Here is a 288,358-nt window from a genome sequence, read left to right on the forward strand (position 1 = left end):
CTGCTACTTTGCAAACACCCAGAAGGATATAGATAGCTATTCTGAGAAATAAAATGAGGGACTATGACGATGTTTTTATGCTTTTATAATTTATGGTTTAAATTGTTATGGATTCATCTAAAGTGGTCCCATTAAAATAAAATAAAATCATTTGGGCTGCTTTCAGGAAATAATTTTAAGACGCTAAAAGTGACCCTCAGGCAGATGTGATTTCTGAGGTGGTCAAAAAAGTCAAGATGGATGTTGCAACATGACTGAAATCTTCCTTTTTTTAAAATGCATTGCTTGTAAAAATGAAGCCCATTGAAAACGGCGTGGCACGACAAAACCGTGCTACGCAAAACAGCGGTGATTAAACCACATCGCTAAAGCCGCGACGTCATCACCGTGCATCATCACTGCCGCGACAACAGCGCGGTGACAGAAGGGCTTCGTTCTTTGCCTCCAAAGGTAGCCCTCCTCCTCCAGCTGACAGTGGCAGCAGGCACGGGGCAAAGTGGGCTGCCCAGCAGCAGCAGCCCGCGGGAAGGGTCCAGCTCAGCCGTGGGGGCAGCAGGAAGCCCGCGGGGGCCCGTGCGGCCGCCGACACCAGCGGTGGACACGGCAGTGGCGGCGGCTGAGGCTCTCCCGGGGCCAGCGAAGCAGGCTTGCCTGGCGGAGGCAGGCCGCCCTCTTCTTCCTCAGCAACATCTCCTTGTGGGTGGCCGCTGCCGCCGGGCAAGCCCGCTTCGCCGGCCCCGGGAGCCTCAGCCGCCGCCGTGCTGCGTCCTCCGGCGCCACCGGCGCCACCGTTGGTGGCGTTGAGGAAGAAGAGGGCGGCCTGCCTCCGCCGGGCAAGCCCGCTTCGCCGGCCCCAGGAGAGCCTCAGCCGCTGCCGCGTCCTCCTCCGCCTCCGGCGTCCCCGCTCGGGCCCCCGCGGGCTTCCTGCTGCCCCCCGCAGCTGAGCTGGACCCTTCCCGCGGGCTGCTGCTGGGCAGCCCGCTTTACCCTGTGCCCGCTGCCGCTGTCAGCTGGAGGAGGAGGGCTACCTTTGGAGGCAAAGAACGAAGCATGTAGAATGCCCTTCTGCCGCCGCGCTGTTGTTGCGGCGGTAGGGTCGTGTTTTTCTTAGCACTTCGGACGCTGCGGATTTGCCTCCGCACTTATGTCGGCGCGGATAAGGGCATCGCGGTTTTGTGGTGGAACCTGAAAACGGATGGGATTTTGATTGGTTTCAACCATTATTTTGTCTATTTTCTCTCCCTCCCCCCCTTACACACACATGCACGCGCGCGTGCACACACACACACACAGACAAAAGAGTATCCACAGAGTAAGCTTACTTGAGCCTGGTCATTGGTTACTTGTTCAATGATCCATTTGTTCAGTTTCTTGGCTGACTGTAATATATATTTAATTATAATATTTTCTAGAGTCAAATACCAAAATTCAGAAGTGTCAATACTCTTTATATCCAGGTATTCTGAAGTCCAAGAACTGGTTTCCATAGATTGTCACTGGGGAAACCAAGTGTGCATTTATACTTGTTTAAACATGTATGTACCTGTATGTCTTTTATTTTTGCATTTTGTGATTCCTCCCAGCCCCCTTCCATTCAATCATGTCTGATCTTGGAGACTAAGTGCCTGCAATTTTCTTGGTGAGGTTTTCAGAATGGTTTTCCACTGTCTCCTTCCTAAGGCTACGAGAAAGTACCTTGCTGGCTTGGTGCCTCATCTGGGACTAGAATTCATATCTCCTGGTTTCTAGCCTGATGCATTAATCATTACCCCATTGGTTCTATAGTGAATAATTACAACCTGTAAATATTGCCAAAGTTTCCTAGCTGTTGGGTGGGTGAAATTAAGCTCTATGAATGTTGTGTTCCTGGAAACAAACAGATGGTCTATTCCATGGGTGTCAAACTCAATCGCGTCACAGGACATATTGTGACATTTTTTTTTCTTTTGCGGAGCCAGGGTGAGCATGGTCTGCAAGACCATCCAAGCCACGGACCATCAGTTTGACAGGCCTGGTCTGATCTTTTCATTAAAACAATAATGGAATTTTTAAGACCTGATGCTGGTAATTAAGTGCCATGTGTTCAATTTGTTTTTCAGTAGAGTAGTCCCAAAATTTCAAGAGGCAACTGGACTTTCTGGTTTTTCTTGAAGACATTTTGCTTCTCATCCAAGAAGCTTCTTCAGCTCTGTGCATAGCTAAATGTCTATGGAGATTGTTAGTCATCCAGGTCATGGATGCCCCAAACCATGGGACAACCATGACTGGCGACTGAGAATCTCCACAGACTTTCAGTAAAGTAATTTCTCTGACATGCTCAATCCTCCATTACTCAATCCTCTGACAAACTCTGCAGAGCTTATGCATGAAATTCTAGCATTTACATGAATAATGGTTTACATTTTCCTGCTGTTTACATTACATCAACCCTTAGAGTTGTTAACCTCCCTACTGATAATTCTTTGGAAATACTTACAACAACTTACATGTCCTGCATTTGCACTCTTACATCATGCTAAGATGTACTGTATACTAGTTTGTTTGGTAAGGTATAGCGTATTGTATGAATCCAAACTTTGTGAATTATAAACCATAGTTTATGGCTTAGTATGTTAACGCAGATAATTGTGGTCTGTTCAATAAACAACAGCTCAACTATGGCTTAGACCTGTGAAGGTCTGATGTGTGTGGCCATTCTTGTCTTCCTAATATTGGAAATGAATACAGGTAGTCCTTAACTTATAACAATTCATTTAGTGACTGTTCAAAGTTACAACGGCACTGAAATGAATGACGTATCAGCATTTTTCACTCTTATGACTATTGTGAAATTCCTATGGTCATGTGATCAAAACTACGGAAGTTACAAACATACCCAATTCATAAATCTCTAAGTCAGTTTGATTAACCATGATTTGAGGAATAAACCAGAATCGACTAGGTTCACATTCCACATCAAACCATTGTGTGTATATTTAACAATAGTTTTACACTCAAAAGAAAGGACAGCGCTGCAGACATTCAAATTAGATTCCACAAAGGGCTGACATGGATATAAATTGTGTTTAGAATTGTTCAATAAACTATGTAGTATATCATAATGATCCAGCTGTTTCTTGGAATTGTAACCATCCTTAAACTTTACAAAACCAAAGTCCACTTTAGCTGAATATGCACATCTCATTAAAGAGATGTCCAACTCCAACAACTCTCTAGGTATGTTGATTTTCCATTCCTGGCTGAAGAGGGACCAAGCTGTGGAAAAGTACAATAAACCGTAATGTGATTTCTTATTGTGTTTTGTGGTTATTAAAAACAAATCCACCATTTAAGGAAACCACAACTTTCTACAATGTGTGGCCTAGCTGTTATTTTAAAAATGCATCTCTCCTTATTATTATTATTCCAGATTGGGGGATGATGAGTAAGAAAACATGGTTTATTCAAAATCATGTTCCCAATCCAGATCAGGCTTCTATTGCCTGAAATTTTTATTTGCTTTTGCTGTTTTTATTTGCTTTCCACTGTTTTTCCCCAAGAGTTCATTCTGGGGCATTAATGTCCTCTAGGCTGGTGTCCTGAGTGCCCCAACAGAATGCAGTTACTGCCCGTCGTGTAGCCTGTGTTTATTGGTTCCTTCTACAAAGTTTCACTTCTTGGTGGGAAATCAAAAGGTTAACTTACAAAAACAGAGTCTTTAATCCTTATACTGATATACAGCTAGGAATTTCCCTGCCATGATTCTCCAAAATCCCCAGAAGAGACTGAGATTAAACATCTGACGAATTCCAGAAATCACTCAATGAGAATAAGAAAATAGAGAGCTGACTTGGGTTGGGTATATCCATGTCGCAAAAGTGTTCTGCATTCAAATGATCAGTTTTAGATTCATAGAGTGAAATAACTTCCCAATTAAATTAATTATACTTTAGCCTGATGTATCAACCCAACCTATGAGAGGCCTGAACGCCAAAGTGGCTTGCTTTCTCGTGTATCAATTGCTCAGCGCTTCTTTCTGAATTGCATAACACAACATTCCTTAATGCCAATATCTCTTCCCCACCACAGCACTTCTGCCCAGCTTCTATGAATAAGGTTCTTGCAGCTTTTTAAATATAACTCAGGCTGGGGTCACACACTGCATTGCGGTTTTCCCGTTTCTGTTTAAGACTGAATGTACATCCCAGAGAAGGAAGCCTGTCCTGTTATTCCAGATGGGAAAGGAGAAAGCATTGTGCACGTGGTGAAAGTTAAACTCACGTTTAAAAAATGTTCAGGGTATTCACCCAATACACCAAATCATAATATGGTTAGATATTATGGTCAAGATAAATAGAGGTAAGCCCTGACATATGACAATTGAACCCAAAGTTTCCATTGCTAAACAAGCATTCGTGAAGTGAGTTTTGCCCCATGTATTGACCTTTCTTACCACTGTTGTAAAATGAATCAAGTTAGTAACAAGAGGTTTTAAGTGAATCTGGTTTCCCCATTGAATTTGTCTGAAGGATGTAAAAGATTATCACATGACTCTGGGATGCTGTAATTATCATTAATACATGCCAGTTGCAAGCGTCCAAATTTTGATCACATGACCACAGGGTTACTGTAATTGTCGTGTGTGAAAAGCAGTTGTAATCACTTTTTTCAGTGCCGTTGTAATTACAAATAGCTGTAAGATGACGACTACCTGTTACTCATCGCCTCTTTTATTAAGCCTCGAATATACCCAGCTAGGAACTTAAAAGCTTCTTTTGATTTGATCTGCAAAACTTGTATGGCAGAGGCTGAGCGCAGAATACCTTCTCTGGTGTTTTGTTTGTGGTACCTTGCCCTGAGAACAAACTTGAGTGTCAGCCACAGCTACAATTTCATGAGTTCTCGAGGACGAAGTTAGGCCTCAGATCAACCAAGGCAAAGAGTCCCCCCAGCCCACCCCTTAAGTGTTGGGGTAGAAAATCTTCCTCGCTGTGTAGAATGAAGAACCTGGGCAACACTTCTGTTCCTTGCCTCTGAGCACGTACAGAATGACTCTCTTTTCCCGCGACCCATTTTTTCCGCCAGCTCAACTCAGGTGAAAGAGGCTGGATTCCGCGGTCGAAGCGAGGGACTCCATTTGGCTACGCCAACCAATTTGGAAGCCGAGCCAAGCCAGCATTGGAACATTTGCGCGGCGCGGGGCTTACTCGCCCGCCCCCTCCCTCGCTCCACCCTCCCTTCTCCTTCGCAAGCCTCCGCAGGTCCCTCTTAAGAGCGCCTGCGCTGCTGGCCACCCGCCGGCAGGTCGCAGCTGTTGGGGCCGCCCGCCCGTTCGCCAGGGCCATGGCTTCCCCGGCCATCGGGCAGTACCCTTACCCGCTGCTGCTGGATAAGGAACAGCAGCTCTTCCTGCAGAGCCTGAGCGCCAACGAACGGAAGAAGATCCTCAAGCGCTCCGCTTCCAATGACATGAAGCAGCCGCCGCTGCCGCCGCCAAGGCGGAGGCAGCCGCAGGAGCAAGAAGAGCCGCAGCCTCCCGCGCTGCGGGGGCCATGTCCCAGTGGGGCGCGGACGTAGGTAGTGGGCAGGAGAAGGACGGTCTGCTGGCCGCCAAGGCGGGACGCACCGAGGCTCTGCGCCCTACGGAGAGCCGCGGAGCTTTGCCTTTCGCCTCCTGCCGCGGGAGGCCCTTCGGGGGTGCAGTGGAAGCCGAGCGTGAGGCGCCCGTCGGGCAAGCGGCTGAGGACGGAGCTGAGGTTCGCGCGCCACCCATCCCTCCCAGAGAAGAGGCTGCGCTCGGGGCTCACTTAATACCCCGGGAGCTGCCCGCTTCCCCCGGCCCCGCGGCTAAGTCTTTCCGCTCCGGCCAGCAGCACCATCACCACCACCAACGGCTGCGGCTGAGGTCCGGAGCTCCTCGCCTCCTGCCCGACGTGCGCACCATTTTCGAGCAGCCGCGGGACCCCCGAGTGCGAGAGGAGAAGGGAGAAGGGCACCGCTTCGAAGGCTTCACTCTCTGGAGGGGCTGGTGCGACCTATGCGGGGAGGCTGTGCAGCAGCGGGCGCTCCGCTGTGCCAGTAAGTTGCTTTCATCCCACCCCCCCCCACTGTAGGGAGCCGCTTACTGCCTTTTTTTGTCCGAAACGTGGCAGGGGAGACTTAAGTCCCGGGTCTGGTCCTCCTTACCTGGATTTGGCAGGTGACATAAATATTCTTCCTGCCGGCCCTAAGCGATATAACCGTAGAGGACCCGATTCATCCACTCTCCTCTTTGCCCCTTGTTTAGTGCAGCTCCCGGGGTAGGGTTGCTCTTTTTTTTTATAGGGTAGGAGTAAGTGGCTACTAAAGGACGTGGTGGCTCCGTGGCTAAGATGCTAAACTTGTCAATCAGAAAGGTCAGCAGTTCGGTGGTTTAAATCCCTAGCACCGCATAATAGAGTGAGTTCCTGTTATTTGTCCCAGCTTCTGCCAACCTAGCAGTTTGAAAGCATGTAAAAATGCAAGTAGAAAAATAGGGGCCACCTTTGGTGGGAAGGTAACAGTGCTCCATGTACTTTCAGTGTGATGCCACTTTGGACTGCACTGGCTCTTGAAACAGAGATGAGCACCGCCCCCTAGAGTCTGGAACTGCTAGCACATATGTGCGAGGGGAACCTTTACCTTTAAGTGGCTACTACTGAGCGGTGTTGTCTTTCACTCCACAGAAGGACAGCCTTCTCATTCGTCCTACTTCTTTAACATTGTCTTGTTCTTCTCCATCGTCAGCTTCATCTCTAGCCAACTCCAGTTATTGCCTTCAGCACTTTGGGCTGGGAAGGCTCCTTTTGTCCCAGAGTGGTGTGTGGTGTGTGTGTGCATGTGTCTCTTCCATATATAAGTTATTGCCCAGGGCAGGGCCTGTGTAACCTCATTGCATTCAGTCTCCATCCTCATAAAAGCTCTCAAAAAAGCCTGACAGAAACCTCCATCCCTTTGTGGTATTTGAACTGATTTTCTTAAGAGCAGAAAGCGTAAAAACTATGCAAGATACATTGAACTAGCTTTTGACTGTTGACCTGAATCCACATTTGTGTGAACGTCATCCTGTTTTGATCTCTCTTACAATTGGATTTTCTTCCCTTTTGAGGATATCCTTTAAAAATGGCTGCATGGTGGTCAGTTCAATCATTAAAAGCCTGCCATCCTGCTGTTATCAGAATTGTGTTGATCTATGTTCCTTAGTCTGTTCAACTTGATCTCTGTTTACTGTTCTGTCCTATGTTAGCAATATAAGATAAGCCCAACATGTCTGAATGCTTGACAGTCTGTAAGTTTTTAGATACTCTGCTCAGCTTTTAGATAAATGACAGTAGTAATACAATGCAATGTACTTATTTGGATGGATGAATAATTTCTTTGTTGGTTTTCTTTCTGTGTTACTATGGGAAATCTTTTGCCAACCTCTCCAGTGTCGAAACTTGCCATTCCCCCCTCCTCTTGTGATTTGTGTGATTTTAAATTCTGTTCTGTTTCCATTGCTGGTAACTACATACATATGCCTTTATTAGCCTTTAAAAAAAACAGTATGGATAATGGGTACTTGCAATATGTGCATGACTTGATTTAATCAACTTTTTTCCCAAACAAATAAGAGAATATGTAGACAGTAAAATAATGGGGTGTGAGTATATGTATGTATGTGTGTATGTATGTGTGTGTGTGTATGTATGTGTTGTGTATATGTTGTATCTATATTTATATCTGTGTATATATGTATATGTGTATTTGTATGTGTGTGTGTAAGTGTGTTCCTCTGTCTGTCTGTCTGTCTGTCTGTCTGTCTGTCTGTCTGTCTGTCTGTCTGTCTGTCTGTCTATCAATCTATCTATCTATCTATCTATCTATCTATCTATCTATCTATCTATCTATCTCTCATCTATCATTTTCACCACAGATCTTCAAGTGGATTATTGAGGGCTCAGGACCTGTTTAAAAACTAATCTATTGGATTTTCATATAGAAATCAATTATTAGTTGAATCATGTACTGCACTTAATTTTGCATCTTTGAGAACTTGATCTAGGTTTTGCAACAGTCTATTTTTCCCCTGAATTACGCAATAATGAATTCATTTTCTTAACTATGAAGTCCAATTGGTTATCCAAAAGGTCTGCTGGTTCTTGAAACCTAGCAAGGCATCCTACAACAGAGCTATTCAGAGGATGTCTGAATTCAGTAGGAGTTATGCCTAGGCCAGTGGAGATAACCCCACAGTCTAGAAATATTTAATTTGGCCTTACTAATGACAACAAATGCAATTCTCCAACTGCTTTGACTGCATCATGGATTTCTATTTTGGATATTTCATGCTTTTGTTCTATATTCTCTTATAAATGCTGAAGGTTGGTTGACGTTTTAATATTTCGGCGACGAGGTGATTTTATGAGCAGTTTGCCAGAGTAACTGCATAAACTGTTCACTGAAGAAAAATACTCATTTATAAATTGGGAAGTAAGTTGGAGTATGAAAATATGTTTTTTTTAAATCCTAACATTGTTTCAAGCACATCTCTTTAAGTGGTGCTGTAAGGCTTTAATCATTAACTGGGGATAATGAAATGAGTGTAGCTTTTAATGAAGATTAAATTTCACCTTCAGATCTGAATGGTACCATGCCACCTTTTTTTTTTTTGCTAAGAGATTCTATGAAAAGAGTATATATAATATGTATTTCTTTTTACTCCAGCTTTCTTAGCAACAAAGTATTTTGTCCTGCATTAAAACTATTGCAGTTGTCTCTTGGGTAACTAAGGGGTCTGTGTGAAAAGCACAATCAGTTGTATTTAGCATTAACAAGAAAAATAACAAGATAATTTTGAGTCTAGCAAGTTATAGCTTCTTAAAATTATATTTATCTTTGTTAATATAAAAAACCCACTACTGATTTCTGTTCCAGCTACCAAGCAATCTTACCTCATTAAAAATGGAAACAGTGGACTTTAGCAGACTAAATTTTATGCTTTCCTAAGTAAAGAATCAACTATTAGTTGCTTGCATGTTTGCTCATCTAGAGTTTTGTGTGTGTTTGTGTGTGTCTAGGTTATGGATGCAACTGACATATCTTTATATCAGTCAGATTTTCTCTGTTACCTTTTCTCCCTGGGTTGTAAAATGATTTATTGGGTAAATAGGGGTGGGTTTTTTTTGGAAACTAGAGAAGTGGCATTTGTACACTCTTACTTGGCCTAATAATAGTAGAGTTTGAGTTAAACATCTTGAATTTAGTAATCAAGAAAAGATAATCCCTCATTTCAATTGCTCTTGGTAGCACCTCTTGGAAACTAGAATGCATAGCTGGTTTTTTCATTCTTTTGCAGAGGAGTCTTGCCACTTTGGATATTGTACTCTTATGCAGCCCACATTTTTGGCAAGTCATAGAACTGCCATGGATTTTCCTTGATATCTTGACAGTATTCCAACTTGCTTCTCAGTAGCAGAAAGCTTTCTTCTGTTAGATCCAAGATTTCCCTTCCTGGATTCTCTTTTATTCCCTTCATGATTTAATGGTTTTAATGGTAAGTTCATACTTGATTAAAGGCTAGTTTTATGGGTTGTTTTTGGGAGGATTGGTAGCCCTGTATCTGCAGAAGAATGAATCTGTTCTTGTAGAGCTTTTTAAAAGAAAAGAGTACATGAAAAGAGTTCATTGGGTTCTGCAGCCTCATATTAATTTTGTAGAATTGTGCCTAGTCCTTTGATCTGGTTGCAAAGATATGTCAAATTCGGTCTTTTTTCCCCAGCAAATGAAAGTTTGGATCCCTATGGAAGTTCTCTGTATTACTGTTTCCTTAATCCCTCTGTATGTCTCTTTTGCTTATAAAGCTTTATATAACTTGTAATAAAGGTTTATATTGTTTTAGCAACATTAAAATGACTTGACAAATGAATGTTTAAGTTGGAGTCAAGATGACAGTCCTCCCATCTTTTTTTTTTAACTCTGGATAAAGATGCTGACAAACCTTGCTTGGTCTGCATTTTGAAGGAATCAAAACTGATCTAGCCTGTGAATATTATTTTTGAGGAAAATTCATATGTAAATGTTCTGTCACCTCTCTTTTTAAAAAAATATATAGATTTAACTGGAAACGGGATGATAAGCATTCAGAATGAAATGTGCTGATCTGGCAATTCTAAACGGTGGGTAACTTTGAGATGTGTGGACTCAATTCCACTTACATTCCATGCTGACTGGAAAAATCTGGGAATTGAGGACCATACATTTTGAAGATTCCAGGATTGAGAAATATAGGACTAAATTCTCTTACAATACTGTAGCTTTAACCACAGCCTGATTAGGAGGTAACAGATGTAGAAGATCTGAGTTTCATTCTGCCATGAAGTTTATCTCAGTTTGAACATCTTGTTTACATTTGAATCACTGGGAGCCAATTCATATCCAACATATTAACATATCCTACAGCAAGTAGTCTTCAACTTACAATCATTTGTTTAGTAACCATTCCAAGTTACAATGGCACTACAGGAAATGATTTATGACTGGTTCTTGCACTTATGATTGTGCACTCATCATGATCATGTGATCAAAATTTGGGCACTTGGCAACTAGCATGAATTTACAATGGTTGCAGTATCCCGAGGTCATGTGATTGCCATTTGCGACTTTTCCACGGGGTCTCAAACAAACATAGTAAATGAGGGAAGCCCAGATTCACTTAACAATTGCAGATTTTTTTTTTGTAAGATTGGACATGAGTCACTTAATGGACCCATTTCTTAGCATGAAGTTCCTATCTCAATTGTCATAAATTGATGGTTACTGTCCTTTCAGTTTCAGCACTTGTTAAGGTTTAATATTGTTTGTTCTTGATGTATCTGGTCAAATGAACCTACTCAATTTGGTTTGTAAACCATTGGTGATTCTTCCTGTTCATAAGTACTTAGGGATTAATGCTTTAGCATATTTTGTGGATTACTGAACTATGCTTGAATTTATGCACTATATTGATAAACAGTCATGGTTTTAGTGCAATGTGTAAATATTCTTATTATAGTGTAATGAAAGGTAACAGGTTTTTTTACCTCTGACACTGAAATCAAAATCATTTGCTGCATTTCTTAATAAATGCTCTATTTTCATATGAAGAGTTTAGGGCTGATTCCAATTAGCTTTTTATATTTAAGTTGAATATATTTAGGGAGAATTCCTACCCTTTATATGTCAGGAAATAAATTTTGCCTGGTTTCTTTTCAATGGTTCCTTTTTTAATACTAAAATAATTAAGAATGTTGATTGGTAAAATCTAATACAAACTAAACTTAAAGAAAAAAACAGAGACAAAAAAGTGCAAGGTAAAAGAAAAAAGTAAGAACATAATAAAGAGAAAAGAAATATATAAGGTGATTTCAAATCATCATAACAAACATTAAAAAATCAGAAACTCTTCACACATTCTAAAGTTTCAAAAATCTCTTCATCGCATATCCCATCTCTTATCTATAAACAAATTCATAAAACATCTTTTCGGTTGTGATATCAACAGCAAGTCCATAAAGGGTAGCCAGAAGTAGCAATGTATCTTACTTTAATCAAATAAACCAATATTATGTTCCTTCCTTTTGCTTCTAACAGTCTTACTCTTATTCCAGTATTGTCTTAGGATTAGTGTCTCTACATTTCTTCCATGTCACAGAGTTATTCAAGGCATTGATACATCTCTTTTGTAAATCTAGCAGGAAAAAATATCCAAGTCTCTTTCTTAATTTGTCATTTGTATTTTTTTATTTTGAAACCAGGGCCACTTCCTTTGTAGATCCAGTGAAACATCCTTTTATAAATCAGTCTCTTGGTCTATCAATTGTAAATCCATATTCAATATGATCTCTATTTTGTCAGATAAAATTTGTTCTACATCTGACATTTGTTCAATGATATCTTTTGGGCATAGTTTATCTATACAAGCAAGCATAATCACTGACATTATTGATCTCATGGTTACTATTTTCTGATTTAATTTTTCAGAAGTCTCCTCCAGTATTTTTAATTGTCATAACCAACTCTCAGAACTGTATATCTTTCTAGTACCTAAAATCTTTAGTCTTCTCTAGTGTCCAGTTTTTGAAATTATGAAATTATTTATGTTGTGTCTTGTAAACTCAAAACAGCATTTCTTACGAGAAATGGCATTTTACAATTGATTCCAAAATCTTATTGTAAAAGTTTCAATATTCCAACTTTATCTGGACCCTTAGTCCATTTATAACTTTTTAAAATTAAAAACCTATTTAGCTTTTTTGTTTATTTCACTTTTTTACATTCCTAACATTATGATTAAAATGATCTCTTGTTCAGGATTAAAGGCATACTCACCCTGCATTTTCAAACTTTTCATTCCAAAGGTCTCTAATAGCTTAGAAGTAATTAATGAGAAAGTTCCAAAAGTGATTAGAAAGTGAAATTTGTGAATTTAGTGTTAAAATTTCATTCTGCTGTAATTGCAAGCATAATGGCTAATCCTGCTCAAAAAAAAAAAAACCCTGCTGTTCTGTGGTCTTCTTGTGGAGACCATTTATCTAGAGCACATGTGAACAATTTCCCATCCTCCATTGAGGAGTTTTTTCAAACCTCATCTTTTCAAACTCTGAAATATGCTTTTCATTGCATTCCAATACTAAATAGCCAAGCCTTCTTTCAACTGGAAATATTCAGATTTAGTGCACTACAACTCCCATCATCTTTAGCCACCACTGCATTGGTTGGAGATGGAGATTTGTTAAATTAGGTTGGGGAAAAAGTGGATTAGGATTGTCCCTTCAGATTTGAAGGAGTACATTGGGGGACTTGCTTGCTCTGTTCACTCTTCAGCTACTTATTTATTTATATTATTTTTTATTGTTATAAATAATCAAGGCAGAAAACACACCTAATATTCCTTCCTCCTCCTCATTTCCCCAGTATGATAACTCTATGTGGTGGGTAGGGTTGAGACAACGTGATTGGTCCAAAGTCACCCAGCTGGCTTTCATGTCTAAGGTGACAGTAGAACTCACAGGTTCCCAGTTGTCTAGCTTGGTGTCTTATTCAATGGGATTCTATGTTCTCTACTACAAAATAAATGTATATGTCAGGTAAGTGAACAGGCTATGTTGTTCTTCATGTGTAAAATTGACAATAGAAATATCTTATCTTTTAATTTGTTCAGAGAACATTACAGCAGAGATTTTGTATGGACTTTTGATAAATCACAGAAAAGAGAAAAAGCTACATTGCCAATTAGATATTTTTCAAAATGATTTTTTTCTTTATGATGTCATATTTTCCTCATTTTGAGAATTTCTCATCTATCATAAAAAGGCACAAATCAGCAAAGAGTTTAGGATAGGCTTTAAAGTGGACAGCTTTAATGCCACTTCCAAAAGAACATTTTTTGAAATCCAAAAATGAAATGCTGGAAATTATTTCTTGTTGGCCTTCCTTTCAATATTGTGTTGCTTGCCTCCCCAACTCTCCTTTTCTGGCTTATGTGGATGTGAAATTGCTTTCCTTCTCAACAGACCCAGGTGGCTGACCAGCCAAGTGTAACTGGTGCATTTTGAGAGACTGTAAAATGATGATTGCGCTGCTTAAGTGTCAGTGGCATGTTGCTTGCAAATGAATTGCAAAGCAGCTGGGAACACAGGTTGATGTGTCATTGGAATATCTCAGGTCAAGGAGAAAACTGTGTCTTTAAAAAAAAAGCTAAATAGAAGCAATTCCGGATGTCAGTGATAGTCTGGTTAAATATTTCTTAATTTTTAGAAGAAAATCAGATGATTATAGTAAAGGATCATAGAATATGTAGCATCAAAGCCAAGTCAAGGCAGGGACCTTCACTGGAAGCAAGGACAAATTTTAATTGCCTTAATAGAGAGTCAGGCAATTGCCTAACCACAGCAACCAAGAATTGATGCATGAATCTGAGAAAATGGATAAGCAGTGGAGTGACTTGTTCATCTAGCCCAGCCTTTTTGGATTAGTGGGTTCATCTGGTAATTTCTAGTGTTGTGAGGGCTCTTGAAAGAGCAGCATAGTGGTGAAGGTGCTTGTCTCCTATTCAGAACGTTGAGAGTTCAGTTCTAGATACCGACAAACATTCCTCTTCAAGGGTGCAAAGAACAAATATTTGTTGCGAACTCCATGTGGCATTAGGAAGGACATCTGTCCAGTAAATGCTCAGCTCCATCCAGTCATCCCACTCTATCCTGAATTAAGGGATTACAGGGTTGTAAAAAGGAAGTTGTGGGGGGCTTTTTCTCGATGAGACTTGGTTATATACAAAATATCTGCCTTGGAAAAAGAACTATTTACTACAACTCTTCTTCTAGCAGGACATTCCCTCCTAATCTCTGCTTGCTTTTGTCCTTTTTCCAAACAGACATTGGGATGGAATTCCCTTTTAATTTATTTTAACTTTGTTAGGGCCCAGAGGCATTCTCAGAAATAGAAATACACTTTGCTTTGCCTATCAAATATCAGGGACAAAGAAGTTAGCGATTAATTAGTACAATTTGATACCACAATATTATTTTGGGAATCAGATTTCTACGTCACTAACTCTGAACATGTTTGGCCCATGATGGCATGCATGCCAGAGGTGGCATGCAGAGCTCTCTCTGTGGGCACATGCGCCGTCGCCCTAGCTCAGCCAGCTGGTCATTGAGTTTCTAATGCGCACATGCATTCTGGCCAGTTGTCGTCATGTTTCCAGTGCTCTGGTGTGTGCATGCATGCAACACCTTCTGGTTTGGGCACTCTGTGTCTAAAAGGCTCGCCATCACTGTGTTAGGCCCACTGCTGTGAGTTAAATATCACCGATTTTCTGGAATACAGACAAAGAAAAGAAGCAATTCTTCCCAGATTCCTCCACAGGGAGGAGTGTTTTTAGTCTGGCCCAGAGGTGGCATTCAGCCAGTTCTGACAGGTTCTGGAGAACCTGTAGCAGAAATTTTGAGTAGTTTGGAAAACCGGCAAATAAGATTGCCCCGGCCCCGCTTTTTCCCAGCCTCCTAGCTAATCTTCTTTTGTTGCCCTGAACAGGGGAACAGAGCTGAAAAGCAGGTTACTGAGGTGGGGAGGGAATTTACAGTATTCTTCCTTTGCCACACCCACAAAGCCACGCCCAGAGAACCAGTAGTTAATTTTTTTGAATCCCACCACTGGTCTGGCCTAATGTCAAATTTATACTAGGGCCTGGTGAAACGGCTTGCAACCAGGCAGACCTATAGTAGAAACTAAAACTATCTTCAGAATTAGTTTCTTTTTAGATCAGGTTACTAATTTTTGCTTCTATCTTCTCATAATTGTCTCTTCATTACTCTTTAAAGGAAGCACTGTAGTTGCTACATTTCTATATGATTCATAGATGTTTATAACTTTTTAATCACTTTGTTTTTGCAAAGTGTTTAAGGTAACACATTCCTTTAGCAGGTGTGGGCCTTGTTTGGATGGTTCATTGCAGGAAATGATAGGTGTTACAATGAGCAAATACCTTTATAAACCGGAGAGTTTGGAATGACATTCCATCTTTCTGCATTCACTTTATTTATTTATATATCACATTTATTATTTATACCAAAATTCAATGCAGTGCATTCAAAGCCTTCTTCCTCCTCTCTTCTCCACAACAACAACCCCATGAGGTAATTTGGCTTAGAGAGATGACTGGCCTAAAGTCACCCAGTTGGCTTTTATGGCTGAGGCGGCATTTGAACTCACAATCTCTGTGCCTGGAGCCTTGGCCGCTAGACCAAACTGGCTCTCCTGAAATGATAAATACACAAACTTTAGGGCTAGTGCTATGCTGAAGTTTCAATGTCAGAAATAATGGAAGCTGGTCTGAATATGGAAGAGTAGGTTCATACTAGGATCCAGCCAATTCTTGCCGTGGACATCTTGGTTTTAATAAATGCATAGATGTGATTTTGGGAATCCAACGATTGGCTTATCAGCACTTTAAAATTCAATTCAGAAGATATTCCAAAGTAAATTTCTATTTGTGCTTGATTCAGGGAAGTGCTCAAATTCCAAATGTACAGATGGAAGTGGAGTTCTGCACAGCAACCCTTAGGAGTTAGAACCTTGCTCATAGGATTTCAGCTCCTGAAGAAAATCTACACAAGTATTCTTTGCTGAGATCTTTATGCCTGTTCTTTTTGTGCTTGGCCCATCTTCACATTATTAATGCTCACAAGAAGCTACAGTCAATATTTTCCCACAGTGTACCAGGTCTTAGGACTTTGATTGCAGTACGTTATAATATTAAAATTATTTTTAAGAGCAGCTGATAGAATTTTAAATCTTTCTTTTGCTATAGTGTTGATTAATAGCAAAGAGGTCCATGCAGCATGGGTTGTTTGATACCTGCTAGTGAATTAAAAACTCTCTTCTGAGTTTTCTTAGCTCGTGTAATTGGGTTTCTCAAGTATAGTAGTTTCAGTTGCCATTTGAAAGCTATTTTATAGTGTTAAGATACTGAATATAGCTGCATTATTGTCCATGTTTAGTAATTACAGATGTGTGTGTGTATGAGAGGGAGAGAAAGAGAGAGATGAGTATTCAGTAGACATTTTAATCTGGACAAAGAAGCTATAATTTTGCAATTACAATAGTGATGAAAAACAAATGTTGTGACCAATCCTTTCATTTACAACTCCAGGGGAGACCTGAAGTCAGATCATAAGCAAAGTTGCAGTTTCACTTAGCAATGGCTTTATTTGACAACTGAGTTGCCTGTCCCAATTGTGGTTGTTAAACAAAGACTATCTGTGATTGAGTCTTTCTGGCCATCTTCTCTGTAATAAACTGTATTTCTCATAATCCAGCTACATGTCACTACCCCAATCAATGTTCTGTTCATCAGATCACAATTTCTAGTACTTGATTCATTACCTCTAGTTCATAGAGAGATAATTCATGATGAAGCCTGTGGGAATATTGTAAAGTAATTGTGCATGTGTGGAAGAATACAGACCTATTATGAGAAGTTACCAATGGACGTCCATGAACCAGCTTTATTTATGCTGTTAGTTGTGTCCATATTTGATTGTACAAATAATCATCAATATTTTGGAAGTTTTGTTATTTGTACAGAAAATATGTATTTGTACTTTAAAACAAACAAGGCAGGCTCTTTCCAGGCTAGGACTTTATTTTGTCAGTTCAAAGAGAAATTGTGGTTGAAAATATGATGTCAGGAGAGTCTAATTCTATTATTCCTTTAATATCTATTCATAATAAGCATTATAACTCACAGGTCTTGTTTTAATGTCCTTAAAGATGCAGCCTGTTAAGATTTCTGGTTTAATTATAGTCTATGATAATCTTAATTCAAAACTAAAAAAAGATTGCAAAAGTGAAGGATATTTGAAAAAAGCTTTGCTAAAGAAAGAGATGGCTTCTGGCGCTCTCTTGACTGTAGCTTCTTCCGTTATGTTGCTTTATCTTATCAGGCAAAAAGTCCCAGAAATAGAAAGTTTTCCATGCATTACAGAAGCTGCCCTGGAAGTTTGTGGACTGCAGTGTTTGCTTTTAGTTTGAAAGCGGAGAAAGGAGACAAAAAGGCAAGGAAAACTGCAAGCACAGGACTCTGAATTTTGTAACATAAATAAATTGTAGAGATAAAACATTTGCTGCTTTCGGTAACATTCCGCATTCAAGCACTTGCCTGCCTGTCTGCTGTGCCCAAAGAAACTATTGATCTTCTGTTAGAAGAATGACAGAGGGAGAAGGAAAAGCAGGAGCTGCAGCTTGCTTTGGACTAGTAACAAAGAGAATCCGCAAGCTCTTCAGACATTTTCCTAAGTCTAAGTCATGGTCAGAGGGACTTCAACTCCGACTTAAGAAGCCCAGTAGAACGGGCTTATTGGTCAAAGGTAAGTTCTAATAGTTTGAGCAAAAATATGCCCTGGCTAACTGAAAGATATGGGGTGTTAGTGCCTGATGAAGAGGACAGAAGATGTCCAGTGCTACTTTGCACACTGTTTATAAAATGTCTTAATGATTAACTCAGACAACACTTTTTTGGGGGTAAAGTTTTGAGTTTTACTTGGGCAGTAGATTGCATACTCTTATGGGTTGATTAAGCAGTCTAATGATTAAAGAACCTTACCCTATGGAAAACTATTTCAGCAAGCTCACAACTGATAATAGCAATTATAAATTACTGTTTAAATGGTATAGTGTTCTAGCAATGCTTTTGTGAGTTGCAAAAAAAACCCACTCGTATAGATTTGTGTATTTTGTTGGTTTTTGATCATGTGAGTACAAATGTTAAATTTCAAAGTGTAGCACTTAAGAAGCATGTTTTTTTTTTGCTAAAATAGCATGCTTTTTTGAAATAATGAACATAGGGAAAATCATTGGAATTTCAAAACTTGTCTTGCCTTTGTAAAGATTTGATAGAGGCAAAAAGTCATAAGGTTAACAACTGTAAGATTAACATACTTGAGGTGCATGGTGGTATAAATTGTTATTTTATGACTTTAAAATTATTTTTATGGGAAAAAATAGACTTAATAACCAATATGGATTCTGTATTGTTCTAAAGACATTAGAATTACATGTTTTACTTAAGACATACATATAATGTTTTAATTTGAGTTTGGATTAGAAATATCCCAGTAGTATTTCGGCTATACCATTCTTCTTCAAACTATCTCATAGTAGAATCTATACTGAGTTATCCTGATGGTCTGCTGACTTCATGGAATGAGAACTGGCTCACTATTTCAAACAGACCAAACATTTCCCTTATTCTCTTTCCCTTAGTCTTTTGTGAAGATGAGAAAAAAAATAGATTTAATAAAATCAATCAAGCATGGATAACATAACAAGGATCAGCAGGGTAGCTGTAATCCATAGACATCCAGCTGGGGCACTCCATAAGAACTGCCATTTTTTCCCCTGACTGCTATTTTACACATTGACTATAGTAATTATGGGGTATTATTTTTGCCCCTGTGATTTCAGTGTAATAAGTGTAACCCATTGTTAAGTGGATGAGCAGGAGAGCATAGCACCCTTCTAAGATTTTACTGTATTGTGCAATGATAACTACCCTTATATATGATAATTTATTCTTTTATTATGTTCCCATTTACAAGATATGGACAAATATGGCTTAAACAACATATTTTGGTCTAGGAGCTTTATATACTAGTTTTATTTAGCAGTGTTTTGCATTTGTAGCTATTGACGTAAGTTGGCTTTCTCAGTTTTTCTTTTGAATTGTCCATTTAGGTCAGTTGAATTTTAATCTATAAATATATGGAGGTTGAACTCTAAACTACTATTAAGTATTGATTAAGTACAATTTGATGTGATGAAGATTTGGCTATCATGTTTAGTTGTGAACATGGAACATGAACACTGAAAGTTAGTCCCCCTAATTATGAGATTTTCTGATTTAGATGAGAGATTTACTTACTGTGCCTGTATTTATATTACAGTATTAAAGATTTAAATTCTAATTAGTATAATACATTCAAAATAATTGCAAAAATAGCATATTTTATTAAAGTTGTATTGTAAGAAAAGCTCTCATTTTGCTAAATATAAGAATTGGTGATATGTTTCAACTTGAAACCAGTTGTTTTTTCTGAGCTATGTCATATTGTTTCAACCTAAAGCTGGTGTTCAGTTTCTAAAATTAGCTTTCTCATCCAGTCACTGAAGTCATTACATCTATTTGGAAGGTGATAGGGAGTACTGCTTTTAACTATAAGTGAGCCTCTCCACTCCGGCATTCTCCAGACGTCTAAGGACTGCAGGTACTAGATTTTTCAGCTAGCATGAGATAGAATTCTGGAAATAAATCTTGTGACACATATTAATTCCTAATCACTGCAGGCCTGATAATTGAATGTAAGAAAAATGGTGGGACATTATCAGGATTTTGAGATAGGCATACTCATTTTTAGCTAATTCTTAGATGAGGAACCAAAAAGACTGCCAGGATACATGCTGCAAGTTAGTTACTTGAAAGATCTATGTGGAGAGAAACCAAGACAGGACATCGAGAAGGCATCAATCACAGGGAAAAAGTAGGAAGGATTATTTTATTAGGAAAAGTGGAAAACAGGATTTAAACAAAATTCAGACTGTATTCTCTATAAATCTCTTGAATGCAGGAATGTCCAATCCCCCCTCCCTTTTATTATAAGCCGCCCTGAGTCTCTTTTGAGAGTGGGTGGCATATAAAATTTAATAAATAAATAAATAAATTTGGTGGCAAAAGGCCATCCTTCCCCTTTCAAGAGTCTGAGCATTGCATAGGACATGGCAGTTCACCATTGCAGGCAGGATGAGATGGTTTGGGGGAACGTTTAAGGAGTTATTTGTTTAATTGTATAGTGTGTGTGTGTGTGTATGTGTGTGTGTGTTAGGGCTGACATTTCCCATAGCTAATAGACAACACAGTCTTCATCTGTTTGCAATTGAAAATAATGGAGATCTATGCTTTAGCTTCCACTAACTGCAAAAAGAAAAAAGAACATATGACTCAAGGGCCACAAAGTGCCTGACTTTGTTTAATAACTAGTTACACCCTGGTTTCTATACAAGGTTGCAGCTCAGTTCTGAGATAGTCTTCAAGGGCAGCCAAATCACATTGTCTTGAGAGGCAGAAGACTCAGGGACATCTTTACCTGGGTGTTACTGTAGTTAATGATAGTACTTACTGTGTAACATATTACTGAAGTAATTGTTAAAAGATTTTTCACCTGGAGAAAGCAATAATGTTATGGTTCTCCTTCTGTAGAACCTTTTGATGCCTGGTACACAGGATATGTGTTACAATACTCTAACAAATACATTGCTTTAGTTGGATTATTTCTTGCCCAGATAGATGAGATTTAAAAATGCTTTTTGTTATTAGCAAAATTAGGGCCGAGGTATAGTAAGGAAGTAACAAATAATATGCAGTGGTGTGTCAAAATTAATGTGAAGAAGATAAATTGGGGAAGGGAATTTCCTGTGGTTTTAAAATTCGTGATACCTGTTTTAAAAGATATTTGCCTCTGCTATGACAGTGCAAGAAGTGTTTTACAAATGTGCATCTCTTCCTCCTCTTCCTCTCTGTATAAGAAAGAGTCTTACAATTTGAATCAAAGTAGTTCTCTGTAAAGTTTGAACTGGTAAATGGATTTCAGCAATCCACAGAAAGTTCCTGGATGATGATGATGATGAAGAAGAAGAAGAAGAAGAAGAAGAGGAGGAGTAAGAGGAAGAAGAAGAAGAAGAAGAAGAAGAAGAACTAGAAGAAGAAGAAGAAGAAGAAGAAGAAGAGGAGGAGTAAGAGGAAGAAGAGGAAGAGGAAGAAGAAGAAGAACTGGTGTACACCTGCACCAGATGAGTTACATGGCTTCTGGTTAAAGGCACTTACAAGTGTGCACAAAAGATTGCCAGCCCAAATGAACCAGATTTTAAAAACACCTGAACATGATGAATGGATGACAACTGGAAGGACATTTTTGATCCAAAAAGATAAAGGAAAAGGAAAGGATCCTAGAAACTATATGCCAATCACCTGTTCGCCAATAACACTAAGAGCCGAGGTGGCCCAGTGGTTAAATGCAGCACTGCAGGCTACTTCAGCTGACTGCAGTTCTGCAGTTCGGCTGTTCAAATCTCACCGGCTCAGAGTTGACTCAGCCTTCCATCCTTCCGAGGTGGGTGAAATGAGGACCCAGACTGTGGGGGCAATATGCTGACTCTGTAAACCACTTAGAGAGGGCTGAAAGCCCTATGAAGCATATATAAATCTAACTGCTTTGGCTATTGCTATGCTAACATACAAGCTCCTTACTGTATCATTGCAAACCAAATTTATGGATACTTGGAAAGAAAATAACTTGCTTCCTGTAGAAGAGAAAGGATGCTGCAAAATTCAAGCGGAACAAAGGACCAACTGCTGATTGACAAACTAATCCTAAAGAATTCAAAGAAAGACGACCAACCTGTTCATGGCTTGGATAGACTATAAGAAAGCATTTGAATTCAGTTCCCCTTAGCTGGATCAAGAAATGCCTGAAAATCTTTGGCATCAGCAGCAACATACAAAATTCAAGGAAACTTCAATGAACCTCTGGAACACGAAGCTTATAGCTAATGAAGAAGTACTGGGTGAAGTTGAAATTAACAAGGAATTTTCCAGGCGAGTTCCCTTTCACCCCTACTTTTTATACTCCTCAATGCTACCACTGAAAATTATTTTGAAGAAGATGAACTATGGATACAAACTTGCAAAGAAAGGACTGAAAATTTTGCACTTGGTGCACATGGATGATTTGAAGCTATTTGGTAAAAACAAAAGCTGAACTAAATTTATTAATTGAAAGCACAAAAGAATTTAGCAAGACATTGGTATGCAGTTTGGAATTGACAAATGTGCAACAATGGCAATCAAAGCAGGCAAGATTAGGTGCTTGGTTAGGATTCGAGCCTGTTGAGCTACCAACCAGCCCAAAGGCTGTGAATCTCACCAAAGATTAACCACATATAATGATGATGATGATGATGATCATCATCATCATCATCACAAGTTCTCCTAATACAGCAGAGGAAGGGAAGCCCAGAACACTTGTTGGAATTGGTGGTGCAGCAGTGGTGGGTTGCAGACGGTACGCCCCGGTACAGGCATATCGGATCCTGCCCGGCGACGGACCGATACCATTCCAGTACAGTGCTCTGGAGGGCCCACTGGGCTGCCCGAGCTCCTTACCGTCTTTTAAGTCTTCAGTGCTTCCACACACATACACGGCATGTACAGTGCCTGCACAACGCTCCACTGAGCAGCTGGAGCGTTGCGGAGGCTTGCGGAGGTGCTAAGATGCATGCGCGCACTGCGTGGCGTCCATTGTGGACGCCACCAGGCCCGTTCCAACCATATCAGTTGGAACGGGATCCGGAACCCACCACTGGTGTGCAGGTGTCTTTAAATCAGAGTTGTGTTTTAAAATAATTTTCTTCAGCTCATGTTTTTCCATGGAAACTTTAATTTAGTACTTGTAAGCATGTTCAGTGACAGTTAAACACTGCAAATAATAATAAAAAATAGTTCTTTTATATTACAATTTGTGTCTCTGGCTTCATTTTGAGTTGTGCTACACAGTATTCTGGTATATGTCAGTAGTGCTCATTTTATGGAAGTAAAGTAGCCTGGGAATAGTGGAAGGTTTGCAGTCTGGATAAATCTCACACCTAAAGCAGTAATTTAAAAAAAAACATCAACATGCCACTTTAATCAAGAAAAAAGTCCATTCTAAAGAGCCTTGGAAGCACTCTTAATTATTGCATCACGTATACAGTTGAAGATATATTCAAAATTGGCTTGACTTGAAATGGAAAAAAATGTATATTGGTGCCATCCCAACTAACCCCATAGTATAGAAAGTAATGAATCAGCAACTCCTTCTACATAAGAACTTTCCATTGAAATTAATTGATGACTGCCAAACTGACAAAATACTGAATTCAGAATCAGACATTAATGAATTATATTTTTGATATTAATAGAACAAGCTTCAGTTCTTTTAGAAAAGAAAGAACACGAAAGCCTGTGTGTTTTTATGCGTATAAATCCCTGTGTCTGTTAAATGAATAGGAAACTTTAAGATTTGAATTAATAGCTATTTGGAAAATCCTGACCTTGGGAGAACAATGCTTTTGCTTTTATAGAAAAGCATAATAACAGTTGTTTTCATTTGAGATGAATTTTTTTAAAAAAAACCTCTTCTAATATTCATTATTTGATGGAGAAACATATTAGAAGAGTTTTGCCCAACGGGGTTTTGGGAATTAAAAATCTCAGAATTTCTAGCTCTTAAGAGATCCCCAAATTTTAAAAACACTAGATCCTAAAGATAGGATTAAACTATACATGCACCCACACCCTATTATTGACATTAATGTGGCTGAAAGCTGCAGCTTGTTCAGGATGGACCGAAATGGATTTTCTTATGCTTTAACAAAATTGCCCTCACTTTGCAATCACCTAAATAAGGAGGATGGCAGATCAGACTTATTCCAGCATGTTGTTTCCCACAAAGGAGAACTGAGGAGAACTGTCTTTTCTGCTGGTCTTCTATGATGTTATTTTGTAGCACCTGATTTTGACATCTGGCCTTGAAGATGATGTAAACAATCTTTTATTCTTTTATTCCATGAATTGCTGACCATTGCCATTTCCATTATCTCTATGGCACTTTCCTTTGAGATGAATCAAACATGAAATGGTCCTCATGCTTTCTTTTCATTTCCCCCATATAATCTGCCTGTCCTTTTCATTCAAAAAAACAAAACACTGTAGATGAGTGCCAGACAAGAGTAAGGGACTTTGATCTCTTCCAACTAGCAAATTAAATTGAACCACCTTAGTTAGACCTCCTCGGTGTATATAATGATGGAATGAAAGGATTTATGTTCTTAAAAACATGTTTTCAATAATGTAAGAAGAACTCTATGGGCTCAGACCAAAGATCTATGCAATCCAGTGTTCTGTTCTAAAGCTGGTTGAACAGATACCTTTGAAAAACTCAGAATAGGATATGTGGTTGATGAGACCCTGGTTGATGAGACCGATCCCAAGGAGCCTCCATCTGTTATTGAATTTTAAAGAGTTCCCTAGTTTTTTTTTTAAATCCTTTGGAGATACATGTAGTCCTTGACTTACAATTATTCATTTATTGGCCATTCAAAGTTACAGTGGCACTGAAAAAAGAGACTTATGACCATTCTCACAGATATGACCTTGCAGCATCCCCATAGCCATGTGATCAAGTTCAAGTGCTTGGCAACTGCCATGTATTTCTGATGGTTGCAGCATCCTGGGATCCTGGGATTGTCATTTCCAACCTTCCTAGGGAGCTTCTGAGAAGCAAAGTCAATGGGTGGAAGCCAGATTCATTTAACAACTGGTGCTTAAACTGGTAGTTTAAGCAGCAGCACATAATCATAGACTAACTGGATCAGAATACAGAATATAGAATAACAGAGTTGGAAGGGATCTTGGAGGTCCTTCTGGTCTAACCACCTGCTCAAGGAGGAGACCCTGTACCATTTCAGACAAATAGTTGTCCAATTCTTCTTAAAAATCTCTAGTGATGAAGCGCGCACAACTTCTGGAGACAAGCTGTTTCACTGATTATTGTTGTCACTGTTAGGACAGTAACAGAAAATTTCTCCCTTAGTTCTAAGAGCCCTGGTGGCACAGTGATTAGAATGCAGTATTGCAGGCTAACTCTGTCCACAGACTGAAGTTTGATCCTAAATGGTGCTTGAGGTTGCCTCAGACTTCAACCTTCCAAGGTCAGTAAATAAGGAACCATATTGTTAGGGGCAATATGCTGTCATTGTAAACCACTCAGAGAGTTATGTAAAAGCACTATGGAGCGGTATATAAGTCTCAATGCGATTGCTATTGCTAGATTGAACCTCTGTTTGATAAGCTTCCATGCATTACTTCTTGTCCTGCTCTCAACAGCTTTGGAGAATAGGTCCATCTCCTCTTTTCTGTGACAACTCCTCATATATTGAAAGACTTCTATTGTGTCACACTTAATTCTTCCCTTTGTTAGACTTGACATACTCCATTCCACAATCGACTATTGTATGCTTTAGTCCTCTAATTGTCTTTGTTCTATTCTCTGCACTCTTTCTAGAATTTCAACATCTTTTTTATATATGGAGTGGTATATAACCACCACTGCTCCGTGGGGACTAAAACTGGATGCGGTATTCCAAGTGTAATCTTACAGTGCAATATAAAGCTGTACCAGCACTTCACATAATCTTGAAACTATCACTCTATTGATGCAGGCCAGGACTGTGTTAGCTTTTTTGGCAGCACCACAAGTGGTGTCCACTAGGATACCTAGGTCCCTCTTATAGTTATTGCTGTTGAGCCAGGTACCACCTATTCTATATTTGTGCCTTTGGTTTTTCTTGACCTACTTCTCTCACCACTGAATTGCATTTTGTTGGATAGAACCCAGTATTCAACTCTGCCAAAGTCCTTCTGGTTTTTTGAGCCTATCTTCCAGGTGTTGGCTGTTCGTCTCAGCTTGATGTCATCTGCAAATTTGATGAGTTCCCCTTCTTAACCCCTCATTTAAACTGTTTATGAAGATGTTGAAAGAATACTGGACCTAAAACAGTGGCTGGTCAGCTATTCATCAATCTGTCTGTGGGAGATGCTGTATATCCCCACCCCCTATTTCTACCTTACTAAGAAGTAAGCTGTGCTCTACTTTGTCAAATGCCTTAGTAATGTCTATATAGGCTATGTCCACAGTATTTCTGTGATCCATTAATTTAGTCACTTTATCAAAGGATGCAGTAAAGTTAGTCTGGCATGATCTGATTTTGACAAACCCATGCTAGCTACTGGTAAAAGCTTTGCTTGTTTCTAGGTGTTTGCAAACCCGTTGCTTGATTATCTTTTCCAAGATCTTCCCAATATTAATGTCAGGTTGATAATTCTGTGGTTTCCTGGATCAGTTTTCCTCCTTTTGAAGATTGGAACTGCATCAGCTTTTTTTAAGTCCTCTGATAGTTCCCCAGTGCTCCAGGATCTTTGAAAGGTATGTTCAATGGTTCTGAGATCACATCTGCCAGCTCTTTCAGAACCCTGGGCTGTAATCCACTGGTCTCAGTGAATTGAACTCATCCAGAGTGGATAGGTGTTCTATTACTATTTTCGTACCTATTTTTGGTTTGTATTTCTAATCTTTTACAGTATTGCTTTTGACACATTGGACTATTTTTGTCTTTTGTATGAAGATCAAAATGCACCATCTGGGAATATGGAGTCCTTGCCCACCATCTCTTGGATACCTTGCTCCAGAAGAATATTGGCAAAGCTTCATTATACTGTCCCTCTCTCTTTTGATTAGTCACTATAGTTTTGGCTTGGCTGTATAGTATTATCTGTGCAGTATATTCTGTGCTGCAGCCAATTGATGGGGTTTAAATATTCCTATAAAAATGACTGACACTATGGGATTGATTTTCCTTTTGCATAACTGTACTTGTTTTGATCTAAATTTAATCCTTTTAGAGTTAGTTGCCTGAATTAGTTAACAAATATACACTAACTTCTCCATTGAGAATAACAATTCAACTTGTTATAAGAAGACCAACATGAAAAGAAGAGAAATGGCCAAGGTAAATATTGTTTTCAGCTAAATTACGGAATCCATATTACTTCTGTGTTCAAACATGCTTCTTATTTCCATTCTTCAGATAGCTAAATCCCCATAACCTACTATCAGTCTGGAGTAGCCAGGTTATACTATCATGCTAAATTGTAACCTCTATTATTGATATACTCTGTGATATAATCAAAAGGAAGCAGGCCCTGTATTGGAATATATGCTGTTGTTCAATTAGACATTAAGAGAAGTAATACAAATTATGATATAAAAAAGGAAAAAGCAAATATGGAGGAGATGATTCTAATGATTAAATATTCATACTTGCACTTTAACTTTTCTGTCCCATTTGCCCTCAATGAAACTGGTCCTTTCCTTGTCCTGCACTCTGTGTAGGAAGAAAAAGGTTCGAATGAAAATACCATGGCTTAAAAAATGATGTGGGCTGGAAAAGAGCTGAAAAATAAATGTTTGCAACTATTATAAGTTGCTCAACAATATGCAGCAGTAAATCCATCTTTCTTGGCCATTAGTTGATTAAAAATGCATTTGAAAGTGAAATTCTGTCTTTCGCCTGCACATACGCCAACAGAATGAGAAAGGAGGCTCAGAAGCATTAGAACAGATCTATGCAGTGTGTCTCAGTTTTGCTGAGGCACTCTTGATTAATAAGCTTAATTGACTGTTGAAGTACTTGACCAATGTGATGATAGAAGCAATGGATTTCCTGCATTAGTTCTGAAAGCCTCACAAGATAGAAGTATTCAGTTCAGACTGAAACATTATTGTGTAATTGAGGACTGCACTTGTGCATCATTAATAAATCTGTTCCTATTATATTCACCTGAAAAGAGGACTAGTTTTTCCCTAAATAATTAACCTTTAAAATGGAAGGGATGATTTGCTTTAGATTTATAGAGAATACACTAACGAGGGTATTCCCCCTCCCCTTTCTTTTTCTGATGGTATTATTGTGAAGTCAGTGTAATTTTTGGGGGGAATAACAAAAAATATGGGAATAACGTTTTCATTAATTCCAATAAACATGGATATAATTTAGTTATGAATGCTCCAAATATCTTAAAAGATATCACACAGAAGACTGGGACTCATTCTTTAGTGTAACAGGGGACAGGATGCAGTGTAATGATTTTAAATTACTAGGAAATCAGATTCAAAGTTGAATGTAGGAAAACCTTTTAACGCTAAGAGCAGTTAATAGAAATAGTTTCCAAAGAAACTGTTGTGTTCAGGAAGAGGTTGGACTACTACAATCTATAAGGATGATTTCACTCAGGACTTAAATCTTGACCAAGGGATTCAATAGCCTTAATAATGTTTTTCCAACAATATGTTTGTAATTTAGTATTTAAAGAAACATTTTAACACATTATTTATAGAGTACAAGTAGAAAAACTGCTAAAAAGCACTTCACTGCAGTCAGCTACCATTTATATTTTCTAAGAATGCCTATGCAGACTATGTAAGATTACTTTGTATTGTTGTTATTGCTATTATGTCAGCTGGGCTAGAAATGAGAACCATTGGTGACCATGTGAACTCTGATTTAGAAAGTTATCATGGAGATCTTTTCAAGAAGGCATTTGACTGAAGTCTGTGTTCCAACTGTATCAGTGGTGGGATTCAACATTTTTTATTACCAGTTTTGTGGGCTTGGCTTGGTGAGCATGATTTGGTGCGTGTGGCAGGGGAAGGGTACTGTAAAATCTCCCTTCTCTCCCCACTCCAGGGAAAGGTTACTGCAAAATCCCCATTCCCTGCTGATCAGCTGGGTTTCAGGAGGCAGAGAATAGATGGGGAGGGACCAGTCAGAGGTGATATTTACCGGTTCTCCAAACTACTCAAAATTTCCACTACCAGTTCTCCAGAACTGGTCAGAACCTGCTGAATACAATCTCTGACCTGTATATGACATATATATGTTTTTCTATAAGGAGAAAACCCTAATTAATTTCTCCTAAACAAAGATTGTCTTTTGGAACTTGTTTCCTCTTTCATTCCATTGTAACAAATAACTTGTGAATTATGAGAAGATATGAAATATGAGAAGGTACCTCGTTTAGTGTAGTGGCTAAGACACCAGTCTGGAAACCAGGAAGCTATGCGTTCTAGTTCTGCCTTAGCCATGGAAGCTGGCTGGGTGATCTTGGGCCAGTCACACACACTCAGTCCAACTCATCTCGCATTCTCACAGGGTTATTTTATGGGGAAATGAGGAGAAATGAGTATTAGGTACATTCACTGCCTTGACTTATAAAAATAATAAAGGTGAGATATAATTGGTGAGCAACCAAAATTTGGGGCTCAATTGTAGTCATAAGTCAAGGACTATCTCTGCCTTTCTCTGCATGGCAGAGATGTCCTAGTAAACTATTTCTCCTTTCTGGAAATTTTCCTCTCTGTTAGAGGCACCAAAATAATCCATACAATGTAAGGTTTCCTGCTGCAGCAGGGGGTTGGACTAGATGACCTCCTAGTAGCCTTCTAGCCCTAAATTGCTGAGCTGTTTTTCTTTCTTTCTGCTAATAAAGAAATCTGCCTGAGTTTCATTTCACATGCCTGCCAGATAGAGATAATGAGATAATGACCCTAGAGAAAGTTTGGCTTCATTCACAAGCAGGGAATCATCCAAACCCTTTTAGACACACAATGCTCATATTGCACAAACCCCAAAACTTCAAAAACATAAAACCATAACATATAACCATATAACCAATTTGTTCTTTCCTGCACCTTTTCAATTTAAAGTTATTAAGACTTGTGGACTTCAACTCTCAGAATTCCACAGCCAGGCATGCTCAGTTCTGATTTAAAGCGACAGCATTTGTTTTTCTCCTTTGCAAAAGAAGTTTCCTTCTTTCTTTTTCTTCTCCCTTCCACTCCTTCCTCCGTCTCTTCCTCCCCCCCTCTCAAACACACACACACACACACACACACACGTTGGATTGGATTATCTCTCCTACCCCCTTCTCTCTCTCACTCACTCTATCTCAAACACACACACACACAGACAAGTTGGATTGGATATCTTTTCCAATGGCTTGAAAGTAGCTCCTCTGCCATCCCCTCCATTCCCTCGCTGCCTTCCCCAAACACCTCCTCCATTGCAAATGCAGCCTGCTGACTGGGTGGGAAATGCCTGGAATGCAATAAAGCCCACTCACTCATCTCCTGCTGGCAGGCTGGGGTGAGAGGTGAGACTGAGAAGCTGAAGGGGAGCTGATCCAAACCTTCCAAAAGAAAGGGGCTGGGTAAAGTGTGTGCGCTACAGCATGGCTCTTTGCCTGGCTTCCTGCCTCCTCCTATGGTCTCCTCAGTGCTCGCTTGTGCTCTCTCTTCCCAAGTGTAGTTTGATTGCAGGCGGAGCCACAGTGACTTTTCAAACTTGTAATTAGTGAAGCTGGGCTGGATTTTTACATAGCTTTATCCAGCTCTGTGTGTGAGAGAGAGAAATGGATGGGGGCCTTGGGGAGGGAGAGCACGAGCAAGCACTGAGGAGACCACAGGTGGAAGCAGGAAGTGTGTGTAGCAGACACACTTTCCCCTAGCCCCAGAAAGCTCGGATCCGCTATGTAAAAATCCAGCCCAGCTTCACTGATTACAGGTTTGAAAAGACAACATGGCTCCGCCTGCAATCAAACTACACTTGGGGAGGGAGAGCACGAGCGAGCCAGGTCCTTCCCTCCAGCCTTTGCCCAAAGCCCCGCACAGCACCAGGAAGATGAAGTTTGAATTCTTCCCCCTCCCTCTGACCCACGCATACCTTTTCCAACTGTTTCAGAGAGGGCTTCAACGCTGTTCTTGCTTCGGGTCCTCTGAAGAAACCCTGCCCTCACTTCATTCTCTTTGAGAAGTGCCTTGCAAATGGGCTGCAGGGCACAGGAGTGTACCGGTATGGGGGTGTGGCCACGCCTCTGTGGAACTGATATGCAAAAGTATGGCAAATTTCTGGAACAGGTACACCCGAAGAGGTGCGAACCGGCAGGAACCCACCTCTGTGCTGGTGTTAGGAGAACGAGGAAAGGAGGAAGTAATATACAGAATACTTTTGGGAAAGTGAATATAAAGTGATGTATAACAAAAAATAATTGCAATCGTGCAGTAAAAAAGGTTCTTCAAATATACAGCGTTAAAAAAAATCCATTAAAATCCTGCCAGGAACCTTCTACCAGTTAAAATTATTGAAACTTGAGGACCTGTCTAAATAGACTGGCATTCATGGCCAGCCTTCAAAAGTATTATTGATAGCAGGAAATTCAACTTCTCAGTTTATAATAATGTTAATAAAAATTAAGATGATGAAGCAAAATGCTGACTCACTGGGCCATCTTTTACTAATTAGTGATGTATAAAGGAATCTTTTCTGATGTCTTCCCGACAAAGGATAATAATATAAGTTAATAAGGAAACCACGTTAGAAGCCAGGAGATCAATTGCAAGAAGAGTTAAACATACATTGGAGAAAAGTCATAGAAATTTCAAATTGTACAAGGATTTTGAAGAACCAACATTTATGACTATTTAAATTAAACTCAAGCAAGTGATTGAGTTTTTGATGTATTTATAATGCTCCACCTTCTATGTAACTTATTTTAATTTTAATAATTTCACAAAGTCTGATTCTTACTTATTTTCCAAGGTGAGTCCTTAGGCTTTGCTCTGTCAATGCAATTGTGTCTTTGTACTTGGGAACATTCCTTTCTAAGTGCAGTTCTCCTTTCAATTCATATAGACACTTGCCAGTATCTTGCTCAGTTCTCCTTAAATTAGGTAGCATCAGTTCAAAAATATATTTACTGGAATATAGTCATATTCCAGTAAACCACTCAAAGCCCTTTACTTTCCATTTGAAGCAGCAGCATATGATCTTTGCATTCTTTCGGATTTCTCTATACTGGGTTGATTAATGGCAATGGAGCAGAATATTCAGTCAAACTGTGCCGCAAGGTAAGGGAAGCAGGACTTGGGAGAGACCTTCCTTCCCCCTTCAGTGCCTGTCTGGGGAGATAGGAGGCGGCCTGATTTGAACGCGGGTGCATGGCAGTGAAGGAGGCATGCGAGAAAGCCCCTCCCCCCTGCCTGAATGTGTGAAGGAAGGAAGCGGCAGGCTCCTTTGCCTTAGCTACGCGGCCTCCTTTTTTTCCTCCACCTGCCTCCTTCACTCATTCGGGCAGTGGAGAACGAAAGGAGGTCGTGTAGCCAAGGGCAAAGGAGCCTGCTGCTTCCTTCCTTCACACGTTTGGGCAGTGGGGCAGTTCTTTCTTTCTCCGAAGGTGTGCAAGAACTCCCCCCCCCCACTGCCTGAATGTGTCAAGGAAGGAAGCTGCAGACTCCTTTGCCCTTGGCTACGTGACCTCCTTTCGTTCTCTGCTGCCCGAAGGAGTGAAAGAGGCACTCACTGGCCACTAAGCCTCCCATTAGCGATCATTCAAACCAGCCCACTTCCTCTCTCCTGGCATGGGCTTTCTGGAGGGGGAGGGAAGGTCCCTCCCAAAACCTCGCTTGTCCTGGTGGCACCTCGGCAATAGCAGCTGAGCGAGGGAAGGAGGAATTCTGGGAGTTGAAGTCCACAAGTCTTAAAGCTGTCAAGTTTGAACACCCCTGGGGTTTTTTCTAAAGGGTTAGGGGTGCAAGGGTCTTGTAACTTGAAAGTTTTAAGACTTTTGTGCTTCAAATGTCAGAGTTTCTGAGCCAACATTTTGGTTGCTGTTAAGTGAGTTTCACCTCATTTTACAAGTTGGCCATGCCACCAGTCACATGACCGCTAAGCCACTCCCACAAAACAAGCCACACCTATGGAATAGGTTCTAAAATTTTTTGAAACCCATCACTGCACCCTACCCTTTACTTCCCTTTAGAGATTTCCATAATATAGTGCCTTAAATAGGACTAGAGCTAGCATTAGGCATTTTTAAAATTATTCTTCATCTTTGGGAAAAATATTTATCTCTATTGAGTGGTGACAAAGCAGCTGTCATCCAGAACTGGAAAATTCATATCTGAAATGTTTATAAAATGTTCTTCATTTCCCGATAAAGTGCTTTCCGTGTGTTGTCTTGGAATTGAAGAGCATTTCTGCAATTGTGGAGCTAATACTGTATGCATTTATGAAAAGAGTTCAGATAGAATACCTCATAATTGCTCCCCCCACACAAGACTTGCACACTGTTTTTTTCAAGTTATACAGATTTAATGCAGCAAACAGTTCCAAATAGATCACTGTTTGACATTCTGAAAGCTATTCTCATCCTGAGAAGAGCTGCTTTATTCCCTAACCTTCTGACCTTTTTCTTCTTTTTTAATATTTTGGGTTCATAAACTGGAAATTTTGGCTGGCTTGCCTTGCACAATAATAAATTCCTAGGAGTGTTTAGCAATTTAAATTCTCTAATTAGTCAGCTTCACCTCTATAGAAGATGTGGATTGGCAGAATGTTTGAAAATAATGTGGGTATTTTGATCTGCAAGTTTTGTGATAAATGTAACTCTTTGGCCCTGCCTCAGTAATATTAAATGTGATAATAAATGTGTTGGTTCTTAAAATATCACAAATCTTTTTTTTCTTTTTGTTGCAAAAATTAACATGGCTTTCCCCTGGAAACTTTAACATGATGAGCGGGATATATGTGTAGATACCAGTGGGACCACACATGCAGTAAATTGAACCAGAAAGTTGTGTAGCCCCGTAGCCATTGTATATGTGCCACTTCTGTGTTCTTTTCTGATTTATTCTTCTGCTTCTCTGAATTCCATATTCCATATTCCTTTTCAGCTGATGTATAGCTGAGCTATTCAACTTTGCTACATATTTTTTAGCCCTTCTTCCCTCATAATGCAGTGCCATTGTTCTATTTCCTTTTATGGATTGAGAAAGATGCTCTTGTCACATTTCATTAAATGTTTTATTTCTACTTTGGCTTAAAGTAGTATTTGTCTCCCCTGCCTTTTCCCTCTGCCATTATTAATAAATGTAGAATTTGTTTGATTATACCATTACAATTCTTAATATATTTTATTCAACATGGATGAAAAAAATAAAAAGGCAGATCCTGAAACAGCATTATACACAGGTAACAGCCAAAGTCTGGGACTATAAAATAGCTATTGACCATAGTATTGATTAGATGCAATTAAGTGAATTCTCCCTCCAAAGACAAAGGCACTCCAACACCAGTAGTAAAAATGGGAAAATGATAAAAAAGAGAGGCCCACTTACAATCATTCTATGCTGCTTCAACTTATCAGATTTGAAATGGTACATAGCGATAATTTGCATAATAAAATCCAATCACAACATCCATCACAGCAGCCACCCTGAAACAATATACAAGGTAGAGTATCTTATAATCATAAAACTTTAAAGTCTGTTTTGAATGGTCAGGGGCCATGAGAGTAGTGCCCACTTATGTTTCTAGGGGCATTTCCCATAGAGAGAGCCTATTTCTATGCCTCCTTCCTTCAAATAGCTAGAGAACTTTGGTACACACTATTTAAATATACTGGGTAAGAAGATAATTAAGATCCAAACAGACAGGCATCTTGTTCATAACATGCTGGATGTAACAGCTGTTGAAAAGAGGAAAGTCTGGTTCATTGATGTTGGTATACTGCCTGATACTTGGATTGATGAAAAACAATGGGGAAAAAAATATAAATACAGGGTCTTGCAAATAGAAGTTGAATACCCCTGAAAATTAAATCCATTGTTTTACATCAGGATTTGAAACCTCAGAGTAAGACCTAAAGGACCCTCTTGATATCTGGAAATATTTAATTTATTGGAAATGAATACCCTAATCCCCCCGCCCCCAAAAAAACCCCACAACCCCACTCTGCTTGGTACTTCTGATATTCTTAGTGGCTACCATAATAATTCTTATGTTCTTGGTTTGGACTTGAATTATTACGTTTCCATTAAACTTGGGCTATGAGTCTAATCATAAATTACCCACATAACAAAAGCAATAATAAACTTTTTATACTGTTTCTGTTATTTCATAGTTTATTTAATATCTAGGCTATGTGCATGCATTTGTATCTGTGAAATGGAGGGAGGGAGGAATTTTCCAGAACCCAGATGCTACTTAAGAATCATGTAGTGCAAGATCTGTTATGTTTGCCATTTCATCACAAAGCCACAGCATCCCACAATTACAAGAGTAAAAGGAGATGCTTGAAGAACATTATGGTGCTGGTAACCAATAAACTACAACCTTAGGCTTCAATTGATGTTGTAAACATACACCTATTCAAACAATCAATTGCTTTTGTTTTAAAGTGCTTCAGGATGAATTTTAGAGAGTGGTACCAGTTGTCATTTTTTAAGCAGAATTGTTTGATAAACTTCTGTCAGATTATCAGAATCTTCTTGTGGAAGAGGCTGGAGAGGGAGTGGATAAGAGGTGAAAGAGTTCCTTATGGTTTTGGGGGAGGGAACAGAATAACAGAGTTGGAAGGGATCTTGGAGGTCTTCTAATCCAATCCCCTGCTTAGGCAGGAAACCCTACACCACTTCAGATAAATGGTTAATCAATATCTTCTTAAAATTTCCAGTTTTGGAGACTTCTGGAGTCAGGTTGTTCCACTGATTAATAGCTCTAACTGTCAGGAAATTTCTCCTTAGTTCTAGGTTGCTTCTCTCCTTGATTAGTTTCCACCCATTGCTTCTTGTCCTGCCCTCGGTGCTTTGGAGAACAGTTTGACTCCCAATTCTTTGTGGCAACTCCTGAGATATTGGAACACTGCTATCATGTAACCCCTAGTCCTTCTTTTCATTAAACTAGACATACCCAGTTCCTGCAGCCGTTCTTCATATGTTTTAGCCTCCAGTCCCTAAACATCTTTGTTGCTCTTCTCTGCACTCTTTCTAGAGTCTCCACATCTTTTTACATCGTCACAACCAAAACTGGATGCAGTATTCCAAGTGTGGCCTTACCACCGCATTATAAAGTGGTATTAACACTTCATGTGATCTTGATTCTATCCCTCTGTTTATGCAGCCTAGAATTGTGTTGTTTTTGGGCAGCTTCTGTACACTGCTGGCTCATATTTAAATGATTGTCCACGTGGACTCGAAGATCCCTTTCACAGTTACTACTGTTGAGCGAGGTGCCACATATACTGTATCTGTGCATTTTGTTTTTCTTGTGTAAATGTAGAACATTACTTTTTTTCACCATTGAATTTCATTTTGTTAGATAGTGCCCAAAGTTCAAGTCTGTCAAGATCTTTCTGTATCTTAAGCCTATCTTGTGGAGTGTTGGCTATTCCTGCTAGCTTGGTGTCATCTGCAAATTTGATGAATTCCCCATTTATTCCCTCATCCAAATCATTGATGAAGATGTTGAAGAGTACTGGGCCTAAAACAGAGCCTTGAGGTACTCCACTGCATACCTCCCTCCATGTAGATGCAGTTCCATTGAGGACTACACGTTGAGTGTAGTTGGTCAGCCAGTTACGAATCCATCTGGTGGTGATGCTGTCTAACCCACATTCTTCTACTTTATCTAGTAGTAGGTTATGGTCTACCTTATCAAATGCCTTACTGAAGTCCAAGTAAACTATATTGACAGCATTCCTCTGATCCACTAATTTTTACAAGGGTGTATGCATGTATAGAACTAATACCTATTTTGTCATTTAACCCCCAGACAAAGAGGGATCTGGAAGTTACAGAAGGGTTGATGGTGGTTTACATGTGGCCAATAGTTTTGCGCTCCCATTCTAAGATAAGTTCTTTGTGACAAACTATTTGTAGGCAGAAGATTTAAATATAATCAAATAGATTATGAAGTGACTTTCATTTTCAAATATATTACAGTATTTATTCTGCAATAATTTAATAAAATGGAACATGCTTCACTCTTCTTGGAATTGCAGGAAGTCTGAAGTCCACTTAATGAAAAGATTTTACAAACTGAAGAAGTCATTATAGAGATAGAGTTTCTTCTCCAATTCCTTTTTGGAATGTGCTGTTTGTTAAGTGGAAATGGTATTGAGGGGAATAAAATTATGATACAGTGGCTGAATGAACTTAAAATTGGAAAAGATGAAGTATAAATAAAGTATTAGTACTTTAGCTTTCTTCTCTCTAGATGATTCCATAAAACATCATTAGCATCCATATAATCAGAACGAAACAGGAATCTTGTATCTTAAATAAATCATAGCCAAAACAAAGCATGATATGTGCATTTGTTTAATTAATCCAACTGGTGTGGATAGGAATAGGAAGTCAAGACTGACTTGGCTGCTATTTTTTGTAAAAGGCAAATGGTGTTCAAAAGAAGTTACTCCAGGTATCTGAAGACCCTATTGGCTGTTGGTATTCATAGGACAACTTGGCACACTTGAGAGAAAATACTCTTTAAAAAAAAAACCAAAGCTTCCCAACCCTTTTCCTTCATTACCCAAAACCACTTACCAGAAAATCCTTTTTACCCAAACCATAAGTCAATTTAAATGTCCCTATTGTCATTGGTTAATGTGTTGTGTATTGTTCCCCCAAAAACACTTGACTTCTTAATATTCCTAAATAATTCCTACAGTAATGTTTTGTGTAACTCAGTTATGTATGTTTGTGAATGCAGCCCAACTAAATATATGTTTAACTCATTATGAATTAATATTAAAAATTGCCAGTTTTCTTCTTCCCAAAGTATCACCTATGTATGAGAGGAATTGCTATTCCCCTGGAGGCTTGCTTTAATGGCATCCATACACTGTGGCCAGCTGCCTTTTTACATTTTCATTTTTAATTACAATGCTGTGCAGGCTTTTGATTTAATTGATTTCTTTACTCTCCCCCCACCTTAATACTGGATCCCAAGTGCTGTAGTCGACAAGACATTTGGTTCTCTATTAACAGCCTCTTAGTATAATAAGAATAACAATATAATATTAGCAAAGCAGCTGAGACCATTGACGTTATCTCATATTAAAGCAGTATAGCTGTATTATGCCAGGATTTCTGCTGTGGGAAGCATGTTAGGCACAGCTCCTGTCATGGTTTGAAAGAAAGTGTTGGACTGTCTATTAATGATTAATCTGAAGATAACATTTCTATAAACCTTGTGATGAATGGCGCCTTATTTGACTCATGGCCACTTTACCTGAGAGCTTGCTCAAGCCAAACCAATATAAAAAAAGTAGTGTTGGATTGAACTAATGGCTTAGGAGGTCTATCAGATTCCAAAAGTGGTCAGTTAGATGTCAGTGGGACAGCTCTAAGAAAGATATAAAGATAGTATTAAAGTAGAATAAAATATGAATTAAAATAAAAGAATGAAGACATTCTTTTATTTAGACATAAAAGGGACAGTTAGAAACTTGCTTAAAGGAAATGTCATCAGCCTCTAAACACAAGATGTTCTAGCCAAACATCCCTATGTCAAAAGTCCAAACCACAAGGTTCAGATAAAGTTCATTAATGACACGTAGTCCATACCTGTAACAAAAGGAGAAGTAAGACCCTCATCTACTTATAAGGCTTTTTCCTCAAAATAACCAATAAGAAATGAGTTAAGTATTTCCGTGCTGCGCTGTTTTTGAGAATGTATAAGAACGCGTGCTTTGATGATGAAGGTTGTTCAGAATTTGCAATGTTAGCCATTTTGCTAACTTTCTGAACCTGGCTGCCAAATAAACTTTTCTTGTATACTGGGAAGTCTAAAGCCTATCATTTTCTGCAACAGTATCACCTCTGCATTCTTATATCCTGCTATGTGGACAAGAATTGCTTATTAATTGTGAAAGTGCTTTAGCTGCAGTTTGTAAACACACATTAAATCAATTTACTACCATTAGTTAGGCAATCAGATGCTCATCAGATATTTGGGACATAAAATTGCTTCTTAGCATTGCAGTTGGAAAATCCACAAGTTTTAGTCCAAAACATATATAGCACCCTTTGTATGTGTTGCTATCACAACAGCACAAACCACACTAGTTCCTCTTTGAATGGTAAGCCAGACCCATGTGGTTGAGGTACTTAGCATTATGTACAAAATAAAGCTAAGAGGTTTTTCTCCCTATTACAATTAAAACATCGATCTAAGACATAAAGACATTGGCCTTAAGTAGAGTGCTTCCCATGTCCAACAGAGAGTTTTATGGCATAAATATTGATTTTGGCATAAAATGTTTATGGATTTTTCATTTATGAAAATAAGGAGCTCTACTTTATTAAATATTATTTCACCAGGTTCTTTTAGGTGCTGTGACTAAATTGCTCCCCCGCCCCTTGAACATTTTCCTGTTCCACACTGTTTGAACAGAAAGGGTAACAGCATTTTTCTTAGAATTATGATTTTCAGGTTTTATTACAGAGATTTGTGACCTGTTTCTAGCAAATAATAGAAGACATAAAAGTTATTTTCTGGACTGAACCAGTTTAGGCTGCAGATCATCAGGTCTTCATCATTTGACTGTTATACAAAATCTCTACCACATAGTGAGTCTAAACCAGTGATGGCGAACCTATGACACACGTGTCAGTGCTGACACGCATAGCCATTTGGGGTGACACGCACAGGATTTCATGCGATTCATCCTTGGCTCCTGCACGGCCGCCGAGGATGAAAGAATCTGTGCTGGAGGAATGGGGGGGCGGGACGTGTGATCTCCCCCGCCCACACTCACTTACTGTATCGCCGCCGCCCCTTTCTGAGCGCAGGGGCTGCTGGTAATGCGTGCGTGCCGTGCGCACACACGTCATCAGCGCGGCGAGGGAGGACCCGCAGGAGAGGAGCGCGGGAACAGTGCGCTGTTTATTTATGAAAGGCTCTACAAATTTAAACTCTGCAAGTTTGAGCATTGCTCACTCCATAGCTCAGCATGCAAAAGTGCTTAATGAGGGAGAATTTATTAAAGAAACTCTCCTAAGATGTGCGCCAGTTCTATTTCACGATATGCAGAATAAAGATGCAATTATTAAGAGAATATCTGAGTTCTCTTGGGCGGGCTGGAGCGGCATGTTGATGAGGACGTGGAGCTGGAAGCAGCCGACTCTACAGCCCTGGTTCACGGCACCCCAAACAAGTTCAATAATATCAAGGGCAACATACGAAATCGACTGATGAACAAAGAAGTTACTAAGCAGTTATGTTAAATGATTTGTTTTGGTTTATTAAATACAATTATATATTGCAATTATACATTTTTGTAGTTTAAACTATAAATTGCGCAAAATTATGTTTTTGTCGAAGTGACACACAACGCGAGTTATGCTCTATTTTTGCCGATTTTTGACACACCACGCCAAAAAGGTTGCCCATCACTGGTCTAAACTGTAGTCTCAATTGCTATTTTTTTCTTTCTGCAAAAAATATCAGCCATGCCGTTTCCTCACCTTTAGTATGCAATTATACAGTCTAGGCACAGATTTCAGATTTCATCTGATGTTTGTGTGAAATGAACCCTGTGATTATGCAATTGCTTTAGGAAGCTACAACACATTGCTTTGGGGAGCTATTTTCCATTGTTTATATGGATAGGAACCAGGGTGTAATCCAATATATGCAGTAAAAGTATGGATAGCTGTGGCTAGTCAAACCTTGAAGAGGATACTAACTTTTTTCTTTGTAATTATGTCTTAGTGTTGATAGACTTTCATCAATGACATCAGTTTTGTTGTTGCCTTTTCATTTTTGATTTCTGAGATCCTGATTGCTTAACCTGTGGATTTAATCATTTTCCATCTCTCAGACTGGTTTATATCTTTTGCGATGTCTTCAGTGCTGCAAAATGCACACATTGGGAAAAATGGTGTTTAGTATTTATTCCACATCTTAATCACAGTTCATTTCCTTCTTCCTCCCTAGATTGCAAATACACCTGCCATCAGGAATGCAGAAGACTCATCCAACTGGATTGCAGCCAACGGGAAGGAGAAACCCACAACAAGCCTTCACCAGAAAATACCTTAACACAGAACTATTACCAGGTATGACCTGTAGCACCTCCACTAATAAGAACAGAACTGAGTCTTTTCTGGAAGCTAAGACATAATAATGGAATAGTTCATTTGTGTGGGTGAGAGGAGGAATGACATTTTGTCAAGGTAGGTTGTGGTCTACTTTGTTGAATGTCTTGCTGGAGTCTAAGTATACTATGTCCACAGCATTTTGCTGGTCTACTAATTTAGTCAGTTTGTCAAAGAATGCAATAAGATTGGTTTGGCATGATCTGTTTTTAACAAACCTGTGCCAACTTCTAATTATTATTTTATTTATTTCTAAATGTTCTCAGATCTTAGTAATTTTTTCCCATTGTGGACGTATATCTTTTATCAAGATTATGTTTTGTATCTCTGCTCATATATCTGACCATATGAAAATAGTGGCATTTTGTGCTAATGTGTAGCCTACATTTAGTAAATTATTTATTATATATACTGGTGCAGATTAAGGCTGAAATCAGAAAAAGGTATTTTGGCACATGTATTTATAGAAGTGGTAATGTGCCATCTAGTACAGAACTAGCAGATTCATGCTAATAGTACTGATATAAGAGAAGACATCAAAGAAAACATAAGGAAGGAGCCAGGGTTTTGTGACATTGTGAAATACAACAGAAAATAGCTTACATTTTAGTGGCACAAGTTGATCATGCTCGACAGGTAATTATTGAATGATGCCAGATCTTCTATGGTATTCAAATTCATGAGGTTCTACTTTATAATGATCAGGTGGTATTTTCAGGAACTGAGACATCATATCTTGAACAGTGGCTGCTAACCAATAGCAAGAGACAAATCTTTTTGGCCACAAGAACGTATGACACATAGATGTTTGACTTAAGTCAGGAGATAACAATTCGATATGTCATAGATATTTTCTTTGGCACCTGCCGGATTCCTGCCATATTTAACTTCAATCACTTTTAATGGTACGTGTAATGAAAAAAAAAGAGAGAGAAGTTGATGTCCTGCAAAGCAAAACATTTCAACCAGCATTTAATTTACAAGTATGCCTCAAGGCACTCCACATTAGCATCCAAAGGCATTCTTAGAAATAAAAGGAAGATTACTTTTTCCTGGTAATATGCTCCCTGTCCTGTAAAAAAATAGACAAATGGATAGAACATCGCAAGGTACTATAGAGGTGGTAATGTTGCACTAATATAAAAGAAAGAAAGTGGGATTGTTCCCGTGATATTAAAGCATTACTTCTATAGAGAAGTGGAAAGTAAAATCAAGAATCATTTGGTCACCATTGCAACAACGAGGCAAAATTAGCAGGATGTATTTTACAATCCTGCAGTTGGCTATGACCTGAGCATTTCCTCTGAGGAGTAGGTCAGAATTTATTATTGTTCTTAGATTTAGGTATAGCCTGCCTCCAAGTTGATTTCTAGTGGCTTGCAATATCAAACAAAGTGAATTAAATTTAATAGAATATAAATAAAATTAGTAAAATATAAATAAGCAAGAATAATCAAAGGCAGTCTGGATTGCTTGTTGGGCCCAGAAGCCAGGTCAGAAAGAGGGGTATAAAGGAAGAAAGAGCACTAAAAGGATCTGGGAGGCATTGATTGCCAAGAGTTTAATAGGATGGTGTTGGAAGCTGTCTACTCCAGACAATAATTTCAGTCTGCCTTACACCTCCATTTTTGGAATTTTGGTCCATGATTTTTTTTTTTAATATATTCATGACTTTAATCTGACTACAACCATTCTTCTAACCAGATCCCTCTTGGTTCTGGTACAGTATTTCCAGTGGTGGGTTGCTCTTACAATAAAATACAATAGCAGAGTTGGAAGGGACCTTGGAGGTCTTCTAGTCCAACCCCCTGTCTAGTCAGGAAACCCTACACCAATTTCAGACAAATGGCTATCCAATATCTTCTTAAAGACCTCCAGTGTTAGGGCATTCACAACTTCTGGAGGCAAGCTGTTCCACTGATTAATTGTTCTAACTGTCAGGAAATTTCTCCTCGGTTCTAAGTTGTTTCTCTCCTTGATTAGTTTCCACCCATTGCTTCTTGTCCTGCCCTCAGGTGCTTTGGAAAATAGTTTGACTCCCTCTTCTTTGTGGTAACCCCTGAGATATTGGAACACTGCTATCATGTCTCCCCTAGTCCTTCTTTCTAATAAACTAGACATACCCAGTTCCTGCAACCGTTCTTCATATATTTAGTCTTCAGTCCCCTAATCATCTTTATTGCTCTTCTCTTCACTCTTCTAGAGTCTCCACCTCTTTTCTCCATCGTGGTGATCAAAACGGAATGCAGTATTCCAAGTGTGGCCTTACCAAGACATTATAAAGTGGTATTAACACTTCACATGATCTTGATTCTATCCCTCTGTTTATACAGCCTAGAACTGTGTTGGCTTTTTTGGCAGCTGCTGCACACTGCTGGCTCATATTTAAGTGGTTGTCCACTAGGACTCCAAGATCCCTTTCACAATTACTACTTTTGAGCAAGATACCACCTATACCAGTGATGGCAAACCTTTTTTGGCTCGTGTGCCATAAGTAGGGGAGCGCAGGGGGGTTGTGTGTGGACGTGCCACACCCATAATGCAATGCGCAACTCCCCCACTGGACATGCGTGCACTACAGGTGCTCCCCCCATTTTTTGCATGCTTTTTTTTCGCCCTCCCAAGGCTCCAGAGGCTTTATAGGAGCCTGGGGAGGGCGAAAACAGCCTTCCCGCTCCCCCCAGAAGCCCTCTGGAGGCTTCAGGGACCTTCAGGGAACTTCCCTGAAGCCTCCGGAGCAGTCAAAATGACCCACCGAGGGTTTTAAGCACTCCGAAGACTTCAGGGACATTCAGGAAGCTTCCCTGAAGCCTCTGGAGCAGTCAAAACAACCCTCTGAGCAAACCGGAAGTCCGTTCCCGAACTTCCGGTTTGCCCATAGGACCAGTTTTTTGCGCTCCGGAGGCTTCAGGGAAGCTCATGAAGCCTCCGGGGGGGGGGGGGGGCTCTGGGTTGGGAGAGGGAGGCTCTTTTCGCCCTCCCCAGGCTCCTATAAGCCTCTGGAGCCTGGGTATGGTGAAAAATGGTTTTAAAAAAGGCTAAACTCAGCTGGCCAGCATGCCCATGCATGCTGGCCAGCTGACAAGGCAGCGCCTCGCGTGGCCTGGCAAATAGCTCCGCATGCCACCTGTGGCACGCGTGCCATAGCTTCGCCATCCCAGACCTATACTGTACTTGTGCATTTAGTTTTTGTTGCCTAAATGTAGAACCTTACTCTTTTCACCATTGAATTTCATTTTATTAGATAGTGCCCAATGTTCAAGTTTGTCAATATCCTTCTGTATCTTAAGCTATCTTCTGGAGTGTTGGCTATTCCTGCTAGCTTGGTGTCATCTGCAAGTTTGATGAGTCCCCCATTTATTCCCTCATCCAAATCATTGATGAAGATGTTGAAGAATTCTGGGCCCAAAACAGAGCCTTGGGGTACTCCACTGCATACTTCCCTCCATGAAGATGCAGTTCCATGAGACTACACGTTGAGTGTGGTTGGTCAGCCAGTTATGAATCCATCTGGTGTTGCTGTATAACCCACATTCTTCTACTTTATCTAGTAGTAGGTTATGGTCTATCTTATCAAATGCCTTACTGAAGTCCAAGTAAACTATATCAACGGCATTTCCTCTGGTCCACTAATTTTGTCACATTATCAAAGAATGCAATAAGATTAGTCTGGCATGATCTGTTTTTGACAAACCCAGGCTGGCCTTTGGCTATTACTTTGTTTACTTCTGGATGTTCGCTAATTCATTGCTTGATTATCTTTTCTAGAATCTTTCTTGGTATTGAGGTCAGGCTGATAGATCCTGGATCTGTTTTTTTTCCCTTTTTTGAAGATGGGAATCACATCAGCTCTTTTCCAGTTCTCTGGTAGTTTCCTGGTGTTCCAGGATCTCTGAAAGATATAGTTCAGTGGTTCTGAAATCTTGTCCGCCAGTTCATTCAGAACCCTGGGGTGTAATCCATCCGGTCCTGGTGATTTGAACTCGTCTAGGTAGACAGGTGCTCACCATTTTCTTGTGTTCCTAATCTGATTTTTGTGGTGCTGTTTTTGATAGGTTGGACTGTTTTATCCCTTTGTGTAAAGACAGATGCAAAACGTGAGTTAAATAGTTGTCCTTTCTCCCTGTTGCTTGTCATCTTCTTGCACTTTCTCCCAGCAATGGACCAATTGTTTCCTTAATTTTTTTTGTTTTTAACATGTTGAAAGAAAGCTTTTTTGTTATTTTTTTTACTTTTGTGGCAAGCCTTTCTTCATTGTGAGCCTTAGCTTTCCTCACTTCATATTTACATGCTCGGGCTATTTGCTGATATTTTGCCTTAGTTATGTTCCCCCCCCCCCACCTTTCCACTTTTTATACTTATTTTTTCTTTCTTTCAATTTTACTGTGTTACTGTCACTACCGGCACGCTGATCACACGCTCATGTGTTCTGTTTGTTCACATGCCTGATTTGCGCTGTGCATGCATGTGTAATCCACTGCCCCTGCAACAACCAGCTGATTGTTGGGCTCACACAGACATTGTGCGCACATGCGCACTTTGCTGTTTGTCATAAAATCAGCTATAGAGCGTGGGCGAGTAAATGGGCCAAACAAACCACCGTACGTACGGGTACGCTCTCAGTGGTTCCCAGCCATTACCAGTACGTCCGTACCGGGCTGTACCCGCAGCAACCTACTCTGAGTATTTCTTTGACTGCAGTATCTCTGCAAGACAGAATTACTGGCTCTTGATCTTTGGTAAAGGTACTCTTCAACACAACCATTTTTCTGGTGAGCATTTGAAGTTACAACAGCACTGAAGAAAGTGACTTTTGACTGTTTTCATACTTAAGACCATTGCAGCAACTGCACAGTTACATGATCATAATTCGGATGCTTGGTACCTGGCATGTATTTATGACAGTTGCTGTGTCCTGGGGGGTGGTGGTGTCATATGATCACTTTTTGCGAGTTTCTGACAAAGTCAACGGGGAAGGCAGATTCACTTAACAACTGTGTTACTAACTTAACTGCAGTGACAAGAAAGGTCATAAAATGGGGCATTTAACAACTGTCTTCCTTATCAATAGAAATGTCGAGCTCAATTTTGGTTGTAAATCGACGACTACCTGTGTTGGCTTGCAGTCCCTCTCTTGATCCTTACTGCAAAATTTTAAAAGTCAAGTTGTTGCAACCCGATGTTAATGTTAGCAGGAGGCTTCCATAGTAAAAATATGTTTTCTGGGAAAATGTATACATTATTGTATATTTATTTAACACCGTGTCTCACTAATATGCTACTCAAAGTGATCTCCTTCCATAAGAGAAGCTGGATTTTTTAAAAGAGATACAAGGAAAAATAAAGAGTCTTTCCATGGAAGATTCATATGTATTTCATCTGATCATACCAGGAAAATCTCTTTAAAGGGCTACAAGACTCATTCTTGTTTTAATAACAAAAGAAAAATAAATAGGTTTTGAAAAGCCTGCTTCTTCTTTTGATTTTCCAGGGTTGAATAGAGTGCTCTGCTTTTCGTTTTCCATTGAATTGGAGACAATTTAGTAGAGAAATAGATTTTCTCTGTATGTTCAAGATTTATGGTTGTTTTCTATGGTGCCATCTATTCTTTTCAATGGATTTTGTGCAGGAAAATATTGTAACTAGGGGGAAACCACTCCTTCCTTCTATCTTGAAAAAAAAAGCATATAGTAGAAAATCAAAGAAAAATATATGTTTGTTTTTACCTCTGCTTCCCTCTTCAGGTGTTCTTATTACACCAGCAACATCTAAGGAAATGTTTCTCAACCTCAGTAACTTTATGATATGTGACTTCAAGATTTATGGGACTTGAATATCACGTGAAGATGCTGAGGTTGAATACTGCTCTAAGGCAGGGGTCTCCAACCTTGGCATCCTTAAGCCTGGAGGACTTTAACTCCCAGAAGTCCCCAGCCAGCTCTCCTCTCTCCTTCTCTCCCTGCCTCTCTGTTTCTCTGTTTCTCTCCCTCTCGCCCTCCCTCTATCTTTCCGTCCCTCCCTCTCTCTTTCCCTCCCCTCTCTTTCCCTTCCTCTCTTTTCTCGCCCCTCCCTCTCCTCTCTGCCTCTATTTCTCTCTCTTTCCCTTCCTCTCTTTCCCCCTCTCTCTCCCCCCTCTCTTTCTCTCCCTCTCTTTCCTGCCGTTCCCTCTCTCTCACCCCTCTTTCTCTCTCGCTTTCCTCCCTCCCTATCTCTCTCTATCTCTCTTTCCCTCCCTCCCTCTGTCTCTTTCCCTTTCCTCTCTCTCTTCCCACCCGCCCACCCACCCACCCACCTTTCTCTCTTTCCCCTCTCTCTTTTCTCTCACTCCCTCTTTCTGCCTCTCTGTTTCTTCTCTCTTTCTGTCCTCTCTTTTTCTCCTTCTTCCCCCTTGCTTCTGCCCCTCCTCTTTCTCTCTCCCCCCTCCCTATCTCTCTCCTTCATCTCTTTCTCTCTCTCTTTACCCCTCTGTCTCTGTCCCCCTCTCTCTCTGCCTCTGTTTCGTTCTCTCTTGCCCCTCTCCTCTTTCCCACTCTTGCCCTCTCTCTTTCCTTCCCTCCCTATCTCTTTCTTCCCTTCCTCCCTCTTTTTCCTCTCTTATCCCTCCTATATCTCTCTGTCTCTCTCTCTCTCTTTCCCCCCTCTCTCTTTCTCTCCCCCTCTCTTTGCCTCTGTTTTCTCTTCTTTCCCCCTATCTTTCCTCCCCTCTCCCTCCCTCTCTTTCTCTCTCTCCCTCCCTCTCTTTCTTTCTCGTCTGTCTCTCTCAAATGCCAACAAAACCTGTGAACTCTTCTTAGAAGGAGTTACTCAGGCAATTGGAGGACAAACTGAACTTTTGAGAGTGGATTGCAAACTTAGGAGAAAAGAAGCAAGCTGAGTCTCTCTCTCTCATACACACATGCCCACACCCCTCCTACGATGGCTCCATCATCATCATCCCGGCACCAGTGAGCCAAGTCTCCTGATGAGGGAAGGTCTCAGTATCTGTGCAGTTCACACCACCACCCTCCCATCCCCAGGCCAGATCTTTTCTGGACAGCGTTTTCATTGGGAAAACGCTGTCAATGAAAGTAAAAAATGATCAATTTCAAATACATTTATTGTGGGCTTTTTGTAGGGCCTTTCAAAGGCAGTAAGTAATTTTTTTTAAGTTAGAGTAATCCCTATAGGTTTAAATAACATTGATCCAGTGACAGGTAGACTTTTCTTCTTCAGTGTTTTGTGACAATGAACTCGTGATAACAAGGACTGAATCAATTTCTTATGCTGTATCAGTTTATATATCTTATATAATTTATAAGTTATTTAACTTATTTGAAGAGTAAACCATTCAATCTAGAAAGCTACCATTCAGAAAGTTTATTTTTTGTTAAATGTAATGGTGCTGGAATTATCTTGATGGTTTGTTCTTGATAGTCTGCTGGTCTATTTTTGATTAAACTTCTGTTGAAAACAGAAGGAGGCACTTACGTTTAGCAATGTTTTAAGAGTTCTACAATTATAGTGGACTTAGCTTCTGTGCATGAACCCTTCCTTCTTCCCATCCTGACAGTCAGGATACAGATACCTGTATAACTGTTTTACCCATCAACAGCACTTGGGGGAGCTGAAAGGCAAATTAATTTAATTGAGAGCACATGCTCACTAATGATAGTGTTTTTGCCAGAACAAAGATTATTGGACAGTGCTCAAAAAAAGCAGGCAGACAGGTTTTTTCGTACTTGCGAATTGCAGTAAACTTGGAACACCTTTTCTATCACCTGAATTATGAGATGAACAGGACAGCTGCATCTTGTTGGAAAAAAAAAACATACATTTCTTATACGACTCAGTTTAGGTATTGTAAATATGACTGTTGAAATCTGCCACTTAGTTAGAGATAAATTGGTCCAAAGGTGCTGATAACTAGGAAACATGCTGTAATGTTTGATTGCCACTTGGCATAAGTGTGCAAAGGTTGTGTGCTGCATGTTTTATTAGTGCTTTTTAGAGGAATACAATAATGATTCAGACTAACCAGTGAGGCAGTGAGATGATCACCTCTGTCGCACTTTCTTTGAGATTTTTTTAATGTCCATCAAAGTTTTCAAAGATTTAGATTTTATACATAGCCGTGTTCAATGGCAGACATCAAAATACATTAGAAAGTATGGTTCTTATCTCCTATTTATAGTTTTGGGGGATAAGGAATTATTTCTCTGTTTAGGACTCTACATTTTGATAAAGTTACATAAGTTATTATTGTAAATTACCTTAAGCTCATAATGCAAGTTAATTATGATTATGTTTTTTTTGGAAAGCACATAGATGGTGGCAATTTAAGCATAAATGTTTGAGAAATGATCCTGCACATTAAGGCACGCCTAACTACATCATGATTTATAAGTGTATAAAATCATGAAGTGAAGTGATAAAACTCACTAGTATCATGTTTGCTTAGAAGAAGATTGTGGCTTGTTCATCTTTCTGTCCACAAATATAAAGTCTTAATAAAATGTTACTCAGTTAAGAAAGAAACCCTGTTTGAGTCCTATCCTTTTCTTCCATGCTAATTTTTAAAATATTTAGTTGTCTGGCAAGGTAAAAATACAACCTATCCTGCTGTAACCCTAACCCTAACCCTATCCTTATTTTATTGTAGATTATACATCTTCCACTTATGTCCATTTTTTTTGGTTGTTGTTTAGTTTTTAAGTTTTATGTTGTCACTGTCAACTTTCTTTTGGACAGAATAACTGTGGTGTTTATTGGTTCAATATTACCAAAACAAAACCTGTTTTGGCTACAATTCCGGGGATGACTAAATTTGAAAATCTCAAAAGTCATTGCAATTTGGGGTAAGAACTACCAGAGCAAGACTGTAAGTAGTTTTAATGAGCAGAGTTGGCTTTTCTTCAGGTATTTATATTCATTGGCATTTTTTAAAAAATATTATGCCATCAGAATTCTTAACCTATCAAGCTTGCAATGACTTATAAAGAGATGAATTGAGTCTGAAGCTGTGAGTCTTATGAAGCACAGTGATATATTCTTTCCAGGCTCCAGATAGATGGACCCATGGATCCAGTGATTTTGTCAGAATCAACAAAAGTAGCATCATTCCATTGTATGCAGGCTCGATCCATTTCATATAATATCATGATAATGATAGACTTTGCATTTCAATGCTGCTTCTGTCAATCCCTTCTGGCAGTCCCCACCCCACCCCTGCCTTCCTGGGATGCCTTTATATCTAATACTAGCCTGTTGTAAGGAATTCTGGGAGCTCTCATTAATCAGATTTGGAGACCACTGGTTGGGAAGGTCCCCAAGGTCTATGGGGATTCTCGTTTTTCCTAAACAAATTTCAGTTGCCTTTTGAAAAAGTCCCTTGGGATTATTCTTAAGGGTTAGGAGGTAAATAAAAATATTGGAAGTTTTTAAGAAGAGATTGGACAATCATTTGTTTTAAATGGTTAGGGTTTGGTTGAAATGAATAGGGTTTCCTGAGCAGTGGGACAACAGGTTTCCTGAGCAGAGGGTTGAACTAGCTACAACAGGGCTGTCAAATTCCTGGCCCATGGGCTGGATGCGCCATGCACTGGCCATGCCCTCACGCATTTTAACGAAGAGGGGAGAAGTTTGACACCCCTGAGCTAGAATATCTCCAGGGTCTCTTCCAATTCTGTTATTCTGTTCTGGTAATCAAATCAGACTCAAAGATTTGGGAAAATGTAAACCTTGGAGTCTGAGAAAGCGGAATGCTTATCTATTGCTCTAGACAATAATATGAAGAATGTGTTCCCATCAAGGTTATATCACATAGTTCACTTCTTCCCATATTCAGCCTTTTTCAATCAGCAAATGCAGAAATCATCAAATCATTTTTATTGACTTTATTTTCAGCAAATAGTCTATGAAATTTTTTAAAAGAAAGTACTTGTAGTTTTATCCCTGATCAAAAGGTCATTTTTGCCATTTCTGCTAGTTTTGTCATTGTTAGTCCAATGTCCATTGCAGATAGTTCTTTATTTTTCCATCTTTTTCATAAGCCTTGCTGTACTTACCACATATAAAACCAATCTTCATTGTGTCTTTTGACTGACTATCCATAATTAAGGTGACCAGATTTTCAGATTGGTAAAGAGGGACACCTTTGACTGGGGGGGGGGGGGGCTTGATTAAAAATTTTATACGGAGCAACAAAATTTTCATACAACGCAAAAATAGTATTGTAATATTTTTTTTTATTTCAACATAACTACAGTTTACAATATAAATTGTAACTGTTGCCAAACATCAAAATTTTGATCACGTGACCATGAGGATGCTGCAACGGTCGCTAAGTGTGAAAATGGTTGCTAAGTGTGAAAAATGGTCATCAGTCACTTTTTTCAATGCCATTGTAACTTTGGTCACTATACCACCTTTCTTGCCACAGTTCTTAAGTGAATAACTGCAGCTGATAAGTTAGTAACATAAGTGAATCTGGTTTCCCCATTTGACTTTGTCAAGGTGATTATATGATCCCAGAACACTGAAACCATCATAAATACGAATCTGTTGCCAAACATCAAAATTTTGATTGCGTGACCATGAGAATGCTGCAACGGTCGCTAAGTGTGAAAAATGGTCATCAGTCACTTTTTTCAATGCCATTATAACTTTGGTCACTAAGCCCATTATACCACCTTTCTTGCCACAGTTCTTAAATGAATAACTGCAGCTGGTATTTTGTATTTTGGATAGAATCTTTTTTTAAATAGTCTAAGACAATTTAAAAAAAGAATCCACACAGAATAAAACTATTTTAAAAAATCCTATGCACAATAAATAAAATATTATTTTAAAATACATTAAAAAATAAAAGAAAAAACCCAGCTCACTTACCAGGAGCAGGAACTCCAAGTCAATCCAGAATGATGTAGATGTTAATACAAAGAACTGAGCAAATTAAAATGGTGAAATTAGTCAGGGAAATATTTTTCAAATAAACTTTGCCACCATTTTTTCCACACGAGCTGACCTCCAACCTCCGTGCCCCTCCCCTCCGGAAAATCCAGGAAGGAACACTTGCGACTTGTCTAGCCAAGTATTTCCTGGAGCTCTATGGTACTGGGTCATTTTTTCTTATAAAATGAGGTAAAAGGGTGGGAGGGGTTCGTTTTGTTGCTTTAACATACTTCAATGAAAGTACTGAGACAGAGAGAGGGTTTAGACAGAGTGTCTTTTGTCTTGGCCCAGTTAGGATTTCTTAAGCAATCACTGGGCTTTCAACATGAAGCCAGAAAATTGGGACTTTTTAAAAACGCCCGGGACACGGGACAAATTGTTATAAATCGTGACTGTCCCGCCAAAATCGGGACGTCTGGTCACCTTATCCATAATGGATATAATAGATAATGAAATCTGGTTTCATTTGAATGTTAATTTTTTTAAAAGACCCTGTATCAACATACATACTTGTACTGTACCACAAATAAGTTTGTTATCTTAATATATTGCACAAACAATCCAAAGTTGCTAATTTTGCAACTTTAAAACTTTATTATTCTTTGGCAGGAAATACAAATATTATTTTAAAAGCATATATGCCTTAGCTGTAGTTAATTGAGCAAGTTCAGATATGCAAGGCAATATACAGAAAGGAAAGAGGTTGTGAGAATAATATCTATGGAGTTTGAACAGATTTTAAAATGCATTTTTACAAGCAAGGCATTGGACAAGTTGTAGCAAATAAAATTATTTGACGAGCACTTTCTTTCCAAGCATATGTTAGTATTCTTGGAGAAAGATAGTCTGGAACCCAGAAACTAGAAGAAGGGAGCTGAGATCAATATTTCAGCCTTAAATCTAGAGAAATTCAGTTCAGTTCAGTTGAGTTTATTTATAGGCCGCCCTTTTCCCTGAGGGGACTCAGGGCGGCTAACAACTTGTATGGGAGGGGAAGACATACAATAACATAAAAACACATATATAATTAAAACCAAGCAACATTCATACAACATTCGGGTGGGGGCGGACTATGGTCTTTACCCCCAGGCCTGGCGGGATAGCCAGATCTTGAGGGCTGTGCGGAAGGTCTGAAGGGTGGTGAGGGTACGAATCTCCACGGGGAGATCGTTCCAAAGGGTCGGAGCTGCTACTGAAATGAAAGGAAATGTAAAAAAACATTCTGGGTTTTTTGACTAAGATTGAAATTATTATGGCAAAGTGCTTCTAACATAACAGTTTTTTGGTGACAAATAATTAAAAATACCCATGATGCATGATGGTTACTAAGGTTATGATAAAAACGGCCACTTCTTGGAGCAAAGAATGCTGAAAAAAATCTTTCTGACTGATCTAAAATTAGCTCAGAACACAGATGGGCTACTGCATCAAAATGTTGCTAGGGAATCTCTGTTTTCTTCTTTTTACCATATATGTTCATCAGATATATTGCAATAAATGAAGAAAGAAATGTACATAGGTGCTCATCATAACAGGTGTCACAGACCATCTCCAGTAGAGGCCCAACTTTCTAAAATTCCCCGGAAGTCCTTGTAGAATCCCATCAATATTGAAAAGAATATTTTAAGAAACAAAAATTATTATTATCATTATTATTATTATTTAAATAATAATTATAGTCAAATGAAAATGGATATATGATGATGGTGACATGTATGAATATTTGAGGTAAATGCTCGAGTTAACATGAACTATGTTTCTTGACTGTGGAAGAGATGCGCAAAAGTCTATTTGTAACCAACTGATACACTTTCTATAGCATGTAAAGAAGGATGTTGTATTTGTTTTAAATTAAAAATTAAAAAACTTTAATAAAAAATATTCTGAAAAACTCTTTCTCTTTCTTTTCTTTCTTCTTTCTTCTTTCTTTTCTTTTCTTTCTTTCTTTTCTCTCTCTTTTCTTAAATTATGTGCTGAGCAGAGAATGAATAAAGATACTTTTGGAGTGCTTTTAACTACTATCAGAAATGCCTTAAACCTGTCATAGGATGTTTATCTGGGAGCCTATGTCAAGTAATGCATATTTAATCAGCAACTCTCATCTCTGCCCCTCCCTTTGATAAAGGTTTGCTATGGATACTGGAGAGAAAGAAGCAGGCTGTTCCTTTCCCTGTGGGTGTATAACTCTGTTTCTCTCTTTACCAAGTTGTGTCACTCAAAATCAACTGAGATACTGTCAATGCTCTCTGAAGAACTATGTCAGAAATCTTGCAAGAGGAAGTGGTTCAAGAGAAAAAGAAGCAGGAAAGAGTGGGGGTGGGGTGGAGAGGAAGGCGATACTGCTCTCGCAATTAGGTTCAGTTGGGCTTGCAGAGAGACCAATGAAGCCGCACAGATGGTGAGCAAGTTCGTGAGTCAAGAGCAGAAGAAAACTCCCTCAGGTCCTGGCACCCAGTTTGCTTCTGGAAAACAGCCAAACCAGGGAGCCTGGTGGTGGAGGAAAGGAAAGGTTCTCCCGGCAAGATTTTCTGTTTCACTCTTGCTGGCTGGCTTGCTTGCTCTGTTAAAAAGAAAGAAAAAAGCCAACACTATTATTTGATTTGCTGATGAGAACAAACTGTTACAAGGCATGGCAAGTAGGAGCTGGAGGAGGTGAAACTGCTCACTGTTGATTGCACAGGAACTCGATTGAGAAACTGCACTGTTGCTGCAGTGAGCTGAGACTCGGAGGTACCTGGCTGTCTGGCTTCCTGGAGTTGACATGTTCTGAAGATCTTGGAACTCTTCCTCAGATGACTGTCCATAACAGCATGAGTAGTGGCTACTGTAGTTTGGATGAAGACTTGGATGAGTATTTTTTACAGCCAAAACCACCTTGTTTAGGAATCCCCAGAGCAAATTTGCTGCAAAGGTAACAAGATTGCGGTGTTTAAACTTCTGTAGCAAATCTCTATCTTTAGATGTCAGCTTATCCAAATCAGTTGACTGCTTAGCATTCTTTGATTGGGGTTCTTTTGCAATAGATGCTGAAATCAATTATAGTGAGATTCAGACATTAAATCTCATATTTGTCCAATGGTTGATTTTGCTACTAGTATGATATTCTCTGGTTGTCAAAGTTACCTGATTGAGATGCTATGCTTGCTTTTCATATATAATATTTCTGCAGATTTAACTTTACAAAACTTGTCTGTGGTTTGTTGTTAAAGTAATGAAGGATAATTGAAATGTGATCTTGGTATTGAGTCTAATGATGTGTTAAGTGTGTTAAGAATCTCCAAGAGAGTCTTGCTTGGATATTTTCTCCCTCAATGCCATGGATTTAAAATAGAGGCAGTAGACTAATTCATATATTCAGCTGTGATGGTTCTCATAGATGAGGATGATATTTGGTATATAATCTGATATATAGAAAAACCTTATTTGTGCCATCAGTTTTGCAGAGCTTTTACAATCATAGATATAAGATTGGAGCACATAAAGAACTAAACATTTTGCTTTTTATTTGTTGTAATGCACATGATATTTGTTCTCTCTCTCTCTCTTGTTCTCTTTCTCTCATTTTCTCTCTCTCTCTCTTGTTCTCTAGGAAGATGAATGCTTGCAGCAACTTGCAAGCTAATAGAATAGAGGCAATTTTGAGCAATGAACAGATTGACACCTTTTAGGCAATTAAGGGACATCAGGGCAATTTAGGCAATTCAGAAGATCATCAAGGGTCATTAAGAAAGGCCTAGCACATCTTTCCAATCTCACATAGGATTGTGACAAGGCAATGTCCAATTTCCCACTCAGAGTTTGGATCAACCAATGTCTCTTAGCCCAGCCTACCTCATGAGGTTGTTGTGAAAGTAAAAACCCTGTTGTATACCGTAGCCTGAGTTCTCACCAGATGTGTGATTATAAAGATAATGATAAATACAGCCTAGCTAATAAATTCTGTAATAATACATTTGTGACTCATTCTTTGATGCCAATGCACTGTACAACTTGATGGTCTCCTGTTAATTAGGGTTGAGGATTATGAAAGAGATCTGCAAGACACCAAACAGGATAATCTTGTGTTTGTGTTTGTAATACTTGACCTAAAATCAGTTTATTTATACTCCAGTTCCATCTTTAATGTTAAAAAATTGAACTTACTAGCATTGAAGAAAATGTGCTCATTTCTGTTTATTGGACATTTCAACTTAGATGAATAATATAAAATAAAAATTTATTTTTGAACATTTGGATGGTTATTATCAGAAATAACTAATGGATGAAACAAAACAAATAATTTTTAAAATAACACTTGATCTTTATCTGTCGAATGAACGTAAAGGTCAGATATCCCCTGTTTATCCTAAAGAGGTTGGTGTAAACTGTTTTAAGAGTATTTGCAATTATTTATACATGTGTGTGCTGTAAGAGATGTTTAAAACACTTTATGCAATTGTTTCAAGACAATGTTAGTTTTCTTTGAGCAATATATATTTGCTCCTCTGAATGGAAAAGTGAACATAGTCCAATTGTGGGTTGTTTTTTTTAAAGGAAGTGAATAGACAATCTGTGCAGCCATTTTCCTTCTGAAAGAAGATCCTCCTTCATTGATTTGACATGCTAACCAGATATTGTTAGGACTGATACTTCAAATCATGGAAAGAAGAAATCAGTTGAATAGGAAAAAATGTATCTATAGTCTTTGGTTCACCAAACTATTTAGTTTATTAGAATGGAAGGGAAGGGAGATGCATTTAGAGGGAAATCAAGTTCCTTTGCAATGGAAGAAAAATCATAACATCTTTACATAAAATGAACACATTGTTTGCAGAGTGAACTTCCTTCTGCTTTTATTTTTATTTCCATTTGTTTTCTAGCTTATAGTTGAAGAAAAGACAGCAATCTGTTTATTCTGTATTTGGAGAAAATTATTTGGATTCCCATTCCCCCTCCCCCCAATTTCTCTTTAATTATGAAATGGGTAGCTCACATTCATAATTTCTAATGATAATGTAATGCTTAATGTTGCTGGTATCTTTTTTGCCTAGTAATTTGGTGCAATTTCTGGATGCAGGTTACAGCATCCAAGATACCTTTAATTTTCCTACTGTGTGGATTCACTTGTATTCCTGTCTACAGTGCTGTTGTAGTTTAGAATTATAATATAGTTTATCGGTTGCCATTTTAAAAATAAAAGAGTTTTTAGGTCCATAGTTATATATATATATTAATGTCTTAAGTGTTTATGTAACATACAATGTGCATTTCTACTACACTGCATATTTTGTTCTGTTCCTTTTGTGGAGGAACAGAAATATAGAGGTAACTAGACAGGATTTCTGAAATGAACTATCTAGCCAAATATTCTTCTCTATAATGTCTTGCACCAGATGATTCAGAGGAGGTACAAGAACACACAAATTGCTCACCATCAATTATGTGGGAGAATTTGCTTCCATGTAGAAAATTCTGGATATGTTACTGATTTGGATTGAATCCTGAAATAAAGAAAGCTGTTTTTTTTAAAATCATGAATTTTTAAACTCTCAATATTTAAAGGATGTTTGTTCTATATGCATTCATTCATTATTTCTCTCTGAGAGACCTATAGAAAAGCTGAATTCAAATTTGAGAAGATTCAGTTCAATGATACCTGAGCACAATTGTCAGAACAGTTGTTTCTTCTTTAAGAAACAATAGAGTATGGCTCTACAAGTATAGGTAAACTTCCTTTGTTACAATATTAGGTGACCACATAACTGCATGATTTCCAAAGTAAGGAAAGCAAATAAAAATGGCTTAATTCCACATTGTTATGAATAGTTTGCTACATTGGATATGATCCATCTTGTTTCCTTTCTAGATTAAGAATTTTGAAAGAAGAGAATATGGATTTAGAAAATCTGTACAACAATACTGTTTTTTTCATTGCTCCAGCAGTGAACATGAAGAAAAAACAATATAGGTAGTCCTCAATTTACAACAGTTCATTTAGTGAACTGTTACAACACTGAAAAATGTGACTTATGACGTTTTTAATAGTTACTAGAACCTTTGCAGCATCCCCATGATCATGTGGCCAAAATTCAGACGCTTCATAAGTGATTCATATTTATGACCTTTGCTGTATCTCAAGGTCATGCAACCTTCTCTTCTGACAAGCAAAATCAATGGGGGAGCCAGATTCAATTAACAACTGGGGTTACTAACTTATCAACTGCAGTGAATCACTTAACAACTATGGCAAGGAAAGTCATGAAATGGGGCAAACTCACTTAACAAATATCTCAATTAACAACAGAAAATGTGGGTTCAATTATAGTCATAAGTCAAGGACCACCTGTACTAAAAAATGTACTGGCTAAAAGAAGCAACAATATTATCTTCTTCTAACTTTCAATGCAAACAAAATTGTTTCCTATCAGAAAATTAGATTTGCATGTACTGATTAAAACCAAAAGGTAGCATCTAGGAATAAAATATAATGAATGTGATGTTGAATCTTATACCAGGTGACCTAACTACATCTTAGAAAATGAGCTTATACTGTATCGCAGTAGCAGAAGTAATAACTAGGGTTAGATATAATAATTTATCCTTAAGGTAGATGACTGACTGTGTCCTCTTCCAGTAACACTTCTCTTACTAGAAAGTATTTAGGACTGGCAAACTCTGTTTATCTGAATATTTAAAAGCCAGTACACCAATATATGATATCTACCACCATTTCCTATTCTATGCAAAGTCTTTAACAAAAAATGTGACTAGGTTGCTTTCCAACCCCTTCTAGGTTTTTGGTAAATAAAAAAATGTATGACCTCATAAATTATTCTACTAAAATTAAAGTGACATTTACAATTGTTCTGTTTTATTGTTTTGAAGGTTTGATTTAACAGAATGATACACCTGGTATATAACTCAAAGATTTAGGGCAATTAACTTGCCTTCTGAAGTACAAGAAAGAAAAGGGAGACATTCACACAAAATCCAAACAATGGTTAAGTGTGCAAGAACAAAATAAAGACCCAGTGTAGAAGAAGAATAGATGTTTTACAAAGGTTAATATACCTCTGCATTTTATCATTTGGGGAACTTTCTGCTGTTTTGGTCTGGAGGAAAAATACTGGTGAAACCAAATTATAGTTATGGGAGGAGAGAATAATTTGTGTATATTATAACTAATGAGAATCTTTTCCTGGAATTACAATTTTCTAAACAGTATTAATGCAGTGTTTCATGGATATATGCTTTAAATTCAATTTGTTTGTTAAGCATGTTCCACTTAATGTTGATCAAATGCTTTTTCCTGCACCACCAACCACCTTCTGGGATTACTATTAAAACAGGTGTCATACTCAATTTTGCCATCATGTATCTCTTGTGCATACAAGGAAAACATCAGCTTCATCACTATTCTTATGTCAACATAAGGCAGTAGGGTATAGTGCATGATTTCATACAGAGCAGACGTTCTGAAAGGAGGCAAACTTCTTTCACTTTCTATTCTTTCAACTGAACAATGTGGAAGAAATAGCATTGCTTGTTGACCTCCTTCCATCTCTGAATACAGCAATTGGTCTTACAATGAAATTGAATCTTTGCAATGTGATAGCAAGGTCTCATGTTGAGATAGTAATGCATCCTGCTTTCTTATTATAACAAAATGGAGTCTGCAACAGGAACTACAATTCTAAGAAACTGCTTAAACAGTTTCTTCTGAAACAGACAGATGCAGACAGTTATGTGAAGTGTATAAAAAAAAACCCACAGACTTTCTGGTTTTCCTTTTGACTTTTTACCCCAAACTTTTTTTTTTAAGTGTTTAACCTCACTGTATGGAATTCCTGTCTATAGCTACAATTGCATCCAGCAGCTGCTTGTGAATCTTAATTGTGTATTTGACTACCTTAAAGTACAGAAAAGAATTTTTAGACTTGCAGATGGTTTGTTAAACAATTGGTTGATCTTTCTATATGTGAAATGATTTTCAAATATATGTGTTAGCATTGCGCTTTGTGATTTTGTTTTCATCTAACATATATTTGAATTTAAGTTTTTCAGGTTTTAGTTCTGTTGCTCAGATCTATGCTTTATTTCAGAAAAAGTATTCTCTCTTGTTCATTATTTTTTTTAAAAAATATTCCAATCTTGGACTGTTTCTAGTTTTCAAGTGCCCACCAATTTCTAACAATTTCCATCAAGATAAAATAAAACTCTTCCAAAAATGTCCTCCATGATCCAGTAATGTGCTACCTAGAACAAAGCATCCACAATGGGATTAGATATTATTGCATGACAAAATCTCCTAATTTTAGTAGATATGCTAGAGAAGGGAAATGCACATTTTAATGACTTGTAGCACAAAAATAATTTCTACGAGGAACATGACATTTCAACTGACTTTCATAAAACATAGGTGAAGGTAATTTGCACTCACTCTAATATTTAATATTGATATAAAATATATAGTACAAATTATGAAGTCACTGAACCATGAAAAACAATGAAATTTTCTTCAGGTGCTTTTTTGCAGAGTTATAGAGATGATTGAGGATAAGAATATAGATATCAATATAGGTAAACTGACATTTCCTAACCAATACTTTATAGGTAAAGGTAAAGGGTCCACTCACACATATGTGCTAGTCGTTCCCAACTCTAGGGGGTGGTGCTCATCTCTGTTTCAAAGCTGAAGAGCCAGCACTGTCCAAAGACATCTCTGTAGTCATGTGACCAGCATGACTAAACACTGAAGGCACATAGAATGCTGTTACCTTCCCACCAAATGTGATTTCTGTTTTTCTACTTGCATTTTTACATGCTTTCGAACTTCTAGGTTGGTGGAAGCTGGGATAAGTAACAGGAGCTCACTCCATTACGTGGCACTAGGGATTCGAACCACCAAACTGCCAACCTTTCTGATCGACAATCTCGGGGTCTTAGACACTGAGCTACCTGTCAATCCTTTTTATACCCTCTTCCATATTCATAATAAGGGCTTCAGCATGATTCTTAGCTTGACTTGTACAGATCTTTCTCTGCAGTATATGCAAAGGAGAAGAAGGGCCTAGCTCACATTCCAGACTTAAGATTCCTTCTGGAGGACACAAGAACAGCTAGTCTGTCAGACTTCCCACTCTAGTGTGTATTCAAATGTGGAAAAAGAGTACATGTGTGTCCTCTAAAGAATGGATAGTGTTGTCTGAGATGAGTCAATTAGTGTGATGATTGAGTGAGTTATTTCACATCCAAACCTGTCTATACAGGCAGGTAATCAAATTTATGAAGGAAAAGAGAAACTGACGGAAATCCTGATCTGGCAAACCCATATAGGAGGAGAGGATTGAAAGAAAATGTCATTTAAAAAAAAAACACAAAGTGCAAATTTGCCCTTGAAATGAGATGCCTGATGAATAAACAAGGCAGTATCCTTCAACCCAAATATCCTTGTGCTTAAAAACATTGTGATTTGTACTCTGGAATGTTGCTATGGTATTTTGTAATACGTAGCTGAGTGGTTTGCATTGAGATTTATAGCCAATAGCATAAATTGCTTCACTCTTTTTTCTACATCTATTCCTCCCCTCCCCCCCCCCCCCGCATCTACATTTTTGTTCTACATCTGCAGCACAATAGCTGTGTTCATTTTAAAATTGAAGAAGGTTTTAGGCAGGATGAATTTCCATAAGAGGATTTTTTGGAAGACTACATTGATCACAGAGAGGGCAACCTGAAACCCCACATGTGTCCTCTGAATATATGTACCAGTTTGTAGTGCCTGGTCCTTTCTCTAGAAATGGTGGTAAATATTGGCAATGATATGTCAGTTATTTTGAGATGGAAACAAGGAAAAGAGCACTATAAACCCTAAAAAACAGAACAGAATAACAGAGTTGGAAGGGACTTTGGAGATCTTCTAGTCCAACCCTCTGCTCAGGCAGGAAACTCTATACCATTTTAGACAAATGGTTGTCCAATCTCTTCTTAAAAACTTCCAGTGTAGGAACATTTACAACTTCTGGAGGCACATTGTTCCACTGATTAATTGTTCTAACTGTCAGGAAATTTTTCCTTAGTTCTAGGTTGGTTCTCTCCTTGATTAATAGTTTTGAATGTAATTCAGAAACACCAGATCTGTCTGTCCATCCCCAAACCAGAAAAAGAAAACACTGGAAATCCCAGTTCCATACAGAAGTGTGAAAAGGACTGATGCCACGTCTCACATTGCCCCAACAACTCTGGACTTTAGTCTCTTACCCCAGAATGCTAAGGATGCCTCCTTGCCTCTGAACAATACTCTGTCTGAAGAGAAGATCTATATATTGCATTCTTAGCTAAGTTTTTTGTACTATTAATAGATGATTTTCATTTTTGGGGGGAATATATTGATTACTGTATGAAAACTATGATTCTCAGAATCATGTTACATGAATGCTACTGTATCTAGTCCCTTTGTGGAAGAGTCAGATAATGATAGTTTTGGGGAGTGGATTTTTCATTGTTACCAATCCCCTGTATGTTTGGTCAAATATTAAGTTTTGAATTGGATTATGTTACAAAATTACTATAAGCAATTATAAGAAAATTAATTTCCACATTGTGAAGTGAACGTTGATTTAAAATTAGTTTAGGATATTATCATTTTAAATTCAGTTTGCAATGATGACCTTGGCAGCAACTTGCAAGCTAATAGAATTCACTCAAGAAGATAGCTAGCTTTTAATTTACCTTTTTTTTCTAAACAGAAAAAAATTGTGATAATCCCCCTCATTACTAATCTGATATTGAGTGCATTTAATTGACCTTTCTACAATTAGACTATTTATTTCTGTCTTGCTTTGTCTGAATAGTATGGCTCTATTGGGTGCCAAATTCATACAATACAAATATGGAATGTTAGCATACTGGCAATTCTCTGATCCATTGTCTTTCACATATAAGATCCAATATAACATGGTTATACAATATAAAAACTATGTGAACATAATCTTACTCATTAAATTGGCACTCATAATAGATTATTAATAATAGAGGTAGGGTATTACCAGAGTTTAATTCTAGGTAATATTCTATATATTCTAGTCAATCTGACCTGGATTTTCCACCGACAAACAAATGAAAGTTCTTAGAAAAGGTGCCTGTGGGTTGGGAATATACAGTACAAGGGACTGAGTTTATATGAATCTAGAGCAGGGGTAGTCAACATTTATATACCTACCGCCCACTTTTGTATCTCTGTTAGTAGTAAAATTTTCTGACTGCCCATCGGTTCCACAGTAATGGTGATTTATAAAATAGAGAAGTAACTTTACTTTATAAAATTTATAAAGCAGAGTTACAGCAAACCCCTACCGCCCACCATGAAAGCTGGAATGCCCACTAGTGGGCGGTAGGGATCAGGTTAACTACCACTGGTCTAGAAGAATGGCTGCCCTTGTGGGCATGGTAAAATGTATTTACCAAAAAGTGGATTCTTTCAAATATGCTGTCTCCCATTTTAGTAGGATAAGTATGTACTTGCTGCAGCCTGGTGTTTGGCTTTACAGTATGCTACTTCCCTTTTTAATTATCTGATTAGATTTTTGTTCAAAACATAGAGCTTTGTAGGCATAAGGCAAACCTATGGCACACACAGAGGGCCCACACAGAGCCCTCTCTGCTGGCACATGCACTGTTGGACCAGCTCAGTTTTGCCACATATCTGCACACACCTCCCATCGGCCAGCTGATTTTCAGGTCTCTGCTGCGCATGTGCAGGGCACATGCAGGAGACACATGTGCATGCATTGGGGTGGGTCACTTGTGTGTGGGGGTCACATGTGCATGCATGGGTGCATTGCATTATGTGTGTGCGTGCATGCACACACTTTTGGCACTTGGCACCAAAAATGTTAGCCATCACTGGGCCAGTATTACATTGTTGACATGGATGCCACATTGCCCAATCTTGATCTAAAACACAGCATCATTTTTCTCTCACTGAATGTTTTCTTGGCTATCTTGCTCATTCTTGGTTGCAATTGGCAAAGGAGCAAAAGGTGAAAAAACAACCCCTGTAATTGTTTTGTGTGTAACCTTATGTACATATTCCCAAACTTGGGGGGGGGGGGACACACACTGAAAACCATTTCTGCCAGAAATGTGACAATGATCTATGCCTATTTTTTATGAGCATTCTTAATGTAATTAATTGCTTTTTCTCAGTTTGTTTTTCTACTATAATCTTGCAATTTTCTTAGTATTAATTGTGGAATCTCATCCTTAAATCTGATATGTTTCGTAACTTGCAGAGGATTTTTAAGAGCACCTATAACATTGAATGAAGTTTCTACATCCCACTGGAAGATCCATTAGTGAGCAATTTTCTTTATTCTTTCAGTGCTGCTTGAATAAATCTCTGAAGGCATATTGCTGAATTATTTAAATTATTTACAATGCCACGCACCACATTTCTCAGGCTGGAAATTTATTCTGAGTGGCAAGTTACAGTATTTCTTTTTCTTTTTTTCTTTTGTTTCTGGTAAATGGTAGCAGCATCAAACCAACATAGTCTGGGAATACTGGTCTCATCAAGGATGCCTCTGTATAGTTAATTGTACTTCTGTGAGTTTATTTCTAAATTTAATTCTGAAATATATTTTCAAAGTCCAACCGGGAAAGGCAACTAAGGAGTAAGTCAGCGCATAGGATCTTAATTCTCATTACTGTGCAATTGAGTGATATTCAGTAATCCAAAATATTCTAAAAGATCTTCAGGAAGGACCATCTCCAAATAAATAATGCATGAGTGGACTATAGCAACAAGAATATCTGCACTATATCTTCTGGTCTCCATGCTAATTTTCTGCTGTCAGTGACTAACTACATGCATCGAGTAGAAAAATGACTAGAATGTACATGATAAAGCATCACTTTTACTCATTTCATTGCTTTGCTCAATTCCCACCTCCAAATTCACAATGTCTTTATTTTTAATTGAGAAGAAATCAAAATGTGCATTAATGTATCTTTGATCCTTTAAAAAACAAAACGAATCCAAGTTGCTATGATAAAATGTATCCAACATTTACAGGATAAAGTACACTGTGATAGGTCTTTGACATATTTATCTATGTATCATAAGAATTCTAAATAAATTCCATTCATTTCAGTAGTTCAAAAGAAGATGCTGAAATCTAAAATGTAAATGTGAATTTCATAACTATGCAGGTCTATACATATATTCTTTAACTTGTTGGCAATCTTCTTTGAGCAATCTAGACAAAATGCAGGTTACATACATAAAGAATAACAGTGATTCACCCCAATGCCAGTAACTTTGGAGACACACCCTTTATTAAATGCTGCTCCAAGGAATTTATCTGAAATAGAACTTGGCTCTGATTATCCTGACAACACAAGAGAACACTGCCATCATAATCTCCCACTACAAAACAAAACAGAAGAACCAAACAATTTTCGCATAATCAAAAAAATTGCATAAGGCAATTTTTCTCAGGATAGTAAAGTCAGTAAAAGGAATATTTCATTGAAAATGAAATTTAAGTTGAAAGTCTACACTTACTCTGAAAATTAATGATCTAAAATTGTAAACCATGTTTCAGTCAGAATATCAGGAAATGAAGGACATGTTAAGAGGAGATTATTTTGTCTTTCCAAGGGACACCTAGTAATTTAATACAGGATGCCAGTGATATTATGAACATCTGGGAAATTAATAATAGATTAGAGATTGATGCACATAGTCCTACTTATTCTTTCTCAATTTTTTTATTTTAATTCAAGTAAGCAATACCCTCTGGCTTTATTACTGTACAAGTTAAATAGTTGCAAAGATAAAAACATAGGCTTTAAATTCTCTTAAAGATAAAACTTCTGCTCTTGCAAGGTTTCGTTTGATTGGATTAAAATGAATTGATAGGACTGTCTTAATTTCAACAATAATTTGTTTTCCAATCTTCTTGCTATAAAGATAATGATCAGAAAATACATTTCTTTGAAATAAATTGTGTCCACTCACTGCATATACTTGGTGGTGATATTTAGGCAACAGAATGTTGACTTGCAAGGTAGTCTCTGGATTAATGAATCTATCTTGCATAGAACATTATAAGCATGCTTGAACTAAAATTCAGTTTTGATTGCAATTATGGCATATTGGTCAAAATGTGCAAATTGAGATGAGTTTCAGTATTATTAAATCAGTAAATGTTGCATGTTCACAGATACAACCAAGTCTGTTAATGTAGTCTATGTTTCTTCTGTCTTACTAAAAGTGTTGCATGCAAATCTTGCTTGACCAAAATCAGGGCAGGCAGTAAGGCTCAAATTTGTGGTTCCATTTCATGATGTCTCTAGTCTAGATTGTCTCTTCAAATGTAAGAAAAGTAAATAGTAAAGAACATGAATTAACAAAGGAAAGGAAAATAAATAAGTTGCATGTCTGTAAAACTAAAAGGAGAAAGATCTAATATAGGTAGTCATTGACAGTTTATTTAGTGACCATTCAAAGTTACAATGGCACTAAAAAAAATGACATGACTTTTTCACATTTAGAATTGTTGCAGCATCTCCATGATCAAAATTCAGGCACTTAGCAACTGACTCATATTTATGATAGTTGCATTGTCCTGGCATGTCATCACCCTTTGTGACCTTCTGATAAGCAAAGTCAATAGGGGAAGTGAGATTCACTTATCTGCAGTGATTCACTTAATAACTGTGGCAAGAAAGGTTGTAAAATGGAGTAAAACTCACTTAAAAACTGTCTTGCTTAGCAACGGAAATTTGGGGCTCAATTGTCATAAGTCAAGGATTATCTGTAGATGTAAATGCAGGTGGTCAGACATTGCTATACAGATGATTCCATGTGGTTGGCTGATAACCTGAATGAGACATTGTATCCATTGCAGTGATTGCATGGGTTAGAAAATTAAATTATTGACAGGGAAATAAAATATGTACAATTTATACATAAATGATGACAAAGTAAGTATTTTTGAATTGGTCTATGCTAGCAGAATGTTTTTTAAGACAGAAAAATGGAAAAAGAAATTTCAAGATGTGCAAATGCTGATAGAGACGTATGCTAATGTAAGGAATGACTATTTATTGAAAGAAGTGAAAATGGCTATGTGCTTCTGCCTACTTTGTTAAATAGAAATGAGAGTTAGACATGTCAGGAGAAACATAAAGGTAAATTGAATGCAATGGAAATGGGGAATTTAAAAACTGTATGTGTTTGAAAAAGAAGAAATAGGTTCAATAATGTATTGGTGTTAAAAAGCCTGGATTGAATGATTTGTGTAAAAGAAATACCTTGGTATGATATGAAGAGAAAAATGGTCACCAGGACAGAAAGGCTGAAAAAGTTATGACTTGATGATGAGCCTCCCCCTCCAGAAAACGAGAAGTGAGAATTTTAAAAGAAAAAACAGTACATTAAGTGGCATAAAATAATAGCACAAGCAAGGATAATTTGTAAGGTTGAAATTGTATGAATGATGTTGGTGTCATTATTTTAGCTGGGTTTCATTTATTTTTTTTATCTTTTATCTTTAATATTTTAACTCTTTTGTGACATTTCCTGCACTTTGTGTAATTTTGGTTATCCGTCAAGCAACATGTATCCATGTATTTATTAAATCTCTTGAAATCAGTTTTAAAAATTATTTCTCTTTACTATACCTTCATCCTTTTGATTTATGGCAGTTCTCATTTTAGTTGCACGGCATACAAATTACCATAAATGAAATATTTTCAAAGGTAAAATCTACTTAACAATTAAAATAATTAATTTTCAATCATTTTTTGAACCTTTCTCAAGTAGGCCTCCCTTCTTCCACCTCCATTTCTTTAAAGTTGGGTTGCTAGCTTCATCATATTTGGACAATTTCATTTAGATCCAGAAATGTACGCCCTCAAGAAAACAATTTATTTTTTGAATCTCTAATATGTCTAAATTACTATTTTTTAAAAAACTTTCCCACTTATAATTGGAGGAACAGTGATGGGGAAGATGTACATTGAATCTTTTTTATAAATACACTTTGCAGCTGCTATGAGGAAAACTATAACATTTTCCCCATCTTTATTTTCTTAAGTTTTGGGGCTTGATTTTTTCCCTTCAAACTAAGGTTTGTTACATTTGGCTTAATCTCACTATCAACTTTATTTTTATATGAAAGACCAGAGCATTTTCCTATATAACAAAATCGTTTCATCATATGTCCAAATGGGATATATAATACAATACAAATTTGAAAATGTATTGCAGGAAGAAATGTTTCATGGACATATTTGCTACTGTGAAAATGCCAAATTTTTGGCTTCATATAAAATCCCTAGACAGATTACACAAAGAGTAATGGTTGCTTTGTTCTCATAAATTTGCTTTTAAAGCAAAATATTTCCATTTGATAGATTTGCTTTTCCAACTAGCCCCTATGCGTATAAATACTATTTTTTAAAAAATTTCAATGAAAATTCAATTACTTCTTATTCTAAATATCTGATCATCCAGATCCATCAAGAGAAATAAAAATGTATTTTCCCTTAGCAACATCAGTTATTTTGACATCAGATTTTGAGCAGAAAGTTGAGTACACTAAGTATCTAGAATTAGTGACACACAGGGTATCAATGGAGATTCTCAATCATCCAGGTCATGGTGGTTCCTTTTTTTTTCCTCTAAAAGGCAACTGGATGTTCTTGCTTTTTCCTTTGAAAACAAGGTTTTGAAAGTCAGAGTGTAAACCTTTCTGTTTTGTGTAGAATGTCTTTTACCAGTCCTGTTGCCCTGTGCTTGCTCTGGGGTTGCCCAATTCTTGATTTCTTTGGTATATGCGTCTTTGCCAATGACCAATATATTTGGTTACTGATGATTGTCTTCCTTCCTCTGCATGTCCTGTGAACTATTTTTTTTTTTTAGCAATGCTGAGGTTTGAAAGTAAGATGTACAACAATTCATTGCATTTTGTAAGAAAAGTATTAACAAAACAGAGCAGGGTTGCAGAAGGATGTATTACACAGAGAGACAGAGTAGTGCAACAGTGCTTTTTGGCTGTCTTTATTTCACATGCACTGGTAGCTGTACCTTTTTTTTTGTTGTTGTTGCAATGATATACATGTATGCTTTAGCTTTTCTGTATCAAGATTAGATCATGTTTTCACACCTAATTTGTGATCTAACAAACTATTATTCACTTCTACTTAGAAGCATTATTGATTGCTGAAATATTTATATTGCTGTAGTCTTAGTTACGACATACAATATCATGGAATCACATAAAGCTTCCTCATTATTTTGGGGTCTGTATTTTCTTTGTTTTGTATCACTATTTTTTAAAACATTTTTCTTTTTGCATCTGCTTTTGAATATACCTATAAGTTGCACTATTTTGAATATTTCATGCTGTGTTGAAATATAAATACACATACACATATACATATAGTATATATGCATTCACACACATATGCCCCAAATATACATGTGATTTGGGTGAACAAAAAAAAATTACAGTATGACACAATAATAGTAAGACAGTAGTTCTCAAACTTTGTGGTACCATGATCCTTTAAAATTTCAGATGCAATTTACTTTCTTCATTTCACTTTCACAAATTCAGGAATCTTAAGTGCAGCCAATAAACACAAACGTGTCCATTATGATTGTTGTATTAGGCCATATCTTGCTTTCTTCACGAGAGCAGCTTTTGAACAACTGTAAGTAAGTAAGGAAAGTAAGTAAGCAATAGCTCACCTGTCAATCCCCTGCCATTTCCAAAATAGCTTCAGGAAAACCTTGTTTCTTACTATTTTCCCATAAATAGTAATGCTTGGCATGGTAGCAGTAGGTAAACAAGACAAGTTGATAGCAGAGTGAAAATCCAATAATACTTTCTCAGCCAGACTGTGATTTATGTATTGTAGTTATGTAATAATTTGTCAGATAAATAGACTGAAAAGATCATCATAAATTGTCCTTATACTACTCTCTAGATAAATATTCTATGTTTTATCTTGAATGACTGGGAAATTGTCAGCAAGACTGCTTTTTAACCAATGAAGGAAAACAGTCAAATTAATTTCTACCGAGTACTTTACAGAAACAAGACGTAAATATATTCTCTTCTTGATAAATGGGGTGCCAATACACATATGTGTCATTAAGGTGCCATAAGAGATTGCTGAGTTTTGCTAGTGCATGTTAACTCAGCAACTCGTTGGGAAATTTTTCAGTACAACACAATACGCACAATGCATGCATTGCAACATTCTCTCTGGAAATGTTGCAATGGGGGATTCAATTTTCCCAGAATCATGCTGCTATTTCTGAGCAAATAATATACAAATGTCAGGAACACTTCTTTTCAGAGGATTAATACAAATTTCAGTTAGAAAATACAAGAGATCCACATTTAATGTTTCACTGACAACATTATACTCAGATTTTATAATTTCCCCCTTTGTTTTTCATTTCCATTAAAAGCAGTAGAAAAATGAATCAAATAAATGAGAAATGGATTCATTTTCTTTCAGAACTTATTTGTCTAAATTGTTGTTTATCTTCAAAGCTAAAAGGATCCAGTGAATTTGGTTTATTATCTATATTTCCATTCTTAATTTTAAAAATAAATATATCTCTGTACTTCGGCAAGTGCTTTAAAAATTTTATGATGGTTCTGTTCTGGTTTTTAATGTTACTTTGCGTATATTGATATATTATTTCCTAAGTGTTTGTGTTTTATTTCATTTGTTTAATATCTGCTATTGTTTTAACATGGCATATTAAATAAGCCATATTTTGCTAGCTTCATGAAAGATACCAAACAAATTATAATAAAATTACCTTTTGTCTGTCTGTCTGTCTGTCTGTCTGTCTGTCTGTCTGTCTGTCTGTCTGTCTATCTATCTATCTATCTATCTATCTATCTATCTATCTATCTACTATCTATCTATGAACTTTAATAGAATCCACAATAACCTTATAAATAAAGTGCAATAATTCCTGGACCTCCCATATAATTTCCATAAATGAGGTTGGATGACTGAACACCAAAATGTTGCTCTGAAAGCAAACTCTACAGTAATGGCATAGTTGTTTGGTGCACAATAATCATTGGAAAAAAATTGAGAGTAGAATGATAGTGTTTTTTAGAGTAGGGTGATAGTGTTTTTTAAATCATAAAGTTATTAAGCCATTGTAACCCATTGTTGAGTTGGGCAGCCTTAGAAATCAAAGAAATAGAATTTCAGCTGTTTGACACAATCAGTCTACCAAGTTCTGATTATGTATCCAAATAATTTTGTTTTTATTCTGAACCTGAGAGTTTGTTTGCATTAGATTCACAATACAACTTAGCATTTTAAAAAGAGAATAGATTCAGATGGCACAACTTCTTGTTCTAATGGAAAGATGAGGCCTATATGATTCCTTATTCTCACTTTTGTCATTTTTAAAAAAACCAAAAGATCCTAAAACAGTGGTCTCAGGTGGAAATGAATACACATGAATTTTTAATGTGGTATATACATTAAATGTTATATCTATCTGTATATGTATATATTACATCTCAAGATATGCTTGGAAGTGGTATTTATTTTCATCTAATTCCATGCCTCAGGGGATGGTATTGTGCAAATGGCTTTCATGTTAAGAGTTTTAAGAGCAGGTGTCTACGACATCCTGTTTTATCTGTTTGGCAATAAACAGTGAATATACAATAGAAACGTCTGTAGAGTAGAAAAATATGAAGCCTTGTTCACTTAATGTATTTTTGAAAACAAAAATGTCAGTACTGGTTTATATATGTTCAATCAAGCTTAACTTTGAAGTTATAATGGATGCTATTAACTCCCTGGCTGAATCCAAATTTAAGCAAACCTTTTTTGCTCTTGACTAGAAAAAGAAGTTTAAAGCTCTTAGTCTGGATTTTTCAGATGTAATAAATAGAAGGCTGTACAATGGAACTGTTACCTTAATATTATAGGACTCTGATTTTTGCTCTTCACAATTTCCTCCAGATAATGAAGAAGCACGTGATTGTTCATATGCAAGGCAATGCATTTGGTGCTGTACTTATTCCCTTCCACAAAATCTATGCATATTGTGTAAGCAATACAAAAAGGGTTTTATAGTTTTACTCAGCTGGTCACCATTGATGTACTTTAAATATTTGCTGGAAACTATTCTTTGGTTTATTTGTTATCCTTGTGATGTCCTAGTACGCCATAATTCTGATATCATTTTATAAGAAATGAATAATTTGGAAATGTATTTCCAAATACATAACGGAACATATATGGTCTTTTTTTCCATCTTTATTGCATGAATAAAAGATTCAGCAAAGATACAAGGACGGATTCAAATTTGTTTAATTAAGTGGTGATACCATTAATTTAAATGATATCATTAATCTAAATAGACATGACTGTGCCACCAGGCTTTTAATTAATTTTAGAGGTTGGTATAGATAAAGAATAATTAAAGCCCACTGTGAGTCATAGAAATTGTGGTTAAGCAGATAGCAACTTTTAAGAAGTAAGGAGTTCTAGAATTGGAAATACAGTTACAAATTGTGTCCATTCTTTAAAGTTCCAACAAACAATTGGGTCATTGTACCCCACAATAAAGAAAATATGTTTGACAAACATTCGTGGCATAAAACAATTTGTCATAAAGAGATTGCCTTTAAGAAAATAGTACAGCCAATGAATATAACAAATGTAGACAAACCACAATTGTAAAAAAATTTGAATCGCTTTGTTTGGAATTTTGACAAGATGCTATGGGTGCTCTTACAAAATGGCTATCATAGGAGCTTGAGGGTACCAAACACTAATTTCTTAGAGAGAAACTAGTGTGTGTCTCTAGATCAGAGGTGTCAAACTCTATTTCATTGAGGGCTGCATCAGGGTTGTGTTTGACCTTGGGAGCTGGGGTGGGCGTGGCCAGCTTGACATCACTCGTGTCAGGGGCGTCTATGGTGGCCCAAGTGCTCTGCCAGTGAAAACGGGCTCCAGAGCTCCCGCTTTCAGCTGCAATGGCCTCCTGCTGCCCTCTGCCAATGAAAATAGAGCTTTGGGGCTCCCTCCCTGAGCTCCATTTTTGCTGGCAGAGAGCAGCAGGAGGCTGTCTCAGCCAAAAATGGAGCCTGGGAAGGCCGCAAATGGTCCTCCTGAGCTCTTGCTATTTCTAGGGCAGCCCCAAGGGCCAGATCTAAGCATCCTGCAGGCCTGATAAGAACCCCGCCCCAAGGCCTTGAGTTGATACCCATGCTCTAGATCTACTTTAAGATATCCTGTTATCCAGTATGTTCATCTTTTTCCTACTTTCAAATGAATCATTAGATTATGCACCCATTATTTCTCCTAAGAATGCTAAAGAGACTAAGGACTAATAAATACTTTATTAATGAATTAGCAAGTCAGTTTCCTAATTTTATTAAAATTAAAGTTGAATTTTAGCATGCCAAAAAGGTCCTGGGGATGTATTGGCGTTCCCAAACCCAGCCTTAAAGTTTATGAACTTTTCCTCCATCATAAATTGGTTAATTTTTAAATGTCATAAGGTTCTTCGTTAATCTATTTAGCAGTAGAATAGCATGTCTTTTAGAGACTGTTGTAAGTATAAAAGAATCAGGATATTCTCTGATGTTCTCATCATAGTGTGTTCACTCTGTGACCAGACATAAGCCTTCTATTGCACTTTGATTCAACTCAGAGGAAAGCTTGTCACCCTTAAAGATTGCAAGATTTCCTGTTTTCAAAGAGAAATGACAAAAACCTCAATACTTGTTGTCTATGCAATCTCTTTGCTAGTATCTATTTCAAAAATACAAATAGTTTTAGTTGAGATAAGATTCTAAAAGAAAGAAGCTTTAGGATCCTTCACAGTTTTGCAATCTAATTGACCTAAGTCTCTATATAGAAAAGCTAGGGAAATGAATGAAACAAACTCATTTAACATAGCATTATCTTTAGCAGCTGTATTTTCCATTAAGGAGAAACAAAGTATCATATCTTAGTGAATAAAGTCAGTCAATAGATACTTAAAAAATGGAAAATAGAAACATTAAGTGGACTTATTTTACCCTCTTGTAACAGATTACAACACATTCCTAACATAGTAACACATTGCATGTTACTATATTAGGATTTTTCTGCACTTTGGCAAGACTGATGCTGTTTGTGACAAACAATAAGGATTCTGGGAATATCTGAGTTAACCTCTGTATTTTTCTTTATCTTGTGAGTTTTAAAAAATTACTTAGAGCTGTGAACAGAAACAGACGGTATCTTCTCTGAACCTAGGTAGCAGGGTCTAGGTAACTATGGTAGACCTTGGACATTTAGCAAGGTATTTTGTTCTACTCTACTCTACTCCTACTCCTACTCCTACTCCTACTCCTACTCCTACTCCTACTCCTACTCCTACTCTACTCTACTTTACACTTACACTTACTCCTACCCTATTCTGCCTTTGGATGGGGAATTTGACATTATATGTTTCTGTCGTAGTCTATAGTAGTTGGCTGGTGGATCCTGAATAATCTGTGAGTAATAGTTGATGCCTTTGTTGGTTGTTGGCTGAGTTATAAAGCATGTCATTTTTTATTTAATGTTGTTTGCTAACAATGCAACAGTGGAACCATCTGTCAGTAAACACAGAGGTGTAATAAGAATAAATTAATTCCACTCCACATGCAAGTTACCTTGTAAATGACCCCTAGAGAACAATGCCAGAACCACTAAAACTTATATTTATTCAGTTGAAGAATATGATATATTTGGAATCTCAGAGAGAAGAAATTGAAGTGTATATTAACTGCCCATTATTTCCTTGTATTATAAAGCAAAGCAATCTTATGCAGACTTCAACACTCTTCTCATGGTTAAAATTTGCATCAGCTTCTATACTATCTTACCCTCCTTTTTCTGTAGTAAACTGATCTGAGTACCTGAAATTCTAACTAAAGTTTCTTGCTGCATTATGGGTTTTTTAAAAGAACATTTGCTAACATTTCTCAATTTTAGAATACATAGTTGTATTAAGTTAGGTTCAGAGCAGATGCTGCTAAGTCCAGTTTGCCAAAACTGCCTAAACAAATCCCTAAGATTACTTGGTAAGGTTTTTCATAAGTGCCACTGTCTTCTTCCTAGGAGAGAAAGTGAATAAACCCAGGTCACTCAGTTGGCTTTGTGCCTAAGGTGGGACTAGAACTCATGTCTGCCAGTTTCTAGCCTGATGCATGAACCACTATACCAAAGTGACTTTCAATAAAATTCTAGCTACGTGCTTCTAGTGAAAGAAGGAAATGTCAGCATGGTTGATCTCTCCAGCATATTTCTGTTTAGTAAAGTATTGCTCTGCTACTATTGATACATTACTTACTGTTTCAGAGGTCAGTAAAGCTGCTCAGAGTCAACCATGATTGAAAAAGCTCATAAGCCCAGTAGAATAAATAATCAACACTTGGAAAAAACAGATCTAAGTTTTGTTTCTATTCTGTTTTATGATATCACCATGCTACTTTCATTCCTCTTCAGCTTCTACAAGTCCCAGACAGAATCATCAATGTTTATGATGTTAAATTTTAAAACATGTGCATGCCTTCAAGTTGCCAAGCCCTATTTAAATCATATTGCAATGAATAGTACAGCATAATAATACGAATTTCTGCTTCAAAATTGTGCTTTATTTAATAGGGAATGCCTATTCTTAGGGCTTGAATTTAAGAACAGATTCATTACAAGAGAAAGAGGGTGAGAGACAGAAGAGGAGAGAGAAGGGAGAAGGAGAGAGAAAGTGATAGAAGAATGGAAAAGAGGAGAGAGAAGGGAGAAGGAGAGAGAAGGAGAAGGAGAGAGAAAGTGATAGAAGAATGGAAAAGAAGGAGAAGAGAGACAAAGAGAAAGAGGATGAGAGAGACAGAGAGAGAAGAGAGGAAGAGGAAAGAGTAAGAGAGAGCATCTCATTTCAAACCTGAGGTGAAAATATTCTCTTTGATTGGTAATTTTATTTGTCCATTTACTATCCAATATTCTCATTTCTCTTAAGTTCATCAAGAATTCCCTTCTTTTTATTGAATTTATCACAATACCTTGAGAACAACTTTTTCAGCATAGCTTTACAGCTATTTAAAATATATAGTAATTTAGGTCAGGTTTTCAGAACATTAGTCTATTTATGTCACTAAGTGCAAAGTGGCTTCCCTTTTTGTAATTGCTTATTGCCTGCTTAATTTTCTACCTACATTTTTGATAACTGATATTCACTGTTGACCCAAGAAGCCCATCGTAGAAGAAACCCTCCCTATGAACTTTAAGTCACTAATGCAAAGAAACAGAATTCAGAAAGTTGGCTTCCCTTTTTGGTAATTTGCCTATTGCAAATGGCAAATCCAAGCAACCGCTGCTGGAAGCCCTTCCCATTCCTTCTCCCAACCCCCACACACCCCTTCTCTCAGCTACTTTCTGCCTTGTGATTGCTGTCTCCAGGCTGGCTCTCCTCATCTATTATCGTGGAAGGTGTCTCAAAAAAAAACCACTGCGCGGCGCCGCGCACCCACGCAGATTAGAGGGAACATTGATTGGAAGGCACTTGGTTGGAGAGAACTGATTTGAAGTATATGTAGTGATGGATATTGAAGCCATTGTGCATGGTTTTCTTTTCAACTCCTGAATGAGTGAAGATAATATATTGGAAGCAAAAAGAAGATAATTTTTGTTTTACAATTTTATCACTTGTGTTGTCCCATCTAGATAAGAACCTCACAATTTGATTTTAAAAAACAAAGAAAAAATAATCAGCTATATTCAGGATAACGTAATTTGACTGCATCTGAAGGATGAGTGTAATCTTTGGGAATCTTTTGGGTTATAAAAGAGAAGTCCTCAGAAAGGTGAAGGAAAGATTTGACAACTTGTGAGCTTAGGAATAGATAAGATGGAGGATAGTATCTCTCCTATTCTAAAGCTCAGCAATTTGTTACAATTTGTTCTTTAGAAACACAAGGGAATAGTAGTAATGCACCTAACCTTCTCATATCTGATATTGATTTTTAGGTTATAATGATATCATGAAATTAGTCTACTTCCTCTTCCATTTCACTGCACAACATGAACAATACATGTACATTTCTTTTGTGATTATTTGCTACACTAAAATATAAGATGCTAGAAATAAACTTGTTGGTGGAAAGGGAGGTGGAAACTATGCAGGACAGAAAAAGTTAGGAATCTTTTAGGTTAATAAGCAGTACTGGGAATACTTGGCTCAATGTGAACCTGTCCGGGGACATGTGTGGCACATTGTATCAACTATTACATATCAGGTTATGGATATGCTTTTTTACAGGACAGCAGTTATTCTCATCTGGGGAGGACTTCACCATCTGCTGCATGATTGTGACTGACAGTGCAGACAGTCTGAAATAAAGTTTTTGACTGGTCTAGTGTGTAGAATGTTTCATAATGAATCTAGAAGCGCTGAGCAGTGTACATTTTGCAGTAATGTTCTTAGTCATCATGGTTATCAGAAAGTTCTGAAAAATATATGACCAAAGCTAAAAAAACATCCTATACAAAAGGCTTAGGGTAAACAACTGTAAGTTGATTTTGAATTAAGAATCTATTGTTTCCAATTTATCCATTAAATATATCTGCTCAAGTAGGCAATTCTTTGCCATGATTTTAGGAATAGATTCTCAAAGCTACAAGCTGTTGCCCCTTTTAGCTACAGTTAATAGTAGTGTGGGTCTTCTGCACATGCCCTGAGTGCTCTGTCATATAATGTGCCATCTCCTCCAAAATATGGCTTCCCCAACAACTTCAGAAGATTACCCATCAGAGACCTGAGACTTACAGAGGGTATCATATTTGTTTATGAATTGTCTCCAATGCAGAAGTCTTTCTGAATGTTTCCAGAATTTCCTGAAATTTGCATTGTTGAAACTTAAAAACAAACTGGCATTAAATCAAGACGTAGGTCAAAGCTGATTTTGGCAATAAGTGAAACAAGTGAAGCATGCTTATTATAAAAGTCATTACTATCAGCCAGCAAAAAATTTTAATTTACTGTGGCTTTGCAGAATGGCATAATATATCGCTCCTGGCTGTCAAATGGTTGCCACCTTGTTTTAACTAATGTCATCTTACAACTGCAATGGAGTATCCTGCATTATGAAGATCAGATATTAGCTTGGTAGAATGTGTGTTGGTGCTAGGCTTGGTTATCTTTTGTTTGTTATTAAACTTATTATATCATCATCTAGCAAGTTTGCTTGTCTCAGTATTGCTTGTTATCTTTTGTTTTAGAATGTAACAAAGACAGTGGAAGAAGCAAAACCCAAACCACCTACTATCCAAGAGCTGAAAGAGATGATTAGCAATTACAACTCAAAAGTCAACAATTGCTTGCTGATGAAACTGGTTGGTATTGCAATTCTGGATATTTCCTACTTTTGTTGTGGTGGCTCTTAAAACTATTTTCCCTTTCAGCATTTTTGATGGGAAGCTTGCTTAAGTTCTGAAGGGAACCCATCTGTCTACTACTCTAGGATCTACAGAAAAAGGTGGACATCTCCATCTTTAATAATTGAAATAACAACTAAATCATGTCTTCTGTTAATTGGCATTGTCTATAAAAAGAATGGCTATGTTTACTATGCTGTGCAATAATTTGGATTCAAGGTGAAACAAATGAGTGTTCAACATATCTTTTCAATTTCTTCTTCAACCAAATGGCTCTTTTCCTGAGATCACCCTGTAGTGCAGGAGCAGCTGTAGAGTATCATGAAAAAGTGTGGTAGCTTTAAGGAGTGCTGTGTATAACCTTGCACCCTTTGAACCACATTTTGCCTTCAAGTATGAAGTGTTGCACAGTCCTAATGTTTACTTTCTAAGATTTTGATAAGAATGGCCAGAGCAGTTGAACTATCTAAAGTAAAAGTGCTGGTGTTTTATGGATGACTATTAAGTAAATGATTGTCAAAAACAGCTTTTCTCATACCTTTGCTCCCTTCTCCTTTTGGAGCTTTCAGTCACATGATAATGGTTGTTTGCATGTCTTGTATTTGGATTTTCTGTTCTTTCGTGGATCCCTTATATGATGTACAACCCAGATAGGCCTTTGGTTAGGATTCTGCTACTCTGCAACAGAACATAGCAGGAGGCCACCTTATTGAGGAACTCAGACAGGTTTTAAATAAAACAATATTTGTAGTTGTAGTTGTAGTTGAGTTTATTTATAGGCCGCCCTTTTCCCTGAGGGGACTCAGGGCAGCTAACAACTTGTATGGGAGGGGAAACATACAATAACATAAAACACAATGTATAATTAAAATCAAGCAACATTCATTCAACATTCGGGTGGGGGTGGATTATGCTCTTTACCCCCAGGCCTGGCGGGATAGCCAGATCTTGAGGGCTGTGCGGAAGGTCTGAAGGGTGGTGAGGGTACGAATCTCCACGGGGAGATCGTTCCAGAGGGTCGGAGCTGCTACTGAAAAGGCTCTCCTCCGCGTAGTTGCCAGCCGGCACTGGCTGGCAGATGGCACTCGGAGGAGGCCTAATCTGTGAGATCTTATGGGTCGAGAGGAGGTGATTGGCAGGAGGCGGTCTCCCAAGTACGCAGATCCACTACCATGAAGGGCTTTGTAGGTAGTAAGAAGCACCTTGAAGCGCACACGGAGATCAACAGGTAGCCAGTGCAGCTCGTGGAGGATAGGTGTTATGTGGGTGAACCGAGGTGCACCCACAATCACTCGCGCGGCCGCATTCTGGACTAGCTGAAGCCGCCGGATGCTCTTCAAGGGCAGCCCCATGTAGAGCACGTTGCAGTATTCCAGCCTAGAGGTCACGAGGGCGCGAGTGACTGTTTGTGAGAGCCTCCCCGATTCAGGTAGGGTCGCAACTGGCGCACCAGGCGAACCTGGGCAAATGCCCCCCTGGTCACAGCCGACAGGTGGTAATCAAAGGTCAGCTGTGGATCCAGGAGGACTCCCAAGTTGCGAACCCTGTCTGAGGGGTGTAAAATTTGGCCCCCCAGCCTGAGCGATGGAACACTAACCAAATTTTTGGGAGGGAAACACAACAGCCACTCGGTCTTTTCTGGGTTTGAGTACAAGCTTGTTAGCCCTCATCCAGTCCCTGACGGCCTCAAGACCCTGGTTCATCACGTCCACCGCTTCATTGAGTTGGCACGGGGCGGACAGATACAGCTGCGTATCATCCGCATATTGGTGGTATCTTATCCCGTGCCTCCGAATGATCTCGCCCAGCGGTTTCATGTAGATGTTAAATAGTACGGGGGACAGGACTGACCCCTGCGGCACCCCATATGTTAGGGGCCTCATGGTCGATCTCTGTCCCCCGACCAACACCGACTGCGACCTGTCCGAGAGGTAGGAGGAGAACCACTGCAAAACAGTGCCTCCCACCCCCACCTCCCGCAGTCGTCGCAGAAGGATACCATGGTCGATGGTATCGAAAGCCGCCGAGAGGTCAAGGAGAACCAAGATGGAGGTGTGGCCTCCATCCCTGGCTCTCCAGAGATCATCGGTCAATGCGACCAAAGCGGTTTCTGTGCTGTAACTAGGTCTGAAGCCGGACTGGAAGGGGTCCAGGTAATCGGCTTCCTCCAAGGACCGCTGGAGCTGGTAGGCCACCACCTTCTCAACAACCTCCCAATAAAGGGGAGGTTGGAGACTGGACGGTAGTTGTTAAGTACGGCTGGATCCAAAGATGGTTTCTTCAGGAGGGGTCTCACCACCGCCGTTTTAAGTGCGGCGGGGAAGTGCCCCTCCCGAAGCGAGGCGGTAATAACCGCTTGGATCCAGCCCCGTGTCACCTCCCTGCTGTTAGCAACCAGCCAGGAGGGACACGGGTCCAGTACACAGGTGGAGGCACTCACAGCCCTCATGGCCTTGTCCACGTCCCCGGGGGTAACATTTGTTGTTTATATCTGGACCAAATAGTTTTCATCTGGATTAAAAAGCACTAGTTCCATTCCCCAAGGTTAAGCTATCTCACAGGGTTGTGGTATGAGAAAACAGGATGCAAGGAAGATAAATAGGCATGAATTCTTGCTTTAGCAGAGAATTGGCTATAATTCTAACATTGAGTCTATGTTCCCATGGCACTGATGTAACTGAAAATCTGTAAGATTGGTACACAGTTTATTAGCACAAATGGGCAATTTTGGCAGGGATCCACTTTTAAAGATCTGGTTTATTTACTTTTTAAATCATGGTTTGGAGGAATTCTGATTAAAGCATGATTTTTAAGAGATTGATCCCAAGGAAAAACACTATTTGAACTGAGGAGGGTTTAGAGCAGACGTGGGTTCCTACCGGTTCGGACTGGTTCGGCCATGTAGGTAGTAATTTGACCTGCCACGCACTCGAACCTATGGCACCACCATCTTGCTTTTTGCTTCTGCGCACGCACAGCATTTTTTTAGTACTGTGTATGCACGCATAGCATGCATCAAGCACGTGCACGCAGCGCCTCCCTGAGCAAACCGGCAGTAGTAGCAGCCGGAATCCACCCCTGGTTTGGAGGTATCTCTGTATGAGCTGAAGTTTCCTCAACCTGTCATTTAAGTATTTTAAGCCATATAGCAGCTGTGGGGTGACTGAAGCCAATTTAAGTCTTGCAAACATTCTGTAATGTCTGCGCAAATGTTCTCTGAATATTAACTAATGATTTTACCAAAATAGCTATGCCTGTATTATTTTAGATATTTGAATTGAGACAAATCCAACTCCTCACTTTGCAAAGTGGTTCAACATCTGTCTCAGTTGCATTTATGGATGAAGAACATGTTTTCCACCACAGAATAAGTATCAGCCAAAGTGCAGAGAGCTGATAATTTCCCCTTTAGTGTGCATTCTTCAGTATGTATAAGGACCATCATAGACAAATCCATTTGGGGATAACTTTCAAATTAACTGGATAATTTACTTATTTATTTAAATACTTGCATTCTGTCTTTCTAAAGAAAACAACTTGCCACAAAGCATTGCGTGGCTTAAAATACCCCAAAGAATTAGAAGAACACTGCAGCCAAATAGCAGATTTGCAAGTATGAATCATTGACATTGACTCTCCCAGCCACTGGAATTCTGTGGCTTGACCTTGCTGCCTTTCTAAAGTTGCCAGCTCCTAAAACTGAAACTGCAGTGAAGTTAAAGGGCTGCATTCCTTTGCACATCACCTTCCCTCCCCCCCCCCAAAAATCAGCTGTAGAAACAATGCAGTATCAAAAGAACTGGAGCAAGTGAAATAAATGAACCAAGTATTTACATCTTGATTCTAAAAAGAAAATTAAAAATGGTACCTAGAAGAATCAAAACCATGGCTGGACCAGGCTTTAGAATTGCAGTTCATGTATTGAAACCAGAAAATTGCACTGATTTTAGTGGATCTTCAAGTATAATATGAATGAATTCAATCAATGAAAAGTGCTAATTAGGAAAGAAAAGGGTAGTGAAACTGGGTATGTCTTAGTAAAGACTGTAGGCTGAATGAAGTAGTACTAACAAGTCTTCCCATTCATAAAAAGAGATTCAATTCAGCAGAATTTTAATCTGGTTTTCAATGTCCTTGCCAAGGCTGTCCTTCAACCTGATTATAGACTTTCCATTTAAATAAAGAAATAAACAAAGTAATTGCCTATTCCTAGGAAGGGACGTTCTTATCTTCAGAGCAGTAATGCTAAAGACGGGGATGTTATGTATAAATTTTTAAAAAGCTAAAGTGTTGATTAGAATGATTATTTTTATACTTTATTTCTCTCATACATTGAAACTGCTTGGAACAACCAGAGAATATTTGTGAAAATGTTTCAGAAAGTGAATATATGTCATTATATGTGGAGCTTCCAGGATATTACATAGCTGGAGTACATTAGTTTTAGAAGTTGCTTGCAAAAACTTTCAGATTTTCTTTAGAAAAATAATCTGAATTGCTTCTTCCAAGTCATTTAGTAAATAGAGATCACAGAAAAGGTAATCTGCCTTTAACTATTTTTTTTTCATTTTTCCAACCCCCAGAATGATGATGGCACTTATACCGGTTTCATTAAAGTGCACCTAAAACTGAGGCGTCCTGTGACAGTCCCAGCAGGGATTAGGCCACCATCTATTCATGACGCTCTCAAGGAAGTCAACTTAGCTAACATGACAGAGAAAAGAACATCATTCTATCTACCCTTGGATGCCATCAAACAGTTACATATCAGCAGCACAACAACTGTGAGTGAGGTGATACAGGGACTTCTGAAGAAATTTATGGTGGTGGACAACCCACAGAAATTTGCACTTTTCAAGCAGATGCAGAAAGATGGTCAAGGTGAGAAAGATACAGAATAACTATTGCAAAGAGCTTTCAGTTAAAATTATATCAAAATTATAAATGGAGATGTTTTAGACAAGGGGTCAAGCATTGCTGGGTTAGATGATCAATAACTGCATCCATTAAAAATACAGAATTTTGATTTAGAATCATAGAACTGGCGTGGGCTATTTAAACTGAACCTATAAATTGAATCTAGCCCTTCGGAACTAAAATTAAAGCGTGCCAAAAGGGAATGAATTACAACTTCACATCAATGGCTTCAGTGCCAAACCACTCGTTATACTTCTTTATTTTTACTAATATTCAATAGGAATCTCTTTCCTGAAGCTTGAATATTGAGAATCTCTCTCAGCCTTCTTTTCTAAAGGCAAAGTATTTCCAATTGCTTCAATTTCACTTCATAAACAATGGTAATTTTCATTGTTCTTCTCTGATTCAGGTCTATTTTGTCTGAGTCCTTAATATACGATATCTGGAAGGAGGTCTGAATGTGATGCAAAACTAAGCTAAGCTCACTGGCTGTTTTGTAGTTACTTTAGACTGCAAATTTATTTTCGATTTGTAATCAACTAATATTCCAAAATCTTTTCACAAATATTACTGTCAAACCAGATATCCTCCATCTTACATTCGTTTTATAATTGCATTGTTTTCAGTTGTTGCCGTTAATTCAAATTTAGTTATTATCTGTTCACTTCTCTAACCTATAAATATCACTTTAAATTTTATTTCTGTTTTTTGTTTGTGTTATCTGTATATTAGTAAGCATTCCTTCCCTCTCTACCTCCTGTTAAAAAAAAAAGAATACAAGACTGATGACTGAACCCCATGGTTCTCCACTTATACCTCTCTGCAATTCTTTAACCCAGAGTTGTTTTCTTCCCTATGATGGCTTTCCGTAAGGGTAAACAGTAGGTGTTCATGTCCATTTTTGAAGAATTAACAATACATGTTTGAAATTGCTGTAAAGGAAGGAAGAGCTGAAGATCTTTAATTAGCAGCAGTTGCAGCCTTTTCTATTCATTCTCCTAGTGGATCTGTGCATAGGCCTGGCTATAATTACATGTGCAAACCTGAAGAAATTTGCATTTTCTTTTCACTTAAAAGATCCTAAGTGATTTTTGTTGCCTTATCTTTTGCAGTTCTTTCCCAGAAGCTTCCAGTCACAGAATGTCCTTTGTACCTCCGGCTCCTAGCGGGCCCTGACACGGATATTCTGGATTTTGTGTTGAAGGAAATGAAACGGGAGAAGTTGAGGTAGGTCTGATTGCTGTATAGTTTTTGTTATTATTCCTAACTTACAAAGACGCACAAAAATAGAACCACGTTACACAAGCAGTGATTTGAATCTATAGAAGAGCAACTGAGTGGGTGGAAAAGCAGCTGTTCCATCTTAATAGTTCTTATAATAAACATAATTAGATACTTGTGCTCTAGAATAAGTATAATTTTGAAACAAATACAGAAGCAAAGGGCAATTCATACCTCATTGAATTACCTTTTAAAAATATTAAACATGATTAATAAAGTTTAATTATACAGGACAAAATAACCTTCTTGCAGAGTCCTGGTGTTTAAAATCTAGCTATATAAAAAATGTTCAGGCTTCAGAACACAGATTAACCAGGCACCAATGAAGACATTCTTCTGTGTTTCAGAAGTACAGGACTAAGAAATAAAGGACCAAGCTCTGAGTCATAGGAATGATTTCCAAACTAAAAATAAGCCAGTCTTTCAAACCTTGGAAATAATAGTTAAAATGCATTTCTTAAAATTTGAATTGTTTGGAAGTTCTTAGTGGAGAATTTCTTTCAAGATAATTGTAATAGCATGGCTGATGATGAACGAAGTCATCTTTCCTTCCGATAAGCCCTCTGGGTTTATAGATAATACTATTACTCATAGTAATGAGTGATTTATCTTGCTGACATCTGTCTCTCAGAGAGTATGTCAACTGACACCCTCCCACAATTCCAGTGTGCAACAGGCAGAGGGCTCAAACTTTATTTTTTTTTTTTAAATGTCTCAAATCCTTTTTATTGTTAACTACCCAGCAGGTAAATTTTTCAATTTTCAATGTCAGTTATGAACTAGAACCCAGCTGTCTGCCCAACCTTCTTTGAATTTCAGCCCAAAATAATGACAAAACAAGTAGCTATATTCTACAAAATCACCCTTGGCAGACATGGGCCTTTTTGTGGTTGAAAGATAGAAAACCATGTATAATCTTTCCTATGGGTAGTTTCTCTTATTTACCCTGATAGTTTCAGAGTAGCAAGCTCATGATTTGAGGGAAAATAGGATTACAAAGGATTCATTATTTTGGGATGGGGTTATATTCTGGCAAATTAAACTTGTTACAACTGACATTTTTCACAGGTTACAATAGCATATCCCCGCTCCCCCCTGCCAGTTTAAAGCCTCTCTGTCTGTTTACTTCTTTAGTGGGACAACTTCTCCATTCCAGAGCTACAGAATTTTCTCGTAATACTAGAAAGAGAAGAAAAAGACAAAATCCAGCAAGTGCAAAAAAGATACAGCAAGTTTAAACAAAGACTGCAAGAGGCCTTGAAGGAAGCCAATGGGAAGCCCGGATAACCAAGTTTGGCTAGTAAAAAAACTCAATTTTAGAGTCTAAATAATGAGATATATTTAAAAGAAATAAAAACAAAACCGAACAACAACTTTTTCTTTCTCAGGACACTTTTCAGTTTGGTTGTAATCCAAGCTTTGCTTAGAACTGGTAGTTACAGAAAGGGAAACTGACCCTCTAGTACCAGAAGTGGTGGCTGCTTTTCCTTCTCCATGGTCGTACTGCCTGGAAGCTCTGCAATGATGCTGAATGTCTACTTTATTGGTTGGTTTATTGTACACATGTTAAGGCTGGACTGAAATGGCTATCTCCCCTTCCTGCCATCCTGATACCTCACCTGTGGATTTGTGTTATGTGCAGTAGACATGTTTAGTAAATGCGTTCTCTGTGGTCAACTCATCCACATAACCATCGGCAAACAGAAGAACCTTAGTCTGAAATAAGTGAGACACATTATAAAAATGCCAAACGTATTGTTGCACAAGAAAAGCGAACTGAGCAATTGCCAAGGAAGTGGCAGAATATCGGCATGACTTCAGGAATGGCTCTGGACAAGAGAAAGAGTACGTTTCTGAGAGGGAAAAAAAATCTCTTTGATTTTAGGATTCTGATATAAATAGAGTGTAGCATAGCCCTTCTGTTGGAACCCCTTTTACCCTAATGCGGAACAAGTTCTGAAGGCTTTGGCAGCTGATTGTTATATTTACCTTTATTAATATATGTTGGAAGCATTAGTCACATGTTATCCTAGAATTTATGTGAAGCTTCTGAAAGGAAATAATCTTGGGTGCTATTGATACTCAATGAGTTGCAATTTGCAACTGCTCAGCTTACTGGCTCTTTCACTTTGCAGGGTCATGTCACCTGATTAAAGGTGTAAGTTCCAAATAGCTGGCTGCTCCATTTGTTTTGGAAACCTGAACTGGAGAAATAAAAAGTAAATGTGACAACAGAAGAAATATTATGAGAAATGGGCAATGCGTTTGAAAACATGGGCATTGTATAACTTCTTATAGTTATACAGAATTTCCTGTTTGACTGAATGCTTCTGATGTAGTTGCAGGTGTATGGGAACAACTTCTGAAAGATGATCTCCTGTATTTGGAACCCGACTCTGAATTATGCACACACTTACAATAGGGAGGGATAAATTGGGAATATATATGGCAACTTTGGGGTAGTCAGGCACAGCTTACAAATGTATTGGATTGTCTCGCATTGGAGCAGCTGGTATGACTGGCTGCAGTTTGCTAGATGATGTAGGATATGAGGCATTGTTCTCCTGTTTATAAGATTGGTTGAGACAAATGATTTTATATTTTTCCTTCCCCACCCTTTTCTGTGTGTAGTTTCAACAAGAGTTCATTGAGTCAAACTAGGTTTCATGTATTTCCCCTTTAAGGGCTAGCTCAAGCATGCACTTAACCCAGCGTGTAACTCTTGTCTCGGCTGACTGAGCAAACTCCAGGCTCCCTTTCCTTGCTTTGCAAATACTAGCCTGTTGTTTAAAACAAACAAGAACATTTTTCTTACAATAATTTGATAATTAAGCCAGTACCAAGACTCTGATTTTATTAGGCCAAGAGTTTATCTGTTGTCAGAACCTGACAAGCCTTCTTTGAAGATTCTTTAAGCATATTGGGAGGGGGGCATATGAAGGGAAAAAGATATTTCCAGCTCTGGCATTGCAGGGTTATGTATAGAGGTGTACCTTGCAATTAAAAGAAATTAAATGAAACAGGAAAAGCAAGGAGCAAATTTAACTAGTTCATGCTGAAGCAAAGCTACACACAAACTTCCTCAGGACTGTAGAAATGGTTGATGAAACAAAAAATGTGAAACCCCAGGAGTTTTTCATGTCTGCATAGTTGAGAAAAGGAAGAGTGAAGCCAGTTTCGTTAAGTCATTAAAGATCTTCTCTCCAAGAGGGATATTATATATACTGTTTTGTTTTCATCAAAGAGGGAGGAAAACTGTCTCCTGCTCTTCCCTTTGGCATGTCTTGAACATTTCTATAGAAGGCATGGCTTCTTATGCAATTGATGTTAATGCTGCTGACTAAGCCTCCTGTATATAGGCAGGTGGTTGTTTTTTTTTTAAATATTATATAGCTAGGGGCATTAAGCTGAGGAAAAAGAAGATGAAGCTTAGATTGGGAGAGAATGCAGAGCCATTTGATCTGTGGTAGAACAGAAGCCTTAGATGTGGAGGCCCCTACTTAAAAAGCGCAGACTACTGCTAGCAGTGCCTTTGTTTAGTATATTATGTTGCTTGCATCTGTTTGTGTGTGTGAGTGTCTATTTTTGTTCAGAATGGTCAGCTACAAACACATTTATAGTCTGTATAGAATGGAATTAGTGAAAGTGTTTATGTGGGCAAAGTAAATACATTTTTGCAATGCTGTAACTTATTTTTACTACTGTTTCAGCCCTGTAACTTTTTTAAATGTCACCATCTGACTTTTTTTAAGTTCCTTCTCAATTTGGTTATATGATGCAAACTGTGTAAGAAACTATTAAAAATAAAGGATATCTGATATAAAGAATGAGCTCTTCCCTCTTAACTCTTTTATGTTAGGTTCACTTAACATTATACACGTTATTATTTTCTACTTCACTGACTCACTATTCTTAATAGGCAAAGGATCTTGAACTTCCTCTCTCCCAGTGTGATTACCAACATAAATTTTTTAGACTTTATTTTTCTATGCAGCTTATCTATTTGATACCATTTCCTTTTGATTTATCCTATATATTCAGCATTTCATCTACCTCTGTATGAGCAGGAAACACATTCCAATAAATCACACAATTTAGATGAACATAAACGCACACTCTGCATTCCATTTGAGTTCATACTTCAGCCACTGCATGTTGGTCAAGAGTTATTCCACAGAGCTATTTCGTAGCCATGTAGGAGAGAGAGAAAAATAATGGTCTAAAAGCTGGTATGATTCAGTTAAAGTGGTGAATTGGGAAGATCCAATTTCAAGTCCACCGTCATAATGGAAGCCAGGCCAATCGCACTCTCTCAGGTTTAGATACTGCCCAGCTCTTGTGGGAAACAGCTTGAGTACCTAAAGCAGTGATGGCTAACCTTTTTGGTGCTAAGTGCCCAAACCGTGTATGTGCACAACTTCAAAATGCAATGCGAGCACCCCCTAGCGCATGCGCAAGCATCCCCCACACATGGGCCCTTTTCCCCTGCCCATTTTTGACTCCCAGGTTGGTGCAGGAGGCCTTCCAGGCTCAAAACAGGGTGTGGGGGAAGGCGCATGCGCAAACCCCCAAAATACAATGTGAGCACCCCCCCCCAATCCCCCACATGTGACCCACTCCCCACGCATGTGCGGCAGACACCCAAAGACCAACTGGCCGTCGGGAGGTGCACACACATGAGTGGTGGAGCTGGGCTGGGGCGATGGCTGGCGTGCCCGCAGAGAGGGCTCTGTGTGCCACAGGTTCACTATCATGGACCTAGAGTAGTGGTTCTCAACCTGTGGGTCGGGACCCCTTTGGGGATCGAACAACCCTTTCACAGGGGTCGCCTATGACCATCGGAAAACACATTTTCAAAAAATACAGAAAACATAAGTTTATGGTTGGGAGCCACCACAACATGAGGAACTGTATTAAAGGGTCACAGCATTAGGAAGGTTGAGACCCACTGACCTAGAGGAACCATGGGATATAAATCTAATGAACGTTTTAAGCCAAGGGCATTTTTGCATTCTGTGACGCCACTCTTTGCAGTCCTTGGTAGCTCTTCAATCTATAACCTCTAAAAACCTGGCTGAGTTCAAAAACACATAACTATTGTGAAAGCTCGTTTCACAATTTAAAAAAGAAAATTTCCTGATTACTGTTTTTCTAAAACTATCCCTATTTATTTACCTGAAGGGGTTCCATCTATTTGCAGCAATCAACTTTTAAAAATTAACTCTCCTTTCACTGAAAAAGTTGCCCATCTTGGTCTTTTTTGACTCATCCTTTCAGTTTTCCTTGCAGCAAAGCTCTTCTCATCTTTCCTATTACCTTCTCCTATTGTTATCTTATGATTTATCAGTTGTTTGTATCTTATGATTTATGATCTATCACTTACCACTGTGTTGTTTGTATGTACATTGACAGCTTATGCACTTGAGACAAATTCCTTATGTGTCCTATTACGCTTGGCCAATAAAGAATATTCCATTCCATTCCATGTGCTAGGTGCAAGAATAAGGTACAATTCCTATCATACTTGTTCAGTAGAAACAGTTCAAAATAAACAGCTATTAAGTGGGATGAATTATATTGTTGCTAACAGAGATATAGTTCTATTCTGATTATATGGTACTATAATTATATGGTACTATAATTTTTTGAATAGCCAATATACAGAGTTAGCTTTTAGTTTTAGTATCTTATTCTGGTAAAAGCTGAGTTATAAATAAAAAGGGTAGGTTGGGAAAAAACCCTCACAGGTATCAGGGAAAAGTCTTTATTTTATCTATTAAATAAAAATAGTTTATTTATAAGGCATGTGGATTCAGTTACATTGAATAAGATATTTATAACATACTCTCAATCTGAGGTACAGGCTTGGCTACTTTTTCCGCCCTGTTTTTGGTGCTTTTTTAAGACCTTGGATATAACTGCAAGGTATCTGGTAGTCCTCTGCAACAGAATGAAACATTAATATTAGTCACTTTACATTTAGCACTAAGGAATTGCAGCTTACTAAGAGTTTAAATGTTCTGAAAATCTGAAATCATATCGTGGTTCTTAGATGTTGCCATCATAGACAGTGGTGAGAGATATTGGAAAGTAGTTCAACATATCTAGTTCAACAATATCTACACTATGTAAAGGACTAACAATATGTATAATTCCACTTTCTTTTATAGAGTATACAGGTGAATCTTGAGAAATTAGACTAGTGTGCAAAAGTTCATTCATTTCAGTAATGCAACTTAAAAGGTGAAACTAATATATGCGATAAGACTCATTACATGCAAACCAAGATAGTTCAAGCAGTGATTTGTCATAATTGTAATGATTATGGCGTACAGCTCATGAAAACTCCAAATCCACCATCTCAGAAACTAGAATATTACATGCAATCAATAAAACAAGGATTGTACATAGAACAATATCGGACCTTTGAAAAGTATAAGCATGCATATGTACTCAATACTTGATTTGGGCCCCTTTTGCAGCAATTACTGCCTCAATGCAGCATGGCATGGAAGCTATCAGCCTATGGCACTGCTGAGGTGTTATGGAAGACCAGGATGCTTCAATAGTGGCCTTCAGCTTTTCTGCATTGTTCGGTCTCATGTCTCTCATCTTTCTCTTGGCAATTCCCCATAGATTCTCTATGGGATTCAGGTCAGGCAAGTTTGCTGGCCAATCAAGCACAGTAATCCCACAGTCATTGAACCAGGTTTTGGTGCTTTTAGCAGTGTGGGCAGCTGGGAAATGAAGTCAGTATCCCCATAAAGCTCGTCTGTGGAAGGAAGCATGAAGTGCTCCAAAATCTCCTGGTAGACGGCTGCGTTGACCCTGGTCTTAATAAAGCACAGTGGTCCAAAGTCCTGTTGTTCAGTGGTCCAAAGTCCTCTTTTCTGATGAGAGCAACTTTTGCCTAAAGCACCAAAAGCTGGTTCAATTACTGTGGGATTGCTGTGCTTGACTGGCCTCTTCATTCTTCCTCCATACTCTGGGTCCTTGGTTTCCAAATGAGATGCAAAAGTTGCTCTCACCAGAAAAGAGGACTTTGGACCACTGAGCAATGTAATATTCTAATTTTCTGAGATGGTGGATTTGGGGTTTGTTTGTATGAGCTGTAAGCCATAATCTTCACAATTATGACAAATCACGACTTGACTATCTTGCTTTGCATGTAATGAGTCTTATCTCATATATTAGTTTCACCTTTTAAGTTGCATTACTGAAATAAATGAACTTTTGCACAATATTCTAATTTTTCGAGTTTCACCTGTATATGCACTTGCAACAATTTTTGTGAATACCATAAAACAGGGTTTCTAAATTCAGCAACTTTTAAGATGTGTGGACTTCAACTTCTAGGACCTCACAGCCAGCAACCTGTCCACACATCTTAAAAGTTGGGGAGCCTGAGAAACACTGCTTTAAAGTGTTAAGAAATACTTTTTAATTCATCATAACCATTTAAAATTGATGAATGTTACAGCTCCAAAATCCATCAACCAGTTGCAATTTGTAGCACTGTACAAATGCACTGTTCACTAGAAAGGTGGCAAATTGGTATATATACTTGCAAATAAGTTCCTATTAGTGGCATCAGAACTAGTTCTGGAATCACTGCTTGCTAAAAACATTTATGAGTTTTCACTCTGATCAAAAGTAAAAGGGAATGTCCCTTTGATATATTGTGTTTTCTGTTCTGATGCCACTAATAGGAACAAAAATAAATACAAATATTCTCAGTGTCCCAGCAGGTGGCAGCACCTGAGAAACTTTGCTTGGTCTTACAAACCATGTAGGATTGGGTTGGGTTCATATTTGGATGGAAATCCTTAGGGGACTTCCCAGGGTTAATTATTAGATTGGAAAGTAAAAATAAAAGAAGAGGACAATGGCAAGCTACTTCTGAGGTTCTACCAAGAAAACCATGTGGAATTATCTATGAAGTCATCAGGAATCCACCTTCATTCAGAGAGGATGATTAATTAATACTATTACAGCATGCCAAAGATACTTACCTAAGAGCAGTTTAGCAAGATGGTTGGTCTGATTGCCCTGTATCTGGACTTGTGATCTGTCCTTTGCTCCAGGGATTGCGACGATAGTGGCGCTAGCTTGAACCTTTTGCTGAAGGGTGCTAGCAACAGCCTGAGGGTCCAAACCATACCACTCAAGATTCTTAATTATTGTTACCTAGTAACCAAAACAAAAAAGGGCATTACAAAATTGCCACTAACAGGCAATCTACTGTAAGAATTTGGGGTATTACTTTTATGCGACTATGCTCTACTTTATTGATAATTTTCAAGCTGTGGGGATGGGAAGGTATACCTCTTACCATGCATATTAATAATATCTTTACATGTCTTTAGAAATCAACATAAATATCTTTGGAAATGCTAATATGACAGCATATCTCTAAAGGGGCATAAAAATTTATGAACCTGTTTAAATTTATTTAGTTTTAGGACTTATGTGGAGAACAGATCATATTTTAGTTCATAATTATGCAGAAATATTGAACATTCAAAAGATTCAGCAATCTAAAGCATCTGGGTGGCTTAAATGAATGGATGCATGTATGGAGAAAGACAGCCATAACCCAGTGGGTGACACTGATGATTTCTTGATCCACGCAAGCATGTTAACCTTCTTCCTGGTGATAGATTCTGGACAAATGCAGTTGGGATTTCTGCTCAGAAAACCTCATGTTGTGACTCTTACCTTTTTATTGGCTGATCTCTGTGCTACAGTTACATCAATTGGAAGAATATATCCTTTTCTCACAACAGGTTCTTTTCCTGAAAAGGTTACCTGATGGAAGGGTTCTAGTTTGTTTAGACACCTGCCGGTAAATTAGAAAATATTAAGCTTAATCTAGTAAAAGATGTTTCAGCATTTATGGCTTAGCCATTCCTGATGTCCAAAATTGCCAACTACATCTATTCATTTAGTACATGAATGCTGAACCCTGTGAGTATGTTGCTATTAAAAATATTTCAAGAACAAGAACTTATTTCTGGGCTTGAAATGTACTATTTCTCTTAGCAGGTCATTTGTTTTACCGTATAGACAAACCAACCTGCCACTGTTAGACATTGGGAAACCTATGCTGAAGAGGCAAAAATTAAAAACTAGGTGACAAAAATCTTACCTTGCAAACAGTTGTCCAACAGTACCTTTTGCACAAGAAGTATACCTTGCAGAATTTTTGGAGTCATGCAAAACATCCGAGCAAGGTGCTTTATATAAAATAAAATGTGAATGAAGCATCTTGCCTCTTTCATTAAAGCTGCTGCAACTTTTGCAAAGCTTGGAAGGCTGCTTCCAAAGTGTGCCCATGCAGCCAGTATGATTTGTTTTCCTTCCAGTGAAGAATTTCAACTACTTTTCCCATTGACTGACCATTGGCTATGAAATAACTCTTACAGTGGGTAACATCTTAGATAAATCGCAAGACACCAATTCACCAAATGTTACTTGATTGTAAAGGAATCAGCCATGCTGATAGAAAATTCTTGAATTATGGTCTCAATAGAGAGGACTCAAAATTGGGGAAGGTAGATTTACTTTATAAGGGGAGCCTATATCCAATATATAAAACATCACTTTGAATTAGTCTTTCCTCACCTGCTGAGGAGATCATCCCACTTGAGTTTTGAGATTTCATTTTGCTCTGCTTTGTCCAACAGACAGTCACACAAAATTGGATTTACCTTTACAAAGCTGTGATTAAAAAAAGAAACACATTTTTATCATGATTTACTCCCTACACCAGTCTCAATAATGTGCAGCACTTAATTTTTACTGTATCAGGTTGGTTTAAATTTATAGGAACTACAAAGAAGAAGAGTCTTGCCACCTACTTTTTGCAGTTTAGAAAGGTAAATTAAAGAAAGATAAAGGCTTCGTCCAGCCAAGGTAAACAATTATCAACTAGATAATTATAAACCAGATAATTACAAGTTACTAATCTGTGGAATACTTGCTGGAGAAAGTACATTTAATGATTAAAATAACAAACTTACTGATTTGTAAATCTATTAATTAATCAAGTTTATTGTTGATGGTGCTATCTAAACCTGAGGAAGTACTTTCTGTTTCAATTAGCTGCTAAATTAAGAGTACAAGTTCACAAGGCCCATGCCAGGCATGAAAGACCAGGTTCCAACTAAACTGATTTATTACTACTCATGCCTATGCACAGGAATGTACTCAATAAACGATTTGTACTATTTGGGTGCTGAATAATGGCCTATGGAATTCAAGAGGGGTTGGACTAGGTCAATTTGTGGCAACATAAAGACTCTAGGCTGATTCCTCTTTTGACTCCACCCTGAGGTTCTGCCACTCCTTCTCCTATAGCCCATACTCATATAAGTATGTTTACATGTGTTTGTGCATGGGCAATAGTAAGCACTTCTGATTACAAATCACATAATAATAAGCCTTCCAGAAAATGCCTGTCTCGTTTTTATATTGCTAGATATCAGAAAGGACCAGGATGGGACTAATCACTTGGGGGACTGAACATTCTGATTTGGAAATAGAAACATATGAGCTCAGAAAGCTATGGTATATCATAAAATTCCAGTGTAATCATTCCATGCCAATGGTATAGAACTGTGATGGTGAACCTATAGCACACATGCCAGAAGTGGCATGCAGAGCCATCTCTCTGGACACGCGAGCTGTTACCCAGTGCTCTTCTGGGTTCCGGTGTGCCGGCCAGCTGGTCTTCACGTGTGGAAGAGTAGCTGGTTTCAAACCAGAAGACCATCAGAAGACACATGTGCACCGGGCGGCTGCTCTTCTGGTTTCCAGTACGCGCATGTGCACTGGCGAGCTAGTCTTCACACACACATACACACCAGAAACTGGAAGACCAGGTGGCTGGTGCGCATGTGGGCGCCAGAAAGCAGAAGATCATCTTCCTGGTGTGCACGTGCTCACCGGGAAGAACGGCTACTCTTCCAGGCGCACATTCCCGTTTTGGTATTCGGTGCCGAAAAGATTCACCAACGCTAGTATAGAGCCAATAAGCAAATATTCTTATCTCTATGTTCAATGGTTTCATTTCTTACATACTTTTTGTTCACTTCATCAACCAATTCATTAGTCTTCACATAGCTGATTATCACACTTCTCACTTCACTGCTGGAGAGGGTATGGCCTTTCCTGGGGAAAAATGAGAACTTTATCAGTTGTGAAGTTGAATTATGGAAACAATTGCAAATATCCTGCTTTTCCAAATTGAAGATTTTCTAAAGATTTCTCAATATAGTTGACACTCTAATTAAAAGGCAAAATATGGAAGAGGTGGTTCCATTTTTCCATAAAGCACACAGAGTAATTTGGCATTCCAAAAGCATTAATATTTTAGGTATTTTTCCTGGTAAGCCACTCTTTTCAAACTTACGCAAATACTACTGATAAGGTCTAGCTATGCCATTCTATTTTTGCCTAAAACATCTAAGTTAACTCTGGAATCTAAGTGACTCAAACACATAAACAATGACACAACTCTTTCCTTTAAGCAGTGGGGTGTTGCCATCTCCAAACACTCCCAGCCCACTGAGTAAGATGGTGTTTAATGTTATAGAATACAAAGATGCTGATTTCTTATATTCCTTACTTATATCCTGACTCTTGAAACAATGGGGCCATCTTTGATGAGATTCCATAAAGTGGTATAATTTCAGGAGGATGGTACAGTTGTTCTTGGTCATCACCTTTACAATCTTGGACAGACATTTCAGATGTCGCAGTTTCAGGTACAATGAAGGATCTAATGCTGAAATGCATAGAAACATTATTTTCATACATTTAACCAGAGACGTATTGTAATGATTAGAGCTGACATGCAAAAACTAATCAATAAAGTATCTCAGCTTTCTGACTTAACAGAAAATAGACATTGTAAACTACTCTTCACATTATTGCTATATAAAAGCTCATGGCAGAAGTAAAAGTGGGAGCCTTTTTTGTTCTTAAAACAATAAATCAAGAGGATTCCAAGATGCACTCTTTTATTGACCTCTTATGCCTATGATGATTTTGGGCAATCCCAGATTTCACATAATGTTTTTCAACAAGATAAAGACAAATTCCTTGTGTGTCCAATCACACTTGGCCAATAAAGAATTCTATTCCATTCCATTCCACACTACACTACACTACACTACACTACACTACACTACACTACACTACACTATTCTATTAAATGATTAACTAGTTACCAGGCATACCCAAGCCACTACATTTGCTACAAATAAGTTTTGCCTGTGTGCAGCAAGCACAAACTCCAATTTTACTCCAAATATACTGATACATTTCTATGCAAGCTAGGATCTCTAATTTAGGGTTTTTAAACCACTATATTGTTGCTCATATGCCACCAATTAGGAATACACTCACAAACACAATATACAGTTCTTAAAAGGAAGATGTTAACTCAATTTTGTGTATTTTCTAAACTTATATTTAGGACATCTGAATATTTTTCTTTTGTTAACTTTTCAATACTTATTTTCCTTTCTATATAAAATTCTATCATGGGTAAAACACAAATTTTGTTTTGTACGATTTCTATTTAGAACAAATAAATTGTTCCATAAGAAATTTAAAATACTTATTACCCAGCAACTTCCTAGATACTATGGCAGTAGAAGAGTTTAACTTTACTCTTTGATTTAGCAAAGAAAGAAAGAACCAGAATAGTTAGAGAAAACATTCATACATTTGAGCAGGGTATATGAAACTGTCAAATATATTAGAAAATAGCAATCTTGGATTTTTTAATATATATTTAAGGAGACAGAAATCATCCACAACTTCCCAAACCAGTCTCATAATGATTTTGGGGGAAAAGAACAACAAATGTCCTTAAAATAATTTTATAGAACTTTCTGGAATGGATTCTAATAAAATCTATTTCTGGTATAAAATATATGGATAGGTACATTTTATTCATCTTCTTGCATATCACTTCTAGTTAATTTCTTATCTAAAGCTACATTTAAATGATCCTCTTAGGCATACTCAATCAACTTCCTTGACATCACAAGTACCTATTATGACAGAGCTAAGGCTGTACATTGCCTATTCTAGCAAATTACTACAGAAAGCCCTGATATCACATCTGTCAAAGTATAGCACAAGTAAGATCTCATCAAAGTTACTGTAAAATGTGAATTTTCATAATGCTATATTTATGTGACATCACAGATGGGTGGGGGAGGAAACGCAATAGAATTTCCTATAGGAAATAAAACCCAAGAGCCCAGAATCAAGGAACCGACCCCTTCAGAGATGATCCCCAAGGAGAAAGGTGAAGAGGGGCTGCAATGCATCTTTATCCACACTAATCCACTGCCACTTTTAGCAGAAGGAGGAGGAAGATTTGCGAAGAGAGCATGGGCAGCAATAGGAAGAGACGACAGGTAAGCATGCTCAAGTTCCAGCATTTTGCATGAAACTGGAGCGAGATGACATACAGTACGTGGAGGGTGTGTGTTGATACTAAAGGAAGAGAAGAGTAGAAGCCATGCCTTTCCTTTTCAAATATTTTCTTCTCCTTTTCATTATCACTATCTACATCAGGGATAACCATTGCCATTCAGAAGCTGTGGCAGTAAGCGAAATAGGTTAGATGTACTGTATATCTAGGTTGCAGGCATCCCCGACTTTTCCAAGTATCAAATGTGTAACAGCTGACACAATGTTTATGGCTGAGCAGATACCACAAATATTTTTGTCTGTTACCACTTATAGACTGTAAGAAAGTTAAATACTATCCTTTCATATCCACTAAGCATCATTGTTTATGAAGTTTTAAATCTTGCACATATTTCAAATGCATAGTTCCATTACAGTTACCTATTCTTCACAACAGTTTCTACACTTCCAAATTATGCATTTAAAAGTAACACAGAAATAATGTAAGCATCCCATAAAAATTTAGAAATAGACTGCTATCAAAAAAATGTGGCTCAATGGCATGGCAGCAAAGATTGTAGTGGTAATAACTATGGTAGCAATGATGGGCTGTTGTGTAGATCAGTGGTCCCCAACCCCCGGTCCGCGGACCGGTGCCGGGCCGTGGAGTACCTGGCACCGGGCCGCGCAGCGGCCGGGGGCCATGATCGCTGCAGCGGCCGGGGGCCATGATCGCTGCAGCGGCCGGGGGACATGATCACTGCAGCGCAAAGGCTCCTGGGCCGTGCGCAAAAGCTCCTGGGCCGTGCGCAAAGGCTCCAGGGAAGAGAGCCCCGCGCTGGTACGGACGTGATATATAAACAATCAATGTGTCGTCGCGAACAATGCCCCCCCCCTGCGCGCGCTCATCGGGCCACGGTAAAATTATCAAAGGCTGACTGGTCCGCGGCGATAAAAAGGTTGGGGACCACTGGTGTAGATTATCTTACTACTAAAATAGCTGAGATTTCCAAAGTTTGATCTTGGATTTTTATTTTATTTTAATGTGAATGCACTAGAATGAGTTTTCCAAAAATTTACCCCTTTTCATACTGCAAAAGGAATGGTGAAAGCATGATAAACTTTATGTGATAGATGTTTGGATTGATCAACATTTCTGGTTGCAAAGCACTGTTATGTTGTGTCAGATGCCCCTTTTTCAAAATTGTCACATTTTCATTCAAAACATTCTGTGGGGGTTTTTTTTAAGTGTTGGCTGTGGGGGAAATATATGTGCTTCTAAAGAGCCTGGCTGTTGCTGCATTGCTGACCCCTCACCTCTAATATGATACAGAGATTTAGGCTCTACAGGTCATGACGTTCAGCACAATTGTAACATATTGATTTAAAACCTGAGAAAGCATTTAGTATTAGTCTAGTCCTATCTTTTTATTCCCCCTCAAGATCTGCTTTGCTGTCTCATCATGGCAATGGAATGTTGGGAGTGTATTCCAAGAGTACATATGCCAGCAAAGTTACTCAAAACATGAATAATCCAACTAAACTCAATAATCCAACGAAAGCAAGCAACAGAGCACAGGGTAGCAGTGATATAAAAAGATGCTGGAAGCTGATGATCAAATTAGCCAAGCACACTATGGGGAGGAAATGCAAAGGCAATGGCGAAGTACTATACTTTACTATAACTACTGCATGGATAGACAATATTATAAGATTGGCAATACAGTGCTGTATGATGGGCTCTTCGGGTTTGATGGCATTTAGCCTGTTAAAGGGGAAGAGCTGAAGATATTTTGGACTATTAATGATGTCTATGTCATGGCTAAATTTAAGCCTCTGAAGTGTCTAGTTGCTGATGTAGACATCTAGTAAAAGAAAACCTGAAAATGTAAAAAAAAAACCTTGCAATGGAAACATGGAATATAAGACACATGAATAAGGAATAGTTCAAAACAGTGAAAGATAAAATGACTCAACTACATAGTGATATCTTAGGCACCCAAAAAACTGAAATGGACTGGAATTGGGCACTTTCAGTTAGACGACCATACTGTTTACTATTCAGGTCATGAAAAATAAAGAAGGCATGGTGTTGCTTTCTAAGGACAGTATTTTGGTGCAATGCAGCCAATGACCAAAAATAACAGTTAGACTTTGTGAACAATCCTTTATTTGGATTATGATCCAAGTTAATATTCCTACTATTGGTATTGATTACTCTTATGGTCAATTTCTATCTGAAACTGCCAAAACTTGCAAGCAGATTATGCTGTTTGTGGTTGGAGACTGGAATGCCAAAGTTGGAAAAACTAAGGAGAAAAACAGAGTTGGGTTGTACAGCCTAGACAAGAGAAATGAAGCAAGAGAACAACTTAAAATGTTTCTGCCAATCCAATCCTTTCTTCACTGCTAATACAAGTATTTAAATAACCAAAATGATGTCCCTGTAGATGGCCATCATCAGATAAATAGAAATCAAAGTGACTACAGTGGTGAAAGAGCTCAGTCATAAATTAAAAGACACAGACAGGTGCTGCCTATGGAACACATGATAACTGCTTAATTTCAACTCAAGCTACAGTGGAAGAACAAACTCAACTAGTTTCTATGAGTCTGAGCATACACACACCATTTTCTAGAAGAGTATCAGGAATCACTTTGAAATCCTGAAACTTATTGGTAGAGAACGAGAGAAATTGTTAGCAGAAAAAGAGACTGACAAACCGGGGGGGGGGGAGAGACAGAAAGCAATCTGTATGTTGGAATAAATGATGGAAATTGATTGGAAGAGAAGCCAAATTAAAAAAAGAAAAAAAATCAAAGAAGGAACTGAATAATTTCAGATAGCTATAAAAGGGACAAGAGGCAACATGATTAAGGACATTGAGGATAAAAACAGAGATAGAAAAACAAAGACAGTCTTCCAAAAGATCTCTGAATTCAGAAGGTTCTAGCCAGAAACTTGTTAGAATGCCAAAGACAGATTTAAAGAAGACCAAAGATACACTGAAATTCTGTACAGTACAGATTTATTATTAATTATTGTCAACTTCCATGTTGTCTTAGAAGGTATTCCTTATTTATAAGATCTATATTAGAAATAAATATTAGCACTCAAGTCATTAGCAAATTGGAAGGCTACAAGTGTCGAAAGACTATCTACAGAAATATGGCAACTAACAGAAGAAGAATCACTGGTAAATATTCTAACCAAACTATGGTATAGATCAGGAGAAGAAATAGTGGCCAATAGATTGGAAAAAGTCACTGTACATAAGATAGGGCATTTAGTAAAATTTATAAACCATTGCACAATAACCATGATTTTATATACTAGCAAAATAATTCTTAGGATCATTAATCATCCTCAAAATTATGACTGACATTCCCCCCAGGTTCATACGATTGCATTATGGGAGCTTGGCAATGGTTCGCATTTATATAAGTGGTTGCATCTGTCCCATGGTTCCATGACCACAATTTGAAGAGGGTTTTTTTTTACCATTTCTGCAAGAAAACAACCAAGCTCAGGGAAGCATCAGAGACCCCCATATTTAAATGTCTCCCTTTTTTCCAAGTTTGCGGTTATGTGATTTAAAATCTTACCTTTCATGTCTCCAATTTACTTCCACAATACTTTCCACGCCCTTATTCAATTCTTTTACCTGGAGAATCTTCTGCTGTTGCACTGAGTGCAAAAATTTTGAGAACTAAGAGAAAAATAGTTAAAATTGAATATTGGGACAAAATAGTAGCATTAGCCATAGAATAGTCCAAATAAAAGGGGATATTGTCTAAGGAATGTCAATTCTTCACTGTAGACTTGGGATACAGATAAAAAAGGGGGAACCTAGGTAATACACGCATAGGCTGATAGTAATCTGTTCACAACCATATCGGGAAGTTCTTTGGGCTACAATAAACACAGACTTATTTTTTGGGCTGGCTGTAATGGCAGTATACTAAAGTCTACATCAGCTACATCTTCAAGTTGTATGAATGTGTAACTCTTAAATGCTTGCTAAAAAGATATGAATAAGTAAAATAATACAGAGGAAGCAATTTACATTGGAGAGACATTATTGGAAATATTATGAGTACAAAATATATTGTTAATCTCTTTCCTAAATTGGAATTATCTCAGGCCTTATGTCTTGAAAAAGAGGGGGGGGGGGGGAGAACAAATTTCTTAGCATAATTTTTTTGCAACATTGTAGAAGAAAACTCACGATATTGTTACAATATAAAGATTGCCCTGACTCAAACCATTTACAAATATCAATGGGAAAGTACAAATCAATCTGTTCATTTGTTGCTTGACCCACATAGACCATTTAGTGCATACAATTGAATGAATGACCAGAGACACAATGTGCAGTAACTAATACTACAAATACAGTTTTGTATTTTTTAAATACTGTTTTGAAAATCTAATATATTATTTTGGCAAATTCTAAAAAAAACCCACTTTATCCATTACACTTTCTTTAATCCATGAATTTGCATGCGGATGCAAAATCTATGCTTTACGTTTCAAATATTTCCACTATAACTTTAGAGCAGTTTCCAAGTTATCCACACTGTATGGTCAATGATAGAGATGAAATGACATCATACTTACTTATTTTTATTCAGTTTGCTATATAACACGTCAGGTTTCCACTGCAATCCTAAAATGGCATTTTCATTGCATGTAGTGAGATTTAATTCTGAGTATATCTCAGGATTGCACTATGATCCAAAATAATTTAAGATTATCTATATGGTCATGTGCATTGTTCACTTCCATTGTTCTCTAAATTTATGTATGTATGTGTTAGATTTGTATTTGCCTTTTCTGTAAGATTTAAGATGCCTTGCATGGGGGGAAGGGGGGTGTCAATCTCCATTTTATTTAGACAATAGCAACCCTGTCAAGGAACCTGGGCTGAGAGATAGAGAATGAGACAGAACTAGCTCAGACGGCCAATGAATTTCTAAGGCTTAGAATGGACTAAACATGGGTCTATTAATTTATTTTTAAAATGTATACAGCTTCCCAAGTCAAACGGTATGACTCTGGGTGGCATCCAACATTTTTAAAAAAATCAGAAAAAGAAAAAACAACAACAAAGAAAACCATACCAAAATAAACAGTCAATATAGAAATACAAATTATAAAATGTAAAAAGACGACCAAGCACACAACAAAAACACCATGGCGGGAACTCCCATTTAACTGGTCCCTAATGTCTGGGAGACAAGCCAGGCCTTAATGGCTATTGTAAAGATGAAAAGATTTGGGGTCTGCCGTATATCAGAGGGAGGGAGCATTCCAGGGAGCAGAGGAAACCACAAAAAAGGCATGCTTCCTAGTCCCATAGGAATCTGAAGCATATCTTCCTTGTATGAGCATACAACAAAGGCAGATGTTCTTGGGAAAAAGCAGCCCCTTGGGTTACCTGGCCCTATGCCATATAGAGCTTTAACTAATTGGGAGTCCTCTTGCCGTATCTGTGACCTGCTCTGTGAGCAGGAATCCAGGAAAACCTCCACATTGTGCACAACATCTGAATGGGATAGTGCCACCTGACCCAAAAACTAAAATGGAAACTCTGAAACTCCCGCATCTAGGGCAGCCAAAACCAAAATCTTGACAGTTTAATTTGGACAGCTGGTAACAGAGATGTGTTGCTGGATGGATGTCATAAGTATTTTGATAATAAATCACCCTGAACCCAACCAATGGCTTCTCCCATCTGTTTCATGTAGATATTAAAAAGGATGTGGGAGGGCACCCAGCAAAATTAGGACATAAATATGAGAAGCAGGCAAGTCAAGAAAATCCCCACAATATTAAATCAAATTATTTATTACTGCAAACTTCCATAAATGCACAAAGAAACAACTATTCACCTTTTTGTAGCTAGATTTCTTTATATCCAGTTGTTGATCTTTTGGACTATTAATAAATTAAAGGAAAAAATAATTACAAAAAAAATGCATCATCTAGAATAAGCTAACTAGAAAGACATCCTTGCTAAATTCATATAGTGATTCATTTAATTACAATTGCTGTGGTCTAGTCTTTTATGCACATCGGATTTTGACTCCTACTATAAGTACTTTACCAAAGCATGGGTTTTTTTTTGTTTTTTTTTAAGAATCCTTAGCTAGCATAAACTCCAAGATAACTTCAATCCATTAATCAGTTCTTGCAATCTTGTTCTTGCAGTCTGGCCTAATCCCAAATATCCTTATATACAGCATAAAGAAGCTCTTGCATGCTCAAGTGCAGTTAAAGGATCTGGTTTAATTCAGAATATTCTTACATAGAAGGAAGCTTCTACATACAGACAAAACTCTCCAACACAAGCATGTTCACTCTCTGAATGCTCAAAGGAAGTCAACTATGTATTTTGTAACCTTCATGATTACCGGTAATGGTTCTAAACCATGTTGCAGATAACAAGAAGCTGAGAATCACCAGAACTTCACTCAGTATAGAAATGCATGCTTTACATACCTACAATTCCAAGTTTAATCATTTGTATTTCTATTTCAAATAATGGCACAAAAATGAGCTCTGTTTGGGATCTGGGGTAGTAAAATTGATTGGAATAGAATGAACTGGATTCAACAGGAATTAATGGTCTTGGCTACATGTGCCAATTCCACTTCAAGCTACATAGATTTTTAAAAGGTGTTAAACTAGATCAGTGTTTTTCAAATTTTGCACTTTTAAGGCATGTGGATTTCAATTCCCTGAATTCCCTAACCAGTTTGCTGGCCTGGGAATTCTGAGAATTGTAGTCCACATATACACCAAATTTGAAAAGCACGCATCTAGAGGCTGAAAAGAGCATTGTCAGAAGCTGCATAACTCTCAGGATGGTAGCATATGGTTTTTGGTTTTGTTGCAATTAGTATTTCTAACTAATAATCTTCCAACTGATTGTTGGAATGAGAGCAAAATCTTTAAATCAGAGTAGGAAGCTAAATTATATAACAATGGTTTTGCAATCACTGAATTAAATTTATGAATTATGGGAACTGAAATATCATAGAGTTAACTGGTATATTGCCATATTAGGATGCTAGGTTCAAAAATATCAACCTTGTGTTACTGTATTAACTTGTACTTTGTATATGCAAATGTTATTCATCGATAAAGTACATATTTTTTTAGGTTAATCGATTATGTTCTGAATGAATGAATTATAGTAACATATCAGATATGGTGAACATGGGTAAAATCTAGGAGGTTCAAACAGAAAACAATTCTCTACAGCAGTTGCTCTCACACATTAGGGTCTCAGGAGCCCTTTACATTGTTAAAAATGATTCAGGATTCCAAAGAGTTTTGATATATGTGGTTTATCTATCAATACGTTAAATGTTAAATATTTATTTATTTGACTTCGTGGATCCCATGAAAGGGACTCAGGGACCCCAGGGGTCTGCAGACCAGATTTTGAGAACTATTCCTCTGCAGCAAAATTAATATTCAGCCTACAAATATGATACTTATTATATCGGTAGATATGAATTTTTTAAAATTTTGATTCACTTTTATCACTTTACTTGTTTAATTTTGTTTTCAAATTGTGCTTTTAGTTGTGTGTTTAGATTGCTATATTATGCTGTGTAAAGTACCCAGAGTGAGATGGGCGATATAAAAATTTAATACATAAAAGAAATACTTACCAGCAGGAAAACATGTAGTTACGCAAAAACGTACTGGTCAGCAGAGGGAGCTCTGACTTCTTCACTTTACATTTTAAGGCATGAAAGAAACACTGATAAAGCAGGGCGTCCATTTGCTCTGTAAAAAGTAACATTAGGCACCATATGTCCCTCAATAGGCTCTGCACAGAATACAATATTGTTTGGTTTGCATATAAAGTCACTTTTAATTAAATCATGCTTCTGTATTGTACACCACTAACATTTCAAATAAGGATTTTATGTAATTTTTAAATAAAATGTACAGCTATAAAGCAAAAAATAAAATAAATAAATCAACAAGCTATCCCTCATAAATTAAAAGCAATAACATACATCTCTTCTGCCAAGGTTTTATTTCTTATTCACTCAAGAATCTGATTCTCAAGCCCGATTTCAAAAGTTTTCTTTTGAGGGATTGTCAGAAAGAGATTGCAGAGATGCTGTACTTCCTTTTGGGCTCCCTCTTCTTTTTCTCAACTGGGTCCTGAGCAGTGGTGGGATTCAAAAATTTTTACTATCAGTTCTGTGGGTGTGGTTTGGTGGGCATGGGAGGGGAAGGATACTATAAAATCTTCATTCCCTCCCCACTCCAGGGGAAAGATACTGCAAAATCCTCATTCCTTCCTGATCAGCTGGGACTCGGGAGGCAGAGAATAGATGGGGATGGGGCCAGTCAGAGGTGATATTTACTGGTTCTCCGAACTACTCAAAATGTCCGCTACTAGTTCTCCAGAACTGGTTAGAACCTGCTGAATATCACCTCTGGTCCCGAGGATTGTAGGAGGAATTGCTGCAATCTGCTGAGCTTCCATTATTCCCTGACCTCTTTGTGCAAAGAGACTGTTGTAAAGCAAAGTGTAGTAAAAGCTGCTGGTAGCTTCAAGGGCCAGTCATGTTTTAACTTTTGGTAATATATGGATGTGGTTCTGAATGGTTTAGGGATCGGTCTGTCATGCAAGCATGGGCAGGTTGTTGCTTCATCAAGCTTGTAATTTTGTAAACAATGGGCAAGCAAGCTATATGAGCTTTAACTTCACTATTTCCAGGTTTGTCTGTTTAGGATTGTCTTCAGCTGGAATCTGACTTAATTCTACCAGTACGCACTCTCTAACCACAAGTGCAAAGATTAATATCAGAGAAACAGGCACAAGTTTCCCATTAAAAGTGTGGTAAGTGGGTGTACAGATAGTCCTCAACCTATGACCACAATTCAGCCCAAAATTTGTTGCCAAGTGAGAAATTTGTTAAATGAGTTTTGTCCCATTTTACGACTTTTCTTACCCCATTTGTTAAGTGAATCACTGCAGTTGTTAAATTAGTAACATGGTTGTTAAATGAATTTGGTTTCCCCACTGATCTGGCTTGTCAGAAGGTTGTAAAAGGTGATTACATGACCCTGGGACACTGCAACCATTTAGAAATGTGAGTTAGATGTCAAGCATCCAAATGTAAGTCACATAACCATGGGGATGCTGCAATGGCCGTAAGTGTGAAAAATTGTCATGTCACTATTTTCAGTGCCATTATAACTCCGAACTGTCACTAAGTGAACTGTTGTAAGTCAAGGGCTATCTGTACTTTATACCTTTTTTCTTTTTTTTTGGTAATCAGGTTTTTGACACATTGCTAAGCGACTGGTGGTACTCAAATATTGCCATGTCCTAAATGTGGTATAATCTGTGAAAAGGTTGAAAAACAATGATAGAAACAAAGCAGCTATTCTCTGCATCTAGTAAACCTATTTCTGTGCAAATCTCTAATTATACCTTGTGGACTTCTGTTATCTTCCATCTCCTGAGAAATATGTGGTTCGCTCTCTTCAGTCTTTTCAGCAGCATCATTTTGACTGAGTTCCTCTTTTTCACCTATGTCTTCCTCTAAGTTGAGATGTTCAGTGTCCATCTGCAAGGATGGATCAAGAGAGAGGCTGCTTTCAGGTGTTTCCCCTTCTTCATTCTTCTGTTCCTCCTCTTCTCCAGCAACCATCTCTGGAGTTTCTATTTCTAAGGGGGGTATTGTAGGTGGGCTTGATTTGTCACCAATTGCCCTTGTGAATTTAAAAAAAAACATAGATAATGTGATAAAGCATACTCCGTATGAAGCCAAAAGGTCATGGAAACAAGCCTACTTAAAATGCAATACCTATTCCAGAGAAATCAGAAAAGCAGTAACCATCTGATCCCATAAAAGTTATAGTTGAAATAATACCAGTTAATGAATGCCAGTAGAAAGGACCAAGGTCTTGAATTGACCAAAAGCCAATTCAAGACTTTGTCTGTGTAACCAAGCACAAGAACACCCACATTTTAATTAATTGAACGTGGTCTGAAGTTACAGAAATCTTGTGTCTGCAAATTACAGATGCATTTTCAAATTGCATTTGTAAGGAGAGCAGTACAATTCAGGTGAACATCTCAATACTATGAAGTCAATGGAACCATTCAAACCTGCATATATCTCATAGTGACACATGCAATTTATTCTGGGACCTAATCCAAGAGGGAAGGGAAATGTATATCTTAGTAGTGCAAGGGGGAATTTAGGGGGAATGCTGCTCCCCAACTCCACACTGATATCACTAGGCTACAAAAGAGTAGGTATCACCAAACATATTAAGACCCAATTTAGAAACAAGGTTCAAATAAGACTAGAAACAAATCCCATGCTTTTTGTTGTAATTTGATGTTTGTTATTAGCAGTGCTAACACGTAATTAGAGACTACTCCTGAAACACTGTGAGAGCTCTCTGTTCTCCAAATTGATGATATACCCAAAACCTTTTCCTTTTATTGTTCAAAAGTGCAAATGTAAGGTGACCTAACATGGCAGAAATAAAGCCTCAACCTAGAAACTCCAATTTACAAGTTGATTATTCTAATAAAATCTAATATAGTCTAAATTAATATATACAGTAGGTAGTTGTCACAACTAACAACCACTCATTTAGTGGCCATTTCAAGTTTACACAGCTCAGAAAAAAGTGATTTATAACTGTGTTTCACACTTATGACCATTGCAGCATTCCCATGGTCAAAATTTGTGATCAAAATTTGGGTTCTTGGCAACTGGCATCTATTTGTGACAGCTGCATTGTCCCGGGGTCATGTGATCATCCTTTGTAATCTTCCCAGCAGTCTTCTGACAAACAAAATCAATGTGGGGAGCCAGATTTGCTTAATGGCCATATGATTCACTTAACAATTGTGGGGGGAGAATCATAAAATGAGGCGCAATTCACTTAACAACTGCCTCTCTTAACAATGGAAATTTGGGGCTCAGTGGTAGTCATAAGTTGAGGACTACCTGTAGTCAGGTTAGAGTCCAGAAATCAGCTGGCCAAAGGCTTGAATTCATATGGTGCCAAAACTAATAGCTTTACTTCAGATTTGGAACATTCTCTCAAATTGGTCTGTGTCCTCACCATAGGTGATCCATGTAAGTATGCAGCACTGTGAAACCCTTTCCTTTCATCCCAGCTGCTACCATCTCAGCAGTTGTCATAATAGCTGTTCCAATGGCCACAGGAGCTCTGCAAAAAGACAAGAAAAAGAATGCAACATGCTTAAGTCAAACTCTTACTCCATTTAAAACAGCTCTAAAGACCAGTTTCTCTTAATTTGCATATCATACCCAAAACATGAATTAGCTGATATTGGCTTTATGTTTTATCCTGAAAGTCAAAGTTAAAACCTAGAAGAAACACCAAAGTTCAAGGGTTATGACACCCAGAGACAAAGTATAACATTGCTAAAGGAACAATTAAAAATGCAGTTTCTGTTCTTCTTTTTCTAATCCACCTGTATTTTGTTCAGTGCATTATCAAGTTTTCAAGTAGATTTACTACTCTTGTTAACATTTGCCCTTCAGATCTGGAAGGTCTTTTTGTAATGAAAAACAATAAAAAATAGTAAAAGGCATTACCTTAAAATGAGAAAAATCAAATGTCCTGATTTTTCCTCTTAAACAAAGAATTGCCTAATTTTTATATTTTATATACAGAGAATCAGCTTTGTAACTAGGGAGTGTTTTAAGACAGAAAGAGGTGCTTCTACCTTCCAACTTTGCTCTATGGAAAAAGCACATCAACTATCTCTGATACTACACAAAAATGTATACATACAAAGTCTGTGGTCATCTTCCTTCTTTGCATTTTTCTTGTACATAAATTGTAACAATGAAGCATGCTAGACTTGGATACCAATTGAAGCTGACATAACTCCCCCCTCCATTCCTACAAGCAGCTTCACAAAAGAAATTCTTCAAGATATCAAGCAAATGTCTCCAATATATGAACTCAAGAGACTTCTACCTGCAATATTATAAACATATGCAATCTGCAATGTTCTGTCTTCATGGAAGAGTAATAATTCATTGATAGACATCTGCTTTAGACACAGAGATTTCATTTCTGTTAAAAAAAATCAAGAAAGAGAAAGCCTCTGCCTGTAAACTATTTCATATCATTGTTTAATTCAGTGTGAAGATGTTTCATTTATTCACAACTATGTGCATTTCTGTAACACTGCTATAGACCTACAATTTTTTCTTCTAAAAACAAATATAAGTTTTATGTTGGTTTGATCTGATGCTACAAGGACCAATAAAATTTTGACTGTTGAGCACCTTATATAATAATACAGCTGCCAATAAAATAGGATAACATGAAATAAAATGAAGTGCCACAATTTTAAAAATATCCTCCCCAAAAAGGAGATCTTGTCTGAGATATATAATTGTCACTTTCTAAGGCAGTAGCCAACATTTCATAATATAAAAATAAGAGATCATTAACAAATCATTAATCTTTTTAGCATTCATTTTCTCTAGAAATCATACCTGTTTTCTACTAAGGTAACAGCACAGAGAGTACCTCGATTTATCTGGGGAAGACCACATTTGGGAATTATAACTCCTGGAAGCATTAAGTCTGTAGTAAAGAAACATATGTTCAAGAGAACAAATATTCAAGCAACCTCTCACAATTTTCTGTAGTAAACAATTAAGAAGCAAAATATTATACCAGTAATAAAATGCAGGATACATTTCATAGCAAGTATCATCTTTTCAGCAATGTAGCTTAAAGGTATCGGCACAATTTAATTTTAATTTTATCCAAATCTTATTTTGGCTCAGTGATCTTCACATGACACTAAAAGGTACTATGTTCAACATGATGTCTGAAATCAAATATTATGTAAATCTGTGTCTCTGCAATCTGTACCTTGAAATAACTTTATTTTTCTGTTCAGTTATGTCTGATTTTCCAAGACTGCCTTGACATGTTCCTGCAGTTTTCCTAGCAAGATTTTTCAGAAGTGATTTCCCAGTGCCTCCTTCCTACAGCTGAGGGTGAGTGACTGGCTCAAGATTACCCAGCTGGTCTTGTTCTGAAGGTGGGATTAGTATTCAGAGTCTCCCAGTTTCTAAAATATTACCTTATCCACTACACTGAACTGGCTTTATAACCTATAACTATTATTCCAGAAATTCCAAAACCAATCCTACTTGTATGTTTGTGTGTGTACATGTATAGTTAATCAACATGGACACAAACCTGTGTTTGTTTATGTGGATGGATGGATGGATGGATGGATGGATGGATGGATGGATGGATACACACACAGGTCTATATCCATGCTGACAAATAGTTATTCTCTCTTCTGTACTTCAAAAACAGGGCCAGAAGGCAGGAACAGCTGAAAACTGGAATTAATGCATCTGCAGCATATGAACGATTCCTGAGTATATTTCAACCCTTCCAAATGCATAAAAAGAGGCAGAGACCTCAATTGATTTCAATATTGATTAAATAGGTCACTGAGTCAGAATTTCCCTCCCAATTCTCAAAACACAGACAGGAAGTGTTTGCCAATTTTTTTGCATACTTCAAAATCACACACACACAAAAGGAGAGTACCTGCATAGCTTCTACAACTGCATACTGTTAAAATGATGACAACTTGAATATTGACCATGTTTTACAGGCTGTCTGGTATAGCATCCATAAACAAACACTAGCATGGCTTAGGATATTGTGTGTATAAGCCCAGTGTGTCTCTTGAGTTTTCTCACCACTATCAATTCAACAATTCTGCCACAGCATTTATTACAGTTACAAACTAAGGCTCTCTATAGAATTTAAGAATTTGTATTAGATTTTGTATTAGGAAAAAGGAAAGCATAACAAAAAATTACTTAGTGTCTGAAGAATAACAATTAGGGATCAGAAGTGTTCTATAGGACGGCATTCAAAAGCCACCAAGGAAAATACGGGTGGGGGGTGGGGGTCAAATCAGACTGATTATTAACTGACTATCCTTTATTTTCCTTTGTTAAGGTTAAATAAGAGAAATTTCCCAAAGCTCTTCTGAAACAATCAATGGTAAAAAAGTATGACTATTTGAAAATGTATTTAATTGTGTTTTAAAAAGCCTACTTTCAAACATGCATGTTCAGATCAATAGTGTTACAAGACAAATATTGAAGGCAAATTCCACAAAAAGGCAGATAAACAGCCCAACAGATTTCAATCTGTTTCCTTACCTGCTCCTCCTACTAATTTGTGCATCACGGGTGGCCAAGTAGAAAAGGCAGGGAGAAGGTGGGGATAAGACCATAAAGTATACACTGCCCCAAAGAGAAAAGAAAATAGTTTTTAAATGTTTTGCTAATATTGATTTCTCCTCAGTTTTGCATAATGTAAAATAAAAAAATAGAAATTACTAGAAAAATAAAGGGCATATCCAAATGACTCTCCTCATTTCAACTTTTCATTCAACTAACTGAAGAATGCAATCATTTCATTAGCATTAGCTTTAATATGACCCATACAAAGGAGTGAATACAAAATATTTAAAACTTCTAAGTATAACAATGGAAGGTTGACATTGATTAGCTAGAGCTGTGCAATTATGCTTCCTTTTCTGTACCATGTTTATGGCCTAAGTATCATGGCTTATTTAAACTATAGTTGCCTATTACATTTGAAGAAATGGTGATATCTAAAACTTAGGCTAAATAGATTATTAATTTACCATAATCAAATAGTAAATGTGGAGTGGTTTCATGTCAGAAAATGTTGAGCACTACAATAAAATACAGATAATCCTTGACTTATAATTGTAATAGACCCTAGAATTATGGTTGTAAATTGTTGCAGTCATAGGATTAAGCATTCCCATGACCAGAAAAAAATGTATACTGTTTTTCACCCTCGGTTAAACAAACACTGCTGTTGTTAAGCAAATCCATTCATTTGAGTGGGTGGAGGTTTTTGCCAGACATTGGCAAAAAAAAAAAAAATAATCACAAATCACAGCCATGTGACTACAAAATACTATAACCAGTCATCAAGCTGGCTCATCCAACATATGGTGCTGTGATTGGGGGGGAGGGGGGAGGTGACGCTATCATTTATGACAGATGGTTACTGGGGATTAAGCACCAATTCCGTGGCTGTCATGAGTCTGAATGGTTTTTAAATGACTAGTTAAGCCAGGACTATCTGTATGTATCCACTACTATCATCACAATCCTTTCATAGAAACTAAAACCCTAATTAGCCTAATCATATCCTCCTACAATCAGTATAAATTCTTTCTTTCCACTCACCAGTAGAAATATATTTTGAGAAGTTGTAACGAACCATGCTTCAGAAATAATATATGCATCATGAAAAGCATGCTGCTTAATTGCAATTAAACTTTTTGAAACTTCATTGCCATAACTAGGAAGTATTGGACCACTGTTTTTGGAGATGGAAACCAAGGGTCAGAATAATCAAGTAACTTGTTCAAAAAGAAAAAGAGAAAAATTCCAAGTGTCAACATCAACTGCTCACTGAAATATCTGCTGTACCTGTTGGATATAGCATTTTCTCCATTTCAAAAAGGATGGGATTTTTGCCATTAGCATAAACTGTGACAATTTCTCCTTTATGAGTATACATTTTAATAATATTCAATTCCTCTTTCATTGGCACAACTTCAGCCAGTTGTTCCGAAGTTAGGGTGGGAAATGTTGCTGCAACATCATTTCGCAATTTCCTCCTGCAATTTTAATTTTATACCTGTTACTACATATCAATAGACATCCCTTGAATACCATATCATTCAATCTGCGATTACCTATATATAAGATTATGAGATGTTTTAGTAGTACATTATTAATACTTATTTTCTTAATATCCTAATTCTGTCTATTTATTCTCCCAAGCAACTCATATAAAATATACAAATATCCTAACTATGCTATAACATTTAAAAAGTTATTTAAAAACCTCAAAGCCATTTTAAGACTGGCACACTATTCTAAAGCCTTTATTTCAAATCAGAGTTGTATATTCTATTCAGGTAGTCCTCAACATACGACTTTAATGAACCCAAAATATCTGTTGCTAAGACAGACAGTTATTAAATGAGTTCTGCTCCATTTTACAACCTTTCTTGTCACGGTTGTTAATTGAATCACTGCAGTTGTTAATTTAGTAACAGGATTGTTAAGTGAATCTGGCTTCCCCATTGAATCTGCTTTTCAGAAGGTTACAAAAAGTGACCATATGACCTCAGGTCATTGCAGTTGTCAATGGAATTGAATTTTGATGACGTGACCATGGGATGCTGTAAAGATCGCAAATGGGAAAATGGTCATAAGTCATTTTTTTTAAAACAATCACTAAACAAATGGTTGTAAGTCAAGAAATACATATTTATTTCAATTTTTAATGGTAAAGTATCATTGAATTATCTATTTTGAATGGAAATCTGCTTCAATGATAGCAAATAATGAATAAGATAAAAAGCAGTTTGAAGAATACCAGTTTTAAAAGAATCTCAAGTATTGAAAGTTGAGAAATAATCTTATTGGTCCAAATAATGCAATCAATTTCTAAATTCTAACGCCATAGATATAAAGCCCAAACAATCCCTTAACAAAAAATGTTGAGTTAGATACTACAGAGTTATAAGAACAAGTATTTTATTATCTGAAAAGAAAAATCGATATATAAAAACATTTCAGAAAGTAATACAATGCTATTCTGTATTTCCTCTTTTGTAAATTGTCAATTATTCTAGGACGGTAATTTTTATTTTAAATATAGCAAGATTAGATAATTACATCTCATTTAATAACATATATTTAGAAGATCGTTATTGTTTTGTCAGAACAAAATCTTAGCCCAACATTCCTTTCGATGCACACACTATGCAGTGCTGGAGTAACAATCAGTTCACTTTTATCTGTCGACCATCGATCTTTCCGCGTAACACGATGTCTGTAAGCAAAAAGATCCAAGTTTGCATTCCAGCTGAAGCAGGCATTTATTCACCACAAAATTTCGAAACCGCATCCGTCATTATCGTGTAAAAGAGTCTTAGTCTTGCTCACATAAAACTGCTCCTTGCGATCGACATGAAAATATTCCGATTTACAACTCCCAAGAACATAATGCCTTGAAATGAAGGAAATCAAACTCACCTATCGGAACCTTTGATAGCGGTATTGGATTTCACCCTGAAAGGTTTGACGAACATATTTAAAGAAATGCCAAGACTCCAGTTCTGGGAGAACTTGGAATTCCGCCGATCGTGGATTCCCCAGGAAGGGGGGGAAATGCTTTAAAAAGGGGAACTCATTGGTTGTCTGGATAGATAGAAACCTTTCTTCGTTACATGGGCGCAGCCATAGTGCGGTACTGCAACAAAAGGAGTCCGCGGAGCAATTGCATGATTATTCCTACAGCTGGTACGACGACTATTTCCTGCCCTGGTGACCTCAGCAGCAAAGATGCCGCAGTAGAATCGGTTACACTTCCGGCAGGGTCCGATTTGCTTAGCTTTCGGCTACGCTGTTTCAATGGAGTAGGAGTAGAGACGAGTCTCCGAAAGCGCTGCCGTTTAATTCTGCTGAAATTGGTAGGAGAAACTTATGTCATGAACTGGTTGGAGCAACTAAGGAGGATTAAACTCTACTTCAGTGAGAATCTGAGAACACATATTATACTAATAATACTATACTATACTTATTATATTTATTATATTTTATTTATTTATTATATGTGTGTATATGTGCATATATATGTGTATAGCTCTATCTATCTATCTATCTCTATCTATCTATCTATCTATCTATCTATCTATGCTGTGACTTCACATTGTTATGAAGAGAAAAAGAATACAATATATTTATTATATTGCAATAAATAATAATATATTATTATTACATTATACAATATTTATTATAACCAATATACCATAATGTATAATAATATAACAATAATGTATTAGATGCTATAGATTATAATATATATAATACACATTTATTTATATCCTGCTTTTATTATTTTTATAAACAACTCAAGATGGTAAACACACACAATACTCATTCCTCTTCCTCCTATTTTCCTCACAACAGCAACACTGTGAGATGGATTAGGTCGAAAGAGAGTGACTGTCCCAAAGTGACCCAGGTGGCTTTTATGGCTAAGGCAGGACCAAGATTCATGATCTCCCGCTTTCTAGAAACTATTAGACCAAACTGGCTTACAGACCAAACATTATTTGTATCTATGTACAATGTACATCATCAGAAGTTTAGATCTCCAGAATATCAATGAAATGTGTTGACCCAACTGTCCAAATAGCACTACTAGTTGATAATATTTTATTAATATGCTGCCCAGAATCGCTGAGAGCTGGCACTGGGCAGCATATTCACACATGAGTTCATGCATGACTGCCTTGAAGTTTCTTTTTGATTGAGCAGTCCTATAAATAGATAAGATTATCCTAAGCTAATTATTTCAACTGTGTTTGTCACAAGATACAATGACAGCCCATATATAATTCTAAATTTGTTTACCCTAATTTACAAACTAAACTAAATATTCCGAGTGGACTGAGTGAACCTAATTAATCTTTAGAGGATTAGTTGTTATTTTGGAGGCTTGTTCAAAGTGTTATAGATAGAATAGAATAGAATTCTTTATTGGCCAAATGTGATTGGACACACAAAGAATTTGTCTTTGGTGCATATGCTCTTAGTGTACATAAAAAGACAAGACACATTTGTCAAGAATCATAAGGTACAACATTTAATGATAGTCATAGGGTACAAATAAGCAATCAGGAAACAATCAAATTATGCAGGCATGTCACCACATACTATTTGATAACAGTGCTAGAAATTAATTAATTAAATTTGTCATCTCATTAGCAAAAGGAAAGCATTTCCTGAAAAAAAAATTACTTATAAACTAGCGATAACAGGGGTATTGATTTTTAATTTCTCCAGGCAGTCCTAGGATGTTTGAAACACTCTAAAGTGCAATGAGATATGAAGCATCTATCTAAGCATCCAATGGCAGCATTATAATGGCAATTTCCACATCCTATGAACCTCAAAAATCTAAGTCTTTGGATAGTAGTACAAAATACATTTGAAATAAAAATAGCATATAAAAGATAGGGACTTAACAAATTGGAGGGACCCTAAGGTTCTAATCCTAATTTTGTTGCAAAACCAGCTGAGTGGCTTTGGGCCACTCATTCTGTCTCAGTCCTAAAAAGAGGATGATGGCAAAATGAAGATTTCTGAAAACCTTTCCAAAAAAACTGCAAAGACTAGTCCAACTAATTTTCAGGCGGCTAGACTAACTGAGTGTGTGCATACACGCATATGCACATAGAAAGCACAGTGCTGTCCTGCAAATATACTGAACCATCTGCACTTAGCATAAACGTTTGATTAGCATTTACTTAAGTTGCATGTTATACCTTTCCAACCATCTTTACATAATGGAAACAGTAAGTTTCAAGTTTATTAGAATTTGTATGCCGCCCACTCCCATAGGGACTCTAACCACATTAGTAACCACATTAAAGCAAGATAAAACAGTACTAACCATAATAAAAGATATCAGATATTAGAGAATCCATCTTCAAAAGTGGAAAAAGATAATTTCTTTGATTATCCCAATAAAGTTTCTGATAGCTTTGTTATCTGTTGCCTTCAAAATGTTATTGGCTGTATCTCTTGTACTCATCAAACACATTTCAAAGGATGAGAGGAAAGAACAGGACTGTGTGGCTGATTCTAAAATTCAGTATTAATTTAGGACTGCCAGGTCTTATTAGATCATTATCTATAGCATGCTGCCCAGATGAATCATTATTAATGCAATCCTGACCACATTATAATGAAGATAATTTAATTAGTTTCAATTTGAATCCATCTTTGTAATTGGGTTTTGCTTGGAATTAGAATGACATAGTAATTGAAATAAATATGCTAATTTTCAAAGAATGTACTGTGGAGATAAAACAATGTATTTCTCAATCATTAGAAAGATTTGTGATGTTTTGGACTAACAGCTTTATAAGAGAACACATGTGAGAATCAGTTTGGAGTCATGGCTCAGGCTAGAAATCAGGAGATTGGGAGTTCTAATCCCCTCTTGATCATGAAATGAGCTGGGTGATTTTGGGCCAGTCACTTTTTCTCAGTCTAGGAAGGAGTGAATGGCAAATCATTTCTGAAAAGCCTTGTCAAGAAAACTGCAGGGACTTATCCAGACAGTCTCTGAGAATTGGACATGATTGAATGGTTGGGGGGGGGGGGGGAAGGGTGGGGTCACCCTTTCTCTTCTTGGACACCAATAGTCAGAATTCTTTAATTGATGGCATCTGCAACATACCTTCCCTGCCTGACTGGGTGGGATGGGCTGATGTAATGGGCAAAGATGAGTCCATAGGTGGACTCCATTCCATGCCACGTAAGACTTTAAAGGGCATAACCAGCACCTTGAATTTTATTTCACTTATAAGATTTATAAACTGTCTCACTCCATAATGTATGTATGTATGCATGCCCCCTTATTTTGTATATGTTTTAACTATTGCTTTTTCTAAAGAAAGTTACGTTAGTGTTTATATTTATCAGGAAAATAAATTAATAATAATAAATAATCTTTGTGTTCTGGTTCCTGAATCAAGCAAAACATTTAAAAAGAGATGAACTAAAATAATTACTGAGGAATTCACATTATTTAAGAAGCTCACTTTATACTAAAAGCATACCTCCAAGAAAAAAAATCTTCCAAAAACCATAATGATTTTAGTTCTAGAAAGGGAATAGAGAATAATCACTTTCACAACCTTGTAATTCCCTGCAGGGTGTCATAATAGTTCTGGTTTTTAAAAAAAAAAACTTATTATCACTGCAAAGTAAGAAGTACACTTTGGAAGTCACGGTTCATTACATTTGGAGTAATTCTATGGCACTTAGGAGATACTTAAATATTCATTCAGCAGCAAAGATTTTCCAACCAGCAATCTTTTCTACAATATGCATTTGAATGCAATTAAACTTCCCACCATAGAAGCAAAGAAAATGGATACAGTATTAGACATATAGGTGAAACAGTCCAAGCTGAAGAAAGATTTATTTATTTATTTAGCCTATGGTTAAAAGTGTTAAAAAGCACATCACAATTACATTCTCAATGAGAAAATATGAAAATAATTAAGACAAAAACACTTGAACATGACTCACATATTGTAATGTCAGTGAATCATCCTATAACACTGATATGTCCAGTATTGTTTCTTATGAGATGATAAAAATATAAAAAGTACTAGAATTCAATAATAACACTGCTTCAAGAAATTCCATAATTAATTATCTGCAGAATGAGGATCCTTTTAAAAAAATATTTTGTAAAATAGCATATACATTTTGTGATACTTGTTAATAGCACCAGGTGGCTCTAAAGAACACAACTGTTAATCTGCCCTTGAGGCACAACCAATTTCCTAATGAAAAAGACAACTGTATAAAAGTTTAATATAGAAACACCCTAAATAAATAGTATTTCCTAGAGGTTTAAGCTTTTATTATAAATAAGTATCACAAGTGAGAATTCTTTTTGTTGAGAAGGTGTCTGGAGCATTAAAATCTTGCTTCCTATATAAGACTATATATAGTTTTACTGACAGAGAAATAACCGAATTGCTATTTATAGCCTGTTAATCAGTAGAGTCTAGATGTGGAAATGGGTAGACAGAAGGGGCCAAGGCTCTTTGTTTAGATACAAAACAATAGTTTGCCATGTGCATACGTGCATTACTCATATTAAGGAAACAGACTGCCTCTTTGCCTCAATTTAAAGGACAAATTTAAAATCTGACTGCTAAATTTTCCTGAAATGTTCTATGTTCAATATTCTCATTTTGAAAGGAAAATTGTTATTTTGATATTTTTATTATTAATGAATTTGGTGCTAAATCTCCTTGCTAATTTACTGTAAATCATCGAGAAATAAACCAACACATCCCAGGCTCTCTATCTTAGGCCCAGAACAAGGATTTGAGAGCCAAGGACTAAATTTCTTTTCTTCAAGTTTTTGGTCTCTTTGTGTTGCAAGAGATTATTATCAATGGGAGAGGGTCAGAATGGTTTGGCATTTAAAAGCCAGTGTGTTTAATTTATTAGAAGTTTAACACATTTAAGGGCTACATTTTTAACAAATAAGTGAAAAAAATGAACCACCAGATGTACTTGGCTGCCAATTTTGGCTGTAGGGATGGTGCTTAAAAAGGCATAACCTAACTTAGGTCAAGCATTATATATTCACACACAATACACACAGACTCCCTTATGTCACAAGAACTATCTTTTCAGAGTTAAAATTATTCTAAACATAATTTAGAGCTGCAGCCTTGTAAAAATTATTTTGGATGTGAATCCCATTAAACTCAATTCAGCTTAATTTCAGGGAGACAGAGGATTAGACTGATAGTGGATAAGTTTAATGACTTTAGGGGCTAGATTGAATATGTTCTTGAGCCAATTCATCCCAATGTTCTTGGAATGATTTTAAAAACTACATTTAATGCACATCATATGTGTAACCCCTTTTTACTGTAAACAAAATATACAGTGGCTCAGTTGAGATCAAGACCACCCTAAATTAAGAAGGAACTTTAGCACAAACTATTTTAAAAACCTATATATAGGATAATATTTTTTTAAAATATTCCATTGGAAGTTTTCCAAGAGGAAGAATCCTGATACTCAAGGAAGCTCTGAGAAATTTAATGGTTAGGTTTTTCCTTCATTGCAGACAAAAAAGTAAATAGAAATGGATTTTATAATCTATATGAAACACTATACTTTCAAGGTTAGTATTTAGTATCCCCCCCAAAAAATGACAATGATTCTTCACACCAATTAAAAATAATCACAAATAATTTCATAATTCTTTCAACATTCCACCAAAAATAAGTGTTATCAAACCAAAATTATACCAGATGATTATATTAACATGTCTGTATATTCCAGAATATATCATATTGAGGGTGAAGTCTGTACAGATTCTCAGTCATCCAGGTCATGATTGTCCCAAAGGTGCTTTTTCAGCACCTGAAAAAGCACCTTTGAGACATTGAAGGTGAAAATTCATTGTCCTAGCTTGTGGGTTGGTTTCTGACCGTTTCGTTATATATCATATGTCATATTCTCATATATATTCTCATAAGTGTCATATTTGCTGGCCATCAAACAGGGCAAAGATACAAACAAGGTACTAAATAAAATTGAGCATCAAAGGAAAACTGAAGACAGTTTGGAGATACTGCCTTGGTTTCTTGTAATTTTTCAGCCTTTTGGAGATGATGTTCATCAGAACAGAAACATTTCACCATCCCAGGTCTTTTAAAGCAGCAATCCCAGGGATTACTGAACTACAACTACTATCATGAAGTACAATATTTTTGATCACATTGGAGAGGGCAAACGGGAAGTAGAATTCAACCTAAGTTGTTCATTCCTGTTTTAAGGGAAAGAATGGATGAGCAATTGCTGAAAAAGGCAAGTTGGAAAAATGGTGAGAAAGGCTTAATGGAAGTTGCTACTGTTTCTCAATCCATTCCATTCCATCCCATTTTCTTGTGAGATGTTTTTCAATGTCCCTCCACCCTCACTTTCTCAAGCATTTCCTTATACAAAAGCAATGCTTTAAAATCATTAGCATCTAGGTTTATATGATATTTTTTCCAGAGTGCAGTAGCAGGATTTGGCTGTTCCAGCAAAAGCAAGAATTTTGTGGAATCATATATATCTGCCAATTTGCAACAGATGAAGTACATCAAGTCCTCGAAAGCACAGCTCACATACACGTCCGTAGTTTTTATGAAGCGAATAGTAATTTATTTCGACGGGCTTTCTCTCGAGTAACCGAACTACCAGTTTATAAAGTATTCTGTTTAAGAAGATAGGAAGGTCTCCTGTCTTTAGGCAAAATAAATACGGATCCCCTACGCTTTGTACACCCGCGCGCGGTATGAAGTCGCTGGGCTCAAGCACGTTTTATTCTTCGGTCGCTGAAGAAACGCTTGAACGGGAGGGGGGAGTTCTTCTCCTTCGCTTCAGCCCCTCCCCCATCGCGCAAGCGCAGAACGACCCAAGCAGACGTTCCCTTAGCAACCGCGCTTTGAGCACTACCACGTCCCTGCCTGCTCGACTACAACCTCCGATACTAGAGCGAGCGGCAGGCTTCGAAGGCGGGGGAGATCTGGGGACCGGGCAGGCCTGGACACGGTGATGGGGCGTACGGCCCGCGGTCTTTTCCCCCGGTATCCTGCTCGTTATGATGCTGCTGAGCAGGAAGTCGGAAGGTCCCCTCTCGGCAGGTACTGGGGGTGGGGGGGGGAAGCTTAAGGGGCTCCTCGGATCTTCTCCTTGCGGGCGTGGATTCTTCCCTCCTTCGGGCTTTTTGTGGCTGGGCCTTGGGGCTGTCTGGCTTCCTGCTTTCCAGGCACTCAGCCGTTTGCGTGTCTTTGCAGAGGCGAGGCCTTTTTTTTTTTTTTTTTTAACAGGGAGTGTATTTTGTGTGGCGGGTGTGTTGGTGGGAGATCGCTGGCGCCGCGGAGGAGGAGGCTTTTGTAAAAGGAAGAGTGTTGTCGTCCCCTGCGACCTGCTGGGCTGTTTCCTCCCTGGGTAATGAAACAGCAGCGAAACGCCTGCAAGAAAGCAATCAAGCTCAGAGAGCACCACGGAACCCTTGTTCCCTTTACAACCAAGCCTTTTCCTGCCCATCCTTCGCCAACCTGCTCACCCCAGGCACACATGATCGTCTGGAAACGGGAAGCGGTTTTGAGGGATCGGGTGTAGGGATTGAGGATGGGGGTCACCCTGCCCCTTGGTGGGAGGAAGAGGAGCCAGGGCTGCGTCCCCCATGTGTCCTTCGCAGGAAGGGCTGGAACTTTTGCAGGAGGCGGCGGGGCCACGTGGGGAAAAGGGACGATCGGAACGAGAAGAAACGGCCGGTTGCCGGATTCGTGGCGGGAGGATGGCGCATGGGACTTGGAGCATAGCCCGGCGCCTGTACTGTATATTTTGAATTGGGGATAATGGGCAAAAATGTAGACCAGAGAGGGCTCGAGAAACGTTAATAGCATCATTTCCCCGAGAGACCGATGGGAAACTATCACATGAACAATACTTCCCCCCTCCCCCCGAAAAACCCCTCCAATCCGAATAGCCGCCGTCCAACGGTAACGGACAAGTGAGCCTCAATTGGGAGGAGTTGGTGCTCTTTTCGTAAATAAAAACGTTGGGTTTTATTGTTGTGGGATGTTGTAACACTTGATTTTTTTTTTACGCTTCCCGCGTGTAACGGTAGAGGTGAAGTACAGTAACTGTTGGAGCCAAAATAGTCTTAGTTACAAGAAATATTCGGTGTACGCTGTGACTTCGAGAAGCAGGCCAGATTATTTCAACTCCCTGCCAAATTATGCATAAGGAAATTTTTAAAGATTTTTCCTTTGGTAATAACTTAGCTGGCCCCTGCTTCGTGTGCTTTTTTTAAACTGTTAACTGGAAGGCAAGGAGCATTCCTTCCAGTCAGCAGTAATTACCATAAATGTTTATTTGCTTGTTTGTAATCCCAATTTTTTAAAAAAACAAATCATCTGTGCTTAAGCAAGAGGAAGCTCAGGAACTCTTCCTTTTTCATGTTAGAGGCAGTTTTAAAATTTTGGAATACTTAATAGAACTTTTTAAAAAACAGCAATTCCAGAAACAAAACACATCATTTGTTAATTTCTATCCGATTCTGTTTTGCACTACAAACAGAAGTATTTGTAAAGAAGTGAAATTGGTTGGAGCATTACTTGTTGAGCATTACTCAATAGATCAGAACAAGGCAAAATAATATTCATAACTCTTCAATACATTATTACATTGAAGCAAATGATGGGAACTTAAGAACTTTGCCCTCTGGTTCAGTGTTCTTTGTCTAACAGTGTCCAACTAAATGAATTTAGGCAGGTCATAAATGTGGCCAAGGGAATATCCTTCATGTTCCCAGTTGGCTAATGTTGAAGGCAAACTACTTTTATTCCAGGGAAAATAAAAGCCCATCAAGCCATAAGTATGGTATGACTACTTTCTAGAAGAGTTATTTCTAGGCAAGCCTATGCAGAATTATAACTGGATAAATAATATGTGATGCATATACTTACTATATTAAGTTTCAGTAAGTTTATTGTTTTAGGGGGTTGGTATTAAATGTCTTGAGTTTCAAACTATTTTCGAAGCTGTAATTCTTCCTAATGAGTCTACAGATACTGATTCATGATTGCTGAGGACAATTGCAACTTACTTTACTTTCAAAGAAATCCAATTTCAAATCATAGATGCAACATTTTATCACCTACATTTTTTCTTTGGTGGATATTGCTGAGATGATTTTTTTTTAATTGATAACTTTAATTCATGATTCTAAGTGCTCATAAATAGTGGTTGTGGTATTCTGTGCAGTTTAATGGTGGGATCTTATATTACTTGGGAAATTGCAATAGTCTACAAGAGTTGTTGGTTTTCTGTTTGCAAGACAGAAAAGAATCAATATTGGACAGGTTTCTGTTGCTGGCTTCTAAGGCAGTCTTGAATATGGTACCTCCCAAAAGTGAGTGTAGCAGGACAGATTAGGCAAAAGTGAAAATATGCTACATACTAATTCCTGTTCCTTGTTATTACACAAAAAAACAAAAAGAATTTTACATACTCAATGCCTATTATATTTTTTTTCCTTTTTAATGAAAAAAGAGGGGTATCAAATGCTGCTCCTTCTAATTATCTGCAGCCACATCATCTGGACCTTGGGATTTGTTGGAGGATTCCAATAAGAGTTTAGGAATATTACTATAATTTAAAATGATGCTTGTAAGAATTTGTGTTCATTTTTACTGAACATTTTGTTATTTCCAGCCAGGTTTGGAGATGGCTTGTATGACTCTTATATGAGAATAGATCAGATTAGATATCCAGAACCTACAAATGAAGAATGCACCCCTTCTGGTTTTCCTTCACTAGGGAGATCTAATGTAAGTAATTTTCCTGCTTCTTGAATTTTCTTACTGCTGGGACAACACAATCTAGATGCTTTAACAAACCAGAATACTAATACTAAGCTTATGCAGTACTTCTGATTTGATTCAAAACAGCTGCTTTATTGTGCAAATGTGACATCTATGTGTAGCTACATTTGTTTACAGAATCTCATGGGTGCTTTTAACAAGCTGCACACACGTGCTACATTCATTCTTGTACATTAAGGAACTTCTTCCAAATACAGCCTGAAACACTGCATAACCTTAAGTACATCTATATCAGCAGAAGGCTGTAGTTAAATATTGTGTCTGTGCTGTCTTTTCCAACCACTCAGGATGATTAAGAATGTTACAGGTAATTCTCATTTAACAATTGCATCAGAGTAACCATTTGCCGTTAATGATGATTAAAAAGTAACTTTGACCTTTGTAGGTCTGTAAAGCAAAGGAAAGCTGAAATAAGATTATAACAGTCATGGTTTCACTTAGCAACTGCTTCACATAACAACCATTGTCCCTAAATGAGGACCACTTAATAACAACATGGCAAAGCTTACAATAATATAGTTGTGGAGATGTCTTATTTTTCATAAATATTAAATACTATATAGCCTTGCAAATAGATTTTCTGGAACTCATCCACCTTTTGTTCTGCTTTCCTTAGTGTGTCCCCCCCCCCCCCCGCATAACGTTAGTGTTCTTCATAATGGAAATGGACTGATGACAACAACAGGCATATATAGATAAGAGAATAACATAATTGATCAAGTGATCTGAATTAAGAGATGTCACAATTCTTGTTCTCATTCTACCAGATCATTAATCTAAAGCTATATACTCCTTGCCTCTTTATGGCTTGTACACTCAACTGACAAAGAGAAAGGGATCTGGCTTCCATTTTTTTCAACATTTATAGGATAAATGTTTTCCTGTTGGTAAACATCAAGATATTAAGTAAATGCCTGTATGATTATTTTAATCACTGTATTTACTCAATATGAGGATGTAAGTGGCAAGAATAGCCTTTTTTCTTAGTGGTGTAAAAATTTGAGTTGCATTTTGAATATTATAGTAATTTTTTATGGTGAACTAGATTAGAAACATGTCAGTAAATATTTCCTTGCAGAAAAAGTAAGAACTGGAGAGCATCTCTACTGAAAAGAAAGGTTTACATCAGTGGTGGGTTGCAGGCAGTACGCCCGGGTACGGGCGTACCAAAGCCAGCCCGAAGCACTGGATACCATTCTGATACGATGCTCTGGAGGGCCAACCCACCCGCTCTCATTTCTTGCTGTCTTTTTACGTCTTCAGCGTTTCCGCGCACACGCACAGCACATACAGTGTCTGCGTGACACTCCGCTGAGCAGCTGGAACATCGCAGAGGCTCACAAGCACCAGGACGCACACACGCACTGCGCACATCCCCGTGGACACCAGCAAGTCCATTCCAACCGTACTGGTTGGAACGGAATCCGCAACCCACCACTGGTTTACATTATAGTTACATATCTTCTTGAATGTATCTATGTTCATTCCATAGTTAATATTCTTAGTGTTACAGTCAATTAACTAAATATTTAATTATAGGACTGAAATTTACTGGTTTTGGTTTTTTAAAATACAAAATGAAATTTCCTAATATTTCTTTTGGAAACAGTATGCCTTCTGTCACTTGGATTGTTTTTGTAGAAATGATGTATGTCTTAATCAAAGTCATGTATCTTGTCAGCTTGTTAGAGAGGACTAGTTAGATTACAGCAATTATGTCCAGTTGTGACAGCCTTAACAGATACTCTACACATACTTTGAAGCAACAAAAATATTCAAGCAAAATCAAAACTTAGTTGCATAACTGATCATTGAAAGAAAAGGTTGATCTAGTATCCTTTCACGTGTGCCATAATTGCTTTTCAGAAGACTATAGCTAAGAAGTGGAAAACAATATTTGAATTTGGCAGAGATTCAAAAGCAAATACAGTGGGTCAAATTTTATAAATTGGATCAAGTCAGTTGAAGCCCTTAGACTTAGATTAATTACATAGAGTAATTATTGCAGTATTGACAAACTGTAATAAGGTAATCATAGTAGTATTGATATATGATGATATAAAGAGACCTGAACCTGCATGCATCAGGCTTTATAATTCTGATTTCTTATATTGACTTACATAGTGAAGGGCATTGAAGTTGTTTTGTGCATAATATGTGTATCATAGAAAGAAAACATCACTGAGAGATTATCATATACCATATACATGGACTTGTTTTCTCTATAGATAGGCAATATGAAAAGCTCATAGACATGTCCTAAGGGTTTGTACATGTTGTCCTTAGGCTATAACCAGTCATTCAACATCTATTCAGAATTACAACAGCGCTGAACAAGAATGACTTACAACCAGTCCTCAAAGTTGCAGCCATCACAATGTCCCCAGAGTCATGTGATTGTGATTTGAGCACTTGACAACTGACTTGCTATTATGACAGTTGCAATGTACCACAGTTCCATGATTACCATTTGGGACCTCCTTTGCTGGCTTTGCACAAGCAAAGTCAGTGGGGAAGCTGGCAAGAGGTTTCAAGTTGCTCACCTCCACTCCAGAGCACTTCTTGTGGCACCTGCCTTCCTTCCTGCATTCCATAGCCATTGGAGAACTAATTACCTGTCATTTTCTTGTCACGTCTTTTGAATTTCTAAGACACTAAGCAAATATTTTTTCTGGCAATTGGCTATCTTTTTGTCTGGCATATGAAAACAAGAAACTTGCTTTTTATTAAAGATAAGCTATTGCATACAGTTTCAATGGAGCATAGCTTTAGAGGCTGAATTTTCCACTATCCAAAGAACAGATATGAGAAATGCTTCTCGTTTTATTTCTAAAATAGTTTAGTCTAAGGCATCCTACTGCCTCATGTGCCTGCAGCCTTAAAGTTATCCGTGTGTGAGTTAATTTCTAGCTATTTTGCTTTCATTTTATATTTAATCAGTTACAGAATATCTTCTTTCACTGCCGGTTCCTTTTTCATTATTCTTTATTACTTCAAGGTAAATATAAATATATTGGTAATGTAAATGTAAACATATTGCTGATGTTTATCTTCATTTTTTTCCTAGCTTATATTTTATCTAAGTATTGCATGTGGGACAAAATTAAAGTTCAGATTCATTTCCTGTTTGAACTCTGTATTGCTATTCTATTTTTTTCTCTAACTTTGTCTGCAAAATGCAAAAATTGAGTGCAGAATTCTTTGTCCTTTAGGAGATCAAATGTTTCTGAAAATAGAGGTCTTTGAAACCCAGTTGCTCTGAATTACTAACGAATTGCTGATTGGATTGGATTAATATCCCGCAAGGGGCCATCTTATTCAAAATTTTATAGCATTCTTCTTTCTTTCTGCTCAATTCAGCCATAGATACTAAAGAATCTGTTAACATGCTAATTCTCTGGATCATATTTTCTGTGACTTCTGAGAAAGTTGTATGTCTCAAAATACACTATATATATTTTCCAAACAGATATAGCAGTTAAGCAGTAAAATACAGATCTTGGTGTCCTGAAACTGCATTTTCTGAACCAATGCCGTAACTGTTTTGGCATTTCATTGAAAAAGGTATACACATAGTTTTTCAAAAGAGTTGTTTGCTGTTTTGGTGGAGTAAAAATTTGCTATAGAAATGGAAGAAGATAGCATATATAAAAGTTGCTATTTAGTTGCAAATATTGGTTTCACTGGGTTTTTTTTTTAAATTTAAGTCTAAACTAAAAGATGTCTCAGCAGTTCTTCTTACAACTATTTCATAAATTTAGTACATTACCGTGCAGTTGCCTTGCAGAACTCAATGAGGTATGTCACACTTATGCTAGTCTGCCTTGTGGGCTCAACATGGTACTTTGCAAAATGAAAATGACCTGATCAAATTTTGTAAGAGTGGCTCATTCATTCATTCAATACACTTGCAAGGTAGCTATTCTGCACCAGTTTTTAGGATAGGACATTATTTTGCTTCATTGCATTACTTGGGAGTTTATAGCTCACATTGCCTATACTGAAATAGAATCTGAAGTGAATCTCCAAAGTTACAGTTGTTTCAAATGCAGATAAATCATTTTTAATGTTTTCTGACTGTTTTGCAGTTTTGTAGGAAAAATATTTAGTTCCTTCATGCATGGAACACAACTCTTTGCAGGGCTCAAAACTAAGTTAGTATTCTAGAATACAAAATATACAAACATGCCTTCATAAAAAATTAAGGAGAGGTGGGAATGCACTAATTTAAGAGCAATATGGAATTTTTGGTAACCAAATTATTCACTAATTCTGCCTTAACTCTTTTGGAAAGGTTTTATAATCTGGTTATTTATCTTTTTTTTTCAATTTGCCGTTTTTGAGCTAGTAAAATAGTAATTTGCAGGTTCTTGGTTGCTTTACACCTTCCTTACTTGTTGCTATGCTGACTGAAGAGTAGATGTTGCAAAACTACTTTAGTGTATGCTAATACAGATTTTTACTATATCAAGTTTTTGTAAACATTCATTTTTACTACAACATTTTAAATTTAAACAAGTTAAATTACTGTTGCTGTTTCCCAAATGTTAAATTTGTGGATTCTAAGGATTTTCTGTTTCATCTTTAAAGGTACCTACTAGCACAATCACAATGAAGGATCATCCTTTGACTGGGAGCCAAGTCAAAGTTGAGCAATTATATGAAGACTCTGGAAATAGAAGGAGCAGTACTCTGCAGTCCACTGGAATAAATGGCTCTGAAAGGTCATTTCCAACTCCAGTAAAAGATAAAAGCGCTGATAGTATCTGCACCATCAAAAATAGTGGCAGCTCAATAAAAGCACAGAAAGTTGGTTGTCAGTCTGCAGAGCAAGCACTGAAGCAATATAAACAGCAGTTAACAGCCTATGAGCAACAAGAAATATTTAATTTTCCTGAAATCTATTTTGTGGGCCCAAATGCAAAGAAAAAACAGGGAGTTAGTGGTGGTCCAAACAATGCTGGATATGATGATGAACAAGGCAGCTACATTCATGTACCTCATGACCATCTTGCATACCGATATGAAGTACTTAAAATAATTGGAAAAGGCAGCTTTGGCCAAGTAGCTAAAGTGTTTGATCACAAAAACCACCAACATTTGGCTCTAAAGATGGTGCGCAATGAGAAACGGTTTCACCGGCAAGCAGCAGAAGAAATACGCATCTTGGAACATCTCAAAAAGCAAGATAAAACTGGCAGCATGAATGTTATTCACATGTTAGAAAACTTTACCTTTCGGAATCATATATGTATGACTTTTGAGCTGTTGAGCATGAATCTGTATGAGCTGATCAAAAGAAACAAGTTTCAAGGCTTCAGTGTGCAGCTTGTACGTAAATTTGCCCACTCAATATTGCAATGTCTGGATGGGCTATTCAGAAACAAAATTATACATTGTGACTTAAAACCTGAAAATATTCTTCTGAAACAGCAAGGGCGCAGTGGAATCAAAGTAATTGATTTTGGATCTAGTTGTTTTGAGCACCAAAGAGTTTATACTTACATACAATCTCGGTTTTACAGAGCCCCAGAAGTTATCCTGGGAAGTCGCTATGGGATGCCCATAGATATGTGGAGTTTTGGCTGTATTCTGGTGGAACTTCTGACTGGTTATCCTTTGTTTCCAGGAGAGGATGAGGGTGATCAGCTAGCTTGCATGATGGAGCTCCTTGGAATGCCTCCACAGAAATTGCTAGACCAATCCAAGCGAGCCAAAAACTTCATCAATTCGAAAGGTCATCCTCGCTATTGCAGTATAACAACTCAAGCAGATGGGAAAGTTATTCTTAATGGTAGCAGATCACGAAGGGGTAAAATGCGCAGTGCTCCAGGCAACAAGGACTGGATCACAGCATTAAAAGGCTGTGAGGACTCTTTGTTTATAGAGTTCTTAAAAGAATGTCTTAATTGGGATCCTTCTGCAAGGATGACTCCTAGCCAAGCTTTAAGACATCCTTGGATTTGTAAACGAGTACCTAAACCTCCCAGCGTGGATAAAAGTTCAGGCAAACGGATTGCTCACTATACAAGTGCTTTCCCAGGGATAAATTCCAGATTACCCCCAGTTGTTGGGGTAGCAAACAAACTGAGAGCTAATCTAATGTCTGATTCAAATGCCAATATACCTCTATGTACTGTGCTACCAAAACTGGTCAGCTAATAGAGAATTACATATTCCCAGGGTACATATTCTGTGTTTATTATTATCTCCTTGAATGACAAAGAGATTAGTGTAGGGCCTGGGGAAAAGATTATTGAAGGCTGAAACTTGTGTTAAAAAAAAATACCTAAATGAAAACAAGCATTTTAAGGGCTATAATTATTTAATCAAATTGTTTCAGCTAGAATTGGGATGCTTATTGTGTACATTTGTTTTATTCAGTGAGATTACATGATGTATAACAGATTTTAGAGCAACATTATAAACCACAAGATCACTTGTTTATGCAGGGAGCCATGTAACCAGAAAATAGAGTGCAATGTGGTTTCAACATAATTGCACTTAATAGTAAATTCCTTACAGAAAGCTGGTCAAAAAGCACAAGTTCTTAAGCTTTTTGTTGTTTAGGAATTATTTTGTAGCATTTTCTACATATAACAACAAGGTTTCTGAGTTTGCAAAATTAATTTGTGAACTCTCCTTCAAATTTCTTGCAGACAAGCACCTTGCAAAAATGTGTGGTGAGCCAGAGCTATGAAGATAATAGTTTTTGGACTCTCATTTTAATGTTTTAATTTTTCATTCCAACATTTTAATTGAATTAATTGATCACAAATGGAGATAAAAATATTTCTGAGAAAAATTCTTGTGTATTAAAATAAGTTGCTTTTAATTTTAGTAAATGACAAACTGAGCAAAATGCTGTTTTCAAATCTCAATTAGATGCAAAAAAGATAGGTGCTTCAGATATTTTGTACAGGAAAATGTAATGGGCAGCATCTGGATACTGGAAAATAAAACTATTTTTACTAGCGCACATAAGCTTGCCTCTTGGTTTTCCCATTCAGGATCTTGATTATGAAGACTTGATCTTTAGCAAAGCACAAAGCAATACTACTCAGACCTGAAGTACAGTATAACTATATGGTGCAAATTTATTGAATTACTATTAATGGTAGACATTTGCATTGGATGTTTATGAATCAGTTAAACTCAATTGTCTACATAGGATGCATTCTATGTTGTAGTTAATCATTTGTAGAACAGCTAATCACTGAAAATCAATTTGCTTCCTCTTATTTTTGTGTTTACTCTCGAGTTAATGTCACAAATGCTAGATTATATATTCTATCAGCAGTTCATTCAGATTGCAATGCAATTCCGGAACATCTGATAATAATACTACATACGGTATTTTTTGGAGTATAAGACGCACCTGAGTATGAGACACATCAAGATTTTGAAGAGGCAATATTTTAAAAAAAGGTTTTGCATTCTGCAGACCTCCCAAACAAAAGGGGGGGCATGTATAGAATGCTGTGGGGCAAAAAAAACCCTGTTTTTTGCTCATTTTTGCCCTCCCCAGTCCCCAGGAGCATTCTGGAAGCCTTCTAAAGGCTACGCACAGCTATTTTTGTGAAGGGGGTGGGGTTTGGGGAGGCAAAAATTGCTGTATTTATTGTATAAGACGCACCCAGTTTTCAGCCTCTTTTTTTGAAGCAAAAGGTGTGTCTTTCCCAAAAATACGGTAGTAGAAAAATGTGAAGAGTCCTCAAGAATGGAGATTTTATAGATGCTCACTAACTTCAGACCCAGAAAGCTCTATTGCATTTACATATAAATTATTCCATTTCCAAAAAAATACCTTAATTTGTCTATTTCAGATAGTTGGATTGTTACATCTGCATAGCCATTTAAGATTATTTGAAATTAAGATTTCTGTCTTAACAGTATTAATGATCACGGTTGAGGCTTTTTAGATTGTGAACATCCTTGAGGCGATTCAAATAAAAATATTCTATGCAGTAGCAGACATTGAGTGCATAAAGCATTGTGCATATCGTTCTAGAGATATGTCCAGTAGCCTCAAGTGGGATTTATTCCCTTTTTTGTTTGCTTGGAAAAAAGTATTTCTCTTACTGAGAAATGTCAAGTGTATTACAATGTACTGTTTTTATTTTTAAAGTGCATGGTTTAACATAACGTGAAATAATTATGACATTAATATTGCGTATAAGGAACAATTTACTTTCACCTTGGCAAGAAAATCTTGTGAAAAAGTTTATCGTACTGCATAAACATTTAATGTTTATTGCATTTGTATGCCATTCCATTAGTTGAGGAATTTGAGGCAGTTTACAAAGAAAAGAAAATTGTGAAGTAAGAAACAAACTGTAAAATTGAAAACTTGACTTTAGTTGCATGTTTATAGCTCATTGCATTTTGTTTTTTAATTGTTCATCCTTTGTATAAAATATAATAAATTTCCACAAAAATATCTACAAGCTATACTGAAATACCTGGGGTATATTATAGCTTGTTATTTTTTTATAGCTTTAAATGCTGAATCCTGCAGATAAAAGTCACCATCAATAAAATCTGGATGATTTTGGGAAATAAAATACAAACATATAGTCCTTGACTTACAACAATTCATTTAGTGACCAAAGTTACAACAGAACTGAAAAAAATTGACTTATTAACATTTTTTCACATTGAGCGTTGCAGTATCCCCGTGGTCATGTGATTTACATTTGGATGTTCGACAACTAGTTCAAATTTATGATGGTTTCAGTGTCCTGGGGTTATGTTGCAACCTTCTGACGAGCAAAGTCAATGGGGAAGCCAGATTTACTTAACAACCATTTTAACTTAACAATTGCAATGATTCACTTAACAAATGCGACAAGAAAAATGGGGCAAAATTCCACAAACATCTCACTTAGCAACATAAATTTTGGGCTCAATTGTGATCGTAAGTTGAAGACTACTTATATTTGATTGAAAGCTTACCAGATAGGTTTCATAGTAAACAATTTTCTCTTTAATTACTATCTTTAAGCTTTTTTTTAAAAGGGCGTTCCCATTCTTCCATTTTCTTATTCTCTTCGGTGATAATTCTTGCTAATTCAAGGAGAATAACACAAAAAACTGATTAGAAAGACATTTCCATTGCCTTTAATAGGCAATTTATTATGGAAACATCTTCAAAAATCACTTGCATTATTTCAGCATCTTATAACATCTGTAAAATAAGATATTTTCTATTAATATCTTATCTGAAACAATTTGGATTTTTACCATTCCTATTAAGAAAGGAAGTTAATTTAAATGAAGTAACTGATACAGTTATGGAATTTCATGAATTGAGGAATAAAATCCTGCAGTAACAGTCCATTTCTATAAAATGGCTGTTATGGAAAATGCAACAACAGCATGTTGGCTTATTTAGCATTTGGCACTGGTCTAATGTTCTTTGTAAGTAGACTGGGTTTATTGATATTGTTTTATACCCCAAAAATGTTCTATTTTTAAATAATTTTCATCTAAATTCTTTATACTAATGTGGGAACTAAATTAATCTCTTCAGTTCTATGAAAATACTCTAGCCCAGAAATGTCAACTGAAATGAATGTTCTTGAAACATATACGATAGAATAAATTGAGGTGAAATTTTCTGTTTCATAGATTGGAACAAAGGTCTAATAATCTTAATATCTTGCATTGTCTGTTCAAATCTCTCATTCCCAAAGCAATGTCCTAGTTCTTGTACAATAACCAAAAAAATGATTGTATCCATATAAAGAAATAGGCAACCTAAAACTCTTCAAAGCTTCTGGACTACAGCTTCCATATTCTTGACTTTTGCTGACTGGTTTATGGAACTTGTAGATCAAACATTCAGAACACATTATTGCATTATCATAAAATACAAATCTGATTTGGAAGTATTTTAAACTGACCTTATTGGTCACTTCGAACCTCTGAACTTCCTGAATGTTGCATGGAAATAGATATAGATGACTAAAATAAGGCACAAGGACATTCAACTGTCCTAATCATCTTAACCTAGTTCCAACAAAGAGCCCAACATTCTTGCTTAGACAATCTCACATTCCAAATTAATTAGTGCTGAACTGCATGATAATTTGGAATATGTGTGTGTGTGAAGGAACATTTTCAAAAGTTAGTGTCTAAATATATATAAATGCAATGGAAAAAGTGCTCCAACATAAGATAACTTTCTTTAAAAATAAACACTTCTTTTTTAGATTCAAGCTGTGTGTACTTCTAAAAAAATTCATCTACTGTTTAGCATTCAGATATAAAGAAATACCTATAAAATCTATGAGAAATTTTGTTTATTTAAAAAAGCTCTTTCTCTTAAATATTTGAAGAACATAATAGAAAAATGTTTTAATTGAAAGCAATTGTGTGTTTTAATGACACAGTGTAAGAACTGAAGCTAGCATTGAGATTCAGCATATTGAGACTCATTTGTAAATCCAGGCTTAAGCATGAGTGCCAAGAGTGAACTAAAGATAAAAATGAGCTTTATGAATAATGTAGGTATTAGCAAAATGTTCTTGCTTTGCAACAACATACAGATTAAATTTCATTGGGATTACTGATTGTGAGAAAACCAAAAATAAGTTCTAATGGGAAGGATTTGTAAACTTGTTTCAGAACTGATAAACTACATACATATTTCCACTTAATTATTGTCTATTAGCCTGAGCCTATGACTTGGCTTTTTGCTGATGGATCTGAATTCTAATATACAAAATAGAAGCCCACATGTTTCTTCTAAAATTGGCAATTGGCAAATGAACTCAATTACAATATAACCAACCCTGAAATGCTAAGAGAAAGTTAAAATAATAAATTGCAAAGATTTGGCGTGAAGCTTTGATACTCTGAACTCAGTAAGTTTTTATTGATGTTTTAACAGTAAAGTAGAATGAATACTATATTAACTACGCAGGCACAATTTAATGGATAAGAGAGGTACGTTCAGATAATCAGGATGCTGTATTTAAAGCTAGCCTTTTAACAAAACTGAAAAAGCCATTTACTGAAGAATTTTGACTGAGTTTGCACATTTTGTAATTTAGCATGAATATACTTGATCATTTTGGCTTGGAAAAAGATTTGTCACAGCAATAGTATAGCATGTTGGCTAATGTCAGTTAATTTTAATCTAAGCTAATTTTTGGTCGCCACGATGTAAAAAAAGATGGAGACTAGAAAGAGTGCAGAGAATAGCAACAAAGATGATTAGGGGAGTGGAGGCTAAACCATGAAGAACAGCTGCAGGAACTGGGTATGTCTAGTTTAATGAAAAGAAGGACTAGGGTTGACATGATCGCAGTATTCCAATATCTCAGGGGCCACCACAAAACGGAGTCAAGTTATCCTCCAAAGCACCTGAGGGCATGACAAGAAGCAGTGGGTGGAAACTAATCAAGGAGAGAAGCAACCTGGAACTAAGGAGAAATTTCCTGACAGAACAGTTAATCAGTGGAACAACTTGCCTCCAGAAGCTGTGAATGCTCCAACTGGAAGTTTTAAGGAAGATATTGGATAACCATTTGAAGTGGCATAAGGTTTCCTGTCTAAGCTGCTTATTATACAGTATATTTTATTATTTATTTATTCAATTTCTATAGCTGCCCAACTCAACTAAATAACTGTTAACATTTCTATATTATTCTTAACCCAATACTTCTATTAAATTTTTTAAAGAAATGTTCAGTGCAGCACAAGATGAATGTGCATGTAAAACAATTAAGAAAATTGAAATGCATGTGCAGTAAATTGTCCAGATCAAAGATGTGAATCAGCCACCATTTTATGCCTATTCATATTCCTTGATGTGGCAAGAAATATTGAAACAAAGATGTTAATGTTAATAGACATTAATGAGTCATGGTTTCTGATTCCAGATATTGGAATGTTGTATCTCTGATGCCACTAATGACCCTCAGCTACTTTTTATTTTATTATATTGATTGCTTAACGTATTTTTTTTAAAGGAACCATTCTATAATTTCACTATATGGCAGATAAATGTGAGTTTGTCAAAGCTGTTGAATTGGACATCTTACATAGCATTCTTTACTGTCGTTCTTTAAGTTATAGAAACCTGGATTATTATTATTTTTTTAAATCACTGGCTTGGAAAAGGAAACCTAGAATGAATCAATGAAAACAGTTTTTCCTCTATCAAAGCCCATGTCTTGGTACAGTAGCTTACTCAATGAAGACAGTTGCATAGTTTGAAGCTAAAATTACATGCAGTAACAGAAGCCTTCACAGCTGTGAAATACAAGATGATATTTAGAGATTTGTAGAGAAACATTTAATCATTCTTTAAATCAATCACTGCCAATACGCAATTAATGTAAACCCCTGGGACATTAATGCATTCTGGATAAAAATGGGAAGCATGACATTTGTGTATCTGCCAATAGACACATTGCAATATCTCTCCTCCAGTGCTAAAGCTACCTTGTGGCACTCCAGCTGTGTGGCTTTTCTTGAATTAATAGATCTTTTGTTTCAAAAGTAGCAGTCCAATCTGGAAGAAGCATCAGTGAGGTTTCTTTACACATTGGATTTTCCTTGTAAGTGTTGAGTGAGAAAAATGAAGATTCTTGTGCTGGAAGCAAATAGATTTTCCTGTTAGAATTGACTGCCTAGGGTAACATTTCCCCATCTTTGTAGAAAATCGTGAAATTATTACTGGAGGAAGCTTTTATGGAGAAATAACTATTCATAGGGATGCTGGACAAATTCTGTGACAATGTAATTATGTGGAATTTGCTAAGGAACACAAAGTAGTCAATGGAAGAAATAGGGGGAAAAGGAAACGGAACAATATGTGATGCTTTCTGTTATGTGTATGTAAGTGGAGATCCAAACTCCTTGTCACTAACCTTGCTAAGCCTATTAGGTATAGACCAGGATTAAACCTGTATTGAAAATTGCAACCTTGCCTATTTTGGACAAGTTCTCTCCCTTTTTCTCAGTCAAAATTTAGCATATGCTAAGCTTTAGACTACAGAGCACCAATTAAACTTCTAACAGGCCTGACAATCTGCAGTTAACCTTTTGGTTCTAGAATGTCACGTTCCATGAACAAGTTTTATTAAATAAAGTTCACAGTTCGATTGTATAGGGGATCAGTTGAGCTTTCTTGTATATTACAAGTTATTATTGGGAAGTCATGAGTTTCCAGTGTATGGCTCTGGTTATTGTCTAATATGCCTGCCGAAGATGTATTTGTCACTCTTTTACATAGAAGAATGTTTGTACCTACTACATGGAGGAATCAATTTCCAAACAGATTGGGAGGAGGCATCTAGGTTGAAGTTTGGATGAATAACAAGTATCTGTTGTACTTTCTACCATTTTTAAATCCTCTATTTAAAAAAAATCCAGTTTGCACAAGAGGGCCTCCTGCACTGGCCTTTAACCATGATAGGATGGATGAGGCTATAACTTGCGATGGACTGGCGCTGGGGGGGGGGGGAAATAGAAGGTATATTGTTTCATAGTTGATATGAATGATGTAGAAAGTTCACTGCTAAGAGAAACCTATGATTTCAAGTTTTTTGTATCTTTTAAAAACCATCCTGAATCACCGTAGGCTGTTGATGATCAGTAATGTACCGGTAAAATAACATGATACTTGAACTCGAAGGGTCTGTTTAAAAAATAAAAAACCAAAAGGTGGTCTATATATCAGCCTGCCTCTAAATGACACTCAAGTAATGGAATAATAAAAGAGTGCTGGTAGAAACATTTCAGGGTGTCTGTCATAGGCATATCATGCAATCTCCCTTCATTGTTCTTGTTCTTCGTGATAATCTCCAAAGCAGATCTAACGCATTGTTATGCACTCCCATTTATTATTATCTGCAATGAATAGGCGCAACATTTTATGCCTTAAAATTTGATAGAGGTATGGTGCTGAATGCCTTTCTTTGGCATGATTTTCTCATATTCAGTGTTCTCTCTCCTAGCACATTTAGGAAAATTTCCTTATTGTTGAATGGGTGAGGCCTAATAATTAAAGAAATTAATGTACAACAATTAAAGAGTCATTTGTTTAAAAAAGTCAATGGGTTTGGTGAAGATTGGATTGCTTAATATCACAACATGATTTGCAAGACATTTCTGTAGTTCCTTGGAACTGAAAACCCAGAATATTGGTTTTGAAAACCCAAATATTGAGTCTAGAACATTGTTTCTCAACCTTGGCGACTTGAAGTCCTGTGGACTTCAACTCCCAGAATCTCCCAGCCAGCACAGCTGGCTGGGGAATTCTGGGAGCTGAAGTCCACAGGACTTCAAGTCGCCAAGGTTGAGAAACACTGGTCTAGAATGAATCTAGAATAAACCAGCATTCACCCCTGGAAACTGAGGGGATAAATCTCTGCTATTTTCTTGATAAGATTTCAGAAGTGGTTTACCATTATCCCCTTTCTAATGCTGAGAGAGAGTGACTGATCCAAAGACGCCAAGCTGGCTTCTTGCCTAAGGAAAGACTAAACTCACAGTCTCCTGGTTTCTACGTAGCCTGCTGCCTTAACGACTAGACTAAACTGGCTCTATGGGTTTATTTACTTAATTTGAATATTATTTTTTTAGGTACAAAATGTGTTGACCTAATTGTTTTGACAAATGTGATATTCTTTAGGAGTCTGTTGTACACCAAATTGGTTGGTGTGCAGATGTGGTGAAAGACTAGTAAACATTAAAGCCAGAGGTGATATGCAGCCAGTTCTAACAGGTCTCAGAGAACTGGTAGCGGGAATTTTGAGTAGTTCGGAGAACAGGCAACTAGGCTGGCCCCACCCCCACTGCCTCCCAGCTGATTTTCTTTTGTTGCCCTGAACAGGAGGGAGCTGGAAAGCAGGTTAATGGGGTGGGGAGGGAATGTGGATTTTGCAGTATCCTTCCCCTGCCACGCCCACAAAGCAGCACCCACAGAACAGGTAGTAAAAATTTTTGAATCCCACCACTGATTAAAGCAATGACAGCAGAACTACCAAGAATGCTGTGTCCAATTTAAGTTGCTTCATGTTTTAATATTTAATTGAAAATCAGCTTTATTAAATAAATGCTTAAATAATGTTCATGTTTAATATTAAGTAAATGTTTGAAAAGGCAAACAAAGAATCCATGGTGTAAACTGGATTTAAAGCAATTAATCCTAGTCTTCATTTAAAGAGATTCCAATAGAAATATTGAAGTGAATAAATAAAGTTGTCTCTTCATTTATTTAGAAAATATATATATGCATTATGCCAACAGGTGTTTTTTTCCTATTACTTAGCTGTTTAAAACAGCTGATACTTCCTCTTTTACACTCCTAACTTCATTTCCTGCTTGGAAATAACCTTGTGTCAGTTTGCCCTTTCGTGCTCATTATAATTAGTTATGTGGATTATCACTCAGCCTAAATACAGACTAGGGCAGGCTCTTGCTAGCAGGCATATGATCAGGTCAGACAATCTTGGGAGATTGTATTTTAGTTTCTGTAGTGAAGAACGGAGAGGAGAGGGAAAGGAGATTGTTTTCAAATGTGTCACAGCATTTCATGGATATTTCTAATCATTTTTGTGTCCATTCTCTGGCTTCAGTTATTTTTGGCAAGTTCCTAATGATGCCCCATGTTTCCTTTTTCCTTTTATGAATGTATGCATGGCTTTGACTGCTGAATGTTAAAAGCTGTTGTATAAGCCTCAAATCTTTGCTCAGTTGTTTAAAGATCACAGAAGGAATTCACAGGAAACATCACCACGTAAGACTGGCTTCAGAAGTACAGCAGAGACTGCAAAACAAATAACTTCATCCTTTAACCCAGTGTTTGTCAACCTTAGCAACATTTTAAGTTGTCTGGAGTTCGACCAACATGCTGGTTGGGGAATTCTAGGACTTGAAGTCCACACAGATTAAAATTGCCAAGTTGGAGAAGCATTGCTTTAATCTAATACAGTGGTACCTCAGTACACATCATTAATTGGTTCCAGGGGGTGCAATGAGTATCAAAAACGAGTACCAAACAATTTTTCCCATAAGGTATAATGTGGGTCACAAGGCAGCTGACACTGACAACTTCTAGCTTGTACATTGAGTACCAAACAAATGATGAATATCGGGATAAAATATTTGTGTCAAAATGTGTTGAATGCCAAATTTGATGAGTTTCAGAATACTACTGTATATTTATCCATTACAGACTTTGAGCTAAATATTAAAGTAGTTTCCCTAACCTTTTAACTTAGTCCTTCAGCATATGTTTTCTGTTGGTAAATAAACTTTATATTATAACTTGTATAAAGTTTATTGTATACTGTTATTTGTATTTAGTTTATTATAAATAAAAGTTTGTTTGTAAATAAACTTTATACTGTTACTTACTTTTATTAAGTCCAAACAATGAATAAAATTTATAAAACTAATATCTGAATTCAAGATCAGACAATTTACCAAGGGTAGCTACAGACATTAGCATTTGCCTATAAAAACTTGGTTAATGAATTTCTCATCGCCATAGATTTCCAAATATGAAAGAAGAGGAAATACATCAGAACAGATTATTAATTTGGAACAGCCTTTCAGCCCTTGCACTAATTTTTAGGTAATATCTGTTTAGCATATTTTGCAAGTAAAGTGAGCATGTGATCCTTTCTAACAGCACTGCAGCTTCATAGTTATTCATCTTCCATGGCCATGACAACAGGGTCAATAGAAGCAATGTACTAAGTGCATTATATCATCTATTAAGATCTTGCTAAGTGCCAATTCCAGATTTGGAAACATGGATGCTTGCTTCCAGAGTTACCATATATGGTAACTAGAATTATCTCCTTCCCAGTGCTGCTGTTATAGCCATTCACAAGTGTTTTTAGGCACTCTTGCATCCATCTGAAAACAGCTTCAGTCATTCCAATCTATGCAATCTTTTCTAAAGAATGCATGTCAGGCAGTGTCTCTCATTTGTTATCATGCCTGTTCTCTAAACAAACATTAGTATGCCTGGTTTGTTTTTCTTCCTTCAAGAAGTCGTTCATGCTCTTTGTTTTCCCATAGACTCCATTTTTGCACAAATAGATCATTTGATATTTGGAAAAATGCTGCTAAATTGCTTTCTTGCTATCATTGGATTTATTTTCGCATTAAAAGCTTCTTCATTTTGAGTTATTTCTGTATCGCAAGTTTTGCTATTGAATAGAAGTGGATGTGCCTATGTTCAGATCTTCAACTTTTTATTTAAAAGTTTCCTTTCCTGCTGGGAAAGTCCCATGTCTGTTATGCAACCAATTTCTTTTTTAGTTGGATACCTTAGCTTCAGCTCTTCCCAAACTGGTATTCTCGACGTATGTTGAGGAAACAAGTCACCAAATATCTAGCCAACATAGTTGAAGAACAGAAGAGTTGACATTTCAGGGAGTTACAGTTTGAAGGGTATCTCCGAAGGGCCCCAGCTAGTCTGTCTCAAAGAAATCCTGTATATTTCCCTGAATTTCTGCAGGCTGAAGTTGCTTTGTTATCAGCTTTAAGTTGACATTCACATTATTTGAAATAAGAATTGACTAAAATGTAAATTCCACTCAAACGGTATGGGCACTTCTATATTAGCACTATTTTCATATCCCAATCCTCCCAAAGCAGTTTGAAATGGATTTCCAATTGTTTTCATGTTGCCAACATTGAAATGCAGGGAACATGCTGCCAATGAGTCATGAGGTAATTACTACTGTTTCCCCCGCTACTGGGAAATACAAAACACTAGTTCAATTGACGCCCTGGGCTTTGTGCTTTCCTAGGTCAAAAGGATCCCTATTCCATGAAAAAAATTAAATGGCGGTGGGGAATTAATTGCTACTCTACACCCACCCTCATCCACACACCCCCATGTGTGGTAGATAAGATCAGAAGTTATGGAAAGGAAGATAGTTTGCTTCAAAACAATAAAAAAAGAAAATTTAACTTAGCTTTCTGTCATCATTGCTTTGCATAAAAAAAACAACTGAAGATATAATAATAATAATATACAGGTAGTCCTCAAGTTACAACCATGATTGAGGCCAAAATTTTTCTTGTAAGCAAGATAATTTTTCTGTTTTGCCTCATCTTATGACTTTCTTGCCACAGCTGTTAAGTGGATCTCTGCAGTTGTTATGTTAGTAACATGATTGTTAACTGAATCCCCATTGATTTTGCTTGTCAGAAGGTTGCAAAAGTTGATCACATGACCGCAGGACACTGCAATCGTTATAAATGCATGGCAATTGTCAAGCATCTGAATTTTGATCACATGACCACAGGGATGCTCCAACAGTTGTTAAGTGTGAAAAATGGTCATGAGTCACTTTTTTCAATGCCGTTGTAACTTTGAAGAATTACTAAACAATTGTAAGTCAGGAACTACCTTGTAGCATCATGAGTTCTGCCACCAATTTTCCCCAGTGTCTTGAAGCATGTTTACATTCAGCAAGTAGTAGCTTGAGTGGAGCTTAGGATAAGTCCATAAACAAAGCAGAGTTTCAAGAATTCTATTTTAAAATTCAGCCATGCTGAATTTGACTATTTGACTGCTGTTTTGACTATTTATGACTTCCTTTCCTTTCTGTTTCATAAATATTGAATGCGGCGAATGAAATTTTCAAACAGCAACAGAATATAAAAAATTTAGAGCTTCAAATAAAAAATAGCTTTTAAATAGGTATTATTAGCATTTAACTTAAACATCGGGCAAAAGAGGTGTATTGATTGGTTTACAAATTCTCAGTGCTGAGAAAATCGAAGCACACTCTTCAGAGGATGCGCATTCCATAATCCTGCAGCAGTACAAGAAGATAGACTGATGTCAGCATCTTTAAAAGGGCCTCTCCTGCAGTTCACAACAGCTGGACAGTCTTCTAACTGGAGTGTCCACATGTTTTCACATTGCAAAAAGAAAACTTGCCCTGGTTTCAAATAAACCAACACGGTGAGGAAAAAAAGTTGGCTCTTTCACTCTTTGAAACCAGTGTCATCAGTTATGCCTGGACCAAATTTTTAACAAACTCAAACTCTATAGTTAGAGGTGCTGTTTTATAAATAAATGTACACCTGAGCTTTGTGTATTTTATATCTCTGCTATCAGTAATAACTAGCTCTGCTAAGCAGTTAACACAACAACATGATCAAGTCAAGGCATTTTCACACTTGCATCCATTCTCATGTAGGTGCTGCCTCTAAATTTGAAGTGGACCTGAGCTCATTTCATATTGTGAAGATGTTCACTGACAAGAATCATTTCACTGAAGGCAGCCTTTTACAACCAGGCTTTTAATAATTAACAAATTAACAGAGTTGGAAGGGATTAGTCCAACCACCTGCTCAAGCAAGAGACCCTACACCATTTCTGACAAATGTCTTCTTGAAAGTCTTAAGTGATGAAACTCCTACAACTTCCGAAGGCAAGCTGATCCATTGGTTGATTGTTCTCACTGTCAGAAAGTTCCTCTTTATTTCTAGGTTGAATCTCTCCTTGGTCAGTTTCCATCCATTATTCCTTGCCTGGCCTTCATGTGCTTTGGAAAATAGCTTGACCGCCTCCTCTCTGTGGCAGCTCCTCAAATATTGGAACACTGGTATCATGTCTCCCCTGGTCCTTCTCTTCGCTAGATTAGCCATGCCCAGTTTCTGTAACTGTTCTTTATATGTTTTAATCACCAGTCCCCTAATCATCCTGAGTGATCTCTTCTGCACTTTTTCTAGAGTCTCAACATTTTTTTATAGTGCAGTGACCAAAACTGCATGCAGTACTCTAGGTGTGGTCTTACTAAGTCTTTATAGAGTGGTATTAGTATCTCACTTGATCCTGATTGTATCCCTCTGTTAATGCAATTTAGGATTGCATTGGCTTTTTGGCTGCAGCTGCACACTGCTGGCTCATATTTAGCCGGTTGTCCACTAAGACTCCAAGATCTCTCTTACAGTCACTGCTGTTAAGCCTGGTTTCACCCAGTTTGTATGTGTACTTTTGGTTTTTCTTACCTAAGTGTAGGACTTTATTTTTCTCTAGATTGAATTTCATTTTGTTAGATAGGGTCCAGTGTTCAAGTCTGTCAAGATTCATCTGGATCTTGAACGTATGTTCTAGGGTGTTAGCTATTCCTGCCAGTTTAGTATCATCCTCAAATTTGGTAAGTTCCCCTTCTATTCCCTCATCAAAGTCATTTGCGAAGATACTGAAGAGTACTGGGTCTAAGATGGAACCTTGGGTACCCCACTGCTTATTTGTCTCCATGTGGACTTAGACCCATTAAGGAGTACTGTTTGTCAGCCAATTGCAAATCCATCTGGTGGTGAAGCTATCTATCCCACTTTTTTCTAGCTTACTAAGAAAGAGGTTGTGGTCTACTTTGTGCTTGAAGTCTGGGTTGCCGAGGAACCATTGAGAAAACTAAAAACAGAGTTGTTGCATTTAGTCTTCCTTTTATGCATTTGTATGTGTGCGTTATTAAATCATAGACAGAGCAGCAAGATATATTGAATTGTCTTAAGGCAATAGCACAATGTAATCCAAGTTGCTTGGCTCCTTAGCAACTCCTCTCTATTTATTAAGCCAACTTGAAAAATTCTTCCCTGGATTGGTGTACCAATGTACCAACTTTTCCTCTCAAGGTTTGCTTTATTCTTATTAGGCCCTCTGTTTTCTTGTGCTTTCTCAGATACTTACACACAAAGATATCCAAACACTTTCCCTCCTCCCCAGTCCAACTTCATTTGCTTTGGCATGAATTCAGTCATACCTCTGATGCTACAATGATGAAAGCAATAGGAACAAATTATTTTGGGTCTATCGTCCATGGAAACTTTGCAGCAAAGAAGAATTGACTGTTTAGGTTTAAAGGAACAAAATAGTTACAAGGAAAGGAGGGAAGGGAAAGAACATCTTGCAGTATTGTGGGCAGGATTTGAGAAGCAAGGGGAACATGTTTCACCCAGCCTAAAAAATAAATAAATTGAAAGGTGCTCACTGGAGGCGTGGCACGTCAAAACCGCGGTCCACTAAAGCGCGCCCGATTAAAGCACGTATGTGACGTCATCAGCAGCGCGACAAATACGACCGCGGAAAAAAAAGGGCGCTTTAAAAAGCGCTTTTAAAGCAAGCCGATTCACATAAAGGTAAGGGTTAGGTTTAGGGTTAGGTTTAGGGTTAGGTTAAGGGTTAGCATTAGGTTTAGCGTTAGGTTAAGGGTTAGGTTTATGGTTAGGTTTACAGTTAGGTTAAGGGTTAGGCTTAGGGTTAGGTTTAGGGTTAGGTTTGGGGGGGTTAGGTTTAGATTTACGCGTTAATTTTAAGTTTACCGCTCACAGCGTGCTCTTTTCGTCGCGCTGTGATGACGTCACGTACGCGCTTTTGTCGAGCGCGCTTTAGTCTACCGCGGTTTTGTGGTGGAACCCACTGGAGGATATAAGGGTTGAATGGAACATCAGCTTTTAGGGTTGACAATACTGTACTACTACATTTATTTATGTACCATTGTGGCAAAATCTCTCTCTACTGACTAGAGAACATAGCCATGTTCAGCCCAGGATAAAATGGCTGCACGGGGGAGTGATCCAGGAGGGAAGCGGGTATGCCAGGCACTGCAGCCAGTCAGAGGTGGGGCTGCTAGAATGGAATGAATTGCTGGAGACTATCTTGTTGTGAGCAGCTTGAGATGGCTCAGTCAGAAAATCATTTTTGAAAGAAGCTAGAAAACACAGGCATAAAGTACATTTGTCATGAGCTGGAAATGAGACAAAGATGACGTTATCTGTTCCAGCACTCAGGAAGTGCTGAGTGGATCAAACTGGCAATGGGCCAAGGAAAAAGTGCAGATCTGCTCTCCAAAACATCTACCAATAGTATTTTGAAAGTGAGAGAGAATTAAAAGCAGATTTCTCCTACTGAGCAGCAGCCAAATCCAACATCTGCAAGACAGATGCTATCAACACATCTAAAAAGTCTCTTCCCTCCCAATTTTCCTAAAGTTGGAAGAGAATCAACCCAAAGATTCTATGTTTAACCCTTTTACTGCTTTTCTTTCCTTCTTTACAAATTGACCAAACTTTCAATGAAAACATCCCCTCTATTGGTGAAGTCTACTCTCCCCCTGATTCTTGGCCTTCCAGAAGGGACTTAAAACCTGGCTCTGCTGGCTGGCCTGGGACCCTGATGGGGGTCCTCTGGCTGGGGGTGGCTGATGAGGTAGACAGACCCCCCCCATATCACCTATACTTTTGGATTTAGTCTCTGTTTAATCACTGTTAATTTTAATTGTTTTATCTTTATCTTTTTATCACTTTGTAAGCCTCCTGGGTAGGGATGCAGTGGCTCAGTGGCTAAGATGCTGAACGTGTTGATCAGAAGGTCAGCGGTTTAAATCCCTAACGCCGCATAACAGACTGAGCTCCCGTTACTTGTCCCAGCTTCTGCCAACCTAGCAGTTTGAAAGCATGTAAAAAATGCAAGTAGAAAAATAGAGACCATCTTGGTGGAAAGGTAACAGTGTTCTGTGCACCTTCGGAGTTTAGTCATGCCAGCCACTTGACCACGGAGATGTCTTCAGACAACGCTGGCTCTTTGGTTTTGGAACTGAGGTAAGCACCGCCCCTAGAGCCAAAAACGACTAGCACACATGTGCTGGGGAACCTTTACCTTTAAGCCTCCTGAAGTCACTTCAACAGTGAGATGGATGGCCTATAAGTTTAATCAATAAAATAAAATAATAAATCACCCCAACAACTTTCCCACCCCAGAGTCTTCCACATAGCATTGCCTTTTACAATTATTCTTTGGAAACAGAGCAAGAAGAGAAGTAGGCCAGGAAAGGGACAATTATGAAAAGAGAACCATTACCTCACACTTCAACATTTCTACATGCAAATACAGTCATTTGCTCACATACAAGTAGTCCTTGACTTACGACCACAATTGAGCCCAAAATTCATGTTGCTAAGCAAGAACCTTGTTAAGTGAATTTTATCCCATTTTATGACCTTTCTTGCCACAGTTGCTGAGTGAATCACTGCAGTAGTTAGCAACCTGGTTGTTAAGTGAATCTGACTTCCCCATTGATTTTACCTGTAAGAAGGTCACAAATGGTGTCCATGTGACCCTGGAATACTGTGATTGTCATAAATATGACTCAGTTACCAATATTGTTGGTAACTGACCCATCAGAGCCAAAGAAGCTTCTTGGATGAGAAGCAAAATATCTTCAAGGAAAAAACAAACTCCAGTTGCCTTTTTAAAAAGCACCTTTGGGACAACCATGACCTGGGAGATTAAGAATCTCATAAACCAGAACATATTTTCTTGCTGTTAAGTATGCCTGGAATTCTGCACAAGCTCAGACACAATCTTCATATTAGAAATGGGAAAGAATTCCATTGTCTGAGAATTGCCTCTTTCTATTAAAACCATGTCCTTATGTTTGGAAGTGGCCATGCTAGAACTTTTTGAAAATATGTTTAGCAGTAGCTGGCTAAATATCCAAACTCAGTGGAACGTGGCGTGAATAAAATGTTGAGAATCAAAATATGACTCTGTACCACAGTTGCTTCTGTGCATAGTAAAGGGAACTAATTCTACAATGATTCCTTTCAATTTTACTGAACCATAGTTGTAAAAGTTGAATAATTTTTTGAGATGGCTTAACTTTTATTTCTGCTCTGCTGCCATACTATGCATGTGGAATGCCCACCCACACCCACACATACACAATGAATCCAAATATAATTTGTCGATCCGGTGCAAGTAGTACAGAAGATGCTTTTGTTATGCCAGCTTATTATTCATTTAAATTGTCTATTTTTTATCTAGTAACCACAGGCACAAATGAACAGTGGGAAATGTCCTTACCACTTGCCAAACTTTCTGTTTCAGCAAAATAAAAGCCAAAAAAGGAGATCGTTTTACTCTTTCTTTAAATGGGATTCTGGCTTACTGCAAAGTGCTAGTCTCCCACATTATGCCAAGAATGTCCAAGAAAGAGATTCTTAGAAAATAGAGAGTGGTGAATTGCCAAAAATTTGGTTTGGAAATGTGCCCAGCTAACTAAAAACAAGGCAATGCTAGGATAGGGATCTGTGGAGCCTGGGAACTCCTCACTCTCTGGTAGTTGGGGAGGCTTCACTCTTCACTCTTGTACACTCACACTAATTTAAAGCAAATAACATTTTCCAGATCTTGTGGAGTAGGTTATTTTCTGTTACTTTCCATGTGTATCATTTCAACATGATTTATAAAAATAGCCATCGAAAAAAGGGCAGATTATAACTATAGATGATGACGCACGTCTGATTTCCTTCTAATTTCAGCTCGGAGGAGAATGAGGCAAACACTACAAATTAGGAGAAGTAAAAAGGAGGAGGAATGCCTATTGGCATCCTTCATCTCTGCACCAGCTTGGCTGTATGAAATGACATTATTTTTCTATGACAGCTGTGGAGAGCTAAGCTGCGATGGGGATCCAATTGAATGGGGCTGAGCATATTCAAGTACAAGCTGCGCTTCATGGCTCCAGTTGCTAGTTGCTGTTTTTCATTTCTTCTCTTTGTGAAATCCATGGACCAGTTAATGCACCAAGTAACATGGCACCAAATGCACAAGTGTGCATGTGAAGTAATCATTTCCACTTTCTCAGACAGTATGTTTAATCACAATTGATTCCATTTCTTCTGTTTATTTATAGCACCTATAGAAAAGCCAGCTTCAAGCATGAGATGTTGACACAATATCATATGATAGAAAGTTTAAAGAATAACCACTGTGGGAAGAGTAAAGAAAAACTTGGGTACATAATTTTCAAGGGAATAAAGCTACATTGTTTTATTTTCTGAATTAGTTAAATCAGGTTAATGAATTTTATATGTAACGCAGTGGTGGGTTTGTATTGGTTTTACTACCGTTTGCTCGTGTGCACACGCTCTCTGTTGCACGCATGTGACACTTCTGCGCATGTGCAGAAGCATCCAGGTGGGTGGACAGAACCTCCCACTGCCGCCATTACCAGTTCGCCCGAACTGGACCGAATCGGGAGCAACCCACCTCTGATGTAATGGTAAACTATTTCTTTAATTGTTAAATTTGATTTGATAAGTATTACTTCTTACAAATACAACTTCATGATTTTTATGTCCAACTGAGACATGTAATCATATACAGAATTACAAATTAAAGGATGCATATGTCTTATTCCACTATAGTAGGGATGACTTTAGTGTTGTTTAAAAGCCTCCTTCTTTGATCATATTTATCTGTTGGGAGAGGGAAGGGGAATAGAATGATGAACACAGCACACAGTAATACAACATAATCCCCTTCTCAAATATATGAAGGAGATGTGCTATGACGCTGCTCATATTATTCTGACAAAAACAAGATGTTGAGGAAGAACAGAAGGATTACGTTTTGCAGATGTTTTCCTTTGTCAGAAAAAAATAATTCAGATATTGCTACAAGCCAGGTGCAAATTTCTCCTTCTGGTGTTCTGTAATATTTCTTTAGCTATTGCTCATATCATAAAAGCCAAGTTTTCTTGATATATCTATTCATTTAAGACACTACAAGAACAAAATACAGGTGTTCCTCAATTTATGACCAAAATCCATATTATGATGCCATTGAGTTAACTCCAAAATATGGAAATAATAGTATATGTCCAAATTATATAAGTTTATGTTCCACCTCCTGGGTTGCATATTTAATATCAAAGCAAATACAACTATGACCTATTAAGTATTCTCTTTAGGTGTCTAAAATACAAGAAACATTTTCTTTAATTAACCTTTAATTAGAATGCTTATATCATAGGAAACTAACTGCATATTATCTTAAGCAATCTTTTTTTAGTTTTTTCCAAAAGAGGATTTTAAAGATCATTATGTTAATTATTTTTAGCTTCATCAACTATAAAAACAGCTTATCAGATTTAGGTGTCTCAATTAATTCATTCAACCAGCTGCAGAAGTAACAGTGGAATCTAGACCAAATAACACATGTTTGAGTTAAATATACTATATTTTACTGACTTTTTTAGCAAAGAAAAAGAAAAACAAGGTTAACAATGGGGAAATGTCTGCAGATACAAACTCTGGCAGAGCATAACACTGTTTGTCTCTATGGCTTTCTTACAAACAAACAAACAAACAAAACCCACAAAGCTATCTAGTGAGAAACAAAGAGAAATGCTTATCAGTTTGGGGTGGGGGAGAGAAGTGTCTCACCTAGCTAACTGTTGCTATTATGTTGGTTACTATATAAACAGATTTATTTCTGGCTCACACCACATACCCGGTTGTAAGTCAATGCTGTATCAGCTGGCCCCATTGGCCTAGACCTGCTATGGGTTTCCTCAAGTTTTGATTAAAGTTTTTTTAGCATTATGTGACAGCAGCTGTTCTGGCCCCCAAATGGCAATTCCCTCTAAGGTCTCTCCCCAGTCTAAGGGCTTGTAATCACTAAGGAAAAAATAGATGGTCTTTCTCCATCCCTCCACCTCTTTGAGCTGAAATAGCTGCCACCTGCCCAGGAATGTTGCTAAGAGGAGCTGATGACAGGCCAGAGTGACACAAGACCATTGTGTGTGTGTTTGCGTGTGTGTAGATTGCCAGAAACTTGATCAAATTGTTTCTGTGTGAAGCGTAAGGTCTGGAATCAGAATGCTATAGTGGTCCCATTTTAGCAATGAATTACATACAAAAAGACACACAGAGAAAGCATTCTATTTCATATACACTTTTGTAAAAAAAAAAAGATTGCATCTAGAGACATGATGCTTTTTGCATTTCAAAGAGAAAAGCACCCCGTTTCCTTCTTATAATTTCATTCAGATGTTGAACCTTATGTAACACATATTTCACTTTGCTATATTTTTATTTATTTAAACAAGAAGTAGAACTTTGATCTCTCTTGTGCCAAAGCTTGCATTAGTAACATTATGCAATGGACTTATGCAATGTCACAAGGGTGCCTGGATCCGATTTGGATTTTTCTACTGCTGCAAATGTGGTACTAACAATCTTCCAACTGGCTGAAGTTTGGCTTCCCCTCCAAATATATTGGACTTCAACTCCCAAAGATTCTCAGCTAGGCTACCTATGGATTATAAAGGTTGATGATCAAGGCAACATGTTGGTTGGCTGGTTCACTACATTAATTTTACAATACAACATCAGAGACTCTAGACCACCTATATTTAATCAGAGCAATACAAATGCACTAAAAGTATCTATAGATATAAAATTATACCTAAGACATCAAACACAATCATGTTATAACACCTCCTTGACAGCTGCCCTCAATTAAATGGCATCCTTTGCTTTTTATGGATAAAGACAAGCTTGATGGCTGAAGGTTAGGAGAGAGGAAATCATCAGGTCTTGGGGAGAAAGCTATCCAGAGTGAGACCCCCTGACCAAAAATCTCTGCTTCTGAGCTCTTTGGCATTCTACTTTGGATTCTACTTGGAACAAATGGTATACAGATAACAAGGATCTGACCCATAAAGGCTTTTTAGATAATCAGCAACATCTTGAATTGAGCCAATACAATTCCTTGTGGTAATGATTCTCACTTACCAGCAAGGAGGAGTTGCATTTTTACCAGCTTTAGCTTCAATATCTACAAGAGAAGTGCAATATAGAAAGGATTATAGCAATTCAGACATAAGGAAATAATGCCATGAGTCCCTGGAGCAGTGGTGCAATTCAGCCGGTTCTATCCATTTCGGCCGAACCGGTAGCGGTGGTGGCAGGAGGCTCTGCTCACCCACCCGGATGTCATCACGTCCCACTTTTGACGTCCTGTTTATGCGTAGACGTGGTGTGTATGAGCGAAGTGCGCACGGACCAGGGGTGGGTTCCTGCCAGTTCTAACCTCTTCTATAGAAGAGGTTCCACACATCTACTGTTTAGAACTGGTTCCAGCTCCCTCCCCCGCCTGTCTGCACATCATCAAGATGAAGAGCGAGATGAGGAATTCTGGGAGTTTAAGACACAAGTCTTAAAGCTGTCAAGTTTGAACACCCCTGGGGGTTTTTTCTAAAGGTTTAGGGGTGCAAGGGTCTTGTAACTTGACAGCTTTAAGACTTGTGTGCTTCAAATGCCAGAGTTCCTGAGCCAACATTTTAGTTGCTAAGCAAGAGCGTTAAGTGAGTTTCACCACATTTTACAAGTTGGCCACACTCACCCAGTCACATGGCCAGCAAGCCACTCCCACGTGGTCACATGGCCAGCAAGCCACTCCCACAAAGCAGGCCACACCTACAGAAGAGGTTCTAAAAAATTTTGAAACCCACCACTGGCGCGCACTCACATTTGCAACTGGTAGCAAAGGTAAGATCCAGATTTCACCCCTGCCCTGGAGCTAAAGCCTTTCGATCTAGATAAATCACAACAGGCACACTAACCAAAGCTAGTCAAATACTTTTCGGCTACAGTGTCTTTTCAATCTAGCAGAAGCTGCAAGTTCATGAAAACTTACTGATTGTGCACCTGCTCCTGCTATGATTGATGGTATCAAGTGCCACTAAGAGATAAAGCAAAATAAGTGAGACTCATTTGTACTCTAAGTCCTGCTGCATGTTATCCAGAATAGCAGCCAGTGTGGTTTCTGTCCCATTGCCCTTGAGCCTGAACTCATACTGAAAGAGATCAACATAGACTGCCTCATCCGGGCCTCTTTGCTGTTTCTCCTCCTCCACCTTCTCTACTATCTTCTTTAAAAAGAGAACTTGACTACAGAAGTCAAGAAAACTGCTACTACTGAAGTATGGGAGTGAGAACAAATGATAGATTTTATAATGGTCTCAATATCATCACTAGGTTACATATTGGAATGATGCAGATCAGGAGACATAATGTGATGTGATCATTAAAGTTCTGGAATATGAGAAGTAAGAACCTGCTTCTAGTTTTTCCAAGGCATGGAAGCCAGCTGAGTGACTTTGGGCTAGTCAGTCTTTCTCATCCCTAAATTATGAAGTCAAACAAACATTGTCCTAGAAGGCAATGCTAAACTACTGTACTTCTGTACTGTTACCAAGGAAACTACATGGCCCTAGCTGACTTAAAACCATCTCTCTCTTTCTCCCTTCCGCCCCTCTCTTTGTGTGTGAGTGACTTTCAACTTGAAAATTACAATCTCTCTCTCTTGCCATATTTTATTGTTTAAATTGCCATGCTACCACAGATATTATGAATGGCCTAAAATCTACTTAAATGTTGGTATTAGTGATTGAGTTTCTACTAAAATACCTAAATGTTTTATATTAAAATGTGTATTTTGCAGAGTCTCTGCATTATTTCAGGTGAGCTACCAGATATGTTCTCATAGCTAAATTTTCATTCTGGAATTTAGATGGCTATGATGAGGTTAAAAAAGAACAGGGAATGTATCCCAGGAAAAATAAACAATATACAGTATAATAACATATGTCTTATATGACTTATCTACCTGTAAACCTTATAACAGACCATTATGGCAAATTACAGAGAGCAGGGAGCTAAATATGTGCCAAAGAATACTTATCTTTTGAAAAACTGAACTATATGCAAAAATTTCCTGAGTTAGGCAATTAATGACTTTCCTCCAGAAGTTGTGGGTGCTTCAAAGATGAGATTGGACCATCATTTGTCTGAAATGTTATAGGGTTTCCTGCTTTAGCATGAGGTTGGACTAGAAGACCTCTAAGGTCCCTTCAAATTTTGTTATTCTGTTAAATCTGTTCTGTTAAAATGTGTCCAGTGCAACCTAAATTGCTTTTGATGGTGATATACTCTGCTACAGAGTAGGCATTATTTAGTCACCTAGTGTAACTGTGTGCAATCTTAAGTGAGATTAAAATAAGGTTTTTTGGCTTTTAGGGAGGGTCAGGAGAGAAGTTACAAATAGCAAAAACGGACAACAAACTGATTTCATTCATATGAATTGCTAAAGCAAAATCAATGGATGTTGGGTATCATGGATGCATTTTATAGAATTAGTGTGAAAGGGGGAAAGGTAGGTTCTGAACAACAATGAATAGGTCAGATGTATCTTTGATAGAACTCTGTGAATTTTCTCTCTGCAATGCTTCAAAAAAAATCTACTCTGTCCTTGGTTAACTTAGGCGAACCTATAGCACTCGTGCCACAGGTGGCACGTGGAGCCATTTGTCAGGGCACGCGAGGCTTGCCCTGTCAGCTGGCCAGCACACATGCGCGTGCTGGCCAGCTGACTTCAGCCTTCTTTTGAAGCCATTTTTTCCCCTCCCCAGGCTGCAGAGGCTTTATAGGAGCCTGGAGAGGGCAAAAACAGCCTGCCTTGCCCCCTGCCCCCGGAGGCCTTCTGGAGACTTCAGGAGCTCCAGAGTGCAAATAACCAGCCCTACGGGCAAACTGGAAATTTGGGAACAGACTTCCGGTTTGCTCATAGGGCTGGTTTTAGCCCTCCAGAGCCTTCAGGGGCCTTCCGGAGGTTTTTGGCACGTGAACCAAAAAAGGTTCACCATCGCTGTCTTAGGCCATGCTCATTTCTGAATAGCACGGATATTATTATTCTTGTAAGGGATGGTTGTCTATTTCCTGTTCACAATGAAGAACATGGCTACCTAGGTGGTGGAGCATGGGAATAGGGTGCTAATAGAGTAAATCTGAGGTTCCTGCTAAATTTGCATTTGGAATAGGCTTCTACAGAAGCTGCTGAGCCAGAAAGATTAAAGCCAAGCATAGCTCGTATTAACTGTAGAGAGGAAATGAAAAGAAAAAGATCCTTGAATTAAGCAAACACACTTCTAGCCTGATGCTAAAGCAGACAGCAGCTTTAGTGCTAAGTGGAATAAGAAAAGGAAGCAGAACAAGAGAAAAATAAAAAGCTAAGCTCTATTATAAATAGATTAGAGAGAACAATGGTCAATGCCTGTCAAATGGCACTGAACAAATCAGGAAGGTTAAAATTTCATTTTTGAAAAGAGTTGTCTGGTGATTCCACACATTAAAAACAAAAAGATAAAAGTGCAATTAAGATTTGAAAAGGTTCATTGTTACACATGAATCTGAGAACAAATGATCTCACTTTGAGATAATGCTTCCATTAACTAATGGATTCATATTTAAGAATGAGACTGAATTTAAAGCTCATGTTGGGAAAATCAGTTCTGGTGCATCTTTCCATATTTCTTTTTAAATTATTATTATTACATTTTAAAACCAATAGAAATATTCATAGAATGATACAAATAGTAACAATTGCAAATGAAACTACTAAATATCTATTGTTACCAGAAAAACTATATTACAAAAATGAAACAAAATAATGAAAAATATGGAAAAGGAAAAAAGAAAAAAAGAAAAAGGGAAGAAAAAAAGGGCAAAGGGGGAAAAATCCCATTTTTTAAAGTTTCCAAATAATATTATATATATAATCCTTAACTTATGACCATTAACTTAGCAACTGTTCAAAGTTATGACAGCGCTGAAAAAATGACTTATAACTGGGTCTCACACAACTATCATGATATTCTCATGGTCATTGATTGCATGACATGATCTCCATTTGCGACCTTCCAGCAGACTTCCAACAAACAAAGTCAATGGAAAAAACCAAATTTGCTTAATGTCTACAGCAAAAAGGTTGTAAAATTGAATCACTTAATGCTCACTTAATGACCTTTTTGTTCAGCAATGGGAGTTCCAAGCACAATTCTGATTGTAAGTCAAAGACTACCTGTAGCCTTCAGTTTTTAAATAGAAAATGAAGCTTAGATCATAGAGTAATACTGATTTTCTGCTGATTCAAGAGCATGTTGAAGGCTGAGGGCAACCATATTTCATGAAACCAAACTTTAAAATCTGGTACATACACCAGATCAAGAGTACAAAATGTCTCTCATAATGGATGAATGGCAGGAAAAACTGATGGAATTAGCCAAGGCAGCTAAATTAACTGCTCCAATCAATAAAAAACATGTATCCAACTTTGTTTCTACTTGGTAACCACTTTTGATTTGAGATGGAAAAAAATAAATTCTGATTTTCGGTTATACCGATTATATAAGTTTGTTGTTATAGAAATGGCTAGTACATATTGAATATATAAAAGTAAAAAGTTGAGGTTGTAATGTTATTATTTTATTCTAATGCACTAGAAAGGCTCGGAAGTTGATGTTTTTTTCTTCTCCCCCTTTATTCTACACTTCTTCTTTTCCCTTTTCGCTTCCCCATTTTCTTACTGTTTTCATTTTTATTTGTATTTTATATTTTGAAAAGTTAAAATTACAAAAGCAAAAAGAATACATCTTTCTACCAGCCAGGAATGATATGTCCATATCACTTCATACATAGGCAAGTTACCATTTTTTGGGGAATATAACTCAACATTAAAAGTGTAGTTTTGACCTAAAGGTTCTTCTTGATATATATAGTATTAATATCTAACAAATTAGGAAGTGCCAATGGACATATCTAAAATATACACAGTAATATTCATTTATTGCATGTAGAAAGACAACAACCAACTTTTTCCTAAACAGCCACTGAGGACTTCAATATCCCTGGAAAAGTTTTTGATGATCTATTTGAGTTTTTAAATAATAAGAAACATAGTTTAAATTCCTTAAAACGCAATATGGGACACTCCAATTCTCTATATCAAATTACTTGATGTTATCCAAATTCATTTTGGTAGCTTTTATTAGTTTTTAATAATATCAAATTATTAGTTTAGCCTCTGTAAAAACTTTCTCCAATTTTCCAAGTTTCAAAGATTGCTAAAATGCAAGGCTCAAACAAGGATTATAACAAATGATTGAACAGATTATATTGCTATCCGTTGTTTGAAGTAAAGTGTATTCCATTTGTAATTTTTGAGAAAATAAAAGTAAATATCCCATTTTCAATCAATGAATTATAGTAAATTAAATTAGTTTATGCTGGAAATTAAACTATTTTTTGTCATTTTAAAATAAAAATCATCACACAAGATGATTTTGTGATGATTATGTGAATCTGTATATTTGACTCCAGATTGGAAGATAAACAAAATATGAACTAGCCATAATCCAACTCAATTAATAATGCTTCCAGTAATACAGTTAAGAAAGCCAGAGTTTTGTTTCAAAATATAGGATCATTCAAAAATTGGGCTGTGTGGGCCTATGACATCGACAGCACTTTCCATTGAAATGTAAATCTATTAATGAGGCTGAAGAAGTGATCCAGCCCTCATTAAAAAAAAGATGCACACATTTGACAGCTTGCATCAACAGCAGGAGAGGGATCGATATTTCCTGATTAACTTAGTATAATTTAATTTAAGTATTCAGACAATTGCCTTATCTTTTAGGCTACTTTTAGAGGGATATTACATTAAAAAACCAAACTCCATATACTCGGCTACATCCTGAAGGACATGTCAATAGATTCCTACTGGCTAGATAACTTGGTCTGCATTAAGATGAGCAGATCTTTCTGGGCATACCTCTTGCTATTAGCAAAGGAAGAGAGAGAGAGAAAGAGAGAGAGACAGACAGACATTAGGTAGAGAATACACACACACACACACACACACACACACACACACACACACACACATACACACACTTATTTTGCTGTCATTCCCGAAAGATATAACAGAGATATGCTGGTTATCTGTTAGAATTGCACAATAGCATCAAACTGCTTAGCCAGCAATCCTGGAAATGCTTTAACTCAGTGGTCCTTTCTAATTCATGGCAAGACTGGAATAGTGAAACAGTAGAACAATGGGACTAACCCCAACCTCCATCAGTTTCTGAGAAGAATGTAGGAGCATCTGGAACTCAAAATATATTGCCTATATAAAGAAAAGAAAGGAAGTGAAATCTTGAATAGCAGTGCTGCTTGTGATTCACTTCCCTTCAAGATTCCAATCTTTTTCAAAAAAAATTATTCAACTCATGTTATGACAGAATGGGGTCTAGGTGAGAGATCCATGAAAGAATTAAGAGATGAGAGAGTCCTGAAGCTAGACAAAACACAACTATGACAGGATGTTTCTCCTGTCAGTTAGCATTATACAAAATAGAGAACAAAACCGGAAGAACCAAACATTTCGTTTCTCAGACTTCATGCAGATAAAATCAGAACAGACATAATGCAGAAAGAATAAAGGTCAGAAATGGGGACAGTGAACTTTGTTTGGAGTTATTTTCAGATGGCTCAAAGATGAATTTATAGCACTTCAGTTAAGTAGAGAGGAACACTTTTTCATGTAGTCAGAATCACTGTATGTTGGTAGATTTATGCCAAAATGATGCTGCTCTGGTGTTTGCTATGAAATTTGAAGTAATGTTGACGATTCTCATTCAGGGAAATGTCAATAACTTTCAATCATAATAGTGATTCTGCAGAACTAACCCATCTTCAGTGATGTTTCTAACCCTGAATTACTTTGAACAAATGACTGATGGTTCACAAAGCCATTAAATATGCCAACAGTGTTCAATTTTGTGCAGTTATTAGTAGAGACTGATAGATGAGAAAGCTGTAAGTATATTTTGCAATCATGTTCTCCAGCAGGTAGTAATGGATAGAAGGACATATCATTGAATTCCTAATGGAATAATTCTGGAAACAGGCCTAAGACTAAGATTATTCTCATTATAGCTTGCCAAATAGCTAAGTGCTGGTTGCCTTGCAATGATCGACATTAGTACTTTTTTCCTCTGGAAACATTTTTGCTTTTACAAGCTACCTAGCAGATAGAAATTCAAATGTTCAGCTTACTCTGGCAGTAATGCAGTAATGCAGACCTCAGAAGGATTCACCTGTAATATTCAGGCTCTCATCTGTAGAAGAAAGAAGCCATTTTAAAGAAAATTAAAAGCCTATATTGGAAGCAGCTGAGGGATGGAAATTTCTAGAGCCCTGCTAATCACTAAGGTCAGTGATTTTTGTCATTAGCTGGGTGCCACTGAGTTTAGTTCAGTTTTTGCTGAATATATGAACACATCATCTTGACTTAAATAGTTCATACAAGGACAATCCGGCCATCTTTTATTCCATCAATTTATCTTCTTCATTTTTCTATCCCTCAGATTTGCAAACTTTTTTGCTTATTTCTGTTTACTAGTCTTCATCTGAGGGGAATACTTTGGTTTGGGCCAGGTCTAACAGATTTTTCATGCCATGGTATAGTCATACATACATGATATAGTCTCCATGGTACTGTAAGTAACTGCCTATAATCCAAAATGTAAAGTTATCCATTTCACGTTTTTCTCTGTCCAGTTCAGGACAGATGAGCCTTGGAGGTATGATGAATGAAATTATGATAAGGAAGTATTGGAGTGTGCTTATTTATGGTTTCTCACGACTGTCCTTTGCCTCAGGATAATATCCTAGTCTGGCCCATTATAATACCCTAGATCTCTAAAGAGAGAAGGTAAGAATTTAATGATTTTTTTCACCTGGAGATTATGCCCAAATCATTTACCTTGCCTTTCCCCTTCCCCAGGAGTGGGCTGCTTGGGGTTTGCATGAATTTGGGCAATCCTCTAGCTAGGATTCTGCCCAATTTGGCAACCCTCCCCCCAAATGCAACCCCTGGCGGGCCATGCCTGCCCCACCCTGCCTGTCCCATGCAGCCCGTTTATCATACCAGGTAAATGCAAGGCCAGCATGGAGGCTTGGGCAGGGGGGAAATGGGCCTACTGGAGGTTCCGGAAGTCCAGAAATGGGCCTTTTTCTGGCCTCTGGAGGGTCTCCGGAGCCAGGGGAAGCAGTTTTCGCCCTCCTGGAGGCTCAAGGAAAGCCACCAGAACCTTTGAGCTCCCTAATGATTACAGCCTATATTTGGTCATTCTTTGATCAGCCCATTTGTTATGTACAATATTTAAAATATTAAATAACATATGTATATGTGTATATGAATTATGTACACTGGAGCTCAAAATAAAAGTTTGAAATCAGATGCCTGCTTAACAACAACAAATACCCACCAAATCCATTTCCACATTTATAGTATAAATAATATTCTGTTTTATACAAGAGATTTTCTTCAAATAAGATTCACATATTTTGATATAAGAATATTATTTCAAATGATGTTCACATATTTTTATATAAGATTACATAAGAATAAGGTTCTGAGCAGAGGGATAAAATCACAAAGCAGTCTTTAGAGACTTTTCCTTGACATGATAATATGTGGGTGCTTTGTGTTCTCTGCAGCACTGAAATTACCTAGTTTAGTAATGAAATGGCTGCCTAGAAAATCATCAAACTCGGAGAGCAACAAGAATCCTTCAGTTCAAGACTGAGCCAGTACTTTAGTTCAGTGTTTGTCAAACACAGACCATATGTGGCCCTGTGGCCCCTAGGATATTTCAAGGGAGCCGCAGGTGAAAAATATGTAATGGAGGACTAACACTAACAGCATATGCTGAAAGGGCCACAGAAAAGCCAAGTGTATTATAGTGCAAATACTTCCCCATGTCTGTATCCAGTACTGAAACCTGGATAGGGAGACCGTAGGAGAAAAACACAATCAAGACAAGGTTATGGGCACACACACACACAAACACACAAAAGTGGAATGACTTTGAATCCCATTACTAAAGGTATTGGGGGAGGGGGTTGCAAAAGAAAAAATATTTCATTGTTACAAGGATGGAAATGATTGTTATGATGAATGAACTGGCCCCGTGTTTATTAACGTTTTCAAATTCAAATTGGTTGCCTATTTTTAAAGGTGCCCTTGAAAGAGAGGTTCTCACTTTGATCACTGCTTTCATGGGAGTAAACATGAAACAAAAAGAGCAAGAGAGACTGAGAAAGGAATCCTAAGTCAGAGAAGTCTAAAAATAAAATTATTTCCTTTTCTTTTCGTTATTGTGGGTCAGAGAGGGAAGATTTTGGTATTGAAATTGCTTTAAATTTTCTAGATTGTAGGTTAGTACTGTATGCCTATTCTACGTGTCAGGTTTCTTCAAATTAAACAGTACTTCAACACTTAGGTAATATAATTCCCTGTGGGCTTTTAAAAAATGATATTAAAGGGTAATGTGACAATTAAGCATCATGTAGATTTACTGAATGAGAATAGGGATTGTGTGTACCTGTTCAGCATTGTTAGTTAATTTCCTAAATTTCCAGATGACATAGTTATGTGTTGTGGCCCAGCAGGAGCCGTTGGAGACAGACTTTGATAGCGAGGGACCCTATGAGTCGGCTCTGGAAGATGTGGAGGACCCTGGACAGGGTTCAGACTCCGAGCAGGGACCAGAGAGGCTGGTTGGCCACCAGGAGGCGCCTGAGGCATGGAGCAGTGGTGAAAGCCAAAGGGAGTTTGTCTCTGATGTCAGGCCCTGGAGCAGTGGTGAAGATGTCAGGCCCTGGAGCGGTGGGGAGGAGCTAAGGGAGATGGTCCCGGATGCCATGCACAGACGGGCAGATAAGCGCCGACAGCAACTACGAAGATATAGAAGATAATTGGGGCCAGATGGCTGTGATTAGGCTCCTCCCAAGAGAGTATATAAGAAGAGACTTTGGGAAGAGGCTTTTTGCAGGACACAACCATTATACTAAAGCTGGAGAAGCTCTTGTGTGTATTTCTTATCTGTGGAAGTCTGGGTTGCTGCCAAAGTCTTGTTGGTGTGTTAATTTACTGTGAATAAATTGTCTAGCAGTAATCTTGTGTCGGTGTGACTCACCGTACGGAGCGGGGTCAGAACAGTTATGCATAGACTCCAGAGGTGGTATTCAGCCACTTTGGATCGGTTTGGGTGAACCAGTAGTGGAAATTTTCAGTAGTTCGGAGAACTGGCAAATACCACTTCTGGTTGGCCCCATTCTCCTGCCCCCTTCCCATTATTCGCTGTCCTGTATTCCCTTGTTTTTTTAGTTCAGCTGATTCACATGGCAGAGTGGATTGCTGCACCTCAGCTGAGCTAAACAACAGCTCAGATCACCAGCACTAACACCGAGGGCGGTCTTTGAGTGATGCGTGTGTGTGAAGCAAAGCACTCTCTCATAGAACCAGTAGGAAAAGATATGGAATCCCACCACTTATAGATTCTGTATGTATGAATTACATTCCTAGTTAGTCCTGAAACTCATTGAGTGATTTTCTCTAATTACTTTCTTTTTAATTGGATTCAAGGAACAAACTCTATTTGCTTTACACCAGTGTTTTTCAACCACTGTGCCGTGGCACACTAGTGTGCCGTGACATAGTGTAAGGTGTGCCGTGGGAAAATTACTTTATATATAGTCAATATAGGCACAGAGTTACATTAACATTTTCTAATGGTGGTGTGCCTCGTGATTTTTTTCATGAAAAAAGTGTGCCTTTGCACAAAAAAGGTTGAAAAACACTGCTTTACACTAATATTTTTACAATATTTTTTAATTAAAGTTTACAAATACAAAAATTAAAAATTAACAAAAAGTAAAGAAGATATAAAAATAAAGAAAAAGTTATATAAAAGGTGACTTCCCCTTCCCTCCAGACAAGTATAAACCATTTGGGTAATTTTTGGATACCTTCTCTGGCACTTCAATTAAAAAAACAACTCTTCTTCCCATATCAATAATCAAATTGCAAAAACATATCATTCAGGCCTAATCAGCCAAACAGTGCTGATTGTGGGAAATTTTCCCCTTTTGAAATGAATACTAGTGATTTTACCACCTGCCATTTTAAAAAAGGAAAGGAATTTCATGTTGTTCTACTGAAATATAAAGGAAATGTGAGTAAATATATAACACCAAAGTTTGATGCTTGTCTCCTGTATTTCATAAGCAAAGTCATCCAACATGTGATACATCAGTGATGGCTAGCCTTTTCTGGACTGAGTGCCCAAAGCGCATGTGTGTGCCAGAACCCCCCAAATGCAATGCACACATGCCTCCTACGCATGTGCATGCACCCCGCCCTGTCCCCACACATGCATGTGTGGCCCCTGCATGCAACCCACCCCTACATGTACATGCAACTCCTGCAAACACTCCCAACACATGTGCACACAGCCTCTCTGCATGTGCCCTGCCCCCCGCGCAGGCCCAGCAGAGACCTGAAGACCAGCTGGCTAGCGGGAGCAGTGACGTGCAGTGAGGTTTATGGCTGGTGAGGCAAGTGGGCAAAAGCCGCCCTATGTCGGAAACAGCAGCAGGGCACTCGGATGCCCCGCCTCTGCTTAACTGTTTTAAAAAAGCCTCTAAAAAAGTGCCCTCTACAGGAGGAGGCGAGAGAACCACTTGCCTCATCTACATAAGGAATTTATTGGCTTTTAACCCTTGCTTAACTCTGCTCAAGTGATCATAAAGATAGACTAAATGAGGCACATGGTTCTCTTGCCTCCTCCTTTAGAGGGCACTTTTTAGAGGCTTTTTTAAACAGTTAAGCACTAAGCAGAGTCATCCACTGTGACTCTGGCAGCAACTACTTCAGCCTTTTTCCTATTATTTTTTCTTTTCTTTTCATGATGACAGTGGTGAGGCCCTGCCTCCCCTGCCTCCCCTGACTGCACGTCACTGAGCGGGAGGTGCATGCACATGTGCGGTGGAGCTAAACTTGGGTAATGGCTCACGTGCCCACAGAGATGGCACTGTGTGCCACCTCTGACACGAGTGCCATAGGTTGGCCATTATAGTGATATACCAATGTGGGGTCGGGGGTGGAGACAGAAGTTTGTAGTTCAGTCATTTCAATTACATGGATAACTATAGCCAGTTTGGTGATGACTTCACTCAACAAATCTGCCCTACATACATCTCACAAAGTTTGTTCCTTTCCTCAAAGTTAAGTTCTCACTGTGCAGATTCCAAAGGTTTGTCATGCACCAGTCAAAACACATTTCTGAAGACCTCCATAAACAAGTAACTGATGCCTATCAGTCTGGGAAAGTTTCCAAAATTACTTCTGAAGTTTTGGTGCTCCACTGATCTGCAGCCAGCCAGAGATGTAGTCTGAAATAGAATGTGGGACAATAGTAAATCTTCCCTTGCATCCTGACTGTGAGTATATGCTATATATACTGTAAGCTCCTGGCTGGTAGGATGCAGGCAACAGATTGCTGGCTTGCAGTATAGTCTCTTGATCAGGGAGGCTAGCTTCCATAGAGTAGCATGGTATACTTGGAATAAAACTGGATTTTGGTCATACTTGTAGGGTACTTATTGATGTGTCAACATTGATTGGTATATCCTAGTATGTCAACATCAAAGTTCAGACCTAAAGTCCACAGAAATGGATAGAAGCTATAGAAAACCATTAAATGATATTGATTGGAAGCAGTTTGCTATGGAGAAATCCACCAAAAATCCAGTAAAGTGATATGAGAGGTTAATCATCAATTTGAAGAAGTCTTTGATTGCAATTATTGCAGATAAGATGGTGCAGTTTTTGCATTAAATTATTATTGCAATTATTTTTTTCATGGCTTTATTGTAGTGAGGTGTTGAGAAACCCAGCTGTGTATATTAAAGGAACGAAAGAAGTCCCTGAGGATTTTACTCTAGTCATTGCTGATTATAGGGCCATTTCAGAGCCATGAGCTAGAACTGTCCAAAGACAATTCTATGGTCATGTGGCCAGCATGACATTGCAGAGCTCCATTTCTTCCCCACATAAGTGGTACCTATTTATCTACTTGCATCTGCATGCTTTCAAATTGCTAGGTGGGCAGGAAATAGGCAAAGATGGGAGCTCACCCCATTTCACAATGCTTGAGTCTTGAACCTGGGCCGTCAGCTTTCCAGTCAACAAGCTCAGCATCTTAACTACTGAACCATTGCACCATCCAAATATATGCCTTAGTGTATATTAAAAATGCATGGAATTCATGTGATTTAACACTGGGAGACACAAAAGTTGAACTATACACATTACTGGTATATTAAAAATTGTGTATGTTCTAGAGATTTACTAACCAGGCTTAGATATTACACTAAGGCATGGTTGCTTAACTACAATTTATAGTAAACAAAAAATGGCTGGCTTTATACAATGTGCTAAGTCATAAGCCATGCCTTATTTAACATTATTAATACTAAACACATTATTAGTCTTACCCAGCATTCTAAGCCATACCAAGCAAATTAGATTACAATAAAGTTTCTACTTAAAGGAATAATTGAGGGAAGAATATGTACTAAAGCCAAATGCCAGTTAAATCTGAAGAGAAATTTTCTCAGGTTGGGCCTGAGTATTACAACTGAGGCAAATAAGATCCATCATTGTCACTGGCAGCTGGTCTAATGGACATAAACCATACTGATAATGACAGCAAGTGGGGGAAAGGGTGTTGCAAGCCTTCCCAGAACAGCAATATGAAATTGCAGAATGATTAGTTTTTGCACCAAGTTGAGCAGCTGGGTTGCCTTTTTTATTTGTCTATTTCATTCAAAGACAGCTAAACTGAACCCAGTAAAATGGAGGGTTTACTGTATAACTTAATGTGTTGCATGAAACCTATCACAGGCTGGCAGCATTAGAACCTGGAAAAATCTAATACACATTATTGGAAAAAAGAGAGACTGAATTCAAGGTTCTAAAAGGTGTGAGTGTGTATGGGGGGGGGGAACCTCCATAAAATGTTATAATCATGATTTTATCTCGGTAGATCACCATCCAAGACTTCCAAATTAGCCCTTGCTTCAAATTCTAAAATGCATATTTACAACTATTTATATTTCTCTTGTGATTTCATGATGCTACATTGTGAATTCTCATTATTGTATCACTGAAACATAATGAGATAACCAACTGAAACAATATTGCTCTCTGGGGTTGAAGTGCAGAATTACAGCCCACTGAGAATTAAAGAGAGAAATTCTTGCTATTATTTAGCTTGATGAACAAATTTGTATGATTTTCTTGATGGTTTTCTAATTGCCTACTCTAATATAAGACCCTTGTTATGGGTCTTAGGTCTCAGAATTATCAATACATCCAGTGGGCATAAGGTTGAAGAAGCCTAAGGTGACTGAGCCTAGTTAACTGTTCTGAAAGATGCAGAAAATGCTCAGTTCAAGATTTTAGCCCAACAAAAGGCCAGATTAGTAATTTAAACAGCAAACCTTATGGCCTCTATGAATCTAGGACTGCCCATGTGTAACTTTGTGTGATGACTTTTTGTTTGAAATATAAGCATGACATTGAATGAGGTTTTTTTTTTTTGCAGGAGTACAATTTTTAGTTTATTTCATTGGATTTCCTACTCTGTACATCCCATGCAAACATCCCACTTATCCAAAAACCTATGAATTCTATAAAGTCAGTAAGTACATTTCCTTATTCTCTTCTCTTTTTTAATGCCTTCAAGGAGACAAAAACCTTCTGATTTGGAACAAGCTGCCCATTCTCTGGGAAAAAATTGACTACTTCAAACTAGCAGGTGTCTAATTTATTAAAGCAAAAGCCTTCATGCCCTTATAGAGTGGAGAAGAGTGAGGGACGTCAGGCAAGGGTTGGGGAGCAAGGCCAAAGCTAAAAGCCATAAAAAATGGGAATGAAACATCCATTTTCATACCTGTTATTCATCTAGTCTCTCCTATCCAAATTTCAAAATAAGTGGGAGAAGTTGGAACCTCTTAAGAACTGTGTGATTCATTTAACTGCAGTGATTTGTTTAATCAGGTCATAAAATTGGGTATGACTTGTTAACAATACCTTGCAATAGCAGTTAGTAATAGCAGTTAGACTTATATACCGCTTCATAGAACTTTCAGTCCTCTCTAAGCGGTTTACAGAATCAGCATATTGCCCCCAACAGTCTGGGTGCTCATTTTACCCACCTCGGAAGGATGGAAGGCTGAGTCAACCTTGAGCCTGGTGAGATTTAAACCTCCGAACTGCAGATAACAGTCAGCTGAAGTAGTCTGCAGTACTGCACTCTACCCACTGCACCACCTCAGCTTCCATTGCTTAGCAATGGAAATTATTGTCCCAATTGTAGTCATAAATCGAGAGCTATTTGGTATGTTTTCCCATATGCTCAGAAGCACATATTTTAACTAGGGCTCCTGATGAGCTTAAATCTCCCATTAGCAACCAATTCTGGAAGACTCATACAGCACTGAAGGGCTGCAGCCTTTGGAAGGTCACGTAGAGTCTTGCTTTATGTATGATAAACGCTGTGAGATTAAAATATACATTGCAATAATGGAAAGACCCTGATACGTATATCCACAATAGATAATGGCTGGTGAAGATGACAAAGTTTGCTGATATGGTAAAATTTGTCTGGTTAGAAAAATGATAATAATCACATTTATTAGTAACTGGAAACCCCCACTGGGTTTTTTTGCTGAAAAAAAGAAAAAGAAAAAAACCCCAAAGTTGTGATTTATGAGTTTGATGATCAGAAAGGGTAAATTATGCAAAGAAGGAAATTTTAATCTTAGAAAGGGGATAAAAATAAATGTATTTTTAACTACTTCCCACCAGCATTTGGTCATGACCATGAAGATGTCTTCAGACAGCACTGGCTCTTCGGCTTTGAAACAGAGATGAGCACACACACACCCCGAGTCGGGAACGACTAGCACATATGTGTGAGGGGAACCTTTACCTTACTTAACTATTATTAAAAAATTCAGAAGCTGCTTCCTTTCTTTCCATTTTCTAATTCTTTCTTTGTATCTTTTTTATTTATTACTTTACTTTTTATTTCAAAATCTACTGTACATTGTTTTTATTATTTTAGAAATTTCTTTAATAATATATTAAGCACACACATGGAAGCTCACATATCAATTATATTGTTATATACACTTTACCATTTGTCTGAAGTGGTGTAGGGTTTCCTGCCAAAGCAGGGGGTTGGGCTAGAAGACCTCAAAGGTCCCTTCTGTTATTCTATTCTGTTCTGTTCTGTTCTGTTCTGTTCTGTTTGTTCCGTTCCGTTCCATTCCATTCTATTCTGACTTCATTTTGCAGATTGTCACAGCAAACTTTACAGAAAAGGATTAGCTGCAGTCTCTGTTGCAAATATATGGAGAGGTAAACAATGTCTTTTGAAAAAAATAATCAATTTCTTTACCAATTTTGATTAAGATCTGCTACTTTTTCTTTACTGTTTGGTGCCCCCTAGTGAGACTGCACACTCAGTTCTCTATGAATGGGATGGGTGTTTTGGTTATTTCCAGAAAACTGTCCTTTCTGTTGCCTAATGCTTTTCATTCCTCAATTAGAAAGCAGCAAGGATTAATGGGCTATTCTGAAAATTTCTAGATCTGTAAACATACAAGGAAATGATGGGGACAAGTACTGTATGTTTACTTGGTTGCAAATTTATAGCACTCTCACTGAGAACAGGCAGCTAGCAAATAGTTGTCTTTCCTGGTCAAGAGTTGCATCCAGAGTGTACACTTGTCAACCAATAAAGAATGCAAACCAATTGAACTACAAATCCATTCTCCTTCTGTAAAAAAAAGTAAGCAATCTACATTGCTGGCATTTCTGTGTTTGTCAATATGAAAAAAAACTTGCTTTATAAAAGACGTCTGCTGTCATATGGCTACATGTCTTTGGATTCAGTCACAATGTTCAATTATGACATAAATATATCAGGGACTGGAAGGAGGGATGAGGCCTATATCTCCTTATTATTACACACACCTATCAAGGAAACCTGGCACAATGGAATGCTGCCACCAGCAACAACAGGGAATTTCTTGAGCAGTTAAATACTCACAACTAGAACTGGGATAATTGCAATTTATAATCCCAGGAACAGCAGCATATGTTCAACACTAGACTTCATATTTCCAATTTTTTATTAGGTTATAATATAAAATACAAAAATACAAAAGCAAATATTAGGAAAAATAACAGAGGGAAAGGGGAAAGAAGTATAGAAAAGAAAAAAAGAAAAAAATGGTATTGCTTCTGACTCCCTCTGGTGCAATACAATAAAACAGTAATATCAAACCTCAACTTTTTACTTTTATATAATAGCGTAAACTAGCCATTTCTATAACAACCAATCTATCTAATCAGTACAATCCAAAATCAAAGTTTCATTTTTTTCCACCTCAAGCACAAAGTCCTGAAGTGGTTTCCCAGTTTAGCACAAGACTTGACTCCATCCTCGTCAGATCCATGACCCTGATAGAAAGTAGTTATATAACACCAACCTTTTCTAATCTGGGTGAATATTTATTTATATATTTAGCTGTATTAAATTTTTAAACAGAAAGAGAAAAATTAACAGAAACTAATATGGGGAATAAAGAAAGAAGAAAAAAAGACAGAGAGAAAAAGGCAGAAAAAATAAAGTAACTACACACACCCACACACCCACACACCCACACACACCTCTACCTTTTACATTATGGTTACAGCATGACTTTCATTTTTTTATATTCTAGTTTTTCTAACCCATCAAAGCCGTTAATTTTTTTTGTTCCATGCAAAAGGTCGGGGGGGGGGGGGCCTCCAATCAACATTAAATTTATTTTTTTTTCTCTAACCAAATGTGTCAGTTTGGCCATCTCAGTAAGTATCATCATCCATTCTTCCATTACAGGTAATGTCAAATCTTTTCATGTTTATGCATATAATAATCTTGATCCCGAGTTTTTATCTATTCCATATTCTTAGTATGGCATATGTAATAAAATTATTTTTAAAATCTGTACTAACTTTAGTTTTGTAGTACATAAATAGTCATGCTATCTGCATAATAACTCCTATAAAAGAGTTTTCATTTTTTATTAATTAAAAAGAGCAGGAGAAAGCTTTTTGATATTATGTTCAGTGTAGATGTCTCATAAGTTTTCCTGAGATCCTCAAGCTTGCTCATGTAGCCATGTTTTAAGGAATGGATTGGTATCAGCTCACATAATTCTCAACAATCTTTCTAGTGGCTGGAGACTTTTTAGTATTAAAACCACATATCTAACCTATTCTTATCATTATCATACAAAAAAAAGATAAAATTCAATGTGTGATTTACATTTACATATTTGTTAGATTTCTATCCTGCCTTTTGTTTAGGAGCTCAGTGTGGTAGCCCTTACTCCTCCTATGTCTACCCAACAGCAACCCAATGTGATAAATTGTATTGACAGAGCCTGAATGGCTCACTTCATCCAGTGAGTTTTTGGCTAAGGATGGACTTGACCCTGGGTCTTCTGCATGTCAGTCTAACATTTTAACCACTACATCATACTGATTCTTAATGTGATTATGATTTCTCCACTTAGCTTTTGGGGAATGAGGGTGGTCCAATTATGCCCGGAATAGTGATTTTATGCTATACTGGGGAAATGGATTGGAAAGAAAAATAAGGCACGTGTCATATCTGCAGTGTTATAATCATAAAACTTTTGAAGTTGAATTCATTTTTGAATGAAATGTTTATGGATAAAATCTAAACGCTGGAATTGCTTCTAGATGTGACCTATTTGAACTGTAAAACTATGGGTACATTGTTCATCTTTTTACTGAAAATTGCCCTGTTGTCATTTGATTCTTGGCCAATAAAAGTCAGAAGTGTAATCTTGGGGGACTCTGAAGTCACAAAGATGGATTGGGGACCATATGTGGCTCATAGAATACCTCGCCCTAAAATGTTTTACCTAAACAGGGGTGCATTAAAGAAAACTCTTGTTTCCTAATATATCCTGCTTCTGAATTTCATGCTTCTAAAAACTTTAAAGAGAACTGAATACACTGCCTGCCTTCCTCATTTTGGAATCCTCCATTGGTGTCAGACTAGAGTTGTCAGCCAACATGGCTAGGACTGGAATGGCCATCCTGTGCTTCCTGTATTCTATTTTGTGCTATGTGATTTGCTTAGAATACAGGATAAAAGGGTCATATTCAACACTGTTTTGACTCCAACACATTGCTGCATATTCATCTCTGCCCTGTAGGTGACTCAGTTACCTTAAATACAATTAGCTTGTCTATGAAGCAATTCCATAAAATGTAGGGTTTGTATTCAAGATTTTTTCTCTTTGTTCTTTTTCATCTCAGATACCAAAATAATGGTCAGTTTCTAACTCTACAATGCTTAAGAAAAACACATGGCTGGAAAAACAATTCTTTGAAATATTCTGTGCCTTGTAATTAATTATGTTTTTTGAGGCCTTGCCCCATAATCAATATTCATCAATGCAAGAGCTGGCAAAAACTAAACCAGAATAAAATGTGCTGTCCCCATTGCCAGTCCCTATCCTGATCCTGTGTTCTGGCTAGGTGTTGAATGTGCAGGCTCTGACTTACACATCAGGTTTGCTGGTTCATTTTGTCTCTGTACTTCTGCTTCCCCCCCGCCCCCTTCCAATCAATCGTGTGTGATTCCAAGAAACTGTCTGGACAAGTCTCTGCTGTTTTCCTTGGCAAGATTTTTCAGAAGTGCTTGCCATTGCCTCCTTTCTGTGCTGAGAACAATAGCAATAGCACTTAGACTTATATACCACTTCATAGTGCGTTACAGTCCTCTCTAAGCAGTTTACAGAGTCAGCATATTGCCCCCAACAATCTGGGCCCTCATTTTACCCACCTTGGAAGGATGGAAGGCTGAGTCAACCTTGAGCCTGGTGAGACCTGAACTGCCAAACTGCAGCTAGAGGTCAGCTGAAGTAGTCTGAAGTACTGCACTCTAACCACTGTGACACCTCAGCTCTTGTGACTCTTGTGACTCAAATGACTGGCCCAAGATCCCCCAGTTGACTTTGAGACTAAGGAGAGACTAAAATACCAGGTCTTTCAGTTTCTAGATTTATGTTTTAACCACTATACCGAAGTGACTCTTTCCTGTATTTAAAGAAATAAATTTTGGAGAAGCTTTCCAGATAGTTTCAGTCTCCTTTTTACTACCAGTGGACTGGGCTAAGGAATAAAAGAGTCTTTTCAGCCACAAGAGAAGGAAAGAAAATATGGATCAATTTTTTTAAAAAAATAAGGCACTGCAATGTGTTTCTTTCTGGATTTTGCACTAAAGCATTCACACACACTCATTCACAAAATGTTTGTAGTTCCTTTTGAAGTGCTCTCTCCACCTTGACAGTTTCCTGTCTTCAACACACACACACACAGATAAGCAGCTTTTGTTTCATTTTCATCAGGAAGAAACAGAAGCTGCTAGGCTGTAACCTCAAACTCTTTGCTGATTTTTAAGTGTCTACCTATATTTTTCCAGTCAGATATAATAGCCCTTGGTTCATGCCACAGTTCCCCCACCCGAGTCCCGATGGGAGTGGGCGGCATACAAATTTTAATAAACCTTAAACATTAAACCTTAAACCCATGACTTTCTATTTGCAGAGTTTCTTTTGACAGTGGGTTTAGTGCTGCTTCATGACTTTGTAGTTAGGGAAGTTCACAGAAGCTGCTGACAAATCCAAGTCATTAATTGGTTGATGGAGAGGCTGGAGGAGCAATGTAACAGAAGGGGAAAGCTGGCTTTCTGTCAACCCTTCGAGGTAGACCAGACTTGAACACCAAAGTCGTGAACTGCTTTTAAAATAGGGTTACAATAACAAAATCTTGCAACTCTGAATGTGCCTCCACCCTCCTTTATCCCAAAAAGAATTAGGGAGGGTCAAGTCTCAAATTCCATTCCTGCTTTGGACTCAGATTGCTCTTACTGTATTATTGCGTTGGCTGTGGTTCTTCTTCCACTTCCTTGAGGTTATTGTCACAACTTATTGTGCTCTCTCAGTCACAGCCAAGTATCTGTATTGTTCCCCAACCTCTAATCAACTCTTTGGTGGGCTACATAAAGCTGCCTGGCACTGTGGGGGCCAACAAATGCAGGGAGGGAGGAAAAACAGCAGGCAGAAGCAAAATATGTTCATACCAGTCTGAAGTGGCCAACAGTGACTGCTATACCTTGAAATGGGTTGCTGTCAGCTTAAATGATAAAACAATGCTTTAAAACTGGAGTAGCTACAGATGCTTATGGGTGAGGGATGAGTTGAAGGCAATATCATGGAATTTCAACAGAATAAAAAGAAGAACGGGGCATGTTTATATGTTAGTTTGGAACAAGTAGGAAAAGACCTTGGTAACAGAAATTAAGGCTACTACTTATGGATTGTGTCAGAGAGAAAAGCTACTTATCTATTAAATGTCAACATAGATAGCTTGACTATGAAAATCTGGGTGACCATTCATGGCAGCAAAAGGTTAGCTTTCTGTGTTTTCTTGAATCCATCCACATGGGTGGTGGACTTCTGCATCCCAGAAGAGCCCTACTAATATATTCTTGCAAACTCTTCCTGTTTTCCAGATTTCATAACCTTTAAGACAGAAGATACTGAATTCCTGGAAAAGTTTTGTAATCTACATATAATGCTTTCTGGTGACTGACAATCACTTTGGCATTGGATGGATGCCATTGCTGTTAAGATATAATTTCTCTATCTGATATCTTTGACATGTATATTGTGAGTGATTCAGCGGCCATGAAGCATTTGTACTGGCTAGCTTAAGACAACATAAAATTCCTTTCTACACAATGATTTATTTTGTTTTAAGATTGTGAACATCTCTCTTAACTATAACATTGTACTGGGAGCAAATCTCATGTAAAGAATTTCTAATGAAACTTGAGCATTATTAAAGATGAGAAGGAAATGGTGGGTATGTATGTATGTATGTGTGTGTGTGTGTGTGTGTATTTCTGCATGCAAACATATTTGTGTGTATGCACATGCGCATGCTCACATACACACATATCATGTTTCAAAGTTGGAACAAAATCATTAGGTATTAAAAATTCAATCACACTATTAAGAGTCATTGTAGATTAGCATAAACAAAACTTAGAATGTTTTGGTTGTTGCCCTTTGACTTTACAGAAAGTCAAGGGGCATCCCTGATATTGCTTGAGTGTGCATGTCAACCCCTCCTTCCCTATATCTAATCAGTAACTTCCAGCATGGAATAAGCCTTTGGTTACCCCAGCTATCATGAGTTGGCTATCTTGACTTTCCCCACTACCTTTCCAAATAATTTTTGGCTGGAATTATTACATTTTAGTCTATAAACTCCCCCCCAAAAAAGTCCTGTTTACTCAGTTTATGGGGCAAAGCATCCAAAGCAGAGATTTTAGTTCACCCAAATCAGATGTTTTTGTGCATGGGCTGGTTCATGCACAGAACATTGTGCACATCTCTGTGTTGTCGTATTTCCTTAATGATGTTAGCAGCTCAAATGATATTTCATATAGTATTAAAAATATATTCTGCTAATAAGCTGAAAATAAATGTTTTCCAGAGCAATATAGTTAGTCCAAGAGGAAAAGCAAATGAAAGGTAAAGATAAAGGTTCCCCTCGCACATACACTATATTGCCAGAAGTATTCGCTCACCTGCCTTTACTCGCATATGAACCTACTGTAAGTGACATCCCATTCCTAATCCATAGGGTTCAATATGACATCGGTCCACCCTTTGCAGCTATAACAGCTTCAACTCTTCTGGGAAGGCTGTCCAAAAGGTTTAGGGGTGTGTTTATGGGAATTTTTGACCATTCTTCCAGAAGCACATTTGTGAGGTCACACACTGATGTTGGATGAGTTTATGTGGCCTACCACTTCATGGCTGAGTTGCTGTTATTCCCAAAAACTTCCATGTTCTTATAATACAGCTGACAGTTGACTGTGGAATATTTAGGAGCAAGGAAATTTCACGACTGGATTTGTTCCACAGGTGGCATCCTATCATAGTTCCATGCTGGAATTCACTGAGCTCCTGAGAGCGACCCATTTTTTCACAAATGTTTGTAAAAACAGTCGGCATGCCTAGGTACTTGATTTTATACACCTTTGGGCATGGAAGTGGTTGGAACACCTGATTCTGATTATTTGGATGGGTGAGCAAATACTTTTGGCAATATAATGTATGTGCAAGTCATTCCTGATGACTAGGGGTCATTTCAAAGCTGAAGAGCCAGCGTTATCTGAAGACGTCTCCATGGTCATGTGGCCGGCATGACTAAACGCTGAAGGCAAGGCGCATGGAACGCTGTTACCTTCCAACCAAAGGTGGTTCCTATTTTTCTACATGCATTTTTACGTGCTTTCAAACTGCTAGGTTGGCAGAAGCTGGGACAAGTAGCGGGAGCTCACTCAGTTACGTGGCACTAGGGATTCAAACCGCCGAACTTTCTGATCAACAAGCTCAGCGTCTTAGCCACTGAGCCACAGTGTCCCTTAAAAGCAAATTACAAAGATGTAATTTGCAAAAAAAAAAGTGGTTTTATGCCCTCTTGCTTACAGCAAATATGAAAAGGAGAGGGGAGAGCAATAATTAACATTCTGTTTTCTTCCTACTTCATTCTATCTCTGTGGTGTGGAGTAAGAATATGCAGTTGCATCTCTCCCTTTGTTATGCATGGTAGAACAAGCCATGAAGTCACCCCAGAGATCCCCAAGGCTTATTGCTTACTGGAGTGTTTGTTTCTCTGAAATAATGGAATCAGGCATCTGGGCTTACTAATAAACATGTGTATTACCATATTAATACTATATTGCATATTCTGTTGTGCAGTGTTCATAAATGAGGCAGTTACTCCCACCCAGTGTGTCTTAACCTTGGCAACCTTAAGAAGTATGGACTCCAACTCCCAGAATTCCTCAGCTAGCTTTGTGAAGAACACTACTGTAACATGTAGATTTTCATATTAATTAATTTTCTTTAACGTTCTTTATGAGTTTGGATTTATTCTATATTTCATCTTCACCTTATAAAAGCAAACATCACCTTCCAATTCTCTTTTTCTCTCTTCAGTTTTTCAAATGATCCCTAGCAGATGCCAGGTTGCTTATAGATAAATGGGGTCTGATTAATTGCCTCTTATCTTTGAAGTCCAGTTCTGAGGCTCATATTTTTGTTTTTGTTTTTTATTCACTGTTACACATGGCTGAGCAGGCTAATTTGCTGCCTTTGGGATGTGCTTTGTTCCTTCCAGAATTCATTTTCACCTCTTGGCCTTTCTTTGACACTCACCCTACTTGTTCTGCTGTTCATGTTTCTTCTCTTCCTGGGCATTGATTACAGACAAACACTTGACAGAGAACAGGGTGCTTCGGTCAGTACAGTTATTAACTCATCAATATTTTTCACTTTAGATGTTAGAGACATCTGAAACAAAGGGCTAAAGTAGATTCAAGCTTATTAACTGAAATCAGAATGACTTTTCTTTTTTATGTAATAGACATTTCCCTGCAAATCTTGCTTTGGACAATAGTGGGAAAAATCAAATTTACAACCACATTAAATGGATCAAGTCTTCTCATTATAAGAAAATAATGAAGATAGTACCAACTATCATAGTTCTTGTCACCAAAATATTAAAACATTCGGGTCTTTTCCATGCCTCTCTCTGCATTTATCAGAAAGCAGTGTGAATATGACCCATTGTCCTATTCACTTAAGTAGACTTGAAATACACATAACACGCATGGAATTCTGTGAGTCAATCAATGCAGCTAACTAATACAGTGCACAGAATGTACAGTAATCCTAAACCTACAATACATATTGGAATAGCAAATGCCTATTCATTAACCCCCCATTCAAAAAGAAATGCAATAGATTGTTAGTGCCATCAGTATCCATGATTTTAACACCTGTGTTTGTAAATCTTATGGGCTGCAAAAACTTTTTATGAAAGCAAGCTTTGAAATGAAAGATTGATTATTAAACAGTAAAATATGAAAAGCAAAGCACACTGAAATATACCCTACTGCTTGCCGACTTGCATTTAAAAGCCCCAAAGAGCTGTGACTCCAAAATGCTATTAGTATGTTGGTAATTTTTGTCATCAGGTGCTTTTTCTAATAACAGTGACCATAATTGCATGTTGTTATGGCAGCTGGATGGGAGAGGAGGTAAATTTTAAACATATAAGAAAAGACAAACTCCGGGAACAAGACACAAGATCTATGAAGCATGGAGAGTATGGCAGACCACTCAGGGTGAGACAAGAGTTTCTGCTAATAGGAAAACAGTCTGCTTACTAAGTACGCAAAACCACAGCCAATCAGAGGAAAATGCTAGCTTTGCAGCCACTTCCCGTAAACTAAAGAAGGTCAAAACTACAGTACATTGACTCAGCTCCCTAAAACAGACAAAAATATAAGATTCATCAGATCCCTAGTCAATGCTACATCTTGTAAAACACTGAAGTGGAAGTACCTTTTAGGCAGAAAGCAACTATATTGATAAATATGATAAAAAATAGAAAAAAATGATCAACTACAAATTATGATTTTTTTTAAAAAAAAATGCTTAAAATAATTGTGACCCAATCATCATTCTTAGATAGGTAGGGAATCTGATGTAGTGGGAAAAAAGAGTGAAGAATGAAGGCATCACTATAATTATATGGGTGGGTCGCTGATGGTATTACTACCAGTTTTCAACCCGCATTCAATGCGCACGCACTATTCAGTGCAAATTGTTTGTGCATGCGCAGAACAATTCACAGTGAACTGTGTACACGCAGTCACTAAAAAAACAAAATGGCGGTGCCCAACAGCAGCAAGGGAACCAGTTTGGGGGTGTGGCAGGCCTGGGTTGCTGTCGGTTCTACGTAGATTCACTTATTCTTCATCCTGAAGACCAGCTTTTAGAAACCATTAGAACTGGATTAATGCAAAATACTATATCAAAACAAACCAAATCACATGACAGCTTTATGTAATGTGTGAACTCAGGAACTGAATTAGTGGTAATCAAATGACATAAAAAGTTAATAGGATTTAATATGTCCCATAACTTGGATATTTGCAAAGTAATAATTACCCAAATTCTATGCTGTCTTTGGAAATTATTTTTATTCTACTGCTCTACTTTTATTATCATTTTATTTATTACATTCATTTTCATTGTTTTATTGAAGTTTTTATCATGAAAAATTTTCTTCTGCTCTGAGCTTCACTGAAGGAAGAATCCTATGCAGATACAATGGTAATATCTTACCATTTGGACTGTGTAATTTTTTTGAAAGATGCAGTGGCTCAGTGGCTAAGATGCTGAGCTTGTTGATCAGAAAGTTTGGCAGTTTGATGGTTCGAATCCCTCGTGCCGCCTAACGGAGTGAGCTCCCATTACTAGTCTCAGCTTCTGCCAACCTAGCAGTTTGAAAGCATGTAAAAATGCAAGTAAAAAAATAGGGCCCACTTTGGTGGGAAGGTAACAGCATTCCATGTGCCTTCGGCATTTAGTCATGCTGGCCTCATGACCACAGAGATGTCATCAGACAGCGCTGGCTCTTCGGCTTTGAAACACTCCCTAGAGTTGGGAAGGACTAGCACATATGTGTGAGGGGAACCTTTACCTTTTACCTTTAGTCTTTTTGAAGTGATTGCAAAGCAAAATTCTAGTCTCTGAATGAGCAGAGGACCCCTCTGTTATTTATGAAAGCAGCACCATTATTTTTCCAGGCTATTGAGCAATCTTGGGGAAAAATACTACTGCTTTAAAAGTTCTATTAACTTTAAAAAGTGGACTCCTTAATGCTCTTTATTTAGGCTCATATCAAAGCTTGAAAAAGGTCAGGTTGTTTTCAGGAATAACAGAGAGGAACTGTGCTTGTGTAAGATCCAAAGCTTTGACATCATTCTTTGGAAGTGGGTGCAGCTGTAATAACAATAATGATAAAGATTGTGGGTAGAATTACAGCGTATGTACCTCTGTTTCTTTAAGTCAATGGAATTGTGGAAGGAATAATCTGTAGAGCAGTGTTTCTCAACCTTGGCAACTTGAAGATGTCCGGACTTCAACTCCCAGAATTCCCCAGCCAGCATTCGCTCACTGCTGTAGAGAAAAGCAGAACAAGGAGATGTCTGCTGTTGTTTTTTACCTTCTCTCTCTCTCCTGCTATTACTGCATAAGCTTCTTTAGCTGCTCACCCCACCCCCCTCTAAATGTCAATTAGCAACTGGAACCTCACTGGGAGAAGATGGCCTTGAACTGCAACAGAATAGTAGAAAAATGAAGAAAAGATTCACCGTGCACCTGCCAATTATGAGCAACTTACATTTAGATAAGCTTCCAAAGAGTGGATATATAGAGATGTTGTTCAGGCAGAATAAGATTCCATATGGATAACCAACAGAAAAAAAAAATTCAGCAAAGCTGCACCCTCTACTATTAGTACCATCTTCTGTTAGAGGCTGGAATCTGTTAAAGTTGGAAATGAGTTGTATTTGTGCTAAACCATAGATTGTACAGCCATGATACATCATTACCAACACTGTTTTTTTGTTTGAATAATTCATTGAAGTAGTACATGTGTATCCCATGTCTTCAATAAATAGTCCAATTAATTTTCCTGATGATATTCACATTCTCACTAGACTAGATCAGTGTTTCTAGCCCAGCATGGCTGGCTAGGGAATTTTGGAAATTGAAATCCTCACATCTCAAAGTGGCCAAGATTGAAAAACCCAGCTCTAGATTAATGGCCAAATTGCTACCAAACACCCAGGCTGGTTTGTTTTGCTGAGCTCTTTACCAGCTTGTTATATTATTAGATTCCTTGCCTGTTCAGAGCAATGCTCACTTTGGCAGAACCTTATTAAAGACTTGTGGTGTCTTTCAGTCATCCAATTACACTCATGCTTCTATCTTCCATGTTACTATATATTTATATAACCACTGTGGTGATTGGATAACACAAGAAAAAAGCTTTAAATCTCTCACAGGAAAATGGCTTTGGCTTCTTAAAGCCAGCTTTTTGATAGGTTCTATTGGTCAGTATCCTTCTTTTAGGTAATGCTGATACCTATGATTAACCAGCTGCTCATTGAAAGCACAGAGATACAAAGACTTTTCTTTTCACCCCCAGCAATTCTATTTAGCCCTTCAGCTTAGTGCCTTCCAGTTACGGATGCAAGCTTCAGCTCATCACTTCAACTTTATAAATATTTCTTCTTCAAAATGAAAAAAAAATCTGTTAGCGTCTTATTTGGCTGTATGCTCTGCGGTTTTGGACTGCCATGATGCCTAATCTTATTTTGAACATCCATGTGATTTATGACTGAGCAGTAAAAAGACATTTACATATAATTTACTCTATTAGATAAATGTTATACTGTATGTTTGTACCACATGATAAACTAAAATGAGGTTGGCTAAGTAAGTTATTATATTATACAAACCCAGCCAGTGGGTAAAATTGTAACTAATTAACATCTAGTTGTTAATTATATAATGCCTGGTAAAAATGAGTAACACAATCTAGAGCTGCCCTTCTACATTTACAGGAGAAAAAGATATGGTACATCTACTGTGTGGAGCTGAAAACATAAGAGACTTTGGGTGAAAGAAAAAGACTAGAAGAAAAGCATTTTAATAGAGGATATGCCATCTGAACCTGGTTTCTGGTTCATCCCATTGTTACTTACCCCAAAGTTCACAATTCCACAGGGTCTCTTTGCTAATCAGTTGAATGGATTTACTTCAAAAGAAGAGGATGGAATTTCTTGCTCTAGCTGATAAACCTTTTCTTTTTTAATCCCCCAATGACATTCCTGATGCAATGGAATTTGAATATTTTCATTCTAAGTATTGGAAAGTATTTACCAGAAAGGCTGATGACCCTGAGTTTAAGATCTCTTCTGCCCTCACAAGGAATTTAAAGAGAGTTTAAGAGGTGCAAAAATTTTTATCATCAAATTCCCTCTCAGTGAGAGTGATAACATTCTTCCATGACACTAAAAATATAATATTTACTCTTAAAAATCCACTTTAAACTTATTTTAGAAGTTTAGTAAAAGTCAAACAATCTTTGCCTCTTATCTCTTCTCTCATTCCTTTACTCACTGCCTTTTTAAACAAAGCTAAATTTTACATAATGCATGATGTCAAAAAGAGGAATTTATAGGATTAGACATGTGACTATTGACAGAAGCCTTGTCACTTCTGAATAGATTTATTAAAAAAAAGTTGCACTTTGATTTCAAATGAGACCAACTTGGTAACTCTTTTATAAGCTTACTACCCACTTGAAGAATAACATACTGTACATCTTTTCACTGAAAACCTCAAATACTATATAAAGCTCTTATATTTAGTCCATCAGATTATCTTGTAAGTCTCAAAAAGTTCTATCTGTGAACTGAACTCAGTACCTCTCATTGCAATTCTTTGTGTGACATAATTTATAATCTGTTTTAGCAAGTCACCAAGAGTTGACTAAATATACTTTGTAAGTGATAATATGCTGTTAACATTATATTATGAAGGTTGTAACCTATATAGATTGTACCTGTGGGGTTGAAAGACAAATGGGTACATATGTCCATCTTTGGTTACAATGTTCAATTACTAATTTGTTTTGGTCACTTTTTAAAAAGAAATGAGAGCAATCAATTGCCTGATAATGAATTCTGACATTGGCTTATTGTCCATTTTTCCTAAGGCTGATTGCATCATAAAACATTGATTGAATTCTTATTAACTGCTGGACTAGTTATCGCAAAAGGTTGAAAAAATAAAGATGATCTGTCTCTGGATTAATGTTATTTAAAAATGTGGGAGGTTGTACTATCCCCCCAAAACCCTCCACCTGAATCGCAGCAATAAAGAGCTTGGAAGAATTTTACAATTAAGAATAGTTTTATTCCCATTTAGCCACCCATTTCATAAATATTTAAAATATTCCTTTCATTTCTACAAATTTCTTTCTGGGAAAAATATTAAACATGGATATAAATAATAATTTCTATTCTTTTTCAACTTTCTGCAGTGCATATAAAAGGAGCAAGAAATATTAAGCCAAATCAATGAATGAATGAATGAATGAATGAATGAATGAATGAATGAATGAATGAATGAATGAATATATATATGTATGTATGTATGTATGTATGTATGTATGTATGTATGTATGTTATATTTATGCTGATAAATAAATCAAGGGAGACTCTTTATCAGCATAAATATAACAAATGTAACAAAAAGGCAACAGTAAAAAAATATTGGGTTTCTGTCTGGATGGTCTCTTGTGACGAGCCGAAGACAGAGAGTGGAAGTGTGACCTTTCTCCCATATTTGGGCATACCAGGGGTTGTGACTTTAAATATATACCTCTCACCCTGGCTGGCTGATAAGGAGTCGAGCCTTGTAGCTCAATGGTTAACACATCTGCCTGAGAGGCAATAGAGCACAGGTTCGATTCCCAACATAGGGTATGGCTAGCCGATGAGAGCTAAATAGCTTGAAATAGATCTATACTAGTCTCCCTTTATTTATTTATCAGCATAAATATAACAAATGTAACAAAAAAAAAAGGCAACAGTAAAAAATATTGGGTTTCTGTCTGGATGGTCTCTTGTGACGAGCCGAAGACAGAGAGTGGAAGTGTGATCTTCCTCCCATATTTTGGCATACCAGGGGTTGTGACTTTAATATATATATATATATATATATATATATATATATATATATATATATATATATGTGTGTGTGTGTGTGTGTGTGTGTGTGTGTGTGTGTGTGTGTGTGTGTGTGTGTATGTGTGATATATATATATATATATATATATATATATATATATATATATATATATATATATATATATATATGAATGATTTTTACAACCACATACATACATACATACATACATACATACATACATTTCCACTGGAACTATTCATTATCTCTTTTCATACTTTTCTACCCATCCTTGTTCCTATTGTCTCCATATAATGATTCATACATTGCCTTTAGCTTCTTAAAACATATTTGTATTTTATCTTAGGGGAATAGTTTTCCCTCTAACCTGTCTGTGGAGGTGAAAACTGGACTTTGAGAAACCAGGCTATAAAGAGCATTGCTGTTTTTTAAAAGTTTGGTGCTGGAGAAGACTCCAGGCAATACTATCGATAGCGATGAAAACAAATAAATCATCAAACAAACCCAGAGTTCTTATTGCAGGCACAAATAACCAGGATCAAATGATCATTCTTAAAATGTATATGTAAATATGTAGCTCTCTGGACAACAGTGGAAAGAAAGAGGCTGACCAAGCGCAAAGTTGAGACTCAATTACAGTGATAGCTGGAAGATCTGAAGAATCAGTTTAGGGACATGACAGGAGAGAATAACAGAATTGGAAGGGACCTTGGATGTCTTCTAGACCAACCCCCTGCTCAAGCAGGATATCCTATAACATTACACACAATGACTGTCCAATCTCTTCTTAAAAACCTCTAGTGATGGGACAGCCATAGCCATAGCAGTTAGACTTATATACCGCTTCATAGGGCTTTCAGTCCTCTCTAAGCGGTTTACAGAGTCAGCATATTGCTCCCAACAACAATCTGGGTCCTCATTTTACCCACCTCGGAAGGATGGAAGGCTGAGTCAACCCTGAGCTGGTGAAATTTGAACAACCGAACTGCAGAACTGCAGTCAGCTGAAGTAGCCTGCAGTGCTGCATTTAACCACTGCGCCACTTTGGCTCTTCAGAAGCCATAACTTCTGAAAACAAGCTATTCCACTGATTAATTGTTCTCACCATCAGGAATTTCTCCTTAGTTCTAGGTTGATTCTGTCCTTGATTAGTTTCCATCCATTGCTTTTTGTTCTGCCTTCAGGTGGTTTGGAGAATAGGTTGACCCCCATCTTCTTTGGGGCAGCCCCTAATATATTGGAAGACTGCTATCATGTCACCACTAGAGGTGTCAAACTGGCGAATGCATCACGTGCAGACTACGCCCCTCAGTTCTGCAAACGCAAAAGTCACGGTATGTCATGTGATGTCACATGATGCGGTCAAGTTTGACACCCGTGGACTAGACATACCCAAATCCTGCAACTGTTTTAGCATCTAGTCCCTTAATTATTTTTGTTGCTCTTCTTTGTACTTTTTCTAGAGTCTCAACATCTTTTTTGTATCATGGTGACCAAAACTGGACACAGTATTCCAAGTGTGGTTTTACTAAAGCGGTATATAAAGCAGTACTAACATTTCACATAAATTATCATGATTGAGAAAACCTGTGAGGTTGCTGATAGCCGATACCAATATAAACCATCATTTTCTCCTTAAGATTTCACATGCTCTGGTATACATATAATCACAATTTCCTTTTAAAACTGTTTTTGTTTTCTTTGTCTTCCTTTTTCCCTTCTATATTTTTAAGTACCGTAAGTATTTATCTGGAAGACCTTTTTTTTCCTTTTGTTTGTTTCTGTTCACTAAAAGCCAATCTAAGAAATAGAATCATGCTGCAACTGTGGAAATTGGGACAAAGTGAGCATTTCAGATAAGTCATTCCATCAAATGTCAATAGTAATTCTATCCGTAGGAGAAAAGAGATTTGTGTCTATCTTTAAAAATATGGATTTTTTTCATTCCAGCATTCCTTTAATTGAGTTTCAGTCAGTAAATACATTATTTTCTTTCCTGTTTCCAGATCGTTTTTCTTTTTTTGCATTCCATCTTGGGTGGAGATCCTTTTTCATTTGGAGATCATTTTGGGGATGAGGATGCTCAAGGTGTTATAATCGAGTCAAATAAATATTTGGGGTACTGAAAGAAACACAGATATCACTAATTAGTAGCAATTGTCTGTATATGGTTGGCAAATAGCAATTAATATGCATGTTATTATTTTTATACAACATGGATTTGCATATAAACATATTTTTAAAAAATCACTAAAATTCTATTTATTTACCCATTGTCCATTTAGCTTTTTCTGCTTCCTTGAAACAACCATCAACTTGCTACATTCAGTCATTCAGTGCAGAGCAGGTCTGACATTTTTAGATTAATTCAGTTTAAATATTTGTTGATGAAAGAAGAACTTCTAGTGCTTTAACATCAGCAGTTGTTTTTATTTGTAACAAAACTGAAGATGTATGTATGTATATTAGCATATGATATTTGTGGCTGGATCTGTGGAGGGCACATGCCAGGCTGATGTGGCTTAGCAAGGTATCTGTTAGTATACCCCAGAAAATATTTTCCTATTTCCGTATTTCTGTGCAGCATAAACGATCACGGCTAGTACTGTAATGATATGTTCTTCTGTATGCCTATTAGCAGCCACTGAGACACAATTTTGCAAAGCATTGTTAGTAGTGACTGTGCTGAATGGATAGCTAGCAAGATCTCCCTACCCGTAGTACTGAGAACATGAGCCATTCATACAGTTTTTAGTCCACCCTTTACTACAGATAAAAAAAACTGAAAATATCATCTCAGAAATTGGTTTGCCATTAGCTTTAATAATTATCTTGTGTTCAATTTGTGGGAACAGAAGGATAGCACTTACTCACAGTTGGCATTTTCAGTCCCAAATATCAGTATTTTTTTTGTCCATACTGCATCCAATATTGAAAACAGCCATAATTTGATTCAGTCCTTTCTTCCCTTCATAGGTACAAATTAAATTAATTATAATATGCTGTGGGAAGGAAATCAAAATCTCAACAGCTTATTTTAAAACCCTATGCTTATTTACTTAAATCCAAATTCTCAGTTTGTATATAGTGGTTAACAAAAAACACAATGTGAAATACAGAAAGCAAAATTCAAAAACATGACTAAAACTATTTCATGTATTAATTAGCAATTGAAAGCCTGATCCCCCCTAAAAAGTTACCTGCTTTTCTAGAGGCAAAGCAAGTGAAGGCCAAATACAACTTGTAAGAGTTCCACATCTTACATCTTAGGCAGGAGAAGGCCGTCTCCCATCTGCCAGGAAAACAAATCCTTGGAAATGGGAATTTTTTTTAAAAAAGAGTCCTTCCTCCAGATTTTAATGCAAGAACAAGATTCAATAGAACAGGTACCTCCTTTTACAATATAAAATTAGCATTTATAAATTAGCATGAGAAAAGCTAATAAACAAAATATTAAATAGGCACTTATAGTATTTGAATTTTGGGTCAGTTATTGACCAATCTCTACACAAGCATTTGATACTTATATGATATAAGAATAGTGATCGTAATGATTGTTACATAAATAATCTGATACAAAATTAATTGCCTAGCTCTGTTATAGCACAGAGGATTTATGATGTTGCGGGATGTTAATAACAATATAATTGTTAATAGAACTGGAAAAGTATAATTAATGACTTCAATCTGGGGTTTTCATATAATTGCCTACTGCATCTTTTTCTTCTTACTTTTTTCTTGCAAATGTATAAATGCTCACTGCACTTGAAAGAGTGATGTTTTCTGGCTTCAAGCATCTTTCAAGACTCTTTGTGTTTCTCAGCTATTATTTCTAGTACATAAAGCACTGAAATCAGTGGCTTTATTTCTCAATAGCAATCATCTTTCCCATTTTTCCTGTAACCTGTCCATCTTGCACCGATCCTACACTGGCCAGTATGCACGTGTGAAATGTTCATACTTTTTTCTATGGAATGCCGAGTCCTGTAAAAAAAAAAAAAAGGTTAGAATATGTTTATGTTTTATTACTTTAATTCCTACAGTAGGAATAAAGAATTTACTGAATAAATATACAGTAACAAGTTAAAAACAAGGACTCTGTAGAGATCAAGGTCTCACATGCTACATACTCATTTCTGTAAAAATTCCTTTTATGTTAAAGAAATTCTTGTTGTCCTTGTTTGGTTGCTAATTTTCTTGAGAGTGCTGCCTGACAGCTACACAAAACAGTTAAAAGAGATCGTGACCCGTCAAAACCGCGGTCCACAAAAGCGCGCTTGACGAAAGCGCGCATTTGACATCATCACAGCGCGACGAAAAAAATTAAAAATTGAAATAAAAATAAAATTAAAGCAAGCCGATTCACATAAAGGTAAGGGTTAGGTTTAGGTTTAGGGTTAGGGTTAGGTTAAGGGTTAGGGTTAGGTTTAGAGCGTTAGGGTTACGTTTAGCGTTAGGTTAAGGGTTAGCGTTAGGTTTAGCGTTAGGTTAAGGGTTAGGTTTAGGGTTAGATTTAGGGTTAGGTTAAGGGTTAGGTTTAGGTTTAGGGTTAGGGTTAGGTTTGGGGGGGTTAGGGTAAGGTTTTCGCTTTATTTTTACATTTATCGATCACAGCGCGATGTTTTCATCGCGCTGTGATGACGTCACGTACGTGCTTTCGTCGAGCGCGATTTTGTCATCCGCGGTTTTGTGGTGGAACCAAAAGAGATAAGGGTTTCAAGGTAAGTCTTGGGATGAAATAGGCTAAATTTGAAGGAGCATGTCTATGATTTGGAAGCTATCTTGGACTCATATCTTCTAAGGTGGATGCTGTAGGCAGCAGTCTCTCCCCAGATTCAATTGTTCTAGTTGCAGTCCTACTTGGAGGAGGAAGCCCTGCTGGCACTGACTCACATTCTTATCAATAATACCGGTATGGATTATTGCCATGTACTTTTCATGGGGTCTGCTTCTGTGCACTACTCAGAAACTAAAGTTGATGCCAAATGTTGTGGGCCACATGGTAGAGTGTAAAAGCCACTATAGTTATATAAACATTGTGTTACAGGCACTGAATTGACTTTCAGTGAGCTTCCAAGTGTAATTTAAGGTACTGGTTTCAATCTTTAAGGCTCTACAATATTTGTCACCCTCTTTCCAGGTAGAACCTTCCCATCTGATACACTAAAATGGTGAAATATCCAAGTGCCACAAAGTATGTAAGAGACCCCAAAGATTATGTCCCCCGCCCCTGTGATGGCCTCTTTCTAAATATTTGGGTGATGTCTACCTTCGTAGTGTATAAAAGCAGAATCTTTCTACAGGGCATTTGAAACCTATGGGTCAGGATTTCTACTTTTCATTTATTGTTGCTTTATTTTGATTTTTGATTTTTATATGGCTGTAAACTTATAATCAGTCAAAGTCAATAGTATATTAAATCTTCAAACTTTCAGGGTTCTTGGTTCTGGATCATGAATAAGAAGTTTCAGTTACTTTAAAAATTTTCCGTCTCTCAGTGGTTAATGAAATAATCTATTTTTTCCATAAACTTTTGATATGATTCAGCTATTTTTTAATCTAGACCAGCGTTCTGGTTTACAGCCAACTCATGCCTCGGAGAAGGATAAGAGTGTAACAAAATCTCTAAAAGGAAAGGACTTTAAACACTTTCTCGACTTGATCCAGAACAGCCCTTCGACCGCCAGCCATAACCACACGCCCCTTCCGAACCTTTGAGTTAGCTCCGCCTGCCTGTCTTAATACCCGCTTTAGGCTCCGCCCACGAACACGGCGCAGCCAGTCAACGCAAGGCTATGACATCAGCGCAGGGAAGCCGACCCGGGGAAGTAACGAGAGTGAAACATCGTAGCGATTCCTTTTCCTGTCTCCGCGCTCGAAAGAGGTAGCGAACCGGCCCCTGGGATCGGGACGGACCCGAAGAAGCGGCGGCTGGTTCCGAAGAGACCCAGGGGAGGCCGAGAGACAATTCTTGTATGCTCAAACCGAAGGAGAGGAAACAGCCCAGAAGAAACCGTACCTTTAAGAAACAGCGAGGCGGGAAGAAATTGAGTTTTTGATCGGGCTGTTTTGCGCAAACTTCCTACGAGCGTGGGGACGAAGGAGAGGAAGCGGGAGGAGAGGCAGGGCGAGGCGGGCAGGGTGGAACCCTCAGTTTGGCTGTGTCCGCTTCGGACTGAACGATGCTGTCTAACTCTCAGAATCAGAACCCGCAAATACTTTTCCCCAATCCGCCGCCGCCTCCGCCGCCGCCGCCACAACAGCCTCCCCAGCAACAGCAGCTGGCCCAACAACAACAACAGTTCCCCCAGTTCCACCTGAAGTCTGTCCTCCCGATAAAGAAAAATGCCATCACGGATGATTACAGGGTCACCACGCAAGTCCTGGGGCTGGGGATTAATGGAAAGGTTTTGGAAATCTTAAACAGGAAAAGCGGGGACAAATTTGCCTTGAAGGTAAGCTTGATCAGAGATTTGAATTTAGGGCGTCTTCTAGATGCTTTTCGCCTTTGCGGTTTTATACTGTTCGTTTTGGCAGGAATTGGGAGTTTTATGTAAATCGAAGTTCCCCACCAAACTGAAATAAATCGGACCGATTCTGATGCATGACCCCCTGAGGCTGTTTTGGCCACGCTGTAGGGGGGATTGTACGCGGACTAGTATGTTCTGGATCGGTCGATTCCGAACCACAAAAGTTGTTCCGTGTTAGTGCGTGACGTATTTGGGGAAGACTGGTCGCCGTGGTGTTGTGGTTTGAACCCCCGCACGGCGAAGAGTGTTATCGGAGGCGGCGCTTTGTGGTTTAGGAGGAGTTCCACACTTAAGTGTATTCATCAGCGGAAAGTTTTGTCTCGCCCGGCCTCTATTTAGGTGAAGGACGGCTTGAAGATGTAATCAAGTTTCCTGTCCCTTCTAACCGATACTTCCCCATTCAGCATTTGATCGGGGAGGAATTCCCCAGGAAGGAGAAATTCCCAAAGTACAAAACTGTAGTTTCGCCTTCTTTCACCCCAAAGGGATCTGACATGCCTGGGGTTGCATTTAACTCGCCTCCGAGAACCCTTAACTTATTTGATGACCAGCAGTTTCCTACGTAGACTCCCCCCCCGCCGCTCCTTGGTAGAGAAAAAGCTGCTTGAATCTCGGGTTGGTTCGGCATAGAGTCTAGATTGCCCTGCCTTGGAGGATTATTGGAGGGGGGGGGAAAGAGGAAAATAATAATAATAATAATAATAATAATAATAATAATAATAAAAAAGGAGAAAGCTTTGCTTGCATAGCAGCTGCTGGTTGAGGGGCTGATAAATTCCGCGAGGCCCCTTGAGAAAACCAGTGCGGGATCTAAGATTGGCGTGCCTGATTAGGAAACCTAATTCCTTTGAGATTTGGACCTCCAGGCCGTGGCGGCTCCTTCTGGCTCAGCCGGGCTCTGGTTTTTCTCCTACCCCCCCCCCGCCTCCTTTCCTTCAGGGAAAAGTCCCGTTGACGGAAAAGTGCTTGGTTTCAGGCAGGGGGAGGGGGAGGCGGGGGCGGGAGAATGAAAGCAAATTCACCAGCAACAGTTTTTTGCGGTCGGGAAAGGAAGAAGAAGAGCGCCGTAGGAAGCGCTTTTGCCCGGGGATTGTTCTCCTGGGGCTGGACCATTGATGCCCTAAAGGGGAGGGGCTTAGAAGAACAACAAAGCAAATGAGGCTGGGGGAAAAAATGGAGACTCAACCTGTCATCTCAATGTTGTCTGGAAGGATCACGTGTTTCGGGATTTGGACAATGGAAGTTGATTTTAAGGGCTCTTGAATTTCCTGCCGCTTCCTCTAAGGTACATGCTTCCGAAGACAGTTTCATGTAAGGACATTGAAAGAAATCTCAAGGGGACCCTCTGATGCTCTCCAGATGTGCTAGGACCGAGAAGACGGCAATCCTGCAAGGTGCAAGGCCAGCACATCTGGAAGAAACAAGTTTGGGACCATCTGTTGCATTGTTTCTGAGCACCAGAAGATTTATCACTTCGAAATAGACGCCTGAAAATCCTGCCTTGGTTAGAATCGCATGGGAAAATGAGAGTATTTATGCACATATCATTAAACACATTTGGAGGGCTATTTCCTACCAAATGAGTATAAAATCCTGCCTTAAGATAAAAGTTAAAATGACAATGTGCAAACCCTTTTCTATTTGTGCTATATAATAATTTCAAGTGTTTTTGAAGAAACATGCTGGCTTTCTGATTAATTTCAAAGTACAGTAATTTGTGAAAACATGCTCAGTTTGTATTTGTTTTTGTTTGCATTCATTTGTGAAATTCTTATATATTTTGGGTAGAGTTTAAATAGGTATATTGTATAGATGGGAAAGAAAGGTAAAAAGGAATTGCTTGGAAGATAAGTGAACTGAACCTGAGGTTTGGTGCTCCACAGCTATAGCCAATCATTTATAACACAAGGCAGGCAATGGTTCTTACTAAGGTTGGGGAACCTATCTTCATTCAGGACTGAAACTAACTGGATGACCTTTTGACCAGCTTGCCCTTCCTGCCTTACCTTACTAAACAATTTTGTGAAACCTTGGAAGTTACTGTTCCACAATAAAATTAAAAGGCAAATGATTTTGTAAACAAAAGCCTGCAGAATGAAGTAGTGATGACTGATACAGTCTTGAAGAAGTAGATAGAAGTATCATGTAGATCAGAGGTTTCCAAACTTGGCAACTTTAAGACTTGTGGACTTCAACTCAAAGAGCTGGCTGGAGAATTCTGGGAGTTGAAGTCCACAAGTCTTAAAGTTGCCAAGTTTGGGAACCACTGATGTAGATAGTAGTATTATGACCCCTCCCTCCCTTTTTTGGTGCCTTTGAATCAGTGTCGATTCCTGGCAACCACCAGAAGTCCCTGCAATTTTATTGGCAAGATTTCCAAGTGGTTTGGAAGTGGTTTGCCCTTGCCTTTTTCCTAGGACTAAAAGAGAGTGACTGGTCCAAAGTCACTCAGCTGGCTTTGTGCCCAAGAGTATTTCAGAAAAAAATATAATAAATATTAAAATATTTTATTTAAAATTCTGTCTTATTTTTGTGCATAGATTTACTATATATCAATGCATTTATGAAGTAGGTATCACAGCCATGATATTTTCTTCTGTAAAGTACAAACCGAAACTTTTATAGGCAAGAGTATAAAATAAGATTATGTATTACTGAATGAAAGATAACTAAAGATTTATGTTATCCTGATTATTGGTTTGATTTATTCCTATGCAGCATTACTGATTTCCAATAGTAACTTTTAAGTATTCGCAACTTTTATATAGGTGTGCATAATTTTATACTATTTGTATATGCATATCAAGGTTTGTAAGGATCTGCTTAGAAATAGACCTCCATACAGCCTGCACTTCGTTTCATATTTTTTATCAGTTGTCTTTTTTTTCAGTGTAAAAGTGTCTCTGTGCATGATGTCATTTATCACATATTATTGAGAGAGATGCTGGTTTGATTATTAACTATTACTGGATATGTCTTTGTGATCCTTCTTCAGGATCAACCAACAAAAACATTTTGACATAACTTGAACCACAAATTGTCAATACAAAATTAAGTTAAAATTCATTGATGTTCTTTCATGTTAAGTCTCATATAATAAAAACTTTGAAACAAGATCATATTAACTTTAAAAAAGAAAATCCTCAGTTTGGGAAAAGAGAATTTGACAGGTTTGTGTGTGTCAAGTCAAGTTGACTGGCTGTGACTATGTAGTCAAATTTAACTCCATTTTAATGGGTTGCACATGCACCTCTTTTGAGAAACCCTTATATTTACTGAAACTAATTGTGATTTCTAAATATCCCTGTCACCTGAAGGCACCTACTTATCTGTAATGTATTCTTTACTATATTAGCTTGCCATTCAATTTTGTCAAGTTGCACTCTAGAAATCATTTTTGAAAAACTCACTTGTTTTGAAATGGCTTTAGGAATGCAGTTTAAGCTCTTAGGTAAGATGGATGCCTGTTTCAGAAGAGTAGAACAGTCTGTATTTAAGCCATAAATTTGCTCCCACACATTAGCTGTTGGGGAATGCTATAGATTATCCTGTTAATTGCAATGCTAAAAAACAAGAAGTCTCCCTTCTGTTGCAATTAAATCTTACTTCTCTTTTTTTATAAACATCTGCTTTAAAAGCAACTGAAAAAAAACCATCATGGCCATTTCTCCTATGAAGAGAGCACTGCCAGGTTCCTCCATCACACAATATGTCTGTAGTATAAATGTAGAAGCCATAAAGAGGGTAAAAAACATTCTCAACTAGCTGAATGGCAGATTCTTGCCCTTTGCTTGAGAATACGCACATCTATCACTGTTATTATGTCTGACACACTCTAATGCTTATTTTCCTTCTTAAGCTGTAAATGAGCAGGCTCAACCACTGCTTTGACAGCACAGCGTTAATCAATTTGGCAGTTGCCTCCACTCTCTAAATTGTATGTTTCCAATATTCCTGTGGGTGAAATAATCCAAAGAATAAGCATAACTGCCGAAGGAAATCCTGCCCCTTCGTCTCCATGGCTATCTTGCATTAAAGTATGAGGTTAGGTTAAGAGTCCTGGTCTCCAAGGTCCAGTCAATTTGTCAACAGCAGATCACAAAGCTACAGGCATGGGTGGAATCCAGCTTTGGCTCTTTAATCAGTTGGAGCCAATTATAGTGACATTTGTAGCCCAGGAATAAAACACTTGGTATGAATGGTGAATTGCAGGATGTTCCTTTATAGTTAAAACTGAAATGTTTTTTGAGGGAGTATTACTGATAGGCATGGGTCTCTCAAGGGCATGTGACATTATATGCATCATAATATGGCACAACAGTGAAAACTACCCAAATTGTATCACATGTGTAGTGATACCATGATGCATATAGTTTCACTGGAGTAGGGTGGCACCAACATGGAAATAAAGAAATAAACATCATAAAGTACATAATGTTTGCATCAAATGCCTGTGTTAACATGAGACATCATAGTTTTGCAAGTTATCTTGCAGAAATGTTGTGCAGATTAGTTGGAGCAGAAATGGGGTGAAACTGTCTCTGTTACATCCTTCCAAACACAATCTAGACAGTTAACACCCATATTTTTACTGGCAAATAAACATATTAGTATTTTTATTGTGTTTGGAATATTCAGGGAGCTTAATCTATGTTGTTAAGATAAAGGTTCTCCTCTCACATATGTGCTAGTCATTCCTGACTCTAGGGGGCGGTGCTCATCTCTGTTTCTAAGCTGAAGAGCCACCGCTGCCTGATGACAATTCTGTGGTCATGTGGCCAGCATGACTAAACGCCAAAGGTGCACGGAACACTGTTACTTTCCTACCAAGGTGGTCCCTATTTTTCTACTTGCATTTTTACATGCTTTCAAACTGAAATGCCATCAATCTTTCTGATCACAAGCTCAGCCATTGAGCCACCATGTCATCCTTTATCTATATTGTTACTTGTTTCTAAAATTTATCAACAAGGGTACATGCATGTTAATAAAAAAACATTGAATTGTCCTCAAGAGTATTTCCATGCATACATATCATGCTTACAGATAATTCTGTCATGCTTACAGATAATTCTAAGCAAGTTGCTTTATTTTTCTTAGAGGAAAGTCTTTGTTTAGTAACCACAATAGGGACTGGCAACTTGGTCACTAAATAATTGTTTATTTAGGCAATATCTCCATTCTGCAAGGGAGAGGGGAACCAGATCAGGCACAGAGCAACACATTCTAACTAATTGCAATGGTAGACACAAAAAAGAGACAGTGGGGGAGAGTGTGTGTCACATATGTGTACCTTGGTAACACAGTTATTTTTTCAACTCTATCACAACTTCAGATGGTTGCTACATGAGGCAATAAGCAAGTCTATCTATACATTAATGCTGCAGTGGAGAATTGTGAGACATGGTTTGCCTCCCCATGATTACTAGTCTTTGTTCATAGTTGTCCTAAGGTGAGACTTCACTTGGGCTTTATATTTTATTATGGCATGCCAACCACAAATATTCTGATTTTCCCTTGGACAACTATTTTGTAAAATTATTACAACTGCTACTTCAAAACTTAATATTTCATTGGCACCTCTATCCATAATTGCTTTGTTACTGGGTTTTTTTAATGCCCTGGGGAATGAATTTAAGTAAGCTTTTGAATGGGTCAAAGTTAGTTCAAACTTGAGCACAGGTATAAGTTATCACTTCTGGAATATTCAGAATGGTCAAGTTAAAGGGCAGTTTTACTTTTTGAAACAACTTGTTTGTTTACCTTTTATGCTTCATTTTACTGGTGATGGATGAAGGGGCCATGTAGGTGAATATAGAAATACACTGCTTTCATGCAGTCATTATCTGCCTGTCTATAACAAAAGGAAGTAATTTGGCAGTGTCAACACAAAAGAACTGAACAAATCAGATACCAGGAAATTATTGCAACAGGATTTGCTGTGTTTCTGTTGATGCCATAAAGGTTGAGAAGGAACTAACTGTTGACGGGAGCTAAAAATTGAAACTTTCCCTGAAATTTCATGTTTAAGTTATGAAACATACTGTTCATCTGAGGTTTTCTATAGTGCTTTTAATATTTTTATTATCTTTTCAATACAATTTGTCTCCTATATGGTTTTCTCAGTTGCCATAATCTCACATCTTAGAAAACCCTGATTGGAATATGACAATTTCAGGAGGAATTGTATGGAATATGAAAAATATTAAGGGAAATTATATTTTTTCCATTTCTATATTTCTGTATATCACTGTAGAATCAAAATTTGACTTGTTGGTGTTAAAAATAGAGGTTCTCAAATATGAATTGTGACTCCATGGAACATTATAAGCAACTTGAGAGGGTAAAGAAAAAAAAACCCTCAGCTTTGCAAATGGAATCTAAGAAAACTGTCAAATTATTATTATTATTTGGATTTGCTTCTCACTTTGTTGTTCCCTGCTTCATCCATTAAAGTCCGCAGTGGGCAGTTGTGATATTCCAGAATTAAAATATCCTTGTAAGAAAAAGATTAAAATAATAAAGTGATAGACACATTTCTCTCCAGTTAAACCATTAGCTTTACATTTTATTTTATTAAGCTGCACATTTTATTTTATTGTAATGTTCAAAAACCATCTCTCATGAGTCATCAATGTAGAGGACATGTCATGTAAGTGCCACATTTAAGTAATCATAGTAGAGGGGACTGTCTTCCTTTTAAGTGAAGTGGAACTGGCAGGATGACAACATGTTGCATATACTTTTCTTTTTTACAAAAGTCACCTGGCTACTGGTCACTACTACTACCATATTCTGTTTCTATAATGTTTCAGATCCAGGCATTTTTCCTCTAGAAAGTATATAAATTGACAAAAAGCTGTTAACTTTCCATGGACATTGAGTAGAGGATGTAGTCCAGGAAAAGTATTAATACTAGTCAAGTTCCTCAAAAATATTGTTTATATTTATTGGAAGCTTAAATTTAATGTGAACATATAGTTTCAAGCGCATGGGAAAATGAGGTAATGAGATCTTTTGTCTCCTTTCTTCCTCAAACTGCAGAAACTTGCTGATAAAAATCGGTAAGGTATACATATGTACTGTGTGAAATCTGGAGTATATCGGTCACTTTAAGATCTATGCATTGCTGATATGCTTCCAGAGCAATGTGACACAGATTGCAGAATCAGGGAATCAGTGTCCAACTGTAAAAGCTACTTTTTATATTTAGAGCCAAAGTTTACATGGGGTCCAGAACCAATGTAGGATGACTCCCATATCTGTTTCTCTTTGAAATAAAATTCTTAGGGTCTTGGGGTGAAGGAAGTGTTAACTCATTGTATTTAAGCAAATAACTCTTTTGCCAGTGTTTATTGGTTTTTACAATCAACATGGTGTAGCATGTTGATGTTGTATTGCATCTAAGTTTTTAAAACCTTATCAAGTCTGTGGTTTCTGCACACCTTTAAATATTCATTAAATATTAAATATTTGTCCTTATTTATATGTAAAAGTAACATGTTATGCCTACAGGTGGACATCCCAAATAAAATATCCAGATCAAATCCATGTTGATGATTGGCTGTAGAAATGGAAAAGCCAAATCTGTTCTTTAGTAATATGTGACTCTTCAGTTATCAGTTTCATTTTTTTTCTCCTTCCATTTATTGTAATAGGTCTGAACATTTTTGTGCCCTGTGATAGGAATGTATATCTTATTAGCTCCCTTAGGGACTTCCATTTGTCCAATTGAGCAGGGTTTTTCATTGCTGTACTTAACCCAGTTATTTTTGATTATCCTTTTAATCTTGAAGATCAGAACAGCAATTAGCTCAAGCTGTTTCAAAACTAAACCATTTGGATTTATGATAGTTTACTTCAGGGAGAATTCAATAGTATATTTTTGTGTACATTCATTAAAAAAGCACTATATTGCCTGTACTTCCTTATTCTTCAATTCTGAGTTCACTTCTTGGATGAGAAAAGGAACATCTTAATGAAAAATAAGAAAGTCCAGTTGCCTTTTTAAAAAACAAAACAAAAAAAACACCTTTGGGATAACCATGATCTGGATGACCAAGGATCTCCATAGACAGACAAAAGCGCATAGAATATAAATGGTTCACAATGTTGGTTGTGGAATGGAAAACAAATGTTCATTTTTTAATTTAACATATCTGTTATATTTCAGTGTCTCATTTGTTTGATATATTGCTTATCCCTAATATACTATATAGAAAACAATTTAAATCTTGAATTCAAAATTTATTTATGATTTATTGACCTTATGTCCTTTTCACAGTACACATCTTTGTTATTCCGAGTTGATGTTCAAATTTCTTTTTTAAAGTAAAGTAAATGATACAAATAAAAAATGATAGTATTTTAGGATTGGGAACATTATGTCTGAATTGGACCATTGCTCTAGTTAAAGTCATGATTTAATTATTTCCACTGTTAGAACATATAATAGAATTCAGATTTTTCTATCATTTCATCTTCCAAGTTAACGCTATACTAGAGATGGCGCTTATATTTATATAGGAATTGATATATTTCCTTCCAATTGAAGGAAATAGTTATACAATAATAGTATAGTCCATCTGAGTGATAGGTTCAATTTCATTTTATTAGGTTGAAAGGAAAATGCAGTATCATTTCCACAATGTTCTTTGCATCCACTTGTGAATTAAAAGAAGGTCATATAAAATATATATGACTGAAAGTCAGTGTTTTTCAAATACTTACCTATTACGAATATTACATTCAGTGAGAAAGATCCTAGAGAATGTGATTTAGATGTGTCTTGCACCTCTTGTGATAATGCCTTTATTACAAAATAAAGCTAGAGTATTGCAGAATTTTGCATATGGAATCAGTTTTTAAAAAAATTGCTTTGAACCTATGAATTCAATCCCTGCATGGTAAGAATAAAAAAATAATACATTTGCCCATGTATATCTTTTCATGCTCTCTATATTTCTCCAAATGCTTCCTCAAATTTGAAGTTTGGTTGGTGGGTTTTTGCTAATCTTCCTATTTTGGATTTTGGTATAATTTTTAATTTTGTTTATCTTTGTATCTGCTTTTATCTGATGAAACACCAGTATTTTCTACCTCTCCTAGTTGTTATTAATTGAAGGAAGAAATTTAAGTTTTGCTGTTTAGAATTTCAGAGATCTTTATGTAGAAAAATATTTTTGGAAAAAGAAAACTAATTACTAAAGGGCCTTGTTTCCTGTTTATTTTATTAACTGGTTAAACATCTTGGCTGCTATATATATTAATTTTAGATGTTTCTATTGTTTTAAAATGTTTTTAGTGTCCTAATATTTAATATATATTTTCAATTGTAAACTACCCAGAGTAATTGACTAAGATGGGTTTCTATAGAAAATGAATGAATGAATGGATGAATTGTGAAGCAATGCAAAATGGATTGTTTTACATAGCATCCTGGTTTTTCCTAGGTCTGTAATTTTTTTTTTAATAGTGCCCTTGATCTGAGAAAAAAATGCTGTTCAGTGATGACTTTTTTGTGTGTGTTCACATTTGGGTTTTAATAAGTGGCAAAGCTTTCTAGTAAAGCACGATGTCATTTCTGTGTTTTTGAAAAATCCTACTATATCATTGCCATAAAATATCACTTGTTTATCCTGGGACACTCCCTTTATAGCTTCTCTGATCAGATATTCCTTTTTGATAATCAGAATAATGAATCTCAAATGATTATCAAACATTTGATTAGTTCAGGCTTTTTTGTCTGACTCTTTTGAATTATCTTTGGATTTTGCCTAGATATGTCTAGCCTATGTGGGCTTGTTGTATTGTTTTTGATTCTTATCATGCAGGCATTGAATTCATAGTTCATAGGTTCAAATGAATTCATATCATTTTTATACAAATCTTTTTCTTAACAATCCACCATTTTTAAAATACATATTCAGTATATGAGTTACATATCTGTGGAAAATAATTTTACAAACTGTTTACATTGTTTCCAACTATTATTTATCCTAGTACTATTGGAAAAAAATTGTTTTGGATACTTATGTGTTGCTTTAATAATCTAAACTCTGCGTGGTTGACAGTTAAAAACCCAAAGCAAAAGGTTAACCATAGAGATGCCTGTATTCATCTCACGTCTAATTCTCCCAAGATTGGACTTGGACTCACAATTGTCATCAATAATTGTAAACATCTGCAAAAAGTGGATTTCCAGGGGGCGGAAAAAGGAGATACGGGAAAAAATCTAATTGGAAAATGATATACCATTCTTCAATTTCCATACGGTCTATAATATTTCTAGTGAAAAAGAGTAGAATAGTTTGTGACCTCTCTTCCCCGCTTATACTTGATAGTTTGGGTTTTAATCACTTTCTTGCTACATGTCTACAGCTGTGATTCTAACGATAGTCTATTGCATTGTTGTAAGATCTCCTTTCTTTGGCATCACTGTGACTCTGTCTGTCTGTCTGTCTGTCTGCCTGCCTGCCTGCCTGCCTGCCCGCCCGCCCGCCCGCCCGCCCACCCACCCACCTACCCACCCACCCACCCACCTACCTACCTACCTACCTACCTACCTACCTACCTACTGACTTTCTCTGATTTGAAAAGTTGCATAAATGCTGCCATAACCATCTAAGAGTGGAACATTATTCTGATAGAATAAGCATACAAATAGAAGAATAGTAGCTTTGGATAGCAAGGAACTGGAATGTTCTTGAACAGGGCAGATTGGAAATCATGAAAGAACCTGAAACTATTCATTAATCGTTTTCAAAAAAAGGGACCAGCTACCTAATTTGATAGATTTATTATTTATATTTGTATGTTGATACAACCTGGAAATTCTCAGTATTTAACATTATAAAAATATGAAAATACCCATAGTAAGTTTATAATAAATGACAACAAAACATATGATAATGTCTCATAGGTAAGGTAAGCAACATTTTGTTGATAAATCAGCCTTGACTAATGCTGTCATATCCAGTTATTGCTACAATGCAAAATCAGCTGGATAGAATAAGTAGAAGTAATTTGGCCATATGCGGGGTATTTAATTAAGTGAAACCTTCCTAAGTTTGGGGCATTGCAGATACATTGGGCTATAAATGCTGGCAGGATAACGTATTTTAGCACATTTGGGACTGATTCAGGGATTTGAAAGTGGTGATTAAGCATTATGGCAGCTAATTGGCCTGATTTTATTTCAGAAAAAGTCAAGCAGAATTGAATCTGGGTAGTGTTTGGATGGAAGATCACCAGAAAATGCAATTAATATATGCTAAACAGAGAAATTGTTTAAAACCCCAGCGCAGGCAGTGAGAAACCACTTCTGTGTTGTTGCCAAGACTATGGGAGTCTTTATTTCAGATCAGATAACTGCTTCATCCTGTGCTGCTTTATGTAGTGCAGTCTAATGGCCAATCTATAAATAATCTAAGGTCTGAATTTAGTATTTTAGTGTTGATCATTTCTAATTAATTCATCAACTTAATTATCTTAATTAATTCTATTTATAAGTTGGTTATGAAACAGTTATTTTGATTGTTTTAAATCCTAAAAGGTACTATAAACCCGTGTTGATAGTAATCTGAAAAACCTTTGGAACTTAAAGTCTTACTTTATGTGATGGAATGTTGTCTGGATTCCTAGGAGGGAGGGAGTGCATTCCAGAGAAGCAAGAGACAATGCAGATTACATAGTTTGTGTAAGAGAAAGGACAAAGAAGTTTTCTTCCTAATAGTTCCCAGAATGTATGCTTTATGGTGCAAGTTAGGCTTCTTTGCTTTGATAAAGATTTCTGCCTGTAGAGAAAGAACAATAAAGAAATCTGCTTATAAGGCTCTCAGCATGTCGTTGTTGGTGTTTGCAGCCTGATATTTTATTTGGTGATCCCACAGTCTAAAATTGAGGTCCAGTGATAATTACTGCAGTAACATGTAATTGTTCCCCCATACATAGAAGACAAGAGTTAGCAAGTGTTTCAGAACCACAAACTTAAGTAAGAAAGAACAAAGCTGATACATTTGCCTAGTAAAGGATAATTAAACCATATTCATGTTATTGTAGTGTTGTAACAGTACTCCACTAATAAGCCACATAAAGTATTTATTTTCAGTGGTGAAAAAGGAATGAATGGGTTTTCTTTTCTTTTCCTTTTTTTCTGTTTTGCAACACTTGACCCTTTTGAAATCTGATTACTAAGAAATCACTATTCTCAAAACAGAAAAATTTCTGGGTAAATATCTCTTGACAAATTTATGATGTCTGGTAAAAACAGTTATTTGGAAAAAGAAATTGCTTTATGTTAAAATGAGTTTTGTCATATTAAATAGACTCACTGACCTCCCTTATAATCTCTCCAAGAATTCATTTATCCTCCCATTTTATAATGTAATGTAATATAATATTTAATGAAATAATTGCCCAGATCCTTCCTGAAAATCTATTTTAAACTGTTGAAAATAATTGTTGTGTCCAGGGAAATTCTGATTGTGGAAATTCTGGTTGTGGAAATTCTGGTTGTGGAATTCAGGGAGTTGAAGTCCACTCATCTTAAAGTTGTCAAGTTTCCGAAATACTTGACTAAATCATAGGTTTCAATTGCCAAGAAATGTAAGCTTTGGTCTACCAAAATCTATCAAACATGCTTGAAAGCAACTGTAATTAGTTTTTGCCAATATTGCATAATAGAAAAGTACATGCTAATCAATGTAAAGCCAACAAAAGGGAAGAGACTGAAAAGGGTGCAGAACCTCCTGCTGTGTCCTTTATGTAAACAAATAGAAATGAGTAATTTTTTCAGGGCAATTTCACAGTGTAAGACTGGTTTGTAAATGAAACAGATCTGGTTCAGTGATTTTTCTCTCCCAAAGTATTTTCCTTTTCTGCTTTGTGATTATCCAGTTTAAAGCACAGTTGAAGGTTTTACCCAAATTCATTTCCTAAAAGGATCTACTTTTGAAGAAACTCTCATACATACATATTATGGGTCAAGGAGAATAAATCCAAAACATTGGTGATTTGTGATTAGTCATGTTTAAGAGAAGATGAATAACAAAGTGTAAGGAAGATCTTCTGTATCTGAGCAACAACTGTAGTAGTCATACAGTCCTTGCTAAAGGTGATTTTAGCGGAAGGCAGAATGGAAACTTCACTGTGGACATGCAATATGTCTCCATTTAGTTGCCTTTTCTAAGATCTATTCTGATAATGTCTATATCTCTATTTGTTTTTTGGTAAGATTGTTTTTGAAATTAGCAACATGTTGGTGTGTACTTCAACTGGAATCTTTCCCACTCTCTCCTTCCCTCCCTCGCTCTTTCTGACACCTTTCATTGTATTGTTTGATAAAAAAGTTTTCTTCATGGCAAATATACAGTATTCATGCAAATGGTTAGTGAGAAATTGAGTGATGACCTCTGCCTCAATTTAGAACACTCTCCAAAACTCATTTTACAGCTAGTCCTCTCTTACCAATACTAATTGGGACCAAGAACTTTGCTGCTGACCAATGTCACTATAAGTTGAAGTGTCATGTCACCACATTGACTTAAGACATCAATTCTGGCGACCCCAATTGCTGTCAATAGGCAACTTCTGCATAATTACTGTATATACTCGAGTATAAGCCTAGTTTTTCAGCCCACTTTTTGGGCTGAAAAAAGCCGCCTCGGCTTATACTCGAGTCAGTGAAAAATTTGCCCGAAATGGAGGAGAAAAAGGGGCGGGGCCATGCCGCTGGGTGACACTCGTGAATGTCCCAGTGCCCCTGTGAGTTTCCCCTCCCTCTGTGTCAGTTTGCCGCGCAGCGCGCACCGCACCATCCCCCCTCCTCACGTTCTAATGTAATGCAGGGCTGTCTTACGATTCCCCTTCCTCCCCCTCCTGCCGCTCTGCAACGATGTCCCACCTCCTCCTTGTTATGGCAAGCAGCCACATAGCGATGTCCCACCTCCTCTGGTACAGTGATCCAATGATAGGAATCACTGTGCCGTGTGTCATAGGAGGCGGGACATCGCTCCCGCGGCTGCACGGGACATCATCATCACAGCGGGACATCAGCATCATGAGGTGAGTGAAGTATTTCATTGAATACACCGCTAGTTTACTGTTTTTCTTTGAAATAAATATTCAAAAACATTATTGGTATCTATTTTTATTTTTGAAATTTACCGGTAGCTGCTGCATTTCCCACCCTAGGCTTATACTCGAGTCAATAACTTTTCCAGTTTTTTGTGGTAAAATTAGGTGCCTTGGCTTATATTCGGGTCGGCCTATACTCGAGTATATACGGTAGATGTCCTGTGGTTGTGGTCCCTTCCTCATTGACTTTGCTTTGTGGAAGTCGGCAGTGAAGTTTGCAAAAGGTGATAAAATGATAACAGGACAGTATGACCATCTTAATTATGAGCTGGTTGCCAAGCGCCTGAACCATGATCATGTGAGAGAGGGGATGCTGGATGACTTTAAGTGAGGATTACCTATATCTCATTCTGCTCTCTGATAAAACACTGGAAGCATTTGTTTCATAAATGCAGTCTCTGCTGCATTTTGCTGGCATTCACTTTCCATAGAATACAGGCCTGCCAGTAATCAGCAAATTAGGATGTCTCCTTGAAGTTACCAGGACATTGAAACCAACTTTTGGAGATGAGTAAAGCATATGATGAAGCCAATCTAGAGCCATGTGGCTTTCCAGCAATGCTTGCCAACATTAGCAATTGTATAATTATCCAGATGACATCATTAGAGTGAATTTATGACTCAGCAACTTTTACTGATGGTATGCCTGCTTATAATCATGCTTAAAGAATTCAGAATATTGGGCTGGTTTTTTAGATCCATTAGAATATATACACATGCTATGCCAATAGGAACATAGAGCTGGATTTCCTTTAGAAGGATTTGCTTTGTCTGTTGTCTGGTTCATTCCATTACATAGCAGTACTTTGATCTGTTAAAGCTGTGGAATCTGAGTCTGGGCCAGCCTTGATTCTATTTTAGAATCTTCTAATATGATATTGGATAGCCTGTATATCTTCCTTTCAACATGAAACAAGGAAAATCAGAATGACTGCCGGATGATCTGGAGTGACAGGCTAATTGCCAATTGGTTTAATAAAGTTCATTCTGAAGGACAACACATTCTGGTACAGGACATTAAAGAGGTTGCCTTTGTGGATTTCCTAGATTTGGGCTGTAGAGTACAAACTATTTCTTGTTTTCATTCTCAGTAAAGTGCTTGTGGTACTCCATTCTTCCATTCAGACAACAATGAAACATCCAGTACTGTGAGTCTGAACAAATGCTTCTCTTCAATAGCTTTTATTGAATGGATGTAGATATCCTTGTGTGACCCCATATTTGTTTGTGCATTTTAGAAATAAAATATTTGTAAAGGTTCCAATATTTTGATAAGAGAAATGATTTTAATAAATCTGAGTTCTTGTGGCCATCAAAGTAAGTTATCTTTACCTGTTCAAAGCTAGCATATTATTAACCTATAAAGCAAAGTAATGTTAAATATGAAATTCAGCTCTACTAAAGTATGTGGTCAAGAACAGTTTCAGAGTTGCCCTGTCACTAAGGTAGATTTCCTCTGTTCAATCCCTTTTTGCATGCTGTCTCTTCATTATGTTTATCTATTGAGCTTGGACAATGTCAGGCACTCCCAATTTAATGTTCCCCAGTGCCATAAAATGAAGGTCGAAGGCTCTATATGGAGATTATCCAATTTATTTCAGCAGTGAGTTTTGATGAGATGCTTGGCTTCAGGCTATTGCCAGATGATCAGGTCTAACCTTGACTGTAGTTCCTTAGTTGGTATTCTAATATACATGCTTTTGAAAAAACTCTTAACTACCAAGATTTATAATTTAGTGTTTTTATTTTTTTTAAAACCCTTGTGCTTAACTTCTCAAATGAAAATACATAGTGATCGCTAATTCAAGAACAAAAAAAATCCATTTGAGATGCAGGTGACCAGCTTTTCCCATTCTGGTGCTCCCCCCCCCCACCATGTTTGATAAAATCCCTATAATCATTAACCCGCATGTTTGCAAAGAATAATAACATTTAATCCAAGGAATTTGGAAGGCACTAAGTTGGAAAAGGCTATGTTAGTAGAACGGTTGCAGTAGTTGTTTTTCAGGTATAATTTTATATATTACATACTTCTTGAGAACCAATGTTTCATAAATAATTGTATTTAATTTAGAAGAGGTTCAAGGACATCACAAGGGTACAAGAGTTATGATGGGTGTGTATGAATTTGGGTCCAAAGTTTACAATATACTATATTATTCAGGAGTGTCCTTGGAAGGGAAGAATGTACTTATAATAGGAACATCATGCTTTATGTGCTAACATAAAAAGGAGCTTGTGCCATTTTCTCACTAGAGAGTTGTTGGCTGCATGTTCTGAAGGTTTTTTTTGAATGTAGATCACTATAACTTCCTTATTCAGGCTATTGCAAAACTGCATTGAATGAAGAACTAAGCAAACTTTGTCAAGCAGAAACATTTATTTTAGTTGTGACACATTGAAGACTCCATGTAAACTGTTTTTATTTTGTAAAGCAATGATAGTTTGCCTCTCTTTATCAATAGGAGATTTGAAAATGGGTAATGATAAGGGAATAGAAATGATTACAGGGCTTATAAAAACTGCAGGAGTACTAGTGTGAAAATCCAGCTTTTATAAAACTTAATGATGAAATGTGGCTTTAAACATAGTTTAGAAGCAAATAGTTCTTCAACATGGAGGAAAATTTTAGGGGGGAAAATATAACCAATTGTTTTTTTTTAAATTGGAACTTATTTGAGGGACATAACATTGCCCTTTTTAAAAAATATACTGGCGGTACCTTATTTTAATTGCATTTGGAAAAGAGAAACAGTTTGGAATCTTTAGCCAGGAACAGTCTGTTGCTGGCAGCATCTGGCTTTAGAAAGAAATAATTCCCATGTTCACATTACGTAGAATCAGAACCAGTAGCTGCAAATATACCAGCTGTAAAGCCTGAGGGAGTTTAGTTTTTTAGTCTTTTTCTGAGTATTACATGTCTAGATACCTGTTTCTTTTTCATTGATTCTCTTTTTTTAATTGAGCAAATGCTTCTGTTACACTGGTGCACTTAGAATATTGCTTCCCATCCTCCACTGTGATGGGCACATCTCTTTGTCCACTGCTTTTTCACCATCAGTGTTCCCTTTTGAAATTCAGGCTTTTGCTGGCTCTTAGGTGCTAGGCTCGATGAGTAATCTGGAAGTGTCAGAAATGCAGGAAGTTTGATCCATAGAAAAGGGCATCATCAGGCCCTTCTGTTTCTCCCCTTTACACAGTATGCTTGAGGAATAGCAAAATGAACAAATATTGGTATTTCTGTAACATTGTAAAGACACCTCTCTTTGTATAAGAACAGTCATTGGTAGGATTCAGATTCAGTAGCATTTTAGTTGCATATGACAAGCTTAAATTGGCTCTAATGGCTACATCTGCATTCAGCCTATAATGCTTATGGTGTGCAGAGATGTGGATTCAGTAAATACAGTTTGTTGCATTTTACTGCTAGCTTTTGCTGACAGTGATCTTGTATTTTAGCGGTGTTCTTAGAACTTTCTCTTAGGCATGTATGCTGACATCACCACATTCTTGGCTGCTCGCTCATTAATGCTTCATTAGCTTTGCTGATCATTCACCATTGCTGTAATGATATACTCCCTGATTTAACATATGATTAAGAAAAACAGATGTCCCTTCTCCCAACTCATACCATTAAATCATGTTTTGGTTGTAACAATAAAACCTGAATTTGCAAGCAGCTCTTCATCATTTCAACCAGTTTTGGAGGCACCAATATATTTCTCCCCCTCCACCATCTGATGAATATGAGGCAATATCCTGATTGTGGAAGCGTTCAGGCTGGTTCTTCTTGGTTTTATTTTAGGCAACTCTGTTTTTAATTCTATGAAGTTTTTGAGTAGAGATTTTAAATGCAAGTTATGGTCTGTTTTAAGATGGGTTTTTCTTCTATTTTAATATTTAGAAACTTGGTTAAAACATCTACCACAATAATGTTTTTGCTGTTTTTTTTATATCACCCTACAAGCTCTTTTTCCTTTTCAACGTTTTGAAAAAAATAAATAAAGCCATAGTCCAGAATGGCACACAAGCTCACAGAAGCCCTCAAAATATCTCCCATATGAGCTCTGGTGCCGCAGTGATTAGAATAGCAATGCAATTATATTTTTAATTAGAACCGGGCAGACCATGATATATGCACATAAACATACATTAGATCAAACAACAGTATTATATTATACATGTGTGTTATTTGAAGGATTGGAATGGAAGTATTTATTTTAAAAAACAAACAAACAGGAAAACAAAATATGAGTTGAACAAGAACACAGTGGTAAGTGTGACTATCCACAGAATGATCATTTTGATTGTTTGAGGAAGCTTTTGATGGCTTCAGCTAATTGGTAAAAATGTGGTGCTGTAGCTACAATGTTCAGTCATCAAAATATTTTGCTGTAAAATTTGCCTTTCATACAGTTGATTGTCCTCAACCCTTGGACAAGTGGTGAGCAAACTGAGCTGCTGAAAGTGGCCAATGGGGACAAGTAGGTAGGAGTATGATAGTTGGTTGTTCAGTTCTTCAGTTTATATCTGAATGCATTCAACAACAATGACAACAGCTTGTTATAAATATTCTTAAATGTTATGGCTGTAGCATTGACCTTGGGCCCTATCATAGGGAGAGTATTTTTGTCATCTTCCCCTCTGTAAGAGGATGGCAATTTTAATTTTCAGCATGTTCTTAGCAGAGTTTGGATATTTTCCTAGTGGAGTTCCTAGATAAGTGGACTTAATTAAGATAGTAATATTTTCATAAATCTATACCAGGCACTTTTATATTCCCAAGTATAGAGAGAAACACTGAAAATTGTTGTCCTCATTAACATTGTAAATGGAGAAACAGCTGATATTTAGTGATCACTGTGTAAATATTATGTAGCTCTGGTACATGCTTTATGGTTGCCTGAGAACAAAACAAACAAAGTAATCTTATTTTAGCTTTGCCAGTTTTAATATCTTTATTTTTTAAAGATTATTTTCTTTCAGAACTTCCAGAAATAGGCTTTCCTAGCAATATATAAATTACAAAAACCAGAGAACAATATCATCCAATGCATCAAAAACAACAGAGAAAGCTGCATGAATTGTGATAACTCTTAATAGTATGATATATAATATGAAACTTTAAACTTTTCATTTTTAATCATAATTGAGTATATATGCATAAAGAATAAACATGTGATTTCTTTATTATTAAAGAGATTTTGGACATTCATATATTGGTAGCGGGGCCAAAATATTTTGCCTTTCATTTAGGTTAGCATTACATACTCCGCAAACAGATTCAACACAAAAGAACACAAACTGTTTGGTGGATTTTTTGTGTGTTATTGTAATGATTAGGGTGATTTGGTAAGATGGGACAAACACAACAATGCCTTTCAATTAGCTGTACCAATTTAAAGCTAAGCAGGAATCTTCTGTATAGGAGGATAGTTATGTTTTTTCCTGCTGAGACCCATATTTCTTCAAGGAATTTTGTTGGGAGCTATGTGATGGATATGGACCAAAACCAAAATGGGTATGAATATTCATACTCTGTTTGGTATTTCCTCTTTTTGTACTGTTATCTTCTGTGTTTTCCAAACACCAAACTACTTGGAAGATGTTGAAATTGAAATGGGGATATAGGGACAGGGCTTCAGATTGCTTGTTTGGTATAATAGGTTTTAAAGTGGAAAATATTTCTGTGTGAATGGATAACTTAGAATAATGCTGGTACTAACTATTATTTTATGTTTGTTGTTTAAAAATGATCACAGAAGTATTTAGAGCATTATGTTTTTTGAAAAAAGGACTCCCTTTATTCATATAGTTTGACCTGAATTCTCATTTTTTTTTCTGATTCTTAAAAGGGATCTTTCTATACTGAGCAGTAGTTCTACGTGGATATCATCAGTCCTGTGAGGCTACTATATATCAGATCAGACAAAAATAACCTAGAGATAGATAAATAACAAAGCTGTAGACAACAACTGATATTGCTGAGAAACGATGCATTTGGTTTTGAAACCCTAGCATTTTAAATGTTTATTAAGCCTTTACTCTATAATAAAATCCATAGAGTGAATAAAAATATGATTTAAAAATTGCTAGCATTGTCCGTTTTACTTAATAAAGGCATACATCCTGAATATTGTTCATTTCTAGTTTCATTCCATTTGAGGAGGTCTCCATTAAGACCTACCTAGTTATGGGGTTATTAGGTATGAAGCCTTTGGATTCCATGGTTTAGTACAGTGGTTCTCAATCTGTGGTTCATGGATCCTGGGGCGGGGGGCGGGGGAGGCACAATGTCATATCAGGGAGTCTGCAAAAGTTTGAAGAAATGTTACGATTTAAATCTTGAGTTAAGGGCTCTGTGGCCAATGGTCTGTGGCCACAAAAGGTATTTAAAGAGAGAAGAGATTGAGAACCATTGGTTTATATTTACAGTCTCTCTCTTCCATGTTGTTCGAGTGTGATACTGATATATATGTACAGAGCATATATCTAGTACTCTATGTACAGAGGTGGGTTCTGCCCGGATTGTGCAAACCGGTAGTGGTGGCGGTGTGAGTGTCCGCCCACCCACCCGGATGTTTCTGCGCATGTGCAGAAGCATTGTGTGCGTGCACACAAGCAAACTGGTAATTTTTTTAAAAAAAGGAAACCCACCACTGGTATGTACATACACTTATGTGGTTTTTTTCTCTGTAAATAATTCTAGGCTTATTAGCTGGCTTCCTGGAACACACAGAGAGTATAAAACATTTGGGTCAAACATACCTTCTGGTCATGCCAAAAATATTTATATTGTAGATAGAGAGCTTGTCACGCAATTTAAAGAGACAGAAGATGACAAAGCAGATTTCCTGACTTCTGTCTCTTTTCTCTCTACAAATATGACTAACTCAGAGGAGAGGGGATGTGTCCTGGTGATGAGCAATCCATTAGTCGCACAATAGATTTCTCTCCCCCTCCTACACACTTTGTGCTGATGTTGATCCTGCATTTGATAACAACATGCCTGGGGTATGTGTCATTTTGGCCCTTTTGTGGTTTGGTTGGGAGCCAAATAAATTAAGTACCCCATGAGATTAATCGGCTTTCCTGTAATATTGGAAGCTTGATTTTAAAAAGTCGTAAAAAAAATAAATCAGAAAAATCGGAAGAATGTTATTTTTTTAAAAAATTATTCCAGGGTTCAATCATTAATTTTTTTAATGATAATATGATTGAAATACTACCGTTTCAAATTTGAGAGTATTGTTTTTCATTAGTTTCAGATAGTATATTGGGAGAATATTGTTAAATTAGGCGGCAATTAAATACAATTGTAAATAAATAAATAATGTCCATGTCCCGTGATGGCAAATCTATGGTACACATGCCACAGATCATGGAGCCCTTTCTGCGGGCACATGAGATGTCATCCAGCTCATCTCTACTGCACATGCACATGTACCTCCCGCCAGCCAGCAGGGCACATTGCATTATGGGTTGTGGGTGTGCAATTTCAGCACATGATCAGAAAAAGGTTAGCCATCACTGCTATAGAGACTTTATTAAGTAGTCAGTTGAAGACTAAAACATATATTACAATGATGGTGTGGAAACATCGCGGATGCACATCCGTGCTCGTAGGGCCACGTTCCGGAAAAGCCGAACTTCTGGGTTCTAGCACACATGTGTGCCAGATGATCAACTGGCTGGCATGCACGTGCACACTGATTTTTGGCACTGCCGCACGTGCTCAAGAAAAACAGAACTTCTGGATTCTGGCATGTATGTGCACCCAACAATCAGCTGGCTGGCACGCATGTGCACACTGGTTTTCGGCACAGCTGTATGCAAAGGGATTGTATTCAAGAAAAGCTGAACTTCTGGATTCTGGCATGCATGTGCACCCAACAATCAGCTGGTGGGCACGCAAGCGCACCCTGGTTTTCGGCACTGCTGCGCACATGAAAGTCAGCTGATGAACACATCTGCATGAGCAACAGAAACCCAGAAGATAAACAAGCAAGGCCGCCATGCTGGGCGACATGGCTTCGTGTGACTTTGGGCACATGTGCTATAGGTTGGCCATCACAGCTCTATAGCATGATTGTGCTTTTACTCTGTCTTCCCTCTTTTATTAACACATCCACACACACTATTTTTATTAACACACAAATATATATATATATATATATATATATATATATATATATATATATATATATATATATATATTGTATATAGTTATAAACACACATATACATATGCAAAAGGTGTACATTAAAAGAAAAAATAAATAAGCTTAACAAAATTAAAATACAAAAAAAATTTAAAAAGAAAAAAATGGAGTTTTAACTTCTCCTTTTTTGTATATTTCCCAATTTGCCTTATTGTAGACATTTAAGCCACCTTAGAAAATAATCTCCAAGTGATTATATCCGTCATGTTGCATGATATATGTATGTATGGGAGCCATTCTTGCTTAAATTTAGTTGAACTTCTATTGTGTAAGTAATAAAAATCCTAATTAATTTTTTCTTGCTTTTTTTGTTTTTTGGATAGGCGTAGGTATACTTAGTATTTGCCCATGTTGATCATTACTTTCTTTAATAACTGATTTTTTTCAGGATATTTATTCAAGCAACAACTTTGGTATTAGTGTGTGTATGTGTGTGTGTGTGTGTGTGTATGTGTGTGTGTGTGTGTATGTATGTATGTGTGTGTGTGTATATATATATATATGTATATGTATATGTATATGTATATGTATATGTATATGTATATGTATATGTATATAAAAGAATTCAAATCCTTAAGATCAGAAATAACAAAAGGATGGCAGCTTTATATATAAGAGCCAAGGTGGCGCAGTGGTTAAATGCAGCACTGCAGGCTACTGCTAGATCAGCAGGTCAGCGGTTCAAATCTCACCGGCTCAGGGTTGACTCAGCCTTCCATCCTTCCGAGGTGGGTAAAATGAGGACCCAGATTGTTGGGGGCAATATGCTGACTCTCTGTAAACCGCTTAGAGAGGCCTGAAAGGCCTATGAAGCGGTATATAAGTCCACTGCTATTGCTATTGCTATTCTATTATTTCTGATCTTAAGGATTTGAATTCTTTCTTTCTGGCTGATATTGTTTGTATTTCTATCTTTTTTCTAAGTTAATAGACTAGCAATTTACCTGCCTTACTTGCATATTCAATTTTTTTCTGTTTAGTAAATTTTGTTTTCTTCTATAGATATTCTGTTTCTAATAAGTTTAATTCCTGTTTGGTTTACCACAGTTCTTTAATTGATTGTTTATTTGGGTTGGTTTTATTATTTTGTTCCAGTTCTCTTATTGTGATATCCAACTGTCCTTTTTGTTTATTGCATTCTCTTATGGGTTGCTTAAATTAGTTTTTTCTATCCCTGATAAGTCCATATATGAGGATTGAGTGAATTTGCACACAATATTTTAAGACTTAGGAAATGGCATAGAAGCTGAGTTTTAACACATTCTTAGAAATTTTCATGTTTGCTGTGCAGTGACAATATGGCTTTTATAAGAGAGTATGGCAAACATTTGTGATTCTGATATTTTTATCAGAAAGAAGCTAGTCTCAGATTTTGAAACTAGCCCATGATCCTGTTGAATAGTGGCAGTGAATGAGCAATTATCTCCCTGCTATTATCCCTAACAGAAAGGTAAACAGGTGTTAAGAGGCAGATGGAAAATGTGTTTTACTGTAATATACGTAAAAATGTTTTTTGTTGAAAAGGTTGCTATGGAAGCAGCAAGGGTAGCTTGCTGAGTCAGATAAAGATAAGCCTTTGCTCTAAATACTTTCCAGTGTGTGTGAAATGTAGCCAGCAGTTGCAACTCCCCTTTTTCCAATTATCCATTTGATCTGAATATTCAATTCGCTTTGATTAATTGCTTTACAATTGGAACTTGTAGCATAATTCTGGATCTAGATTGGCTCATGGACCAGTTTATTCTTACAATCCCCTTTCTATCTTCCTGCAATTGTTATATTTGAAAGACCTTTACTTTTGTCAAATATGTGGAGTAACTGCTGCCCCTTCTGGGTGCAATCTCCCCACTTCTATGAGTAGTAGAGAAGCTACTTAGCATGTGTAACTTTATAGTGGACATCAATTAAGTTGCTGATGATTACTACAGAACCTCCCAAATGAAGCTCTTCTCTGTAATTGCTTGTACATTGTAACATAGCAAAACTGTTGTGGATGGAGCCATTTCACCTGCAATTGCTTTCTTAGTAGACAGGGGTGAGATTCAGCTGGTTCGGATTGGTTCAGTCAAACCGGTAGCTCCAACAATCAGCTGAGAGTGAACTGGTTCGCTCCGACGATCAGTGGGCCCACCCGCCCAACCCTGCACTATACTGACCTATATTTCCTTTGTGTAAAGCCCAGCTGATAGGCGCAGCAGAGCGGATTGCCACGCCTCAGCTGTTTTACTCATCAGGGCTGCAGTGGAAGAGCTCATTTTTTGAGCTGTTTTCAAATTTGCTGCGTGTGCGAAGCAAAGCGTGTGCAAAGCATGTGCAAAGCAAAGTGTGTGTGAAGCAAAGTGCGTGCCAAACAAAGCGCTCGCTCAGCGAACCAGTTGTTTCACCAGTCGAATCCCACTACTGGAAGTCGAGCATATTGAACTTTTATACATCACATTGACACTGAGTATTATATGCCACCTCGAATCACTTCTTTTGAGATGAGCAGCTATATAAATTTGATGAACAAATACTTTCACAAAAATATACATACTTTTATATTTTCACAAATTAAAAAAGGATATAATGACTTAAAGCAGTTGAACTGAGGAAAAAAGGGATTGGGAACAAAACTACATTGAACTGAGTGAAACAGAATGGAATAGACCCATCTGTTCTATGTTGGTAAAAGGAAATCTATTCTGAGTTTTTGTGATCTGTCTTAATACCAGATTTCACTCAGATCTGATCCTGAGCCCTATTTTTGTGTTTAATCTTATTACATTAATTAGTGATTACTTCCAATCTTGCATATGTGCCATTTAAACTACATAGCAAAATGTAAAGTCATGTTTCCGGAAGAAAGCATGTTTATCTTGCAGACATGAAAATTTCTCATTAGCCACAAAGCTTCAGGCAGTGGATGTAAAAAAAACAACAACAACCCAGCAATTAACTTCAAAGGTTGTCTATTCTGCCAGAGAAAACTTTAGATTGAGTAGATGAAAAACTTTCTCTATTCTTTTTTCTTCCCTCAACACCTGGCAGTTTGAAGGTCTCTATCAATATTGGCAGATTAAAGGGAAACTAACCAATTGTGAAGCTGGATGATGTCGTCATGTGTTTAGTGGATTATTTATATTTTTATTTAAAGAGTCAATTTAGAGGGTCCCAACTCTGGATTGTTTATAATTTTAAAAAGAACTATACAATAAGAAGAGGCATCATGGTTATCAAGTGAATGCTGCAGTCCTTGAGTGAACCAGTGGTTCACTATAGAGACAGTTTGGCTGAAAACTGGAAGTGCTGGTTTTTGACAAAACCATTGTAAAATATAGTAACTGACTGCAGAACAGTACAAATGGCCATAAATGTGCTGAGTCCCCGAACTCCGATCATGTGACCGTGGAGGAGGCCAGACCATCAAAACTTCAAATATGGGTCACAAGTTGATTGTAATTTCCAATGGTCGCTAAGCGATCAGTCACAAGCCAAGGACTACTATAGTTTTTGTGGGAGATAGTTAAGATGACTTCTCTCTAGTAATTCCCAGAGTATGTTTATTGGTTCAAGTAGTCTGCTTTCGATTGGCAAAATTTCTGTCTGTTGATGAGAAACAGTAAACAAATTGCTTAAAAAAAACTCAGTGTGGCGTTCTTGGTTTTTGGAGCTTGACAGACTATTGAATTACATTACAAATAGTCCTTGATTTACAATCACAAATGGGACTATACTCTTGACTGTTGAGCAAAATGATCATTAAACAAGATCCACTCATGACTGCTTCCTTCAATGACTGTAATCTTGGTACTCCTGATTTCTGTCTTTAAGCAATCTATTCTATTCATTACATCTACTTTCCCAAAGGTAATTTTTATTTGTCCATCTTTGAAAAAGTTACTTGCCATTGTCTGAAATCAGGAGGGACTTCCGACTCATATATCATAACATGGAGGAAAATATGACACATGCGTTTGTCTTTCAAGCAAAGGCTTGTATCTTTTTAAGATGGTGGTTTGTTTTTTTAGGTACAACAGGACGAATCAGCTATAAAAACTCATTAAAAAACCCAAAAGATTCCTGATCTCTAGCAGAGAATATTCCAATAATTCTGCTGATTTTTACATTCAGGCTTGTTTATTGTATTGCTCATTTTGGTATTTTTTTTAATGGTATTTATTGAACATTTATAGGCCGCCCTTTTCCCTGAGGGGACTCAGGGCGGCTTACAACAATGGGGGAAGGGAGTGCAAGACAAGACATAAAAGAAAAACGTGAGTAAAAAAAATTAACCATAAAACACAACATTCACTCAACATTCGGGCGGGGTGAGAGTAAAATCCTATCCCCAGGCCTGATGGGATAGCCAGATCTTGAGGGCTGTGCGGAAGGCCTGGACTGTGGTGAGGGTACGGATCTCCACGGGGAGGTTGTTCCATAGCGTCGGAGCTACAACTGAGAAGGCTCTCCTCCGCGTAGTCGCCAGTCGGCACTGACTGGCGGATGGAATTCGGAGGAGGCCTACCCTGTGCGATCTGATGGGACGCAGGGAGGTAATTGGCAGAAGGCGGTCTCTCAGATAGCCAGATCCACTACCATGGAGCGCTTTATAGGTGGTAAGTAGGACCTTGAAGTGCACCCGACGATCAACAGCGGTAGCCAGCGCAGCTCACGGAGGATCGGTGTTATGTGGGCGAACCGTGGTGCGCCCACGATCACTCGCGCGGCCGCGTTCTGGACTAGCTGAAGTCGCCGGATGCTCTTCAAGGGCAGCCCCATGTAGAGCACATTGCAGTATTCCAGCCTAGAGATCATAAGGGCTCGAGTGACTGTTGTGAGGGCCTCCCGGTTCATGTAGGGCCGCAACTGGCGCACCAGGCGAACCTGGGCAAATGCCCCCCTGGTCACAGCTGACAAATGATGGTCAAAACTCAGCTGTGGGTCCAGGAGGACTCCCAAATTGCGGACCCTGTCTGAGGGGTATAAATTTTGCCCCCCCAGCCTGATTGATGGAACATTAGCTGAATTTTTGGGAGGAAAACACAACAGCCACTCGGTCTTTTCTGGGTTGAGCACCAGTTTGTTAGCTCTCATCCAGTCTTTAACAGCCTCAAGGCCCCGGTTCATCACGTCCACCGCTTCATTGAGTTGGCACGGGGCGGACAGATACAACTGTGTATCGTCCGCATATTGGTGGTACTTAATCCCGTGCCTCCGAATGATCTCGCCCAGCGGTTTCATGTATATGTTGAATAGCAGGGGGGACAAGACCGAGCCCTGCGGCACCCCATAGGTTAGGGGCCTCGGGGACGATCTCTCCCCCCCCACCAACACCGACTGCGACCTGTCCGAGAGGTAGGAGGAGAACCACTGTAGAACAGTGCCGCCCACCCCCACCTCCCGCAGTCGTCGCAGAAGGATATCATGGTCGATGGTATCGAAAGCCGCTGAGAGGTCAAGGAGAACCAGGATGGACGCATGGCCTCCATCTCTGGCTCTCCAGAGATCATCGGTCAATGCGACCAAAGCGGTTTCTGTGCTGTAACCGGGCCTGAAGCCAGACTGGAAGGGGTCAAGATAGTTAGCTTCCTCCAAGGTACGCTGAAGCTGGAAGGCCACCACCTTCTCAACAACCTTCCCCACAAAGGGGAGGTTGGAGACTGGACGGTAGTTATTAAGAACTGCTGGATCCAAAGACGGTTTCTTCAGGAGGGGCCTCACCACTGCCGCCTTAAGCGCGGTGGGGAAGTGCCCCTCCCGAAGAGAGGCGGTAACAACCGCCTGGATCCAGCCTCATGTCACCTCTCTGCTGTTGGCAACCAGCCAAGAGGGACACAGGTCCAGTATACAGGTGGAGGCACTCACAGCTCACATAGCCTTGTCCACATCCCCGGAGGCAACATCCTGAAACTCAACCCAGAGATGGTCTGCCAAGTCATTCCCTTGTGTCTCGGCTGGATCTGCAAGAGTGGAGTCCAGTTCCGATCGAAACCGAGCAACTTTGTCCGCCAAGAACTGAACATACTCCTCAGTCTTACCCTGCAGGGGGTTCCCCGTCTCCCTCCTATTTAGGAGGGAGCGGGTTATCCTAAACAGGGCGGCTGGGCGGGACTCGGCGGACGCTACCAAGGAGGCAATGTGTGATCTTTTGGCAGTTCTTAATGCCCGAATGTACTCCTTGGTGCAAGCTGTCAACAGTGCTCGGTTCGATACGGACCTATCGGACCTCCACAGGTGCTCTAGGCGTCTCCTCCGGCGCTTTATCTTGCGGAGCTCCTCGGTGAACCAAGGAGGCCTCCGTGAGCCGCTGACCCGGGGGGGCCGTAGTGGCGCAATCTGGTCCAGAGACCCTGATGCTGCCGAGTGCCAGGCAGCAGCAAGAGTCTCCGCCGAACTGTGGGTGAGAGCATCTGGAATAACCCCAAGCTCCGTCTGGAACCTAACAGGGTCCATCAGTCGCCTGGGGCGGAACCACCTGGTCGGTTCCTCCTCCCCACGGTGGGGGTTTGGCCTCTGGAAGTCTAGCCTCAGTAGGTAGTGGTCTGACCACGACAGGGGAATGATCTCATTTCCCCTCAGACCAAGATCATAACTCCACTGCTCCGAGAGGAATACGAGGTCGAGTGTGTGCCCCGCTGAGTGGGTAGGGCCTCGGATTACCTGGGTCAAGCCCATGGCTGTCATGGAAGCCATGAACTCCTGCGCTCCATCAGAGTGTTCACCGAGCGAAGGCAAATTGAAGTCCCCCAGAACCATTAGCCTAGGGAACTCAATTGCTAGCTCGGCTACTGACTCGAGGAGCGAGGGGAGGGCTGCTGCAACGCAGTTGGGAGGCAGGTACGTTAGCAGCAGACCCACTTGACCCTTGAGGTCCAACTTCACTAGTAGGGACTCACACCCGGCAAGCTCCGGAGCAGGGATCTTACGAGGAGCTAAAGACTCCCGGACTACAATAGCCACACCGCCACCCCTTCCCTGGGCTCTCGGCTGATGAAGCACCTGAAACCCGTCTGGGCACATCTCTACGAGGGGGACTCCTCCCTCCGTGCCCAGCCATGTCTCAGTAATACATGCCAGGTCTGCCCCCTCGTCTACAATCAAGTCCCGGACGAGGGGAGCCTTATGAATAACAGACCTGGCATTTAGCGACAGCAGCCTGAGACCAGGGTCCTGATTAAAAGTCTAATGACTCGTAAAGGTAATCGCTCAGGTCTTTCAGCAGATGGAGTGAAAGAATAGCCTCATGGGAGGATTTCTGTTCCCTTTCATATACGGATTGGAAATTCTTTCTGGGGCTGCAGGAATGGAGTTGAAATCTTCAGCATTTCATTTCCATTCCTGCAGCTTGCTGAAAGATTTCTTCTCCCCTCCATGCAACCTGTTGAAGGTTTTCAGTTCCCTTCTGTCCCTTTGCTTGCAACCTCCTTTCCTGGCTTCCCCAATGATTTCCACGGAAGCTACAGCAGAGAAGATTACAAATGGTGATTACATGTCCATGGATTGTTTTGCAACTGGTCATAAATAGCAATATAGCAATAGCAGCAATAGCAGTAGACTTATATACCGCTTCATAGGCCTTTCAGGCCTCCCTAAGCGGTTTTACAGAGAGTCAGCATATTGCCCCCAACAATCTGGGTCCTCATTTTACCCACCTCGGAAGGATGGAAGGCTGAGTCAACCCTGAGCCGGTGAGATTTGAACCGCTGACCTGCTGATCTAGCAGTAGCCTGCAGTGCTGCATTTAACCACTGCGCCACCTTGGCTCTATGTTGGTTGCCATACACCTGCCATGCATCACATGACTGCAGGGATGGTGGCAGAGGCATGACGCTGTATGATAGCCAGATGTGCTTTATAAGCTGTAAAGCATCCTTTCCAGGCCATCATAACAGGACTACCATATTTATAAAAGCACTCTAAATAAATAAATAGATAGATAACCATAGTGATCTGGTCCATACTTTTTGCTAAGTTGTCTGGTTCTTTATACTTGTAACTGGTGTGCTGTTAACCCTATTAGGGAATACGGAGCAGTGTTTATTTGTCTGTTTGAAAAAGTCCATGGATCATTTTTTGTTCTGCTTTTGTTTTTTCATTCTAAGTAAAGTACACAAAATAGTCTCTATTATTCTTTTTAGATAAAACATGTCTTCCTAGTTCAATTTTTTTTATTTCAGTCAAAGATCCCATGACTAAATTCTTAGGTTGTGTTTTCTAATACTTTCAACCTCCAAATGAAACTTTCAGGAACAGGAATGATTTGGACAAAATATGGGGAAATCAAGGACGAGGTTTTTGCAGGAAACAAAAATTGCTTTCCAGTCTCCAGTTTATCTGGGACAACTCTACTCATTGTGTCTTATTTTCCAACTCCTTCCCAGCAGTTACATCTATTGAAAAGGTATGATAAAACAGGAGTTGAATGTATTCTTGGTTATTTATATCTGGCCAGAATACAACTTCACAAATAACAACAACAATAAATAATATTGCACTGAAACTTCTTTAATATGTATTGGTACAAATTTTCTTTTGTTCAGGTCATGTTTTCCTTTTTATGTGTCACATGGTTTCCATTTTCAGTTATAGTTCACTAAATGACCAGTTGACATAACAGGTTTTCATCATTTCAATTTTCCTGCCTTGATTTGAATGGTCTCTTCCTTTCTCTAATGCATCAATTTACCCCCATTTATTTGTTCCTACTGCTATCAGTGTCCTGTACCATTTCTCTGAAAGCTGTTGAGTCATAATGGCTTTGTTTTCATCTGTCCTGCCCCCACCTAATTTAAGCTTTTAACACTGTGGCTGCCTTTTTGATTTTATCCAACATTGCCTCAGCCTTCCTGGACTTGGTATCCTGCAAAACTGTTGTACTTTGTCTCTTAGAATCTATTAAAACATCTCAGAAGAAACCAATGGCTAACAGCTTTTTTTTCTAAGAAAATTATGTTCCTATAGTCACTAAATGTCAAATTTGATTTTAGGTACTCCTTATTTTTGTAATATATAGCATTTAACATTCTGGGTTAAAGGACATATAGACACATATATGTCTGTAAGACTGAGAATGAAAAGGTTTTTTGAGACATGGGAATATTAAGAACTTGGTCTTAAATGCAACATTGAAATCCTTATCCTATTTTGGGATTAATTCTGATTAGTTCAATCATCTTCTTCAACCTGATAGTCAAAATGTATTTGGAATTATGATCTTACACATTGGAAAGCCACTAGGTTGGAGAAAGCTAAGTTAAATCAAATATGTATATCAGCTCTTTGAACATTAATAACATCTATTGATTATGGGTTTTAATGTAATTTTAAAGTACTAAATAGTTTCTTTAGGATAGTATGGTATGCAAAAAACAGGAAGGCAGAAAAAGAAAAAGGAAGAAAGAAAAAAGAAAGAAAGAAAAAAGGAAGAAAGAAAAAAAGGAAGACAGAAAAAAAGGAAGACAGAAAAAAAAAGAAAAAAAGAAAAAGGAAGGAAGGAAGGATAGAAATAAAGAGACATCTTTCATCATATCCAACTTCTGAATAAATAAAGAATCTAATCTTAAGTATAAAGTTTAAGCATCAAACTTTATGTTGTTTAGCCTTTGGGAGAGAATTTTTATAAGATCACAAGTTGCTGCTGTTTCACTCTGGTGAGGTACTCATACAGCTATGCCTGTGTTACCCTTACACTGAGTTGCATCTATTATGAGATCCAAGAAAATTAGTTATAAATGTATGGATTGGTCACAAAAGGTATTTTTATTACCATCATATTTGTGAATGGTTGCTAACTTAGGCAGTTGTTAATAGAAAAGTGGCTGTAATTTGACATGTTGCGATATTTTTTAAAATATTGGATTTTTTTTATTACTATAAATTTTGTCAGGCTTTGCTAGCTAGGTGAAAAAGACAACACATTTCTTTTCAAATAAGAAAAAAATATCCAAAGAGAAGCACTTAGCTTCATTGTAATCAAATGCATAGTTGTGAAACACCTCAAAATAAATTATTGCCAAATATATTATTAAACTCAAAGGCTAAAATTTCATAACTGTAAATCTGAGTCTTTGATAGATTGATTTGCTTAACATGTAACCAACTGTACAGTTAAGCAATTTGAAACCAATAGTTCCAAACCTCATCCCTCCATTTTAGATTAAACAATCATGAATATTAAATTTAATTCAGAATAAATATGCCATTCTGAGGGAGACCTTAGTTTTTGCCCTAAAGTTTTGTCATACATGTACATGAAGTAACTTCATACATGGCATGAAGTAATTATGAGAGGCATTTTATTCATAGTGAAAGTAGCCAGTAAGAAGATCAGGGTGGAAATGTACTTTCAGCTATGTGGAGAAGCATTAACTTGTAATTAATATGCATGAGCCTGAATTGCAAAGTTGCTTTTTAAAATTGTGAAATACTGGAGGATTATTTTATCATACTTTGGCAGGATTTGATACTGCATGTTTGATATTTATTTATATTCTTCTAACTGCCATTTTGTTTGCATCCTAGGCCTTCCCTTTTTTTGTTTACGATGGGTGGGAAGGGAGTTTCCATTACTAATGGAATAGGAAGTATTGGAAGTTAAAACCTACCCTTCTCCTAGAAAATGAAATATTTTAGGAAATATTAAAAAGGCAGAATATTTCCTCTAAAAAGAGAAGTAGAAACTCAGAGAGGCAGAAATCAGCCTCCCCCAGATTTGTGAATGAGCCATTAAGGCCTGAGCCAGTCTATTCAAAATAACAAAGATCTACACCTTCAGCTCCAGGGTGATGGGATTAAGGCATGGGCCTCAGGACATGATAGTATTAGCCCTTTACCCATCTCATCACATGGCACCTGGGAAGATTACATCATCACCCAGCAAGTCAACCAAGCCTGGGAGACAGCCTACAAAGTTAGCTAAGACCACTGCCCCCTGGCAGTCTGACCACCAATCAGAATGCATTTCTTACCCAGGGACGGGAAGTTCTGGGGTGGGGCCCAGAGCGGGCATAAAACCAGGGCACTCTCAGCATCTCTGTCCTTTCTGCTCAGGAGCTCAAGCCATGTGATCCTGTACACCATTAAACCATCTTTCCAAGTAGCCCCAATGTTTCCAGTGTCTTTTCCCCCACTTGAACTGAACCCAGAAGGACATTTCTTCTAACAGAAGGATAAAGAGATGCCTGTGAAACACTCATGTAACATTACAAAAGGGATGCCCTGGGAGAACCATCATCTTTGCTTGTTGAAATTACTGCCCTTTGAAAAAAAAGTGATAAGCAGAATTGAAAAATAAGCGTAGGAGAAAAAGTAATTTAATTCTGGTAATGTTGGATATTGCAAAGATGTAGGGGACAGGGACATATTTGAGGTGTGAATCAGACAAAGCCTGATTCCAATTCACAGTGCAGATTTCACAATTTTGAAGTTTATCCCAAGTAAACAAAATGTTCTTCAAATAGCACCAAACCCCCAAATGAATTTAGATCAATGGGGTGTCACCTCAGATTGATTTAGTTCTTCTTAATTAGAGGGAAACATTAGGGTGGGGAGAAAGAGAGGGACTAAAACTGGTGCAATTTTGTAACTCGATGCTCAAGTTTCAGACCCCTTCCTCTGGGACCCAAAAATGCGGCCCTGTCCCAGAAGCCTCCCCCATGAAGCTCACTCCCAAGGTCCCCAGGGAGTCCCATAGGAGTGCAGCCAAGTCACAGGCAAAAGATAGTACCACTAAGGTTCCTGCCAGCAAGGCCAAGGCTAAGATCAACCACACTGAATTCTATTCTATTTTAGGCCCAGAGGCCTACTCAGCCTAGTCCTCCTCCTAACCTATCCTCTAATTCGGAGGATGACCTTTTCCCTGCTGCATCCATCATTCAACCTGAGGATGCCAGGGGCTCAGGTGATCTCGCCTGCAGTAGGAATGAATCTGAGGGTGGCAGGAGCATCACTCTGGATGAGGAGCGCCTCTACCAGGAGGAAATTTCCCCTCCTCCCCGCCGCCGCCACCTGGCATGGCAGATATGATATCTGAGGCCATTGAATGTGGCATAGCAGCTGCCCTTAAACATAGGTCTTCTAACCACTCGACTCCACGCAGGTCTGCTTCTTCTTCTGGTTCCAGACGCAGCGATGGTTATCTCTCAGCTTCTTCATCACATGAGCTCCCTGGCACGTCCAGTCACCCTTCAGTTTTTGGAGAAGAGGAACGTCCGGCAAGAGATTCAGATCTCTTGGAAGATGAGGGTCTTCCCCCTGACCCACCTGCATTTGTCTGTTTGTTCAAACCTGCTGTCTTTCGCTCTCTCCTCTTTAAGGCCAAGAGGATCACTGGCATCCCTTCCCCTAAAGCACCTCAAGGAATGGAAGAGGACAAGGCAGACACTACTGACCCCCTCTTCATCCAGCCTAAGGTGGAAAAGGAGGTGATTCCATCTCCCAGACTCTTCATAGACTTGGTCCAGAACCAATGGATATCACCAGGCACAGGTCCCCTTCTGAATACCTTGGACAAACACCTGTATAACATGAGACCAGAACTCACCAAGGCTTTAGAGGTACCTTCTATCGACAACCTATAATTGGCCTTTCTTCTCCTAACGCAGACTCAGCAACTCCTGAGGAGGCTCTTTGCCCTGAAGAGAAGAGAATAGAACAAACTCTGGTCAAGAGTCACCAGGCCTTAGCTTGGGCCGTTAGGGCGGGTACCTCTGCTTCATTCTTTAGTCGCTCTGCTCTCTTATGGCTAAGGCAACTCCAAGCAAGGCTTCCGGCCAGGGATTCTAGGGCTTGCAGGGATATTAACAAAATAAAGGCGGCCCTAGAATACACTACAGATGCCTCCTTGGACTCAGCCCGTTTTGCATCCAAGGCCATAGCATCCTCCATCTCCACCTGTTGCCTGATTTGGCTAAAGCAGTGCAGGCGGAAGCCTGTGCACTAATAGGTGGAAGTTCTATTCTTCCTCCCTTCTCTTTGGGCCCCCATTAGATCCTCTATTGGTAGAGTCCAAGGATAAGTGGAAGGTCTTGCAGCCGGCCACTAAGAAAGAGTCAATCCTTTTATCACAGGCAGTCTTTTTGGGGTCAGGACAGGGGTTCATCCAGCTCCTGTCCGCAATGTCAGGCTCTCCCTTTTCCAACAGGTCAGGCAGAAACAATCAGAGATTCCAGTCCAGAAAGTCATTCAGGGACAATACCAACCAATCCTACAAGAGGCAGAAGTGACTGACGGAGGATCTCCCCATAGGGGTACTTCTGTTGACCTTCGCGGATCGTTGGGACGACATCACCAACGGTGCGTGGGTCAGGTCCACGATCAGATTGGGCCTTCTCTTGGATTTGCGCTCCAGCCCTCCGAACCACTCCGTGCCCCATATCTAGGGACCCTCAAAAGAGACTCCTAGTAGAGCAGGCCATCCATCATCTGCTCCACATTTGGGCCATTCAACCTGTGCCTCCAGGCCAGATGGGACGGGGGTTCTACTCTCATCACTTTATTGTGCCAAAGTCTTTGGGGGGCTGGAGAGCAATCCTCGATCTCAAATTCTTAAATCGATTCATCAGGTACAGGAGATTCAAAATGCACTCTCTCCTGTCAATCCTAGAGAGTGTGCGCAAACATGATCTCCTCACATCAGTGGACCTCACGGAGACTTACCTTCATGTACCCATTCACAAATGACACAGATGGTTCCTCCACTTTGTCTATGCGGGCCATCACTTTCAGTATGGGACCCTCCCCTTCGGGCTATCATCAGCCCCAAGGGTCTTCACAAAGCTCCTGTCAGTTGTAGCAGCCCACTTATGTGCAAGACCCATTCGGATCTTTTGCTACCTGGATGACATTCTCCTGTTGTTCAGGTCATGCAACCAGGCCCTGCGAGATCTCCAGGACACTTTGCAGGTGCTTCAGGAGGTGAGATTCTCCCATCAATCAGGAGAAAAGCCACCTTGTTTCCACCTCTCATCTGGTGCACTTGGGAACTCTCATTGACTCCGCTCAGGGGAAAGTCTTCCTGTCTTGGGAACGACAGATCAGCCTCAGGGACTTAGCCTTCGAGGTACAGAGGAGACAGCAGGCCCCTCTTCTCCAGCTGTCTCAACTTCTGGGAAAGATGGTCTCTTGCTTCTCCATCGTTCCTTGGGCGTGGCTTCACAGCTGCTGCCTCCAGTGGTTTCTTCTGCCATTCCAGAAGACCAACAGCAGCTGTTCCCTAGTGAAGATCAGGTTGACTCCAGAGGTCTTACACTCTCTAGACTGGTGGATCTCCCTGGCCGTCTCTCCGGGGTCCCTCTTCAGGGAACCACCTCATCTCGTAGTTACAATGGATGCGAGTTTGACGGGTTGGGGAGCTCACCTGGAGGATCAGATAGCTCAGGGTCTCTGGTCCAACTCCGACCTTTCCCACAGTATGAATTGGCTAGAGTTGAGGGCCATCCATCTAGCTCTCCTTCAATTCCAATCTTCAATTCGCAACACACATGTGCTAATTCGGACAGACAACACAACAGCCGAGGCACATGTCAACCTCCGGGGGGGGGGGGACGAGAGCAGTATCCCTCATGGAGTCTGCCTTTCACCTAGGGATCTGGGTGGAAGCCAACCTCTCTGTCCAGCCTGAACACATCTCGGGCTCCAACAACACCAGAACAGACTGGTTGTGCCGCACAACAATCGATCCTGCGGAGTGGACCCTCAACCATTGCATCTTCAAACAGCTGTCAAACAGGAATGGAGCCCCATGCTAGATCTCTTCGCAATGGCATCCAACAATCAACTGCCCAGGTATTTGTCTCGCTACACACCAGGAGCAGAAGGGATGGACGCCTTAAGGTACAGGTGGCCCCACGGTCTCCTGTACGCCTTCCCTCCCTTCCTCCTGATACAGAGGGTCATTCAGAAAATGATAGAGGAAGAGGCAGAACTTATCCTACTTGCCCCCATTGGCCATGCCATCCATAGTTCATGGACCTAGTCAACCTCTCAGTGGGCCCAGAATGGCATCTCCCCCTGATACCTCCCCTTCTTTACCAGGGATCCATTCACCATCCCGACCCATCTTGGCTCCGCCTAACCGCATGGAGGCTGAGTTGGAGGCCTTGAGAGTGGAAAACCTTTCTGAGACTGTAATTTAAACTATTCAGGTTTCTCAACGCCCGGCCACTAATAGAAACTACGAATCAACGTGGCAGACTTTCAGCACATTGTGCCTTTCTAGAGAGATTTTGCCCCTGGAGGCTTCGGTTCCCCAGGTTTTGGAGTTCCTGCAACAGGGACTAGATAAATGACTTGCGCCTTATGGAGGCAGGTGTCGGCTCTCTCTTTGGTTCTCTCTCTTCACTGGGATGAGCCTCTCTCCTTGCACCCTCATGTATGCCACTTCATTAAGGGTGCATCTAATCTCTGTCCTCCTGTCATTCACTGCTTTCCCTCATGGGATCTAACCAAAGTCCTTGACTTTCTCACTGGACCACCCTCGAGCCGCTTAGGTCGGCCTCCCTGCATCATCTCACATTGAAAACAACCTTTCTGGTGGCTATCACGTCTGCATGATGGTTCTCAGAATTGGTGGCCCTTTCCATCCGTTCTGACTTGTGTACCTTTCACTCAGACCGTGTGGTCCTTCGACTTGATCCCACCTTTGTTCCAAAGGTCAATTCGGCTTTTCATCGGTCTCTAGATCTCACTCTACCAAATTTTTGCCCTAATCCCTCTTACAGTCTCGAACGCAAATGGCACAGGTTAGACTAAAGACGTGTTCTTAAGATCTATATTGCCTAGAAGGCTGTCTTTAGGTGCACCGAAGCACTCTTTGTATCTTTCCAACCCACAAACAAGGGTCTAAAGGCTTCTCCATCTATGGTTGGGCGCTAGATCCGGTTAAACATAAGTAGAGCTCACCTGGCGAGTCACCTCACGCCTCCATCCACCATCATGGCACATTCCACATGCAGCGTGGCTAGATCAGCAGCCTGGATAAGGCAGGCCTCAGTGGAAGAGATCTGCAAGGTGGCCACCTGGGCAACTCTTAATTCCTTTATCTGCCATTATAAGGTGGACAGATACGCGTCAGCGGATGTGGCATTCGGACGGTGGGTCCTTCAACAGGTCCTTCCCTCTTCAAGCTCCTAGCCTAGTCTCATTCCCACCTAGGGATACGCCCAGCTTTAGTATGTCCCATGCATGATCACTGTTTCCACCAACATTGGAGAATGGGGCGTTGGTTCTTACCTGATATGCCCCTACTCGAGGCAGTGAGACATTGGTCATCCCCACCCTTTGGGACCTGGCCTAGTTCGTGGAGGGAGTTCTGGGAGCTAGGCTGGAGTATCAGAGGATTGAAAGCAGTTGACTAACGCACAGCAGCCTACTTATCTCCTTCGTCGCAAAAGCGGGAGGACACTCCTCTGAGGTGATGACATCACTTTGGTAGACTCAGTTCTATTGGTTACTGACTGAGTTAACCCATGCATGACTGCTGTCTCCACCTGCCTTGAGAAGGGGCGTATGAGGTAAGAATCAATGCCCCAGTTTCCCCAAATCTTCACAATTATTTGAGCAGTGTCTTGGAACAAAGCCTTGTTTTTCATTAAAACATTTTAACATTGCAATTTTAGAGGTTTTCTTTTATTAAAACACTGCAAGGGTATTTTACAGTGTGGAAAAGAAATTACATCAATTGTTTGCCTATTAGCAATTCTCAGAGGAAAAGTGGGTCAGACATCATGAAATCAATTGCTAAAAGTGATACAGAAGTATGACCTTTTCCATTGTGGCATAAATATTCTTGGGCAGTAGAGTTTAAAAACAATCCTGATATTAAAACATTTCCTGTTGCACAAAAACAATTGAACAGTATATGATATTTTCCCCACATATTGCGGATATGGAAGAAAACAAACTCTAGCAATTTTTTTTAGGTGAAATGTCCACAGATTTTAAATTTTTTATTCGATGGAGCAGGTATAAATGTAAGGCAATGTATAATAAGTGATGTTACAACTATCAGAACCTAGCCTTTAGACTATGGTCATTTCTCATGAGTGTAAATTGTTGATCATAGAACATAAGACTCAACAATGCTTAAAGTCAGAAACATTTTAGTGCCATGGTTTTAGTGAGATTTAAACTTAACAAGTACATTTTGTAATTCACCAAAGAACATATATGAATCTCTGTCTGGAAAACAGACATGATGTCCAGTTCATTGAACCATATATTATTATAGAACTATTTTCTACATCATTGTTGGTGTACTTCTTGGCTTTAATTTCCCAGATATGGAGAAATATTGCGGAAATGAAGGTTGTTGATTGCTTAGTCTTGTCATTTGTCATTATAACCAATACGTTATTGATTATAATAACTGTCAATACTATCAATTTCTTTTACAATAGAATGGCTTATAAATGGTCTTCAGAGGGTGTTCTGTCTTTCCTCTTTCCAAGATTTTGTTAATTTTTGGGACATACAGCAGATCGAAGAGGTAGAGAATAGTGTTAAACTTTGATCTTAGGATTTTTTTAAAAAAAATTCATAAAAGATGACTAAGAGTTTTTACAATGCAGTAGCACAGCTTGGTGAGAAATGTTCCTGTTTACACAGGCTGTTTTCAAGCCAGGATGCAGGTTTTGCTAAATGAAGAGGGCTTTCCCTGGCAGGTGGCTGCTATTTAAGTACAACTCACTTTTCTCCCTTTGTCCTTCCGGAGGAAGCTTTTGTTCCATTTGAAAAGCCTGAATAGCTGGCACATCTGTCATTCTGGAAGAGTGACCATTTGTGTCTGTTTGCATAAAATACTCAGCAGATGCCCTACTTGGCTTGGGGACTCAAATTGCCTGTGGTCCATGTACACCTTGAGGAGTATATATTTATAGCTGGTTGCAGGATGCAGGTGCATCAAATCTCTTCTCAGTATTGTTAATTTTTTCTTAGGCCACCCATCTCCCCTACAAGGTAATAGCAATAGCAATAGCAGTAGACTTATATACCGCTTCATAGGGCTTTCAGCCCTCTCTAAGCGGTTTACAGAGAGTCAGCATATTGCCCCCAACAATCTGGGTCCTCATTTTACCCACCTCAGAAGGATGGAAGGCTGAGTCAACCCTGAGCCGGTGAGATTTGAACCGCTGAACTGATGATCTAGCAGTAGCCTGCAGTGCTGCATTTAACCACTGCGCCACCTTGGCTCTTAGGTGATTCTAATCCACTTATATTGTGCATTAATCTCTTCCCCTGAATCTCTGGAATACTTTAGCTCAGGGGTCTCCAACCTTGGCAACTTTAAGACTTGTGGACTTCAACTCCCAGAATTGGGGAGTTGGGAGTTGCAGTCCACAAGTCTTAAAATTGCCAAGGTTGGAGACCTCTGCTTTAGCTGTCTGTCACTAACCATTCTTACGTTCCATGAATATGCTCATGTAGGGTCCTATATTTTATTAACTTGCTTTACATTCGATTCTAGGAAATGGCACTTTAGCATAGGACTATCTGTGAATACCCCCCCCCCCCAAAGTAAGCATACATTCAAGAAAAACAAAAGTGGGTTACTTAGTCTCGTGAGATTTCAGCTTCAAATGAGCGATCTTCAGATTTCAAGCAAAAATAACACATGCATGTGCAGGCGCACAAAAAAAAATAGTTTGCAGAGTGTTGACTTGTCACATTATGTCACTTAAACTTTGAAATCGTAGTCATCTTCTTGCCTGAAATTGCTGCTGTCAGTTGCTTTCTGTAAGGCTATTGGATGGCTCATAGGGGAGCCTTGATTAAACCAGTGAAAAGTCTCATGGCAGCTTCTATTTTAGCCTTCTCCAACTTGATGTACTAAATATAGTCGCCTAGCATAGGTGATGGGGGTTGGATATACTGAATATACTAGATTGGGTTGTAGGGTTGTATGGTCACTATACATATCTAACAGAGACCTTCTACAGGCTGCTACCAAAAATGGATCAAATAGAAAAATAAATAGGTAGCAGCAGCTTCCTTTTCAAATAGTTCAGCTGAAGTAGAGAATGGAAGGATGGCTTTGCACGATTGATGAAGATCCATTACCCATACAATAATCAGATAAATGTGGCCTATGTCCATACAAAAAATTACAATTATGAAAATTAGTCAGACAATCTCCTCCTCTTTTTTTATTACAAGAAGATTAAAAAGAGGGGAAGAAAAATGCATCCAGACTTACAGAATTTTGTTATAAGTAGTCCTTGACTTATGACCATTCATTTAGTAACCATTCAAAGTTACAATGGCACTGAAAAAAGGAGTTTATGACCAGTTTTCACACTTATGACCATTACAGCATCCCCATAGTCACATGATCAGAATTTATCTGCTTGGCAACTGGCATGTACTTATGTCAGTTGCACTGTCCTGGGGTCATGTGATCACCAATTATAACCATCCCAGTCAGATTCCAACAAGCAAAATCAAAATGGGGGAAGCTAGATTTGCTTAATGACCACATGATTCACTTAACAATTGCAGTGATTCACTTAACAACTCTGCCAAAAACGGGGCACAACTCACTTAACAACTGCCTTGCTTAGCAATGGAAAATTTGGACTCATTTGTGGTTGTAACTCAGAATTACTGTACTAAGAAACTTTAGATCCTGTTTCCTACTCTGGTCTACCTTATAGGATTGACGACTGTAATAAGAATGATCAAAATTCATGCTATTATTATATCTACTAACCAGAATTTTCTGATTCTGTGAAATAGCTTTGTTGACTGTTCCAATGAAGTGTCCCAATTATTTGTGTTTTGGCTGTCTATGGTATTCTCAGGAGTCTTCTCCAACAGCAAAGTTCAAATGTATGAAGACTCTTCTTATCCTTCTTCAAAGTCCAACTTTCTGTTCCATAGAGGATCACAGGGAATATCATTACTATAGCACTTTTCAAATATTCAATGCATAGTATTCTGTATGGTCTCTGCAATCTGGGCATTTTGTTCTAATGAAGGGAGGCTGCTTTCGTGACATGTACAGTTGGATGGTACATGTTTTTTGTTCGGAGATGCAGGCTTTTTGTGAAATGTGTGGGCGTGTGTTTTGTAGCTTCATTAATTAAATTACAGCCTTTTATTGGGAGCAAAGCAAACAATACACCAAATGCTCTCTTAGACTATAAAGGGCAAATTGATTACTGAAAGGCTAGCAGGGATACAGTGGAAAATACATGGCACTTGGTGAAACTATGCAGCAGCTGAGGAAACTGGAAACCAGGTTTCTCTCCAAATGTCTGTTCAGATGTTCCAAAAGTGGTGTCCTTGGTCTCTGTGAGAGTTGACACTTTGTCTTAGAGTTTAACACCAAAATTTATGGGTTTGTTTTACATCTGAGTATTTGTTTTTCTTGCCTGCTGTTTATTTGACTTCATCAGTAAAACACCTGGAATCTAACTGCAGCATAATTATATGTTGGGATTAGAACAGCTAGGGTGGAGTGTGTGTGTGTGTGTGTGTGTGTATGATACAGGCATACATACATACTTGCTTCGCGTAAAAGATGCAACAAAGAAAGCTATATATACCTCGTTTCTCCAAAAATAAGACAGGATCTTATTTTATTTTGACCCCTGAAATAAGCGCTTGGTCTTATTTTCGGGGAGGTCTTATTAGTTTTGAGGTGCAGGAGGCAGTGAGCATAGTCGGCTCTTGGCTGCTGCTGTGTTGCGCATTGCTGGACTTATTTTCGGGGGAACTGTGTGTGTTTGTGTGTGTGTGTGTGTGTGTGTGTATGTATGTATGTATATGTATGTATATGTATGTATGTAGATAGAGAGCGAGAGAGCGAGAGAGAGCTAGCTTTCTTTGTTGCATCTTTTAAGCGGAGCAAATTTGTTAGTTTTTATCCTGTCTGTGGCATTGTTTCTTTTATATTCATGTTTTGATATTCTATTGTGATGGTGAATCTTAAGTATATGAAATGGGAATGGTACTCATGCAATTATGTCATATGCGTGTAGTGAAGGTGGTTTCATTCATTGCCTCCTCTGTAGCTTATGGATCGAAGTTAAATTGCACTTTTAAGAAGTCACAACAAGCTTTGAGCTCCTTTGTGCTTCCCTCTCCACTACAAGCAGCAATCTGATCCAGGAAGGAAGGAAGCCATGAAGACTGAGATTTCTGAAGGAGTGAATGGCTCAGACACTTCTCTTTATTTAGCAAACTTAAGACCTATGCCTATATTATTCATGGGTAGGTTCTTACTGTTTGGAAGTGGGAGTGAAATTGTTTTAAATTTTTGATCCTGATGTCACCTGCCATCCTTGCAGCATGTTTGAATGGATCTTTGATATTTATGCTTTTAATGTTTTTAAAGGTATACTTTAAGACCTACAGGAATATTGGCATTTAACATGAAATAAAAATTAGACCTAAAAAGCAATTACGCATAATGAAGAAAAACAAAGCAAACAATTAAAGAACTATTTGAAAAGGGGCATTTTCAATTGTTAACCAGTTCAACTAACCTTGGTAAAAGGATTTCCCTAAGTTTGCAACTTAAATACTTCAACAACCCCAAAAATATTAGGACAGCTTTGTAAACAACTACATTCAAGGTGTGGATAACTGTGTTAGAAAGGTGAGTGAGGTGGACTAAATCCCTGGTCTACTTGTTTTCACAATAGCATTCTATATGTGAATAATTCATGAAGATGCCATTTTTTCAGCCTCATTAACTACCTTATCTTCCATAGAAAGAAGACCTCCATGGTTCAGAACAGGGATAAGAGTGCTAATGACATTGAGAGGTTTGAAGTTTCTACAAAAGATTGGAGAAACCATAGTACAAAACCTCTGGGGATTATCCCTTTAGATAGAAAATACAAGGGGAAAAAGGATGATCAGTATCATTTTATGAGGAAGTAGCAAATGAGTTTGATTACCTTATATCAGTGATGGTGAACCTCTTAGGCACTGAGTGCCCAAACTGGAAGGCGTGCATGGGCAGGAAATCTGAATACCAGCTGGCCGGTGCGCATGCACACTGGAAACCCAAACGTCAGCTGGCGGGTGGGAGGCGGGGGATCCCAATACTGGCAGCTCTGCAAGAGGAGCAATCTTTTTCTTCTGTGAGCTTTCTGTTTCGTCATTTGCAGAGAAACCTCTGTTTCCCTTCAAATGATGGTGAGAAATGCCACGGAGAAATGCAATGAACCTGAGCTGTGGCGACAGCCCACGTGCCCACAGAGAGGGCTCTGCATGCCACTCTGCCACGTGTGCCATAGGTTTGCCATCATGGCCCTATACACTTCTGTAAGGGGCTTTTGAGTCTAATAGACTCTGGAAGACTTTGGAAGCAGTGTAAAGGTTCAGAAAGGAGAGATTTGGAGCATGAAATATTGTACAAAGGAGGCTAATTTGTTGTCAAGGATGTGGTTTAAGGTTTTTGCAAAAGCCTCCCTATTACTTCTTGATGAACATCCCTACCTGATTTTGCTGTTAAATGACTTGGTGCAACAAGAATATTATTTGGGGTTTGATAAGGGCATAATAGAAGATGGCTGACCTGTGGTTATGGCATTAGAGCCTAAGAATAGGAAGAGGAACAGCAGGAAAATCGCTAACGCAAGATTGCTATCTTGTAAAGAGTTCTGTTATATCTGGATGCCTATGAGATAAGTGTTCTTTTGAAATCAAGTGAGCTAATGCATTGGCTCCTTCAAACCTCAGTTCTTTAAAACCTAAGTAACGCAGAACCATTTCTGGGTTTTAACTCAAAGTGTTAATGCAACACTATCAAATAAAATATGGGAGAGGAAAAGAAGTTGTAAGTCGATTTCCTGTTTAAACCTAGCTTAATCATGACTTCTTTTCTCCAAAGAACTCTGGGATATGCAGTGCTATTAAAGGAGAGCTCCATTGTAGCAGGTTTATGAGAATCTTTATTAAGCTTGGATTTTTTAAATGACATTTTGACGTTTAACCGGGTTTAACTGCAGATTCCAGCAATAACCACTTAATGGATATGGCTACCTAGTACATTTTAAAATGTTCTTATGTTCACACTTCATTCCCACCAGTTGTGACTTATCCATAGTTATTCTACCACTTTTAAAGAAATGTGTTTACCCAGTGCCACAGAGCCAATCAGTTTTTGAAATCTCATTCATTCATTCATTTCTCTACCATTAGGTTCTCATCCCTGGCAACTAAATTTGACTGAAAAATATGATGTGCTTTGGAATTTTAAAACTTGTAGCTGGAATTTTGGACTGAGGTCACATTCTTTAAAATGCCAAATGCAACATTGCCATTGATGATTATTCTTCATTCCACTCCTATTTTGGGATGGGAACTGTTCCTTATTCCTGTGGCCCAAAAGGAAATGAGAAGAGTTGTATGATTTTGTTTTATGGAAATAAAACAATTCTTCAGAACCAGTGCTAAACATTTTGTTGATTTTTAAAGAAATATTACATTGAAGCTGAATTCCTACCTTCTATGGTTTGTGCTGTCTGGTAACAAAACATTAATCTACTTCTGAAGCTGTTTTTGAATATTTGTCTTGAAAAGCAATGATGGCCCATCAATAACTTGCTATGAATATTTAGAAGAACTCTTGGGACTTTACTCCTTGAGCTGGTTTGACTTATTTTCTACTGGGAGCTGACAATGTGCTTAAGATGGCTGATTGATTTGGTAGGCCTTCTGTACTACTGCCACTGTTTAGAAATCAGCTAGATTGTTTACTCTTTAAGGCTGAAAGTAGCACAATACAGGCTTCCTTTGTCTTTCTTATTAGAGGAATGGAAAGAAGTTTCAAGCACAACTTTCCCCTTGCTATTTGTCGTTGCTAAAGGACAGAAATTAGGAACTAGGGAGGAAAATTACTTGGGGCCTTGGTGGATGTCAGATGGAAAAGAGGTTCAGAGCTACTGGTTAACTGTAAGAAGAATTCTGTCAGTGTATTTATGGTTCTAGGATTTTTTCCTCTACATAATTTACTCTATATTAAACTCCTAACAGATCATGCACTTTTGCAAGAAACTAATACAGTTACTAAAGCTTATTCATCATGGTCCAATTTATTTAATCAAAAAGTTCAGGTACGGTACATATTTGCACAAGGGTATAATATTTGGAACAAGTACTTTAATAACCTGGCAGTAGTTCTTTTTTGTTCTGAGGCACAAAAATGTCATGAATGTCCTGTGAATTTCTGTTGGCCTTATCCTTGATTACGTAGTTCACAATTTATACTGGTTTACTAGATCAAGTAAGATTGAATTTATATTAAACTGACGTTCAATAACTTGGCTATTGATGAAAATTAATGCAGATCACTTGGGCAGCATTAATTCAATAAAAGCTTTTACTGTAACATACCCCTGAACTCTTTGAGCAGTTGGAAAGAAATTTAAACAAAAATGATGGAACATGAGTGATGCCTGCTTGTCACCAAACAATGTATAGTCTTATAGCCTTAATATGCCCTATGACCTTTGGCATTATTAAATTAAGTCCTGAAGTATGGAAATAAAATCCCTAATGGTGACCATTATTATATAAGGGATTAACAAGAAATAATCAGCCTGTTAGTTATTTTGATATACTGCTGTTTTGAAAATGCGTTCCTTGAAGATCAAGCTAACTAGTGATGGTATTGTGAAACTATATTTGTACTGAATCTGGTGGTAATAAAAAAAATTGCTGTGTGTTTCCATTTTAACAAGGAGGATTCTTTCAAAATGTGTTATTTCCTGGACTGTAGGTCTCCCTAGGTCATTCCTTTAAACCATTATAAAAAAGACATAATAGGCTGAAATTTGAATAGAGTTGCTAATTTCTGAAAGAAAACAATGTATGTAGCAGAAGGTTCTCATCCAATTTTCAAAAGCGTGGAAGTATTAAGGTTAAGCATTTTTTTTCCTATGGGATCAAAGAGATCTCTGTAGGTAATATCAGAATTCAAACAACCCTCCATTACAAAATCTGGTTAATGAACTACTGCATCTATCTCTTTATTAGAAGGAAAATATGCTTGTATTTCTTACTCTAGGCCTATGATGGCGAACCTATGCACGTGTGCCAGAGGTGGCACACACAGCCCTCTCTGTGGGTACGTGTGCCATCGCCAGCTGCTCTTCTGGTGCATGCATGTGCACTGGCCAGTTGATCTTCGTGCACACCAGAGTGCCCGAAACCCAAAGACCAGCTGGCTGGTGTGCATGCGTGTGCTGGTTAGTTGGTCTTCGGGTTTCTGGTGATCCAGTGCACAAACAGACACGTGGGCATTCTGGTTTGGGCACTCAGTGCCAAAAAATTTCCCCATCACTGCTCTAGGCATAAGCAATTTTAGAGCTGATGATCACATTGGAACCACATTGGACTACCATGGAATTTCTGCTCGCTTTCACAATAGTAACCATAATGGAGGTGAACTTATGCAAAGACACACAACCTATTGCTGTGGTCTTTTCAGTTTCATCCCTAGCATAGGCAGATGAACACAACTTGAAGCAAACCTCTGTAGTCATCCAAGGATCAAAATAAATCCAAGTTCTCTGTTAATATCTGTTGAAAGATGCCAACTTTGCAAGGTAGTCCAGGCAAGAAGTACACCCTGATGAACTAACTCTGTTTCATTGGAGATTACATTAACAGAATCTTGTAAGGGTGAAAGTATTCCCCCCCCCTCTTTATTAGTCTCTGGGAAACTAGGGAGGGTTCCTTCTAAATGTGTTGCATGCTCCCCCCCCCCCCGACCTGCAGACTGAGCTATTTCCTGGGCTGTAGGTCTCCGTAGGTCATTCCTATATACCATTATAAATAGGCTGAAATTTGAATAGAGTTGCTAATTTCTGAAAGAAAACAATGTATGTAGCAGAAGGTTCTCATCCAATTTTCAAAAGCGTGGAAGGCCAAGTATTAAGGTTAAGCATGGCTGCTATTAATAGAGGCAGATTTTTTCCCCAATCACATGGCCTGGAAACTCAAAGGCCATACTTTGGGATAGATGGCATGGGGAATCTCCCGATTTCACAGGCAGTTCATGAGAGGATGTGCAGCAACTTCCTCTAGCCTCTTCTGACTATTATGTCCTTTGCTTTTTATAGTGTTGGTGTTTCCTGTTTCCGTATTGTATTTAGAATTCTTTTGATGGAACAGAATGTTTATCATATAGACAAGGCTGCCTGAGAGCAATTATTTTTAAAAGGGGTTTTAAATAGAGTTGATGATTAAGACACCTATAATCATAATGTTAAAAGAAAGTAAAGCTAAAAATGATTGACTCCAACCTTCTTTTTTGTTTCCCAATCATTACACTGCATATCACTCCTTCCCTATAGATATATTCACTTGATTTTAATCATTTGTCTGCTTTCTGTTCTGATCATCTAGGACAGAGGTGTCAAACTCAAGGCCCGAGGGCCAAATCTGGCCCACGGGGTACTTAGATCTGGCCCACAGGGTCGCCCCAGAAACAGTGAAGAACAGGCCTGCAATGCTTCTTCCACTGAAAACAGAGCTTGGGCCGTGGCCCTCCCAACTTCGTTTCACTGGCACAGGGTTGCTGGAGGCCGTGGCAGCCAAAAACGGAGCTCGGGTACCCGTTTTCTCTGGCAGAGCTCTCAGGAAACCACAGGGGCTCCTGACATGTGTGATGTCAAGTTGGCTATTCCCACTGTGGTTCCCCAAGGTCAAACACAACCCTGATGCGGCCCTCAATGAAATCATGAAATCTGATCTAGGATCTTTCTGAATTGTCCCGGTAGAATCATGACAATTGGGGGGTGGTGTAACTTCCAAGGACAGTGTAATGGGGGAATGACCTTGGGAAGTAAGGGAAAGAGATGCTGCCTAGGGAACAACCACAAAAAGTTGGATGGGGCAACCCACACCTGAATAATGGGCAGAGAAAGACATTTAGAAAGGATCTGGCCCTTACTTATCAAGCGGTAAAAAGGGACAGTGGGAGATTTGTGCTTTCAATCTTGCAAGGTTCTGTTAATGTAGCCTTACAATAAAGTCACTTTGTCATGTTTCCTATCTGACAGCGGGAGGCTGTTGGACAGTATCACCCACATTTATTTATTTGCTTGCTTATTTGTTTTGATTTGTGTCCTACTATTTTGCCCAGAGCTCACCTGTATGTCTGCTATGTTTTTTTTTCAGTAGGAGGAAGCACTGTCAACATAGTAGTCATAGTACTGTTGTTAATAACAAAACCAAGACTGGCACCAGCATTAACACCACCACTACCACCTTGAAAACAGCTGCCAAGGTACTTGGTGTGGTTGTTGTCTAACTCAAATAACATAGTTTATATTATAGAAGTTAAGATCAGCTTATCTGTGGGCAATTACTATCACCAATGGTGTGGCACCAAAAAGAACAGCAAATATATAACTCTTAGAATTTTTTTTGTTATCCTTTACCTAAAATATTTAATTCATTCCCTGTCTTAATGTGATATCAATATTTATAAAATCTCCTCTTATTACTGCTTTCCCCCCTCCTTTTAGTAGGTTAATTTCTTTTACGAGAGCATTTAATTCTTTCAATAATTCTAGCATTTTCTTCGCATACAATCAGTTAAATGTGCCAATTGCTGTATAGAATGTGTGGTTTTAAGGGAGGCATCTCCAGAATCTCAACTAAATGTATAATACAGTCATGTGCTGAAAAGACAGTTAATGTTTGATGTTTGATAATGAATGGTTTATTACACATGAAAATTCATGCAGAATTCAGATGTTTTACGATTTTTCTCTTTGTTTTAGATTTCAAATCATATATATTTATAATAGTTACAATGTGAAATAATAATTTTTAAAAAATCCCAAAGTTAAAAATGCAATTAAAATAATTAACCCATTTGATTACAGTTAAGTTAAAACGTAGTTACATACAATTAAATATTAAAAACTTTAAGAAAAGCTATAAAATACTTAAAATCACAATTCCTCAAAACCCTGAAAATAGTATCTTATCCTCCATACACAACAGTGGTGGGTTCTGGGTGGTACAGCCTGGTACGGCCATTCCAGGAGTAGCCGGGAGATGCAGCCACCATACCGGTATGATGGCTCATTTGGCCTATCTGCCCGCCCGTGTTCTTTGGGCATTTAATACCGCAACTGACCCATTGCGCATGTGCGCACAGCATGCGGTGCTTGTGTGACCTCCACTGGGCAGCTGGATGTTGCATGACATTGGTGTGCCCATGCATGCGCAGCACATGTGCCCATCTAGGATGCCCTGCACCGTGCACAGCTACCGTTTGCGCTGTGGTCCGGAACCCACCACTGATATACAATATGTAATAAAGGAAAAGGTACCCCTTGCACACATGTGCTAATCGTTCCTGACTCTAGGGGGCAGTGCTCATCTCCATTTCAAAGCCAAAGAGCCAGAGCTGTCCGAAGACATCTCCGTGGTCATATGGCTGGCATGATTAAACGCCAAAGGTGCACAGAGCACTATTACCTTCCGAGCAAAGGTTGTTCCTATTTTTTCTACTTGGATTTTTACATGCTTTCGAACTGCTAGGTTGGCAGAAGCTGGGAGAAGTAATGGGAGCTCACTCCGTTATGCGGTGCTAGGGATTCGAACTGCTAAACTGCTAACCTTTCAATCGACAAGCTCAGCGTCTTAGCCACTGAGCCACCTATTACAATATGTAATAGCTACAGCTAATTGAACACCTGGTGAATATATATACTTTAAATGGCATCAGGCATTTAGAAGTCTCCATGCCAGCATTGTTTGAATGGCTATGAATTTAGTAATTAAAGGCATGTGTAAATTATATTTTTAAAAAAGTTGTGACTTGTGCAGCTCTGTGCAGTGCTGTATGATATATAAAATCAAAATAGTTTGCTTCAAAAATGCTGCAAGAATATGTGCATTCCATCCTTTTTAAATACAATATAACATTTGTATTGTATGGTACTGCTGTTTAAACATAGAGGAGGGCACATATCCTTTAGTATCTGGTGTTTCTAAATAGGGCTTTGTGATCCTGTTCCACACTACATATTGCTTTTTTGACTTTTTTGATATGTTCTTGATTCTGAAGGCTTTTTCTTTTCTTCCCTCCCTTTGTAAAACGTAGCCAGGATTTCTCCCTGTTTGGCCCATGAAGAACTTTGAAATTCAAGTGACTTCATAGGCATGAGAGTCCCTCCTTGTCCTCTGTTTTTAAAGCTTCTGGAGTGTGCCCTGCCTCAGTCACAGTTCTCCATTTCCTCTCTTGATCACCCTAGTAGCTGACTTGATCCTAGCCAAGTGCTGCATTCTTTCCATACACTGTCATTGACTTGTGGGTCTGGCATCACTGGTGGCAGGCTGGCCTCCAGGGAAGCCCTTTTATATGCCTGCAGCAAAGCGATTTCTTTAGCTGGATGTTTGAGAATTTAACACTGAAGGGCAGCAATGTTACTTGTCCTATCTGTGGATATCCCTCCTCCTCCCCTCCCCCAATTCTTACATTGTGGACTAGGGGACTTGGAGAATCTTGATACACACCTGTGCCTGTACTGACAGCTGCTAAATCAACCAGCAAAGAAGAGCTGAGTGAAAAAAGATAGTCTGACTGACCTATTAGGCATTCACATATTATTGCTTAGATAACTGATTCTGCTATTTCTTTTCAATTTCTGTATCTCTATTTTGCCCTGACTGGAGATAATCGGCATCAGACTTCAAACTAATGTTGATGAATCCAAGAAAAAGAAAGGGCGTGGGGATAAATTGATAAAAAAATAATAATGTTTGAAATGGAAGTAATTCAGGAGCTCCGTGGATTAACAGAACATTGGTGTGGTTGATTTGGGAGTTGCGACTGCATTTGCCTAACTCTCTGATTGATTAAATAATTGATAAATCATCAGCTTGATTTACTGCAAAATAAAAATTGCAGTAGTAATTTAGCAGGATGAAGGGAGTGGTTTGTTAAGTGATTAGGCCTTTTATGTGGCTTTCACTATTAGGTTCATCAGGTTCTCCAAATGTATGTTGAAATTGCAATTCTCAGAAGTGTAAGCCGTTGTGAGAATCAAACACTTCCTGAGGGCATAAGGTTGGGAAATGCTGACCTAATCCATGCTTCTATGATGCTCCATTGAAGTTTACAAAGAAGACATCAGATCAAAATAACCCTCTGGTGTTTGTCCCTTTCTTCTAATATTAGCAATATACAAAGTGTAGTTTCATTTAATGATCTTGTCTGTTAGGAAAGGCTTCCAGGGATGAATCAGGTAAAGGAATTTCAAACTTGTTTTGGATGGAATTAAGGGAAGAGCAGCTGGCAGGGTGGATTGGATTATAACGCTTTCCCTGTTGGGAGGCACCAAAGTAGTCAGGGAGAATCTGATCTAGGATAAGAACTCCCACAATCTGTCACACACTTTGGAAGTTCTTCCACACCCCAGTTCTTCCCCTGCATATTATTTTCTCCGTATTCATCCTACAATTAAAGTTTATTGTAAAAATATTTCTAGTGTTTGCCTCCCAAATACAACCATAAATAGTAACACATTGTTAAACTTAGTTGCTGCCCATCTTGCCATGGGTCTACTCTAGGTGGCAAAACTAGTTGTACTTCACAGTCTTTGAAGAATATACCCCTGAAGAGGATGTCAAAGATGGTGAAGGTTTTATCCTGTTTTTTCTTGAGTTTATTATGTTAAAATGTAGGAAGGAATTTAAATGATTAAATGCTTCTACATTTTTTAAAAGAAAAATATCATTTAGGAATATCAATTACTCACTTTTGTTGCCAGAAGTTTAGACATTAACGGTTGTGTGTTGCGTTATTTTGAGGGCACAGCACATTTACACTGTTATACAAGCTGTATACTCACTACTTTACATTGTAGCCAAATGTCATTTCATCAGTGTCGTCACATGAAAAGATATATTTAAATATTTGCAAAATGCGAGAGAGTGTACTCACTTCTGTGATATACTGTAGGTGTGTCTAGAACTCTTTTCTTTGACATGCTCAATTTTTTTTTGGTATGGAGAGTGTTTTTTGTATGGAAGAACGTTTAAGACAACCGTGAGCCCATGACAGTCTGAAATTATACAGGCCAGAAACACATTTGCTGGCTAAGTAGAAGGATTTTTCTTTATATCTTGAACTTTACACTGTAATACCCTTTGACAGTTTTCTGGCTAATGGTCAGGAAAGCTTGACATTAATAGAAAATACTTAAGCTCAGGTGCTAGAGAAGATGAAATTCCCTGATAATACCTCTGACCACAGAATGAAGCTACATGTTAATATGTTGATCGGGCTTCCCATGTTTGGAGATGAGATGGCAACATTTGCACAGTATTGGGGGACTCTCTTGGTAGACTTTTAACCATCCATGTCGGCTTGTGACAAATGCTGCTATAATATTAAGTCAACTCTCCAATCTTTCAAGTTTGAGATTATGTATTTCTTTTGATGTTGTCTGCTTGAAAGACAGGATTTATTTTGAGCCCTGACTGTGTGACCTGAGAAGCTAAGTCAAATGCTGGCTATCGTGTTTCCCCGAGTAAGAACCTCTTTCTCTTTCTCTTTCTGCCTCTTTCTCTCCCTTCTGTGTAAAGCATGTTGTTCTTTGTTAGAGAGTTTATTCTTGTTAACATCAATATCTAAAAACAATGTATACATATAATTAAATGAATTAGACCCCAGAGAAATATTTCCAAGTCTAGAAATCAGTAGTTTGCTAAGGTAACATAGTAGTTTTTCTTTGCCAGGGAAGCATTGTAACACTAAACCATTGCTGCCTGCCTGAATATAACACAAATTCCATGCAGAAGGAGAAACTATCACATGATTGAAAGTTCCTCTTAAAACAATCATCCAGGAAAACATTAGATACAAGCATGTTATAGGGTGGGGGAGAATGTGTTCTGCCTTGATTTCTGCTAAAAAAAAAATCCTGGAAAAAGCCAAATTTAGATTCCAATTATAGTTGGCATCTAATTTAGATTCCATCAAACACCCTGAAAGTTTCAAATGTAGACACCTCAATGTTGTATATATGAGCAGGCACAGTTTACACTACTTAACAAGTTTTATTCCCAAAGGTGGCAGCTGTTAGCTGCACATAGATAAATGGTGGAGGATTTGCTAGGTTGATAAACATTTCCTATGAAATAGGAAAGCCAGGATTTAGTATTAAGCAGTAGAATATCTCTCTTGTAAACAATCTGAAAAAGTCTATGTTACAAAGAGGCATATATTTAATATTTTAATTTTTCTCATCTAGTGCCACCCCATTTATGTTGGATTACAATTCTCATCATAGCTTAGACAGAGGTTATTTCTTTCAAGTGAAAGATGGAATTCTGTGCTTTGTGCACTTGCATTCTATGGCAGCCAAAGGAATCCCAATGAAAAAGTTAGCTAAAAGATTTCAGGGGGATAGAAGAGTTCCTTTTTGAAGAAACGTTATAATCTGGGGAAATTGAATAACCAGCAAGGAATATACTGCAGGATTTTAGAATGATTTCACTAGGAAGATAAGATATGAAGAGAAAACATTCTCCTCTGATAGCAAGTGTGAAAGCATTTCTCCCCTTTCTGAAATGCTTCCTGTGTCCCTTTTGTTCTGTTGGCTTATGGTTGCATAGTTTGCAGCTCTTCCTTTCATTTCCCAAAGTCATTCTCACATACCATTATAGAAAGATTTGGGACCATGAAAAATAACTTAGGCAGAACATAGTTAGAATGACAGCATTTGTGTCTACCAGTTGTAATTGTGACTGCCAATTGGGCTGCCTGGATTAAGGGGGTTAGGCAAGGTTGTACTAACTAAAGTTCCCAGGAGCCACTTTGAAGAGGAGAATGTAAATTATATAACAATGTGGGATTATTAATTTATGGATGAACTTTTGCCACCAGGTGGCACAATTGGCTTTGTATTGGGATGATTTCCTGTCTGTTGATTATATTCATGACAATCTAAGAGTGTACGTGATTTTTTTGAGTTAAATTTATATAATAGAAACTTTTAAAAATAAGGGGGAATGTATTAATACTATGATTTCTAAAATATAAGGTGGCTTAAATTGTATATTCACAGCCAGTGTGGGGTTGATAAATAGCTGCAAAAACCATAATTTTTATGTTACTTAATAAAGGTTTCTGTCTTAAGCTTAATATTTAACACTAAGTTCTCCACTCTATATTTACTTGTTGCTGTTTATGCATATTAGAAATGAAGAAACTTAACAGAAGTCATCCAAAAAAGTTGATTGAAAAAAATCTCCTTTTTTTGTACCTTGACCAGTTTATAATATTTATAAAACATAGGCCCCCTTAGAAGCCACGTTGTAAGTGTTTGTATTTGCTTTATGTATAATGTATTATACATTCATATATATATATATGAATTGTTCTTGCTTGAATTTGGTGATGTGTCTACCCCATGTGATAAAATGTTCCTTCTGCTCCATGACATTTCCAACATTGTTATTGTATGATTTATCTACTTTGGAGATTATTGGTGGAATTGTATACTATCAGTAAAACATTATGTATCAATTTTGTTCACAGTTCTTCCCATTGTTGTGTGGTGACTATTTCTATTTTGCATCATTAAAGTTTTGCATCATTTTATCATTTGTTTTTGCTGTCTCTGTGTCATATTTAGGAAGGAGTTTGTAAATGAGTGGCTAGGCATGCTTCAAAAAGATACAGACATTCTGTGGATCTTATGTCAGTATAAGCACAAAATATCTCCAATATTTATTAAAGTATTCCACACAATTTTTCAGAGTCTGGAATTTCCTCCATTTTAAGCCTACTCTTGTAATATGCGTTTGATAACTTTTAAAAGCAACGTGTACAGAACTGGAACTACCAATTTCCCTTTAAATACTGAAGGCTAATTTTAAAGTAGTCCAGATGTCATATTACATGGGAACAGTTAGGCCAATTAATACAATTATACTTATGTAAGTATAAAAAGAAATTATTGGTTAAATGAAACCATTACAGCTTCCCTTTGTTTACATGTTTATCTTTTGAAGTTGCAAGATTCTTACATTCTTCTTTGTAGAACAGGAGAATTTTATTTTAAAATTCTGGAAGCAATACTTAGTGGTGGCATAACAAGTGAAATCTGGAAAGTGGGAATCTCTCTTCCAATATTCAGTTACTGCTGATTCTTTCCCCTTCTGATCAATCATGCCCAATTCTCAGAGACTGCCAGGACAAGTCCCTGCATTTGGCATGGTTTTTCAGAAATCCTCAATGGAACTGCATCTACATGGAGGGAAGCATGCAGTAGAGTACTCCAAGGCTCTGTTTTAGGCCTAGTATTCTTCAGCATCTTCATCAATGATTTGGATGAGGGAATAAATGGGGAATTCATCAAATTTGCAGATGACACCAAGCTGACAGGAATAGCTAACACTCCAGAAGACAGGCTTAAGATACAGAAGGATCTTGACAAACTTGAACATTGGGCACTATCTAATAAAATGAAATTCAATGGTGAAAAGTAAGGTTCTACATTTAGGCAAGAAAAACGAAATGCACAGGTACAGTATAGGTGGTACCTTGCTCAATAGTAGTAACTCTGAGAGGGATCTTGGAGTCCTAGTGGACAACCATTTAAATATGAGCCAGCAGTGTGCAGCCAACACAGTTCTAGGCTACATAAACAGAGAGATAGAATCAAGATCACATGAAGTGTTAATACCACTTTATAATGCCTTGGTAAGGCCACACTTGGAATACTGCATTCAGTTTTGGTCGCCACGATGTTGAAAAGATGCGGGGACTCTAGAAAGAGTGCAGAGAAAAGCAACAAAGATGATTAGGGGACTGGAGACTAAAACATATGAAGAACGGTTGCAGGAACCGGTTGCAGGAACTGGATATGTCTAGTTTAATGAAAAGGAGGACTAGAGGAGACATGATAGTAGTGTTCCAATATCTCAGGAGTTGCCGCAAAGAAGAGGGAATGAAACTATTCTCTAAGGCATCTGAGGGTTGTGTTTGACCTTGGGGGACCAGGGTGAATGTAGCCAACTTGATGTCACTCCTGGGTGCCTGTGGTGGCCTGAATGCTCTGCCAATGAAAATGAACTCCCACACTCCATTTTCAACTGCAATGGCCTCCTGCAGCGAAAATGGAGCTTGGGAGGGCCGCACACAGATCTAAGCACCCTTTGGGCCTTGAGGTTGACACCCCTGATCTAGTATCAAGCTATAGAGAAACTTATCCCTTGCATTCTGGCTTCCTCCTCATCTCTTTCTTCTTAGAGGAATGGATGAAGAGAAAGCTTTAATTTGTCTGTGCTTAATACAAATTAAACTAATCACAGAAGATTCTGGTTTAGAATTACCATTAGGAATTTCATCAGGATTAATTTATGTAACAAAGCTGCAGGAGCCCTGGCCTGTTTTCATATCTGCCATATTTATTCCTGTTGAGCTGATTTCTCCTTTTAAAAAGGTCTCAGTTCATAATAAAGCAAACACATGTGCCCTCTAGTGGTGGACAATTATAACATATAGCAATGATGGCGAACGTTTTTCTGCTCGGGTGCTAAAAGGACGCGCACGCGTGATAGCGCATGCTGGCCAGCTGATTTTTGGGCTTCCAAACTTGTTGTAGGCCTGTTGGGCAGTTTTTCGCCATCCACAGGCTCCAGAGGCTTTTCTGAAGCCTGGGGAGGACAAAAAACGGCCCAATGGGCCTACCAGAAGTCTGAAGGCTTCAGTGAGGCCTGTACGCATTTGCAGGGATGGTGGTGGAACACAGGGGGGTTGTGTGTGCATGCGCAGTGGGGGAGGGTATTGCATTATGAGTGTGGGCATGGATGTGCACGCTATCATGTGTGCCCTTTTAGCACCCAAGCAGAAAAATGTTCATCATCACTGCTATAGGTTATAATTGTCCACCACTAGAGGGCACATGTGTTTGCTTTATTATGAGCTGAGACCTTTTTAAAATGCTCAAAATATTTCATAATTTAGTTTCTTTTTGTGAAGCCCTTAAAGTGATTTTGAAGGTTTTGATTGTGTCAACTTATCACAAAATGAGAAATATCTATCCAGGATGTGAATTTAGGAAAGGACCTTAAAACCCTTAATAACCACAAGCCAAAGAACAAACTGGGGGAAAAAATTGTCTTATCTATTCCAGGAATGCAAAGGAAGTACTTGGAAGTAGCAGATATGTAAAAATAGTGAGTCATTCATTTTTAACGAATGTGTTCTTATGGTAGGCCATGTGAAATCTAGTTTCCAATTGGTAAAGCGGTTGAGATTCTAATCTGCAGTATCCTGTGGTTAGTGATTAATGTTGACCAAATATGCCCTCAAGGGTGCTTCCAAAATTAAGGGAGAAATCCCTCTTTCTTCTCTTTCCTTTCTAGATGTTGCAAGATTGTCCAAAAGCCCGAAGAGAAGTTGAACTCCACTGGAGAGCATCTCAGTGCTCCCATATTGTGAAGATCATGGATGTCTATGAAAATCTTTACCAGGGTCGAAAATGTCTCCTGATAGTTATGGAATGGTGAGTGTCATTTATTGGTAGAGGGAGTGGAAATATAGAGGCATCGTGATGCCCTTCCCCTCCATGGAGATCTTCTTTTTAAAAATTTGCCTTATGCCATTTGCCTTATGCCAAAACAAAGCATGTAGGATAAAGGTTTTGTAAACAGCATAGCTGGATAGGAAGAATATGGTTTTTCACATTATTTAGCCTTGGCCACTCAGGGCTACATAACCAAGGGGAACTTGTTGAATCAGGCTCATAAAGATAACAGAAGTCAAATCCTATCTTTCAAGGACCAGATAATGTATTAATCGCTAAGTGATTATGTTAGCACTTTTGCAACTTTTTGGATCAGCTGAATTTTCTGGGCAGTTTCTAAAGGTAGTCCCATCTTATACTCAAAAGTAAATTAAAGCATCCAATCAATTTAAGTCATAATTTAAATATAAAAGTAAGATTTTTTTTGGAAACAAGTTTTTTTTTAAACTTGAGCATATTGCAGTTTAAGTAAATAAGCATCCTCTAGCTGAAAGAGGAAGAGGGAATTGGTGGTATAATAAGTCCTGGAAGAGAAGGACAGGGGTAAGAGGAGATGGAATGATTCAGAATGATTTGCTTCTTTCATTTTCTACTTGCCCATGTGGGCTGCAGCAAAGTGCTAACTCCATTCTACTTGTCTATGGAGATTCTCAGGCATCCAGGTCATGATTGCCCCAAAGGTGCAGTTTTGCTTCTCATCCAAGAAACTTCTTCAGCTCTGACACAGGTGACCTTGAGGACACACACAACCCCCAAAGTGGCCTCAATGACTCTCTGAAAGAATGCAAATGACGAGATGTCTGCAAGGAATATAAATCCTTCCATTCCCCACCATCCAGGCTTAAGAAGCTTCTTGGATGAGACGCTAAATATCTTCAAAGACAAAAAAATCCAGTTGCCTCTTTAAAACGCCCTTAGGACAACTCCATTGTACATACCTCCACACATATTGCGGGTCTTTTATATTTTCCTCTGTGCCTAGCTTCATGCTGGCCATTGGGCATAGTCAGGAAGACAGACAGGTTTGTGTGAGAGCAAGTGTGGGCTGAAGAGAGACAGAATTTTGACCTGCATCTCCTTTCAGTTGGTGGGAAATGCTTCTGCCCAGTTTTTAAGCATTGGAAGAGATTCTAGGTCCCTCCACCCAAATAGAATGGTTGGCATCAGTGCATCACTGAAATTTTGAGACTTTGTAGAGAGAGTTAAAGGAATTTCCCCCCAGGAATTTTGCTCTAAAGTAAAAGTGGGGAATGTTATGGCCTCACCATCACTTTTCTTGCCTTCTCTGCACCAGTGAGACTTTAAAATACAAAGCAACAAAATGCCACCAGTGTAGAACTTTAAAAAAAGAAGAAGCTATAATCACTTCTGAGCAGAGCATTTGTGGGAAATCACATTTGGGACCGTAGGCATTTATTCTCTTTTGACAAGCAATGTCATTTCTCTGGTATCTCTGTTGAAGGAGATTCTAAAGCATCCATCCATTTTAGTAAAAGGTTTTTTAAAGCTTAATTTCTATGAATGGGGGTGGGAGATTTTTAGGGAACTCTCAACCTGTAAATAGGTGTCCTGAAGGCTATTCACCTTTGCAAGTACCAATATTGAGCAAATGAATTGTGTCAAAAATAAACCACCTTGCTTGAAAAATATTATTTATTGTAATAATGTTGTCTACAATTTACTGATGCTAGTATTTTTGTGAATGCAGAGTTACTATCAGAGTATTTAATCTTTGCAGACTTAGCACACTTGTATACTGAGTTCTATCTTGCCATTGGCCATTCCAAAGTATTTCTACTTCCAAGAATCCTGTGGCACCTTTGGATTCTGTTGGCCACTACCTATCTTAGTAACTGGACCATCTGACCTTCCAATAGCAGCAACGTTTAAGAGAAAGCTGCTTAAAATAAGCAACGTTCTCATTCTTTCATTTGGAGGTTGTAAATCTTAGGTGCCTTTCCAAGTACCAAATTTACATCCCAGGGTGGATCTTACTGCTGTAAGCAATTTTTTTGAACGGTTTATTAAGGAAGCAAATCCTTAATAAGGATGCCTGGTCCTGTGGCCTCGAATGCGGGTAGAAATCCATTTCTTGGTTACAGGAGTAATTATGTTGTGGAATATATTTTCAGTGGCTATATATTTTAATCTTTGTAGTTGTTGCATTACTGATCCATTCCTTTAACACTGGCATTTATACATGTTTTTATTTGATTAGCAATATTAACGTATTTACTGTTGAGACAATACTTGTCTTGTGTCACCTCTAATACCCTGTATTTATTATAGAGGATGTACTGTTTTTTGGTGGACTGCATCACGTCTGATGTGTTAGTGTAACTTGATATATAACTCTGCTGTTTCTTCTTTAACCAATGAACACAATTATCTGAATATTGAGACAGTGACTGAGTTAACATTTTTTTATGTAACCACAAGATTTTATAGTTTGATTTTTGCTTAGCAGCAATGCCTGATTTCAGCCACTATAGTTTGAAATTATGTTTTATGAGCCACATTATGGCTGTTACACATTGTGGCTGGGGAATTCTGGGAGGTGAAGTGTACAAGTCTCAAAGCTGCCAAGTTGAACATTGCTAGTTTAGTGCTTCAGTGTAATTAGACAATCTCCTGCAATGCTCAATTTTCTTAAAAGGAACGATATTCTGAAGATCTGAGACAGCACTTGTTATCATAACTAAATTTGTTTATGAATTTCAGCTTGGATGGAGGGGAACTCTTCAGTCGAATTCAAGATAGAGGAGACCAAGCTTTCACAGAAAGAGGTACGAAGGGATAGAATAGATTTCTTCTAGGTTCATACAGATGTTCATATTCGGCTATCTTTTAACAAGGGCACTATTGAAAAAGACTTCTTGCAAAATGTACCTAGCCTAATTCTTCCAAGGGGTCTCCAAACAATTATTTTGAACAGGCTTGGATAAACTTTAGGCTACTAAATCTACTGTGTGTGTCTTATTTTTCTTGATCTCATAATGCATCAATAGTTAGCTAGTTAGTCAAGTGTTACTGAATTTGGCCCAGACTCTGGTGATAGGATGATGAATGTTTCAATTTGTCTCCAGAAATAACATCATAGCTTTTCCAGTAACTTCCCCACAATGTCTTTGATCCTGTCTGTCTACCTTACCCATAGTCTTTCCCTTTTTTTAGTTTCCTAAACCCTGCCAGCCTAATTGCTTTTTCCAGTCTGATATGCCTAAAATATAAGAGTTTTTTTCTTGCTGATCATCCTTTCAAAGGAGGCATGGTGGCTCAGTGGCTTAATGACACTGGAGATGGTCTTTGCTCCAGTGGTTCGAGTCCTAGCACCCTGTGGTGGGGTGAGCTCCCATCACTTGCCTCAACTTCTGCCTACCTACTAGTTCGAAAGCACGTCCTGAGCAAGTAGATAAATAGGAACACTTGAGCAGGGAAATAAGCTGGTGCTTTGTGCAGGTGGTCAGATTCTTGCCAGCTCTGAACCTTCCTGGTTGTGATGGCCATTTGTGAGGTGCATCTTGTGTAGGAGGGGACCTTGGATGGGACATTGAAGGAAGAGCTACTCATCTTTCTTTCTGGTGCAAAGCTAGCTCGCCCTCCTGTGGTGCACCTTGGGAAGCGCACAAGCATGTACCACAGCAGAACTAGTAAATTGGCAGCCAAACTACTAATCTGCATTAGCATTGTAGTCTCCTGGCTAATGTAGCAATGACATACTACTACTACTACTAATAACCTTTTCAAAGGAGTGGTCAGTTTGTAACTGTTCTAAGTTGTTTGATTGATTCTTTCTGCTGTCAATGGAACTCTTTTGTAACTTCCCAATTTCACGATCTATCTCCTTTCTCTTGCTCTTTTTCCATCTCCTAAGTTTCCATTACCATTGGAAAACGCATTACTTTAACTATTCTGATCTCTATTATCAGGGACATATTCTAATCCTTCATGTCCTTCATGTTTTTGTCTGTTTATTATGTCCCTCCTCCATAGCACTAATCTCCTCTTTACCTCTCCAGTGCTCTGCCCATCTTTATCTAAGTCCAAGAAAACAAAACTATCTACTTCACTTCTTGACCACCAACTGTAAGTTCATTGAGCATGCCTGTTGACAGCATTTTTTAATACTTAACATTAATCTGCTTTTCAGTGTACACTTTTAATTTCATAATGAGGTCTTTTTAGACTTTTTAAATTTTTGCTAGCAAAATATTTTCAGCACATTTCAGACTCTTGGAGTTTTAGCCTCCAGTTTGAGGCTAAGTTACCCTTTCCAAAAGTATAGAACGTAAAAATATATGGTGACAATATAGATCCTTGTTTCATATCCTTTTTACTCCAAATTACACTGTTTCTTCAGTTTCAGTTCCTGTATCAGTTTTTCATTCATTATAATAATCAGGTGTTTGGACCCACCCAGTAGCTTTAATATATTCCACATTCTGGCATGATAAAGGCAATCAAGGGTTGGGTCAAATCAAAGAAGAAGGAAATATCTTCCATTTATTTTTCATTCTCAATTCTATTTTAACTATCTTTCCTTCTGCCTTGTGTGAAACTTCTCTTCATTTGACATTTGACATACACTTCTCTCTCCTCGCCCTCCCTCCCTCTCTCTCTCTCTCTCTCTCTTTGTCTCCCTTGCCATCCCTCCCTCCCTCCCCCCCTCTCTCTCACAGACACAATTTCCCCCAATCTCTAGATCTCTTTTCATTTGCATCTAGTGTTTTCATATTTAACAGTCCATTGTCTGTTTTCTGGTGGGACTGTACTGAATATCTCCTATCTCCTTAAATATTTCTTGTTTATTTACATTTCATATTTCTTAACTGCCCACCTCCCTCGGAGAAGGGCTCATTTTTGTTATTCTATAATCTCATCCATAAAACATATAGTCTTTTTCTCTATGACTTCCTATGTATGTATGTATGTATGTATGTATGTATGTATGTATGTATGTATGTATGTATGTATGTATGGCTTGGCCTTTCTTACTTGATGTTAAAGTTCTGCTTTCATCTATTCTGCTTTCATCTGTTCCTCTGGCTTCAGGCTTTAATCTTCTGTCTTGATCTTTTGATCTAAAAGCTACTTGGATTATTTCCTCTTTGAAATCTTATGAATACTTTCCAGTATTTTTCCAGTACTATACCTCTTATCTATTCTTACATTTCCTCAGATATATTTTTATATTAGTTAAATACATGCTTCTTACATTAATATTATCCTGTATATTCTCCAGGTCGCATCTTACTAGGACAGCTATATACATCAGTAATTACATGAGTAATTCATGGTCTTTTTAAAATAATCTGTATCTAGATTTCCTGTTATACATAATATATTTGATGTAGTCTTTTTGGTGGTGCTTGAGGTATAGTTTGTCATTCTGTTGCTTAAAGCTGGTGTTGGCAATGAATAGCAGTAGTATAAGTATAATCTTTATTGTCATTGTATTTAAATACAATGAAATTGGTTAATTTAATAGCACTTAGTAATAGCACTTAGACTTATATACCACTTCACCGTGCTTTATAGCCCTCTCTGAGCGGTTTACAGAGTCAGCATACTGCCCCCAACAATCTGGGTCCTCATTTTACTGACCTCAGAAGGATGGAAGGCTGAGTCAACCTTGATCCAGTCAGAATTGAACTCTGGCAGTGGGTAGAGTTACCTTGCAATACTGCATTCTAACTACTCTATCAGCATTTTTCTCCCAAAACTGTATTTATTTATTTATATTTCATATTTTTAACAGCCCATTTCCCTCAGATTAACCTAAGTCCTTCATTAGTCTTGAATTGTGCCCTCCTTTTTACAGATAGCAATGTCAGTGACTTTTTTAAAAAAACAGCTCCATCCCTCCAGTAATGTCCATCAAAGTCTCCCTTAACATCATCTTTACTCTATGGGATGTAGAAGCTTTCAAATTAACAATTTCAAACCTGATTTTTTTAAAAAAAAATTAAATTATTGAGATTCTGAACAGATGTTGAACATACAGTAATTTTCCAGCCTAAACACCATGGTTGGTATCCTAAAATAGAATTGAAGAGGTAAGCTATGGGATGGTATTTCAGTGTGATGTAGATTTCTAGTTGATTTCAGATCCTCTAAATCAGTCCCTTAAATATGACATCGTCAAATCCTATAGGCGGGATAGACAGTCTGTCTCAGCCTATGATGTGAACAACAGTTTGGAAAAAAGTAATTTATAACATTAGGAAAGAAGAACCATGTTATAAAAGGAAAGAGAGAAATATAATATAAATGCACATTGGGCAAGTTGTAGCCATATTAGATTTGATTATGCTCTGAATCTTAAGCTAATACAGAACTGCAATGTCCTTGTGATCTTTAATTCAGATGTGATTTTTTTTGCCTGTTTGATTACTGAGAATAATGGAGTCTTTTTCATTCTCTCATCTACTTCAGAGGCTTCTGAAATAATGAAAAGTATTGGAGAAGCCATCCAGTATTTACACTCTATCAACATTGCACACCGGGATGTTAAGGTATGTATTATCTTAGACCTATGCAATATAACTGATAATTTCCAAAGCTTTTTCTTAAATACATTTATCTCCACAAATAAAAAGAGGCCTTATTTAATGCAGTATGCTTGAACTATGTGATTTAAAAAAAAATTAAACTGGCAGATTATAAGGGCTCTGTGCATGATGAATGTTCTGAGTTTAGACAGGTTACAACCATAGTTGGGGCTTTTTAAAATCAGTGACACTCTGCTTATACAGCATTCTCCTTTGAAGGATATATCTGCCTTAATTTTATGTCATTGTAGGATCAGGCAAAATCCTTTCTTCAGCCCTTTTAACATTCCTCTGAATTATTTCACCTTGCTCCCAATATTTTTGCTTGCTATTGTGGTATAGCCTTTCTTTTATAATCTTGCTGTTTTCATTTACTGATTGTTCTTATTTTTCTTAATTTAAATGGTTTTTAAGTTATGATATGGCTAACAGCTGATGAGGGATGGCCTCTTGACTGTGAGTGTACAGTACATAAATGAAGTCAAGCAATAAATGTTCTAATTTTAAAAAAGGTTGTTCTTACTCTATTTTACCCTAACTGTTAGCTGTTGGCAGAGTAAAAGAGTAAGAACAATTTAAGGGATTGATTTAGAGCAGGGGTGTCAAACTTGATTTCATTGAGGGCCGCATCAGGGTTGTGTTTGATCTTGGGCGGCCAATGTGGGTGTGGCCAGGGTGAGTGTGACAAGCTCGATGTCACTTGTGTCAGGGGTGCCTGTGGTGGCCCGGGCACTCTGGCAGCTAAAACAGGCTTGCAAGCTCCATTTTTGGCTGCGACAGCCTCCTGCAACCCTCTGCCAGTGAAAACGGAACTCTGGAGTGCCACCTGCGGCCCTCACAAAAGCCATTTTCAGCTGGGATGGCTTCACGCAACTCTCTGCCCTCAAAAACAGAGCTTGGGAGGGCTGCACACAGCCCTCCCGAACTCTGTTTTCGCTGGCAGAGGCACTGTGGGCCGGTTCTTTGCTGTTTCCAGGGCGACTCCACAGGCCAGATCTAAGCCTCCCACAGACCGGATCCAGCCCCCAGGCCTTGACTTTGACACCCCTGATTTAGAGGATCTGAAATCAACTACAGATTTAGTCATGCATATGAAGTGACCTATAAAATTATTATATAAATAAATCCTAGGAATTATTTTGAATAAAATTATTTTGAATGAAATTACAGAGGAAAATAGCATTACATGATTTTATGTGGTGGACTCTTTATCTTCTATGGAGCAAGTTTTAGAAGTTGATGTGGAAGATACCTTTGATTAAGGACTTTATCTTTTTATGTCTTGTAGCCAGAAAACCTTCTATATACCTCAAAAAGGCCTAATGCTGTATTAAAACTTACAGACTTTGGTTTTGCTAAAGAAACCACAACACATAATTCCCTAGCTACACCATGCTATACACCGTACTATGTGGGTAAGTAACCTTACTACACTGGGTAATTTGTGGACACAATCCTTTTTTGATATTGAATCTTACAGGCTTCTGCAATTACAGGTAATGCTCAATATATGACCACAGTTGAGCACAAAATTTCTGTTCCTAAGCAAGACAGTTGTTAAGTGAGTTTTGCCCCATTTTACGACTTTTCTTTCCACAGTTGTTAAGTGAATCACTGCAGTTGTTAAGTTAATAAGTGAATCTGGCTTCCCTATTGACTTTGATTCTCAGAAGGCCATAAAAGCTGATCACATGACTCTGGGACATTGCAATCGTCATAAATATGAGCCACTTGCCAAACGTTCAAATTTTGATCTTGTGACGATAGAGATACTGCAACAGTCATAAGTGTGGCAAATTGTGAGAGGCTAGGTTTTTCAGTCCCACTGTAACTTCAAAGTCATTAAATGAATGGTTGGAAGTTGAAGACTATCTGTATCTTCAGAGGGACGGTGATGGACATACATATTGCTCATGAGTTCTGAAAAGAGCTGGGATGGAACAAGAATCAAAATGTTCAAGAATGCGAGACAGCACTTAATAGGATCTGAAGCATAATTTCTAAGGCTACAAAATTTGGGTTGTAAATCTCCAGACAACCGTTGGGTGGCAGCAAAGTATCTCTGCATTCCTTGAACGTTGTGGAAGTAGTTATGTCAGAAGTTGCCAGGGCATTAAAAACATAAACATATTAAATATATGGAACGTGTTAATATTAGTAAAAGTTAAGTAATACTCTTTAATTTTAATTTCAGCATATTTAAACATGAGCAGAATGAAATCTGAGTATTATTCTGGGTACACCTTAATTTTGGAATGAGATTGCCAGTGTGCTAATCAAAAACCAAATATATCCCTTTTCGTGCAAAAATGGGCCAAACTATCCATTTATAGAGTTAATCCACCTAATTTTACTGATTGGGTGAACAAATATGCTTAGGATGTTTACATTTCTGTTTTCAACATGAATTGGGCAGAATTGAAGCCAGATTTACTGGCATATCCAGAAGATGGGTTTCAATTAGTTTATTCCACCTGGGGGGACTATTTAAATTGTTTTGACATTTTTGCTTCCTAATATGAGGAGTAGTCTGTAGAAATTCTACTTGCAATGTCCAATTTAAACAAGCTTGCTTTCTTAAGGGGAAAAAACTAAGTTTCTAAATCTATAAATGAAGAAAAAAGACAATGCCTATATATACAAATTATGTGAAATATCTTAACCATCCTGTTGATTTAGTTCTAAAAGACTGTGAAGTGACACCCAACTCAGTTACAAAATGACTTATGCAACTTTTAAATCTTTTCGTGTGACCTTACTGATCTTTTGCTGGCAAACTTTCAAATTGTATTTATCAGTCACTCTCAGTGAGGTTGGCTTTCCAGGCAACTGAATGGATAGTTTGTGCCAATAAATTGTGTCCAAATTGCAAATACTGAAGCAAGGGTTTTCCAGGCACAGTGCCAGGGGTAATAAGTTCCTAAATGGACAATTTGTTCTTTTGTAATAGCCTGAATGCTATACTCTTGTTAAAATAAAATATTTCTTTCATTATCCTGCCATGTCATACTTTGCTCTTCTAGTGCTGCTTTTTACCTGCCATAATGGCCTAATAATGTCAGCCTTTTCTTCAGAATTAGCATACTCCCTTTCTTCCTAAAACACAGCCTGGTGGTCTATTGCTGTGTTAAATGGTAATTTTCTGCTACTTCAACAAAAAGGGTGTTTGGTGCTTGTGTCCAGTTTTCAGAGCTACAGGTGACAAGGGAAAAATCTCTCACGTGAGGAAATATAGGACTGAAACATTCCTTTCTCTAATGTTCCCACCACCTTTCTTATTCTTTAGCATCAGCTATAGTAAGATGGTGAAAGACTCTCAGATCTTTCTCCTTGCTCTCTGGTTATAGGAAGTTCTTGAGAGACCTCCATCCCTCTCCTTTGATATTTGACTCATTCTTCTTCTCAATTGTGAGGAGAAATTTACTCATCATGACAAGACAATTGTTTTAACCCTTAACCACAGACTTACTATTTTGGCTATGCTATTACAGCTATGCTGTTTTGCTATTACAGTAGCAAAAAGACATTCAATGTTTTCATGGTTGGATCTAAACATTGATGTATAGAGCAGTAAACCAAAAAATATCAAATCCACATCACGCAGATAACTTTTTGTTTCTTCATCCTTGAACTTCCATGTTTCTTCTCTAATTTTTACATCGATCCACAGAAGGATGGCACTAATAATTATTTTAGAAAATAATAATTTCAAAATCTCTAGGGGAGTAGGTGAATTTCTGAGATTTCTAGCTGCTGGCCATAGTCCAGGTAATTGCACAACAATATTGTGATTAGCAGTTCTGGATCTATTGCTTCCAAAAAGGTGCAGAAGACCATCTGAATTTGTTCTTGCTATATAAATTATTGCACAACGTAGATTGTACCTGGTCATCAATTTCATTGGGAGCTTCATCATTGCTGATGTAAGAATTGATGGCAGTGGGGGTTCCTCATCGTCCATTACAAAATTTTCATCATAATCTGATTCCACTTCCCTCAGATCACGCTCTGCTTCTCCATACCAATATAGAACAGTTTATTCAAAGTTTGCATCAACAAATTGCATTCCTTTTGGTGGAAAACGTGGCCCCAACATTATAAAAAGAAATACATTAACAAAGATCTGCAGTCAAAATGACCGAAACTCAAATTCAAATGCTGCTACCGAAAACACCAAACAACTGACGCAAGTGGGATGCTGCATACACTTTTATTGGTGGGAAAACAAAAGCAATTCGCAACTGGAATGGTCCATTTCTAAAAATAGGGGTGTTCTGAACATTTTGGAAAACTGTTGCGATCACTATGACTGCATGTCTGTGGTTATGGGTTAAGCTACCAAAACAGGAATGCTCATTCAGGTTTTGCAGATGAAAAAAATAATTAGCACTCATGCAGTATAATGGCTGCTTTCCTGTGATACATCTTTCTGCTCTCTATCTTCTCTACTTCACAAATGTTGCCTCATTTGTGGACACCCAGCAGATAGATACTCATATTCAGTTAAATCTCCGTTTGTTTTCCCCTTTAGCTCCAGAAGTACTAGGCCCAGAGAAATATGACAAATCCTGTGATATGTGGTCCCTTGGTGTCATCATGTATATTTTGTAAGTAGCTTGGCTTACTTGGAATCACTTTGAATTTTCTGATCTCTATACTGTATTTTTGATTTTATTGAACCTATAAGCAGGCCCTCCATTATATATCAACTTTTTAAAATCAGTTATCCAGTTCAAGATAATTATCAGCAAGCACTAAAGGTGACACACAGAATATGCTTAGAAGCTCAGTTTATTTCCAGGTCTGGGCGGAGTGTGAGCAGGCTGTCAAAATGGAAATAGTGATAAAGCCTAATTATAAGATAGAATGGAAAGATTGCATGTCTTGGTATTGCTGCTTATATTTCCATTCGAGAAAACAATAATTCATGAGTATAGGGGTATCGGCAATGTTCATAAGCTTCATTCCAAAAGCTGATCTTGACATTTGAATCTCTAAGCAGTTTTGAATCATATTGGTTGATATTTTTCACCAGTCACCAAGTCAGCATTTAAGTTAAAGTGCATATATGAAAATGGTAAAATAGACAACCCAGATAAAAACAAACACGACTTTCCAGTTTCAAATAAGTGAAGTGGGGAAGTGAAGGTAGAGTTTATGATTTCCATACTGGGCTGTAAAAAATATCTTGACAACCAATAGCCAGCATAAATCCCCTGTCAGCTCTGAAGGGGAATACCTTGTCTTGTCATTTGAGTGCTAGCTGCCAGTGCTACTATATAAACATTTAATGCACCTTTGAGGCTGTAGAGATGGGCAGGATTTCTTTCAGGTTTCTACAATTGAGAGCAACAGTGAGGATAACTCATACTTTCTTCTTAAGATGCAGAAATATAATAAGAACAAAGAACACTTGATTGCTCTTGAATTTTGAGGAACAGCAGATCGAAAACAAGAGATAAGGTCCTGGGGTCTGCTACTTTTTTGAGTGGGTGAGATGAGCCACTATTGATGGACCTTTGACTCTAATAACCGAGGACTGTGATAAAATTCTGCCCCATAATTCATTAGAATTATGGGAATAAGGGATTATTTGAACACTGAAAATATCTCACCTTTATTTCCTAAACCAGGTTATTTCAAATGCTGTCATACAAATTATTGCTTTATTGTGCCAAACATCTGCACAAATACTTGAATTTCCTTCACAGTCACAAAATCTGGGGAAAACACTATGAGAACTCAAGATCATTTAACTATTTTTTCTAATATTCAGAAAAATAACACAAGATTTTTTTCTTTCTAAGCCATTTAATCTGGAACCATCATGTAAATTTTCCAGAATTCTATTTTAATGTATTTCCAAACAAAAGCAGAGGGCCATTATGTCAGGTAAGGACACACATAGTCCCATGAATACTAAAAAAAAACCACCAGATAATAGCAAGTGATGACTACTGTCTGCAGCTTTCCATAGCAAACAGCTGCCGTTGCAATCAGTTAGGCTTCTTCTAGCTCACCAATCCACTGTTTGGTTACCAGCTGAGTCCAGTCTCAGAAGTGAGGTGACTGAAAAACACTGACTAACAGCTACTGGAACCATGATATTTCTGGTGAAGAGAGTGCCTGTGGGAATTTATTCTTGAATTTAATCTTCCCAGCATACTCTTTATCAGGGTTACTAAATTAAGAAGAGGGATGCTATTAAAGCTTATTCCTGCTCCTCTGGTGATTAATATCACACCCTCCCTCTTTCGGAGTGTATTCTTGAGGTCATAGCTTTACATTTTTCTTCCATGTGAGCTCAGTATATACAACCTCTATCATCAAACACCCTATGAGGATTCAGATTAAGGAGCACAATGTACCTTCACTGTTTCTGCATTCACCTCTTATCATTGAAGCTGCAAGTGACCCTTGGAAGATAGGAGCAGCCTATAGTGATTCACACTTTAGTAATCTCACAATTAGATATCATATGGGACTGCTTTTGAAAGTGACTGATTCAAAATAACTAATGCAAAATCATTCCTCTCTCTGTTTTGTGTAGACTATGTGGCTACCCTCCTTTTTATTCAAACCATGGTTTGGCGATTTCTCCAGGAATGAAAAAAAGGATTAGGATGGGTCAATATGAATTTCCAAACCCAGAATGGTCTGAAGTATCAGAAGAAGGTAAATATTATTGTGAACTTCAACTATTGTTTTGTTTTGGAAAATAAACAGAAAAAAGTGAGTGAGCTTAATGAGTTTCAAACCCATGCTTTGAATAAGAAAAGAAGTAAAGGGTCTTAGGAGAAACTGTGTAATTTTTAATGTTTGAAAACTTAAAGTCATTCCATAACCTGGCCATGACCCAAGAGATCTGTTTTGTGAGTTTTGAATTCATTCATATACTGTATTCTTAAATGAAGATGTTTGGTAAATTTATCTTCAGCTTCTGCAATGTAGAATCAACCAGAGAAGCATTTTGAATGAAAGTTTATAGGGAGTATGAGTTTTTAAGAAAGCAGGCATTAAAGGCCCCACTATCATATATTTCTAATTTTCAGCACTCACTACAGCAAAATATCAAAACAGACTGAAAATGTTTCCAAGGCTTTCCTTAATGAATGTCACTTCATATTTTGACAAAATATATGGTCATGGCCTTTCCATATATGTTAGATTGTAGTTTGTATTATTTTCTGCCAGCGATTTGGAAAAGATAATGGAAGTTGTAGTCCATCAGATCTGGAAGGTGCCATGCTGGGGGAAGGGATTGGCTTATATTAGCTTTAATGTGTTGTTATGCTTATATAATTAGGCCAACCTGAGAGCAGTGGGAGATGAAGTTGCAGTGCTGTATCTCTTGGACTAAAGGAGAAAATTTTGTCCTCACCATCATCACATCATGCATATGAGAAAACATACTCACATTGTATTGATATATCTGATGTTTTCTTCCTTCAGTTAAACAATTGATTCGAAATTTGCTGAAAACAGATCCTACCCAGCGGATGACTATAACAGAGTTCATGAATCATCCATGGATCATGGTAAGAGCTCAGTTGTTGTTTATTAGAAGCAAATATTTGTGGTCTAATCTAGGAACACCTGAGAATATACTAATTTTCTTTTTCTTTTCTCTCCATAGCAATCAATGCAAGTGCCGCAGACACCTTTGCATACTAGTAGAGTTTTGAAAGAAGAGAAAGACCTTTGGGAGGATGTCAAAGTAAGTCCCTACATTCTATATGCCACATATTTTATTTTTTATTATTAAATTTATATACATTTATATAAATGTATATACATTTATATAGATCTATATGCTGTAATGATAAAGAGTATGCATAGACCCATGATGGCGAACCTATGGTACTCTCTGCGGGCACGCAAGCTCAGCTCAGCTCAGCTCAGCTCTGCTGTACATGTGCCTCCCACTGGCCAGTTGGTTTTCGGGCCTCTGTCATGCATGCGCAGGAGGTAGGGTGTATGTGGGAGATGCACACACATGCGTGGGGTGGACCTGTGGGGGGGGGGTCACTTATGCATGCGGGGGGTTGCACGTGCATTCGCGGAGGTGGGGTGCAGATGGGTCACACGTGCATGTGTGGGGTGGAGCACTCGGGGTGATGTGACACATGCATTGCATTATGGGTATGTATGCACGTGTGTGCTTTCCCACACTTTCAACATTCGGCGCCAAAAAGGTTAGCCATCTCTGGCATAAACAAAGTACAAAATGAAGGATACCCTCCTTCCCGCTGTCTTTCAGTCTTATACTAGAAAAAATTAAATCTGCTAAAAGATTGATCAAAGTCCAGGCTGAATCTGCAGTAGACCCATATTTTTTATAAATGTTTGGTAGCAGCTAAACAAAATAAAAGGAATAGCTGGTCACTGAGCGCCTCAGAATTTAACTGTTAACATTGCTATGCAATTAGTATAAAAGATAGCAGGTAAAAGTCATTTGAAGATATTTAATTTGGAACAGAGGCAATAGTATTCTAAAAAGCCAATACTGAAAATGGCAGTTTTGCATGTGAGGCCCCAAACAATAGAGTGGGGGACCTCCAGAGGGGTGAAGTGTTCCTTATCATTTATGCATGCTGATCTATTTTTATGAGACCTCTACCACCTTCCCTAAATTTGCTGTGGCTTCATTTCTCTGTTGCTAATCTGCAACTTTGTTTTCTCTCTACCCCAATTTAGGAGGAGATGACAAGTGCCTTGGCCACTATGAGGGTAGATTATGAACAGATTAAAATAAAGAAAATTGAAGACTCCTCTAATCCACTGCTCATGAAAAGGCGGAAGAAAGCAAATACTTCTGAAACTGCAGATCTCCCTCACTGAGAATTGAATAGAGCCAGGCTGATGGTTGTGAAAGCAATAATGATACCTATATATTTTTAAAAAGAAATTGGAAACAAGACTGTCCTATCAAACACATGGAATTCAATTCTTTATATCAGACTAGTTACTTGTTCTAGCTGCCTTTCATGTTTCTGATGTTTCTAAAATGAGGCAGGAGACAGCTGCTGTACAAATACACCATTTTATTATTTTTAATTTTGTTTTTATGGTCCAATAGGAAAAATATTCTGATAATTGGATTTTTATTGGTAAAATCTCCCCTGGTAATCCCTTGACCCTCAGAAACACTGAAATTTCTGTGATAACCTTATAAGGGTTAATAATAATATATATATCTATATTTTTAAAATTACTGTAGAGTTGAAATCCCAACAGAGTCCTGCACGAAGTATTATGGTATTGATTGTTTTGTTTAAAGATAAAGGCTTTTGGTTTGTTTCAAAGGAGCTTCTGGGTCATTGAAGAAATCCCATCTGAAACAAAGACATTGTTGATTTTTTTTGTCTTCATTTAACAAGAACTGTTCTGTTGTTTGTGCAACTTGTAAAGACCTCAGTTTCCAATCTTAAAAAGTTAATTAATTAAATGTCCCAGTGTAAGATACCATCTTAAACTTTCTGTCACTCACCGGTATGCACAGGATTATTTCCCTTTTGCTTGTGATTTAGCAGATCATATATAATGCTGTGGTAGGATGTTTAGTAGAAGGAGAAAGTCCCCACTTTTTTCAGTTTAACTTGAATTTCTGAGGGATAATGGTGGGATCCATGATGCACTCAGAAATCAATTATGATCTCAGGGTATTTAGGTAGCATGACAGAAAGAAGGTGTTTGCTGGTTAACTGATCTCTTTCATTAGCTGATCCTGGAGCAGTATACCAAAATATGTCTTGTTGCCCAGTTTCCATCATCTCATTCAGTGTCAAACTGAATTCATTTTAAAAGAAGTCATGCTGTTGCATTTTGTAGCTGTTCATGGTGGCCCCCTTTTTTCTGAAAAAAAAATTACTAAGAACCCACAACTCTTGAGACTGACTGCTTACATTTGAGATAAGCATTGCATGGAAGCTTCAGATAGATTCAGATTCACGTAGGATGGAGTCTGCCCTCGCCATAAAGAGTAAAAGGATAAATGCCACAAAACTTAAGGTTTTTTTGTTGGATGAATACCTTTTGTAGGTAGTAGTTGGCAATGTGGCACAAATATGTGATGGTGATGGTGTGAATTCTGTTTAGAAAACCAAAGGGCCACATTCTTATTTTCAATAAGATGGAATGTAGCTACAAAGTTTGCAAACTTCAGCTGGGATTATCTTTTTTAAAATTGAGAGTTTTTCTGATTCTTATAATTATTTCATGGAGGAGAAAATCTTTGTATACAAGTTTGCCTCATTTTCCTGATGGTCAATTTTTCTTCCCCCCTCTCCACCCAATATATCCTGCCATGAATGGATATCTTTTATCATATTTGTTTTATTGGTATTTTTTAAGCACACATACTTGCTTTCCTTTCCATTTGAAAAGAAAACTTTAGCTTTTAGTGACATTTTAGACACTGTAAGGAACTTTAATTTGTAAAAAAAATGTTCAGTTTGTTTGGGTGTCTTATTGCTAACGAGGATTTGGTCTGTTTTCCTGCTTTCCCTCATTTTGGATTAAAGACACCTAATACATCAGTGTTTGATTTTGTGTTTATGTTTGTTAATTGTTGCCTTGCACACCAGTCTGACTGGACAGTTTCCACTATGATAATTACATGTCCTTGAGCTTTATTGTAATCAACATATGTGCATGTTTTTGCACTTATAAAAGTTACCAGCACAGTTCTGGCCATGCTTGTTTGGAAGGAAATCCTGTCATCTTTTGTGAGTCTTTCTGATAGGAGTCTGCTCTCATTGAGTGGAATAGCAGAGGACTTTAGTGGCCTCTCCTTCAGTAGTCACAGACACATTGTTGGCTTTGGTGATACAAAAAATAAAATCCCTCAATCTGCTGAGTAATGCAAAGATCTACATACATAAAGCTTGAACAGTCGCTGAATGCACCCAATCAGAACTTTGTCTATGAATGAGCAAAATTGCATTTTTAAAAACGTTGCCGAATTATAACCTCCAACATTCCACAGCACCAGCCATGTTGACTGGAGATGCTAAAAGCTGTCATTTTTAACATACTTTTCCATAACTCCATTCTAGTCTTTCCATAGTCTTAAATAGAAATTCCACCATCTTAAACCTCCAGTTGTGTTTCCTTACAACTTCTATTATCAACCAATGTCATAGCTAATGATCACATAAATAGAAGGGGAAGGAGGAAAGTTCCTTTAGAATCCTGTTGGTACTTGCCTATCCCCCTCATCAGTTTGATTATCCTAGATTGTGGTGGAGACAGATGCAACAAAATATTAACATTTGGTTGACATATTCAGTTGGACAACAAATCTTTTCCCCAGGATGATGACAAAATATTGGAAATGCAATTCCCTGGAGGAAGCAGCTCTTCATTTTGGTTGAACATTCCCTCTAGACAGAGTCAATTGTTTATATTTGGAACTATCACTGTTCATAAAGGGAATTAATGTTGGACCTTTTCAAATGAGCTTCTTTTAATTTTTGAAGAGATATTTCCCCTAGTTTCCTCTAGGCGGAGCCACTTGTTTAAATTTGGAGCTATCACTGTTCAGAAAGCAACTGAATGTTGGACCTTTTCAAATGAGCTTTATAAATTTCTGGAGGGATGTTTCTTTAATTTCTGGAAGAATGTTTCCTCTAGTTTCCTCTAGACGGAGCCATTTGCTTACATTTGGAGCTGTCACTATTCAGAAAGAAAATGGACCTTTTCAAATGAGCTTCTTTTAATTTCTGGATTAGGCTGGGCAGTTTCTGTGTGATTGATATCACACACAGCATTTTTATTTCCCGTGTTTCTGGCTAATAGGTTTTGATTGGTGGGCAGGGTGAGAAACAAGTAGAATGGGAAGATGCCAGACATCTTTCATTTTGACTAAGTCGTGTGAGCTGAATGAGCACAAAATTATGTGAAAGTTACGATTGCCAATCCTTGGGCTAGTTACAATGGGGAAAGCGCAACATGTCTCCTTTGCTGTTGAGTCAATGTTTCAAACTTAAGAATTTGTCATTTTAAATGAATTGTCATTTAAGAAGCCTGGGTTAAATACAGGATGTGAAAACAAACATCTCAGCATACCTCTGAGAGCCAGATAAAACTCATTATTTCAATCATGCAAGATGGTTTAGTGACTCCCTTGCTTCGTAAAAAGGAACATTTTTAAACATTTGTTCCTCTTTAGTGATGCTTGTAAACTTTTGGAAGTTTGCCAAGTATGCGAAACTTTACATAGTCATTATTAGGAACAATGGTAATATAAGGAACATTTTTAAAAATCCAGATTCAGTCACACAAATCTATAATATGTCTTTTTGAAATTTTTTAAATGGAAAAAACCCATTAATTTGGCAGTTGCTTTTGATTTTCTTTTTCAGTTGGATTTAATTTGTATCAGCCACGTGTGTGGACTTTTCTTTTTCCTGCATAGTTCTCTGTTCTCCAGTAAGACTGTTTTTGAATGGTTGGACTCTTATATCAAGAGGCATTTTTTATTATATTGGGAAAAATGTCATCATTCTGTACAGGAGACAAATGGAATATTGCTGTAGGGATTCTGTACATATGCTCTATTTTAGAATTAAAACTCTGCCCAAGGGAAGCTAAAATAAAATAATAAATAAAATAAAATAAAATATGTAATAGAGAGTATTTCTTCAATGAAATGAAATATTCCTAAACAAGATGCCTGGCTCCTAATACTGTAATAACACAAAGCAAAAGAAAACACTTTTATAGTGCTTCCAAATGTTTCAATCTCTTCACATACATCATTTTTATTGAAACTCTTACAACAAACTGAAGTCACAAATTTTCTATGTCCAACTTCTCTGAAGTTACATATGATTTGGTAACTTTCACTTATCGGGACCTATGAACAGCAAGAGAGCCTGCTGGGTTCAAGTATGATAACTGCAGATATGTGACATGGGATTGGCATGGAATTCAATTAAGCAGACTTCTCTTTAACATATACAAATTCATATCTAAACAAAAAAGAAATGCAATTACTTTAGGCATTACTCAGACCTGCTATTGAGTCTCAGTGAACTGCAGAGTACAGGAATGAATGTCTACTGAAATAGTGCTCTAATCTTCTTTATCTCATTTACTATTAGTTTGCAAAATCTGTGGGAGTGAGATCCTATACTGGTTTCCCAGTGTTATCTTACCTAAATATCACTATGGCTAGTTTCCACCCTTCAAACCCTTCAAGAGGGAATCTTGTAATTATTTGGGGCTGGTATGGAATTCTGAATACATTTTACAAGCTTCTCACTAAATGACAGTTCCATGGAGCATATTCTTTTGCAAAATCTTTCCTCAGAATATGAGGGTGAGGGAGCATCCGATCTGGGGATCAAAGAGAATAAAACTAAAAGCTTGAAGGAAAAATATGCATGTTTAACAGAAACAGAGAGAGGGCATAATTTTTGTGAGAGATTTCTAGATAGACAAAGCAACAATGAGAATGAATACAATGTTCACTACAAAAGTGAGCAAACCTTTTATGATACTGAAAAGAATTTATTGAGAATACAAAATATCTGCTATTGGAGAAAGGCTATCTTGTTCAGAAGTGTGTCAGTCAAATCACATAACACAAATTTATTAGAAGACAAAGTCTTTGTCACCTCAGTTAGCCCACTGTTGAGTGTTCTTTTCAAACTGTTCCCCCCATATTGTCATTGTGTTGTAGTGATGTACTGCTGTTATTTTTTTTGTATTCTGTATTGCGATTACAAATTTTAAAAACAAATAACTCCTAAAGAATTGCCAAGTCAGCCAGGGCAGAAGATGCTAAATAGGTACTTAGGATTTCAGTCATGTCTACAAGAACCATATTGCTGCTACCTTAATTTTTTAGCTTATGTTGTATGTCACGTTCTAGCCAATGGTTTTGGTTAGAAGGAAAATTATGAGTCAGAACTTTTGGGTTTGCCATCCTGTATTGGAAAGAGTAACACACACAGACTTTTTTTGACACGTCTGAAGTGATAATATAGCACATGTGAAATAGAATCCATTTCTTTGAAGGCCTCATTGTGAAAAATATTCTTTTTTGTCAATCAGTGGGAGGTGATAAGTGCAAGAAAATTCAGTGTAAGAGATTCAGTGTAATACAATTCTTAAGTAGGTGTTTTTGGAAGCATAATGGAAAATTATTCAAGTTTATGTCTAAGTGATGTCTTTTCTGAATATCAGGCTTTGTGAGAAAGTTGGGGTATGTATGTGTGTGTGTTTGTATGTGTACACCCACATAGATACACAGTTCACATACATGTGTGTATATGTATATATATGGGAATAAATAGGACTGGTAGGGTCAGGATTGCTTGTTTTCAAGTAATCAAAACCACAGAATTTACTGGCGGAAACAAATGTGATGTTCTGATTACTCTTTTTACATTTGGTTCAGGATCAATATGCTTACGCCAGGGGTTGGCAACTTTAAACACTCAAAGAGCCATTTGGACCAGGTTCCCACAAAAAAGAAAACACAGTGAATCACAAAGATCCTAACCGGAAGCTCCCCATTCAATTCTGGAGCTGATCAGAAGTCCAGTTCCCCCACCATAGAGTCTCCACCTAGTGTGACTTCCTTTTTCCTCTATTTGTCCTAACTGAAAGCCCTATCAATTGTGGAGCCAACCAGAAAACCCGCTCCTTGCAATAGAGCTCCTCTTGGCACGCCCATGCTTCCAGCTCTCCCAACCAGAATGTCCTCTCAAAATTGTGGTGATGACAGGGAGCTGCAACGCAGGATGAAAGAGCCACATGCAGCTCCAGAGCTGCGGATTGCTGACCCCTGGCTTAAGTCCTTCAGCTTGATATCACCCAACAGGCATTCCTGACTAAGGTGGGACTTACTCATACTTTCCTGGCTTCCAGCCTAAAGACCTCCAGTGAATACAAACTGCTCCCCATTTTAGAGGGTAGCATATTCCAATGTTTGACAATTATAAGGAAATGATTATTATTTATGGTTTGTTGCACAGTCAGTCTGATGCTTGGACTGTCAAGCATCAGACTGACTATCAAGTCCTTCCAAGGATAGGCAGGTGAAGTTTGATGGTGTTAAAGATTATTATTATGCATTACCTGACTCCAGATTAGGTGCTTATAACACACACACACACACACACACACACACACACACACACACACACGAAATTAACAATTAAACAAGATAATAAATCTGTCCAGCAACTCCAAAACATATGTAACAGATCTATAAGGGGTTTCAACTTCCCAAGGCCAGAATTTGAGAAAAGAGTCAGGACTTTCAGGTCATGTGAAATGTCATTAAGGTGGAAGCCACCTGTATTTCAGGGTGAATCTCATTCCAGAGGATAGCTGCCACAAAACAGAAGTATGGCTTCAGTTGTATGATTACAATGGCCATTGTTTTCTCTCCCCCTCACCCTGCTTCTATTTGCAGGCTGAACATTATTGATGGTTTCTAATCACCTCACTGTTATGGTTGCCCTCCTCTGGAATATAAAATTAAATAATATGTTTATTTCAGTGAACTGTTTCTGTTCTTTGGCCCATAAATGAATTTGTAAGCATCTCAAATCTTATAAATAAAATGCTGGAAGTCAAACCTAAAGCACTGCTCAAATTCAACACATTGTGGAGATGAATTGCAGTTGTGCACTGTGGTCTTTCTCTTCTCCCTTTTGTCCTGTATGCGTCTTCTCCTGCCTTCACTATGAACTGATTTCCTATTTCCCAAGCCTATTCTGCTTCCTGTTTTCCCATTCCCTTCTGTTTTCCCACTCACTTTCTTTTGATTATCTGCTTATCTGAGTCATAGTTAAAAGATAAGACCTATTGTGAGATAATTACTCACAAGTTTCTGTGCTAGCTTTCCAAAAAAATCCCAGGCATGCAAGAGAGGTCAGGACTATTGAAATCAGAGGGGAGGAACTTGGGCTAAATTGGAGGATATCAGGAAATTCCCACCTTTTCAAAACTTCCATCTTCCATTGTCATGCTCACTATTTGTAATTTTATAAAACAACATTTATACTCAGTGTTTTCTTACTAAATTTAGATATTTTGCTCATTGCCCAATATTGAAAATCCAATGTTGTATTTAGAATGATAGTTAAGTACACTACATTTGTCTTTTAATTATAGACTGTTGGCAGTGACGTGCGGTGAGGTTTATGGCTGGTGGCAGTACTCTCCCCCGACACCGCACTGTCTAAAGCGCTTTCTTTCTTTCACCCGCCTGAGCTCTGACAGGTGGGTGAAAGAAGGCGCCAGCCTGCCAGCTCACTTTCTTTTGTCCACCTCTATATCTGCAGCAGCGGACATAGAGGTGGACAAAAGAGAGCGAGCTGGCGGGCTGCCACTTTCTTTTGCCTAGAGGCGGGAAGCTCAGGCGGGCTGCCACCTCTGGGCAAAAAAAAGAGAGCGCCAGCCCGCCAGCCCATCTGAGCTGCCCACCTCTAGGCAAAAGAAAGAAAGCGCCAGCCCACCAGCTTGCCTGAACTGCCCGCCTCTGGGCAAAAGAAAGCGGCAGCTTGCCAGCAGAGGCGGGCAAAAGACCTGCCTCTACTGGCAGGCTGCCATGGACACAGAGAAAGAAAGCTGGCGGGCTGCCCTCCCTGCCTCTCCTACCCCATTCCCTCTCTTCACTCTCAAACAAACTCTCTCTCAAATTGAGAGACACACACACAAATTACTTACAATTACTTACAAATTACATTAATTTTGAATTTCTCGCCCCCCTCCGACTCACATACCTTTTCCAGCTGTTTCACAGAGGATTTCAACTCTGCTCTTGCCTGCCATCATGAAAATGTAAAAATGTAAAAGGAAAAAGGCAAGAGCTGCTGAGGTCAGGCTGGGCTAGCTGCTGCCAGAGTCCCCAATGGATGACTCTGCTTAACTGTTTAAAAAAGCCTCTTTAAAAACGCCCTCTACAGGAGGAGGCAAGAGAACCACGTGCCTCATCTACATAAGGAATTTTTCAGCTTTTAACCCTTGCTTAACTCTGCTTGAGTGATCATAAAGTCAGACTAAATGAGGCATGTGGTTCTCCTGCCTCCTCCTGTAGAGGGCACTTTTTAGAGACTTTTTTAAACAGTTAAGCACTAAGCAGAGTCATCCACTGTAACTGGCAGCAACTACCTCAGCCTTTTTCCTTTTACATTTTTTTTTCTTTTCATGATGACAGTGGTGAGGCTCTGCCTCCCCTGCCTCCCCTGACTGCACGTCACTGATTGTTGGTTGTAATTTAAAGAAATAACATCACAATGGATAATTAATCTCAGTGCTGCATAATATAAAAAACCTCAACATTTACACATTTTCTCCATCATGAAAAATGGCACTTGGAATAACATTGTCTCCTGAATTGGTGCCTGTTATGAAATGATTAAGATGCAGGAGTTTTTGTCATTAAAATAACCCTAGCAGCCTAATTTAAATAGCTTGAGGTGGTGACTGAAGGTTCTTCCTCTTCCTCTTAATTTCATGCTATTGTAACAATATAATTCACTAGGAGATAGAAATAGTCACTGGAGAAATGTGAACTTCTCCATTGTTGTTTACATATGATGTTAGATAATTTTCATTTATGCAATTGTGATGATTTATTCAGGTCAAATTATGTTTTGATTTCCAAATTTGGATAACGTGATCTTGAGGCTTTTGCCCGCAAGAAGTAAAATTAAATATTATACTGTGATCACATTGCCTCTGACTAAGAGCAAGCAATCAGGAATGAAATACATATAATTGAAATACTTGGGTAGAATTCAGAAATGTCACTAATCTGTTTGGGCAGTTTAGAACAATGATGGCGAATCTTTTCAGCACCAAGTGCCCAAACCAAATGTGTGCACGTATGCTGGAGCACCTGAAACCCCAAAACCATCTGGCTGGTGCTCATGTGCATGCCGTCCACCTGGTCTTTGGGTTTCCGGTGTGTGCATGCCCCCTGGCCAGCTGGTCTTCAAATGCTCTGGAGCACCAGAAACCCAAAGGCCAGCTGGCTGGTGTGCATGCGCACACCAGCCACCTGGTCTTTGGGTTTCTGGTGTATGCCTGTTGGCCAGCTGGTCTTGGCATGCGCCTGAATGCCAGAAACTGCATACACCAGAGTGCCAGAAACCCAAAGACCACCTGGTTTTTGGGTTTTGGGCGCTCTGGGTGCGCAAAGACTAGCTGGCCGGCATGCATGTGCACACCGGAAACCAAAAGAGCATGTGCCCACAGAGAGGGCTTTGCATGGCACCTCTGGCATGCATGCCATGGGTTCATCATCATGGGTTAAGAACTTCAAGAGCATAGGCTGGCCTCTTCATAGTAGGGCTATATTGGAGGCATAACCACTTCCTAGGTTACAAAATCGAGAGGGTCAGAAAATTTGGATGATGGGCACCATATTGAGAATCCCAAGTCTACATATATTCATTTTAATATCAATTCCTCACTTTTCTGTAAGAGAAACATCCAAAATATGTATAGGTACTACTTAACCTATGATCACAATTGAGGTTGGAATATTGGTTATAACTTCTTGTACTTGTAAGTTGAGTCACTACATGAATGGACTTGATTTTATGATTTTCATGTGGTGGATGCCTGGCCCTGTTGCACCGTACTGGTTGCAACAGGATTCGGAACCCACTACTGGTTTCCATCCAGTACATTTTGGGATGGGTCATTTTACATTCAAAATGCATTAGAAAAGCCAAATAAACTTAAAAATATTAAAATGGGATCCTTTGACATTTTATCTGCTACCTTTTAGTCAAAAAAGTCACTATCATTACATATCTATGTCAATAAATACATGCAGTTGAATACAACATATTTTTCATATTTCTTTATTGTAGATGCAATCAAGGATGAAAACACCACTAAATGTCAGCTAATTCAAGATAAAGCAAACATTTGTCTGATGTTAATTTAATGTCTTCAATCAGATATTTGTAATACTGATTATGCAAATGTGATTATTAAGAAATATTACTAGAATTTTGAGTAAAATTGTTTATAGTAAATTCTTTTGTCTTGTGGTACACTGGAAAATCTAACATGTGCACAAACCAATTATGATACCATATCAGCTTGAAAGCAAGCGACTAGCTTCCTCTAGACCTATATATATTTGTAGATGTAGGTCATAAAGATCAGATTTATCACATGCTGTTACTTAAGTTGGTTTCCTGCAATGTTACCATCAATGTGCAAACTGATTATATTTTTACCCCTTTTGCCTACCGTCTCTGTAAGTTGGGCATACAGATATGGAACATTTGCTGCAAAGAGAAATGAAAAATTCTATCTCGAACTTCTAAGACTTGTTCAGTTTACCAACTATACACCCACTATTTTGCCAGGAAAAAAATGCCTTGTGCTGTGTTAGTATCCACAACATTTGGTCACCATGAGGTAAAAAAGATGTTGAGACTGTAGAAAGAGTGCAGAGAGGAGCAACAAAGATGATTAGGGGATTAAGAAAAAGGAACAAAAAATAAAAACAACAACTAGATGGTTTCATTAGGGTAAAATAGATGAAAAGAGGAACATGAAATGATAATTTGGTATAACTTTGAAGGGGCAATTAATGATATTGTTTATATAACAAGAAAATAAGTTTAAGATGGAAAATATTAGAAGACAATAATAGAGTTGAAATTGGAAATAGAATTATGATGTAAAATGGATTATGTGTAAAAGAGGATGTAAAAGGGGAGAACCTGGACAAAGCTTTGTTCATAAATATGTTATTTGTATTAAAAAAACAATAAAAACTTAATTAAGAAAAAAATATAATTAGGGGACTGGAGGCTAAAACATATGAAGAACAGTTGCAGGAACTGGGTATGTCTAGTTTAATGAAGAGAAGGACTAGGAGAGACATGATAGCAGTGTTCCAATATCTCAGGGGCTGCCACAAAGAAGATGGAGTCAAGCTATTATCCAAGCACCTGAGGGTAGCACAAGAAATGATGAGTGGAAACTAATTAAGGAGAGAAGCAACTTAGAAATTTCCTGACAGTTAGAACAATTAATCAGTGGAACAACTTGCCTCCAGAAGTTGTGAATGCTCCAACACTGGAATTTTTAAAGAAGATGTTGGATAACCATTTGTCTGAAGTGGTGTAGGGTTTCCTGCCTAAGCAGGGGGTTTGACTAGAAGACCTCCAAGGTCCCTTCCAACTCTGTTATTCTATATTTGAACATGATTTAACTGATTCTATGGACCAAAATACAGCTTTCCTCATTTCTACTACCTTTTTTTTATCTTTAGTGACAGTTCTAGTCCTGCCTTAGGCATGAAAGCTGCCTGGGTGACATTGGGCCAGGCATTGTCTCTCAGTTCACCTCACTGGTTTATTGTTCTCAAAAAACAGGAGGTGGAATGGCTATTAGGTATGTTTGCCAACATAATTATAAAATAATAAAGCAGGATTAAAAAATCTAAAATATATAATAAAATATTCATTCTGGATAGCTCCTAGGATAAGTTATGACTGGTGACTTTTGCAATTTAGGGCTTTCCACTCATTACTGTTCATTAATTTGACATGGTTGTGGAGCAAGAGGGAAGGGGAAACTCAGCCACTCGTGACTGGTTAATGAGGTGGCAAATGTTGGTCAAGAAAAACAAAGTAAAGGCATAAATATACAGTAGTGTAACCAGGGGTGACTGCATAACAAAATATTCCCCCCCTTTTTTATATATGGATTGCATATTAAAAGAGATCATCTGCCATCTTGATTATTTTCCGACACTCCCTTTTTATAGGTGTCCCTGAACATCTGTAGGAATGCTGGCTCTAGCCAAGTCTTCGATCTTAAAGCATTTCAAAACAACTGGCGTGCATGCCCAGCGGGGAAACATAATTTGCTTAAAAATGTTATGGAAGACCTGTACTGAAGCACACAGTCAGAATTGTTCTAGTCCTAAGAAAGAGCATAAGACACTGCAGTTGCCATTTGTCCTAAGAGTGTTTGTATATACACAACCTGGTCACCTGGTCACAGGGATAGGCTGCTGGGGGTTCACAGGGGTTTGGGAGAACCACTAGCTAAGATTCTGTGTAGTTCAGAGAACCCCCAAATTCCACTCCTGGCTGGCCCTACCCTGCTCTGCAGCTTCCAGGAGTCCCCACAGGATCCATTTTGGATGCAGGTAAGTGCAGGGCGTGTGTGGAGGCTCAGGGAGGGCAAGAAACAGGCCTAACAGAAGTTTGGGAAGGCCGGAAATGGGCCCATTTCTGGCCTCCAGAGGGCCTCTGGAGTCTGGGGAGGCCTTTTTCGCCCTCACGGAGACTTGAACCTCTGGAGCCCAAGGATGGTAAAAACGCCTCTCCCCCCATGGTGCAGGAGGCCAACTAACCATGCCACCATGGTCACACCCACCCAGAAACCTGGCACAAAACCCCTTGCTAAAATTTTTGAAGCCCACCCCTGCTGACCTGGATAGACCAATGTGTGTGCCCCTCACTACTGCCACAGATAATCTAGAAATGGAGTGAGGAGGGGCTGTACTGCACAATGCACTGGAAGTAGATCCCTCAGAGACCCTGGTGACATTCCTGGCAGTCATTTACTGGCCAATCCTTTACTCTCCTGCTATGTCATCTGGTCCCATCCGAACACTTTACTTGTGCTCTTGGAAAAGAGAAATATTTTATATTTATATAACTAGAGCCAGTTTTATCTAGTGTTAAAGCTTGAAACCAAGAGACTATGAGTTGTAGTCTTGTCTTAGAGATGAATGATAGCTGGGTGACTTTGGGCCAGGCACTCTCTCTCAGTCTATGGCATGTTTTTTGAAAATATTTTTTCTTTCTTTCTACTTATCATGACGCAGTGACTAAGATGCTAAGCTTAATACAATACAATAGCAGAGTTGGAAGGAACATTGGAGGTCTTCTAGTCCAACCCCCTGCCTAGGCAGGAAACTCTATACTGTTTCAGACAAATGGCTATCCAACATCTTCTTAAAGACTTCCAGTGTTGGGGCATTCACAACTTCTGGAGGCAAGCTGTTCCATTGATTAATTGTTCTAACTGTCAAGAAATTTATCTTCAGTTCTAAGTTGCTTCTCTCCTTGATTAGTTTCCACCCATTGCTTCTTGTTCTACCCTCAGGTGCCTTGGAAAATAGTTTGACTCTCTCTTCTTTGTGGCAACCCCTGAGATATTGAAACACTGCTATCATGTCTCCCCTAGTCCTTCTTTCTATTAAACTAGACATACCCAGTTCCTGCAACTGTTTTTCATATGTTTTAGTCTCCAGTCCTCTAATCATCTTTGTTGCTCTTCTCTGCACTCTTTCTAGAGTCTCCACATCTTTTCTACATCGTGGTGACCAAAAATGAATGCAGTATTCCAAGTGTGGCCTTACCGAGGCATTATAAAGTGGTATTAACACTTCATGTGATCTTGATTCTACCCCTCTGTTTATGCAGCCTAGAACTGTGTTGGCTTTTTTGGCAGCTGCTGCACACTGCTGGCTCATATTTAAATGGTTGTCACTTGTTGATCAGAAAGGTCGAATTCCTAGCGCCACATAACGGAGTGAGTGCCTGATGCTTGTCCCAGATTCTGTCTTTTGTAGATCGGATCAACTCTGTTATTCTTTATTTTGTACACGGAGGGAAGCCTGTGTGCCCCTCACTACTGCCACAGATAATCTAGAAATGGAGTGGGTCCAATACTATTCGACATCTTCATAAATGATCTAGATGACCAGAATGAGTACTCATCAAATTTGCAAATAATACCAGAATTGCTCAATTCTCCGGAAGGTAGGCTCAAGATCAAAAGGATCCTGATAGATTGAACATTGGGCCTTATTCAACAAAATGCAATGTCAAACTTCAAAACGTGTCCTGCTGTTGTAGCCATCGTTTCGTTTTTCAGCTTGCCACAGACTATGTGGGAGAGGGGAGACATTTGGAAGGCCATCCCAGACAACAACAAGAAACCATCCTGTGGGAACCGAGGTCATCTCAACAGCAGTTTATCAATGCCCTGAAGGACTTGCCATAGTGACACCAGAACACCTAATTGGACAGTGTGACCTGGCCAAAAGAGGGGAGGAAATAACTCATTCTTTATTTAGGTAAAAACCACAAGAACTAGAGTGAGTTAGTTTTGTTTCACATGTGCCGAAATGATGTACTCAATAAAGTTATGCTTAAAGAGATCTGATCTAGATCCCTTTCAGCTTGGTTTCAGGCCTGGTTACTGCACCGAAACCGCTTTGGTCGCACTGGCCGATGATCTCTGGCAAACCAGGGATAGAGGACATTCCTCTATCCTGGTGCTTCTTGACCTCTCAGCGGCCTTCGATACCATCGACCATGGTATCCTTCTGCGGTGGCTGGAAGAGGTGGGAGTGGGAGGCACCATTTTATGGTGGTTCTCCTCTTACCTCTCTGGCAGGTCGCAGTCGGTGTTGGTCGGAGGACAGAGGTCAACCCCTAGGCCCCTTAAATACAGGGTGCCGCAGGGCTCGGTCCTGTCCCCCCTCCTAGTTAACATCTACATGAAGCCGCTGGGTGAGATCATTTGTCAGTACAGGATTAAATACCACCAGTATGCGGACGATACCCAGCTGTATCTGTCCGCCCCGTGCCAACTCAGTGAAGCGGTGGAAGTAATGTGCCAGTGCCTGGGAGCTGTCAGGGTCTGGATGGGAATGAACAAGCTTGCACTCAACCCTGACATGACCGAGTGGCTTTGGATGCTGCCCCCCAAAGATAGTCCAGACATTCCCCCTTTAAACCTGGGGGGTGAAATCTTAGACCCCTCAGAGAGGGCCCACAACTTGGGTGTTCTCCTGGATCCGCAGCTGACACTAGAACACCATTTGTCGGCTGTGACCAGGGGAGCTTTTGCCCAGGTTCGCCTGGTGCACCAGTTGCGGCCCTACCTGGACCGGGAGGCACTCCAAATGGTCACTCATGCTCTTGTCACCTCAAGACTCGACTACTGTAACGCGCTCTACATGGGGCTGCCCTTGAAAAGTGTTCGGAGACTACAATTGGTCCAGAATGCAGCTGCGTGAGCGATATTGGGTGTACCTAGATACACCCATGTTACACCTATTCTCCGTGAGCTGCACTGGCTCCCTATTGGTCTCCGAACACACTTCAAGGTGCTGGTTATCACCTTTAAAGCCCTACATGGCCTAGGACCTGGATATCTCCGTGACCGCCTCCTGCCATATACCTCCCAGCGCCCAATAAGATATCACAGGGTGGGCCTTCTCCGGGTGCCGTCGACTACACAATGTTGTCTGGCGGTTCCTCGGGGGAGAGCCTTCTCTGTAGCTGCCCCAGCCCTATGGAATGATCTACCCCCTGAGATCCGGACCCTCCCCACTCTCTCGGCCTTCTGAAAGTCTATTAAGACCTGGCTGTTCTGGCAGGCCTGGGGCTGCTGATCTTTGACTGAGCTTCAGTCCCACTAAGACGGAGTGCATGTTGTGTCTTTTTTAATTTGCTTTGTCTTGTATTTTAAATTATTTTAATATTTTTTAAATTGTTTTTATGTAAGCTGCCCGGAGTCCTTCGGGATTGGGCGGCATACAAATCCATTAAAACCTTAAACCTTAAACCATCATCTCGATTTGCTGGTTTGGTTGGGTTTGTCAGTCGGAAACTTGACATGCAGTTCAGTTGTGAGGAAAATAAGGTCCTGCACAGGAAAAACAAAATGCATAGTTATAGAATAGATGGTACATTGCTCAAGTGTAATGCTTGTGAGAGGGACCTATGACTTAGTGACCCACACTTATGAGCCAGTAATGTACTGCGGGTTGCAAAAAAACAAAAACCATGCAGCACAAAGCTGTATCGACAGGCTTCCTGGGAGGGGCTTACTGATGGAAGCAGCTTAACATAGCTGCTCCCGAGTTCCTGGTCGCGTTATCTGTTTAGACGATCATCTATCAGACGTCTGACAGGTACCTTACTCTTCGGCCAAGAAGGGAAGGAGAGGAGTTCTGCTGAGCAAGTGCCTTTTTGATCTTTGCAGCTTTTGTGTCTGCGAAGAGAGGGGGACCAGCTGAAGGCAGAACTGTATCCGTGCTGGGGATCTCCAGCTGCTTTTTGCAGCACGAAGTAAGCATTCTCCTACTCAGAACAAGGCTTGATTTTAACATGAGCAGAACTCGTATGCGAGAACCTTAATTGCTTATTCAAATCCTAGCTTCATTTTTACAAGATCTTCTTCCGTTAATCTAGCTACTTAAAGAGGCATTCAAAATGGCGACGAGCTTGTTGAATCGCTCCGTAACAATGTTTACCTTCTTAATCTCCTTGTAAAGTTCTACGGAGTTTTAAAACTTCAAAGGAAGGGAGTGATTTATTACTTTGCTTCACAGCTGGCCAGCAGAGCTTTACTAATTAGTTTCATTTTTACAAGACTTTCTTCTCTTAACCTAGCTAATAAAGAGACACTTAAAATGGCGATGATTATACTGAACTGTCTCGTTACAATGTTTATCTTCTGAAACCTTTTGCAAAGTCCTATGGAGCCTCAAAAATTTCAAAATAAAGGGGTGATTTAGTACCTCTTTCCATAGCTGTATAGTGGGCCAGTAGAGTTTTACTAATTGCTTGAAGAGAAAACTTGGAATGGCCTCAAAACCAAATCCTAATTTGAAGATACCTCGTCCCTCAGCCCCCAGAAGCACATCACCAATACCTGGCACAAAGCCACTGCCTCCGTCTCTATGCCCCCTACTGGCGATCTACTAACGAAAGAATTTTTCTTGAGGGAATTGAATGAGGCTCTCAACACTCAGACAATTAAAGTGGAAGACAAACTTAAAGATTTTAAAGAGGAGATAAAAGAGGAGATAAAAGAACTTAAAGAGGAGTTGTATGATAAAATTGATGCCAGGGTTGCTAAAATCAGAGATGATATGCTGGGGCTCGTAAATGTACTGACAGAACATGTTTCCGGAATTGAAGATAGTTTAGAGGATCTTAATGAAGCTAATATTAATTTGACATCGAAAACAGAGGTGGTGCAACAAAAAGTTGAAAATGCTGAAAAAGAAATTATTATGATACAGTACAGACAAATGGAACTGGCATTAAGAGTAAGGGGGTTGAGTGAAGAAAAGCAGGAAAACCTGAAACAGATTTTTTCAGAAGCCTTTGATAGTCTGGTGGGAAGACCGGGTGCTAAGTTTGACTGGCAAATTGATAAAGTTTATCCCATTAACTCTTGGGTGGCAAAGCAGAAGCAGCTCCCTCGAGACATTGTTATATATTTTACCACAAGAGAGCTCAGAAACACGATATTACAAGAGTCTTATAAAACCAAGCTCCAAATTGGGGGTCAAGACCTGACTGTTTTGAAAGAGATACCACCTCAAATGCTAAAAGCCAGGAGAGATTATGCTTTTTTAGTTGAAGAACTTAGAAATCGTCAGATACAGTACAGATGGGATGCACCATTCGGCATTATACTCACATTGGATAGGCAAAGATATCGTCTCAACTCAGTATGGAAAGCTCGAGATTTTTATCACAATATTTTGAAGGCTGGACATCCTGCACCATCTGGACCCAGAGAAAGATCACAAGAAGGACAAGACAGATAGCAAATCACACAACTACCAGATAAGATGGATCATCTCTCTCTCCTAGAAGCACAAGGTGTTATGGAACAAAGACCTAGCCGTATGATTACTAGACGAATGGAGCAACAAGCTAAAACACAACAACTTCAACAATTACCTGCCATTGATCAAGGAGCTACAGAAACCAGTCCAGAAGCAGTGGGAGGAGCCAAGCCAAAGGTTAAACAGTCTATGCAGGAGGCTCTAAAAAAGCTTCAGGTAACCAAAGATGACAATTAAGATTTTAACATGGAATGTCAATGGATTGAATTCTCCACAGAAGAGAAAGAAAATATTTCACTATCTTAAACAGTTCAAGAATGATAGCAATAGCAATAGCAATAGCAGTTAGACTTATATACCGCTTCATGGGGCTTTCAGCCCTCTCTAAGCGGTTTACAGAATCAGCATATTGCCCCCAACAACAATCCGGGTCCTCATTTTACCCACCTCGGAAGGATGGAAGGCTGAGTCAACCTTGAGCCGGTGAGATTAGAACCGCTGAACTGCAGATAACAGTCAGCTGAAGTGGCCTGCAGTACTGCACCCTAACCACTGCGCCACCTCGGCTCTAATATAATATGATATAATTTGTTTGCAAGAAACTCATATTAAATCAACTGATCAAAAATATCTGATTAACCCAAGACTTGGTCAACATTTTGTAGCTTCTGCTATGGAAAAGAAAAATGGTATAGTCGTATACTTAAGAAAAGATATGAAAGCTGAATTGATTGAAGCAGATCCCTATGGAAGATACATCGCATTGGATTTGATCCTAGAAGGGAAAAAGACATTGTTTTGGGGAATTTATGCTCCTAATCAACAGCAAGACGGATTCTATAGAAATCTTCATGCTAAATTAGTGCAGTGGGATTATAGGTCTTGTATACTATTGGGTGACTGGAATGGTGTTATAGATACTAAGAGAGATAAGATTTCTCGCCCAAATACTAAGATGCGAGCAAAGCTACCTAAATCCTTTTTTGACATGATGGATGACTTTGAACTGAGAGATATCTGGCGAGAAAGAAATGCAGAGGAATATGATTTTACCTTCTTTTCTGATAGGCATCAATCCTTTTCTAGGATTTTATATTAATCACTAATGACTTGCTTTCCAGGGTGAAGAAGACAAAGATTGCGGCTAGAGTTCTTTCGGATCATAACCCAGTTTGGATGGAGTTGGGAGGGGTGGTACAGGCAAGAAGGTCTTGGAGATTGAATGAAAACTTATTTAGATATGAAAAGTATATCAATGATTGTAAAAAATTGCTAACCGAATACTTCGTTTTTAATATGAATAAGGGTACACCTATGGAATTCGTATGGGATGCAAGCAAAGCGTACATGAGAGGAGTGCTGATAAATATAAATAAATCACATAGACATAAACAAGGGGTAAAACGAACAGAATTGGAAGAGGAAATTAGGAGGAAAGCTGGAGTTAACATTGAACCCAGGCGATATAAAGGTCAAGGAAGCAATTACCATATTAAAATCTCAATTTGATATGTTGATCTCTGACCAGGTAGCCACTAGTTTGTTATACGCAAAACACAATACTTTCTGCAATGCAAACAAACCTGGCAGATGATTAGCTTATCAGATTAGGAAAAAAAGGAAATCTCGAAATATATCTAAATTGATCTATAGAGGGAAACAGGATGAGATTCAAAAGGCATTCCGGGAATTTTTTACAGAGTTGTATAAGGGGGATAAAATTAATGGTTTAGATATAGAGAAATATTTAGATAAAGAGAAAATACCCTTAGTTAAAGAAGAGCACAGGCAAAAATTGAATCAACCAATAACCTCAGGGGAAATTTTACAGGTAATTAAGCAGTTAAAGCCAGGGAAGGCACCAGGCACAGATGGCTTGACAGCGGCTTACTGTAAAAATCTACAGCTAGAAATGGTAGAACCTCTTAGAGAATTATTTAACAAGATCCAAACGGAAGGTAAGGTGCCTCCATCTTGGAAGACAGCTTTTATATCTCTGATACCCAAAGAAAATCAAGATACTACTCAACCAAAAAACTATAGACCTATCTCATTACTTAATGTAGATTATAAAAATTTTACTAAAATGCTAGCAAATAGGTTAATGCTGACCAAACAGGTTTTATTCAAGGGAGACAAATGAAAAGTAATGTTAGATTAATTATTAATGCATTAGAATACCTGGGAAAGAACAATCAAATTCCTGCTGCATTCATATTTTTGGATGCTGAGAAAGCCTTTGATCGAGTTAATTGGCAATTTCTGCTGAAGATATTGCAAAAAATGAAGATAGGAGATTTTTACAATCAATTAAAGCAATATATCAACAGCAAACAGCTCAAATCATAGTCAATGGAAGTTTAACAGACTCTTTTCAAATTGGAAAAGGTACAAGACAGGGCTGTCCTTTGTCCCCACTATTGTTTATTATAACTTTGGAAGTACTGCTGAATAAAATACGGGGCTTGGATGTTCTAAAAGGAATTATGATTAGGCAGCAAGAATACAGAGTGCGTGCCTTTGCGGATGATTTGGTTATAATATTGGAACAACCGCAAGAATCCAGTATGGTCTTAATGAATACGATTAATCAATATGGTCAAGTGTCTGGTTTTAAAATAAACTTAGGGAAAACAAAAATATTAGCTATAAATATGAACACTAAACAAAAGGAAGAATTAGGAGGAATGTTAGGATGTGAGGTAGTTAAAAAGGTCAAATATCTCGGAGTTAATATTTCAATCTCAAATGGAAAATTATATAAGTATAATTATGAACCACTCTGGCATAGTATACAGATAGAGATGAAAAAATGGGAGAAGTTGCACTTATGTTTGTTGGGAAGAATAGCGGCAGTGAAAATGAATATCTTACCAAAATTTTTATTTCTTTTCCAAATGTTACCTATACTCAAAAAAGATGCGAATCTTTTAGAATGGCAGAAGGGTATCAATAAATTTGTATGGGCAGGAAAGAAGCCGAGAGTAAAGCTGAAAATAATGCAAGATGTTCACGAGAGGGGAGGTTTGAAACTACCCAATCAAAAACTATATTATGATGCAGTGGTATTATCCGTAATTAGTGATTGGATCGATTTAACCAATGATAGGATACTGAATATTGAGGGTTATGATCTGGTATATGGTTGGCATGCTTACCTGTTATTTAACAAAAAACTGGACAAAAATTTTAAGTCATATTTTAAGAAATGCTTTACTGCGGGTCTGGAAAAAATATCAACATAAACTAAATGACAAGATACCCATGTGGGCAATTCCTAGACATGCAATTGAAAATATGAATATAGCACAAAAACAGGATAGAACTACTTATAGACAGCTTCTCATTTTGGAAAGGGGGGTACTACAACTAAAATCCTTAGAGGTATTAAAAGAGGAGAAGGCAGTTCAAACATGGTTCCAGTACGGGCAATTACAGACCAGGTGGAGAATAGATCAAAAAATTGGTTTTATCCAAGTTGAGGATAATCTATTTAAACAAATAAGAGACCAAAGTTTAATGCATATAAAGGGGATATATAACGTATTAATACAGATGGATTCGGAAACAGAATTAGTTAAAGATTGTATGATAAAGTGGGCTCAAAATATTGAAGAACCAATAATGTTGGATACATGGGAAAGAATTTGGGTAAGAAATGTGAAATTTACACAAGCCCAAAACCTGAGAGAAAATTTTTACAAGATGTTCTATAGATTGCATTTAGATCCTAAAAAGTTGGCTTCTATGTATCCGAATTTACAACCCAAATGTTGGAGATGTGGTTCTCTCGATGGTACATATTTCCATATATGGGGGACTTGCCAAAAGGTTAAGGCATTTTGGATAAAAATATGGTGGATTATGCAAAATATTTTTAAAAGAAGGATAAAATTTACTCCTCAGTTATTCTTGTTAGGTATAATTACTGACTCTACAGCGGTAGAGATTAACTTGATTTTGCACTTAATAACGGCAGCAAGACTGTTGGTGGCGCAATACTGGAAGAAGGAAGACCTGCCTACAATTCAAGAATGGACATTGAAAGTCACAAATTTAGCCGAGATGGCTAAAATATCTGCATATCTTAAAGATCACTCAAATGAGAGATATAAACGAGACTGGAAGAAATGGATTGATTATATACAAAATAAATACGGGACTAAGAAATTCCAGATAGCCTATGCTTATGATCAGGAATGATTTAAATTGTTTAAAGTTAGCTTAGCAAGGAGGAGCTAAGATCAATGTAGAGATATTATTAATTTCTTATTCTTTTTTCTCTCAATATATTTTAGACTGTGTTTGTTAAAAATCTATACCGGGTACGGATTCTGGGAAGTCGGGGGGGGGGGGACGGTTGTGGGGGGTCGGGGGGTCTGGTGGGGGGGGGGAGGGATATATATCAGGTTAGATAAGATGTGTTAGATTTCAATGTAATGTGACTCCACATGTATACTGTGTTTTTTTAAATTTTTATTTAAAAATAGGATAGGCCAAGTATATTGACATATAGCGGAAATACACCAAGGAGAGGAGGAGTGGGAAAGAAGAAATATGGGCAGAGAGGGATGGGAGAGAGGATGGGGGGGAGGTGAGAAGGATGGGGGGGAGTGGATGTGGAGAGAGGAGTGTAGAGGGGGAGGGGAAGTAGGGTAGAGGGGGATGATGGAGGGAAGATAGAAAGTTGGAGGGTGGTGGAAGAAAGAGGTGTATGGAGAGTGGAAGAGCTATATTGGGTTTCGATTTTCTGGGGCATTGTTGACAAGAGGAACTGATGTAATTATTGTTTAATGCTGTATGGTATTGGCTATGTATAGTATACATGTGAGTGTATGAAAATGGAAATAAAATATTCTCAAAAAAAGAGCTGTATCAACAGAAGGATAGTGTCAAGAAGAGCAACAAAAATGTTAAAGGGTCTGGAAACTATATCATATGACAAATAGTTGACGATGCTAGGTATATCTAACCAGTTGAAGAGAAGGATTAGGGTGGCATGATAGCTGTTTTCCAGTACTTGAAGGCTTATCACAAAGAAGAGGGGATTGACTTATTCTTTAAGTGACTTGAGGGAAGGACAAGAAGTAATGGATGGAAGCTTGTTAAACTGAGATCCAGCCTAGAAGTAAGGAGAAATTTTCTGATAGGAAGAGCAAATAAGCAATGGAATAGTTTGCTTCCTGGGATTCTGGCTGATCCATCACTGGAGATTTTCAAAAATAGACTGGGCAACAATTCGATTGGGATGATATAAGACTTCTGTCTTGAGCGAGGCATTGGACTAGAAGACCTCTGAGGTCCCTTCAAGCCCTATGATTCTATGTTTCATATGAATCATTCCTCATGTTCCTGAGTTCTGCTTTATAAAGAGACAGAAAAGAAAGTTTAAAGGCAAAGCACAATATGTTTCTCTAGTATATTTTTCATGATACCCATTAACTTCCCTTATGCTGTAATCAAGGAGAGAAGTAACCTGGAATTAAGAAGAAACTTCCTAACAGTGAGAACAGTTATCCAGTAGAACAGCTTGCCTTCTAAAGTTGTGGGTGTTTCATCATTAGAGGTTTTAAGATGAGATTGGACAGCCACTGAAATGGTGTACGGTCCCCTGCTTAAACAGGGAGTTAGATTAGAAGACCTCCAAGGTCTATTCCAACTCAATTCTGATTGATCTTCCGGTCTGAAAATTAAGAGGCAAATATCCTATTTCTAGGATATCATAGAAATTGAAGAACTAATTTATCAAAACTACAAGCTCAGCAAACTTTTTCAGCAGCTAAAATCAGAATCAGGACTTCCCTTTTTCTTAAAAACGACAAATAGGACTTTCTGAAAATGCTTATTATAAATCTAAATACATTTCTGCTTTATATCCAGATCCGTTTTGTACTCCCTTCCGTAAATGTTATACAAAACTTTGGCCAATGGAATGGGCAGTAAAGTATTTAATTACATTTCCATAGATGTTGAAAGCATGTTAGATCAAAGCTTGGGTGGAATAGCTGGGTAATTTGCTTGAAATCCATCTCAAGGATGTGCTTTGTCTGGTTCAAGCTAGTAGCTTCACTTTGCAGAAATGTAAAAGGTTATCTTATTTTGATCAGCCATTTCATTTTACTAACAGAAGTTGCTCATGTACAGAACA

General features: G+C 38.1%; 4 protein-coding genes across 7 annotated transcripts; 3 read left to right on the top strand and 1 right to left on the bottom strand.

The window, feature by feature from the left end:
• Positions 1-5,241: 5,241 nt before the first annotated feature.
• On the top strand, positions 5,242-88,573 carry RASSF5 (Ras association domain family member 5). Its single transcript, XM_032217525.1, is given in 7 exon segments — positions 5,242-6,057; positions 41,002-41,123; positions 78,393-78,506; positions 83,132-83,429; positions 84,578-84,667; positions 84,670-84,692; positions 85,881-88,573. Coding segments are annotated over 7 exon segments (1,326 nt in total). The 5' UTR covers positions 5,242-5,531; the 3' UTR covers positions 86,034-88,573.
• Positions 88,574-90,488: 1,915 nt separating this feature from the next.
• Positions 90,489-115,616, bottom strand: EIF2D (eukaryotic translation initiation factor 2D). 2 transcript variants are annotated; one of them, XM_032218879.1, is made up of 15 exons: positions 115,362-115,616; positions 113,742-113,932; positions 112,428-112,511; positions 110,721-110,811; positions 109,306-109,413; positions 107,651-107,931; positions 105,864-105,981; positions 104,073-104,118; positions 101,784-101,887; positions 96,376-96,534; positions 95,829-95,918; positions 94,371-94,466; positions 93,465-93,585; positions 92,759-92,933; positions 90,489-90,686 (listed from the first exon to the last, which is right to left on the bottom strand). In XM_032218879.1, exons 1-15 carry the CDS (start codon positions 115,415-115,417, stop codon positions 90,616-90,618), a joined length of 1,791 nt encoding a protein of 596 aa, XP_032074770.1. In that variant the 5' UTR covers positions 115,418-115,616; the 3' UTR covers positions 90,489-90,615. The 2 variants fall into 2 exon arrangements, with proteins under 2 accessions (XP_032074770.1, XP_032074771.1); XM_032218880.1 differs by lacking the exon at positions 115,362-115,616 and adding an exon at positions 113,496-113,628 and having other exon boundaries at positions 113,742-113,830.
• Positions 115,617-115,739: 123 nt separating this feature from the next.
• On the top strand, positions 115,740-132,881 carry DYRK3 (dual specificity tyrosine phosphorylation regulated kinase 3). 3 transcript variants are annotated; one of them, XM_032218936.1, is made up of 3 exons: positions 115,740-115,798; positions 125,154-125,269; positions 129,914-132,881. In XM_032218936.1, the coding sequence occupies exons 2-3, from the start codon at positions 125,186-125,188 to the stop codon at positions 131,483-131,485; spliced, it is 1,656 nt and encodes a 551-aa protein (XP_032074827.1). In that variant the 5' UTR covers positions 115,740-115,798; positions 125,154-125,185; the 3' UTR covers positions 131,486-132,881. The 3 variants fall into 3 exon arrangements, with proteins under 3 accessions (XP_032074827.1, XP_032074826.1, XP_032074825.1); XM_032218935.1 differs by lacking the exon at positions 115,740-115,798 and adding an exon at positions 122,354-122,572; XM_032218934.1 differs by lacking the exon at positions 115,740-115,798 and adding an exon at positions 122,354-122,572 and having other exon boundaries at positions 125,158-125,269.
• A 56,585-nt stretch (positions 132,882-189,466) lies between these two features.
• On the top strand, positions 189,467-266,137 carry MAPKAPK2 (MAPK activated protein kinase 2). The gene is made up of 10 exons (XM_032217984.1): positions 189,467-190,122; positions 248,888-249,027; positions 251,770-251,834; positions 255,484-255,563; positions 256,888-257,014; positions 260,131-260,206; positions 262,150-262,274; positions 263,052-263,137; positions 263,236-263,316; positions 264,297-266,137. The coding sequence occupies exons 1-10, from the start codon at positions 189,850-189,852 to the stop codon at positions 264,438-264,440; spliced, it is 1,197 nt and encodes a 398-aa protein (XP_032073875.1). The 5' UTR covers positions 189,467-189,849; the 3' UTR covers positions 264,441-266,137.
• Positions 266,138-288,358: the final 22,221 nt, after the last annotated feature.

Source organism: Thamnophis elegans, chromosome 5 (genome assembly GCF_009769535.1).
Source record: "Thamnophis elegans isolate rThaEle1 chromosome 5, rThaEle1.pri, whole genome shotgun sequence".
In the NCBI taxonomy this organism is placed as follows: domain Eukaryota; kingdom Metazoa; phylum Chordata; class Lepidosauria; order Squamata; family Colubridae; genus Thamnophis; species Thamnophis elegans.

Coding starts and splice junctions, on each gene's coding strand:
- DYRK3 (XM_032218934.1), top strand. CDS start 122,484: ATGGGGCGTACGGCCCGCGGTCTTTTCCCCCGGTATCCTGCTCGTTAT. Junction 122,573..125,157: donor GGAAGGTCCCCTCTCGGCAG/GTACTGGGGGTG, acceptor ATTTCCAGCCAG/GTTTGGAGATGGCTTGTATG. Junction 125,270..129,913: donor CTTCACTAGGGAGATCTAAT/GTAAGTAATTTT, acceptor TCATCTTTAAAG/GTACCTACTAGCACAATCAC.
- MAPKAPK2 (XM_032217984.1), top strand. CDS start 189,850: ATGCTGTCTAACTCTCAGAATCAGAACCCGCAAATACTTTTCCCCAAT. Junction 190,123..248,887: donor GGGACAAATTTGCCTTGAAG/GTAAGCTTGATC, acceptor TTTCCTTTCTAG/ATGTTGCAAGATTGTCCAAA. Junction 255,564..256,887: donor TTGCACACCGGGATGTTAAG/GTATGTATTATC, acceptor TATGTCTTGTAG/CCAGAAAACCTTCTATATAC.
- EIF2D (XM_032218879.1), bottom strand. CDS start 115,417: ATGTTCGTCAAACCTTTCAGGGTGAAATCCAATACCGCTATCAAAGGT. Junction 95,919..96,375: donor TTTCAAGAGTCAGGATATAA/GTAAGGAATATA, acceptor ATTTTTCCCCAG/GAAAGGCCATACCCTCTCCA. Junction 93,586..94,370: donor TGGGATGATCTCCTCAGCAG/GTGAGGAAAGAC, acceptor ATTTACCGGCAG/GTGTCTAAACAAACTAGAAC.